Source organism: Bombina bombina, chromosome 1 (assembly GCF_027579735.1).
Source record: "Bombina bombina isolate aBomBom1 chromosome 1, aBomBom1.pri, whole genome shotgun sequence".
Taxonomy (NCBI): domain Eukaryota; kingdom Metazoa; phylum Chordata; class Amphibia; order Anura; family Bombinatoridae; genus Bombina; species Bombina bombina.
The window spans coordinates 579,198,481-579,486,838 of record NC_069499.1 but is presented as its reverse complement, the minus strand read 5'-3'; the positions used below and the strand labels follow the sequence as shown (position 1 = coordinate 579,486,838).

At 39.1% G+C, this 288,358-nt stretch overlaps 1 protein-coding gene across 3 annotated transcripts; it reads right to left on the bottom strand.

Moving 5' to 3' along the window:
* Nucleotides 1-83,167: 83,167 nt before the first annotated feature.
* On the bottom strand, nt 83,168-284,736 carry LOC128645666 (putative methyltransferase DDB_G0268948). Of its 3 annotated transcripts, none has more exons than XM_053698817.1 (8): nt 284,581-284,736; nt 196,831-196,941; nt 196,106-196,243; nt 158,983-159,143; nt 145,988-146,201; nt 123,875-123,975; nt 90,395-90,532; nt 83,168-83,451 (listed from the first exon to the last, which is right to left on the bottom strand). In XM_053698817.1, exons 3-8 carry the CDS (start codon nt 196,214-196,216, stop codon nt 83,358-83,360), a joined length of 819 nt encoding a protein of 272 aa, XP_053554792.1. In that variant the 5' UTR covers nt 196,217-196,243; nt 196,831-196,941; nt 284,581-284,736; the 3' UTR covers nt 83,168-83,357. The 3 variants fall into 3 exon arrangements, with proteins under 3 accessions (XP_053554792.1, XP_053554790.1, XP_053554793.1); XM_053698815.1 differs by having other exon boundaries at nt 284,512-284,733; XM_053698818.1 differs by lacking the exon at nt 284,581-284,736 and adding an exon at nt 276,544-276,650.
* Nucleotides 284,737-288,358: the final 3,622 nt, after the last annotated feature.

Sequence of the window (288,358 nt, the reverse complement as noted above, 5' to 3'; positions counted from 1 at the left end):
TGGTGGCACTAGTTGGCAAGTGGGACTGGCACACACGCTGGCAGGCAGGCAACTGCAATTAGATTGCACTAGCTGACTGATGTTTCACAGTCAAAAAAGTTTTTTTAAAAATATTTACACTACTGTTACAACAAATATGAGTGGTGCCACTAACTTGGCAAGTGGGCCTGGCACACACGCTGGCAGGCAGGCAACTTCAATTAGATTACAATAGCAGACTGATGTTTCACAGTCAAAAAAGTTTTTTTATTAAATATTTACACTACTGTTATAACAAATATGAGTGGTGTCACTAGTTGGCAAGTGGGCCTGGCAAACACGCTGGCAGGCAGGCAACTGCAATTAGATTGCACTAGCTGACTGATGTTTCACAGACAAAAAAGTTTTTTTTTTAATATTTACACTACTGTTACAACAAATATGAGTGGTGCCACTAACTTGGCAAGTGGGCCTGGCACATACGCTGGCAGGCAGGCAACTACAATTAGATTACACTAACTGACTGATGTTTCACAGTCAAAAAAGTTTTTATTTAAAATATTTACACTACTGTTATAACAAATATGATTGGTGGCACTTGTTGGAAAGTGGGCCTGGCACACACGCTGGCAGGCAGGCAACTGCAATTAAATAACACTAGCAGACTGATGTATTTTTTTTTTTTTTAAAAAGTTACACTAATGTTACACCAGATATGAGTGGTGGCACTGAGGATGGAAGTAGGCACAGTATATGGTGGGAGCCTGACACACAGGCTGGCACTAGTGGCAGGCTGGCCTGGCAACTAAAATTAAATAACACTAGAAGACTGATGTAAAAGTTTTTTTTAAAAAAAAGATACATTAATGTTACACCAGATAGGAGTGGTGGCACTGAGGATGGAAGTAGGCACAGTATATGCTGGGAGCCTGACACACAGGCTGGCACTAGTGGCACGCTGGCCTGGCAACTAAAATTAAATAACAATAGCAGTCTGATGTAAATGTTTTTTTTATAAAAATTTACACTAATGTTACACCAGATATAAGTGGTAAAAAACAGAGCAATTAGGCACAGTATATGCTGTGGGCCTGACACACAGGCCTGATGGAAAATGAAATTAGATTACACTAGCAAAATGATGTAAAAGTAAATTTTTTTAAATTTACACTAATGTTCCCTTAGGCCCTTACACAGGCTGGCACTAGTGGCATGCTGGCCTGGCAACTAAAATTAAATAACAATAGCAGACTGATGTAAAAGTTGTTTTTTAAAAAATTTACACTAATGTTACACCAGATATAAGTGGTGGAAAACAGAGCTATTAATCACAGTATATGCTGTGGCTGGGCCTGACATACAGGCCTGATGGAAAATTAAATTAGATTACACTAGCAAAATGATGTAAAAGTTTTTTTTTTTAAATTTACACTAACGTTACACCAGATATAAGTGGTGGAAAACAGAGGAATTAGGCACAGTATATGCTGTGGGCCTAACACACAGGCCTGATGGAAAATTAAATTAGATTACACTAGCAAAATTATGTAAAAGTTTTTTTTTTTTTAAATTTACACTAATGTTCCCTTAGGCCCTTACACAGGCTGGCACTAGTGGCACGCTGGCCTGGCAACTAAAATTAAATAACAATAGCATACTGATGTAAAAGTTTTTTTTAAAAAAATTACACTAATGTTCCCTTAGGCCCTTACACAGGCTGGCACTAGTGGCACGCTGGCCTGGCAACTAAAATTAAATAACAATAGCAGACTGATGTAAAAGTTTTTTTTTAAAAAATTACACTAATGTTCCCTTAGGCCCTTACACAGGCTGGCACTAGTGGCACGCTGGCCTGGCAACTAAAATTAAATAACAACAGCAGACTGATGTAAAAGTTTTTTTAAAAAGAATTTACACTAATGTTACACCAGATATAAGTGGTGGAAAACAGAGCTATTAATCACAGTATATGCTGTGGGCCTGACACACAGGCCTGATGGAAAATGAAATTAGATTACACTAGCAAACTGATGTAAAAGTTTTTTTTTCTTAATTTACACTAATGTTACACCAGATATCAGAGGTGGCACAGAGCAATTAATCACAGTATATGCTGTGGGCCTGACACACAGGCCTGATGGAAAATGAAATTAGATTACACTAGCAAAATTATGTAAAAGTTTTTTTTTTTAATTTACACTAATGTTAAGCAGATATCAGTGGTGGCACAGAAGAATTAATCACAGTATATCCTGTGAGCCTCACACACAGGCTGACAGGCAGGCAAATGCAAATAAAATTACAAAAAAAAACCCCCCAAAAAAACGACTGAAGTTCTAGCCCTATAAAGGGCTTTTTGGGCTGAAGTTCTAGCCCTAAAAAGGGCTTTTTGGGGTGCTGTCCTTACAGCAGAGATTAGATGAGTCCTTCAGGACTGTAGTGGACACTGAATACACTAGCCTAGCTATCTATTTCCCTATAAAATCAACAGCAGCAGCACTAAACCAACTCTCACTAAGAATGCAGGATCGTAATGAATCTAAAATGGCTGCTGCCCAGGAGCTGGGAGGGTCTGGGAGGTAGTGTTTGCTGCTGATTGGCTGAAATGTGTCTGCAGACTGTGAGATACAGGTCAAAGTTTCCTCAATGATGACGAATAGGGGCGGATCGAACATCGCATATGTTCGCCCGCCGCGGCGAACGTGAACAAGCTAAGATCGCCGGGAACTGTTCTCCGGCGAACAGTTCGCGACATCACTAGTCAGCAACTGCTTATCTGGTATTTCTTCCTGGATGTCCTCTCACCACCTAAAGATTAACATGTCCAAGACTGAGCTCCTCAAGCTCTACGCCGACCTGTGACTTCTCTATCACTGTTGACGGCATCACCATTTCCCCATCGCCCCAAGTCCGCTGCCTCGGAGTTACACTTGACTCAAATCTATCATTCACCCCCCATATCCAATCGCTGCCGCTACCATCCTGCCGCTACCATCTACGCAACATTTCCAAGATTCAACCTTTTCTGTGCGCTAACACCACAATGCAAATAATACTCTCCCTTGTTCTTTCCCGACTTGACTACTGCAATAACCTACTTACTGGCCTTCCTCTTTCCCGCCTCTCCCCTCTTCAATCCATCCTAAATGCCTCTGCCAGACTGATCCACCTTTCCCGCTGCTCTGTATCTGCTGCACCTCTCTGTGAGTCCCTTCATTGGCTCCCCATACACAGCAGAATTAAATTCAAAATTCTCACCCTTCCATACAAAGCACTCACCAACTCCGCTCCCCTCTACCTATCCTCTTTAATCAACAAGTATACTCCAGCCCGCCCACTAAGATCCAACAATGACCTGCTCCTTGCTTCTGCGACTATCACCTCCTCTCATGCTAGACTGCAGGACTTCTGTCGTGCAGCACCTACCCTCTGGAACACTCTCCCTCGTGCTGTCAGGCTTTGCCCTAATCTTTCTTCCTTTCAATGCTCTCTGAAGACTTTTCTGTTCAGAGAAGCCTACCACCCAACTCAATAATATTCCTTTTACCTAACAACATTTCCCTCCTCTAACTCTGCATTAACATCTTTCTCACTCTTGCAGTCCTCACCTCATGTTTCCCAACCTCCTACCCTTCTAGATTGTAAGTTCCCAAGGGAATAGGGCCCTCGATTCCTCCTGTATGTGTTTGTAATATCTGTCCTGTCTCTTAGTGTTAGAAGTTTTATACTATTGTTTTATTTAAATGATCTGTATCCATGGACAGCGCTGCGGAATATGATGGCACTTCATAAATAAAGTATAATAATAATAATAATAATAGCTGTGCTACTTACCTCTTCACTGCGCAAGTTTCTGATGCAGCCTGTGACGGCATCAGAACGAGGCTCCCATAGGAGCCTATGGAAGTGCACTCTCATGAGCGCAATGATTCCCAGCAATGCGAACGTGACCTTGGTGTAAACTTCTAATACCAGCGCATATTAGTCTACACCGGTATTACAAAGTGGAGCGCTTTAGCTAAAATTATATTTTGTGCTCCACTTGTAATGTGGACCTTAATTGATTAATGCTTTTGAGGATCCGACCCAGGGCAAACACTGTCAATGGAAACTTACCCAGGTGTATGAATTTGTCACTTGTTATATTTATGTTGAAGTGAGCTATAGTAATCTGCTACAGATAACATTAGAGTTTAAACTCTTGCTGTGACCCTGCAAGATATGATTGACAGATTGTGAAAAGTTCTGATGCACAGTGAATTGTTGGAATAGCTAGCATGTTTCAACATAAATTAAAACTATGCAGGGATTCTGTTTTTTTACAGAACTGAACATGAACTTTGCAGCATACTTGTAAAATAATAATGTAATTAACTATAATTATGTTGTCAGAAATTGACAAATATTTTACAAACTAACGCCTAGATTTAGAGTTTTGCGTTTGCCGACAAAACCAGCGTATAGGGCTTATAAAGTTATTTATTACGAAATGAACACGATTTAGCTACTTTTTCACAAAAGACCATGACGTCACTCACTTTACGCTCAAAACCAGTCTTGGAATTTATTTACACACACATTTTGAGCCTCCATTGACTTCTATGGGGAAGACGTGCTCGTGCACGCGACAGACAGATTTCCCTAACGCACGCAAAAAGCGTAGACAAAAAAAACTCTAAATACCAGCGCTAGAATTCGGAAAATAACTCATGCTTTTCTGCGTTAGCCCCAGCTATGACAAATAGATCAAGAAATGGCTATTTCCCTATGGTAGACTTATGGAGTTTACTTATGGGAAATTCACAACAACATTAAATTGTATGATACTTTTACATTACATCAACTACAAATCAACATCACTAATAACAAACATTTTCAACAATTACATCACATTTAAACGGACACAAAAAATATTAGAAACATTTCAGGATTCACAAACAATACACAATGGGAAACACCTCTCATTTACCTTTATTATTGCATTTCATTTATTCAACTCATATGCTTGCAGCAACAGCATATCTACATAGGCTTAACACATGATCAGTCATGGATGCACATACTTTACTTTTATCATTCACTCATACATGTGCATTCAAATGATGGGGGGAAAACACATTACATTCTCTCTAGGAATCACGAAACAGAAAATAGGGATTTTACTGTACTTGTAGCATCATGATTCGATCACAATATACCATTAGGAATTATGTAAAATAAGAACATCATTACAACAGATTACAGCTGTCACTTTATGGGAAGGAACAACAATGCGAGACCGCTTTATAGAAGTCAGCATATGTGGGACACAATCACAATATATACGTATATGTACATAACACGCATCACGCAACCACAAAGCACACATTTCTATTTTAATCAGCACACAATAACAATGTAGTCAAATACAACAACACAATGAGGATTTCAGAAATACACAGGCAGGTTAATAATATGATGACGTCATTAGAAGATTCAACCATACACATTACAGCTTTACGACTGTACCGCCCCTTTCAGAACTTTAGCACTCAATACTACCATACAACATATACGTAAACAACAGTTTGGAACATCATTATTATGCCGATTTTAAAGGGACGCGTACAATATTGACATCTCGCAAATCACTTATATATACAATACTACAGATGACAGCCGGAAGATCTTCATTATTAGTGCGATTTCAAAGGGACGCATACAATATTGTCAGCTCGCCAATCACTTATATATACAATACTACAGATGACAGACGGAAGTTCAGAATTATTATGCCGATTTTAATGGGACGCATACAATATTGTCAGTTCGCCAATCACTTATATATACAATACTACAGATGACAGCCAGAAGTTCTTCAGTATTAGTGTGATTTCAAAGGGACGCATACAATATTGTCAGCTCGCCAATCACTTATATATACAATACTACAGATGACAGACGGAAGTTCAGAATTATTATGCCGATTTTAATGGGACGCATACAATATTGTCAGCTCGCCAATCACTTATATATACAATACTACAGATGACAGCCGGAAGTTCTTCAGTATTAGTGCGATTTTAATGGGACGCGTACAATATTTACATCTCGCAAATCACTTATATATACAATACTACAGATGACAGACGGAAGTTCTTCAGTATTAGTGCGATTTTAAAGGGACGCATACAATATTGTCATCTCGCCAATCACTTATATATACAATACTACAGATGACAGCCGGAAGTTCTTCAGTATTAGTGCGATTTTAAAGGGACGCGTACAATATTTAAATATCTAAAATCACTTATATATACAATACTACAGATGGCAGATGTTACTTTATCGTTTACAAACAATATTGCAGCAACATTGATCGATCACATTCTATGCACATTATACACAACTATGCACTTTCATTCATGTTAGCCTGGACGTGTTCTTTTTACTATAAGATCACGTTTATTAAGTATTTATTACGCATATGAACAAACATTACGAAGATGCACTGTACTGTATGTGTAATATTTTACACTTTCACATTGCAATTCATTGGGGGAAAACAACATTTCAGCAAACACCTAAAAAAACCGCCCACTTTGAAAGCATTCGCGCCGCTCACATACAAACAAGTGAATACAATTAGCAATCATTACAAACTCATTACCATTGGACTAATTGCACTATAAATCCCCCAAACAACATGGCCAAAGCGTCCATGGTGATCAACATTGTATCAATTCGCTTCTGTGTTTTTGCATACCTTGTTACTCCTTGCGCTGTGTTTGCTCTGCTGTTTGGCTTTGTACTGCTAAGCTTGGCAAATATGGATGACGATGATCTGGTAGACGCTGCTGGTGCTGCTGTTGGCCAAGTAGCGGTTGATAGAATCAGACAGCCTCGGCGGCTCCGAGTGAGACAAAGGGGTCGTCTGTTTCGAGGTCCTCGTGTCTACAGGGTAAGACCCACCTTGGAAAACATGAGTGACTTTGAGGTTTATGACAAGTATCGGCTCAATCGCGAACAGCTCATTGGCCTTTACGATGTTCTTAGACCTCATCTGGAGCCACGTATAAGAATAAGTCCCCGGCATCACTAAGATGCTAAGTTGTATATACGTCCTGGCCTCCGGGAGTTTTCACTCAGGAGAGATGTACATGCATGGCCTGTCTCAAGGTACATTCTCTGGGGGGTTTGATAACTTTCTGGACGCCATGGTACGTATCAGTAAGCACTACATAGGATTCCAACAGAATGATGGTGATTGGAGGCGCCTGAAGCGGGAATTCTTTGCTATTGCTGAATTGCCCAATGTCTTGGGAGCGATTGATTGTACCCACATTGGGCTGCGTGCTCCAGCTGATGACTTGCCCTTACGAAATCGCAAACATTTTCATAGCCTCAACGTGCAGTATGTTTGTGACGCACGTATGAGGATTATGCAAGTGTGTGCGAATTTTGGGGGGGCTTGTCATGATGCCCGCATCCTCTCTCTGTCCTCCCTGTGGCGGCAGTTTGAGGAAAGACAATTTCCCCCTAGGTATCTCGTTGGTGAGTATTTGTGCACAACATGGTTAATTAGTTAGACAATTGCCACTGTACTCTTAAACTGTTAGTGTACTGTGCAGCTATCGGATGCAATTTAACCATTTATTTCTCTTTCCGCAAATGTCTAGTTTTAGTTCAAAACAGATATGTAGCATGACTTACCTTAAATGCTTAGATCGAGAATGCAATTTAACCATGTCATTGTCTATTTCAGCAAATGTCTAGTTTTAGCTCAATGCAGATATGTAGCATGTCTTAGCTTAAATGCTCAGATAGAGAATGCAATTTAACCGTCATTGTCTATTTCTGCAAATGTCTAGTTTTAGCTCAATGCAGATATGTAGCATGTCTTAAATGCTCAGATAGAGAATGCAATAAACAGGTATATACAACTGATATATATAAACTTGTTGTCTAATGTGAACTTCTTATCTATATATATAAAAACTAATAAAACATTTGTATAATTAGACAGAAATTTAATAACTTGTTAAAAGCATACATAAAATAAAAAGGGACGTCTCCCTTATAACATCGATTTCATCAGAGAAAACAATTGAATAACTGTAGTATATATTTCCGCTATTTGATAATCAGGTACCTGTTATATAGTGTAACAAATGATAATGTCCAGAAATTGGATTAAAAAAACTTAAAGATCCAAACGAGATGACCTCCCCGCTATTGTGGCGGGTGTGTGTTACCGGTCCGTTAGTGAGAGACTGGTATTTAAAAATATGTCATGTGACTTTTCCTACGTCACACTTGTGATCGTAGCTGTTTCAATATAGTTGTAATGTAACCAGTGATCCTTGATATTCTGTCAAGTGCTTATTATGTTGCAATTTTTTTAAACTTTAATCTGTATGCGTATCAGAAGGTATATTCCCCTATTCCGTGTGTAATTAGGGAGTCTTGGGGGATATTGCAACTTACGCTGGTCTCTTGGCACACCTGATTTCTCTTTTAGTGTGGTCTTTGCAGTCACATTCAGTGACTTGGATGTTAAACTTTGCAGTCACGTGCAGTGACTATAATGCAATCCTCGCAGTGTGGACTTGGCGGTCACTTGTAGTGGTAGGAATTGAACTCGTGACCTTTAGGGTAAGAGAGGGAGATCTTAACCATTAGGCTATGTGTATCTCACTTTCTGTGTTAGCTTAGTGGACTTGGCGGTCACTTGTAGTGACTGTAATGAGGTCTTTGCGGTCACGGAGGTGACTAGTGGTGGGGTCTTTGCGGTCACAAGTGGTGACTAGGAGTAGAATCTTTAGCGGACATCAGTGATGTTATACAGCAAGGTCTTTGCAGTCTATTTCTGCTAATGTCTCGTTTTAGCTAATTGCAGATATGTAGCATGTCTTAGCTTAAATGCTCAGATAGAGGGGGGGTAGTTATCATCGTGTCAACTTTCCTGCCTTCGCCGGCCCAATACGCCCGCCTAAGCTCGCCTACCTTCGCCGCCGCGGACCTGAAAAAATACGCCTAAGTTATCAAATAAAGCTGTCAAAAAGCTGCGGGGCGATGAGCAGCGGACTGTGAGAGTTATCACTCATCCGATCTCGCTGCTCTTGGGCTGTTTGACAGCTTTCTTGCTAGCCTGTCACTAAGCACTCACACTAAACTACACTGTTCTACCCCCTATACCGGCGCCCCCGGAGCCCCCCGCAACTAAATAAAGTTACTAACCCCTAAACCGCCGCTCCTAGACCCTGCATCAAGTCTTATAAATGTATTAACCCCTAAACCGCCGCTCCCGGACACCGTTGCCACCTACATTATACCTAGTATCCCCTATCCTGCCCCCCCCTATACCGTCGCCCTCTATAATAAAGTTATTAACCCCTATCCTGCTGATCCCGCACCTCACCGCAAATAAATAAATAGTTTAACCCCTAAACCGCCGCTCCCTGAACCCGCCGCAACGTACATTATACCTAGTAACCCCTATCCTGCCCCCCCTACACCGTCGCCACCTATAATAAATTTATTAACCCCTATCCTGCCCCCCCTACACCGTCGCCACCTATAATAAATTTATTAACCCCTATCCTGCCCCCCACTACACCGCCGCCACTGTAATAAATTTATTAACCCCTAAACCTAAGTCTAACACTAACCCTAACACCCCCCTAACTTAAATATTAATTAAATAAATCTAAATCATATTTCTATTATTAACTAACACCTAGATTTAGAGTTCTGCGGCCAAAGGGGTGCGTAGCTAACCCTGGCTTTTTTCTGGCCGCACCTTTTAAATAACGCTGGTATTGAGAGTTCACAGAATAGCTGCGTTAGGCTCCAAAAAAGGAGCGTAGAGCATATTTAACGCAACTTCAACTCTCGATACCAGCGGTGCTTACGGACGCGGTCAGCTTCAAAAACGTGCTCGTGCACGATTCGCCCATAGAAAACAATGGGGCTGTTTGAGCTGAAAAAAAACCTAACACCTGCAAAAAAGCCGCGTTCAGCTCCTAACGCAGCCCCATTGTTTGCTATGGGGAAACACTTCCTACGTCTGCACCTAACACCCTAACATGAACCCCGAGTCTAAACACCCCTAACCTTACACTTATTAACCCCTATTCTGCCGCCCCCGCTATCGCTGACCCCTGCATATTATTATTAACCCCTAATCTGCCACTCCGTAAACCGCCGCTACTTACATTATCCCTATGTACCCCTAATCTGCTGTCCCTAACACCGCCGACCCCTATATTATATTTATTAACCCCTAATCTGCCCCCCACAACATTGCCTCCACCTAACTACACTTATTAACCCCTAATCTGCCGAGCGGACCGCACCGCTATTATAATAAAGTTATTAACCCCTAATCCGCCTCACTAACCCTATAATAAATAGTATTATCCCCTAATCTGCCCTCCCTAACATCGCCGACACCTAACTTCAAACATTAACCCCTAATCTGCCGACAAGAACTCACCGCTATTCTAATAAATTTATTAACCCCTAAAGCTAAGTCTAACCCTAACACTAACACCCCCCTAAGTTCAATATAATTTAAATCTAACGAAATTAATTAACTCTTATTAACCCTTTAAGGACACAGCTTTCAGTTTGCTCAATTGTTTTATGACGGAAAAATTCCGTCATATGTCCTTAAGAGGTTAAATAAATTATTCCTATTTAAATCTAAATACTTACCTGTAAAATAAACCCTAATATAGCTACTACATAAATTATAATTATATATAATTATAATATATATATATATATTAACTGCTCCATCCTTTCCGACTTGTGGGAATTCGGTAACATTTCAGTCACTTTATGCTTATAACGGGGGTCTAGTAGCGTGGACACCCAGTACAGGTCGTTCTCCTTCAGCTTTTTTATACGAGGGTCCCTCAACAGGCACAACAGCATGAAAGACCCTATTTGCACAAGGTTGGATGCCGAGCTAATCATGTCCCGTTCCTCGTCCTCACTGATCTCACTGAAGGTATCTTCTTCCCCCCAGCCATGTACAACACCACGGGTACCAGATAGGTGACAACAATGAGCACCCTGGGATGCCTGTTGTGCTTGGTCTTCCTCCTCCTCCTCCTCCTCCTCAAAGCCACATTCCTCCTCTGACTCCTCTTCCTCACAATCCTCTTCCTGCGTTGCCGCAGGTCCAGCAAGTGATGCTGATAAGGCTCTTTCTGGTGGTGATGGAGACCACAACTCTTCCACTTCCTCTTCACGCTCATCTACGGTCTGATCCAGTACTCTTCGCAGGGCACGCTCCAGGAAGAAAACAAATGGTATGAAGATGTCGCTGATGGTGCCTTCGGTGCGAATGACTAGGTTTGTCACCTCCTCGAAAAGACGCATAAGCCTACAGGCATTGCGTATGAGCGTCCAGTAACGTGGCAAAAAAATCCCCAGCTCCCCAGAGCCTGTCCTAGCACCCCGGTCATACAAATACTCGTTAACAGCTTTTTCTTGTTGTAGCAGGCGGTCGAACATTAGGAGTGTTGAATTCCAACGTGTCGGGCTGTCACAAATCAAGCGCCTCACTGGCAGGTTGTTTCGCCGCTGGATATCTGACAAGTGCGCTATGGCCGTGTAGGAACGCCTGAAATGGTCACACACCTTCCTGGCCTGCTTCAGGTCATACTGTAAGCCTGGATACTTATGCACAAAGCGTTGTACAATCAAATTACACACATGTGCCATGCACGGGACACATGTTTCAACTTGCCCAATTTCAATGCCGCCACCAAATTACTTCCGTTATCAGAAACAACTTTGCCAATCTCCAGTTGGTGCGGAGTCAGCCGCTGATCCACCTGTGCATTCAGGGCGGACAGGAGTGCTGGTGCGGTGTGACTCTCAGCTTTCAGGCAAGTCAACTCCAAGACGGCGTGACACTGCCATATCCGGGATGTTGAATAGTACCTGGGGAGCTGGGGGGGTGCCGTTGATGTGGAGCAAGACGCAGCAGCAGAAGAGGACTCAGCCGAGGAAGAGGTTATGGAAGAGGATGGAGTAGGAGGAGTAGAGAAGGTAGCAGCAGGCCTGCCTGCAAGTCGTGGCGGTGTCACCAACTCCTCTGCAGAGCCACGCATTCCATGCTTGTCAGCCGTCAGCAGATTTACCCAATGCGCAGTGTAGGTGATAAACCTGCCCTGACCATGCTTTGCAGACCAGCTATCAGTGGTCAGATGGACCCTTGCCCCAACGCTGTGTGCCAGGCATGCCATTACTTCCTTTTGCACAATCGAGTACAGGTTGGGGATTGCCTTTTGTGAAAAGAAATTTCGGTCGGGTACCTTCCTCTGCGGTTTCCCAATAGCTACACATTTTTTGAATGCCTCAGACTCCACCAGCTTGTATGGTAAAAGCTGGCGGGCTAAGAGTTCAGACAAGCCAGCTGTCAGACGCCGGGCAAGGGGGTGACTTTGGGAAATTGGCTTTTTACACTCAAACATGTCCTTGACAGACACCTGACTGTGGGCAGATGAGCAGGAACTGCTCAAGGCGAGAGACGGAGTGGCAGATGGTTGAGAGAGGGCAAGGAGGAGAGAAGTGGTTGACGTGGCTGAAGATGATGGACCAGGAGGAGGATGGCGGCTTTGAGTTTGTGTGCTGCTTCTACTCATGTGTTCATCCCATCGGTGTTTGTGATGTGAGACCATGTGCCTTCGCAAAGCAGTTGTACCTAGGTGGGTGTTGGACTTCCCACGACTCAGTTTCTTTTGGCATAGGTTGCAAATGGCATTGCTGTTGTCAGAGGCAGACACACAAAAAAAATGCCAAACTGCTGAGCTCTGCGATGACTGCATTCTGGTGGTGGCAACAGCATGCGTTGATTGGCGTGCTGTCTGGCTGACCCAGGGTGCCGATGCATGCTGTCTGACTGTGCCACTAGCTCCTTGCGACGACCTCCCCCTGCTTACAACTCGTCTCCTAATCCTCCTCTCTGTCTCCCCATCTGAACTTTCCCCCTCTTCTTCTTCTCTTCTAGCGGGCACCCACGTGACATCCACGGATGCATCATCATCAACCGCTTCACTTGTATCTGACAAATCAACAAAGGAAGCAGCAGCGGGTACAACATCATCATCATCATCACACCGTACGTCCATGTCTGTAATGCTGCCTGACTGAGACATATAACTGATGTGTCAATAACTCCTCTTACAGATCAAGTGAAGGTTGTGGTGCTAGTGTTGGTGGTGGCGACAGGCGGGTGAGTGGCACTGGTCACTTGAGAGGTGCCGAAGCTAAGCTGGAGGTGGATGGTGCGTCAAGGTTAGGAGCGGAAGCTGTAGAAGATTGGGTGTCCTGTGTTCGCCATTTAACTAGGTCCTCCTCAGAACTTTTCGCGTTCATGGCACGTGGCCTCTGAACACTGTGCAAAGTTGTAGGGTCAAAGGGAATCACAGCACCACGACCACGACGGCACCTGCGGGGTGGCCTGCCTCTGCTGTCATTTTTTTTCTAATATTAAACAAGATATAAGTGGTGGCACTGGGCAAGTGGGCACAGTATACGCTGTGAGCCTGACACAAAAAAGCAGACTGATGTTTCACAATCCAAAAAGTTTATTTTTTTTAAATGTACACTTACACTACTATTAAACAAGTTATGAGTGGTGGCACTGGGCAAGTGGGCACAGTATACGCTGTGAGCCTGACACAAAAAAAGCAGACTGATGTTTCACAGTCAAAAATGTTTATTTTTTAAATATTTAAACTACTGTTACAACAAATATGAGTGGTGCCACTAACTTGGCAAGTGGACCTGGCACACACGCTGGCAGGCAGGCAAATGCAATAAGATTACAATAGCAGACTGATGTTTCACAGTACAAAATTTTTTTAATTTAAATATTTACACTACTGTTACAACAAATATGATTGGTGGCACAAGTTGGCAAGTGGGCCTGGCACACATGCTGGCAGGCAGGCAACTTCAATTAGATTACACTAGCAGACTGATGTTTCACAGTCAATTTTTTTTTTAAATATTTACACTACTGTTATAACAAATATGAGTGGTGGCACTAGTTGGCAAGTGAGCCTGGCACACACACTGGCAGGCAGGCAACTGCAATTAGATTACACTAGCTGAATGATGTTTCACAGTCAAAAAAGTTTTTTTAAAAATATTTACACTACTGTTACAACAAATATGAGTGGTGCCACTAACTTGGCAAGTGGGCCTGGCACACACGCTGGCAGGCAGGCAACTTCAATTAGATTACAATAGCAGACTGATGTTTCACAGTCAAAAAAGTTTTTTTAATAAATATTTACACTACTGTTATAACAAATATGAGTGGTGGCACTAGTCGGCAAGTGGGACTGGCACACACGCTGGCAGGCAGGCAACTGCAATTAGATTGCACTAGCTGACTGATGTTTCACAGTGAAAAATTTTTTTTTTTTAAATATTTACACTACTGTTACAACAAATATGAGTGGTGCCACTAACTTGGCAAGTGGGCCTGGCACACACGCTGGCAGGTAGGCAACTTCAATTAGATTACAATAGCAGACTAATGTTTCACAGTCAAAAAAGTTTTTTTAATAAATATTTACACTACTGTTATAACACATATGAGTGGTGGCACTAGTTGGCAAGTGGGACTGGCACACACGCTGGCAGGCAGGCCACTGCAATTAGATTGCACTAGCTGACTGATGTTTCACAGTCAAAAAAGTTTTTTTTTTAAATATTTACACTACTGTTACAACAAATATGAGTGGTGCCACTAACTTGGCAAGTGGGCCTCGCACACACGCTGGCAGGCAGGCAACTTCATTTAGACTACAATAGCAGACATGTTTCACAGTCAAAAAAGTTTTTTTTAATAAATATTTACACTACTGTTATAACAAATATGAGTGGTGCCACTAACTTGACAAGTGGGCCTGGCACACACGCTGGCAGGTAGGCAACTTCAATTAGATTACAATAGCAGACTGATGTTTCACAGTCAAAAATGTTTTTTTAATAAATATTTACACTACTGTTATAACAAATATGAGTGGTGGCACTAGTTGGCAAGTGGGACTGGCACACACGCTGGCAGGCAGGCAACTGCAATTAGATTGCACTAGCTGACTGATGTTTCACAGTCAAAAAAGTTTTTTTTTTAAATATTTACACTACTGTTACAACAAATATGAGTGGTGCCACTAACTTGGCAAGTGGGCCTGGCACACACGCTGGCAGGCAGGCAACTTTAATTAGATTACAATAGCAGACTGATGTTTCACAGTCAAAAAAGTTTGTATAATAAATATTTACACTACTGTTACAACAAATATGAGTGGTGCCACTAACTTGGCAAGTGGGCCTGGCACACACGCTGGCAGGCAGGGAACTTCAATTAGATTACAATAGCAGACTGATGTTTCACAGTCAAAAAAGTTTTTTTAATATATATTTACACTACTGTTATAACAAATATGAGTGGTGGCACTAGTTGGCAAGTGGGACTTGCACACACGCTGGCAGACAGGCAACTGCAATTAGATTGCACTAGCTGACTGATGTTTCACAGACAAAAAATTTTTTTAAAAAATATTTACACTACTGTTACAACAAATATGAGTGGTGCCACTAACTTGACAAGTGGGCCTGGCACACACGCTGGCAGGTAGGCAACTTCAATTAGATTACAATAGCAGACTGATGTTTCACAGTCAAAAAAGTTTTTTTAATAAATATTTACACTACTGTTATAACACATATGAGTGGTGGCACTAGTTGGCAAGTGGGACTGGCACACACGCTGGCAGGCAGGCCACTGCAATTAGATTGCACTAGCTGACTGATGTTTCACAGTCAAAAAAGTTTTTTTAATAAATATTTACACTACTGTTACAACAAATATGAGTGGTGCCACTAACTTGGCAAGTGGGCCTCGCACACACGCTGGCAGGCAGGCAACTTCATTTAGATTACAATAGCAGACATGTTTCACAGTCAAAAAAGTTTTTTTTAATAAATATTTACACTACTGTTATAACAAATATGAGTGGTACCACTAACTTGACAAGTGGGCCTGGCACACACGCTGGCAGGTAGGCAACTTCAATTAGATTACAATAGCAGACTGATGTTTCACAGTCAAAAAAGTTTTTTTAATAAATATTTACACTACTGTTATAACAAATATGAGTGGTGGCACTAGTTGGCAAGTGGGACTGGCACACACGCTGGCAGGCAGGCAACTGCAATTAGATTGCACTAGCTGACTGATGTTTCACAGTCAAAAAAGTTTTTTTTTTAAATATTTACACTACTGTTACAACAACTATGAGTGGTGTCACTAACTTAGCAAGTGGGCCTGGCACACACGCTGGCAGGCAGGCAACTTTAATTAGATTACAATAGCAGACTGATGTTTCACAGTCAAAAAAGTTTGTATAATAAATATTTACACTACTGTTATAACAAATATGAGTGGTGGCACTAGTTGGCAAGTGGGACTGGCACACACGCTGGCAGGCAGGCAACTGCAATTAGATTGCACTAGCTGACTGATGTTTCACAGTCAAAAAAGTTTTTTTTTAAATATTTACACTACTGTTACAACAAATATGAGTGGTGCCACTAACCTGGCAAGTGGGCCTGGCACACACGCTGGCAGGCAGGCAACTTCAATTAGATTACAATAGCAGACTGATGTTTCACAGTCAAAAAAGTTTTTTTATTAAATATTTACACTACTGTTATAACAAATATGAGTGGTGTCACTAGTTGGCAAGTGGGCCTGGCAATCACGCTGGCAGGCAGGCAACTGCAATTAGATTGCACTAGCTGACTGATGTTTCACAGACAAAAAAGTTTTTTTTTTAATATTTACACTACTGTTACAACAAATATGAGTGGTGCCACTAATTTGGCAAGTGGGCCTGGCACACACGCTGGCAGGCAGACAACCTTAATTAGATTAAACTAGCAGACTGATGTTTCACAGTCAAAAAAAATTATTTTTAAAATATTTACACTACTGTTATAACAAATATGATTGGTGGCACTAGTTGGCAAGTGGGCCTGGCACACACGCTGGCAGGCAGGCAACTGCAATTAGATTACACTAACTGACTGATGTTTCACAGTCAAAAAAGTGTTTTTTAAGTATTTAAAATACTGCTATAACAAATATGATTGGTGGCACTAGTTGGCAAGTGGGCCTGGCACACACGCTGGAAGGCAGGCAACTGCAATTCAATTGCACTAGCAGACTGATGTTTCACAGTCCAAAAAGTTTTTATTTTAAATATTTACACTACTGTTACAACAAATATGAGTGGTGCCACTAACTTGGCAAGTGGGCCTGGCACATACGCTGGCAGGCAGGCAACTACAATTAGATTACACTAACTGACTGATGTTTCACAGTCAAAAAAGTTTTTATTTAAAATATTTACACTACTGTTATAACAAATATGATTGGTGGCACTTGTTGGAAAGTGGGCCTGGCACACACGCTGGCAGGCAGGCAACTGCAATTAAATAACACTAGCAGACTGATGTATTTTTTTTTTTTTTTTAAAGTTACACTAATGTTACACCAGATATGAGTGGTGGCACTGAGGATGGAAGTAGGCACAGTATATGGTGGGAGCCTGACACACAGGCTGGCACTAGTGGCAGGCTGGCCTGGCAACTAAAATTAAATAACACTAGAAGACTGATGTAAAAGTTTTTTTTTAAAAAAAAGATACATTAATGTTACACCAGATAGGAGTGGTGGCACTGAGGATGGAAGTAGGCACAGTATATGCTGGGAGCCTGACACACAGGCTGGCACTAGTGGCACGCTGGCCTGGCAACTAAAATTAAATAACAATAGCAGTCTGATGTAAATGTTTTTTTTATAAAAATTTACACTAATGTTACACCAGATATAAGTGGTAAAAACCAGAGCAATTAGGCACAGTATATGCTGTGGGCCTGACACACAGGCCTGATGGAAAATGAAATTAGATTACACTAGCAAAATGATGTAAAAGTTAATTTTTTTTAAATTTACACTAATGTTCCCTTAGGCCCTTACACAGGCTGGCACTAGTGGCATGCTGGCCTGGCAACTAAAATTAAATAACAATAGCAGACTGATGTAAAAGTTGTTTTTTAAAAAAATTACACTAATGTTACACCAGATATAAGTGGTGGGAAACAGAGCTATTAATCACAGTATATGCTGTGGCTGGGCCTGACATACAGGCCTGATGGAAAATTAAATTAGATTACACTAGCAAAATGATGTAAAAGTTTTTTTTTTTTTTTTAAATTTACACTAACGTTACACCAGATATAAGTGGTGGAAAACAGAGCAATTAGGCACAGTATATGCTGTGGGCCTGACACACAGGCCTGATGGAAAATTAAATTAGATTACACTAGCAAAATTATGTAAAAGTTTTTTTTTTTTTAAATTTACACTAATGTTCCCTTAGGCCCTTACACAGGCTGGCACTAGTGGCACGCTGGCATGGCAACTAAAATTAAATAACAATAGCAGACTGATGTAAAAGTTTTTTTTTTTTTTTAAATTTTTTACACTAATGTTCCCTTAGGCCCTTACACAGGCTGGCACTAGTGGCACGCTGGCCTGGCAACTAAAATTAAATAACAATAGCATACTGATGTAAAAGTTTTTTAAAAAAAAATTACACTAATGTTCCCTTAGGCCCTTACACAGGCTGGCACTAGTGGCACGCTGGCCTGGCAACTAAAATTAAATAACAATAGCAGACTGATGTAAAAGTTTTTTTTAAAAAAATTACACTAATGTTCCCTTAGGCCCTTACACAGGCTGGCACTAGTGGCACGCTGGCCTGGCAACTAAAATTAAATAACAACAGCAGACTGATGTAAAAGTTTTTTTTAAAAAGAATTTACACTAATGTTACACCAGATATAAGTGGTGGAAAACAGAGCTATTAATCACAGTATATGCTGTGGGCATGACACACAGGCCTGATGGAAAATGAAATTAGATTACACTAGCAAACTGATGTAAAAGTTTTTTTTTCTTAATTTACACTAATGTTACACCAGATATCAGTGGTGGCACAGAGCAATTAATCACAGTATATGCTGTGGGCCTGACACACAGGCCTGATGGAAAATGAAATTAGATTACACTAGCAAAATTATGTAAAAGTTTTTTTTTTTAATTTACACTAATGTTAAGCAGATATCAGTGGTGGCACAGAAGAATTAATCACAGTATATCCTGTGAGCCTCACACACAGGCTGACAGGCAGGCAAATGCAAATAAAATTACAAAACCCCCCCCCAAAAAAACGACTGAAGTTCTAGCCCTAAAAAGGGCTTTTTGGGCTGAAGTTCTAGCCCTAAAAAGGGCTTTTTGGGGTGCTGTCCTTACAGCAGAGATTAGATGAGTCCTTCAGGACTGTAGTGGACACTGAATACACTAGCCTAGCTATCTATTTCCCTATAAAATCAACAGCAGCAGCACTAAACCAACTCTCACTAAGAATGCAGGATCGTAATGAATCTAAAATGGCTGCTGCCCAGGAGCTGGGAGGGTCTGGGAGGTAGTGTTTGCTGCTGATTGGCTGAAATGTGTCTGCAGACTGTGAGATACAGGGTCAAAGTTTCCTCAATGATGACGAATAGGGGCGGATCGAACATCGCATATGTTCGCCCGCCGCGGCGAACGTGAACAAGCTAAGATCGCCGGGAACTGTTCTCCGGCGAACAGTTCGCGACATCACTAGTCAGCAACTGCTTATCTGGTATTTCTTCCTGGATGTCCTCTCACCACCTAAAGATTAACATGTCCAAGACTGAGCTCCTCAAGCTCTACGCCGACCTGTGACTTCTCTATCACTGTTGACGGCATCACCATTTCCCCATCGCCCCAAGTCCGCTGCCTCGGAGTTACACTTGACTCAAATCTATCATTCACCCCCCATATCCAATCGCTTTCTACATCCTGCCGCTACCATCTACGCAACATTTCCAAGATTCAACCTTTTCTGTGCGCTAACACCACAATGCAAATAATACTCTCCCTTGTTCTTTCCCGACTTGACTACTGCAATAACCTACTTACTGGCCTTCCTCTTTCCCGCCTCTCCCCTCTTCAATCCATCCTAAATGCCTCTGCCAGACTGATCCACCTTTCCCGCTGCTCTGTATCTGCTGCACCTCTCTGTGAGTCCCTTCATTGGCTCCCCATACACAGCAGAATTAAATTCAAAATTCTCACCCTTCCATACAAAGCACTCACCAACTCCGCTCCCCTCTACCTATCCTCTTTAATCAACAAGTATACTCCAGCCCGCCCACTAAGATCCAACAATGACCTGCTCCTTGCTTCTGCGACTATCACCTCCTCTCATGCTAGACTGCAGGACTTCTGTCGTGCAGCACCTACCCTCTGGAACACTCTCCCTCGTGCTGTCAGGCTTTGCCCTAATCTTTCTTCCTTTCAATGCTCTCTGAAGACTTTTCTGTTCAGAGAAGCCTACCACCCAACTCAATAATATTCCTTTTACCTAACAACATTTCCCTCCTCTATCTCTGCATTAACATCTTTCTCACTCTTGCAGTCCTCACCTCATGTTTCCCAACCTCCTACCCTTCTAGATTGTAAGTTCCCAAGGGAATAGGGCCCTCGATTCCTCCTGTATGTGTTTGTAAATTCTGTCCTGTCTCTTAGTGTTAGAAGTTTTATACTATTGTTTTATTTAAAGATCTGTATCCATGGACAGCGCTGCGGAAAATGATGGCGCTTCATAAATAAAGTATAATAATAATAATAATAATAATAGCTGTGCTACTTACCTCTTCACTGCGCGAGGTTCTGATGCAGCCTGTGACGGCATCAGAACGAGGCTCCCATAGGAGCCTATGGAAGTGCACTCTCACGAGCGCAATGATTCCCAGCAATGCGAACGTGACCTTGGTGTAAACTTCTAATACCAGCGCATATTAGTCTACACCGGTATTACAAAGTGGAGCGCTTTAGCTAAAATTATATTTTGTGCTCCACTTGTAATGTGGACCTTAATTGATTAATGCTTTTTGAGGATCCGACCCAGGGCAAACACTGTCAATGGAAACTTACCCAGGTGTATGAATTTGTCACTTGTTATATTTATGTTGAAGTGAGCTATAGTAATCTGCTACAGATAACATTAGAGTTTAAACTCTTGCTGTGACCCTGCAAGATATGATTGACAGATTGTGAAAAGTTCTGATGCACAGTGAATTGTTGGAATAGCTAGCATGTTTCAACATAAATTAAAACTATGCAGGGATTCTGTTTTTTACAGAACTGAACATGAACTTTGCAGCATACTTGTAAAATAATAATGTAATTAACTATAATTATGTTGTCAGAAATTGACAAATATTTTACTAACTAACGCCTAGATTTAGAGTTTTGCGTTTGCCGACAAAACCAGCGTATAGGGCTTCTAACGCTGGTTTTGGCCGCCCGCTGGTATTTAGAGTTCACTTACCGACACTCAAAAATCTCCTAACGCAGAAATCTCTACCGACAGCTCAGACCCAGGAGTTAACATCTACCGACAAAATAAACATCCACGAATCACAAAACAAATATTACACAAAGTATACTTACACTCATACAAACACTACACTATATTTATTTTTCATATTTAATATTTTTTTGTCAAAATAGAAAGGATCAAAGTTGCGAGATCTCGGGTGTTAGAAAAAAAAAACAACACAAATCCATTTTGCCATTGACTTACATTGACAGACGGGAAAAGACACTCATATAGCTACATCTAAATAATAATATTATCACATACATACACTCATCGATGCATACAAAAAATATACACCACATTACATACACAAAAAAGTTATTTATTACGAAATGAACACGATTTAGCTACTTTTTCACACAAGACCATGACGTCACTCACTTTACGCTCAAAACCAGTCTTGGAATTTATTTACACACACATTTTGAGCCTCCATTGACTTCTATGGGGAAGACATGCTCGTGCACGCGACAGACAGATTTCCCTAACACACGCAAAAAGCGTAGACAAAAAAAACTCTAAATACCAGCGCTAGAATTCGGAAAATAACTCATGCTTTTCTGCGTTAGCCCCAGCTATGACAAATAGATCAAGAAATGGCTATTTCCCTATGGTAGACTTATGGAGTTTACTTATGGGAAATTCACAACAACATTAAATTGTATGATACTTTTACATTACATCAACTACAAATCAACATCACTAATAACAAACATTTTCAACAATTACATCACATTTAAACGGACACAAAAAATATTAGAAACATTTCAGGATTCACAAACAGTAGACAATGGGAAACACCTCTCAATTACCTTTATTATTGCATTTCATTTATTCAACTCATATGCTTGAAGCAACAGCATATCTACATAGGCTTAACACATGATCAGTCATGGATGCACATACTTTACTTTTATCATTCACTCATACATGTGCATTCAAATGATGGGGGGAAAACACATTACATTCTCTCTAGGAATCACGAAACAGAAAATAGGGATTTTACTGTACTTGTAGCATCATGATTCGATCACAATATACCATTAGGAATTACGTAAAATAAGAACATCATTACAACAGATTACAGCTGTCACTTTATGGGAAGGAACAACAATGCGAGACCGCTTTATAGAAGTCAGCATATGTGGGACACAATCACAATATATACGTATATGTACATAACACGCATCACGCAACCACAAAGCACACATTTCTATTTTAATCAGCACACAATAACAATGTAGTCAAATACAACAACACAATGAGGATTTCAGAAATACACAGGCAGGTTAATAATATGATGACGTCATTAGAAGATTCAACCATACACATTACAGCTTTACGACTGTACCGCCCCTTTCAGAACTTTAGCACTCAATACTACCATACAACATATACGTAAACAACAGTTTGGAACATCATTATTATGCCGATTTTAAAGGGACGCGTACAATATTGACATCTCGCAAATCACTTATATATACAATACTACAGATGACAGCCGGAAGATCTTCATTATTAGTGCGATTTCAAAGGGACGCATACAATATTGTCAGCTCGCCAATCACTTATATATACAATACTACAGATGACAGACGGAAGTTCAGAATTATTATGCCGATTTTAATGGGACGCATACAATATTGTCAGTTCGCCAATCACTTATATATACAATACTACAGATGACAGCCAGAAGTTCTTCAGTATTAGTGCGATTTCAAAGGGACGCATACAATATTGTCAGCTCGCCAATCACTTATATATACAATACTACAGATGACAGAAGGAAGTTCAGAATTATTATGCCGATTTTAATGGGACGCATACAATATTGTCAGCTCGCCAATCACTTATATATACAATACTACAGATGACAGCCGGAAGTTCTTCAGTATTAGTGCGATTTTAATGGGACGCGTACAATATTTACATCTCGCAAATCACTTATATATACAATACTACAGATGACAGACGGAAGTTCTTCAGTATTAGTGCGATTTTAAAGGGACGCATACAATATTGTCATCTCGCCAATCACTTATATATACAATACTACAGATGACAGCCGGAAGTTCTTCAGTATTAGTGCGATTTTAAAGGGACGCGTACAATATTTAAATATCTAAAAACACTTATATATACAATACTACAGATGGCAGATGTTACTTTATCGTTTACAAACAATATTGCAGCAACATTGATCGATCACATTCTATGCACATTATACACAACTATGCACTTTCATTCATGTTAGCCTGGACGTGTTCTTTTTACTATAAGATCACGTTTATTAAGTATTTATTACGCATATGAACAAACATTACGAAGATGCACTGTACTGTATGTGTAATATTTTACACTTTCACATTGCAATTCATTGGGGGAAAACAACATTTCAGCAAACACCTAAAAAGCCGCCCACTTTGAAAGCATTCGCGCCGCTCACATACAAACAAGTGAATACAATTAGCAATCATTACAAACTCATTACCATTGGACTAATTGCACTATAAATCCCCCAAACAACATGGCCAAAGCGTCCATGGTGATCAACATTGTATCATTTCGCTTCTGTGTTTTTGCATACCTTGTTACTCCTTGCGCTGTGTTTGCTCTGCTGTTTGGCTTTGTACTGCTAAGCTTGGCAAATATGGATGACGATGATCTGGTAGACGCTGCTGGTGCTGCTGTTGGCCAAGTAGCTGTTGATAGAATCAGACAGCCTCGGCGGCTCCGAGTGAGACAAAGGGGTCGTCTGTTTCGAGGTCCTCGTGTCTACAGGGTAAGACCCACCTTGGAAAACATGAGTGACTTTGAGGTTTATGACAAGTATCGGCTCAATCGCGAACAGCTCATTGGCCTTTACGATGTTCTTAGACCTCATCTGGAGCCACGTATAAGAATAAGTCCCCGGCATCACTAAGATGCTAAGTTGTCTATACGTCCTGGCCTCCGGGAGTTTTCAATCAGGAGAGATGTACATGCATGGCCTGTCTCAAGGTACATTCTCTGGGGGGTTTGATAACTTTCTGGACGCCATGGTACGTATCAGTAAGCACTACATAGGATTCCAACAGAATGATGGTGATTGGAGGCGCCTGAAGCGGGAATTCTTTGCTATTGCTGAATTGCCCAATGTCTTGGGAGCGATTGATTGTACCCACATTGGGCTGCGTGCTCCAGCTGATGACTTGCCCTTACGAAATCGCAAACATTTTCATAGCCTCAACGTGCAGTATGTTTGTGACGCACGTATGAGGATTATGCAAGTGTGTGCGAATTTTGGGGGGGCTTGTCATGATGCCCGCATCCTCTCTCTGTCCTCCCTGTGGCGGCAGTTTGAGGAAAGACAATTTCCCCCTAGGTATCTCGTTGGTGAGTATTTGTGCACAACATGGTTAATTAGTTAGACAATTGCCACTGTACTCTTAAACTGTTAGTGTACTGTGCAGCTATCGGATGCAATTTAACCATTTATTTCTCTTTCCGCAAATGTCTAGTTTTAGTTCAAAACAGATATGTAGCATGACTTACCTTAAATGCTTAGATCGAGAATGCAATTTAACCATGTCATTGTCTATTTCAGCAAATGTCTAGTTTTAGCTCAATGCAGATATGTAGCATGTCTTAGCTTAAATGCTCAGATAGAGAATGCAATTTAACCGTCATTGTCTATTTCTGCAAATGTCTAGTTTTAGCTCAATGCAGATATGTAGCATGTCTTAAATGCTCAGATAGAGAATGCAATTTAACCATTTAGTTTGTATTTTAGACAAGGTCTGGTTTATGCAAAATACGCATATGTAGCATGTCTTAGCTGAAATGTGAAGATAGCAAATGCAATTTAACCATGTCATTGTCTGTTTCCGCAAATGTCTAGTTTTAGTTCAAAACAGGTATGTAGCATGTCTTAGCTTAAATGGTTAGATCGAGAATGCAATTTAACCATGTCATTGTCTATTTCTGCAAATGTCTCGTTTTAGCTCATTGCAGATATGTAGCATGTCTTAGCTTAAATGCTCAGATAGAGGGGGGTAGTTATCATCGTGTCAACTTTCCTGCCTTCGCCGGCCCAATACGCCCGCCTAAGCTCGCCTACCTTCGCCGCCGCGGACCTGAAAAAATACGCCTAAGTTATCAAATAAAGCTGTCAAAAAGCTGCGGGGCGATGAGCAGCGGACTGTGAGAGTTATCACTCATCCGATCTCGCTGCTCTTCGGCTGTTTGACAGCTTTCTTGCTAGCCTGTCACTAAGCACTCACACTAAACTACACTGTTCTACCCCCTATACCGGCGCCCCCGGAGCCCCCCGCAACTAAATAAAGTTACTAACCCCTAAACCGCCGCTCCTAGACCCTGCATCAAGTCTTATAAATGTATTAACCCCTAAACCGCCGCTCCCGGACACCGTTGCCACCTACATTATACCTAGTATCCCCTATCCTGCCCCCCCCCTATACCGTAGCCCTCTATAATAAAGTTATTAACCCCTATCCTGCTGATCCCGCACCTCACCGCAAATAAATAAATAGTTTAACCCCTAAACCGCCGCTCCCTGAACCCGCCGCAACGTACATTATACCTAGTAACCCCTATCCTGCCCCCCCTACACCGTCGCCACCTATAATAAATTTATTAACCCCTATCCTGCCCCCCCTACACCGTCACCACCTATAATAAATTTATTAACCCCTATCCTGCCCCCCACTACACCGCCACCACTGTAATAAATTTATTAACCCCTAAACCTAAGTCTAACACTAACCCTAACACCCCCCTAACTTAAATATTAATTAAATAAATCTAAATCATATTTCTATTATTAACTAACACCTAGAGGGGTGCGTAGCTAACCCTGGCTTTTTTCTGGCCGCACCTTTTAAATAACGCTGGTATTGAGAGTTCACAGAATAGCTGCGTTAGGCTCCAAAAAAGGAGCGTAGAGCATATTTAACGCAACTTCAACTCTCGATACCAGCGGTGCTTACGGACGCGGTCAGCTTCAAAAACGTGCTCGTGCACGATTCGCCCATAGAAAACAATGGGGCTGTTTGAGCTGAAAAAAAACCTAACACCTGCAAAAAAGCCGCGTTCAGCTCCTAACGCAGCCCCATTGTTTGCTATGGGGAAACACTTCCTACGTCTGCACCTAACACCCTAACATGAACCCCGAGTCTAAACACCCCTAACCTTACACTTATTAACCCCTATTCTGCCGCCCCCGCTATCGCTGACCCCTGCATATTATTATTAACCCCTAATCTGCCACTCCGTAAACCGCCGCTACTTACATTATCCCTATGTACCCCTAATCTGCTGTCCCTAACACCGCCGACCAATATATTATATTTATTAACCCCTAATCTGCCCCCCACAACATCGCCTCCACCTAACTACACTTATTAACCCCTAATCTGCCGAGCGGACCGCACCGCTATTATAATAAAGTTATTAACCCCTAATCCGCCTCACTAACCCTATAATAAATAGTATTATCCCCTAATCTGCCCTCCCTAACATCGCCGACACCTAACTTCAAACATTAACCCCTAATCTGCCGACAAGAGCTCACCGCTATTCTAATAAATTTATTAACCCCTAAAGCTAAGTCTAACCCTAACACTAACACCCCCCTAAGTTAAATATAATTTAAATCTAACGAAATTAATTAACTCTTATTAACCCTTTAAGGACACAGCTTTCAGTTTGCTCAATTGTTTTATGACGGAAAAATTCCGTCATATGTCCTTAAGAGGTTAAATAAATTATTCCTATTTAAATCTAAATACTTACCTGTAAAATAAACCCTAATATAGCTACTACATAAATTATAATTATATATAATTATAATATATATATATATATATATATATTAACTGCTCCATCCTTTCCGACTTGCGGGAATTCGGTAACATTTCAGTCACTTTATGCTTATAACGGGGGTCTAGTAGCGTGGACACCCAGTACAGGTCGTTCTCCTTCAGCTTTTTTATACGAGGGTCCCTCAACAGGCACAACAGCATGAAAGACCCTATTTGCACAAGGTTGGATGCCGAGCTAATCATGTCCCGTTCCTCGTCCTCACTGATCTCACTGAAGGTATCTTCTTCCCCCCAGCCATGTACAACACCACGGGTACCAGATAGGTGACAACAATGAGCACCCTGGGATGCCTGTTGTGCTTGGTCTTCCTCCTCCTCCTCCTCAAAGCCACATTCCTCCTCTGACTCCTCTTCCTCACAATCCTCTTCCTGCGTTGCCGCAGGTCCAGCAAGTGATGCTGATAAGGCTCTTTCTGGTGGTGATGGAGACCACAACTCTTCCACTTCCTCTTCACGCTCATCTACGGTCTGATCCAGTACTCTTCGCAGGGCACGCTCCAGGAAGAAAACAAATGGTATGAAGATGTCGCTGATGGTGCCTTCGGTGCGACTGACTAGGTTTGTCACCTCCTCGAAAAGACGCATAAGCCTACAGGCATTGCGTATGAGCGTCCAGTAACGTGGCAAAAAAATCCCCAGCTCCCCAGAGCCTGTCCTAGCACCCCGGTCATACAAATACTTGTTAACAGCTTTTTCTTGTTGTAGCAGGCGGTCGAACATTAGGAGTGTTGAATTCCAACGTGTCGGGCTGTCACAAATCAAGCGCCTCACTGGCAGGTTGTTTCGCCGCTGGATATCTGACAAGTGCGCTATGGCCGTGTAGGAACGCCTGAAATGGTCACACACCTTCCTGGCCTGCTTCAGGGCATACTGTAAGCCTGGATACTTATGCACAAAGCGTTGTACAATCAAATTACACACATGTGCCATGCACGGCACATGTGTCAACTTGCCCAATTTCAATGCCGCCACCAAATTACTTCCGTTATCAGAAACAACTTTGCCAATCTCCAGTTGGTGCGGAGTCAGCCGCTGATCCACCTGTGCGTTCAGGGCGGACAGGAGTGCTGGTGCGGTGTGACTCTCAGCTTTCAGGCAAGTCAACTCCAAGACGGCGTGACACTGCCATATACGGGATGTTGAATAGTACCTGGGGAGCTGGGGGGGTGCCGTTGATGTGGAGCAAGACGCAGCAGCAGAAGAGGACTCAGCCGAGGAAGAGGTTATGGAAGAGGATGGAGTAGGAGGAGTAGAGAAGGTAGCAGCAGGCCTGCCTGCAAGTCGTGGCGGTGTCACCAACTCCTCTGCAGAGCCACGCATTCCATGCTTGTCAGCCGTCAGCAGATTTACCCAATGCGCAGTGTAGGTGATAAACCTGCCCTGACCATGCTTTGCAGACCAGCTATCAGTGGTCAGATGGACCCTTGCCCCAACGCTGTGTGCCAGGCATGCCATTACTTCCTTTTGCACAATCGAGTACAGGTTGGGGATTGCCTTTTGTGAAAAGAAATTTCGGTCGGGTACCTTCCTCTGCGGTTTCCCAATAGCTACACATTTTTTGAATGCCTCAGACTCCACCAGCTTGTATGGTAAAAGCTGGCGGGCTAAGAGTACAGACAAGCCAGCTGTCAGACGCCGGGCAAGGGGGTGACTTTGGGAAATTGGCTTTTTACACTCAAACATGTCCTTGACAGACACCTGACTGTGGGCAGATGAGCAGGAACTGCTCAAGGCGAGAGACGGAGTGGCAGATGGTTGAGAGAGGGCAAGGAGGAGAGCAGTGGTTGACGTGGCTGAAGATGCTGGACCAGGAGGAGGATGGCGGCTTTGAGTTTGTGTGCTGCTTCTACTCATGTGTTCATCCCATCGGTGTTTGTGATGTGAGACCATGTGCCTTCGCAAAGCAGTTGTACCTAGGTGGGTGTTGGACTTCCCACGACTCAGTTTCTTTTGGCACAGGTTGCAAATGGCATTGCTGTTGTCAGAGGCAGACACACACAAAAAATGCCACACTGCTGAGCTCTGCGATGACTGCATTCTGGTGGTGGCAACAGCATGCGTTGATTGGCGCGCTGTCTGGCTGACCCAGGGTGCCGATGCATGCTGTCTGACTGTGCCACTAGCTCCTTGCGACGACCTCCCCCTGCTTACAACTCGTCTCCTAATCCTCCTCTCTGTCTCCCCATCTGAACTTTCCCCCTCTTCTTCTTCTCTTCTAGCGGGCACCCACGTGACATCCACGGATGCATCATCATCAACCGCTTCACTTGTATCTGACAAATCAACAAAGGAAGCAGCAGCGGGTACAACATCATCATCATCATCACACCGTACGTCCATGTCTGTAATGCTGCCTGACTGAGACATATAACTGATGTGTCAATAACTCCTCTTACAGATCAAGTGAAGGTTGTGGTGCTAGTGTTGGTGGTGGCGACAGGCGGGTGAGTGGCACTGGTCACTTGAGAGGTGCCGAAGCTAAGCTGGAGGTGGATGGTGCGTCAAGGTTAGGAGCGGAAGCTGTAGAAGATTGGGTGTCCTGTGTTCGCCATTTAACTAGGTCCTCCTCAGAACTTTTCGCGTTCATGGCACGTGGCCTCTGAACACTGTGCAAAGTTGTAGGGTCAAAGGGAATCACAGCACCACGACCACGACGGCACCTGCGGGGTGGCCTGCCTCTGCTGTCATTTTTTTTCTAATATTAAACAAGATATAAGTGGTGGCACTGGGCAAGTGGGCACAGTATACGCTGTGAGCCTGACACAAAAAAGCAGACTGATGTTTCACAATCCAAAAAGTTTATTTTTTTTTAAATGTACACTTACACTACTATTAAACAAGTTATGAGTGGTGGCACTGGGCAAGTGGACACAGTAAACGCTGTGAGCCTGACACAAAAAAAGCAGACTGATGTTTCACAGTCAAAAATGTTTATTTTTTAAATATTTAAACTACTGTTACAACAAATATGAGTGGTGCCACTAACTTGGCAAGTGGGCCTGGCACACATGCTGGCAGGCAGGCAAATGCAATAAGATTACAATAGCAGACTGATGTTTCACAGTACAAAATTTTTTTAATTTAAATATTTACACTACTGTTACAACAAATATGATTGGTGGCACTAGTTGGCAAGTGGGCCTGGCACACATGCTGGCAGGCAGGCAACTTCAATTAGATTACACTAGCAGACTGATGTTTCACAGTCAATTTTTTTTTTAAAATATTTACACTACTGTTATAACAAATATGAGTGGTGGCACTAGTTGGCAAGTGAGCCTGGCACACACACTGGCAGGCAGGCAACTGCAATTAGATTACACTAGCTGAATGATGTTTCACAGTCAAAAAAGTTTTTTTTTAAATATTTACACTACTGTTACAACAAATATGAGTGGTGCCACTAACTTGGCAAGTGGGCCTGGCACACACGCTGGCAGGCAGGCAACTTCAATTAGATTACAATAGCAGACTGATGTTTCACAGTCAAAAAAGTTTTTTTAATAAATATTTACACTACTGTTATAACAAATATGAGTGGTGGCACTAGTCGGCAAGTGGTACTGGCACACACGCTGGCAGGCAGGCAACTGCAATTAGATTGCACTAGCTGACTGATGTTTCACAGTCAAAAAAGTTTTTTTTTTAAATATTTACACTACTGTTACAACAAATATGAGTGGTGCCACTAACTTGGCAAGTGGGCCTGGCACACACGCTGGCAGGCAGGGAACTTCAATTAGATTACAATAGCAGACTGATGTTTCACAGTCAAAAAAGTTTTTTTAATATATATTTACACTACTGTTATAACAAATATGAGTGGTGGCACTAGTTGGCAAGTGGGACTGGCACACACGCTGGCAGACAGGCAACTGCAATTAGATTGCACTAGCTGACTGATGTTTCACAGACAAAATTATTTTTTTTAAAATATTTACACTACTGTTACAACAAATATGAGTGGTGCCACTAACTTGACAAGTGGGCCTGGCACACACGCTGGCAGGTAGGCAACTTCAATTAGATTACAATAGCAGACTGATGTTTCACAGTCAAAAAAGTTTTTTTAATAAATATTTACACTACTGTTATAACACATATGAGTGGTGGCACTAGTTGGCAAGTGGGACTGGCACACACGCTGGCAGGCAGGCCACTGCAATTAGATTGCACTAGCTGACTGATGTTTCACAGTCAAAAAAGTTTTTTTTTTAAATATTTACACTACTGTTACAACAAATATGAGTGGTGCCACTAACTTGGCAAGTGGGCCTTGCACACACGCTGGCAGGCAGGCAACTTCATTTAGATTACAATAGCAGACATGTTTCACAGTCAAAAAAGTTTTTTTTAATAAATATTTACACTACTGTTATAACAAATATGAGTGGTGCCACTAACTTGACAAGTGGGCCTGGCACACACGCTGGCTGGTAGGCAACTTCAATTAGATTACAATAGCAGACTGATGTTTCACAGTCAAAAAAGTTTTTTTAATAAATATTTACACTACTGTTATAACAAATATGAGTGGTGGCACTAGTTGGCAAGTGGGACTGGCACACACGCTGGCAGGCAGGCAACTGCAATTAGATTGCACTAGCTGACTGATGTTTCACAGTCAAAAAAGTTTTTTTTTTAAATATTTACACTACTGTTACAACAAATATGAGTGGTGCCACTAACTTGGCAAGTGGGCCTGGCACACACGCTGGCAGGCAGGCAACTTTAATTAGATTACAATAGCAGACTGATGTTTCACAGTCAAAAAAGTTTGTATAATAAATATTTACACTACTGTTACAACAAATATGAGTGGTGCCACTAACTTGGCAAGTGGGCCTGGCACACACGCTGGCAGGCAGGGAACTTCAATTAGATTACAATAGCAGACTGATGTTTCACAGTCAAAAAAGTTTTTTTAATATATATTTACACTACTGTTATAACAAATATGAGTGGTGGCACTAGTTGGCAAGTGGGACTGGCACACACGCTGGCAGGCAGGCAACTGCAATTAGATTGCACTAGCTGACTGATGTTTCACAGACAAAAATTTTTTTTTTTAAATATTTACACTACTGTTACAACAAATATGAGTGGTGCCACTAACTTGACAAGTGGGCCTGGCACACACGCTGGCAGGTAGGCAACTTCAATTAGATTACAATAGCAGACTAATGTTTCACAGTCAAAAAAGTTTTTTTAATAAATATTTACACTACTGTTATAACACATATGAGTGGTGGCACTAGTTGGCAAGTGGGACTGGCACACACGCTGGCAGGCAGGCCACTGCAATTAGATTGCACTAGCTGACTGATGTTTCACAGTCAAAAAAGTTTTTTTTATAAATATTTACACTACTGTTACAACAAATATGAGTGGTGCCACTAACTTGGCAAGTGGGCCTCGCACACACGCTGGCAGGCAGGCAACTTCATTTAGATTACAATAGCAGACATGTTTCACAGTCAAAAAAGTTTTTTTTAATAAATATTTACACTACTGTTATAACAAATATGAGTGGTGCCACTAACTTGACAAGTGGGCCTGGCACACACGCTGGCAGGTAGGCAACTTCAATTAGATTACAATAGCAGACTGATGTTTCACAGTCAAAAAAGTTTTTTTAATAAATATTTACACTACTGTTATAACAAATATGAGTGGTGGCACTAGTTGGCAAGTGGGACTGGCACACACGCTGGCAGGCAGGCAACTGCAATTAGATTGCACTAGCTGACTGATGTTTCACAGTCCAAAAAGTTTTTTTTTTAAATATTTACACTACTGTTACAACAAATATGAGTGGTGCCACTAACTTGGCAAGTGGGCCTGGCACACATGCTGGCAGGCAGGCAACTTTAATTAGATTACAATAGCAGACTGATGTTTCACAGTCAAAAAAGTTTGTATAATAAATATTTACACTACTGTTATAACAAATATGAGTGGTGGCACTAGTTGGCAAGTGGGACTGGCACACACGCTGGCAGGCAGGCAACTGCAATTAGATTGCACTAGCTGACTGATGTTTCACAGTCAAAAAAGTTTTTTTAAAAATATTTACACTACTGTTACAACAAATATGAGTGGTGCCACTAACTTGGCAAGTGGGCCTGGCACACACGCTGGCAGGCAGGCAACTTCAATTAGATTACAATAGCAGACTGATGTTTCACAGTCAAAAAAGTTTTTTTATTAAATATTTACACTACTGTTATAACAAATATGAGTGGTGTCACTAGTTGGCAAGTGGGACTGGCACACACGCTGGCAGGCAGGCCACTGCAATTAGATTGCACTAGCTGACTGATGTTTCACAGTCAAAAAAGTTTTTTTTATAAATATTTACACTACTGTTACAACAAATATGAGTGGTGCCACTAACTTGGCAAGTGGGCCTCGCACACACGCTGGCAGGCAGGCAACTTCATTTAGATTACAATAGCAGACATGTTTCACAGTCAAAAAAGTTTTTTTTAATAAATATTTACACTACTGTTATAACAAATATGAGTGGTGCCACTAACTTGACAAGTGGGCCTGGCACACACGCTGGCAGGTAGGCAACTTCAATTAGATTACAATAGCAGACTGATGTTTCACAGTCAAAAAAGTTTTTTTTATAAATATTTACACTACTGTTACAACAAATATGAGTGGTGCCACTAACTTGGCAAGTGGGCCTCGCACACACGCTGGCAGGCAGGCAACTTCATTTAGATTACAATAGCAGACATGTTTCACAGTCAAAAAAGTTTTTTTTAATAAATATTTACACTACTGTTATAACAAATATGAGTGGTGCCACTAACTTGACAAGTGGGCCTGGCACACACGCTGGCAGGTAGGCAACTTCAATTAGATTACAATAGCAGACTGATGTTTCACAGTCAAAAAAGTTTTTTTAATAAATATTTACACTACTGTTATAACAAATATGAGTGGTGGCACTAGTTGGCAAGTGGGACTGGCACACACGCTGGCAGGCAGGCAACTGCAATTAGATTGCACTAGCTGACTGATGTTTCACAGTCCAAAAAGTTTTTTTTTTAAATATTTACACTACTGTTACAACAAATATGAGTGGTGCCACTAACTTGGCAAGTGGGCCTGGCACACACGCTGGCAGGCAGGCAACTTTAATTAGATTACAATAGCAGACTGATGTTTCACAGTCAAAAAAGTTTGTATAATAAATATTTACACTACTGTTATAACAAATATGAGTGGTGGCACTAGTTGGCAAGTGGGACTGGCACACACGCTGGCAGGCAGGCAACTGCAATTAGATTGCACTAGCTGACTGATGTTTCACAGTCAAAAAAGTTTTTTTAAAAATATTTACACTACTGTTACAACAAATATGAGTGGTGCCACTAACTTGGCAAGTGGGCCTGGCACACACGCTGGCAGGCAGGCAACTTCAATTAGATTACAATAGCAGACTGATGTTTCACAGTCAAAAAAGTTTTTTTATTAAATATTTACACTACTGTTATAACAAATATGAGTGGTGTCACTAGTTGGCAAGTGGGCCTGGCAAACACGCTGGCAGGCAGGCAACTGCAATTAGATTGCACTAGCTGACTGATGTTTCACAGACAAAAAAGTTTTTTTTTTAATATTTACACTACTGTTACAACAAATATGAGTGGTGCCACTAACTTGGCAAGTGGGCCTGGCACATACGCTGGCAGGCAGGCAACTACAATTAGATTACACTAACTGACTGATGTTTCACAGTCAAAAAAGTTTTTATTTAAAATATTTACACTACTGTTATAACAAATATGATTGGTGGCACTTGTTGGAAAGTGGGCCTGGCACACACGCTGGCAGGCAGGCAACTGCAATTAAATAACACTAGCAGACTGATGTATTTTTTTTTTTTTAAAAAGTTACACTAATGTTACACCAGATATGAGTGGTGGCACTGAGGATGGAAGTAGGCACAGTATATGGTGGGAGCCTGACACACAGGCTGGCACTAGTGGCAGGCTGGCCTGGCAACTAAAATTAAATAACACTAGAAGACTGATGTAAAAGTTTTTTTTAAAAAAAAGATACATTAATGTTACACCAGATAGGAGTGGTGGCACTGAGGATGGAAGTAGGCACAGTATATGCTGGGAGCCTGACACACAGGCTGGCACTAGTGGCACGCTGGCCTGGCAACTAAAATTAAATAACAATAGCAGTCTGATGTAAATGTTTTTTTTATAAAAATTTACACTAATGTTACACCAGATATAAGTGGTAAAAAACAGAGCAATTAGGCACAGTATATGCTGTGGGCCTGACACACAGGCCTGATGGAAAATGAAATTAGATTACACTAGCAAAATGATGTAAAAGTAAATTTTTTTAAATTTACACTAATGTTCCCTTAGGCCCTTACACAGGCTGGCACTAGTGGCATGCTGGCCTGGCAACTAAAATTAAATAACAATAGCAGACTGATGTAAAAGTTGTTTTTTAAAAAATTTACACTAATGTTACACCAGATATAAGTGGTGGAAAACAGAGCTATTAATCACAGTATATGCTGTGGCTGGGCCTGACATACAGGCCTGATGGAAAATTAAATTAGATTACACTAGCAAAATGATGTAAAAGTTTTTTTTTTTAAATTTACACTAACGTTACACCAGATATAAGTGGTGGAAAACAGAGGAATTAGGCACAGTATATGCTGTGGGCCTAACACACAGGCCTGATGGAAAATTAAATTAGATTACACTAGCAAAATTATGTAAAAGTTTTTTTTTTTTTAAATTTACACTAATGTTCCCTTAGGCCCTTACACAGGCTGGCACTAGTGGCACGCTGGCATGGCAACTAAAATTAAATAACAATAGCAGACTGATGTAAAAGTTTTTTTTTTTTTTTTTAATTTTACACTAATGTTCCCTTAGGCCCTTACACAGGCTGGCACTAGTGGCACGCTGGCCTGGCAACTAAAATTAAATAACAATAGCATACTGATGTAAAAGTTTTTTTAAAAAAAATTACACTAATGTTCCCTTAGGCCCTTACACAGGCTGGCACTAGTGGCACGCTGGCCTGGCAACTAAAATTAAATAACAATAGCAGACTGATGTAAAAGTTTTTTTTTAAAAAATTACACTAATGTTCCCTTAGGCCCTTACACAGGCTGGCACTAGTGGCACGCTGGCCTGGCAACTAAAATTAAATAACAACAGCAGACTGATGTAAAAGTTTTTTTAAAAAGAATTTACACTAATGTTACACCAGATATAAGTGGTGGAAAACAGAGCTATTAATCACAGTATATGCTGTGGGCCTGACACACAGGCCTGATGGAAAATGAAATTAGATTACACTAGCAAACTGATGTAAAAGTTTTTTTTTCTTAATTTACACTAATGTTACACCAGATATCAGAGGTGGCACAGAGCAATTAATCACAGTATATGCTGTGGGCCTGACACACAGGCCTGATGGAAAATGAAATTAGATTACACTAGCAAAATTATGTAAAAGTTTTTTTTTTTAATTTACACTAATGTTAAGCAGATATCAGTGGTGGCACAGAAGAATTAATCACAGTATATCCTGTGAGCCTCACACACAGGCTGACAGGCAGGCAAATGCAAATAAAATTACAAAAAAAACCCCCCAAAAAAACGACTGAAGTTCTAGCCCTATAAAGGGCTTTTTGGGCTGAAGTTCTAGCCCTAAAAAGGGCTTTTTGGGGTGCTGTCCTTACAGCAGAGATTAGATGAGTCCTTCAGGACTGTAGTGGACACTGAATACACTAGCCTAGCTATCTATTTCCCTATAAAATCAACAGCAGCAGCACTAAACCAACTCTCACTAAGAATGCAGGATCGTAATGAATCTAAAATGGCTGCTGCCCAGGAGCTGGGAGGGTCTGGGAGGTAGTGTTTGCTGCTGATTGGCTGAAATGTGTCTGCAGACTGTGAGATACAGGTCAAAGTTTCCTCAATGATGACGAATAGGGGCGGATCGAACATCGCATATGTTCGCCCGCCGCGGCGAACGTGAACAAGCTAAGATCGCCGGGAACTGTTCTCCGGCGAACAGTTCGCGACATCACTAGTCAGCAACTGCTTATCTGGTATTTCTTCCTGGATGTCCTCTCACCACCTAAAGATTAACATGTCCAAGACTGAGCTCCTCAAGCTCTACGCCGACCTGTGACTTCTCTATCACTGTTGACGGCATCACCATTTCCCCATCGCCCCAAGTCCGCTGCCTCGGAGTTACACTTGACTCAAATCTATCATTCACCCCCCATATCCAATCACTTTCTACATCCTGCCGCTACCATCTACGCAACATTTCCAAGATTCAACCTTTTCTGTGCGCTAACACCACAATGCAAATAATACTCTCCCTTGTTCTTTCCCGACTTGACTACTGCAATAACCTACTTACTGGCCTTCCTCTTTCCCGCCTCTCCCCTCTTCAATCCATCCTAAATGCCTCTGCCAGACTGATCCACCTTTCCCGCTGCTCTGTATCTGCTGCACCTCTCTGTGAGTCCCTTCATTGGCTCCCCATACACAGCAGAATTAAATTCAAAATTCTCACCCTTCCATACAAAGCACTCACCAACTCCGCTCCCCTCTACCTATCCTCTTTAATCAACAAGTATACTCCAGCCCGCCCACTAAGATCCAACAATGACCTGCTCCTTGCTTCTGCGACTATCACCTCCTCTCATGCTAGACTGCAGGACTTCTGTCGTGCAGCACCTACCCTCTGGAACACTCTCCCTCGTGCTGTCAGGCTTTGCCCTAATCTTTCTTCCTTTCAATGCTCTCTGAAGACTTTTCTGTTCAGAGAAGCCTACCACCCAACTCAATAATATTCCTTTTACCTAACAACATTTCCCTCCTCTAACTCTGCATTAACATCTTTCTCACTCTTACAGTCCTCACCTCATGTTTCCCAACCTCCTACCCTTCTAGATTGTAAGTTCCCAAGGGAATAGGGCCCTCGATTCCTCCTGTATGTGTTTGTAAATTCTGTCCTGTCTCTTAGTGTTAGAAGTTTTATACTATTGTTTTATTTAAAGATCTGTATCCATGGACAGCGCTGCGGAAAATGATGGCGCTTCATAAATAAAGTATAATAATAATAATAATAATAATAGCTGTGCTACTTACCTCTTCACTGCGCGAGGTTCTGATGCAGCCTGTGACGGCATCAGAACGAGGCTCCCATAGGAGCCTATGGAAGTGCACTCTCACGAGCGCAATGATTCCCAGCAATGCGAACGTGACCTTGGTGTAAACTTCTAATACCAGCGCATATTAGTCTACACCGGTATTACAAAGTGGAGCGCTTTAGCTAAAATTATATTTTGTGCTCCACTTGTAATGTGGACCTTAATTGATTAATGCTTTTTGAGGATCCGACCCAGGGCAAACACTGTCAATGGAAACTTACCCAGGTGTATGAATTTGTCACTTGTTATATTTATGTTGAAGTGAGCTATAGTAATCTGCTACAGATAACATTAGAGTTTAAACTCTTGCTGTGACCCTGCAAGATATGATTGACAGATTGTGAAAAGTTCTGATGCACAGTGAATTGTTGGAATAGCTAGCATGTTTCAACATAAATTAAAACTATGCAGGGATTCTGTTTTTTACAGAACTGAACATGAACTTTGCAGCATACTTGTAAAATAATAATGTAATTAACTATAATTATGTTGTCAGAAATTGACAAATATTTTACTAACTAACGCCTAGATTTAGAGTTTTGCGTTTGCCGACAAAACCAGCGTATAGGGCTTCTAACGCTGGTTTTGGCCGCCCGCTGGTATTTAGAGTTCACTTACCGACACTCAAAAATCTCCTAACGCAGAAATCTCTACCGACAGCTCAGACCCAGGAGTTAACATCTACCGACAAAATAAACATCCACGAATCACAAAACAAATATTACACAAAGTATACTTACACTCATACAAACACTACACTATATTTATTTTTCATATTTAATATTTTTTTGTCAAAATAGAAAGGATCAAAGTTGCGAGATCTCGGGTGTTAGAAAAAAAAAACAACACAAATCCATTTTGCCATTGACTTACATTGACAGACGGGAAAAGACACTCATATAGCTACATCTAAATAATAATATTATCACATACATACACTCATCGATGCATACAAAAAATATACACCACATTACATACACAAAAAAGTTATTTATTACGAAATGAACATGATTTAGCTACTTTTTCACACAAGACCATGACGTCACTCACTTTACGCTCAAAACCAGTCTTGGAATTTATTTACACACACATTTTGAGCCTCCATTGACTTCTATGGGGAAGACGTGCTCGTGCACGCGACAGACAGATTTCCCTAACACACGCAAAAAGCGTAGACAAAAAAAACTCTAAATACCAGCGCTAGAATTCGGAAAATAACTCATGCTTTTCTGCGTTAGCCCCAGCTATGACAAATAGATCAAGAAATGGCTATTTCCCTATGGTAGACTTATGGAGTTTACTTATGGGAAATTCACAACAACATTAAATTGTATGATACTTTTACATTACATCAACTACAAATCAACATCACTAATAACAAACATTTTCAACAATTACATCACATTTAAACGGACACAAAAAATATTAGAAACATTTCAGGATTCACAAACAGTAGACAATGGGAAACACCTCTCATTTACCTTTATTATTGCATTTCATTTATTCAACTCATATGCTTGAAGCAACAGCATATCTACATAGGCTTAACACATGATCAGTCATGGATGCACATACTTTACTTTTATCATTCACTCATGCATGTGCATTCAAATGATGGGGGGAAAACACATTACATTCTCTCTAGGAATCACGAAACAGAAAATAGGGATTTTACTGTACTTGCAGCATCATGATTCGATCACAATATACCATTAGGAATTACGTAAAATAAGAACATCATTACAACAGATTACAGCTGTCACTTTATGGGAAGGAACAACAATGCGAGACTGCTTTATAGAAGTCAGCATATGTGGGACACAATCACAATATATACGTATATGTACATAACACGCATCACGCAACCACAAAGCACACATTTCTATTTTAATCAGCACACAATAACAATGTAGTCAAATACAACAACACAATGAGGATTTCAGAAATACACAGGCAGGTTAATAATATGATGACGTCATTAGAAGATTCAACCATACACATTACAGCTTTACGACTGTACCGCCCCTTTCAGAACTTTAGCACTCAATACTACCATACAACATATACGTAAACAACAGTTTGGAACATCATTATTATGCCGATTTTAAAGGGACGCGTACAATATTGACATCTCGCAAATCACTTATATATACAATACTACAGATGACAGCCGGAAGATCTTCATTATTAGTGCGATTTCAAAGGGACGCATACAATATTGTCAGCTCGCCAATCACTTATATATACAATACTACAGATGACAGACGGAAGTTCAGAATTATTATGCCGATTTTAATGGGACGCATACAATATTGTCAGTTCGCCAATCACTTATATATACAATACTACAGATGACAGCCAGAAGTTCTTCAGTATTAGTGCGATTTCAAAGGGACGCATACAATATTGTCAGCTCGCCAATCACTTATATATACAATACTACAGATGACAGAAGGAAGTTCAGAATTATTATGCCGATTTTAATGGGACGCATACAATATTATCAGCTCGCCAATCACTTATATATACAATACTACAGATGACAGCCGGAAGTTCTTCAGTATTAGTGCGATTTTAATGGGACGCGTACAATATTGACATCTCGCCAATCACTTATATATACAATACTACAGATGACAGACGGAAGTTCAGAATTATTATGCCGATTTTAATAGGACGCATACAATATTGTCAGCTCGCCAATCACTTATATATACAATACTACAGATGACAGCCAGAAGTTCTTCAGTATTAGTGCGATTTTAATGGGACGCATACAATATTTACATCTCGCAAATCACTTATATATACAATACTACAGATGACAGACGGAAGTTCTTCAGTATTAGTGCGATTTTAAAGGGACGCATACAATATTGTCATCTCGCCAATCACTTAAATATACAATACTACAGATGACAGCCGGAAGTTCTTCAGTATTAGTGCGATTTTAAAGGGACGCGTACAATATTTAAATATCTAAAATCACTTATATATACAATACTACAGATGGCAGATGTTACTTTATCGTTTACAAACAATATTGCAGCAACATTGATCGATCACATTCTATGCACATTATACACAACTATGTACTTTCATTCATGTTAGCCTGGACGTGTTCTTTTTACTATAAGATCACGTTTATTAAGTATTTATTACGCATATGAACAAACATTACGAAGTTGCACTGTACTGTATGTGTAATATTTTACACTTTCACATTGCAATTCATTGGGGGGAAACAACATTTCAGCAAACACCTAAAAAACCGCCCACTTTGAAAGCATTCGCGCCGCTCACATACAAACAAGTGAATACAATTAGCAATCATTACAAACTCATTACCATTGGACTAATTGCACTATAAATCCCCCAAACAACATGGCCAAAGCGTCCATGGTGATCGACATTGTATCAATTCGCTTCTGTGTTTTTGCATACCTTGTTACTCCTTGCGCTGTGTTTGCTCTGCTGTTTGGCTTTGTACTGCTAAGCTTGGCAAATATGGATGACGATGATCTGGTAGACGCTGCTGGTGCTGCTGTTGGCCAAGTAGCGGTTGATAGAATCAGACAGCCTCGGCGGCTCCGAGTGAGACAAAGGGGTCGTCTGTTTCGAGGTCCTCGTGTCTACAGGGTAAGACCCACCTTGGAAAACATGAGTGACTTTGAGGTTTATGACAAGTATCGGCTCAATCGCGAACAGCTCATTGGCCTTTACGATGTTCTTAGACCTCATCTGGAGCCACGTATAAGAATAAGTCCCCGGCATCACTAAGATGCTAAGTTGTCTATACGTCCTGGCCTCCGGGAGTTTTCAATCAGGAGAGATGTACATGCATGGCCTGTCTCAAGGTACATTCTCTGGGGTGTTTGATAACTTTCTGGTACGTATCAGTAAGCACAACATAGGATTCCCACAGAATGATGGTTATTGGAGGCGCCTGAAGCGGGAATTCTTTGCTATTGCTGAATTGCCCAATGTCTTGGGAGCGATTGATTGTACCCACATTGGGCTGTGTGCTCCAGCTGATGACTTGCCCTTACGAAATCGCAAACATTTTCATAGCCTCAACGTGCAGTATGTTTGTGACGCACGTATGAGGATTATGCAAGTGTGTGCGAATTTTGGGGGGGCTTGTCATGATGCCCGCATCCTCTCTCTGTCCTCCCTGTGGCAGCAGTTTGAGGAAAGACAATTTCCCCCTGGGTATCTCGTTGGTGAGTATTTGTGCACAACATGGTTAATTAGTTAGACAATTGCCACTGTACTCTTAAACTGTTAGTGTACTGTGCAGCTATCGGATGCAATTTAACCATTTATTTCTCTTTCCGCAAATGTCTAGTTTTAGTTCAAAACAGATATGTAGCATGTCTTACCTTAAATGCTTAGATCGAGAATGCAATTTAACCATGTCATAGTCTATTTCAGCAAATGTCTAGTTTTAGCTCAATGCAGATATGTAGCATGTCTTAAATGCTCAGATAGAGAATGCAATTTAACCATTTAGTTTGTATTTTAGACAAGGTCTGGTTTATGCAAAATACGCATATGTAGCATGTCTTAGCTGAAATGTGAAGATAGCAAATGCAATTTAACCATGTCATTGTCTGTTTCCGCAAATGTCTAGTTTTAGTTCAAAACAGGTATGTAGCATGTCTTAGCTTAAATGGTTAGATCGAGAATGCAATTTAACCATGTCATTGTCTATTTCTGCAAATGTCTCGTTTTAGCTCATTGCAGATATGTAGCATGTCTTAGCTTAAATGCTCAGATAGAGGGGGGTAGTTATCATCGTGTCAACTTTCCTGCCTTCGCCGGCCCAAAACGCCCGCCTAAGCTCGCCTACCTTCGCCGCCGCGGACCTGAAAAAAATACGCCTAAGTTATCAAATAAAGCTGTCAAAAAGTCGCGGGGCGATGAGCAGCGGACTGTGAGAGTTATCACTCATCCGATCTCGCTGCTCTTCGGCTGTTTGACAGCTTTCTTGCTAGCCTGTCACTAAGCACTCACACTAAACTACACTGTTCTACCCCCTATACCGGCGCCCCCGGAGCCCCCCGCAACTAAATAAAGTTACTAACCCCTAAACCGCCGCTCCTAGACCCTGCCGCAAGTCTTATAAATGTATTAACCCCTAAACCGCCGCTCCCGGACACCGTTGCCACCTACATTATACCTAGTATCCCCTATCCTGCCCCCCCCATACCGTCGCCCTCTATAATAAAGTTATTAACCCCTATCCTGCTGATCCCGCACCTCACCGCAAATAAATAAATAGTTTAACCCCTAAACCGCCGCTCCCTGAACCCGCCGCAACGTACATTATACCTAGTAACCCCTATCCTGCCCCCCCCTACACCGTCGCCACCTATAATAAATTTATTAACCCCTATCCTGCCCCCCCTACACCATCGCCACCTATAATAAATTTATTAACCCCTATCCTGCCCCCCACTACACCGCCGCCACTGTAATAAATTTATTAACCCCTAAACCTAAGTCTAACACTAACCCTAACACCCCCCTAACTTAAATATTAATTAAATAAATCTAAATCATATTTCTATTATTAACTAACACCTAGATTTAGAGTTCTGCGGCCAAAGGGGTGCATAGCTAACGCTGGCTTTTTTCTGGCCGCACCTTTTAAATAACACTGGTATTGAGAGTTCACAGAATAGCTGCGTTAGGCTCCAAAAAAGGAGCGTAGAGCATATTTAACGCAACTTCAACTCTCGATACCAGCAGTGCTTACGGGCGTGGTCAGCTTCAAAAACGTGCTCGTGCACGATTCGCCCATAGAAAACAATGGGGCTGTTTGAGCTGAAAAAAAACCTAACACCTGCAAAAAAGCCGCGTTCAGTTCCTAACGCAGCCCCATTGTTTGCTATGGGGAAACACTTCCTACGTCTGCACCTAACACCCTAGCATGAACCCCGAGTCTAAACACCCCTAACCTTACACTTATTAACCCCTATTCTGCCGCCCCCGCCATCGCTGACCCCTGCATATTATTATTAACCCCTAATCTGCCACTCCGTAAACCGCCGCTACTTACATTATCCCTATGTACCCCTAATCTGCTGTCCCTAACACCGCCGACCCCTATATTATATTTATTAACCCCTAATCTGCCCCCCACAATGTCGCCTCCACCTAACTACATTTATTAACCCCTAATCTGCCGAGCGGACCGCACCGCTATTATAATAAAGTTATTAACCCCTAATCCGCCTCACTAACCCTATAATAAATAGTATTAACCCCTAATCTGCCCTCCCTAACATCGCCGACACCTAACTTCAAACATTAACCCCTAATCTGCCGACAAGAGCTCACCGCTATTCTAATAAATTTATTAACCCCTAAAGCTAAGTCTAACCCTAACACTAACACCCCCCTAAGTTAAATATAATTTAAATCTAACGAAATTAATTAACTCTTATTAACCCTTTAAGGACACAGCTTTCAGTTTGCTCAATTGTTTTATGACGGAAAAATTCCGTCATATGTCCTTAAGAGGTTAAATAAATTATTCCTATTTAAATCTAAATACGTACCTGTAAAATAAACCCTAATATAGCTACAACATAAATTATAATTATATTATAGCTATTTTAGGATTAATATATATTTTACAGGCAACTTTGTATTTATTTTAACCAGGTACAATAGCTATTAAATAGTTAAGAACTATTTAATAGCTAAAATAGTTAAAATAATTACAAAATTACCTGTAAAATAAATCCTAACCTAAGTTACAATTAAACCTAACACTACACTATCAATAAATTAATTAAATAAAATACCAACAATTATCTACAATTAAACCTAACACTACACTATCAATAAATTATTTAAATACAATATCTACAAATAAATACAATGAAATAAACTAACTAAAGTACAAAAAAATAAAAAAGAACTAAGTTACAAAAAATAAAAAAATATTTGCAAACATTAGAAAAATATTACAACAATTTTAAACTAATTACACCTACTCTAAGCCCCCTAATAAAATAACAAAGCCCCCCAAAATAAAAAAATGCCCTACCCTATTCTAAATTAAAAAAGTTCAAAGCTCTTTTACCTTACCAGCCCTGAACAGGGCCCTTTGCGGGGCATGCCCCAAAGAATTCAGCTCTTTTGCCTGTAAAAAAAACACATACAATACCCCCCCAACATTACAACCCACCACCCACATACCCCTAATCTAACCCAAACCCCCCTTAAATAAACCTAACACTAAGCCCCTGAAGATCTTCCTACCTTATCTTCACCATAACAGGTTCACCGATCGGTCCTCGGAAGTGTTGATCCAAGCCCAAGCGGGGGGCTGAAGAGTGACGTCCATCCTCGGGCTGAAGTCTGGATCCAAGCGGCGGCTGAGGAAATCCATCATCGGGCTGAAGTCGGAAGTCCATCATCGGGATGAAGTCTTCTATGAAGCCGCATCTTCAATCTTCTTTCTTCTGGAGCGGAGCGGAACCATCTTCTTCCAAGCTGACGCGGAACATCCTCTTCAACCGACGACTAGACGACGAATGACGGTTCCTTTAAATGACGTCATCCAAGATGGCGTCCCTCGAATTCCGATTGGCTGATAGGATTCTATCAGCCAATCGGAATTAAGGTAGGAATATTCTGATTGGCTGATGGAATCAGCCAATCAGAATCAAGTTCAATCCGATTGGCTGATCCAATCAGCCAATCAGATTGAGCTTGCATTCTATTGGCTGTTCCGATCAGCCGATAGAATGCGAGCTCAATCTGATTGGCTGATTGGATCAGCCAATTGGATTGAACTTTATTCTGATTGGCTGATTCCATCAGCCAATCAGAATATTCCTACCTTAATTCCGATTGGCTGATAGAATCCTATCAGCCAATCGGAATTCGAGGAATGCCATCTTGGATGACGTCATTTAAAGGAACCGTCATTCGTCGTCTAGTCGTCGGTTGAAGAGGATGTTCCGTGTCGGCTTGGAAGAAGATGGCTCCGCTCCGCTCCAGAAGAAAGAAGATTGAAGATGCGGCTTGATAGAAGACTTCATCCCGATGATGGACTTCCGACTTCAGCCCGATGATGGATTTCTTCAGCCGCCGCTTGGATCCAGACTTCAGCCTGAGGATGGACGTCACTCTTCAGCCCCCCGCTTGGGCTTGGATCAACACTTCCGAGGACCGATTGGTGAACCTGGTATGGTGAAGATAAGGTAGGAAGATCTTCAGGGGCTTAGTGTTAGGTTTATTTAAGGGGGGTTTGAGTTAGATTAGGGGTATGTGGGTGGTGGGTTGTAATGTTGGGGGGGTATTGTATGTGTTTTTTTTACAGGCAAAAGAGCTGAATTCTTTGGGGCATGCCCCGCAAAGGGCCCTGTTCAGGTCTGGTAAGGTAAAAGAGCTTTGAACTTTTTTAATTTAGAATAGGGTAGGGCATTTTTTTATTTTGGGGTGCTTTGTTATTTTATTAGGGGGCTTAAAGTAAGTGTAATTAGTTTAAAATTGTTGTAATATTTTTCTAATGTTTGTAAATATTTTTTTATTTTTTGTAACTTAGTTCTTTTTTATTTTTTGTACTTTAGTTAGTTTATTTCATTGTATTTATTAGTAGATATTGTATTTAAATAATTTATTGATAGTGTAGTGTTAGGTTTAATTGTAGATAATTGTTGGTATTTTATTTAATTAATTTATTGATAGTGTAGTGTTAGGTTTAATTGTAACTTAGGTTAGGATTTATTTTACAGGTAATTTTGTAATTATTTTAACTATTTTAGCTATTAAATAGTTCTTAACTATTTAATAGCTATTGTACCTGGTTAAAATAAATACAAAGTTGCCTGTAAAATAAATATTAATCCTAAAATAGCTATAATATAATTATAATTAATGTTGTAGCTATATTAGGGTTTATTTTACAGGTAAGTATTTAGCTTTAAATAGGAATAATTTATTTAATAAGAGTTAATTAATTTCGTTAGATTTAAATTATATTTAACTTAGGGGGGTGTTAGTGTTAGGGTTAGACTTAGCTTTAGGGGTTAATACATTTATTAGAATAGCGGTGAGCTCCAGTCATCAGATTAGGGGTTAATGTTTGAAGTTAGGTGTCGGCGATGTTAGGGAGGGCAGATTAGGGGTTAGTACTATTTATTATAAGGTTAGTGAGGCAGATTAGGGGTTAATAACTTTATTATAATAGCGGTGCAGTCCGCTCGCCAGATTAGGGGTTAATAAGTGTAGGCGACGTTGTGGGGGGCAGATTAGGGGTTAATAAATATAATATAGGGGTCGGCGGTGTTAGGGGCAGCAGATTAGGGGTACATAGCTATAATGTAGCTGGCGGTGGCGTGCAGACGGCATATTAGGGGTTAATAAGTGTAGGCAGGTGGAGGCGACATTTGGGGGGCAGATTAGGGGTTAATAAATATAATATAGGGGTCGGCGGTGTTAGGGGCAGCAGATTAGGGGTACATAGGGATAAAGTAGTTGGCGGCAGTGTACGAGCGGAAGATTAGGGGTTAAGAAATTTTTAGAGAGTGGCGGCGATGTGGGGGGGGCCTCGGTTTAGGGGTACATAGGTAGTTTATGGGTGTTAGTGTACTTTAGAGCACAGTAGTTAAGAGCTTTATTAACCGGCGTTAGCCCAGAAAGCTCTTAACTACTGACTTTTTTCTGCGGCTGGAGTTTTGTCGTTAGATTTCTAACGCTCACTTCAGCCACGACTCTAAATACCGGAGTTAGAAAGATTCCATTGAAAAGATAGGATACGCAATTGACGTAAGGGGATCTGCGGTATGGAAAAGTCGCGGCTGCAAAGTGAGCGTTAGACCCTTTCCTGACTGACTCCAAATACCGACGGTAGCCTAAAACCAGCGTTAGGAGCCTCTAACGCTGGTTTTGACAGCTACCGCCAAACTCTAAATCTAGGCCTAAGTTAATCCTATTTAAAACTAAATACTTACCTATAAAATAAACCCTAATATAGCTACAATATAAATAATAATTATATTGTAGCTATCTTAGGATTTATTTTTATTTTACAGGTACCTTTCAATTCATTTTAACTAGGTACAATAGCTATTAAATAGTTATTAACTATTTAATAGCTTACCTAGCTAAAATAAAGAGAAATGTACCTGTAAACTAAAAACTAACCTAAGTTACAATTACACCTAACACTACACTATAATTTAATAAATTATTCCTATTTAAAACTAAATACTTACCTGTAAAATAAACCCTAAGATAGCTACAATATAATTAATAATTACATTGTAGCTATCTTAGGATTTATATTTATTTTACAGGTAACTTTGTATTTATTTTAGCTAGTTAGAATAGTTATTAAATAGTTATTAACTATTTAATAACTACCTAGCTAAAAGAAATACAAAATTACCTGTAAAATAAATCCTAACCTAAGTTACAATTAAACCTAACACTACACTATCATTAAATAAATTAAATAAATGAACTACAAATAACTACAATTAAATACAATTACATAAACTAACTAAAGTACAAAAAATAAAAAAAGCTAAGTTACAAAAAATAAAAAAAATAAGTTACAAACATTTAAAAAAATATTACAATTTTAAGCTACTTACACCTAATCTAAGCCCCCTAATAAAATAACAAACCCCCCAAAATAAAAAAATGCCCTACCCTATTCTACATTAAAAAAGTTCAAAGCTCTTTTACCTTACCAGCCCTTAAAAGGGCCTTTTGTGGGGGCATGCCCCAAAGAATTCAGCTCTTTTGCCTGTAAAAGAAAAATACAACCCCCCCAAAATTAAAACCCACCACCCACATACCCCTAATCTAACCCAAACCCCCCTTAAAATAACCTAACACTAATCCCCTGAAGATCATCCTACCTTTAGTCGTCTTCACTCAGCCGAGCCACCGATGGAACTGAAGAGGAGACCCGGACCGGCAGAAGTGATCATCCAAGGGGCGCTGAAGAAATCTTCCATCCGATGAAGCGATCCTCCAAGCGGCGCTGAAGAAATCTTCCATCCGGGCTATGTCATCTTCCAAGAGGCGCTGAAGAAGTCTTCTATCCAGGCGAGGTCATCTTCGAAGCCGGGTCTTGAATCTTCATCCCGCCGACGCGGAATATCCTTCTTTCCCGACGGACTACCGACGAATGAAGGCTCCTTTAAGGGACGTCATCCAAGATGGCGTCCCTTCAATTCAGATTGAGCCAATCAGATTGAGCTCGCATTCTATTGGCTGATCCAGGCTTCGAAGATGACCTCGCCTGGATAGAAGACTTCTTCAGCGCCTCTTGGAAGATGACATCGCCCGGATGGAAGATTTCTTCAGCGCCGATTGGAGGATCGCTTCATCGGATGGAAGATTTCTTCAGCGCCCCTTGGATGATCACTTCTGCCGGTCCGGGTCTCCTCTTCAGTTCCATCGGTGGCTCGGCTGAGTGAAGACGACTAAAGGTAGGATGATCTTCAGGGGATTAGTGTTAGGTTATTTTAAGGGGGGTTTGGGTTAGATTAGGGGTATGTGGGTGTTGGGTTTTAATGTTGGGGGGGTTGTATTTTTCTTTTACAGGCAAAAGAGCTGAATTCTTTGGGGCATGCCCCCACAAAAGGCCCTTTTAAGGGCTGGTAAGGTAAAAGAGCTTTTTTAATGTAGAATAGGGATGGGCATTTTTTTTTATTTTGGGGGGGTTTGTTATTTTATTAGGGGGCTTAGATTAGGTGTAAGTAGCTTAAAATTGTTGTAATATTTTTTTAAATGTTTGTAACTTATTTTTTAATTTTTTATAACTTAGCTTTTTTATTTTTTGTACTTTAGTTAGTTTATGTAATTGTATTTAATTGTAGTTATTTGTAGTTAATTTATTTAATTTATTTAATGATAGTGTAGTGTTTGGTTTAATTGTAACTTAGGTTAGGATTTATTTTACAGGTAATTTTGTATTTCTTTTAGCTAGGTAGTTATTAAATAGTTAATAACTATTTAGTAACTATTCTAACTAGCTAAAATAAATACCAAGTTACCTGTAAAATAAATATAAATCCTAAGATAGCTACAATGTAATTATTAATTATATTGTAGCTATCTTAGGGTTTATCTTACAGGTAAGTATTTCGTTTTAAATAGGAATAATTTATTAAAGTGTAGTGTAGTGTTAGGTGTAATTGTAACTTAGGTTAGCTTTTAGTTTACAGGTACATTTCTCTTTATTTTAGCTAGGTAAGCTATTAAATAGTTAATAACTATTTAATAGCTATTGTACCTAGCTAAAATAAATTGAAAGGTACCTGTAAAATAAAAATAAATCCTAAGATAGCTACAATATAATTATTATTTATATTGTAGCTATATTAGAGTTTATTTTATAGGTAAGTATTTAGTTTTAAATAGGATTAACTTAGTTAATAATAGAAATATTATTTAGATGTATTTAATTAATATTTAAGTTAGGGGGGTGTTAGTGTTAGTGTTAGACTTAGGTTTAGGGGTTAATAAATTTATTACAGTGGCAGCGGTGTAGTGGGGGGCAGGATAGGGGTTAATAAATGTATTATAGGTGGCGACGGTGTAGGGGGGGCAGATTAGGGGTTAATAAATTTAATATAGGTTGCGGAAGGGTCAGGGAGCGGCGGTTTAGGGGTTAAACTATTTATTTATTTGCGGCGAGGTGCGGGATCGGTAGGATAGGGGTTAATAACTTTATTATTGGGGGCAAGATAAGGGGTTACTAGGTATCATGTAGGTGGCGGTGGGCTCCGGGAGCGGTGGTTTAGGGGTTAATATGTATAGAGTAGCTTTCGATGGGCTCCGTGAGCGGCGGTTTAGGGGTTAATACATTTATTATAGTTGCGGCGGGGTCAGGGAGTGGCGGTTTAGGGGTTAACATATTTAGTATAGCTTGCGGTGGGCTCCGGGAGCGGCGGTTTAGGGGGTAATACATTTATTTAGTTGCGGCGGTGTAGGGGGGACAGATTAGTGGTGTTTAGACTCGGGGTACATGTTAGGGTGTTAGGTGTAGACAGCTCCCATAGAAATCAATGGGATGTCTGGCAGCAGCGAACTTGTACTTTCGCTATGGTCAGACTCCCATTGATTCCTATGGGATCCGCTGCCTCCAGGGTGGCGGTTTGAAAACCAGGTACACTGGGCCGTAAAAGTGCCGAGCGTACCTGCTAGTTTTTTTATAACTAGCAAAAGTAGTCAGATTGTGCCGCACTTGTGTGCGGAACATCTGGAGTGATGTAAGAATCGATCTGTGTCGAACTGTGTCCGGCGGATCGAAGTTTACGTCACAAAATTCTACTTTTGCCGGTCTGTAGCCTTTGATAACTAAGGCGAATCAGCCTCGCCACAAATATGCTGCGGAATTCCAGCGTATTTGAGGTTGACGGCTTGATAACTACCCCCCAGAGAATGCAATTTAATCATTTAGTTTGTATTTTAGACAAGGTCTGGTTTATGCAAAATACGCATATGTAGCATGTCTTAGCTGAAATGGGAAGATAGCAAATGCAATTTAACCATGTCATTGTCTGTTTCCGCAAATGTCTAGTTTAAGTTCAAAACAGATATGTAGCATGTCTTAGCTCAAATGCTCAGATAGAGAATGCAATTTAACCATTTAGTTTGTATTTTAGACAAGGTCTGGTTTATGCAAAATACGCATATGTAGCATGTCTTAGCTGAAATGGGAAGATAGAGAATAAGATAGAACTAGATTATTATTTTTAAATTTAAACATTTGGTAGTGGATTATCGTGTACACAAATAAATTGGTTTAATATAATTACATTTTTGTGGATTAAATTAAAATTTTGCTATGTTCATAATTTAAGGGTGATTCTGGTTACATGAGCCGGCCTTGGCTCATTACGCCGTTACGTAACCCTACTGATGAGGCTCAGGAGCGCTACAATAGGGCGCACAAGAGAACTAGGGCTGTGGTCAAGAGAATGTTTGGGCTCATCAAAATGAGATTCCGGTGCCTTGACAGGTCGGGAGGAGCCCTCCAGTACAGCCCTCAGAAGGTGGCTAAGATCGTTATAGCCTGTAGCGTCCTGCATAATATTGCACAGCGGCCTGGGATGCTGCAGGCCGTCCAGGCACCCCGACGCCTCCTCCAATATGAGGAGGACGAGCCTGTTCTAGAGGGGCCATTCCGGGACGAGGGGCTCAATGTCAGAGCAGACATCATCAACCGCCACTTCAGACGGTAAATAATAGAAGTTAGATTGGAGTATTGTCAATAGATGTGAACTCTTGGGAAATGACAAGTAGAGAATTGTGCAAACATGTTAGGATTGTTCATCAAATGATATCAATTTTTTTCATTTATTAATATAGGTGATGCTCTGGTCATTGGGTCCTGTAGCGAGTCTTTGCCACCTGGTTTTTAAAGACAACATCAGCTGGTAAGTATAAATGTATGGACTGTGGCTGGCAGGAATTGTAAACAAAAATACATCATATGGCATACATTTTAAAAACTAGTATTTAGTTTACACATTACTTAAAATGTAAATACTCAGAAAGGGATCCTCTAGCATGACTATCCTCTAGCATGACTATGGTTCAAAGTGTGATTCAAAGTCACACATTAAAGGTTTGTTCTGCTCAATATGACTCATCTTCACACTTGATAGAACATAATACAAGATGCTACACATGCTTAGTAAGCTAGTGACAGAAATTATTTATGAAATGGGGGGTGGGAGAGGGGTACAGAACTGATTCACACACTTGTAGTAATATTTTTATCACACTTTTTTTGCCATTAGGAAGATGACTTCATCTAAAGACTGAAAGTGAAGAATTCGAAGACTGAAAGTGATGAATTCCCAGACTGAAAGTGAAGAATCCAAGATTGAAAGTGAAGAATACCAATGGGATCATGTCTTTCAAAGGTGCTGACCTTGAAAACCATACAAAGACATGTTCACATGGTAAGTGGCAACTATTTGATGGAATAAGGCTGTGGAGGCATCCTATTGGAGACACTTAGATTTTTTTTTTTATTTTTAGATGGTATTTCAGTCCTCTATTTTGGAAATGATGAATAAGACACCTATTGAAGATAAACTGTTTTCTAGAGAATTTACTTTCAAAGACCATGCATAATCCAGGTTGGTTTGCCCAATGCATGCTAGTTAAGAATCACAGGAAGAAGAATGTAAAATAATTTGAAAAGATACATGTCCTATATTAGAATATTTGTAGCTTACATACATTACCCCTACTTTGTTCATAATTGGATTCTTCTGTATCACAATCAGACAAAGGAATACATATTATAGTTGATATAGAGGTATTTGAATGGACATTAAATATTACATTTATGTTCAGCATACATATATGTATTTTCATTTTTTTAAATGTTGTATGCATTATTTGGTATATTTTTAAATGCTGATATTTAAATGTAATATTGATTACACAATATAATGTTATTTGAAATGATGGATAGGTATAGATTTTATGTTTGATTTTTAGAATCCAAAATATCTTGTTAAAATTTTGAACAAAGTTAGAGCATAGACACAAGATGATTTTAAATTTATTTTATTTAATGAATATTTAACGTGTGTATTAAATAACTCATTTTATTTTGCAGATTTTCATCTGTGATGAATTACACTTGTTCTATTTTTTTTTTATATAAAAAATCAAAACAAAAATGATCTTAAAAATTTCGAATAATAAAGTTTTTATTAAAGACCATCTTTTGAACAGATTATAATAAATATCCATATAATCTGTCAATAAAAATTTTTTGGACTCCCATGACTGGTCCCATGACTGGTAGTTGTCTATTTGACAAGCACATGCATAATATCAAATTAGGCATCATGTATTGTATTAATTTTTTAAAATACACTTATTCAGAGGATGTTAAAGTCAAGTAGCTTTTATCTATTAATTTTGGAGTGAAATCCATCAATGCTTTTATTATGTAATTTATAGATGTTAAAAAATTTAAATATTTTAGGATATGTAGTCAGAATTCGGCATAACTTTCTTATGTTCAATTTTAAGAAGGGAAAGTGGTTCACTTACATTAAAGTGACAGTGTGGTTGATTTTTAAATGTGTTTTATAAGATCTTGTATCTTCCTTAGGTATACAAAAACATTATTTTCATAAATCTAGCTTTAAAAATCATGAAAATGGTAAGTGAGTTAGCTTCATATTTCGCACAAGATAGTTATTGGATGCCATATTGATGGGGTTTTTTTCTGTTGTAAAGGAGTCATTTAAAGGGTCATTTAACTCTAGCTAGTTTGTAATATAATTTCACATAATGTTTTAGCTTACCTCTTGGTTAGACATCACATATCTATATGTATTTTCATTCCCCATTTAGTTTATTTCTACAATGTTAAATCAACATATTCCTAATGGTTTGGTCCTTAAAGGGACATTCCAAAAATATATTATGTATTGAATATTTAAAAATACAAAATTATTTATTAAATATGTTGAATGTACTATTTAATTACATTCAGTCTTTACATATACTTTGAAAAAGATATATCAATGCACATGTCTTAGACAATGACATAAGGCATCTATGTGCAACCAACAATCGGCATAAAAATAGCCGATGTAGAAATGTTTTTAATACAAGAATATATATACTTAAAAGCTAATGAGAGAATCAAACTAAAGATGATTTTTTCGAAAATATCTATTATTCTTCAAAATACGTCAAGAACATATAGCTTAATGTCCCTCTAAGCTGAATACGGCGAAATAGAGCCATTAGAATATATATTTCATTCACAGTGTTGAAAACAATCCAGAAGGTAATCTAAATATGGTTTATTCACATGTTATATTAAGTTTGAGAAAGGAAGGTGCATAGGTTTATGATCTTTCAAGCATTATTTGTAAATGTCTCCTTAAAGGGACATGAACTCAAAATATCCTTAAAGGGAGACTGTTGCAAAATTTTTAAGTTTAAATTCTGAAATAGCATGCAATTTTAATCAACTTTCAAATTTACTCATTATCATTTTTAATAGTTCTCTTGCTATCCTTATTTGAAAAAGAAGGCATCTAATTGTTAACCTTTTTGTTTCAGTACTCTGGACAGCACTTTTTTATTGGTGGATAAATGTATCCAACAATCAGCAAGGACAACCCAGGTTGTTCGCAAAAAATGGTCCGGAATCTAAAATTACATTCTTGCATTTCCAAAAAAGATACAAAGAGAATGAATAAAATTTGAGAATAGGATTAAATTACAAAATTCAGTAACATTTCATGCTCAATCTGAATCACAAACGAAAAATGTTGGATACAGTGTCCCTTTAAGAGATTTAAAGAGTGTCTTTTACTTCTCTTATCTCATTATCTTGATATACTTTGCTTGAAAAGCATATCGAGATAGGCTCAGTAGATGAAGATTGGTGGATGCACAAAGATGCATTATGTGATTGGCTCAACCATGTGCATTGAAATTTCTTCTGTTAAGGATATCGAAATCAAAAGATAAATTGAGTTACATTTTAAAGTCTAAACATTTTTGATCTCTACAGATCATTTGTTACAATTGTTTTGTTGTAATGTCTCTTTAAAAATAAAGACGCCATTGCACAATAACATATATGAGCAGTTCAGACAAATACAAGCTCAAGGTTTATTTACTAATAACAAACAAACGTGTAGTTTAACATTTATAAACAGATTATCCAAGTTACGGACATTATAACCAGAAATTGTGCATTCTGAAATGCTGCGTGGGAAACGTAACTTGCAACATGAGATTCGCATCTTTAAACATTCTAGTCTAATGTCACGCAATAGTACACAATCAATGTGCATAATAAATACATTTAATAGAGCAATGTCAATACTTCACAATAAGTCAAGAAATTGATTTTATGAACAATAAATACATACAATGTTAAATGTGTATTAATATAACGTCTTTGTATTAAAGAAACAGACCGATATTAAACCGAGAAATGTCTACAACATTTAATAAGGTGACAGTATTAGATTTTAATGAGAATTTAAACATTAATATTTAACGGATCACATATATTAAATATGCGTCACACATATCCGTATGACAGGCCCATGAGTTACAAATAATTCTAAATGAAAAATGAAGTAACAGCACCACCAGGAGGTATGTGTATGGAAGTTACTAAGATATGAAACATTAAGGAACGGCCAATCAGAGTTCATCACACAAACACAATTTGAGTCAGGATGGTCTCACAGACATGATAACAATATTTCAAAGTTTTATCCAATCAGATGTACAGATAACATGTCACATGGTGCATCTCATGTTTACTTCACCATATAAAAGTCCATTACACGGAGCAGAAGGAGAAACTGAACCAGGTAACTATCCAACTTCATATAATATATTAATATTTGATTAGACTTTTAAGAAATGTGTATATAGTCAGATACTAAACCTATATAGATCTCACAACATACGCTACATATGATGTTTAGATATCTGATTTTAGATTAGTCACACATGAAATAGGAATGATGTTTCTTGCGCTCTACAGAATATAATATAGAGCGAAAATGGAATTGCGCATTCCGTGAAATCACTATCATCCACCATTTCATACATTAAATATTGAATCCTAAGACAGTTAGATATATTCTTTGTTCTTGTTCAATATTAACAAATATACTATTTTCATCTCGTAATACACCCAATTGCAAATATAATTGAAGTCTTTATGAAATGATACTCATCACACTACTTTATCCAAATTTATTTCACGGATGCGTAATTCCACTTGGAATCATTGCGCAATGATCCCGATAAATAGAATTGCGCACACACGTGAACATGGGTTTGCTGGAAATGGCATAGCTTTACACATGTTGGTCAAATGTAAATGTGAATTATTATATATGTGAAGAATACAGTATTCTTATTTTCAATCTTATACATACTAAAAATATACTAGCAGAATCAAAATAAAAAATGAACTATGTCCATCAATTGATGAGAATGAAATAACACAACAAATTAATTAAAGCTACAGTCAACAACATAACAGATTGAAAATAAGAGTACAGGAGATATTTATGATGAAATTAATTGAGGAAACAATTAACTCATGGGACTCAAAAAAGATTATTAGTTTGTCAGCGATTTTGTCCAAAATTAAAGTTTGTAAACATGGCAAGATTTGTATTAATGATATCCAATCCTCATTTAATATTTTACAGATCGGGTTGTTGGTGCTGGAACCTCAAACCAGGGCTTGTCACAGTATGGTATGTCTCATTTTAATTGATATTTGTCTTAGAAACATGGACAGAACATTACATAATACATCCACATTGATCGATATTTATATGTATCCTCAAATTTGATTTTTACAATATTTAAAAATAAATTTAAAAAAAATCAAATTTTGGATTACATTGTAATACTAATCTGAAATTTGGACGATTTTAAGATATCCCATCTATTCTTGATATCTTCATTTTACTGTAAGATTCTTTGAATGTCCAATTTATATTCTTTGCCGGTGTATTGCTTGATATTATTAGGATACATTTTGACCACATTCACACAGTTTGGCATATGTTTTGAATTGTAAAATATACATTACATATTTTTAATTTATCGAGTCATTTAAGGGACATGACAACTAAATTTTACATTGAATGATTTAGACACATGATTTTCTTGTTTTGTATAAACATTTGATTAGCTAAATTGGTTCAGTCTATTGTTTTTGTTATTCGAAAAACATATCGAGTTTGTTTTAGGTTAAGCAATGCATTACTGGGATTAACCGGCTGGTTTTTTTATGCAGAAATTGGCCTATTTTCATATGTTCAAATCATGTGTTCAGATAACAGTAGTACATTGTTTCCAAAAGTATACAATTACACATTTGGAGCTTCATGTCCCTTTAAGAGAGGATAATTAAAGATTCTTGAGGATATCCTTAACTAACATATTAGATTGTAATTGCATGCTCCATCCCATTCATTACATCAACATATGGACTAGAGAATTCATTAACAGCGACATTGTCAAATCAATATATTTTCCTATTAAAGGGACACTGTGCAAAATGTATTACTGTTGTCATTCAGATAGAGCATGCAATATTAATCAAATTAAAAATTTAATACTATAATCATATTTTCTATATTCTCTTGATAAATGTATTTTAAAATCAAGAATGTAAGTTTATCTGCAGCTCCATATTTGTTGACCAACCTGGGTTGTTCTTGATGATTGGTGGATACCTTCAACAAACAATATTTATTTATTTTTAAATTGATTATCTGCCTTTAAGATTAAAATGTTGCAAAATAAATATTATAATAGGAGTCAATGTAAAATAATTTTTAACAGTTTGAACAGTGAAATCACTGATTGTAAAAAATAATGTCAGTGTCCCTTAAACAATCAATTAATTAATCCTTACATTCTTTGGATTAAACAATATTGATATATAATTCACATATTCACTGTTGGAGTTACTTTATAGATATAAGCATACTCTAACAGCACCATGATTACATATTTGGACAAATCAATTTGGTTTGGTATTGTGATCAATATGTGTTGTGTCCTAAACAAGATTACTGTACATTGCACAAATGGCTCGATGTGCCACATGTCTTTGTTTATATTTGTCAACAGCTGTTATTCCAAATGTTGTTTGTGTGTATTCTTTGAAGAACATTGATCAATGGGTATATTTAGATATGCAATAGCATCATATGAGATGAATTTGATGTCTAATATAGTCAGAAATTAAACATATGTTAAATACATCCTTTTATTCATAATCCCCTTGATTCAATCAAGCATTTTTTCTTCTAATGACTGCTCTATTCTTCACATTTTGAAGTTGATTATTCTTATAAATCGATACAGATGTGATTTAGTGATATCCAAACTGTGTTCACTAATATATATCTATATCATTCATAGAGAGAGTTGTTGTGGGGAGCCCAGAGGGATCCAGCACTGACACTGAGCTGCCTTTGCAGTCTTCTGGTAAGTCCATTGACTCATTTATATGTCATTGAAGGTGTATTGGTAATCAATATTATGAGCATGATTCTGATGAAGCATTACATTTGAATCAAACATATAATTTACTCCTCTGATTATATATCAATTTTATTTTAATATTGAAACATTAAGATCTCAAAGTTTCTTAGTCTACACCTTTGTTATTCAGAAGATGGATAGCATATGTTTGTTGATATTTTCAATTTTGACAACAATCATCAAGTGATACACACATGAGAAATCTTAAATGTTCAATGTACTCTGCTTTTATGATTTGTAAAATAATACAGACAATAAATTGAAAATCTGAATCATTGAGAATAACAAATCTAATGTCATTTGTATGCTCCATCAAAATGATGTAAATCATAACTTTGGGTGTGTATATCTTTAATGCAACATTGATGTGTGTCTTTGAGCAACAGTCAGTAACATATGTTATAATATCTGATCTTAACGTGTACACAACATAATATGTTTTACAGAGATTGATTTAACATGTGGGACGGAGGAGGAAGAGGCTCCCTTGGAGTCTGATGGTATGTGAAATATATCTAACATGTATCCAACATGTTTTTTTATTGTAAAACATTTTATTGAAGACATTCAAAGTCTACAGCTTTTGCACTTTAAAAATGAATATTCTTTTTCTTTTAGAATACACTACTGCCCTCTTTCTATATCAGGCAGCATGAACATATGCTTTGATTATTCTTTCATTTGTGTCTGATTTGTAATTCATGCCATCATGATGTCACATGCATATTCCAGGCCAAACCACAATAATAATTTTTGAATTGTACAGACAGTCATTGCTATTCATCTGAGTGACTATATGCATACCATATCCTTATGTCATCATTGTTTAGAAATTCTAGCATACTTCTAAGTATATTGAAAACATAATCAAGTTGAAATGCCTTGATTTGATTTCATGATGTATGAGATGTTAATATATTTTTATTATTTATTTCAGATGGATCCTCCACTTCTGGGCATCATTTTTCTGCCCCTGCCCAGTCCCCTGCCTTTTCCCAGGCCCCTGCCTCTTCCCAGGCCCCTGCCCAGTCCCCTGCCCCTTCCCAGGCCCCTCCACAGACCCAAGACCCTCCCGGCCCTTCACATTTTGCCTATCTTGTCCCTCCCAAAAAACGCCCCTTAGCCCCCCTTTGCTGCTATCCCCGTATTTTGGCCCGTACAGCTACCCCACCTGCCCAGCCCCCAACTCACCACTCCCCAGCTGTACGGGCTACCCCAGAGCAGCAGCCCATCCCTCCCCAACCCAATCCCATCCCTCCCCAACACAATCCCATCCCTTCCCCCTGTCTCAACCTTCATTGTCCTGGGTGTCAGATTGTCCTTCCCAGGCACAGCTGTAAGTATCATTCAAAATCAACATTATAAGATATTTAAAGGTACACTGAAGGCAAATTGTTTCTATTGTGATTCAAATAGAGCATGCAATGTTAATCAAATTTATAATTTTCTACTCTTATCAATTCTTCTTTGTTCTCTTGCTATCTTTATTTAAACAATGAAATGCATTTAATTTTTAATAAAAAAATGAAGTCTGGACATAATTTCTTTATTGTTGGATGAATTTATCCATCAATCAGCAGGGACAACCAAGGTTGATCACCAAAAATGGCCTGACATATAAACTTACATTTTTGCATTTAAAATATAGCTATAAAATTATAACATTTCAAGAATAGGAGTAAATTAAAAAGTTGATTTAAATGTCATGCTCTATCTGAATCACAAAAGAAAATATTTTGGTTCAGTGTCCCTTTAATTTGATATCACTACATATACCAATCACAACTACTTGGATCCAAAAATTTATGTAAAATTGTTCATACATTATCTCTTGTATAACCCAGTGGGAATGTAATTTCTTCTGGTTGCTATGTTTACACAGCTTGGCCTCAATGCCAAAATGTTTAAGGATAGGTGTGGATACCACAGTATAACCAAACTATTTAAATTGCCAATGTAAGTACAATGGAAATCCTTTTACAAGATTTTATACACTCAAGCTGTAAAAGTGGATCATAGAAAACCAATTGAAGGGGACAACATGTTTGAGTAAACTGTCCCTTTAATGGTTTATGTCTGTCTGAATAACATATTTAATGTGTAAATAATCAATTTCAAAAAATTAATTTAAAGAATGATTTGTCTTTCTGATGACAATGTATCTTTGCTTATTTTTTATTATGTTGTGTAATTATCATTAATATTTTATTTATTCTTTATTTTAGGCTGTGACTCAACATGGCTCACGCTAGAAGCTCTAGCTCGTGTAGAGCAGGCCGTGTTGAGCAACGCAGTTGGCCTGAGAGGGATTAACGACACCGTGCATGCCCAGCTACAGGTTCAGCATTTGACTCTACAACTTATGATGCGTTTTGAGTCAATGCTTGAATCTGTAGCTGGACAGGCACAGGACGATGAAGGGGATGCCCAATAAGTGGAGGATCTGGAGATGCTCCAAGGGCGCAGATAAGAATCTTCCGTCCACATGTTGATGTTCTGTTTTTTATTGTTACAGTTTAGAAGAAATGTTAACTGGCACTACACACATATGCTAAGTAAGGAAAAAAATCTGTAACACAGATTCCAGTGCTGTCCCTTTAAAGTGAATATTAACAAAGGAGAGACAGAAAAGACAGGGGCTTAAATAGCACTCATCCTTACTAGATAATAGTAATGGTAAATATAAAAATTATATACTTTAATATTAAAGGTTAAAATAGGGTAAAACACCCCTAATATATCCTAAACCCACTACCATAGAAAACAATTAGCAAAAAATTAAAACCAAACTAACAGTCACTTTTCTGTTTCCTGGCCGATAGCGGGAAACGTCGGCATCAGGTGGCTGAAGTGACTGTATAGTATGGAGTAAAGTAATCTTAAAACAAACGCGTTTCGGCTAATCCATAGCCTTTCTCAATGCTGTACTTTACAATGTCAAAATGTTTAAGCCGAAGCTCAAGCGTGTGTGGCCTTATATACCGGTTAGTAACTTAACGACCAGCCAATCAGGAGTGTCTAGAGGGAAACGCCTACGTATTGTCCAATCGTAGTGTGACACTAGAAACGTCTTCTGTTTTGGCTGCTATGTGTGGTTAAAGAGTATACCTTCGGTCATAACATACACGCTCATTGGGTGACTTGAAAAAGATAGCTCAGAAGCCCAATTTTATGGCAACAATATAACGATCACATTGTAACTTCTGGGTAACAGAACTTATGTACTAAAAGGAACGAACGAATTTCAATGAACCACTATTATGTAACATAGCAATATTTAGTAAATAGATTCGTTACGATCGTGTTCTGTATAATCCCCCGGTGTGATTATCTTAACAGAAAAAAGACCAATCTAAACACAGTAATCAATCAATACACACTGATAATATCCCCAGGATAATATCCCAAATCGGAATTACGTGTTTGATTCCTGAGTACTTTATATTTTTATAAGTGTGGCATATTGTGTGTGCAAATTTGAATTGGGTTTCAGGTTAGATGGTAAATATTAAGACTGTAATCGTATACATATGCAATAGTGTCAGTATACAACCTTATAACTTATTTATAATAGAATATTGATCAAAGCTAAACAATTGTTTCCTGCTTTATACAGTCATATGAAAGAATGTATGCTCACAATTCTCCTCATAACTATATAAGTAATAATGGTTCAATCATGGCAATATTAAAATTATTACATTTACCTTCAATAGACTATGTATGTATGTGGGAAAATAAGGTATATGTTTGCTATGATCATAAATTCCGTTTTTTTAAAAAGTATATATAGTGAGTTGTGACTGATATATGCATTATGTGTTGTCATTATGGGTTTTCTATCAAAAAGATACAAGCATACCCATAGTGGACTAGGTTGCCATAATTCAGAATGGGCAAATGGTTATCTTAGTGTCACCCAATTTAGATATACACCCAATAATTATTATACTCATTCATACCATTGGGTATGACGGTATTCAGATTAAAAACCCACTTGGTTTCCATCTGTAATAATTTATTCTCAGTACTTCCCCCTCTTATTCCAGGCTTGAGTCGTTCCAAGCCCCAACATCTTAAAGCATTGGTCTTCCCATTATGGGCATGTAGAAAGTGTCTTGCGACACTTGTTATTTGTTTATGTTTATCCACATCCCTCTGGGCAGTCCTTATATTACTGAGATGTTCTGTAATACGTGTTCCAGAGTATCTATGAAATCTATGAGGAGGTTTTCAGGGCCATTCCATATGAATAGAATATCATCTATATATCTGGACCAGTGGGAGACATGTTGAGTGAAGTGTTTTAGATTTTCATTAAACACTACTGTTTCTTCCCACCAGCCCAGATATATATTCGCATATGTCGGGGCACACGAAGTGCCCATGGCCGTCCCACATATCTGCAAATAGAATTTATCATCGAATACGAAAAAGTTGTGGGTTAATATAAAAACAAAACAAACAATAGTCGATAGATTTGGGAATACGTGTAAAATCAGACAACATATCAACTGCCAGAGTACTAATGTCATCTATTGTATCTCTTGTAGCTGTAATTTATTTTATGTTGGTATGACAACAAGAAGTATGGGAACACGTATTACAGAACATCTCAGTAATATAAGGACTGCCCAGAGGGATGTGGATAAACATAAACAAATAACAAGTGTCGCAAGACACTTTCTACATGCCCATAATGGGAAGACCAATGCTTTAAGATGTTGGGGCTTGGAACGACTCAAGCCTGGAATAAGAGGGGGAAGTACTGAGAATAAATTATTACAGATGGAAACCAAGTGGGTTTTTAATCTGAATACCGTCATACCCAATGGTATGAATGAGTATAATAATTATTGGGTGTATATCTAAATTGGGTGACACTAAGATAACCATTTGCCCATTCTGAATTATGGCAACCTAGTCCACTATGGGTATGCTTGTATCTTTTTGATAGAAAACCCATAATGACAACACATAATGCATATATCAGTCACAACTCACTATATATACTTTTTAAAAAAACGGAATTTATGATCATAGCAAACATATACCTTATTTTCCCACATACATACATAGTCTATTGAAGGTAAATGTAATAATTTTAATATTGCCATGATTGAACCATTATTACTTATATAGTTATGAGGAGAATTGTGAGCATACATTCTTTCATATGACTGTATAAAGCAGGAAACAATTGTTTAGCTTTGATCAATATTCTATTATAAATAAGTTATAAGGTTGTATACTGACACTATTGCATATGTATATGATTACAGTCTTAATATTTACCATCTAACCTGAAACCCAATTCAAATTTGCACACACAATATGCCACACTTATAAAAATATAAAGTACTCAGGAATCAAACACGTAATTCCGATTTGGGATATTATCCTGGGGATATTATCAGTGTGTATTGATTGATTACTGTGTTTAGATTGGTCTTTTTTCTGTTAAGATAATCACACCGGGGGATTATACAGAACACGATCGTAACGAATCTATTTACTAAATATTGCTATGTTACATAATAGTGGTTCATTGAAATTCGTTCGTTCCTTTTAGTACATAAGTTCTGTTACCCAGAAGTTACAATGTGATCGTTATATTGTTGCCATAAAATTGGGCTTCTGAGCTATCTTTTTCAAGTCACCCAATGAGCGTGTATGTTATGACCGAAGGTATACTCTTTAACCACACATAGCAGCCAAAACAGAAGACGTTTCTAGTGTCACACTACGATTGGACAATACGTAGGCGTTTCCCTCTAGACACTCCTGATTGGCTGGTCGTTAAGTTACTAACCGGTATATAAGGCCACACACGCTTGAGCTTCGGCTTAAACATTTTGACATTGTAAAGTACAGCATTGAGAAAGGCTATGGATTAGCCGAAACGCGTTTGTTTTAAGATTACTTTACTCCATACTATACAGTCACTTCAGCCACCTGATGCCGACGTTTCCCGCTATCGGCCAGGAAACAGAAAAGTGACTGTTAGTTTGGTTTTAATTTTTTGCTAATTGTTTTCTATGGTAGTGGGTTTAGGATATATTAGGGGTGTTTTACCCTATTTTAACCTTTAATATTAAAGTATATAATTTTTATATTTACCATTACTATTATCTAGTAAGGATGAGTGCTATTTAAGCCCCTGTCTTTTCTGTCTCTCCTCTGTTTTTTATTGTTGCCATTTTGCCTTTTTTATTATTGTTGTGCCTGTTGCACTCTTTTACCTTGTCAAATGGCTCCAATGGGGCTGTGCTGGCCCTTGTCCACTCTCTCCAAGGACTGTGATGCACTCTTTTACCTTGTCAAATGGCTCCAATGGGGCTGTGCTGGCCTTTGTTGGCCCTTGTCAACTCCCTCCAAGGACTGTGATGCACTCTTTTACCTTGTCAAATGGCTCCAATGGGGCTGTGCTGGCCCTTGTCCACTCTCTCCAAGGACTATGATGCACTCTTTTACCTTGTCAAATGGCTCCAATGGGGCTGTGCTGGCCCTTGTCCACTCTCTCCAAGGACTGTGATGCACTCTTTTACCTTGTCAAATGGCTCCAATGGGGCTGTGCTGGCCTTTGTTGGCCCTTGTCAACTCCCTCCAAGGACTGTGATGCACTCTTTTACCTTGTCAAATGGCTCCAATGGGGCTGTGCTGGCCCTTGTCCACTCTCTCCAAGGACTATGATGCACTCTTTTACCTTGTCAAATGGCTCAAATGGGGCTGTGCTGGCCCTTGTCCACTCTCTCCAAGGACTGTGATGCACTCTTTTACCTTGTCAAATGGCTCCAATGGGGCTGTGCTGGCCCTTGTCCACTCTCTCTAAGGACTGTGATGCACTCTTTTACCTTGTCAAATGGCTCCAATAGGGCTGTGCTGGCCCTTGTCCACTCTCTCCAAGGACTGTGATGCACTCTTTTACCTTGTCAAATGGCTCCAATGGGGCTGTGCTGGCCTTTGTTGGCCCTTGTCAACTTCCTCCAAGGACTGTGATGCACTCTTTTACCTTGTCAAATGGCTCCAATGGGGCTGTGCTGGCCTTTGTTGGCCCTTGTCAACTCCCTCCAAGGACTGTGATGCACTCTTTTACCTTGTCAAATGGCTCCAATGGGGCTGTGCTGGCCCTTGTCCACTCTCTCCAAGGACTGTGATGCACTCTTTTACCTTGTCAAATGGCTCCAATTTTCCTGATTTTTTAAAAATTATTTTGAAACGTTGTTGATGTTTTCTGACATACTAATAAAAGACATGTCATTCCACGATTCTTTCTCCTCTTTATTCATGTCATTGATTGAAATCTCTAGTTTATGTGGTTAATCCTTAAAGGGATCTTAAACAAAATAATGGTCTTTCCTGAATCATATATATAATACAATTGTAAATGACTTTAATATTTACATCTCCAATTTAATTCAATTCATTTTCTTTATATAGTTTTCATAAAGCTTTATCATTGCATGATTATGATTAGCATAGTAATTATTTGATGTATATATATAGTGAACAAGTGCCCCAGAGGCATGAAACGCGTATGATGTCACAGGAGGTGATGTTCCCCCTGTTCCAGTTTATCTATTGCTTTTACCATGTTGCTGTATGAGGATCTTGTTTTTATTTATCATTGAATAAAGACTGGCTTTTTACCTATCCCTGGTGTGCCGAGGAGTTTCCTTGTTTTTCTCTCTCTCTCTCTCTCTCTCTCTCTCTCTATATATATATATATATATATATATATATATCTTGATGTTTGTATATATATGTATATTTGTAATTTCACATCCATGTGTTCATTTGTAAACTCTGCGTGAATTGATGCACCTTTAACAAATGATCCCAGGATTGATACAATGAGATAATCTCTGTAAAGTGTTATTTTGATGGAAATAGTATTCTCTCTGTGGATCCTATTTTTTTATTTGGTATTTCATGTCCCTTTAAGTGATGCTGACCACAATTGTTAAGGAATGGATTTCCATTTCTAAAGCGTTTTGATCCTTTTTACATGAACAAGGACATATAATCTTATTAACAAATAATCGTATTGTAATGTTGACAGCACATGTATTTCAATTTCAATTCTATCTTATTGTAGTAGTGTAACCAAATCAATCACTGTGTGTAATGCGCATATTTTAGATGAGGAATATCTTTATATTAATATTTTTTCAAAATACTTTTCCTCCCATATATGGCTATAGGTAGGCTGACCATATTTCAACTTGAATAAGTGACACGTTTGATCAATACATGTGTCATTATTGTTATTCCAAAACAATCAAAACATATCTGAAAACATCAATGCCATATGTATTTCTCATGTGTATCTTTTAAATGTTAAAGATGTACACCATAGCTATAGTTAAAGGGACAGTCAAGTACAAAAAGATGATTCATGATTTAAATAGGGCATGCGAGTTTAACCAACTTCCTAATTTGCTTTTATTCACCATTTAGCTTTGTTCTCTTGTAATTCTTATTTGAAAGGTAAACAGTAGAGGTTCATATGCTAAGTTCTTCGACCTTGAAGACTGCCTCTAATGTTAAAAAAATCTTGACTACTATAAGGCATTAGTTCACATGTTTCATATAGATAACATTGAGCTCATGCACGTAAAGTGACCTAGGAGTGAGCATTGATTGGCTAAACTGCATGTCTGTCCAAATAACAGAAATAATGGGGCAGTCAGCAGAAGCTTAGATACAAGATAATAACAGAAGTAAAAAGTATATTAATATATAACTGTGTTTGTTGTTCAAAAATGAGTAATGTGTAATAAAGGGATTAGCTATATTTTCGAAAATAAAATTTCTGGGGTTGACTGTCCCTTTAACATATAATATCTAACACATCCCTATTTTACTAATGCATCTCCTAGCATTAATTTTAAGTTAAAGGGACATGAAACACAATAATCCTAAGCTTTTCATTTATTGTTACAATGTATTTCAAATTGCAATGTCGTACATAATCGTGTAACCTTCAAATATTGTTTTCATGTCTACTTAAAACATGCTGCTTGCTAAATAGTTTAGTTATAAATCCTCTGCTTATAATGAAATATCTCCTTATTTTCTATAATGTATTCTATTTCATAGATCACAGTATTTCATTATCTATCGTGACATTCCTAGATAGCAATATAGACACATACTACTTACTAAAATCTAAATACATTTCTTATTGATATGCCAAGCTATCAACTGAGTCCTTGTATTGGCTGAGGTTTTTCCTCGATCTTGGATGCGCCATTTTGCTTAAGACGTCACCTGCCAGGGTGTCCAATGATTCCTTGTATTGGCTGACGTTTTTACGTGATCAAGGATGCGCCTTTTATTGGATGGCGTATTTACATGATCAAGGATGTTCCTTTTATTGGATGGCGTATTTACGTGATCAAGGATGCGCCTTTTATTGGATGGCGTATTTACATGATCAAGGATGCATCTTTTATTGGATGGCGTATTTACGTGATCAAGGATGCGCCTTTTATTGGATGGCGTATTTACGTGATCAAGGATGAGCCTTTTATTGGATGGCGTTTTTACATGATCAAGGATGCGCCTTTTATTGGATAGCGTTTTTACGTGATCAAGGATGCTCCATGTTATTTAAGACGTCACATGCAAAGGTGTAAAAAGCGTTTGATTGTATTACGTAGTCCCGCAATATTTGATTTTGCATGTAACACACGTTTGTGAATGAGAAGACAAGTTTAAAACCATGGCGAGTATGTATTGTGTGCATCATGTAACATTGTTGACCCATAGCTGATAAAGAACACAACATTCTCTTTTGCTGGCTGTCTGGTTGAATAAACGAATCAAAGCAAAATGTTTTCATGCATAAGATATTTCGAGGCAAGTGCAAATCCCTAAATATAGTCCATCTTGTTTAATATGTTTGTCAACAATATGTTCCTTTTTATGAAAAATGACTGTGTTGTGTTTAAATATGCGCTATTGTATTAGAATCAAGTTATCAATATGCATTTATCTTTATCATATGCTAAATATATGAGATGCCGACTTTTTCTAAATGTTATTTCATTGTATATTTTATTAAAGGTTCATTATACACTCACATTAAAAACCAAATATGTTTTTTGTTTCTCTAGTTATATAGTCCATTCTTTACCAAATACATGTCTACTTTTGCTTATGTTCAAATAACATTTAAGTAATTTTCTCCTCGCCAAGCCTCAAAGTTTGATGTGAGTACCATCTCCAGCTTGCTCCTGTTTGTGTAAAGGGTCTTTTCATATGCTAATGAAGGGGTATTAGCTTGTTTTACACTTGGAATGGGGTTTACAGCTATCTTTTCAATAGAGATAACCAGATTTTCTTTGAAAGTGTTGAAAGCTTTTTCATATTGATTTTGATATCAGTATATGTTAATCTTGTGGTTTCTAGTAGTGTCTATTACATGCATTTCTGTTAAAAAGATTGTATACTGTCCCTTTAATGCAAATGATGATTGTTGTATCATGTATGAGTTCCACATTGGTTAATCTCCAAATATATTATTGTGAGCATATATTTGTTTAGTCACTCCTAAAAGGACTTTAAACCATATTCCTTGTTAAAACAAATGTCTTTCTAAAATAAATAAAACACAATAATGTCTCTTTAAGAAAATAGACTTTATTTAACACGTCAATAGAAATCTTTTTCAAATATTTCTTGTTTGAACAAGTACTAGTAGATCTACCAACAATCACCAAATATTAGTATATGTTACCATATGTAATTTTTTTAAAGGGACAGTCTAGAAAACAAATAATGATTTGCATGATTAAAAAAGCAATTTTTGAAATAAAAATGATATCAAAGGTTTCTCACCAATTAATTATTTTTCTCTGGTTATTTTTATTTGCTAGATAAACCTATGAGGTTTGTGTGCTAATTTCTTAGAGCTTGAAGAGTGCATGTAATCAGAATGCAATTTGACCACTAGAGGGCATTTTGATAGCATTTGTATCTTGAAAACCTTGAGCTCATACAGCATATTTACCCAGTATTGATCATTGATTGTCTAAAATGTTGTTATGTCAGAACAACAAATAAGTGGTCATTTTTCATAGGCATAGATACAAGGGTAAGCACATAAGTCACACGTATTTCTCCATGTTTTTGTTTCCAACTTGATAATGCATAATACAATGTTTTCTTTGTAAACAATAATGTTCTGACTGTCCCTTTAAGCTGTGTTATTGGCATTCAAACAGTAATATGCCATCATGTATAATTGTAATGGTCAGTTTGTTTGAGATTAGGGAAACAGTTTGGACATCACATCACATAAACCAATCAATAAATCAATATCATGAACAAGGATAGGTATGTGATGATGTGGTGTCCACAAACTTATAACACACACTCTGCAAACAATCTGCCTCCATGGACCCGGTCCCATAGAAGCAGATTATATACAGAGTGAGGTCCACAAGTGTATGAAAACCACATCATCACATACCTATCCATTACACATTAAATAAATATGAAATAAACATCTAAAAAAATACTTTCTTCCTATTCCTTCCCCTCTTCCCACGAGGCTGAAGCTCTGGGAGGGGCAACTGCCCCCTCTGACGAGTTCTCATCGGAGACGTTGCGGGAAGAGTGGAAGGAGGAGTACTGGGATGACCAAGGTGAGGAGATGGCCCAGGAGGAGATGGCCCAGGAGGAGATGGCCCAGGAGGAGATGGCCCAGCAGGAGATGGCCCAGCAGCAGATGGCCCAGCAGCAGATGGCCCAGCAGCAGATAGACCAGCATGCGCCTCCCGGAAGAAATTTAACATATCTTGTTGTAGCTGTAAACTCCTGTTTTGTCCTTGTTCTATTCTTGTAAGGATCTCTATGATTTGTGTTTGTCCTTCTCAAATGCCACTAAGCTCTTTGATAATACGACTTCTGCCTTGGATATTTTCCATCCGGGAGGTACGCATCTGGTCAATGTAGTCGAGTAACACCCGCACCTCAGCTATCTCCTCCTGTTGTGCACGGCGGCCTGCCCATGCACCGGGGCCTGCTGGTGCACGGCGGCCTGCTGATGCTTGAGGGGCCTCTTCCTCTGCTTCAAGGGGGGCCTCTTCCTCTGCTTCAAGGGCGGCCTCTTCCTCTGCTTCAAGGGGGCCTCTTCCTCTGCTTCAAGGGGGGCCTCTGCTCTCCGAGGTGGCGATTCATCCCCACCACTCTCATACGGGGGAAAAGGAGGAGCCTGTAGTTGCTGTGCTGCCTCCTCCCCAGACTCTGTATATTGCAAAAATAAAGAAATGTATATATTAGCATATTTCCAAATAAAGATGTAAATGATTTTGCTTACGATAGAATTACAAATGCAGCCTCATTAATCCACTTTGAAATCTAACAATCAATACGATTTCCGCATTTTCCAAACCGTGTTTGTGATATCTCTCTGGTCAATCTGAATGTTTTTGCGTTTGTTTTCAGTCTGTTTAAATGCACACCTAACCTATAGCCTAGATAGTAATGTAATCGCAAAGTAATTGTGAATGCGTTGACGTAATAATGTGTTAAACAGCATAATAGCATTAATCTTATCCTTAAATACCTTTGGATGTTAATAGATTCCTAAATGAGCTTACCATCAGATGAGAGTGGCAGGTTCCCGGTATCGATTCCTCCGATCCCGACTATGTCCACCTCGGAGATGCTGGGACGCAACATTTCCTCCCATCGGGAGTACTCAACTATCAGTGCAGGCCCGCCACCGGTTCCTGTGGCATGTTTGTATTCCCTGGTTATTTTCTTTTTAAGCTCCATCTTGCAGTCCCGGTAGCGATGTTTAATATAGTCCATATCTCTGTTTTGGCCCCCCACTGCATTAACTGCATCCCTTATCTCCCGCCAGAGATTCCTCTTGTCACTCAGGGTGGTCTTCTGAGCCTGCAGCCTCCTATACCTGCTCATATAGGCTTCTACGAGGGCCTCCTTCTCCTCCATAGTATACCTCGCCTCCCTAGTCGCCTTGGCCTTCCCCTGTGATGGTGCCCTCTGTTTCCAGGACTGTGAAGCCCTACTCTGTCCGCCACTGGGCCCAGCCACTTGTTCATCTTGAACCAAGTGGCTTGGTCCACCCACCGCTTCCACCCCCACTTCCTGCCCCCCTTCCTGTCCTGTTCCTCTCCCCCTCCCTCTCCTCCCCCCTCTACCTCTCCCCTGACTAATCTCCTGCCTGCCCTCCTCCTCCATCTCTTCCCTAAACTAAACCCCAAATAAGCAAACCAAAAGTGAGTGTGATCAAATGAAAGGGGGTCAAAATAAAGAACTAAAAAGCCCAAAAAAGTGCTGAAAGTGTGAAAGGGATATAAATAAAAGAGGGTAAGGAGTATTTAATCAACCAAAATGTATAAGAAGACTAAAAGGAGGATATGTAAACTAAATGTAACTAGGGGATGGGGATGGTATTAGAGGGGATGGGATAAGAGGAAATGGGATTACAGGGAATGGGACTACAGGGAATGGGGTATGGAGTGTAGTATGAGAGGGTATGGGGTATGGAGTGTATGTAGTGTTGTTGATAAGTGTATGTATGTATTGAATGTGTTTGCGTGTAAATGTGTTAAGTATACAGAAAAAGCACTCGCACTCTCACCCAAACCAATTGTCACTAACTCATGCTCCCACTAACTCACGCTCCCACTAACTCTAACTGACTCTCTCACACTACCACTAACTCACACTACCACTAACTCACACACAATAACACTAACTGACTCTCTCACACTACCACTAACTCACGCTACCACTAACTCACACACAATAACACTAACTTACTCTCTCACACTACCACTAACTCCCACTACCACTAACTCCCACTAACTCACTCACGATAACACTAACTGACTCTCTCACACTAACACAAACTAACTCACAATAAGGCACTAAATCTCTCTCTAATTTCCAAAAACCCACCAGCAACACAATGAAAGAAGCCATGCTTGTGTGGTGCTTATATACCCTGTGTAAATGTTTAATGATGTACCGGTTTGCGTTGTAAATTGTGTTCAGGTGTGCTTTGTTAGTAATTAGTATTGTGCAATGTGTATTAGTTGTGTGAATTTGCGCATGCTCATTTCAAGTTATTATTTGTGGAATGTGTAGAATGCGATGATGTCATAGTGCTCGTTTTCTATAACATTGTCCCATAGTATTATGTGTAAATGTTAAGTTGCGATGGTGTCGTATTAGTGAAGTGTTGTATATGTATGTTTGTCCTAATATATAGTAATATTGAATGTGAGTATTTTGCTTGTGTATGAGTGTGCATTTATTTTTCCTTTTTGTTATTTTCCGTATTTCCGCATCTTATAGTATATGCGTATTCCCTTTATTTTATAGTATATGCGTATTCCCTTTATTTTATTTTAATAATTTTCCCCCGCTTATGAACGTGTAATGCGTGTGTGCTTTGTTTAGTGATTGTTGTTCTGACATTTGCGGTGTGTTTTTGTTGTGCATTATGTGGTATACGTCATATGACCGAGCTGTGCGTATTTCTCGCGAGATCGAGAGTTAGGTGAAAAAAACGTGTTTGTTTGCTTTTCCATTGATCTCTATGGGAGACTGTCTAACGCGGGCGTGATTCCGCGTCTGAAATATACGCGTTAGGAGTATCATTAGAAGGTTGTTTATAAACTCTAAATACCAGCGTTAAAAATCTCCGTGCGTTAGAAATAAAGCACGCGTAGCTAACGCACCCCCTCTAACGCAAAACTCTAAATCTAGCCGTTATACTTTAGGTTAATAGGTTAATACCATACATTGCAATGCAATGCATCACCTTCAAATTAAACTGCATTTAAAAAATGTTAGAGTTCAGAATATCAATATAGATTATTTTTTATTACTCTGTCATTTCAATTTTATAGAAATTCAAATCAGATTACAATCAATTACAACAATCACTTCTTCCTGAAAGTTAAAGGGACAGTCAAGTCAAAATTAAACCTTCCCTATTCAGATAAGACATGCAATTTTAAACAAATTTAAAATTTGCTTTGTTCTTTGGGTATTCTTTGCTGAAAGTTAAACCTAGGTAGGCTCATATACTATTTAAGCCCTTGATTTTGACGTTTTTTTTACAGCTAGAGTGCATTACTTCCTGTCTGCCATATAGATAACATTATGCTCATGCCGGTGGAGTAACCTAGGAGTCAGCACTGATTGGCTAAAATGCAAGTCTGTCAAAAGAACTGAGATAAGGGGGCAGTATGAAGTGGCTTAGATACAAGGTAATCACGGAGGCAAAAGCATATTAATGTAACTGTGTTGGTTATGCAAAACTGGGGAATGGTTACTAAAGTAATTATCTATCTTTTAAAAAAAATAAAAATGCTGGAGTACACTGTCTCTTTAAAAAATTCTTCCATAGTGGGTAATCAATAGGTTACAGGTGGGAAATTTCAATTACTACTGCCGATAGTTAATATCAATAATACAGATGATACTAAATACCAGTGATTTAATTAAAGCATATTATCATTTGAAATTGTATTTATCATATTTAGATGTTTATACATATTCTTAAAAAATCACTTCATCAATGCCTATTAATATTGTTTTAAATATCAATGCATTTTTAGAAATAATTTAAAATGTGTTATTTTAATTTATTAGCTAACAGCTATTTTGTGTGATTGTGTGTGTGTATCTGTAGATAGCATTATGATAAACTATTATTTGCATTGGTGTTAGTGAATGGATGTTAATATATTTCTAATTATCTACAGCATACAGCATTATATGCATACCTGAGTATACAACTAAGCTATAAAACCCCAGAAACAGACAATAAATTTGTCTGGCGGTTTATTAAAGATTTAAGGATAGAAGGATAATGGCAAAACATTCCTGGCATATTTATATTTTCTCTTAAAACTTAAAACTACTAATAAATAATGAAATAATAAAGAAGATATGCCAAGAGTGTGCATATTTTGCATCCTAAAATTAATGAATAGGACGTGTTCGGCTCATAATCCTGAATGTAATTACAGTGTACACAATTAGCCCTTAAAATAATTTATAAAAGCTAAATGATACTCCCTGCCCTGGAGAAATGCCTATTTAGGAGGGGCACTTGACCCCAGAGCAGGGCTAGTAAATGAGATAGTGGAGGCTTGGTCTGTAAGGGGGGGCGGGCACATGGAGAGATTGGCATAAAGGGACAGTGAGCAGGAAGTAGGCTCATCTTCTATCCGGACCTGATGGTGAAAAGAAGCTTTGGCATTCTTTTACCTGCTTCAAGCCCAGAGAGAACGTGAGGGTACTTACCTGCTCACATGTCCGACTTTCAGGACCTGTTTACTGCCGCTGCAGCTGATGCCAGGGAGAGAGGCCCTCAGTGGCTGCTGGCACAGCTGCAGGTGGCAGGAGTCCTACCTGGAGGCGCAGTGGATCCAGAGCAGTCAGCTGGGGCGGGACCATCCCACAGGGCCAGGCCAGTGCGGCGGTCGCAGCCGTCGGAGCGCCTCAGTCCAGAGGCGGGCCCAAGAAGAGGACGTTCGTCGGCTGAAGTGGTCAGGAGAGGCAGCAGGGGACGACCGGCTGGAAGGAGGAGCGGTCCGCAGAGGAGAGGTCGTCAGGAGCAGTTGGCGCGGGAAGAAGACGGTGATCACGTGGGTATCGTGACGCACCAGGCTGGATCCAGACAGGAGGTGTTGGTGGAGGGTGTGGCAGTGGCTGTTCCAGCAGGTAAGCCGCTGAGCTGTTGAAGAGAGGGGGATCAGTATGGCGGAAGGAAGAGGCCGCCCTGGTGGAAAAACAGGGATGGGGGCCTGGGATTGCCTGGGGGGGGGTGTGTGTAAATACGGGGAATAAAAGGGGGATTATTTAAGAGCAAAAGGGGATGAAGGGTCCAGAGGGGGCGGTAGCAATAAAGGGGCCCCAGAAGAGGCCAGATGGCAGGCCCAAATGAGGCCAGATAGCAGGCCCAAATTAGGCTAGATAGCAGGCCCAAATGAGGCCAGATAGTAGGCCCAAATGAGGCCGGGCGATGGGCCCAATATGAGGCTGGTAAGGGGGTGGGAATAAATTTAAAAAAAATAAAAAAAATAAAAATAAAAATAAAATGGAAATAATATGACAATAAAGGGGCCCTATTGAGGCCACGCAGTAGGCGCAAACATGGGGTAACAAGTAGCTTTCACTGAGGTCGGAAGGGGGCGTTAGTGGGAGGGGGGGAGGGGTGAATGGGTGGCAGACGCCAATTTTGGTAAGAGGTAGTCAAGGCAGGCATTCCTTGGGGGGTGGGTCAGGCAGGTGTTCCCAGATGTAGCAGGGGGCGGTTCTAGTTAAGAGGGCTACGTGGTGTAGGGGGAGTTCCCAGACAGTTCACATGAGGTGTGGGGGAATTTTGGGGTGGGGGTGGAGCAGAAAGGCGGGTGGTCCCTAATCAAAGTAGGGGTGGTGGTGGGAGTCCAATTTATGTAGCTGGGGTCAGCATTCCAGGGGGGAAGAGGCCTTCCTGATGGGAGGGACCTTTTTAATGATGAGGGAGGGGTATGGGGGAGATGTCATGCTATAGGGCAGGGGTCAACCGAGATTGTAGGGTCCTGGGGAGCTTGGGGGGTGAGTCTTTGTTTGTTGTGAGTCATAACTGCCCTCCCTCTCTTCTGTACTGGTGCTGCTGGATTCAACACCAGAGGGATGTCACGGGAACAAGCCCAGCAGGACCCCGGAGAGAGACGGGGATTTCATTGTGATAGAGGATATCCCTAGTGATTTTGACAGCAAAGGACTTCAGGAGGCGGAGGTCCAGGAGCATGTTACAGCTGGCCAGGTGGGGGAACTTGACGCCTTGGCGCAGTTATTGAGGTCTATATCCCCTCCTAGGGGTTTCGGGGATAGGGGGAGGGGCAGGAGCAATGCCAGGGTGGTGGGGGAATGGACAGCACGAAGGACTCAGAATGATGTTTTTGATATGCCTTTACAGATGGGGAGTGAGCAGAGGCGGGAATGCTCCCCAAGCAGTCGCCGGGAGACAGGTCGGAGGCGGGGGAGGTCCCGCTCCCCAGTGAGGAACAGACTCAGCAGGGACAGGAGGATTTCCCCCACCTGGGCGTGAATTGAGCAGACAGACGGGGTAGAAGTGGTGAAAGGAGGAGAGAGCTGACACTCAGGAGGAGATCGCCAGAGAGGCGGCGAGAGGCGCCGGTGAGGGAAAGGAGAAGGTTAGGCAGGCCCAGAGCTGCAAGGGAGTCAGGAGCAGAGACAGCGCACAGGACTCCAGCAGAGGCGCAAAGAGGTAGGGGTTCACTTATTACCCAGAGTGGGCATGTGAATGAGATGCAGAATGTGTTGTTGCAAGGATTGAGGGAGTTAATTACCAGGGATGAGCAGTCCTGTGGTCAGAGGAGTCCAGCAGGAGCATGGAGAGAAGGTGCCCCAGGGGCGAGGGGGCCTGCAGTTCTTGGGGGCCTGATGGAGACCCCTGTAATGGAGGCAGCGCAGGCATCCACAGTAGTCTCAGCTGGGGATGCGGCCAGTGGGGTAGCAGGAACGTCTGTTACTACAGGGAGTTCTGGGGTGGTGACCCTCTGATGAAGCCCTGCGGAGACCGTGCCTATGCTCTATAGGCCCCTTGGGGCTGCATTTGGCGATGGAGGTTAAGGAAAAGATATGGAAGAGGGAGTTTCTAGAGTTATTTTCCCTCCTACCTATAGATTAGTTTGTTGAAGTAAAAGAAGATCCAAAAGGGGATCAGGGGAAAAAGGAGAAGGAGGATAGAAAGAAGCATTACTGGAAGATCCAGAAGACCTTTGCGAATTGGTCCAGGGCCTTCTGTATTTTGGCTACCATGATTACCCAGAAGTTCCCTGAACAGTGCTCAGCCATGATCTGTTATTTTTATGAGGTCTCTTCCGCCTACCGTACATACGGGGGGATGGCGTGATAGAGGTATGATGAGCGGTTTCGTCAGAGGATTGCGGTCCGCCCGGACATGAGGTGGGATGATAGGGACATGGGGATTTGGCTGGAGATTATGACTCCATTGCACGGGGGCCAGCCCTTTCAGGCTGGGGGTAGCGGTCACCCAGGAAGGCCAGCACTGGTGCAGCAGTGGCCTTACGAAAAGGCTTATGCTTCCAGTTTAACGACGGGCAATGTTGGTTCGGGGCATCATGCAAGTACAAGCACGAATGTTCGGGATGCGGGGGAGTGCATTCCAATGCCAAATGCCTCTGAAAAGGGAAGGCAGGAAATAGACCAGGGGAGGTGGGTATACAGGGCACGGACGCCAGTGGACATCAGAAAGATGGTCCCCTGGCTAAAACAGTATGCTGAGGTGAGGGGCAAATGGGGTGTCGCTGAGCTGCTATTAACGGGTTTTAGCTCGGGTTTCCTCATCCCCTTTCAGGACATGAAAGGGGGAGTGGTGTCGGGGAACTTAAAGTCCACCAGGGAATTCCCGGGGGTTGTCCGGGAAAAATTGGGAAAAGAGGTTTCGCTGGGACGAATGACAGGTCCCTTCTTGGAGCGTCCGTTGCCTAACTTGAGGCTGTCCCCTCTTGGGGTAGTCCCCAAGAAGGTCCCGGTTCAATTTCGCATGATTCACCGCCTGTTGTACCCGAAAGGTTTTTCGGTGAACGACGGGATTGACCCAACATTGGCGGCAGTCCAGTACGCGTCATTTGATGATGCTGTGGCATTAGTCTGGCAGGCGGGCCGGGGGGCTCTCCTGGCAAAGGTGGACATGGAAGCGGCTTTCCGTTTATTGCCGGTACACCCAACGTCAACAAACATAATTTTTCACGCCAAAAAAGTCTCGCGCCAAGAATGACGCAATAAATTATAGCATTTTGCGCTCTTGCGAGCCTAATACAGCCCGCAATTAGAAAGAGTCAATTTGAAAACCTCAGATAAGAATTTTTTTTTTTAAAGCATTTCCCAGATATGAAACTGACAGTTTGCAAAAAGGAAATATACTGATAAACCTGAATCATGGCAAATATAAGTACAAACATATATTTAGAACTTTATATATAAAGTGCCAAACCATAGCTAAGAGTGTCTTAAGTAAATGAAACATACTTACCAAAAGACACCCATCCACATATAGCAGATAGCCAAACCAGTACTGAAACGAGAATCAGTAGAGGTAATGGTATATAAGAGTATATCGTCGATCTGAAAAGGGAGGTAGGAGATGAATCTCTACGACCGATAACAGAGAACCTATGAAATAGATCCCCGTTAGGAAGACCATTGTGTTCAATAGGTGATACTCCCTTCACATCCCTCTGACATTCACTGTACTCTGAGAAGAACCGGGCTTTCAACATGCCGAGAAGCGCATATCAACGTAGAAATCTATCACAAACTTACTTCACCACCTCCATAGGAGGCAAAGTTTGTAAAAATGAATTGTGGGTGTGGTGAGGGGTGTATTTATAGGCATTTTGAGGTTTGGGAAACTTTGCCCCTCCTGGTAGGACTGTATATCCCATGCGTCACTAGCTCATGGACTCTTGCCAATTACATGAAAGAAAGGTTAATTACTGCATTTGGCCATATGGGACAAGCCCAGGTACCACATCAAGGTCCTTTCCAATAGCTGGGACCCTAAAACAGCCACCCAATGCAAGTTCTCAAATCCAAACAAACTGGGAACAAGGGAAGGGTGCACAGGCTTATGTAATCACCCTAGACAATTAAAAAACAAGGAAGAGAACTGCACTCTCATACCGGACCGGGTACACATCCAATGACCCTGTAACATGCTCATCCCTGGGTGCTCGCGGCACTCACAGGAAGCTGTGCTGTCCCCAGAGTCACAGGCAGTTAACCCCAGACAGGTCTGGGTGCAAGAACCATAGGGAAATTACAAAACAAATTAATACAACACACAGAGAAAGTCCAGCACTCACTTACAAGCTCTCAGCTAAGATTTAAAAGCAAAAATGGAAAGGTTAGTTACCACATTTGGCCAAATGGGACAAGCCCAGGTACCCCATCAAGGTCCTTTCCAATACCTGGGACCCTAAAACAGCCACACAATGCAAGCTCTCAAAGGGTTCACAGGCTTATGCAATCACCCTAGACAATTACAAAACACGGAAGAGAACTGCACTCTCATACCGGACCGGGTACACATCCTATGACCCTGTAACATGCTCAGCCTTTGTTGCTCACGGCACTCGCAGGAAACTGTGCTGTCCCCAGAGTCACAGGCAGTTAACCCCAGACAGGTCTGGGTGCAAGAACCATATATATAGCACACAGAGTAAATATTAGCGCTATAGATAAAGTAATCCCTGAAGGGATATGAGAATGTACAAGTCTCTTTAAACAGTCCTCTTGTATAGTACAAACAGTTTTTAGTTGATATGTAGAAGGAACAAATCCAGGATGTCTCGCAGCCTAATTCCCAAAGCAAAGCAAATCCCAAATGAGGGAATTCCAGCAGAATCTAAGACCAACAGAAGAGGGAAGGGAGCACAGACACAGGAATCCTGGTGCAGTATATTAAGTTTGCAAAGAACTTAAAACACTAATATAAGCCAAATGGGTACTCACTTATACCAACCTCAACACATGAGGTATGATGACAGCAGGGGGGCTTCTCACAGCCTGTCAGGTCCTCTTAGTCCAGCAGCTTTGTCTCTCTCAACAGAAGGTTAACCGTTATCGAAAATATCAGCAGATAGCTTGTTCACTCAGTTCAGTCCTTGGGCCACGCCCCCCGACTCGGATTAAGTGTTTTCCACTGTTTAACAGTGCTATTTGCATGGAGTACACACAATTTGGTGTGACAGTGCAAAAGCACACTTTTATATTTATATTTGCAAGCTGCTTGCATGCAGTTAACATTCAGTGTCACTTTTACTTTTAAAATAAAGACATATACATTTTTATTCACAAGTACTCACAAGCAGTCCAGTGTTTTAATCCTTCAGAGCTTCATGCCACTTTCACATAAGAACTGAACTGAGTGAACAAGCTAGCTGCTGATCTTTTCGATAACGGTTCACCTTCTGTTGAGAGAGACAAAGCAGCTGGACTAAGAGGACCTGACAGGCTGTGAGAAGCCCCCCTGCTGTCATCATACCTCATGTGTTGAGGTTGGTATAAGTGAGTACCCATTTGGCTTATGTTAGTGTTTTAAGTCTTTGCAAACTTAAAATACTGCACCAGGATTCCTTTGTCTGTGCACCCTTTCCTCTTCTGTTGGTCTTATATCTATCTATCTATCTATCTATCTATCTATCTATCTATATATATATATATATATATATATATATATATATATATATATATACACATACATTTAAAAATGAATAGAACATTTTCTTCTATGTGAAGAACATTGGAATTTAAAATGTTCATAATTACCTTCATGTTAGACATGTGCAGCCGCGAAAAATTCGGTTCGGTTCGATTTGGACCGATTCGAATTTCGGTTCGGATCGATTCGAATTCGGAAGAAATCGAATGAATTCGTTTCGGATTCATTTGGATTCTTTCGGATTTGTGTGAAATTCGGTTCAGTTCGGTTCGGTTTGATTCGGTTCGATTCGGTTCGAATCGATTCGGATTTTCGGAATTTCGGCACTGTTAAGTGGGATGTGCTGTGTATTACACTAGTATACTGTACAATACTAGTGTAATACATGGCCATCCGAATCCATCTGAATCCATCCGAATAAATTCGAATCGATTCAGATTTATTTGGTAGATTCGGCACTGCCGCTATTTGGAAATTCGAATCGATCCGAATTCCGAATTTGACAAAATTCGTCCGAATTTCGATTCGGACCGAACCGAATCGCACATGTCTACTTCATGGTAGCGCTGTAGGTTGAAGGCGGTATCAGGTTAGGGAGCAAGTGATAAGTGTTACTTTTGTGCTCCATTAAAGTCTAGGGGAAGAAGAAGTTAGCATGGTCACAATATCCAAAGTTTTCATGTTAGTCCGTGTCGATTATCGCTTGCAAGCAAACATTTTACTTTTAACTTGTACTCGCTCTAACCCGTGTGCATTAAAGGTTTACTTCTGGCAGTGTTTGCGCAAGAGCAAAAACGCTAAATAGATCACCGCTTGTAATCTGGCCCAAAATGTTTAATAAACTTATATTGCAAAATGCATATATGTTTCATGATTTAAAAGATAATAAAATGGGAAAATGAAGAATTTTGTTTGCCCAGTTTAAGTTCACAGGTATGGGAGTCGAAGGAGGAGAAAAAAACACCCTGTAAATTTGCTCTTTATATCCTTCCATAAGCATCCATTTGATGCCAATGAGCCACCATGTTTAAAATGATGTTTAGCACAAGTGTTCAAGTCTCTCAAGTGTTGCACCTGCTGCTTCATTATATTTGTTTCTTGTTCTGTGCACACTGAAGTGAAAAGGTGCTCATTACAGACAGAAGGAACTTGTAAATGCAACCATGCTGCAGTTATAAATGACTCAACACAACAGTTTTGCATGGCAGCGTTGTATACATTTATTGCTCTTAATTCAATAAAAAGTAATTATTGATATGCATTTGAAGAAAACAAGTTAATGAGGTTTTTTATTTGTAAATCTTAAAAATAATAATGCAAATTTTATTAATTCTCTTTAGCTCTATAGATCTGTAGGTTTTCCAATGTTTTGTTTCTAATTCTGCCTACTCAGAGGACTTGCAACCAAGGACACAGCAATGTTTCAAGTGAAGTTTCATGACAGCTTTTTCAAAATCTGCTCCCAGGATCTCCTGAAATCTGCAAGGGGTGAGAAGAATATTTTAGTGTCAAAATATATTGTTCAGAAACTGTGCAAAGTAAGGTAAGTACAATTATTTGTGGGCCTCATGCCTTGACATATAATGCTGAAGAGAAAAATGGGATATTATTTAAAAAAACAAACATATTTTATGCTTACCTGAAAATGTATTTTTATGGTTGTTAGAGTCCACAATCCATTACTCCTAGGAATTACTCTTTCCTGCCACTAGAAGGAGACAAAGATTCCCAAATCCCAAGAGCTCTATAAAAACCCTTCCACCTCACTGGTAAAATAGAAAGACATATAGCCAAGCAAAAGAGGTAGGAAAAAAATAAGAGCAAAATAGAAGCATAGAAAAAAGATGTCAACAAAAATAAACCATCACCAAAATATAAACAGGGTGGAGTCTCGTGGACTCTCACAATCATGAAAGAAATACATTTATCAGGTAAGCATAAATTATATTTTCTTTTCTACAGGTGGTGAGAGTCCAAGCTGTGGATTTCACGAGTAATGAAAAATAATGGTGGGATAAAGAGAATCAAATCCACAATCCAAAATGTTTTCTTTTTTTTATATGCACTTAAAATGACCAATAGGCAAAAAACTAAACATAAAGCTGAGACCACTACCTGAAGGATCAAAGGCTGCCTCAGAAGAAGAAAAAATATAAAAATGGTAAAATTTAGTAAAAAGTATGCACAGACGACCAAGGGGCATATTTAACAATATGCGAGCGGACATGATACGAAGTAGCGCATCATGTCCGCTGCACATCGCTGCCCATCGATAAATGTCAACAGCATATGCTGTCTGCATTTATCATTGCACCAGCAGTTCTTGTGAACTGCTGGTGCAATGCCGCCCCCTGCAGATTCATGACTAATTGACCGCTAGCAGGGGGTGTCAATCAACCAGATCGTATTCGGTCGGGTTGATTTCTGTTCACCGCCTCAGAGCAGATGGACAAGTTATGGAGCAGCGGTTATGGAGCTTGATAAATATGCCCCAAGTAGCTGTTTTGCAAATTTGGTCAAAAGAATCCTCATTCTTGAAAGCCCAAGAAGTGGCAACTGATCTGGTACAATGAGCAGTTATCCATTTAGGTTGAGGTTTTCCCACTTGCAAGAAAGCTTTATTAATTAAAAGTTTAAATCAAGAAGCCAAGAAAATGGCAGTAGCTTTCTGCCTTCTCTTACAATCTGAAAAACGAACAAACAAACTGGAAGTTTGTCTGAAATCCTTATAAGCATCAACATAATATTTAAAAGCTCTGGCAACATCCAAATTGCGAAGAAGCCTTTAGGATGAATTCTTAGGAAACAAAGAAAGAACATCAATTTCTCGACTTATAGTGTCCGTGTACACAACCTTAGGCAAAAAGCCAAACTTGGTTATTAAAACTGCCTTTTCCTGATTAGAAATGAGATAAGGAGAATCACAAGAAAGAGCAAATAATTCAGAGACTGTTCTAGCAGAAGAAATAGCCAAAATGAACAAAAGCTTCAAAGAAAAAACCTTAATATCCAGCTTATGCATAGGCTCGAAAGGAGGAGCCTGCAAAATATTCCACACCAAATTTAGATTCTAAGGTGTGGAAATTGACTTAATCACAGGCTTAATACATGCCAAAGCCTAAACAAAACCTTGAATTCCAAGAAGATTAGCCATCTTCTGAGGAAAGAAAAATGAAAGAGCAGAAATCTGCCCTTTTAAAAAACTGGCAGATAGGCACTTATCAAGACCATCCTGTAAACACTGCAGATCCATACACCAAGAAATAAAGGCCTTCCAAACCTTATGATACATCCTCCTTGCCACAGGCTTACAAGCCTGAAACAAAGTCTGAATCACAGAATCATAAAAACCTCTATGCCTAAGAACTAACTGTTAAATCTTCAAGCTATCAAGTTTTGAGACTTGTGATCCAGATGGAAAAATGGACCTTGAGACGAAAGGTCTGTCCGAAGAGGCTAAGGTGGGCAACTGGACATCTGAACCAGTTCTACAGTTGTACACTCCTGGATTATGAACAGCAGAAATTTGGCAACAATTGGCTTTTGGCTATGAGAGAATTCCAGACACTTCCCTTTTGGCTAGAGAACTGTGAGGTTCCTCCCTGATGATTGATATAAGTAATTGCTGTGACATTGTCTGAACCGAAGATGCAACTGAGGCCATCTATTAAGAGCTCTGAAAATAGCACTGAGTTCTAGAATATTTATTGGCAACTTTGCCTCCCGAGGAGCCCAACCACCCTGTACTCTCATAGACCCCCAGACAGCCCACCAACCTTGAAGATTTGCATCTGTAGAGATCATAGTCCAAGTAGAACAAGCAAAAGAAGCCCCCTGCATAATATGCTGATGATCCAGCTACCAAAACAGAGACTGAACTATTCTGTAATCTAGAAAAATCTTCTAAAACAGCTGAGTTTGATCCCTGCACCACTGATGAAGTATACAAAAGCTGAAGAGACCTCATGTGAAACTGAGCATGAGACCTAAAACCTCCATGCAAAGAGCAAATGAGGGAAAATAAATATACTTAAGGTTTTGACAAGCTGAAACCAATTTCAATCTTCTCAGATCTGTTAGAGATATTCTCATGGAAAATGAATCTATTTGTACCCCCATAAAAGAAACCTTTGTCTGATGAACCAAAAAACTCTTTGGAAAATTGATCTTCCAACCCTGCTGTTGAAGAAACAACAACAGTCTGCTGGTATGAGATTCTGCTAAATGTAAAGATGGAGCTTGAACTAATTTATCATCCAGGTAAGGAAATACAGTAATACCCTGAGTTCTGATCACCAACAGAAGGGTACCCAGAACCGTTGTGAAGATTCTCTGAACTTTAGCCAGAACAAATCGTAGAGCAACAAACTGAAAATGCCTATCCAGAAATGCAAACCTCAGAAGCAGTGTCCCTTATGAATGGGAACATTAAGATAAGCATACTTTAAAAAATCTATTGTGGACTTAAACTTACCTTGCTGAACAAAAGGCAGAATAGTCTCAATTTTGAAATTAGGAACTCTGAAAAGTTTGTTCAGAGACTTCAGATCCAAAATTGGTCTGAAAATTCCCTCCTTTTTTGGAACAATAAAGAGATTTAAGTAAAAGTCCATCTTTTGCTCCAACAATGGAACAGGAACAATTACTCCCATAGTTTGTAGATCCGAAACCGATTAAAAAAAGCTTGGTCCTTCAACGGATTCTTTGGAACATTGGACATAATAAACCTTCCTCTGGGAGGCCTTGTTCTGAAACCTATCCAATAACCCTGAGATACAAGATTTAGAACCCAAGGATCTGAAACAGACTAGAAAAAAGTTTCCTGAAAAAGGTACAGCCTGCCCCCTACTAGAACCTCTGGATTGGGGGCCATAACTTCATGCAGACTTGGAAGTAGAAGTAGATTTTTTAGATTGTTTAGGCCTGTTTCAATTTGAACTTGACTTCCAGGCATAACAAGAGGGATCTTGCTTTTGAAAGGAAGAATCAGAATTTTGCTCCCTGTTAAGACAAAAGGAACAACAATGATTAGAAGCCTTAGACTTACTCCTGGACCTCTTGTCCTGAGGAAGAATAGACCCCTTACCTCCGGTTATAGTAGAAATAATAGAATCCAAAACAGAGCTAATCAACTTCTTCCCTTGAAAAGAAAGATAAAAGTCTATATTTAAACACCATATTAGCAGACCATAATTTTAACCATAAAACTCTTCTGGAAAGAACTCCCAAAGACATACACTTGTCATTTATTTTAATAATGTAAAATACAGCATCACAAATAAAGGAGTTAGCACATTAAATAATCCCAAAAGGTTAAACAAATCACCAGCAGAACTATCAGAAAACGGCTCAGAGAGACCATTTAACCAAATGGAAGAAGCAGCAGCAACATCAGCAATGGGAATAGCTGGCCTAAATAACTAACCTGCTTGCAAAAAAGGCCCTTCTTTGAAAGGATTCTAACTTCCTAACTAAAGGGTCCTTAAAAGAAGTACTATCTTCCAGAGGAATTGTAGTACGCTTAGCCAGAGTAGAAATGGCCCCATCTACCTTAGGGACAGTCTCTCAAAGGTCAATATTTTAAGCAGGTAGGGGATACAATTTATTAAACCTTGCAGAATAATTAAAATGATTATCTGGCTTAGACCATTCCCTAGAAACTATCTCAGAGACAGCATCAGGCACAGGAAAAACCTCAGGGGTTTTAACCAAAGGCTTAAAGAGAGCATCTAAAAGATTAGAACATTTTTCCTCAGTTACCTTAGGATCTTTAACCTCTACAGTAAGTAAAATCTCCTTTAAAATAGAACAAATATTTTTAAAGGATGATTCTGGTTCATGATCAGAGGAAGACCCCTGATTATCAGAGAAAACCTCTCCTTCTGAAGACTCATCAAAAACCTTAACAGTAGCATCAACTTCAGGAGGTTTAACTATTAGAAAGCAAATTTAGAACTAACCTTTTAAGCTTACTTTAAGGTGGCATAACTGCCAACATTTCAGATTTTGGGGCCGATTTAACAAAGTGCAGCGGACATGATCCACTGTAGCGTATAATTTTTGCCGCACATCAATAAATGCTTATTATATATTAATGCTAATAATATAATGCTTATATTATTGCGCAAGCATTTCACTAGAAATGCTTGTACAATGCTGCCCCCTGTAGATTCGGGGGCCAATCGGCTGCTAGCGGTCGGTTTCAATCAACCCAATCATATCCGATAGGGCTGATTGCTATCCGCCGCCTCAGAGGTGGTGGACAAGTTAAGGAGCAGCGATCTTAAGACCGCTGCTTCTTAACTCCTGTTTCTGGCAAGCCTGAAGGCTTGCATGGATACAGGTGTATACGGCCCTATTTGGGCCTTGATAAATCGGCCCCTAAGTGCTTTACACCAGGTATGAAGTCAGTTGAACTTCCCTGTAAAGAACAAACAGAAGGAGCAATAATACCCTTAGAAGCAAGAGCAGCATTAGATTGGTCACAATGCATTAAAACATTAAAGTCATGTGTTACATAAATGTGCTGGAGGAGATACCTCAGCCTGTTTACAATAAACACACTTAACACTAGCAGGAAAGTGTTCAGAGCACAGCTTCTATGGAAGATTTGGGGACAGAATTCGAAAGCTCCATTATTGCTGCAAACTCTAAAAGTAGAGAATGCATAAAAAAGTGAATAGTTAAATCCCCACAAAAAGAGCTGTTGAGGAAAGGGAAAATGTACCCCCCACCAAAAGTAGCTCAAAACTAGGCCATGCGCACTAATGCGAAACAAAAATGTAGAAGGAGACAAATAAACTACACATCCGACAGCTGGATAATTCGCTATCAGTTAGGGAGCATGCACAAAACCCAAATGCAAATATAGAAAAAAAACACAACAAAAAAACAGTGTGCTCAAATCCGAGGGCTTACATGTGCTAACCCAACGTGTGCAGACACGAAGACCGAAATGTGGGAAAAAGTGCTCAATATGCACAAAGAACCCAACATGTGCAATCCAAAGGGCATATGTGCGCTAACCAACTCATGCAAACCTGAAAACCTGATGTGCAAATTTGAGGGCTTATATGCACTAACCTGACGCATGAAGACCTGAAGGCAAATGCATGGTAAAAACGTTAAAGCATGCCAAAACCGAAAATTAAATACAAAAATATTTAGGCTTATAAAGTGCCAATTAAATAAAAAATACTACTATATAATCCAAAAGACACTCATCTACTAGAAAAACCAGTAGAAAACCAAACCAGGGGTGAAACATAACTGCTGAGTATATGGAATAGGAGTATACTAAAGACCCAGCAGGAGGAGGCAAAGGACAGGTCCCTGCGACACCTGTGAAAGGCTTGTGACTTATTTTCTTTGAGGTGAAAAAAATGAAACATGACCCATTTTCCATATACATTCTTCTGACAAACACTTTACTCTGAGGGAAAATGAGATTCACCTCAGTCTGAGAACCCCTCTCACTGAAGAATCATGTGCACATCTTTATTCTTCACCTTCCTCCAGCGGTGGCAAAGACAAGACTAGTTTACCAGTGAGGTGGCAGGGGTTTATAGAGCTCTTGGGGTTTGGGAATCTTTGCCTCCTTCTAGTGGCAGGTTGGCAGGGAAGACTAATTCCCAGTAGTAATGGATCATGGATTCTCACCACCTGTGTGTAAGAAAAAAACTTAAATTTATCCAGAGAATTAAAAAACAAAAAACAGAAGTATTTATTTTAGAAAAAGAGTCATATTAAAATAAGAAGTTTGAGGAAGTATAAGAAGTTGTTTTAAAAGAGTTTAAATACATAGCTGGAAGAGGAGCAGAAGAGCTTAAAGGGTCACTGAACCCAATTTTTTTCTTTCATTATTCAGATAGAGCATGTCATTTTAATCAACTTTCAAATTTACTCCTATTAATTTTTCTTTGTTCTCTTGCTATCTTTATTTGAAAATCATAAATGTAAATCTTACCAGTCAGACATTTTTAGGTTCAGCACCATGGATAGTGCTTGCTTATTGGAGGCAGACATTTACCCACCAATAAGCAAGCATAACCCAGCCAGGTTCTCAACCAAAAAAGGGCCGGCTCCTATGCATCACATTCCTGCTTTTAAATAAAGATAGCAAGAGAACGAAGAAAAATCTGAATCATTAAAGAAAAAAAATAGCTTTTAGTGTCCCTTTAATGACAGAACAAATAAGTAATAGGCCCCAACACCAGAAACCTAATATTAGATGCATGGATCCTAAAGCCTTATAAAAATCCCAGTTTAACAAAGACAGATTAGAAACGCCCTGATCTACACACTCACAGCCAACCCCTATTAAAATACTGCTTCATATCTCATGACTTAGCCACCCAGTGCTCCATCCCAGATAGTCTCCAGGAAATCTCAGGAGGCTTGTTTTTACAGGGTTGTTCTATACCTCTTTTCGTTCCTTATATGGAATTCTTTGGCTCCACATGGATCTTGATCAGCATAAATATGGGACATGTAAAGTGATCTGAAGAAACCCATAAGATCTTGCAGAGTTATTGGAACAGTTTGTGGTATATTGGTGGTCCTGAATATAAATAAAGGCATAAAGAGAAAATAATATTCACTAAACTTAGTTACATAGTAGACAGTAATCTCGGAAGACATGATATTATTCTTTATTACTACTATTAGAACCTACAGAATGGACAACTGAAGTTTTATAAAGGAACTTTGACCCAATAAGGGCCAGATTACGAGTGGAGCACAAAAGTTTACGCGCAAGCGATATCGGGTTTATTGAAAGTAAACGCGATCGCTTGAGCACAATTGCTATTTACGCTAGAATGATTACTGCAATTTCAGAGCTCTGGTTAACTTTCTCAAAACATGAAAATTGCACAAAACACAAAAAAAATACATTGCAAAGTATAGTCACACCCATAATAACATAATTTAATAAAAATGTATATTGCACACAAAAGTTATAAGGGCTCAAAGATATGAGATCTCAGGTGTTCGAAAAAAAGTCAGTCATGGGGCTTTAACATTGAGATATATAGATATACATCTCTAAAGATGGATATGTATGTATTTATATATATCTATATATGTACATATACAGTTGTATTTACAGTGGATATAAAAAGTCTACACACCCCTGTTAAAATGTCAGGTTTCTGTGATGTAAAAAAATGAGACAAAGATAAATCATTTCAGAACTTTTTCCACCTTTATTGTGACATATAAACTGTACAACTCAATTGAAAAACAAACTGAAATCTTTTAGGTAAAGGGAAATAAAAATAAAAAAATAAAATAATATGGTTGCATAAGTGTGAACACTCTTTTATAACTGGGGATGTAGCTGTGTTCAGAATTAAGCAATCACATTCAAAATCATGTTAAATAGGAGTCAGTACACACCTGTCATCATTTAAAGTGTATCTGATTAACCCCAAATAAAGTTCAGCTGTTCTAGTATGTCTTTCCTGACATTTTGTTAGTCGCATCCTACAGCAAAAGCCATGGTCCGCAGAGAGTTTCTAAAGCATCAGAGGGATCTTATTGTTAAAAGGTATCAGTCAGGAGAAGGGTACAAAAGAATTTCCAAGGCATTAGATATACCATGGAACACAGTGAAGACAGTCATCATCAAGTGAAGAAAATATGGTGCAACAGTGACATTACCAAGAACTGGATGTCCCTCCAAAATTGATGAAAAGACGAGAAGAAAACTGGTCTGGGAGGCTGCCAAGAGGCCTACAGCAACATTAAAGGAGCTGCAGGAATATCTGGCAAGTACTGGCTGTGTGGTACATGTGACAACAATAGCCCATATTCTTCATGTCTCTGGGCTATGGGGTAGAGTGACAAGACGAAAGCCTTTTCTTACAAAAAAAACATCCAAGCCCAGCTAAATTTTGCAAAAACACATCTGAAGTTTCCCAGAAGCATGTTGGAAAAGGTGTTCTGGTTGATGAAACCAAAGTTGAACTTTTTGGCCATAATTCCAAAAGATATGTTTGGCGCAAAAACAACACTGCATATCACCAAAAGAACACCATACCCACAGTGAATCATGGTGGTGTCAGCATCATGCTTTGGGGCTGTTTTTCTTCAGCAGGAACAAGGGCCTTAGTCAAGGTAGAGGGAATAATGAACAGTCCCAAATACCAGACAATATTGGCACAAAACCTTCAGGCTTCTGCTAGAAAGCTGAACATGAAGAGGAACTTCATCTTTCAGCATGACAATAACCCAAAGCATACATCCAAATCAACAAAGGAATGGCTTCACCAGAAGAAGATTAAAGATTTGGGATGGCCCAGCCAGAGCCCAGACCTGAATCCAATTCAAAATCTGTGGGGTGATCTGAAGAGTGCTCTGCACAGGAGATGCCCTCGCATTCTGACAGATTTAGAGTGTTTTTGCAAAGAAGAGTGGGCAAATCTTGTCAAGTCAAGATGTGCCATGCTGAAAAACTCATAACCAAAAAGACTGAGTGCTGTAATAAAATCAAAAGGTGCTTCAATAAAGTATTAGTTTAAGGGTGTTCACACTTATGCAACCATATTATTTTATTTTTTTATTTTTATTTCCCTTTACCTAAAATATTTCAGTTTGTTTTTCAATTGAGTTGTGTAGTTTATAGGTCACATTAAAGGTGGAAAAAGTTCTGAAATGATTTCTCTTTGTCTCATTTTTTTACATCACAGAAACCTGACATTTTAACAGGGGTGTGTAGACTTTTTATATCCACTGTATGTATTTATATTTGTATATATGTATTTACAGGCCTATATACACATATATGCATATGTACACACACACACACTGTATACATGTGTACACACACACTGTATACATATGTACACACACACACACAATCTGCAGGGGGCGGTATTGCACAAGCAGTTCTGGTGAACTGCTTGTGCAATGATAAATGCAGACAGCATATTCCCCCAAGTGTTTCTCACAGTAGGGACTGGTGCAATTTAATAGTAACGGAGGGTGAATAAACATAAAGGGCCAGATTATGAGTGTAGTGGTAGTTTGCGCTCACTTTAGAGTGTTAAAAAGGAAATGTATTCTTACCTGATAAATTTGTTTCTTTTACGATAAGATGAGTCCACGGATTTCATCCTTACTTGTGGGATATCGCCTCCTGGTCAGCAGGAGGAGGCAAAGAGCACCACAGCAGAGTTGTATATATAGCTCCTCCCTTCCCTCCCACTCCAGTCAAAAACAGCCTCAGACGAGGCAAAAGTATTGAATTTGGAAAATTTGGAAAAAGTGTGAAGAGACGACCAAGTTGCAGCTTTGCAAATCTGTTCAACAAGAAGCATCATTTTTGAATACCCATGAGGAAGTCACAGCCCTAGTGGAATGAGCCGTAATTCGTTCAGGAGGCTGCTGTCCAGCAGTCTCATATGCAAAACGGATGATACTCTACAGCCAAAAGGAAAGAGAGGTAGCTGTAGCTTTCTGACCCCTACGTTTTCCTTAAAAAACGCACCTAAATCAAGGTATCTATGACCGAATCAGAAAATCCTCGCTTAGATAAAACTAAGGGTTCAATCTCCAAGCAGTTAGCTGCAGAGAAACTTCATTTTACCTCTTCCTATCACTAACACAGGCAAAGAGAATGACTGGAGTGGGAGGGAAGGGAGGAGCTATATATACAGCTTTGCTGTGGTGCTCTTTGCCTCCTCCTGCTGACCAGGAGATGATATCCCACAAGTAAGGATGAAATCCATGGACTCATCGTATCTTGTAAAAGAAACTGCTAGTAGTAATTTTTACGTTTGGAGATTCGCACTCGTATTTCAAGTTGAAAGTTAAAAGTTTGCAATCTAGCGTTTGCAAAGATGTGGTAACAAATAAACTTTGAGAAGTTGCAAACGCAAAATAACATTCCCACATAAACTTCAATTGAGCTGAAAAAATTGGGGAAAAAATAACACTCACAAGTCGTACAAACACGATTGTGGTTATTTAAAACCATAACATAAGAAGATAATATTGCATATATCAATGCAATGTTCTGCACATAGCAAAACATATTGAATTTATTCTTAAAGAGATATTTAAATGTATATCTGATGGATTTTTGCACAAATATATATTTAAACCTATATACACACATATATATATATATGTACATGATTATATATAAGTTTAGATATATACAGTAAAACACTTTATTAAATATGAATATTGCATAAATATGATTTTTCATATTTTCATCTACTTGACTGCAAAGGACTCCAATGCACTATATATGTCAGAGCAGAGGTTGAAATAGCACCTAACTGAATGCAGTTATATATTTCTTTACTATGTGGAATTTCCTGGCTGCTGCTGTTAAGTTGTTCTCACTTTCCTCTAGGTGAGAGGGGTATGAAATTTCTTGAAAGACATGGTTTTTACAGCGCTTCCAGACATGATTTCCTCATGTACATGCAAATGAAACAAAAATGAATGTGTCCCATGAGATATAGCGATGTGTAATAACCATAAAAAGCAATATTATCCGCTCACCTGGGAATACCACAGGGATAGGTGGTAATAAATCCGTTCTAGTTTTCTTGTTCCTGTTCCAGAAATTGTATTGTCTTAAGGCACAAGTAGCTCTTGATCCCAGAGTTATTTTACTTGGTTTGAAATCCACTAAATGATGGAATGTAGAACACCCCACAAGTACAACTCTGTATTAGTTGAACAGAGAGTGATATGTGGGGAAGTGTTTGGCAATAATCTAGAGCTGACTGCTAGCAATAACCTAGATTACGAGTTTTGCACTAAACAGGGTGCGAAACTAACGGCAAAAAAGCTGCATCATTTCACTCTCCATAGTGCTGCCATTACGAGTTATTGAAAAGCCTCCTTGTGTGTGCGATATGGTGGCGTTAAGCTCCATACCACAAAAAATCCAAGGGCTGATTTGATGTGTTTGTGCACGCTTATCCCATAGACATCAATGGGGAGAGAGTGTTAGAAAAAAACCTAACACCTGAAGTGTGGAATGAAAAATCTCCGTAACACAGCCCCATTGATGTCTATGGGGAAAAAAAGTTACGTTTAAACCTAACACCCTTACATAAACCCCAAGCCTAAACACCCCTAATCTGCCCCCCGACATCGCCAACACTAATAGGCCACTAGATCAGGATCCTATGGTGTTATTTACCAATAAACTAAATTCCATCATTCAATTTGGGTTTGAAGAAGGTATTCTCTCTTTGAAAGAAAAACAATATTTAACACCAAAAAATCCTAACATTCCGGGCAGGCCTATTATAGCTAGTATGAATAGTATTACTGACCATCTATCAGCCTACAAAGACTACTTTTTGCAGAAATATGTTAGGCAACTCCCTTCATATATTAGGGACACTACTGACTTACTTCAGAAACTTTCAAATAGAAAAAGAGGAGACCAATATCTATAGATGACATCTGATGACAACGCATTATATTCGAACATATCACATGAAATAGGTGTATATTATGTATCAGATTATCTAAATTAGGATATTTATATGCTCAAAATACAGAAAGAATTTCTACTTTAGTTAATTGACTTCATACTTAAACACAATTATTTAACATATTTAGACAACTATTATCTCCAGACTAAAGGTAATGCCATGGGGACCAGGTTCACCCCCAGCTTTGCCAATTTGGTCATGTGGTGCTTTGAGGACATTTATGTCTATTGCCAGAGCTGGAGGCAGAACCTGGTCTTCTATGGCAGATATATAGACGACCTGATCATCATATGGAATGGGTCTACTGATTCAGCTAGAGGCTTTGCTCTTAAACTTAATGACAACTCCTTTGGTTTTACTTTCACTTATAAAATACATCCGGAAGAAATTGACTACCTAGATACAGCCCTCACATGGGATGTTAATAATTTGGTTCAATCTAAAACCTTTTTTAAATTAGTTGTTAGCAATAATTGTTTAGATTATCTGAGCAACCACCTAGGCAGCTGGAAAAGGAACAAACCCTACACCCAGTTCAGGCGTATTAAGCACAACTGAACTTTATTAGAAACATATGATGAACAGTCACTCACCCTGAAAAACAGATTCACTGAAAAAGGCTATCCTCTGGCACTTATAGAAGAAGGGTACCTGAGAGCTAGACAATTAGAGAGAGAGAGATGATTCTCAATTCTCCACCAAAAAATAGGTTGAATAATAAGTGCAACAAGAGGAAGACTACCTCATTTATTACCAACTAGTACTAAAGCCCGTGTACACTGGCCATTTTTTGCAGTACAGCAGTCCCACCCCTTGCTCTCTCCCCCCTCTCTTTTGCTCTCTCTTCCCCCCTCTATTTTGCTTTCTCTCCCCCCTCTCTTTTGCTTTCTCTCCCCCCTCTCCTTTGGCTTTCTCTCCCCCCTCTCCTTTGGCTTTCTCTCCTCCCTCTCCTTTGGCTCTCCCCCCCCCCCCTTTTGCTCTCTCCCCCTCTTTGCTCTCTCCCCGCCCCCCCTTTGGCTCTCTCCCCCCCCTTTGGCTCTCTCCCCCCTCTTTGGCCCTTCTCCCCCCCCTCTCCTGCTCCCTCTCTGGCTCTGTCTTAATTGAAAGCCTTTGCCTCTCTGGCCACGCCCCCATCGCGGCACCCCTCCCGGCCATGCCCCATCGCGGCGACACCCGTCCGGCCACGCCCCTCGCCGCTCCCGGCCACGTCCCTTACGACGCCCGGCCACGCACCCATCGCAACGCTCCCGTCGGCCATGCTCCCTGACACTCCGCTTCAGCCTTGCTCTGTGCTGAGTGCTGAGTGTCAGGATCCAAACGGCCAGGTATGTTTGTCACGTGCAGTCTCTACTGCGCATGACTGCATCTGACAAACATACTTGGCCATTTATTATATAGGATTATAATTCCAATTATAAAGCCATAAGGAACATACTCAACAAGTACTGGTATCTTCTTAAAAAAGACCATATCCTTAAAGAAATATTAGAGGACCAATCTAACATAACATACAGGAGAGCCCCCACTATTAAGCAAAAAATAGCCCACAGTAAAATCATAATGTCTAAAAGAACTCCTAAGATAGGAATACCTACTAATAATAGCTTTCAACACAAAGGTTCTTTTAGATGTAAAATAAAAGATGTAATATGTGTAAATATATTACACATTGGACCACCAGCGTCACTTTTACTACTTCAGGATATACTTATGAACTAAAAGAGAGACTGTACTGTAGCTCCAAGTATGTAATTATTTCACCTGTGTATGTGGGGCTCAATATTTAGGTAGGACAATTAGGAAAATAAGAAGTAGATGGGGTGAACACTTTAGGAATGTTGATAAGGGCAGCCTCAAACATAGTGTATCTAGACACCATGTCCAGTGTCATTCTGGTTTTAACTGTCAGTTTCGGATTACCCCTCTGGAAAGGATTCCTTACAAACTGGGTACCAATAGGTTCAAAAGCCTATGCCAGAGTGAAATCTACTGGATCTATAAATTTGATACCCTCTTTCCAGCAGGGCTAAATGAAAACATAGATATGGCTGCATTTTAAACATCTGTATATTATATGTACTTTACAACTCAATGTACACCTTGCTTTGTGTTTATAATTTCACCATCATCTTTACATGCAATACCGGTTAGTATGGGGTACCATCATACCAGTAGAGATGGTTTACAGTTGTCCCTTAATATTGAGAGGGTTGGCATCATTATTTCCATTATGCGTGTTATATCCTCCCCATGTTAGGGAAGGGAAATAGCGTATATCTATATGTAGGAGTCATACATCTATTCAAATTTAATAGTATTAATAATAATTTTAGTATAGGGACCTATTGATGAATATAGTTACTTATTATTTATCAATACCACTTAATGGAATCCATATACTATTACTCATTATTTAAATATAGGACAAATAATATTCACATTTATTTCACTAGTCCCCTTTACACTTTATTTATATATACTTAAATACCCATATAAGGGATACACCACACCCCTAGACTATAGAGCATTTTTTATTAAGTTTACATTATTATTATTATTATAGTTTGTGTATATATATCATATACACAAACTAAAGATATCCCTATTGTCACAAGGGATAATACAGATCCAAATGCATAGTCTTTATATATAACTATGAGAATATATCAAATCAATTCCCCACTTTTATTATATATACGGTAAGTACAGTTATACCATTCTGTTTTTTCCCATACACAAAAAGTATATACTTATTCCCTTTATTAATATTTTATAGCATTCAGATTAGGGCATATACACTAAATTAATATCATTTTTTAGGAGTAAGACATATAATCAGATATATTTTCTTTCCCCTCAGAATGAGTAATGTATAGATAGACCACTAGTATATCACTTCTGTTATTGTTTATAGAATAAGTTATATAGTTAGATTCAATATAATATAGATAGGTCACTGGTATAAATCGTTTATTATTTTTAAGCACTTTATAATTGATACATGGATTGTTAATTTCTAGCATATTATAATTCCCTTATCACATCAATGTATTATTTTTATTTCACAACATCACATAAGGTACATCTACCCCCCCCCCCCCAAACAAGTAGTTACCTATACTTAACGTTTCATAAAATAAACATAGGCTCTATCCAGAAGGGGCGGTTATGACTAACGTCACATGGTCAAACAGTGACGAATCAAGTCCCAATAGGTTAGACGTCAGGCTAAACGTCAGTTCTAGAGTGACGTATACAGAAATGTTCCCCGACCCTAACTAGATGCTCCCCATAGTAGATATATGGGAAACGCCATAAGAAGATCAAGGTATTTGACACAATTGTTTCCACACAACATCTAGTATGAAACAAATATCAACACATGTATTAATGAAAACAACGTCAATTTGAGCTTGTTTTTTAAAAAATATTCTTCCTACACCCTAATCCGATTCAATAATGGATAGATCAATAAATACAATGGGCAGTAAATTTTACTGACATGGATATTAGAAATAACTTTAATAAAGCAGCAAGTAAAATTGGTGGATATGGATACTTGGTTCTAATAATCCCCATTAGTAATTTATAGACAGCACCTTACTACTATAAATGTTACACACACATATGTGAGTGATTGTACTACAGGAGTTTTTAGAAACAATTTGGGAATCATTTGGGTTATAATAGAGACTATATGTCGTAATAGAATATATGGTCTTGATATGATATCCACAACAAGGTACTATAAAGTTGTTCTTTGATATGTATAAGTATTGTTAATGATTAGTTTTTTAATTAAATGATGTCAGATATTTTTAGATAAACTGTCCACACTCCTAGCATTAGTAATTGAATTAATTATGCACACATACACCTGAGAGGTGTGTCAGCTAATAGAGGATAGGGATAGGTTACTTGATGTATTTAAGGCAGAACTCTCATTTTGTGAACAGAAGCCTGATGAAACAGACAGCAGTCTGAGAAACGCGTTGCTATCTGTGTTTTTTAATTATCAGTGTCATTTGGTTGACATCTGTGTTTTCTATATACCATTAAATTGTGGAATTTTAACCTTTTCTGAGAGTCTGAGCTTATTTGATCCATTGAGGACACCAGAGAGACCGGTATACACGCTGTGCCAGTGAGCTGGAAAACTGCTAGTTCCCAGTCTGCTTGACTTAGCACAATTGGGTGCTGCTCCACTTGTGAGTATCTTTTTGGCATTCACATTATCCATTTGTACCAACTATATCCCACTAGGAGGTGCCTTTGTTTTGTGATTCCTTTTCGCAGTGAAATATTGTATCCAGACCATATGCCTGGCAAAGTGCTGACTCCACATTGGGTGTGACCAACAGATCATACATCATCTGTAGTGATGTCACGAACCTAAAATTTTGCGTTCACGAACGGTGAATGCGAACTTCCACAACTGTTCGCGAACGGGTGAACCGCCATAGACTTCAATAGGCAGGCGAATTTTAAAACCCACAGGGACTCTTTCTGGCCACAATAATGATGGAAAAGTTGTTTCAAGGGTACTAACACCTGGACTGTGGCATGCCGGAGGGGGATCCATGGCAAAACTCCCATGGAAAATTACATAGTTGATGCAGAGTCTGGTTTTAATCCATAAAGGGCATAAATCACCTAACATTCCTAAATTGTTTGTAATAACGTGCTTTAAAACATCAGGTATGATGGTGTATCGATCAGGTAGTGTAAGGGTTATGCCCGCTTCACAGTGACAGACCAAACTCCCCGTTTAACGGGACAGTCTACACCAGAATTTTTATTGTTTTAAAAGATAGATAATCCCTTTATTACCCATTTCCCAGTTTTGCATAACTAACACATTTATAATAATATACTTTTAACCTCTGTGATTATCTTGTATCTAAGCCTCTGCAAACTGCCCCTTTTTTCAGTCCTTTTGACAGACTTGCAGTCTAGCCAATCAGTGCCTGCTCCCAGATAACTTCTCGTGCATGAGCACAGTGTTATCTATATGAAATACGTGAACTAACACCCTCTAGTGGTGAAAAACTGTTAAAATGCAATCTGAAAGAGGTGGGCTTCAAGGTCTAAGAAATTAGCATATGAACCTCCTAGGTTAAGCTTTCAACTAAGAATACCAAGAGAACAAAGCAAAATTGGTGATAAAAGTAAAGTGGAAAATTGTTTAAAATGACATGCTCTATCTGAATCATGAAAGTTTATTTTGGCCTAGACTGTCCCTTTAACGCACCGCAAACAACCGCAAATTTGCACAACCGCAAACTCCCCATTTGCACAAGGTTGGATACCAAGCTAGCCATGTCCCATTCCTTGTCCTAACTGATGTAATTGAAGGTCTCTTCCTCCACCCAGCCACGTACAACACCAAGGGTCCCCGAAAGGTGACAACAAGCCCCCTGGGATGCCTGCTGTGTTTGGTCTTCCACCTCCTCAAAGCCACCTTCCTCCTCTGACTCCTCTTCTTCAGACTCCTCTCTCTGCATTGCCTCTCTCTGCATTATTATAAGGTGTGTAAGTAGTACTATTCCTATAAGTTTAATCCCTGTTACGTCCCCTATCAGGGGACGTGTATATGGCATCGATTTTAGGAACCGGGAGATGGAAAAAGATGCTTGGTCGGTCCTCCTACTTCAAATTTGGGTCACTGCGCGTGCAATCTAATGTGCCACCAGATAAGAGTGGTGTGTTAAGTATAACTATTCTTATCAGTTTAATCCCCGTTACGTCCCCTATAAGGGGACGTGTATATGGCTTCGATTTTAGGAACCGGGAGATGGAAAAAGATGCTTGGTCGGTCCTCCTACTTCAAATTTGGGACACTGCGCGTGCAATCTAATGTGCCACCAGATAGGAGTGGTGTGTTAAGTAGTACTATTCCTATCAGTTTAATCCCTGTTATGTGCCTTTTTTTTGGTTTGGTTTTTAAAGCCACCGTGCAGCACCAGAGGCCAGAAAAATTAGGCATGTACACATGCCTGAAAAATTAGGTATTGTTGCAGCCAGAAAAATTGATGTTTGTTTCCCAGGCAGAAAGTGCCCTAAAACATTGCGGCTTGAACCCTAGTTGGTGGCGGATAAGTCACGCAAGTCATCCGGCAGAGATAAAATACAGCAGCGTGTGGACCATTTTTAGCCCAAGGCAGCTCATCTCATCAGGCCTTTTTTAGTCAAATGTATCGCCCACTGTCAGTCCCTATGGGATCCATCCCTCATTCATCTTAATATAGGTGAGGTAATCTAGACTTTTTTGACCTAGGCGACTTCTCTTCTCAGTGACAATACCTCCTGCTGCACTGAAGGTCCTTTCTGACAGGACACTTGAAGCGGGGCAGGCCAGAAGTTCTATTGCAAATTGGGATAGCTCAGGCCACAGGTCAAGCCTGCACACCCAGTAGTCAAGGGGTTCATCACTCCTCAGAGTGTCGATATTTGCAGTTAAGGCGAGGTAGTCTGCTACCTGTCAGTCGAGTCGTTCTCTGAGGGTGGACCCCGAAGGGCTGTGGCGATTAGTAGGACTTAACCTCTTAAGGACATATGACGGAATTTTTCCGTCATAAAACAATTGAGCAAACTGAAAGCTGTGTCCTTAAAGGGTCAAAAAGCTCTGCATGTCCTCCATCAACAACACGTCTGTACAGCGTCCTGTCCTTGCCGGCGTGGTCATGGGAGGAGGAGGATTACTTTCACCTCTTCCCCTGTTAAATTCCCGTTGTGCTGTGACATCACCCTTATACGCTGTGTAAAGCATACTTTTTAATTAATTTTGGAACTGCTGCACCCTTTCCGACTTGCGGTAATTCTGTAACATTTCAGGCACTTTATGCTTATACCGGGGGTCTAGTAGCGTGGACACCCAGTACAGGTCATTCTCCTTCAGCCTTTTTATACGAGGGTCCCTCACCAGGCACGACAGCATGAAAGACCCCATTTGCACAAGGTTGGATGCCGAGCTACTCAAGTCCCTTTCCTCATCCTCAGTGATCTCACTGAAGGTATGTTCTTCCCCCCAGCCACGTACAACACCACGGGTACCAGATAGGTGACAACGAGCACCCTGGGATGCCTGTTGTGGTTGGTCTTCCTCCTCCTCCTCAAAGCCACATTCCTCCTCTGACTCCTCTTCCTCACAATCCTCTTCCAGCGTTGCCGCAGGTCTAGCAAGCAATGCTGATAAGGCTGTTTCTGGTGGTGATGGTGACCACAACTCTTCCTCTTCCTCTTCACGCTCATCTATGGCCTGATCCAGCACTCTTCGCAGGGCACGCTCCAGGAAGAAAACAAATGGTATGATGTCGCTGATGGTGCCTTCGGTGCGACTGACTAGGTTTGTCACCTCCTCAAAAGGACGCATGAGCCTACAGGTATTGCGCATTGCGCATGAGCGTCCAGTAACATGGTAAAATAATTCCCAGCTCCGCAGAGGCTGTCCTAGCACCCCGGTCATACAAATAGTCATTAACGGCTTTTTCTTGTTGGATCAGGCGGTCGAACATTAGGAGTGTTGAATTCCAACGTGTCGGGCTGTCGCAAATCAAGCGCCTCACTGGCATGTTGTTTCGCTGCTGGATATCTGAAAAGTGCGCCATGGCCGTGTAGGAATGCATGAAATGGCCACACACCTTCCTGGCCTGCTTCAGGACGTCCTGTAAGCCTGGGTACAACGCGTTGTACGATCAGATTACACACATGTGCCATGCACGACATATCCCTGTTATCTACATCCTCTGTCAATAATGGTTGCGCATCACTATCACTCATTTCTTCCAACTGATGTGTAAATAACTCCTTTGGCAGATCAAGTGAAGCGGCTGTGGTGCTAGTGTTGCTGGTGGTGGCAGGCGGGCGAGTGGTAACTTAAGAGGTGCCTGAAGCTAAGCTGGAGGAGGATGGTGCGTCAAGGTTCCGAGCGGAAGCTGTAGAAGATTGGGTGTCCTGTGTTAGCCAGTCAACTATGTCCTCAGAACTGTTCGAGTTCAGGGTACGTGGCCTCTGAACACTGGGCATTATTCTAGGGCCAAAGGGAATCACAGCACCACAACCTCGACGGCCCCTGCGGGGTGGCCTGCCTCTGCCTGTCATTTTTTTTTTCGATTAGTGGTACTATGCGTGCAAGCTACTGTGACAACAGATATGAGTGGCACTGTGCACTGGCAGAAGTTGGCAGAGTAGACGCTGTAGGCCTGACACACATGCTTGCAGACAACTAACTGCTATTCAATCTATTACAGTCAAAATTGTATTTTTTTTTTTAAATGTACACTACTGTTACACCAGATATGAGGTGCACTGGTGTGACACTGTGCCCTAGCAGGCCCTGAAACGCACACACGTGAAGGAAACTGACTGCTATTATTTCACAGTCAAAAAAGTGTTGTTTTTTTTAAATGTACACTACTGTTACACCAGATATGAGTTGCACTGGGGTGACACTGTGCCCTGGCAGGCACTGAAACGCACACGTGTGAAGGAAACTGACTGCTATTATTTCACAGTCAAAAAAGTGTTGTTTTTTTAAATGTACACTACTGTTACACCAGATATGAGTTGCACTGGGGTGACACTGTGCCCTGGCAGGCAGGCACTGAAACGCACACGTGTGAAGGAAACTGACTGCTATTATTTAACAGTCAAAAAAGTGTTGTTTTTTTTAAATCTACACTACTGTTACACCACATATGAGTTGCACTGGGGTGACACTGTGCCCTGGCAGGCAGGCAGTTAAACGCACACGTGTGAAGGAAACTGACTGCTATTATTTAACACAGTCAAAAAAGTGTTGTTTTTTTTTAAATCTACACTACTGTTACACCACATATGAGTTGCACTGGGGTGACACTGTGCCCTGGCAGGCAGGCACTGAAACGCACACGTGTGAAGGAAACTGACTGCTATTATTTAACACAGTCAAAAAAGTGCACTGGGCAAGTGGGCACAGTATATGCTGTGAGCCTGACACACACCCTGGCAGGCTGGCAACTGCAATTAGATTACACAGGGAAAAAAAAAGCAGATGTTCTAGCCCTAAAAAGGGCTTTTTGGGGTGCTGTCCTTACAGCAGAGATCAGATGAGTCCGTCAGGACTGTAGTGGACACTGAATACACTAGCCTAGCTATAGATTTCCCTATTCAATCAGCAGCAGCTACACTGTCCCTCCTCTCACTAACAATGCAGCTTCCGAATGAATCTAAAATGGATGCTGTCCAGGAGGTAGGAGGGTCTGGGAGGGAGGGTCTGCTGCTGATTGGCTGGAATGTGCCTGCTGACTGTGAGGTACAGGGTCAAAGTATTACTCAATGATGACGAATAGGGGGCGGATCGAACTTCGCATATGTTCGCCCGCCGCGGCGAACGTAAACATGCTATGTTCGCCGGGAACTATTCGCCGGCGAACTATTCGCTACATCACTAAACATCTGAATAATACAGGAGGAATATCAACATCTAAAGGACATTTGCACCTTTGCATCTACTTAAGAACTGACTCCTGGAACATATAAGAGTCAATAAGAGCAATTGCATATATTTTATTACTTTTACTTTTGCATATCTTTTATGTATATGTTTTACTACATTTAATATTAGTATACTACCATAATTGTTATTTAGTCTTTGGTGTGTATATGTTTATATATATCTATCATTATACTCATTTGAGTTAATAGGTCACATCATAAATTTTCTTATCTGTATTTGCACCCCATAGAGCTGCCACTTAGTTTGTGTACCAGGGTATCAATATGCTTATTTATTTGTTATATACTATATATTTTATTTTGACAGATTTATTTAATTGACTGTCCATATCTATATTTGGTGAACCCATTTAATTAAGGTTAAAATGTGGTGCATCACTATTCACAGGGAGCTTAATTTTTAAGCACATTTGATCCAAGGACCGCCTTCCATTATTGACTGACCCATAACGTATGACTTTCTTATACTATCTACATTATAACAAATTACCTATTAGGAGAAATAACACTCTACTATATAGAATTGAGAGATCCTGTAATATGCGCACATACTGACATTTTAATGTGGTAATTTGTATGGTTCATGACACTCTAATTCTATTGGCTAGCAGTGCTGAGCCCCTACGTCCACTGACAATCATGTACTAATTGATGTTGTTTAATATTAATACATTTCGTCTGACTTCTAACCAATAACTGGTTATTGGTATGACATATACTGGAGGCTTTATCTATTTCTATATGATTATTCTCCCTGTAAAATATAATTTGTATGCTGTTACAAAGAAGTTAGCTATATTATGATCCGGTTTATTTCACCTGCTGTCTGTGTCATATCATAATATTTATATTTGTCATATTTATCTGATATTTTTAAACATTGTATCATGTTAGATATTGGCTGCAATATATCCTGATAAGTTTAAAGGTATGTTGTATACATAGTGTTATATAAAGATACTGCTATAAAGGGACCGTCTACACCAGAATTTTTATTGTTTTAAAAGATAGATAATCCCTTTATTGCCCATTCCCCAGTTTATCATAACTAACACAGTTATATTAATATACTTTTAACCTCTGTGATTATCTTGTATCTAATCCTTTGCAAACTGCCCCTTTATTTCAGTTCTTTTGACAGACTTGCAGTTTAGCCAATCAGTGCCTGCTCCCAGATAACTTCACGTGCATGAGCACAGTGTTATCTATATGAAATACATGAATTAACACCCTCTAGTGGTGAAAAACTGTTAAAATGCATTCTGAAAAGAGGTGGCCTTCAAGGTCTAAGAAATTAGCATATGAACCTCCTAGGTTAAGCTTTCAACTAAGAATACTAAGAGAACAAAGCAAAATTGGTGATAAAAGTAAATTGGAAAATTGTATAAAATTACATGCTCTATCTGAATCATGAAAGTTTATTTTGGCCTAGACTGTCCCTTTAAGATACACAGTGTGATTTTAAACTAGGTTATTTTTTCTGTTGGTTGCTAAGGGGACACATTTTGGCACCTTTTTCACTTGTGGGAGGGGTTTATGGTTTAAATACACTTATTGTACTGTTGTTCAGGTTGATCTGAGGAAGGGGGAGATTATCCTCGAAATGACACCAGAATAAAGGAATATGGAAGTTTGTCTGAAACATAGCCATTGCGGTCTGTATACTCTGTATTCTCTCTCTCTCTGTATTCTCTCTCTCTCTCTCTCTCTCTCTCTCTCTCTCTGTATTCTCTCTCTCTCTGTATTCTCTCTCTCTCTCTCTCTGTACTCTCTCTCTCTCTCTCTGTGTTCTCTCTCTCAACAACTCAAAAGCTTGTTCTATGGCAAGTCACCAACTAGGAGTAGCCTCTTTTAGCCCAGTTTTGCTTTTCACAAAGGAAAACTTTCCTGAATCATATCAGTCTTCACCCTGTACTATATTGAAAACACATTTGATGTTTTACGTTGTGATTTTAATGTATTTTTGAATATATGCACTCATTTCAAATCTGAAGACTGCAACACACTCCAAAACAGGGGCAATTTAGGACTAATAGAGATGTGACAAGTTGAAATAAGAAGGTGATGTGAAACAGGTGAGGCAATCATATAATCATAGTATATAAGGAGCATCCAAAAAAGGCCTAGTCCTTTAAGAGCAAAGATGAGTTGAGGCTCGCCAATCTGTCAACTGATGCTTCAGCAAATAATCCAAAACTTTGAGAACAACATTCCCAGAGACAAATCGGTAGGATTTTGGCCATATCACCTTCTACGGGGCATAATATATTTAAAAGATTCAAGGAATCCAGTCAAATCTCGGTATGTAAAGGGCAAGGCGGAAAACCACTTTTGAATGTGCGTGATCTCAGATACCTTGGACATCACTGTCTCAAAAACCGTCATGCGTCTGTAATGGATATCCTGACATGGGCTTTGGAATATTTTGGTAAACCTTTGTCAGTCAACACCATTCACCGGTGCATCCACAGATGCAAGTTAAGGATTTTCAATGCAAAGCAGAAGTCATATATCAACACTGTCCATAAGCGCCGTCGACTTCTCTGGATTCAGTCTCATCTGAGATGGACAGTAGCACAGTGGAATCGTGTTTTGTACTCAGACGAGTTAACATTTCAAACAGTTTTTGGAAAAAACAGCCGTCGTGTTCTCTGGGCCAAAGAGTAAAAGATCATCCAAGTGGTTATCAGCGTCAGGTCCAAAACCAGCATCTGTCATGGTATGGGGGTGTGACAGTGCCCATGGTATGGGTAACATCTGTGAGGGCACTACTAATGCTGCCATCCAGATGTTTTCTTTTTCAGGGACATCCCTGCATTTTCCAGCAGGACAACACCAAACCACATTCTGCCATTACAAACACATGGTTGTGTAAGCAGAGAGTGCAGGTGCTAGCATTGCCTGTCTGCAGTCCTGACCTGTCTTCAATTGAGAATGTGTGGTGCATTATGAAGTGCAAAATAAAGCAATGAAGGCCCCATACAGTTGTGCATCTGAAGACATGCATAATGGAAGAATGGGGGAAATTTCCGCTTCCTAAACTTAACCAACTGGTGTTTTCAGTGCCCAATCACTTAATAAGTGTTATTAAAAGAAAAGTTGATGTTACACAGTGGTAAACAGTCTACAGTCCCAAGTTTATTTGGAGTGTGTTGCTGTTATCAGATTTTAAATGAGTGAATATTTTTAAAAATACATTAAATTCATAAAGTAAAACATCAATAATGTGTTAATAATCGCCTAGATTTGGAGTTTTGTCGGTAAAGACCTGCGGTGCCAACGAACCTTTTTTTTCCAGCGCACCCTTAAGACAATGCTGGTATTACGAGTTGTCTGAGGGACTGCGTTAGCCTCAGAAAAGTGAGCGTTGAACCAAATTTAGCTCAACTTAAACCCTCAATACCAGCGTTGCTTACGGTAGCGGTAAGCTGGAAAAATGTGCTCATGCACGATTTCCCAATAGGAAACAATGGGGCTGAGCTGGCTGAAAAAAAAACACCTGCAAAAAAGCAGCGTTCAGCTCCTAACACAGCCCCATTGTTTCCTATGGGGAAACACTTTCTAAGTCTACACCTAACACCCTAACATGAACCCCGAGCCTAAACACACCTAACCTTACACTTATTAACCCCTAATCTGCCACCCCCGCTATCGCTGGCACCTACATTATATTATTAACACCTAATCTGCCACACCAGACACCGCCACAACCTACATTATAGCTATGAACCCCTAATCTGCTGTCCCTAACATCGCCGACACCTATATTATATTTATTAACCCCTAATCTGCCCCCCCCCCCAACGTTGCCACCACCTACCTACACTTATTAACCCCTAATCTGCCGACCGGACATCGCCGCCACTATAATAAATGTATTAACCCCTAAACCGCCGCACTCCTGCCTTGCAAACACTATAATAAATTGTATTAACCCCTAATCTGCCCTCCCTAACATCGCCGCCACCTACCTACAATTATTAACCCCTAATCTCCCGACCCCAACGTCGCTGCTACTATAATAAAGTTATTAACCCCTAAACCTAAGTCTAACCCTAACCCTAAAACCCCCTCTAAGTTAAATATAATTTAAATAAAACAAACTAAAATTACTATCATTAAATAAATTAATCCTATTTCAAACTAAATACTTACCTATAAAATAAACCCTAATATAGCTACAATATAACTATTAGTTACATTGTAGCTATTTTAGGATTTATATTTATTTTACAGGCAACTTTGTATTTATTTTAACTAGGTACAATAGCTATTAAATAGTTAATAACTATTTAATAGTTACCTAGTTAAAATAATTACAAAATTACCTGTAAAATAAATCCTAACCTAAGTTACAAATACACCTAACACTACACTATCAATAAATTAATTAAATAAATTACCTACCATTATCTAAACTCAAATACAATTCAATAAACTAAACTATAATACAAAAAAACACTAAATTACAAAAAATAAAAAAATATTACAAGAATTTTAATCTAATTACACCTAATCTAAGCCCCCTAATTAAATAAAAAAGCCCCCCAAAATAATAAAATTCCCTACCCTAAACAAAATTACAAATGAATCAGCTCTTTTACCAGCCCTTAAAAGGGCTTTTTGCGGGGCATTGCCCCAAAGTAATCAGCTCTTTTACCTGTAAAAAAAAATACAATCCCCCCAACATTACAACCCACCCCCACACACTCCTACTCTAAACCCACCCGATCCCCCCTTAAAAAAACCTAACACTGCCCCCCTGAAGATCACCCTACCTTGAGCCGTCTTCAGCCAGCCGGCCACTGATGGGCCAGAAGTGGACATCCTGAGCGGCAGAAGTCTTCATCCGATCGGGGCAGAAGAGGTCCTCCAAGTGGCAGATGTCTTCATCCAAGCGGCATCTTCTATCTTCAATCAACCGGAGCGGAGCCATCTTGAATCCAGCCTATGCGGAGACATCCTCTTCTTCCGATGTCCTAAGTCCGAATGAAGGTTCCTTTAAATGACGTCATCCAAGATGGCATCCCTCGAATTCCGATTGGCTGATAGGATTCTATCAGCCAATCGGAATTAAGGTAGGAAAAATCCGATTGGTTGTTTTAATCAGCCAATCGGATTGAAGTTCAATCCAATTGGCTGATTGGATGAGCCAATAGAATGCGAGAGACGCCATCTTGGATGACGTAATTTAAAGGAACCTTCATTCGGGCTTAGGACATCGGAAGAAGAGGATGGCTACGCATCGGCTGGATTCAAGATGGCTCCGCTCCGGTTGATTGAAGATAAAAGATGCCGCTTGAATGGCCTCTTCTGCCCCGATCGAATGAAGACTTCTGCCACTCCAGATGTCCACTTCTGGCCCATCGGTGGCCGGCTGGCTGAAGACGTCTCAAGGTAGGGTGATCTTCAGGGGGTAGTGTTAGGTTTTTTAAGGGGGGATTGGGTGGGTTTAGAGTAGGGGTGTGTGGGTGGTGGGTTGTAATGTTGGGGGGGATTGTATTTTTTTTTACAGGTAAAAGAGCTGATTACTTTGGGGCAATGCCCCGCAAAAAGCCCTTTTAAGGGCTGGTAAAAGAGCTGATTACTTTGTAATTTAGTTTAGGGTAGGGAATTTTATTATTTTGGGGGGCTTTTTTTATTTTATTAGAGGCTTAGATTAGGTGTAATTAGATTAAAATTCTTGTAATATTTTTTTATTTTTTGTAATTTAGTGTTTGTTTTTTTGTATTATAGTTCAGTTTATTGAATTGTATTTGAGTTTAGATCATTGTAGGTAATTTATTTAATTCATTTATTTATAGTGTAGTGTTAGGTGTATTTGTAACTTAGGTTAGGATTTATTTTACAGGTATTTTTGTAATTATTTTAACTAGGTAGCTATTAAATAGTTATTAACTATTTAATAGCTATTGTACCTAGTTAAAATAAATACAAAGTTGCCTGTAAAATAAATATAAATCCTAAAATAGCTACAATGTAACTATTAGTTATATTGTAGCTATATTAGGGTTTATTTTATAGGTAAGTATTTAGTTTGAATTAGGATTAATTTATTTAATGATAGTAATTTTAGTTCGTTTTATTTAAATTATATTTAAGTTAGGGGGGGTGTTAGGGTTAGGGTTAGGTTTAGGGGTCAATAACTTTATTATAGTAGCGGCTACGTTGGGGGCGGCAGATTAGGGGTTAATAATTGTAGGTAGGTGGCGGCGATGTTAGGGAGGGCAGATTAGGGGTTATTAAAATTTATTATAGTGTTTGTGAGGCGGGAGTGCGGCGGTTTAGGGGTTAATACATTTATTATAGTGGCGGCGACGTCCGGTCGGCAGATTAGGGGTTAATAAGTGTAAGTAGGTGGCGGCAATGTTGGGGCGCAGATTAGGGGTTAATAAATATAATGTAGGTGTCTGCGATGTTAGGGACAGCAGATTAGGGGTTCATAGCTATAATGTAGGTGGAGGCAATGTCCGGTCGGCAGATTAGGGGTTAAATCATTTTTAATATAGTGTTTGCGATGTGGGGGGGCCTCGGTTTAGGGGTTCATAGGTAGTTTATGGGTGTTAGTGTACTTTATAGCACTGTAGTTAAGAGTTTTATGTTCCGGCGTTAACCCATAAAACTCTTAACTACTGACTTTTTTTTTGCGGTTGGAGTCTTGGCGGTAGAGGCTGTACCGCTCACGTCTTCCAAGACTTGTAATACCGGCGTTAGGCAAATCTCATAGAAAAGATAGGATACGCAATTGACGTAAGGGGATTTGCGGTAGCCTCGAGTCGCGGAAAAAAAGTGAGCGGTAGACCCTTTCCTGCCTGACTAGCAGAACTCCAAATCTAGACAAATGTGTTTTCATTATAGTACATGGTAAATTGAATTTTTAAATGAATCTTTTTGTTTGTTTTTTTTTGCATTTTCCATACTTTCCCAAATTTTTCGGAATAGGGGTTGTATATATATATATATAATGTGTGTACATATGTATTTATAGACATATATACACCTATAGACACATAAATACGTATGTGCACACATATATATATATATATATATATATATATATATATATATATATATATATATATATATATATATTGCATTGGAGCCCTTTGCAGTAAGGTAGATGTAAACATTTCAAATCATAAATATGCAATATCTATATTTTCTTGTCGGGTTTGCACATATTAGAATATGTGATCGAGTTAGTGCAAATGAGAATATGCAATGGTGTTTGCGCAAGAGTGAGGTGTGACTTCTATGTGGGAACAGGTGAAAAAGCACGCAATATTCTAACTTCAGATTTTTGTGCTCGCCGGGTTACTGCTAGAGAGTTTACTTTCAACTCATAGGGGCATATTTATCAAGCTCTGTATAGAGATTGATGCCCCATGTTTCCGGAAACAGAAGTTATGAAGCAGCGGTCTAAAGACCGCTGCTCCATATCCTGTCCACCTGCTCTGTGGGGGTGGACAGAAATCAATCCGATCGAATACGATCAGGTTGATTGACACCCCCTGCTAGCGGCCGTTTGGCTGCGAATCTGCAGGGGCGGTATTGCACCAGCAGTTCACAAGAACTGCTGGTGCAAGGATAAATGCCAATAGCGTATGCTGTCTGCATTTATCGATGTGCAGCGGACATGATCCGCTATATCGGATCATGTCCGCTCCCACCATCATAAATAGACCCCAATATACGAGTGCAACCCGACGAGAGAAAAAATCTTAATTCTAGCACAATTAACGCTCAAGTGGTAGCGTTAATTAACGCTCCTCTTGTAATCTGGCCCTGTTTTGAATCGTACAAGCCACTGCTAACTCTTTGAGAGGGTGTGGGCTTCATTGGATATTCCTGTGGAAGGTGGTAACTAGTCTGTCCACATGTACATCTGAAGAATTCTCCCAGGAATCTCCTTAGGACCATAACCTTTCCACTGAATTAGATATTGTAGACGGCTCTTTTGAACTCTAGAATCAAACATTTTTTCTATCTTGTATTGTTCTGTGTCATTGTTGAGAATGGTGGTTTGTTTATAAGGTTTTAAGAGTGAAATATGGAAGGTAGGATGTATGTTGTATCTGTGAGGTATGTCCAGTTTGACTGTATTAGTAGTAATCATAGCTATAACAAAAAATGGACCTATGTATAGGCTACTTATTTTTTTCTACCGGCTTGCATTTTTCAGGTGTTTAGTTGATAACCATGCTTTGTCTAAAACTTTGTATTCCGGGGGTTTCTCATACATTTGGTCATAATAGTATTTTTTGTGTTTCCTGTGCATGTTTTAAGTTAGATTTTGTTTGAATTCATCTTGAATTCTGTTTAAGTAGTCTGTGAGGGCTGGTTTGTTAGACAGAGGGGAGAAGTCAGGGAACATAGTGGAATGGTATCCATATTTAGAATAGAATGGGGATTGTTTAGTGGAGGAGTTGATGGAGTTATTATAATTGAATTCTGCAAGAGTACCAGTCATTGGAGATGGGAACAGTAACATTTGAGGTACTGTTCTAACCACTGGTTAACCCACTCCACTTGACCATTAGCTTGAGGGGGTAAGTGGTTTTAAGACTTCTTTTTATCATTCATTTCCTGCAAAGCTAGTTGGTATGTGAACTGTGATCCTCTGTTGGATGTTATGTTAGAAGGTAATCCATGAAGATTTACAGTAGAAGATATGAAGATTAGTGCAGTTTTATGGGCAGTAGGAAGAGTAGTCAAAGGAATAAAATGTGCCATCTTGGTGAACTGGTTGACTGTAACAAGTATTGTGGTATGATTCTCATAAATAGGTAGGCTGACTATGATATCGAGAGATTGATTCACAAGTTCTATCTGGCATTGGTAATGGTTGTAGTAAACATGCTGTTTTTTTCCTTGAAAGTTTTGAGTGGGCACAAGTGTCACATGTGGAGACATAATCATATACTAATTGAGAGAGAGAAGGTCACCAATATTTTCATGGGGCTAGTTCAGCAGTTTTAGTTACTCCCAAATGTCCAGCTAGGGGAACATCATGGAATTACTTGAGAGCTTCTGTGTGAAGAGAGGGAGGTACATAAATTAAATCATCTCTTTAGTAAAGACCTTGGTTATCATGTTTAAGGAGATGATATGGTTTGGTTTGGTCTATTTCTGACTCCTTTCTAATAGCTGAGGATGGGTCTGTAATTAATTATATTATCTTGTGGGGAGGAATAATTGGTGTAGTAGAGGTGGAGGAGTGATATAAAGCCTTTTGACCTCATGTGTTCCCTGTGAGTATTTTCCATTGAGTGCTCTATTTGGGCATTACATATTGCACTATTGTGGATATCCTTTTTCAGAAATTTGAAGAGAAAAAGTGTAAGGGAAAGTGCATAAAGAACCCTCTGAAGACCTGCATCCCTCATCATACAAGCATTCTTTTTCAACAATTCTGGGAGAAACTAAAGGAGGCAGTGGTTTTCTTGCAAAAGGGAGCATTCATATATATTATTATTTATATGTAAATCTATTTTGTGTACCCTATTGCTTTGTGTTTTCTTGAGATTGGTTGGAATAGGCCATTTGGTTATGGCTGTGATTTTAGACTGGTCCATTTGGATTCCTTCAGGTGATAAGAAATATGTATTCAACACTTCCACCATTCTGTTCCTTGGATATTTTATAAGTAGTCGGTGGGTACAAAGTCTACAGAGTACCCAAAAAAACATGTTTTCTATGTTCAGTAATATTTGGTGAATATATTAAGATGAGCTTGACAAAGGGGCAGGTGCCCTGAAACATGTTCACCTAATAAAGGTCTGTTCACTTTCCACCCTTGAGAGTGCAGCTTTTCTTTGACATATTAAGATGTTGTCTAGACAGATCACATTACAAGTATTCAATAAATCTCGGAAAATTTTGTTGGTAAAAAATGTAAATGTGGCGGGTGCATTGCACAACCCGAATGGCATAATCAGATAATGTGTCAGAATGCTGTCTTCCATGCACCCTCCTCATGGATACGGATTAAATTATACTCCCCTTTATATCGAGTTTGCATCTTTCAGCCTTTCAATTAGTTCAGGAATGAGAGGGAAAGGGTACCTATTCTTCACTGTACATTTATTCAATTTGTGGTAATCTATGATAGGCTTTGGTCTTTGTTTCTAACAACAACAAAAAATCTGAATCCAGCTGGGGATGTGGAGGGTCTGATGAACCATTTTCTCACATTTTCTTGTAGGTATTTTTTAAATGGTTGAGCTCAGGTTTGGATATGGGGTAGATATGGCCATAGAGTTTGGATACTCCAGGAAGGAGATCTATGGGGCAATCGTATGGTCTATGAGGTGGTAAATTCTCAGTTTCAATCTTGTAAAAAAATTCAGGGAAATCCTGATAGGCTTTTGGAATGGAGACTTTAATTTAGAAGAGTATTGGATGAGGATAGCAGGTTTTTAGGCATTATGTGGAGTTTAACTCCACAGTAATAGGATTCCAACTTATGGAAGGTTGTTGTAACCAGAGCCAGGGAATGCCAAGGATTATAGGGTAAAGTGGAGATGAAATGACATTGAAAGAAGCGAATACAGTATGCCGTACAAGGGTGCTGATTTGTAAGGGCATTGTGTGATATGTGATTAGCCCATCAGATAAAGGGTTCCCATCAATGACCTGGACAGAGACAGGAGTTTGTTTTTGTATGCATAGTATTTTATTGATATTTACTTTAGAAGAATCAACAAACAACCTAGAGTCCCCTGATTCCACAATCGCATCAGCGTGTAATCTTCTTTAGTCGCACTGTAATAAGGGAATAATACAGTAAGGTGATGGTTTTGAAGTGGCTATGATTATTTTTCTGCAGAGCATGACTTAAGTTTCTCTTAAGGTTAGGACATGTTGCCAGGTAATGCTCCTTGGCGGCGTAGTATAGACATAAATTGAGACTCTTTTGTCTGTTCTTCTCATCACTGGAAAGCAGCCCTTTTACCATGCCAATCTCCATTGGCTCACTTTTAGTTGGTGACTTGGCGTGTAGATGCAGATTGGACAATGTGTTTCAACACAACAGAACAGAAATATAAAAGTAGCAAATTACTATTCACAAACAGATAGCATCCAAAAGTGCTAATAAGGCAGACTGGAACCTCACAGTTGTCCAGCTAACTGTATACAGGCAGAACAGCTTGAGAGGTAGTATCCAAAATATGGCCACCAATATGTTCCTATATAGAAAAAAGAACCAACATGGCCCAGCACAGTTTAACTCAAGTGTGTGCAATTTGATAAATCATACTTGCATCCTCCAATGCACCTCAAGGTGCAATCCAAACAGGCTGGAGCTTCTCAGCCGCCCAGCTGACTGATCTCAAGTGGCATGCAGGTTACACTCCAATCCACAGGTGGTATAAAAACAAAGTCCAAAAAGCAGCAAGTGTATTTAAAATAAAACCAATCTGTAATAAATACACTTGCTATTAAAATCCAAATTAATCCTAAATGGAACCGATTTCTCAAGCTGATATTGTTCCACTCAGTGTCATGTGTCTAACATTTAAATTCCAGTATGTAGTCCTGCACAGGTCTCCTACCCTGTTTTAGGGAATGTATGGTGGCTTCATCAGTAATCTGAATTTAGTATAGGATCATCTTTTTCGAGGAAAACGTTGGCCCAAGCACTGGTTCACCTCTTAAATAGGACATGGCTGTACACACTTTATTGCAATCAGAGGTGAAGGTCATTGGTTTTATGGCAAAGAACATAAAACAAGCATTCTTAAAGTCAGGGTATAGTGAGCAATCTCCATTGAATCTGTCTGGTGGACTAACAGTAGGTTCTGAGTTATCGTTAAGAGGGTTTTATTAAAGTAATTTTAATGAAACCTCTGAATTGTTCATTCTCAGTTTGGAGTCCCTAGGTAATAAAGTTCACTCGTTGTGACAAGGTTAATAAATGTTGAGCTGTCTTTGCTGGGTTCATAATGTGGCTTAATTAATCTGTAATGACTCAGAATTCCATTTAGTAACAGCAAGAGTTCAATTAGATGTGAGTATATTTGAGAACCAAAACTGCAGAGGTTAGAAGGTAGATGTGATAATTCTGTGCAGGATATGTACTGGAGTGCACAATGTCCCCTTTAGATATGTAGCTCAGTTGTATTGAAGAGTGTTATATCCCGTTAATTAAGTAGAGCACTTATGCTGGAGTGTACAATGTTCCTTTAATTAGGTAACAAGATACAGATAGTGTACACATGTCCCTTTAATTAGGATATACAGCTATGCTGGAATGTACCAAGTCCCTTTATTTAGTATATTTAGCAATGCTGGTATGTACAATGTTCCTTTAAATAGGCAGCACAGTTGTAAAGAATGAACAATGCTCCTTTAATTGAATAGTTCTGTTGCAGGAAGTGTACAATGTCCCTTAATTAGGATATGCAGCTATGCTGGTATAAACAATGTTCCTTTAATTACGCAGCATGGTTGCAGAGATTTTCACTTATACTGATGAGTTCACTCACCACTTAGATGTGGATCACCCCAAGAAACTGAGTAGATGGTTGAGAGAGCAGATGACACCCTACAAGATTAGATGCTAGGATTACCAGGTACTGCAGTTCCTGCTGGTTTAATTCCTTTCTGGGAGCAAGTATGGGAGATGCAGCTGCAGTCAGATTGCTGTGTGAGCTGCAGTTTGGTGATTGAAAGATTGCATTGTCTTTTGTGATTGGTTAACTAGATGTGTCCCGCTAGCTGTCAGAAGTGCAAAGCTGTCCCTTCAGCAAAGGATATTAAGAATGAAGCATATGTGATAAAAGTAAATTTGAAAGTTGTTTAAAATTGTATGACCTATTCGAATCATGAGTTACATTTTTGAGGTTTCCTCTCCCTTTAAGAATTATATAGAATGACAAAATTAAAGATAATAAAAACTGATAACAGCTTCAGATAAAGAAAAATGGCAAGAATCTGCATTGTAGCTATAAATGAATTTTTAAGTTAAAAACGAAAATTTCAAACAAATTACACTTGAAACTAATGCAACCATGAACGTAAATGAACTAAAAATTTTTTTTAAATTTAACAAAAAGAAAATTTCACACAAAATTAAAATGTTTCCTGTGTACATCTCTATACAGCTGTGTAATTGTGAATGTACGAATTCTGATTATGCTTTTACAGTTTCTTTGTATATTTATGTGTATCTTTTACAAATTACATTGCACTGTAGAGAAGAGATGCACTTATCCAACCTTGAATGTCACTTCTGACCAGTTTCTTTATCTTTGTGCATGATGAGATTATGCTGCTGGGAGCCTGTAACTCCCTGGACATAAAGGACTGGAGTGGTCTGACAGAAGTGCTGCCTCTTGTCAAATACTGCCTTGTTCTACTGGACACAATTGGTCCCATGGTTGATCTAGCCCTGCCTGTTCAGGACAGGGAAATCCCCTGTCCCTCCCATTTTCTGAAGCTGTATTTTATTTTACAATGGAGTAAATACAAAGTTCAAAGTAAGTCGTAAAAGATACACATAAATATACAAAGTGTGATCTTAATTTTTTAATGTAACAGACATTTTCAGAATTTGTAAAATTACTGCTAGATCTAAACCTAAATGTATTAAAATATAAAATAGAAAGTGCAAAGTTTAAATGTAAAAATAGCGAAAGGACTTAATCGGAAGTGTAAAGTAATATAAAATGCAATGCACAAAGTAAGTAAGTAACAAAACTCTCATATTATGCAGTGCTATAATGCACTGAGCTGTTTCTCCCTCAGATACAGGCCCAAATATTTAAAACATAGACAGACTGGCGAGAAACTGCCTGCTTACGTTCGGCAGGCTCACAGTTAGTCGATCTGTCAATATATTGTAAAAAAGTTTGCTAAACCTCGCTGTGCCGACAAGTGGCGATGTGTCTTCCATTGGAGATAATAGGGATTGCGGCTTCAGCAAAAGTCAGCTGACATCGCCACTTGTCTGCGATACCAGCATAGGGGGGGGGGTCATTATTTGGAGTGTTCTTACTAAAACAAAAAGAGGTTTCTGTGTAGGAACACTTCAAATCATGCCTGTGTAATCTTACTGTTACTGTTAATTTTTTGGTATTTTTTGTTGGAAAGCATACATAGGTAGACTTAGAATCATGCCTGTGTAATCTTACTGTTACTGTTAATTTTTTGGTATTTTTTGTTGGAAAGCATACATAGGTAGACTTAGAAGCTGAGAGCTAGTTGCACATATATGCCTCTTGTAATTGGATAACTGATGTGTTTCGCTAGCTCTTAGTAGTGTATTGCCGCTCATTCAGTAAATGATACCAAGAGAATGAAGCAAAATTGATAACAGAAGTAAATAAGAAAGTTTTTCAAAATGTATTTTCTGTTTTAAAAAAAAAATGTAAAGTTGCGGTTACTGACTTTTATTATATATATATATATATATATATATATATATATATATTTTTATATATATATATATATATATATATATATATATATATATATATATATATACTGTATATATATATAATGAAAAAAAGAAAAAATAGAAAAAAGAACATGCAAAAACAACTATTTAAAATAAATAATAAAAAAAGCATGTAAATAAAACATTGTATATAATGTGCCTCTAAACTATTAACCCCTTACGTGCCCTCACTTCAGTACAACCTAACCCCACTACATTATTAACTGCTAATCAGTTATATCCCATCACAAAATACCTTTTAACCCTCTAAACACCACAACCCCAAACGCAAACTACCCTTACACTACTTAACCCCCAAGACCCCTAACCTAACACCCACTAAGTTACAAAAATAAAAAAACATTACCAATTTTTTTTTTAAAAAAACCCCACTAACAGTAAAAGCCCTATCCCAAAACTGAAGAAACCTCCCTAAATAAACCTTATACTTAAACTGACACCTACTCTAAAAATTGCCCTGAAATGGGCATTTGTTGGGCAGTGCCTTAGTTGAAGTAATCACAGCTCTTTTGCCTAAAAAAAACTATACTAACACCAAAGTAGCCCCCATCCCCCAAAAAACACTCTAAACCTTGCCCTGAGAAGGGCATTAATGATTTAGCTTTTTTGTACAGTAAAAAAAATCCTATCCCCAAAAAATCCTTAGTTAAATAAGGCATCAGTGGTTAAGTTATTTTTGCACAGTAAAAAACAAAAAACCTATCATAAAATAATCCTAAATAAAAAAAATCCCTTTCGCTAAACACCAAAAAGTCTGGGCAGCTCTGGAGACGCTACTCTTCTGTCTTCTCCTCTGGAGCTTTCTTCCTTAAAGGGACACTGAACCCACATTTTTTTATTTTGTGATTCAGATAGAGCATGCAATTTTAAGCAACTTACTAATTTACTCCTATTATCAAACTTTCTTCATTCTCTTGGTATCTTTATCTGAAATGCAAGAATGAAAGTTTAGATGCCGGCCCATTTTTGGTAAACAAACTGGGTTGTTCTTACCGATTGGTGGATAAATTCACCCACCAATAAACAAGTGCTTTCCATGGTTCTGAATTAATAAAATAGCTTAGATGCCTTCTTTTTCAAATAAAGAAAGCAAGAGAATGAAGAAAAATTGATAATAGGAGTAAATTAGAAAGTTGCTAAAAATTGCATGCTCTATCTGAATCATGAAAGAAAAAATTTGGGTTCAGTGTCCCTTTAATCCAATGTGTCTACTTCCATCTTCCACCTGATCTATCTTCTTTTCTTCCACTCTGTGTCATCTTCATGCTGTCACCTCAGTACACTGAAGATTAAGGGGTCAATTTATCAAGCTCCGTATGGAGGTTGATGCCCCGTGTTTCCGGCAAGTCTTCAGGCTCACCGGAAACAGAAGTCTAAAGACTAAACAGAAGTCTAAAGACCGTTGCTCCATAACCTGTCTGCCCGCTCTGAGTTGGCGGACAAAAATCAACCCAAATGAATACGATCGGGTTGATTGACACCCCCATGCTAGTGGCCAGTTGGCCGCAAAACTGCAGGGGGCGGCATTGCACCAGCAGTTCACAAGAACTGCTGGTGCAATGATAAATGCCTACAGCGTATGCTGTCGGTATTTATCGATGTGCAGCGAACATGATCTGCTATATCGGATCGTGTCCACTAGCACCATAGTAAATAGTCTTATATGTGAGGCTCCCGTTGCATTTCTATTGGCTCGTTGTCAAATTCAAATCAAATATACCAATAGAATGAAAGATTTTTGGATGGAAGGGGACACCCACAGAAGAGCGCTACCATGGAAGAAGACAGAAGAAGAGTGCCATTTTTTTTTGGGGGGGGGGGCGGGTAGTTTAGGGTATGCAAAAAAGCTTAATCATTGATGTTGTTCTTTTAGTTTATGATTTTTTAAGGATAGTTTGTTTTTGTTTTTACTGTGCAAAACTGCTAAATCCCTTTTCAGGGCATTTTTTTACTTTTTTTATAAGATAGGGATTTTAGATTTTGAATTTTTTAGATTAGGAATTTTTAAGGATAATTTTTTTATTTTTTGAGTTCAAATAGAGCTGTGATTACTCCAGGGCACTGCCCTACAAATGCCCCTCTTAGAGTAGTTTTTTTTATATACATAAGCTTTTTTTGTCAAGGTTACATTTGGTTTTAGTATAGGAAATTTTGCATGCAAAAGAGCAGATTACTTTAACTAGGACACTTAGGTTTAGTGTTAGTATATATATATTTTTTAATGGTGGGCTTTTTTTTAAAGGTGACTTTAGTTGTACGATAGGCTTACTTTTTGTTTTTTTATTTTGTGTAATTTAGGGGTCTTATGTTTGGGGTCTTGGGGGGTTAGCTGTTAGGGGGTTAAGTAGTATAGGGGTGGTTTGCCTTGGGGTATTGGAGGTTAGGGGTTAAGTAGTTTAGAGGTAGTTTGTGGTGGGGTATTGTCGTTTACAGGGTTAAGTAGTGTAGCGCTATTTTGTGGTGGGGTATTGGCAGTTAGGGGGTTAAGTAGTGTAGGGATAGTTTGCAGTAGGGTATTGGTAGTTAGGGGGTTAAACGGACATGAAACCCAATTATTTTATTTTGTGATTCAGATAAAGCATACAATTTTAAGTAACTTTGCAATTTATTTTTATTATCTAATTTCTTTTGATCTCTTTGTATACTTTATTGAAAAGCATACCTAGGTAGGCTTACAAACTGCTGATTGGTAGCTGCACATTTATGCCTCTTGTCATTGGCTTTCAGCTAGCTCCCAGTAGTGCATTGCTTCCACTTCAACAATAGATACCAAGATAACAAAACACATTAGATAATAGAAGTAAATTGGAAAGTTTTTAAAAACTACCCATTGAGATGTAAAGTAAATGGCCTATCAGCGATGCTGTTTTTAATAAGTACTGTCAACCCTTTGGAATATTTTGCCGGCTTTCTCGACATGGCGATCCCTTTTGAATATCTCACTGCTTTGTGGAACTTTCGATCATCGGGCCACAGAAATTAGAGATCTCGCCATGGAGGAGAGTTCTGCCCTTTTTCTTTGAGCATTCAGTGAGTTCAGCCACTGTGAATCCTGCACTACAATTTCTCTCCAAGCAGGAGAATCTTTGTTCATCAGGCCCTTAGGGCCAGATATTCAAAACTTTGCCGGCATGGAGAGAAATCCCATAAAAGTGTTGGGATTTTTGTACACTTCGTATTGTAATGTAGGAGTCTCTGCTTCACATAAAGAGCACTAAATAGCAACATGAACATTTGTCAAACTAAAATTTGTGTTTCTACCTTTTTGTTGAGGGCCTGCCGTACTGACGAGACTTCTTAGAATATCTTGACTTAACAATGAGGTTTTGAATATCAGGCCCTTAGAGAGAACAATTGAGAACTAGCAACTTATTACTTATTTCTATGGCCCATATTTATCAAGCTCCGTACGGAGATTGAAGGGCCGTGTTTCTGGCGAGTCTTCAGACTCGCCAGAAACACAAGTTATGAAGCAGCGGTCACAAAGACCGCTGCTCCATAACCTGTCCGCCTGCTCTGAGAAGGCGCACAGGCATCGCCGGAAATCAACCCGATCGAGTACGATCGGGTTGATTGACACCCCCCTGCTGGAGGCCCATGGGCTGTGAGTCTGCAGGGGGCGGCGTTGCACCAGCAGCTCTTGTGAGCTGCTGGCGCAATGCTGAATACGGCGAGCATATTGCTCGCCGTATTCAGCGAGGTCTGGCGGACCTGATCCGCACTGTCGGATCAGGTCTGCCAGACCTTGATAAATAGAGGCCTATATGTTTATATGATGTGCTGCAAAAGAATACTTTTCCCTCTCCTATGATTAACTGCATTTTTGCAAATGGGGTAAATGATGACTTTTACTCACACAGCATCCATAATAATTCTTAATGCCTGTTAGACTAATAAAAAATATTGAGAATTAAAACATAAAGACAAAAAGAATAAAACAATAAGAAGAGCATGCAATTCCTCTTAGCCTTCTGTCGACATCACACTAGATCAGAACCCTGGCTCCTCAGCCACATCATTCTCTCCACCACATTCTCTAATACGATTTCAGATATGACCTATGACCCTCAGTCCTTTTGTTTACAAGTTACTCCTGGCTCAACAGCCCCTCAGTGATTCACATACTCATTTCAGAGTTTAGATCAGACTCCAGGGTCCTTCAGCCCCAGTGAGTAACATACAAACTGCCCCTATATCCCCTATGTCAGCCAGATGAAAACATCAGATCTGTCCCCTGACAGACCCTAGCCATGCAGTCCATCAACAACATACCAACATCATACTGGACCCTTCAACTGTACCTGTAACACTATATTATGGTATGAGAGTTTTAACTCTAAGGTTTTTAACAAAAGTATCAAAATTGGCTAAAATTAACACTGAGCCCCAGAAAAGGCTAGTGACTTAATTATTGCAAACCAATACGTGATCATCAATGGAGGTTGTTACAAAACATATGAAGCAGACATAATGTTCTTACCATGTTTTATCGCTTAATGGCAGAGCCTTGAATATCTCTTGGAAGTCATCAAGCACATGTTCCATGGATTTATCAGCATATTTGAAACAAGCATTCCAGACCTGCAAAATGAACATGGAATGGCAATATAACTGAAAGAAATGGCACACTAAAGAAATAATATAAAAACATTGATTTAAATAGCTGAAGAGAAACAGAAAGCCTGTATATCATGCCCACATATTCATATTTAGGGCCATATTACGAGTGGAGCAAAATGTAGCGATTTTGCTCATGTGCTAACTGCACTAGAAGTAAACTTTGCACGCACCAGGTTTCGCACATATTACAAGTTGAAAGTAAAAAGTTATCGCTTGCACGCTAACCCAATGTACGACAAAAGCTGAAGTTAGAAGATTGTGCGCAATAACTTATTACCCCATAGAAGTCAATGGGGTAAAAAGTAACACCCCCCTCGTGCACTAACCTAAATGCATATTCTCAAGTGCGCTAACCCGACATAAAAATATGAATATTTCACATTCAAATGTGCTGCACATAGAAGAATATGTTCTATTTATTCATAAATACATATTTCTACATATTTCTGATGTTTTTTTTTTGGTACAGTATATATCTATAACTAAGGGGTCGAATTATCAAGGCCGATTGGCCCCTGATCCCCCTGTTTCCACGCGAGCCTTCAGGCTCACCGAAAACAGCAGTTATGAAGCAGCGGTAAGACCGCTGCTCCTTAACTGGTCCGCCGCCTCTGAGCGGACAGCAATCAACCCGATCCTATACGACCAGGTTGATTGACACCCCTTGCTAGCGGCCGCAAATCTGCAGGCGGCGGCTTTGCACAAGCAGCTCACTAGAACTGCTTGTGCAATGCTAAATGCTGATGGTGTATGCTGTCGGCATTCAGCGATGTCTGGCAGACATGATACTCTATCGTATCATGTCCGCCAGACAATAATAAATTGGCCCCTATATATCTATATGATTCTAAATAGGAATAGATATATACAGATATACATCAATATACAGAATATCTATTTCAAAATACATAGAACATATTCTGTTATATATATATAACAAAAGAAGTAAAAGAAGCGCAAATTTTTAGACTTGTATAGGAGTTCTTTAGTTGATTAGCGCTTATATATTATTTTGTGTTTATATATATATATATATATATATATATATATATATATATATATATATATATACTGTATATATATATCAGCCAACAACCAAAAAAGAAAGAAGGCGAGTCGGGGCCACAGGTTAAGAGTCTAAAACTTAACATTTATTGCCAAACAAAAATGGTAATGTAAAATGACACTACAGCATAAAAAACAAAAAAGATCTAAGACCACTGCTGTCTTAGCTCTTTTTTGTTTTTTATGCTGTAGTGTCATTTTACAGAGGTCTGCTGGTGGTTTGCGGGGAGCTCCAATAACGGCTGCTGTGTTCAGAGCAGAGTAGAGCCCATTGGTCACGCCTGGCTGTGACAAAGAAATGGAGGGAGGAGTTTCACGCATGGAGGACAGACCACAATATCGACAGCATACGCTCTCGGCATTTATCATTGAACCAGCAGTTCTTGTTAACTGCTGGTGCAATATCTCCCCCTGCAGATTCACGGCCAATTGGCCGCTAGCAGGGGGTGTCAATCAACCCGATCATATTCGATCAGGTTGATTTATGGCTATGTCTGTCCGCCGCCTCAGAGCACGCGGACAGATTATGAAGCAGTGGTCTTTAGACCGCTCCGGCAAGCCTGAAGGCTCGCCAGAAACACAGGCCTCAAGCTCCATACGGAGCTTGATAATTATGCCCCTTAATTTCAACTTGTAATAAGAGCGCAATTTAACTTGTTTGCAAACTAATGTGAAAACCGGATATAGCTCACACACAAACAGTATTGCTCCACTCTTAATCTGGCCCTTAATGTGCTGGCCTAAAGTAACATGTTTAATTCAGCATTGTAATAAAACTTTGCAACATAAACTCATTATTTTGCTTGCTTTTTTAAAAAAATACATGCATTGTGACATGAAGTCTTATATCAGAGGGAAATGTGTTAGATGTTATGACTGAGATACAGTTGTGTCAGTCATAAGCCTTAGAGAACACTGGCAACAAGCTAGTGAGGTGCAACTTACTGTACCTACTCATATGATTGCCTGAGGAGAAAATGCAAACCCCAATATGAGACAATATGTGTCCATCCCTTGAGAGGTTGAGGAATCTATCTGCCCCCCCCCCCCCCCGATAATGATTTTCATTTTTGTCTGTTTTTTGGGTGACTAAATTCAATCCAATTCTTTTACAGATCATTGGCCCCATGCTTGCACTGCCTAAGATGGGCCTATCTACTAGAAGCAGACTTCTGCAGCTAAGGTGAGCATGGTAGACGAAGATGCTGACAGGTTAGTATCATGCACCTTCATAGCCCACAGGCTCTTAGTATAAACATGTACACTTGATTCACATAGCCTGGGGGCATTGTTACATGAACCAGATAACACTACATACTGTTTTAGGCACTTTTACTACATTTACAGTAAAATTGAGGAAATGTCCCTTTTCATTTAACTGTGCAGGCGTTAGGACATACCCAAGCTCTGGTCATTCTCAGGCTCTCAGATGAGCTCGGGAGCTCATTTTCAGAAGTTTCTGAACTTCCTTTTGTGCAGACCTCAGTGCTCTGTCTCTCCTTTCCCTAACAGACAGTGGCCGTCATTGGTGACATACTGCAGTTTTTCCTCAAGCACCCTTAATAACAAGAGCTTTTTTTAAAATTATATTTATTTATTCCTTTATTGACTCAAACTATCATTCTTTAGATGTTAAAGTACAATATTTTGTCTCTTAAAGAGACAGTATTCATTTTTCTGATTCTCTCACAAGGACTTCAGTCTTACATTGTGCCATTTGTTTGTTCCTCTAAAGATGTTAACCCTTCCTGCGCCCGTGCTATTTAATTTTAGATAATCACCTGTCCTATTCTAAATCATTATGGTACAAACTGGTGCATGATAATAATGCTGATCCCTTAGAAGGGTGATCTACTGACAATGTATTCCCTTCTCATTTGTGTTTGCTATATAAGGAAGTGTTGGTGTCTCCCCTTGCTCAGCATTGCAACCTATGTGCTATGCATGTACCCAGCATGGTCATCCCCTGGACAGTTCTATGGACCTGCCTCCTAACTTAAAACACTACATTCACTCTGCAGTTTCCCAACTGATGGCTTTCATGCTTCACCAGCTAAATGCAAAGGGCAGAAGAGAACCCTTTGCAGGACCTGGGCTCATCTGGGACATCCCTAAAAAGTGACCCGTCTAGGTACCCTGTACCATCCAGGAGTTCAGTTGAATTAGAATCCTCCTCCTCAGTTAAGGATAATTGTTCAGAAACCCAGGATCCCCCCTTTTGGCAAAGTAGCAGAATATGTGCCCTTTAATACCCTTTAATATCAAATTGGAGCAGATACACACTATATTGTTGGAATTTTTACAATCTTTAAAAAAAAAAGAATGGTAATCTATAAGACAGCTTCAAAGGTGCCATCTACCTTACCGGAGATATGGGAGACTATTCCAAACATGGACTGTGCTATTTTTACCATTAGGCATACTAACTTTCCTTCAGAGCACAGTACTTCTTTAAAGGATCCAATGTTTTGGTCAACTGTCAGTGTAGCCAGTGTATCTGGTGTGACAATATATCTGACTTTATTTACCAAGAAGTTTAATTTGAGGAAGTTCAGGATTACTTAATGTTGGTCAAGACTGTGAGCAGCAAAGAGTGCTGCTATGACCATTCTGGATAGAAGAGCCTTATGATTTAAATCATGGTCTGCTGATATAGTATCTAAAAGCAGATTTCATTTTGGACTGGACATTGCTACAGTCACTGGAGGTAAAGGAACTTTTCTGCTGCAAGACAAAAAGATAAGGGCAAGGTAAAGTCAGCTAGAAAACTTCACTCCTTTCGTCATTCCAAGACACAAAGATCCTCCTCTTCAGTATCTCAGATATCAAACACCTACAAGTCCATGTGGAAGCCTGGTTCCTCTTGGTCCAAACAGATTTAAAAGCCTGCCAATTTCTCTAAATCGGCATGGAGGTGTAGCCTCCAACCCAGACTCAGTTCTGGTGGGAGGCAGACTGAACCTTTTTCAGGACAGGAGGCTTGGGAAAATCCGTTCAAGGTCTTTGGGTACTGAACATATTTTTTCAGATGGCTCAGGAACATATAAATGCAGTTCTCAAGTTCCTTTGTTCCCATGGTTGGAAAATTAACCTCCCAAAAAGCTCTCTACCACAACAAACCAGAGTTGTATGTCTGGACTCCATCTTAGACTCTGTAACAATGAGACTCTCATAAATTGCAGTGCTACAATGCATGAAAGTAATTGGTCTCATGGTAGCAGCTTCAGGTGCAGTACCATTTGTGGTGGTGGTTGTGGAAAATTAGGGGTTAATAGGTTAAGGTTTTTTTGCAGTGAAAGGAATACTGAACCCAAAAAAATATTTTGTGATTCAGATAGAGCATGCAATTTTAAGCAACTTTCTAATTAACTCCTATTATCATTTTTTCTTTGTTCTATTGCTATCTTTATTTGAAAAAGAAAGCATCTAAGCTAAGGAGCCAGACATTTTTTGGTTTAGGGCACTGGACAGCACTTGTTTATTGGTGGGTGAATTTATCCACCAATCAGCAATAACAACCCAGGTTGTTCACCAAAAATGGGCCGGTATCTAAACCTACATTCTTGTTTTTCAAATAAAGATACCAAGAGAATGAAGAAAATTTGATAATAGGAGTAAATTAGAAAGTTGTTTAAAATTGTATCTGAAATACAAAAGAAAAAAGTTAGGTTCAGTGTCCCTTGAAGGTTGTGGTGGTTTAGGGGTTAATAGTGTATGGGGTTAATAGTAATGGGGTTATAGCAGTTTAGGGGTTAATAGTGTAGCGAGGCTAGGTTGCACTGGGAGTGATGTTGTGTAAAAGGGTTAATAGCTTAGAGGCATATCATATGTATATACAATGTTTTATGTATATGCATTTTCTTGTATAATGTATATTACTTTAAGTGTTGTAGTGATTTTAAACAGTTGGTTTTTCTTTGGGAGGGGGGATTTGCGTGATCTTTTCCCTCCAAAACAATAATATTTATTTTTCATTACATAAATATCTTATAAAAATCAGTAGCTGCAACCTTAAATGTTTACATAACTGCATTTGTTTAACTTTGCAATGTTAAACATAATGCAGTTATGTAAAACTATATAGTTACCGCTACTGTCTTTAGAACATATTTATATAACTAAAAATAAATATTATTGTTTTTAAAAAATAGCACACAAAAAACCCCAGCTGTTTGAAATCACTATAATACTTAAAAATACATAGCATTGCATTGCACAATAGGATACATATAAATGATACATTGTATGTACATGTATTGACTTAGCTCCAATAGTTTTAATAGGAAGCTTTTTATTTGTCTTTTTTTAGTAAGGCAGATCGCATACATGACTTAGATGTAGGCGTTCGGTGGGAGTTAGCTGAGCATTCCATGGGAGTAACCTGCATTTTACTTGGAAAACATCGCCAGTAGTGCAATATATTCCAAGTGCTGCCCTGTAGGTTAGGTACATATTTTCAGCCATATTTGTCTGTCTAAATTTTCAGTGTTGAGACTTTCCAGTGTGAGGCATGTAGACCGATCAGCCAATCAGATTGAGCTCGCATTCTATTGGCTGATCGGAACAGCCAATAGAATGCAAGCTCAATCTGATTGGCTGATTGAATCAGCCAATCGGATTGAACTTGATTCTGATTGGCTGATTCCATCAGCCAATCAGAATATTCCTACCTTATTTCCGATTGGCTGATAGAATCCTATCAGCCAATCGGAATTCGAGGGACGCCATCTTGGATGACGTCATTTAAAGGAACCGTCATTCGGCTAGTAGGCGTCGGGAGAAGAGGATGTTCCGCGTCGGATGGAAGATGATGGCTCCCGAAGAAAGAAGATTGAAGATGCCGTTGATAGAAGACTTCATCCGGATCATGGACCTCTTCAGCTCCCGCTTGGATGAAGACTTCAGCCGGATCATGGACCTCTTCAGCTCCCGCTTGGATGATGACTTCAGCCGGACAATGGACCTCTTCAGCCCCCCGCTTGGGCTTGGATCAGGACATCGGAGGAGCTCTTCTGGATCGATCAGTGAACCTGGTATGGTGAAGATAAGGTAGGAAGATCTTCAGGGGCTTAGTGTTAGGTTTATTTAAGGGGGGTTTGGGTTAGATTAGGGGTATGTGGGTGGTGGGTTGTAATGTTGGGGGGGTATTGTATGTTTTTTTTTACAGGCAAAAGAGCTGAACTTCTTGGGGCATGCCCCGCAAAGGGCCCTGTTCAGGGCTGGTAAGGTAAAAGAGCTTTGAACTTTAGTAATTTAGAATAGGGTAGGGCATTTTTTTATTTTGGGGGGCTTTGTTATTTTATTAGGGGGCTTAGAGTAGGTGTAATTAGTTTAAAATTGTTGTAATATTTTTCTAATGTTTGTAAATATTTTTTTATTTTTTTGTAACAGTTCTTTTTTATTTTTTGTACTTTAGTTAGTTTATTTCATTGTATTTATTTGTAGGAATTGTATTTACTTTATTTATTGATAGTGTAGTGTTAGGTTTAATTGTAGATAATTATAGGTATTTTATTTAATTTATTTATTGATAGTGTAGTGTTAGGTTTAATTGTAACTTAGGTTAGGATTTATTTTACAGGTAAATTTGTAATTATTTTAACTATTTTAGCTATTAAATAGTTCTTAACTATTTAATAGCTATTGTACCTGGTTAAAATAAATACAAAGTTACCTGTAAAATAAATATTAATCCTAAAATAGCTATAATATAATTATAATTTATATTGTAGCTATATTAGGATTTATTTTACAGGTAAGTATTTAGCTTTAAATAGGAATAATTTATTTAAGAAGAGTTAATTAATTTTGTTAGATTTAAATTATATTTAAGTTAGGGGGGTGTTAGTGTTAGGTTTAGACTTAGCTTTAGGGGTTAATACATTTATTAGAATAGCGGCGAGATTAGGTCGGCAGATTAGGGGTTAATAATTGAAGTTAGGTGTCGGCGATGTTAGGGAGGGCAGATTAGGGGTTAATACTATTTATTATAGGGTTAGTGAGGCGGATTAGGGGTTAATAACTTTATAATAATAGCGGTGCGGTCCGCTCGGCAGATTAGGGGTTAATAAGTGTAGGCAGGTGGAGGCGACGTTGTGGGGGGCAGATTAGGGGTTAATAAATATAATATAGGGGTCAGCGGTGTTAGGGGCAGCAGATTAGGGGTACATAGGGATAATAAGTAGCGACGGTTTACGGAGCGGCAGATTAGGGGTTAATAATAATATGCAGGGGTCAGCGATAGCGGGGGCCGCAGATTAGGGGTTAATAAGTGTAAGGTTAGGGGTGTTTAGACTCGGGGTACATGTTAGGGTGTTAGGTGCAGACGTAGGAAGTGTTTCCCCATACCAAACAATGGGGCTGCGTTAGGAGCTGAACGCGGCTTTTTTGCAGGTGTTAGGTTTTTTTTCAGCTCAAACAGCCCAATTGTTTCCTATGGGGGAATCGTGCACGATCACGTTTTTGAGGCTGGCCGCGTCCATAAGCAACTCTGGTATCGAGAGTTGCAGTGGCGTTAAATATGCTCTACGCTCCTTTTTTGTAGCCTAACACAGCCATTCTGTGGACTCTCAATACCAGAGTTATTTTAAAGGTGCGGCCAGAAAAAAGCCAGCGTTAGATACGCGGGTCGTTACCGACAAAACTCTAAATCTAGCCGTCCGTTAATACATATTTTAATACATTTAGATTTAGTTACACAGAAACAGTCAAAGCATCGGAATTTGTAAAGTTGCAATCCTAAATACACTATTGTATATAGAATCTATATGCATTAAAATAAAAAAATACAAAGTGCAAAGTCTAATCTTATAAAACTTAATCTGATGGCTAAAGTAATGTAAAATACAAAGCACAAAGTGTAAATGCAGCATAACTCTCATGTCATGCAGTGCTATATTGCACTGGGCTTGTCTCTCCTTCACATACAGAAATACAAGGACTGCACCTTGGAGAAGTATAGCAACATCTGTCTGTTTAGAATTTCAATAGGGATATAGATGCTGTCTAGATAATGTCAGTTTAACATGGTTTTCTGCCTTGTCTGGTATTTGCACTCTTTAATTGCTTTTTATTACCTTGCTACCCGGAAGTTACCCTGGCCTTGCTCCTAAAAGGTCATCCCAGACCTGCCCTGCTCGCATGAACCAGACCCTGACAAGTTTTTGGACTATGCTACCTTTCTGGCCTTTTTACTAAGATCTGCTTTCTGAGAAGAACTAATTTATTGGAACTGTGCCCTGGCTTTGGACTGCTCTTCTGACTTTGACCCCTGGCTTGTTCATAGAATACTCTGCAGTTTCCCATTCTATAGCTGCTGCTCATTCTTTACATTGTTGGCTACTGAAAACAAACCAGGTAAGTTTTATATTACTATTATAGTATTTGACCAGATTGTGAATCGTTGGGGAAGGTCAGACAGAGACCCTCATGGCCTCTTAGTTGAATTACAAGGTTCCACAATACTGGGCTAGATTACAAGTGAAGCGCTAATTTATTGTTTGCCTGCAAACTGGCAAATTTGCCTGTTTGTGGGTGTGCAATAATTAACCAGCCATTACAAGTGGCTGGTTATTGCTACTGTGAGCTCACATTAGCAATTAGCGCTCAGAAAATTAACCAGAGATCAAATCTCTAATTGATTTTCAAAAAATGCCCCAATCGCCCCCAAAATAAAGTATAGTAATCTTTATTTAAAAGAGGCGTTAGAAAAAAAAACGTAACTAAAAAATGACTTTAAATAGCGGTCTATGGGAACTGTGTTTTCATTGTAAATATATATGTATATGAATATATACATATATATTTATGTGTTTAATATGTGTATATACACATAAATATATATGTATATATTCATATACATATATATTTATATTTGCTACCCATTGCTGCGCGACTTATCCCCTTCGTTGCGCTAGTTCTCATGTCATGTCTGACGGCATGAGAACGAGGCTCCCATAGAACCTATGGAAGCGTGCTCTTGTGAGCGCAATGCTTCCATGCAATGTGAACGCAAGGTCACGTTTGCATTGCACCTCACTTGTAATACCAGTGCACATTCCTTTTTTTTAATTAAAGATTGGACTTTTAACAAAAACTACTTATGCTTACGTTGCAACACTCATAGGGAGACGTGCCTTGAATGCAAAGTCTGCAAACTTGGTAGAATACCTGCATTTTATTACGGAGCTTTTTATAAAAAAAATATTTTTGATATTTGCACATAGTGCTTATATATGTTGGTTATATAAGATTTTTGTTCTCCATGCTTAGAAAAAGTATTTTTAGAATTTGAGTTTTAATGTGTGTTAGCTGTTTTTAAGCACCCTCTTGCCTATTGTTTTTTCATATTCCATATTTAAGTAGACTAGTGGGGAGTTTGCTTTGAAGAGTGGCTACACACCCCTAGTGCAGTCCCTTTTCTTTTTGCTAAACGTGCGCTGGTATTACTCAGTTGAGCGCAATTATCACTATTGTGTAAGCGATATTTTGAACTCAACTTGTAATCCTTTTGTGTTAGATCTCGAGATCCAAAAGTGACTAATAGATGCACTAGTGATTCCCTGGTCATTCAGTCTAATTTACATCTTTCCTCCTTTTATTTTATTATCCAGGATAATAGCTAGGAAAAAACAGGAAAGGCCTCAGTGATTATAATAGCTTCAGCATGGCCTTGCAGTTCTGGTACAAATGTCCTCCATCCAGCTTTGGAATCTTCCCTTCATGAAGGATCGTCTCTATCAAGGTCCCTTCTTCCATAAAGAGCTCAAATTGATAATTGTCTCGGTATGGTGATTAAATGCCTGATTTTGTCTCAGAGAGGTTTTTCAGATTAAATGATAGACACTTTGATTCAGTCCAGAAAGCCTGTTACAAGACGCATTTATTACAAAGTATGGGAAATTTTTTGAGACTTCCTGACATTCAAGCCTTTGTTAAAGCTTTAGTTAGGAGAAGACCAGGTATAAGGCCTGCTTCCCCTCCATGGAACCTTAACTTGGCTTTGATGGTTCTTCAGTCCCAGTGGTTTGAACCTATACGTCTGGACATTCAACTGTAACCTTGGAAGGTTCTCTTTCTCGTGGCCATTAGAACAAACTAATCTTTTCTTCACAATAAAGATTAAATGGAACCTCCAGTAGGAACGGTTAATAACTTTTCTTTATTAGAATCCGTAAAATCACATATCATAGCAGGTTATGTGTAGGCTGTGGCTGTGAGATCCTCTGACACGCTTCAGCTGTTAAGCTGCAGTCATAGCTAATTATCTCACTGTCACTTCCTAGCTAAGTAGTCACACAAGTGCTACTATTGGTTAAAAGAAACTAAAACCAAAAAGCCACGCATACAGTCAGTTTCATGATAAATATATACAATCAAGGACTTACCCTATTTAATTATTTACTCTATTTCATAATTATTCCTAGAAACCTATTCTACCAAAGTGTCCATAACCCCCCAAAAAATGACAGGGAGATTTGAGGTAGATAATGGATGGATTAAAAATGTTAAGTGTTACTCCCGTAGGAGCATGCATTATATTGTTGCAAACATGCCAACAAGTCTGAAGTGAGAACCTCACATATGTATATACACTGCTCAAAAAAATAAAGGGAACACTAAAATAACACATCCTAGATCTGAATGAATAAAATATTCTAATTAAATACTTTGTTCTTTACATAGTTGAATGTGCTGACAACAAAATCACACAAAAATTAAAAAATGGAAATCAAAATTTTCAACCCATGGAGGTCTGGATTTGGAGTCACACTCAAAATTAAAGTGGAAAAACACACTACAGGCAGATCCAACTTTGATGTAATGTCCTTAAAACAAGTCAAAATGAGGCTCAGTAGTGTGTGTGGCCTCCACGTGCCTGTATGACCTCCCTACAACGCCTGTGCATGCTCCTGATGAGGTGGCGGATGGTCTCCTGAGGGATCTCCTCCCAGACCTGGACTAAAGCATCCACCAACTCCTGGACAGTCTGTGGTGCAAAGTGAAGTTGGTGGATGGAGCGAGACATGATCTCCCAGATGTGCTCAATTGGATTCAGGTCTGGGGAACGGGAGGGCCAGTCCATAGCATCAATGCCTTCGTCTTGCAGGAACTGCTGACACACTCCAGCCACATGAGGTCTAGCATTGTCTTGCATTAGGAGGAACCCAGGGCCAACCGCACCAGCATATGGTCTCACAAGGGGTCTGAGGATCTCATCTTGATACCTAATGGCAGTCAGGCTACCTCTGGCGAGCACATGGAGGGCTGTTCGGCCCCTCAAAGAAATGCCACCCCACACCATTACTGACCCACTGCCAAACTGGCCATGCTGGAGGATGTTGCAGGCAGCAGAACGTTCTCCACTGCGTCTCCAGACTGTCACGTCTGTCAAATGTGCTCAGTGTGCCCCTGCTTTCATCTGTGAAGAGCACAGGGCAGCAGTGGCGAATTTGCCAATCTTGGTGTTCTCTGGCAAATGTCAAACGTCCTGCATGGTGTTGGACTGTAAGCACAACCCCCACCTGTTGACGTTGGGTCCTCATACCACCCTCATTGAGTCTGTTTCTGACCGTTTGAGCAGACACATGCACATTTGTGGCCTGCTGGAGGTCATTTTGCAGGGCTCTGGCAGTGCTCCTCCTGTTCCTCCTTGCACAAAGGTGGAGGTAGCGGTCCTGCTGCTGGGTTGTTGCCCTCCTACGGCCTCCTCCACGTCTCCTGATGTACTGGCCTGTCTCCTGGTAGCGCCTCCATGCTCTGTACACTACGCTGACAGACACAGCAATCCTTCTTGCCACAGCTCGCACTGATGTGCCATCCTGGATGAGCTGCACTACCTGAGCCACTTGTGTGGGTTGTAGACTCCGTCTCATGCTACCACTAGAGTGCAAGCACCACCAGCATTCAAAAGTGACCATAACATCAGCCAGAAAGCATAGGAACTGAGAAGTGGTCTGTGGTCACCACCTGCAGAACCACTCCTTTATTGGGGGTGTCTTGCTAATTGCCTATAATTTCCACCTGTTGTCTATCCCATTTGCACAACAGCATGTGAAATTGATTGTCATTCAGTGTTGCTTCCTAAGTGGACAGTTTGATTTCACAGAAGTGTGATTGACTTGGAGATACATTGTGTTGTTTAAGTGTTCCCTTTATTTTTTTGAGCAGTGTATATATATATATATATATATATATATATATATATATATATATATATGTTTAATAAACACAAGTGGTGCACACATGAACAGAGCTAGCCCACCCATATAATATATATATATATATATATATATATATATATATATATATATATTAGTTGAAAAAATAAGAAAAGAGAGAGAAACAAATAAATATTTTGTTTCCAAAAAGACAGGGAATACATCACTCTTTTTGTCACAAGGAATAATAGCTAGTAATTAAGTAAATATATTACAATTTATTGATACAGCAAATCCTTTCAGGAAGCACACTGCATCTTTGCTCAAAGTGGTCATGAATTAAATACAATAAGTATTTGATTCATGACCACTTTGAGCAAAGATGCAGTGTGCTTGCTTAAAGGATTTGCTGTATCAATAAATTGTAATATATTTACTTAATTACTAGCTGTGTTATTCCTTGTGACAAAGAGTGCTGTAACCGTGTCTTTTTGTAAACAAAATATTTATTTGTTTCTCTCTCTATTCAACTTCATGATCACCAAGGGTCTGCACCAATAGCCCCCTAAGGGCAATATATATATATATATATATATATATATATATATATATATATATATATATATATATATATATAAAATGTTCACAATAGAGCGCACTCCTACCTAAGAAACAGCTACCAGGGTGCAGGCAAGCACAAGTTATAATATTGAATAGGCATGCACTCACTGGATTTGTGCAAATGTAGTGCTTTATTGGCACATCAAAAACAAAATAGTATGTTTCGGGGATCAATCACCCCTTTATCAGATTAAGTCCACTTGGTCTGATGAAGGGGTGATTGATCCCCAAAATGTTACTATTTTGTTATTGATGTGCCAATAAAGAACTGTTGGCTAGATTATGAGTTTTTCGTTTTGAGCTGTGCAGTGCTAAAGAGCAGTTTTGTCTCACCGCTCACTTACCTACAGCGCTGGTATTACAGGTTTTTACAAACCCATCATTAAAAGGCAAGAAGTGAGCGTTGAGCAAAATTTTGCTAATTACCACACTCCAATACCAGCGCTGCTTAAGTCAGTAAGTGCTCGTGTACGATTTCCCCATGGGAATCAATGGGGAGAACCGGCTGAGAAAAAGTCTAACACCTGCAAAAAAGCATCGTAAAACTCAGTAACGCAGACCCATTGATTCCTATGGGGAAATAAAATTTATGTCTACACTTAACACCCTAACATGAACCCCGAGACTAAACACCCCTAATCTTACACTTATTAACCCCTAATCTTCCGCCCCCGACACCTACATTATTCTTATTAACCCGTAATCTGCCGCTCCGGACACTGCCGCCACCTACATTATACTTATGAACCCCTAATCTGCCACCCCCAATGTCACCGCCACCTACCTACACTTATTAACCCCTAATCTGCCGTTCCCCAACGTCGCCGCCACTATACTAAATGTATTAACCCCTAAAACTAAGTCTAACCCTAAACCTAACACCCCCTAACTTAAATATAATTTAAAAAAGTCTAAATAAAATTCCTATCATTAACTACATTATTCCTATTTTACCTATAAAATAAACCCTAATCTAGCTACAATATAACTAATAGTTACATTGTATCTAGCTTAGGGTTAATTTTAATTTACAGGCAAGTTTGTATTTATTTTAACTAGGTAGAATAGTTACTAAATAGTTATTAACTGTTTAATAACTACCTAGCTAAAATAAAGACAAAAGTACCTGTAAAATAAAACCTAACCTAAGTTACAATAACACCTACACTAAATTATAATTAAATACATTTACTAAATTAAATACAATTACCTAAATTAAATTAAATTAGCTAAAGTACAAAAAACCCCCACTAAATTACAGAAAATAATAAACAAAATACAAGATTTAAACTAATTACACCTAATCTAATAGCCCTATCAAAATAAAAAGCCCCCCAAAATAAAAAAAAACCCTAGCCTAAACTAATCTACCAATAGCCCTTAAAAGGGCCTTTTGCGGGGAATTGCCCCAAAGTAATCAGCACTTTTTCCTGTAAAAAAAATTACAAACAACCCACCCAACAGTAAAACCCACCACCCACACAATCAACCCCACAAATAAAAGCTAAAAAAACCTAAGCTCCCCGTTGCCCTGAAAAGGGCATTTGGATGGGCATTTAGCTCTTTTGTGGCCCAAAGTCCCTAACCTAAAAATAAAACCCACCCAATACACCCTTAAAAAAACCTAACACTAACCCCCTGAAGATCGACTTACTGTTCTGAAGATCCGACATCCATCCTCAAGGAAGCGGCAGAAGCCTTCATCCAACCGGGTCGAAGTCTTCAATGAAGCCGGAAGAAGTCTTCATCCAAGCCGGGCGAAGTGATCCTCCAGATGGGCAGAAGTCTTCCTCCAGATGGCATCTTCTCTCTTCATCCATCCAACGCAGAGTGGGTCCATCTTCAAGACATCCGACGCGGAGCATTAAGTGACATCATCCAAGATGGCATCCCTTAGATTCCGATTGACTGATAGAATTCTATCAGCCAATCGGAATTAAGGTAGAAAAAATCATATTGGCTGATTCAATCAGCCAATTGGATTGAAGTTCAATTGGCTGTTCCAATCATCAGCATCAGCCAATAGAATTCTATCAGCCAATCGGAATCTAAGAGACGCCATTTAAACTAGTAACCCCTAAACCTAACGCCCCCTTAGCTTTATATTAAAATAAAAATTTCCCTATCTTAAATTAAAATAAAACTTACCTGTCAAATTAAAAAAACTAAGTTTAAACTAAAAATTAAACTAATATTACCATTTATCTAAAATTAAACTAACTACCAATTAAAGAAAACTAAAATACACATTAAAAAAATCCTAACACTACTATAAAAATTACAAACTATCTAAATACAACAAATACTAAATTACAAAAAATAACAAACACTAAGTTACAAAAATAACAAACGAAATTATCAAAAATAAAAAAGAATTACACCTAATCTAATAGCCCTATAAAAATAAAAAAGCCCACCCAAAATAAAAAAAACCTAGCCTACAATAAACTACCAATAGCCCTTAAAAGGGCCTTTTGTAGGGCATTGCCCTAAGTTAAACAGCTCTCAGTAGCTTTCATCCTATTGGCTGATTTTAATTTCAAAATCAAATCAGCCAATAGGAATGCAAGGAACGCCATTTTGAAAAGACTTCCTTGCATTGAAGATACAGTATACAGCAGCGACCGTATGAAGAGGATGCTCCGCGCCGCTGGGATGAATATAGAAGATGTCGCCTGGATGAAGATGGAGCCACCGGGATGAAGATCCTTCAAGTGGGACTTCAGCAACTGTGAGTACCTAAAGAGGGGTTAGTGTAGGGTTAGGGATTAATCACTTTATTTAGTGCCGGCAATGTCGGGGAGCAGCGGAATAGGGGTTAATAGATTTATTATAGTGTGGGTGATGTTGGGGTACAGGGGAATATGGGTTAATAACTTTAGTATAGTGGCAGTGATATTGGGAGCAGCAGATTATGGGTTAATAGATTTATTTCGGTGGCTGCGATATCTGGAGCGGTGGATTAGGGGTTAATAACATTATGTAGGTGGCGGCGATGTCGGGGTGACAGATTAGGGGTGTTTAGACGTGGGGTTTATGTTAAGGTGTTAGGTTTAAATGTAACTTTTTTTTCCCCGATAAACATCAATGTGTCAGGGTGCCAGGAATCAGACTAAAACAAGAAGTGCAAAAATAATCACACCTTTATTAATAACAAAAATAATAAAAAGTCCATAAGTCAAATAACAAGCCAGGAGTCAAAACCAGAGCTGGAAGTCAGATGAGCAAAGTCAGGAGCCAAAGCGAGTAGTCAGATGAGATGGAATCAGAAACAAGGAGAACAGCAAAGTCAGGAACAATCCAGGGATCAGGAACTACAAGAGACGTCAGACTAGCCAGGTAATACACAGGAACTCACAAACAGGTCTGAGACAACGCAAGGGCAAAGCATACTGAACAGAGGACCTTTAAATAATAAGTGATGACATCACAATTCTAAGACTGCAACCTGTCTCACACGGATGATGCACAACAGTCTGACCATAAGAGGGTGTCCAGGAAATGAGCAGCATCACACACTCTGAACCAGATTCAGCAAGGTGAGTAAAATGGCTGCCAGCAGCACATGGCAAACAAAGCAGGGAAAAAACCCTGACAGTACCCTCCTTCTCAACGACCCCTCCCCCACAGGAGGACAAAAGGCTTATTGGGGAAACGGGCATGGAAGGCACGGAGGTGGGTGGGAGCATGAACATCAGAGGAGGGAACCCATGAACGCTCCTCCAGACCGTAACCCCTCCAGTGAACAAAATACCATACACGACCCCTGGACATACGAGAGTCAATAATGCTGCTGACCTCATATTATTCATGGTTGTCAACAAAGATAGGACGGGGACGAGGCAACACAGTGGTAAACCAATTACAAACCAATGGTTTCAAGAGGGAGACATGAAAAACATTGGAGATGCGCATTGCAGGAGGAAGGTCAAAAGCATAGGCCACAGGATTGACCCGTCGGAGAATCCGAAAAGGACCAACATAACGGAGAGCCAGTTTATTGGAAGGTACACGAAGGTTCAAGTTGCGGAAGGACAGCCAAACTCTCTCACCAACCTGGTAGGAAGGCGCAGGCAGATGCCTACGATCAGCCTGGAACTTTTGGCACTGCATAGAATGATGAAGGCAATCCTGAATCTGCACCCACATGGAACGGAGTTGCTGTAGATGCTCCTATAAAGCCGTAATTCCCTGAGACATGAATGAATCATGCAACAAGGATGGTTGAAACCCATAATTCGCCATGAACGGGGATAACTGGGAGGAATCATTAATAGCACTATTACGAGCAAACTCTGCCCAAGGTAACAGTTCAGACCAATTATTGTGGTGATCTGAGACATAGCAACGGAGGAACTATTCCAGAGCCGTTCCGCAGCGCCATTGGATTGAGGGTGATATGCAGAGGAGAAGGAAAGCTGGACTAAAAAAAAGTTTTAGACTTTAGGAAGGCTGATTTTTCATACATGGGAGAATACTTGCACAACTATTTTAAAGAGTAAACTCTTAATACTGGGACTCAAGAACAGTGGGACTTTTTGAAAGGTGACATTTTAGATGCAATCCACACACTTATGTCTAAAAGTAAAAGAAAGAGTAAAACAATATGGTTTTCCATAGAAGTCGCACATGCTGTAAAGACCAAAAAATAGCTTATAAAAATTAGACACACCCAGTCAGATGATGGTGTGCAAATATGGAGACTCCGACAAAAAAAAAGTCTAAGCAATAGAAGATAGGATGGTCTTAAAACATGGGAACAAACCCTTCTTTAGATATGTCAGCGAAAAGAGAAAAACTAAGGTTGGAATAGTAAACCTGAAAATAACTGATGGTAGAATAGTAGAAGGAGATAAGCAAATTGCAAACTGTCTCAATGTTTACTTCTGTTCTGTCTTCACAAAAGATTGTGAAGATACAATGTCTACATTAAAGGGGCATTATACACCAAAATTATTATAAGCTATTTAAATAAAGCATTAGGTGTAGATAAAATTTGCAATTGACATGCATTACCTTAATCTCCTAAAAATGGGATAAACCATGCAGGGTATTTCACTGAATATGTATACCTACATACTATACTCTAATCACCGAGCTATTGTTTTCTTCTCACTCCCTAACTGCCTACAGCCAAGAAGTAGAACTCCCTAACTGCCTACAACCCTGTGTGTGGAAGCTAATTTACCTAAAATCAGACAACTATGGCTTCTCTGCTGCACCAGTGGTTACAAACAGGTAGCTAAAGTTCACACACACTTCTCACTAAAATATGATCCTTTACAAATAAAACAACAGTTTCTCAGCAGACCTCATATAACTTATTGCAGCTTTAGTGAGCCAGACATGTCAGTTAGTGACTTCCTGCTGTAGGCAGTTAGGGAATGAAGAGAAAACAATAGCTCAGTCAGTGATTAGAGTATAGTACTTAGGTATATATATTCAGTGAAACACCATGAATTGTTTATCTAATTTTTAGGAGAGTTAGCTGCAAAATAGGTAATGCATGTCAATTGTAAATTGTATCTACACATACTGCTTTATTTAAATAGCCTATAATAATTTTGGTTTATAATGCCCCTTGAAGGAATGCTACAAAAAAAATGGAAATGGGCGTACCACTAATCTTTTTACTGAGGATGATGTTTTATTGGCATTATCAATAATAAATGTAAAAACATCAGTGGGCCCTGATAATATTTACAGGGAGTGCAGAATTATTAGGCAAATGAGTATTTTGACCACATCATCCTCTTTATGCATGTTGTCTTACTCCAAGCTGTATAGGCTCGAAAGCCTACTACCAATTAAGCATATTAGGTGATGTGCATCTCTGTAATGAGAAGGGGTGTGGTCTAATGACATCAACACCCTATATCAGGTGTGCATAATTATTAGGCAACTTCCTTTCCTTTGGCAAAATGGGTCAAAAGAAGGACTTGACAGGCTCAGAAAAGTCAAAAATAGTGAGATATCTTGCAGAGGGATGCAGCACTCTTAAAATTGCAAAGCTTCTGAAGCGTGATCATCGAACAATCAAGCGTTTCATTCAAAATAGTCAACAGGGTCGCAAGAAGCATGTGGAAAAACCAAGGCGCAAAATAACTGCCCATGAACTGAGAAAAGTCAAGCGTGCAGCTGCCAAGATGCCACTTGCCACCAGTTTGGCCATATTTCAGAGCTGCAACATCACTGGAGTGCCCAAAAGCACAAGGTGTGCAATACTCAGAGACATGGCCAAGGTAAGAAAGGCTGAAAGACGACCACCACTGAACAAGACACACAAGCTGAAAACTGAACAAGACACACAAGCTGAAACGTCAAGACTGGGCCAAGAAATATCTCAAGACTGATTTTTCTAAGTTTTTATGGACTGATGAAATGAGAGTGAGTCTTGATGGGCCAGATGGATGGGCCCGTGGCTGGATTGGTAAAGGGCAGAGAGCTCCAGTCCGACTCAGACGCCAGCAAGGTGGAGGTGGAGTACTGGTTTGGGCTGGTATCATCAAAGATGAGCTTGTGGGGCCTTTTCGGGTTGAGGATGGAGTCAAGCTCAAATCCCAGTCCTACTGCCAGTTTCTGGAAGACACCTTCTTCAAGCAGTGGTACAGGAAGAAGTCTGCATCCTTCAAGAAAAACATGATTTTCATGCAGGACAATGCTCCATCACACGCGTCCAAGTACTCCACAGCATGGCTGGCAAGAAAGGGTATAAAAGAAGAAAATCTAATGACATGGCCTCCTTGTTCACCTGATCTGAACCCCATTGAGAACCTGAGGTCCATCATCAAATGTGAGATTTACAAGGAGGGAAAACAGTACACCTCTCTGAACAGTGTCTGGGAGGCTGTGGTTGCTGCTGCACGCAATGTTGATGGTGAATAGATCAAAACACTGACAGAATCCATGGATGGCAGGCTTTTGAGTGTCCTTGCAAAGAAAGGTGGCTATATTGGTCACTGATTTGTTTTTGTTTTGTTTTTGAATGTCAGAAATGTATATTTGTGAATGTTGAGATGTTATATTGGTTTCACTGGTAAAAATAAATAATTGAAATGGGTATATATTTGTTTTTTGTTAAGTTGCCTAATAATTATGCACAGTAATAGTCACCTGCACACACAGATATCCCCCTAAAATAGCTATAACTAAAAACAAACTAAAAACTACTTCCAAAACTATTCAGCTTTGATATTAATGAGTTTTTTGGGTTCATTGAGAACATGGTTGTTGTTCAATAATAAAATTAATCCTCAAAAATACAACTTGCCTAATAATTCTGCACTCCCTGTATACAAGGGTTTTAAAGGAACTTTGATCTGTGCTGGCTGCCCCATTGACTGATCTGTTTAATCAGTCACTATTGATAGGAGTTGTTTCAGATGACTGAAGAATAGCAAATGTAGTACCTCTCCATAAAAAGGACAGTAGAGAAGAATCTGATAACTACAGGCCAGTCAGTTTAACTTCAGTAGTAGGGACATTAAATGAAACTCTCTTAAAAGAAAGAATTATGACTTACATAAAGAGAAACAATTCAGAGGACCAAAATCAGCATGGTTTTACTTCAGGGAGACCAAGTCAGACTAATCTAATTGACTTTGATTATGTAACAAAAGTATTAGACCAGGGTGGACCCTTGACAAAGCATATCTAGGTTTTAGCAAAGCATTTTACACCATCCCAAACAACAATCTAATTTACAAACTGTATCTCCTTGGTCTAGAATCAAAAATTGTTAACTTGGTAGAATGCTGACTTAAGGATAGGAAAAAAGAGTGTCTTCCTAAATGGAGTACATTCAGCAGAGAAGGCAGTTACTAGTGGTGTTAATCAGGAGTCAGTTCTGGTGCCTGTTTTGATTAACATATTTATCAGTGATATCAGAAAAGGGCTAAAGGGGTAATAATGTCTGTTTGCAGATTATACAAAAAATTGTAATAGATTAGATTTTCCAGCGGTGGTGGACTTAATGAAAATTGATTTAGAAAATGGAGGATTGGAGAAATGACTGGGATCTTAAGTTTAACACCGCAAAGTGCAAAATTATTAATTTAGGAAACAAAAAAACAAACGTTAATTTCAAACTCAATGACACTTTCTTGACTGTTAAATGAGGAACTCTTGAGAATTTCAGATGATTTAGAAAACAATGTAGCATTGCAACGAGTAAGGCCATGTAGAATGCTTGGTTGCATTGGTAGAGGTATTTGCACCAGAAATAGTAAGGTTCTTATGTCACTTTACAGATCACTAGTTAGGCCTTATCTTGAGTATTGTGTATAGTTTATATTCTTAGGAAATATTGGGTAGACGTGTTGGGCCTATGGTTCTTATGTGACGTCAAAAGCTATGTTTCTATGTTTCTAATAGTCCTATAGTCCTAGATTAATAAGAAATTACAGTGGATAAGTAAGAAATTAGGTGTTTCCTATATTTAAATGGAAAGTAAAGTCAAACTTCAATGGATTTGGATGCAACATAACATTTTAAAAAACTTTCCATTTTACCTCTATTATAATTGTTGCTTATTTATTTTGGCATCCTTAAAGAATAATCCTAGATGAGCTCAGGAGCATGCACATATCTGAAACCATTGTTTGCAACAATGTTAATAGCAATCTTATGCATTGGTGCAAATACTGCTGCAAAAGACTGCACGCAATGTGCACGCTCCTGAAGTCTTATCAGCCTACTCTTCAACAAAACAAAGCAAATTTGATAATAGAAGTAAATTAGAATGTTGTTTAAAATTGCACATTCTGTCTGAATCATGTTTAATTTTTTATCTTACTGTGCCATATGTGCCTTTAATGTGATAATACACTCTTAAAGCTCCATTTATCAAGCTGCAGATGCAGCTGTGGAGCTCATGCTGAAAAGGCTCATGTAAGTCTGAAAACTGAGCGTTAAGAAGCAGGAGTAATAAGACCACTTATTTCTAACCTCTCTTCGACCTCTGAAGTGACTGAGTTAAATCATCCAAACATCTTTGTCTGGGGTGATTGACATGCTCTGCTCTTATGCGATTGCATTGAATGAACTCCTTGTATCATCATATTAAACTATAAACTATAACAGATCTATATACAGGTAAAGCCAAAGTCAGTTATTAAATTCACCCTTACCTGATTAAAAAAGTCTGTCAGAGTCTCTGAGCAATTTCCATATTCAAGCTTGAAGTCAGCTTTAATGGTATAAAAAGCAACGCAACCATTGGGCTTCAGAATCCGAATAGCTTCTTGGAAAAATGTATCTAAATCAAAATAGTTTACTGAAAGAGCTCCATTTATCAGATCAACTGATTCATCTTCCACAGGTAAGTTCTCACATGCAGAAACTCTACAAAACAAAAGTAAAAAATAGATAATTAACACAGAGATATATTTAAAGATTATACATATAGCTTATAATGACAAATGTCCCTATGTATTACATGCCTGAAAATATTTCTCTCTCTCTCTCTCCAGATATATAGATAGATAGATAGATTACATAGTAAGAGAGAGATGTCATTATTTTCATGAATACACGCACACACCTAACCTTCTGCCCAAATCTTTTGACCTCACAATACAATTCGATTTGCCATGTATCATGCACTTAAGGACAAACAGATCAACTATCTCCTAACAATTTCACAGGCTGCTGAATGTCAATGAAGGAAATCACTCAACAATGCTAAATATGAATCATTACCAATTCATTCTGTTCCCGTAAACTCTGTACATAACTTTACTAATCAAATCTATTTCTCATCCCTTATATCAATGTTGTCATTTTCTCCACATTACTATTCTCAGTCATTCTCCATTCACATGTACCTCTACCCACTACTCCTACTTCTTTTAAAGGCATAGCTTCTGATCCTTTGCTTTTTCTGTAATATTCTTGGTCTCTTGTTTTCTCAATCTATATATCCACCATTGGAAAACATATATTTTGCATGGGTTCCAGTACCACATCTTTGCTGATACCAACCAGAACTTTCTCTTTTCCTGATATCCCTCTGTCTTTACTCAACCATGTCACTACTTGTCTCTCTGCAGTTGTTTCTTCTGAATGTCTTCAAACTACCTAAACCTTAATCTTTAAAATCCTGAATGTCTCCTTATTCCCTCCTATCATGGACACACTGCACTAGATATCTCTCTTGTGAAAAACTCTATGTTCAATATTTCAACCCAAGTCTTAGCATTACTTTGGGCTCTAAATTTATCTTCATGCCACATATAAAAGCACTTATCAATTATTTTGTGTTTATCTATGCAATATCTCTAGAATTTGCCCTTTTCTAACCCAAGACACCACCAAAATATTAATTAACTAACTCATATAATATATGATTAATGCTTCAGTCAGATTACCTAAGTCACTGGTCCACATCAGCTACCCACTCTTTTAGTCCCAACAATGGCTCCCCATAAGCGTTCAAATCCAATTCATTATATTGAACCTAAGCTATGAAACGCGACTTATTCACTCGCATCAACACTTTTCTCTCTTGTCTCCAACACTTTTCCTTGACTGCTCCTATTCACTAGAACTCTAGACCCTATTTCTCACTTCAAACAATTTTTAAATCTATCTATTTAGCACTGCTCTCTACCCTAACCAAAAAAATAAATCCCATACTGTCAAGCAACTACATTCCACGTTAAAAGTTACTCTACAATTTGGTCTCATCTCCTTTCAACTTGTAGATATTACATGTTCTTCAGAGAAGGACTATTTTCCTCCTCTATTTATTTTGTGTTGTCTGTTTTTTGTATCTTTATTTTTACCATGTATTAGTGTTGTGTACCAATTTTTTGTACCAAGCAATTTGGAGAACTTTTACAAATAACAAACACCTAGATTACAAGTTTTGCACTATTTCACCCTAAATAGCGCTGCCATTACAAATTTTTGAAAAGCCGGCTTGTGCGTGCGATATGGTTGCGTTGAGCTCCATAACGCACAAAATACAAGCGCTGCTTTGACGTGCTTGTGCACTCTTTCCCCATAGACATCAATAGGGAGAAAGTGTTCGAAAAAAAACTGAAAACACCTGAAGCGCAGAATGAAAAGCTCTGTAATACAGCCCCATTGATGTCTAGGAGTAAAAAAAGTTATGTTTAAACCTAACACGCTAACATAAACCTCACATCTAAACACCCCCTAATCTGCTGCCCCCGACATATACATATTGTTAATAACCCCTAATCTGCCGCTCCCGATATCGCCGCCACCAAAATAAATCTATTAACCCCTAAACTGTCGCTCACGATATCGCTGCCACTATACATACTAAAGTTATTAACCCCTACTTCCTCGCACCCCAACATTGCCCACACTATAATAAAAATATGAATCCCTTTTCCACCGCTCCCCAACATAGCTAAATAAAGTTATTAACCTCTAAACCTCTGGCCTCCTACATCACTACCACTAAATAAACCTATTAACCCCTAAGCCGCCAGTCCCCCATATTGCAACAACGTAAATTAAACTATATTAACCCCTAAACCTAACTGTAACCCTAAACCTAACCCTTACCGTAACCCTAACCCTAACCCCCCCATAACTTTAACATAATTAAAACAGAGCTAAATTAAAGTTACAATTATTAACTTAATAATAACTATTTAAAACTAAATACATACTTACCTGTGAAATAAAACCTAAGCTAGCTACAATATAACTAAAACACCCCAAAAAACCTTTAAAAACCTAATACTAACCCCTCTTTAGGTACTCAAAGTTGCTGAAGTCCTGCTTGAACGATCTTCATCCCGGCGGCTCCATCTTCATCCAGGCGGCTCCATCTTCATCCATCGCGGGACCGGCATCTTCTTCCCCCCTGCGGAGGCAGAGCAGTCGATGTTGTGGAGACGGAAGTCCAGGCGAAGGTCCAAGGCGGTGGTCTAGGCGGAGGTCCAAGGCGGAGATCCAAGGTGGAGACCCAGACGGAGGTTCATCGATCCAACATGGATGTCCTCTTCATGCAATCGTCTGCTGCACACTGAGGATTGAAATGCAATGCACCCCTTTTATACTGGGGGTACCATTGCATTCCTATTGGCTGAAAAATGTGTATCAGTCAATAGGAATTAGGGCTGCTAAAATCCTATTGGCTGTTCAAATCAACCAATATGATTTAAGCAGCTCTCATTTCTATTGGCTGTTTGAATCAGCCAGTATAAAAGGGGTACATTGCATTTTAATCCTCAGTGTGCGGCGGACGATCGCATGAAGAGGACCTCCACGTCGGATCGATGGACCTCTGCTTGGACCTTCGCCTGGACCTACGCCTCCACGCATCAACCGCTCTTCCTCCGCAGGGATGAAGAAGATGCCAGTCCCATGATGGATGAAGATGGAGCTGCCTAGATAAAGATGGAGCCTCCGGGATGGAGATCGTTCAAACGGGATTTCAGCAACTGTGAGTACCTAAAGAGGGGTTAGTGTTAGATTTTTTAAGTTTCTTTTGGGTGGGATTTTTTTTTTAGATTAGGGTTTGGGCATTTCTTAAGAGCTGAATGACCTTTTAAGGGCAATGCCCAAACAAATGTCCTTTTCAGGGCAATGGGTAGATTAGTTTTTTTTAGATAGTTTGTTTTTATTTTGTGCGTTGGGGGGGGTTGTAATGTTAGTGGGTCTTTGTATTTTTGTTTAGAAAAAAAGCCGATTTCTTTAGGGCAATGCCCTACAAAAGGCCCTTTTAAGGGCTATTGGTAGTTTATTATAGATTAGGTTTCTTTTATTTTGGAGTGTTTTTTTTTTAAAATGGATATTAGAATAGGAATAATTGTTATTTTTTTGTAAAATGTGTTTGTTATTTTGTGTAATTTTTTTTTTTTTCGTTTTTGGGGTGTTTTGTTTTTTTGTTAGAATAGCCATTTTTGCCCATACAAATGTCCTTTTCAGGGCAATGGGTAGAATAGATTTTACTTTATTTTTATTTTGTGGGTTTGGGGGGAGGGGGTTTGTATACTATTAGGGGGGGTTTGTTTTTCTTTTGAAGAAAAATAGCTGATTTCTTTAGGGCAATGCCCTACAAAAGGCCCTTTTAAGGGCCTACAAAAAGCCCTTTTAAGGGCCCTTGGTAGTTTATTATCGATTAGGGTTTTTTTGGGGGGGTGTTTTTTTTTTAAACAGGGTATTAAAATAGGAATATATTTTATTGTTTTGGATAATTTCGTTTGTTATTTTTTGTAATGGTAGATTTTTTTTTATTTTTGTAATGGTAGGTTTCAGTGTACGCCAGCTTAGGTTTTATTTCACAGGTAAATTTGTATTTATTTTAACTAGGTAGTTAGTAAATAGTTAACTATTTACTAACTAGTCTACCTAGTTAAAATAAATAAAAAAAATAAAACCTAACGGCTAGATTATGAGTTTTTGTCGGTAAGACTTGCGTTGCTAACAAGCCTTTTTTTCCCACCGCTCCCTTAAGACAACGTTGGTATTACAGGTTTTTTTTAACCTGGCGTTAGCCGCAAAAAGGTGAGCGTAGAGCAAAATTTAGCTCCACATCTCACCTCAATACCAGCGTTGCTTAAGTCAGCGGTGAGCTGGCTAAACGTGCTCATGCACGATTTCCCCAAAGGAAACTATGGGGCTGAGCTGGCTGAAAAAAAACTAACACCTGCAAAAAAGCAGCGTTCAGCTCCTAACGCAGCCCCATTGTTTCCTATGGGGAAATAAAAGTTATGTCTGCACCTAACACCCTAACATGAACCCCGAGTGTAAACACCCCTAATATTACACCTATTAACCCCTAATCTGCCGCCCCCGCTATCGTAGACACATACATTATATTATTAACCCCTAATCTGCCGCTCCGGACACCGCCGCCACCTACATTATCTCTATAAATCCCCCCAAATCTGCTGCCCCCAACATCGCCGACACCTACATTATATTTATTAACCCCTAATCTGCCCCCCCAACGTCGCCGCAACTATATTAAATTTATTAACCCCTAATCTGCCGCAGCCAACGTCACCGCCACTATTATAAATTTATTAACCCCTAAACCTAAGTCTAACCCTAACCCTAACACCCCTCTAACTTAAATATAATTTAAATTAAACAAAATAAATTTACCATCATTAAATAAATCAATCCTATTTAAAACTAAATACTTACCGATAAAATAAACCCTAAGACAGCTACAATATAACTAATAGTTACATTGTAGCTCGCTTAGGAGTTATATTTATTTTACAGGTAACTTTGTATTTATTTTAACTAGGTAGAATAGTTATTAAATAGTTATTAACTATTTAATAACTTCCTAGTTAAAATAAAGACAAATATACCTGTAAAATAAATCTTAACCTAAGTTACAATTACACCTAACACTACACTATAATTAAACTAATTACCTAAACTACCTACAATTAATTACAATTAAATTAAATAAACTAAATTACGGAAAAAAACACACTAAATTACGGAGAAATTTTTTTTACAAGAATTTTAAACTAATTACACCTAATCTAATCCCACTAATAAAATAAAAAAGCCCCCCAAAATAATAAAATTCCCTACCCTACACTAAATTACAAATAGCCATTAAAAGGGCCTTTTGCGGGGGATTGCCCCAAAGTAATCAGCTCTTTCACCTGTAAAAAAAAAAATACAATACTCCCCAGCATTAAAACCCACCACCCACACACCCAACCCTACTCTAAAACCCACCCAATCCCCCCTTAATAAAACCTAACACTACCCCCCTGAAGATCTCCCTACCTTGAGCCGTCTTCACCCAGCTGGGCACAAGTGGACCTCCAGAGGAGCAGAAGTCTTCATCCGATCCGGGCATCTCGGATCTAGACGGCATCTTCTATCTTCATCCATCCGAAGCGGAGCGGATGAAGTTCAATCCTATTGGCTGATTGGATTAGCCAATAGGATTGAGCTTGCATTCTTTTGGTTGTTCCAATCAGCCTATAGAATGCGAGCTCAATCCTATTGGCTGATTGGATCAGCCAATAGGATTTTTCCTACCTTAATTCCGATTGGCTGATGGATCCGCTCCGGATGGATGAAGATAGAAGATGCTGCCTTGATGAAGACTTCTGCCGCTTGGAGGACCTCTTCTGCCCGGATCGGATGAAGACTTCTGCCCATCTGGAGGTCCACTTGTGCCCGGCTGGGTGAAGACGGCTCAAGGTAGGGAGATCTTCAGGGGGGTAGTGTTAGGTTTTATTAAGGGGGGATTGGGCGGGTTTTAGAGTAGGGTTGGGTGTGTGGGTGGTGGATTTTAATGTTGGGGGGGTGTATTGTATTTTGTTTTACAGGTGAAAGAGCTGATTACTTTGGGGCAATGCCCCGCAAAAGGCCCTTTTAAGGGCTATTTGTAATTTAGTGTAGGGTAGATAAATTTATTATTTTGGGGAGCTTTTTTATTTTATTAGGGGGATTAGAGTAGGTGTAATTAGTTTAAAATTCTTGTAATTCTTTTTTTTCTGTAATTTAGTGTTTTTTTTCTCGTAATTTAGTTTATTTAATGTAATTGTAATTAACTGTAGGTAGTTTAGGATATTAGTTTAATGATAGTGTAGTGTTAAGTGTAATTGTAACTTAGGTTAGGATTTATTTTACAGGTATATTTGTCTTTATTTTAACTAGGTAGTTATTAAATAGTTAATAACTATTTAATAACTATTGTACCTATTTAAAATAAATACAAAGTTGCCTGTAAAATAAATATAAACCCTAAGCTAGATACAATGTAACTATTAGTTTAGGGGTTAATAGGTAGTTTATGGGTGTTAGTGTACTTTGTAACACTTTAGTTATGAGTTTTATGTAACAGTTTTGTTTGCGTAAAACTCATAACTACTACTCTCAGATGGTGGTACAGATTGTGTCGGTATAGGCTGGAACGCAAGTTTTTTAGCCTCACCACAAAATTTGTAATGGCAGCGCTATGGGAATTCCATGAAAAAAAGTCATTTTTTTCAATTGCGGGACTGACGTTGCGTTACAGGCTAAAAGGCTTGTGGTACAGCTATACCGACAAGACCGACTATACCGGCTGCGTTGCTGTTTTAACGCTGAAATTACAATTTTTTTAGCGTTAAAACATGAACACAAAACTTGTAATCTACCTGAAAGTAATTGAATATTAATATTTGAAGAAAATCTATATTTAAAAAGCTAGTCACCCTTTTCTACAGTGAAATAAACCACAATAAATAGAACCCAATTTCAGCTAAAGAGTTTAATCATATATTATATGTGCCAATGAACATGAGTAAAAACAATGCCATTCGTGGTTGGTGTGGTATTTAGACCAGAAGGCACAATAGTAGTAAATCTGTAGATCAATTTTAACTCTAGATGCAGAAGGCTCTTTTCTCTGTCACCAACCCTAAGTAGAGAGGTAAATTGTTAAAAGAGTGGCCCTTAATGTCCAGTTCGGGCAAAAAACTCCTGGTTTTAAGGGCAATATAAATTAAACAGCTGCGGTCCACCCTTCTGTGGTTCTAGTAAATAATCCTCCTTTTTCCCCACATAAAAGTGTCCATTTGAGCAATTCAATAAATACACTACATATTTTGTGTTACAAATAAAAAAGAATGAAATGTATACTAAAATGTACATATTTTTTATTTGGGATGCTAAATGTTTTGTCATGGCACAAGTCCATTAGAAATAGTACAACCTACACAATGGAACAGAATGAAGCAAAATGTCAAGCCAAAAGGTTTGCATTTGAATAATAATAGTGTTGCTCCTGTGGTTGAAGCAAAGAACACCTATTGGTTATTCTACAGTTCTATATTCCCATCTGCTAGGTTAGTACCAACAGATAAACTGTTGTATCAAAAGATTTGTCATGGTTACCTGATTTTAAGATCAGCTGTATTTTTGGTACTATGATACTGATTCCCACAATGTCTTTTTGCTTCTTTTTACATACATATTTTCCCTTGAACACAATATTATTCTACATAAATCCCCAGTGTCTAAATTTGGTATCCTAAATTGTAATACCATTAACTACCTATAAGTGATGGTAAAGTTTCCAATTCATATAATCAGATTCAAAATGGAAACAATATTTTAGATGCATTTTAATTAATCTATTCTAATGAAGATATGCTGTAACTTTGTAATATAGCAATGAAACTCTAATACCCTCTGCTCAGCCCACCCACGTGAGCTCTCTAGCCATATAGCATTAAATATTTTTTTTTGTTGGTGGCTACAGTGCCGATTGGAAAACAGTCAAAAGCTCATAAGGAAAGAAAACATAAAAAACGTTTGAAGCGGGCACACGGAGCACGGAGTATTAGAATTTATTTGCAACATTAAAAAGTAAGTTATTGTGCATCTTCATTAGAATGGATGAATTAAAGTCCATGTTAAATATGGTTTACATTCCGGTTACTGATTATACGAATTGGAAACTTTACTATCACTTTAAGTTAAGCTATCAATGGAACTGAACTACAGTACTGACTCTGCATGATTCAAATATTGACAAGTATAGTCCTTCATCCAGATAAGTCTGTGTTGCATGAGATCTGTATTTGTGTGTGATTGAATAGATAGATTGATGGATCTATTATTGTGTAACAGTTTCTTTCCTCAGACTGTTCTGTTGTTCCCCGAAACATATAAAAGACACTGCTAGTTTTTTTGTTTGTTTTTTTCAACTTAAAAGTTAAATAATAATAATACAAATTATTATTAACAAATAGAGCTAATTATTTTAGGTTGTTAATTTAGTCCTATATTTGTTGTACTGTTATCCAATATATTACTTCTAATGTTTTGTTAATTGCCATGTGATGTTCAATCCTTATCAATACTTGCTATTATTCTAAAATTTATAGCTGTCTTATGCCATATTTTTAACCTCCTCCAAATGTTTTTGTCTGTTTACTTAACATTTCACCCTGACCAGACCAGAATCTAACTTTCAAATTGGCCCTTCGTTTGTCTCTGATTTATCAATCAAGTAATTTAATGGACACAGCTGACTTCCCTGCCTATATAATTTAACATCAGCTTTGGCTGTGCATTGCTACAACAACATATGTACACATTTTTGAAGTGAACATTTTATAAGTTAGGCATTAACAATAGAATTATACAAGAATTGAACAAGGATGGGGCAAGACACAAAGCAAGTACTTTTGTAATATTATGTTCTATGTACCTCATTGTTTCCTTATGCAATTGCTACCGTAATACTGTGTCTTTTGTGTTTAATTGGTCCACACTTTAGTAAAAATGCTCAATATGTTCATATTCCTTTTTGCTGCCTCTTGTCTCTATAACCAACTACATTATTCAATTACTCCTTCTCGCTCTCCACCTGCACTGTTCATTAGCCCATCTCTCTTAAACTCACCTTACTTTTGTACTCATGAACTTTACCTTTCCCTAAACACTCTCTCTCCCCCCCTGCACCTCGTCTCAAAAGCAGTCTCATTACTGCAAATCTGTATCTCATGTCACTCTCCCTCTTGCTTTTACTAACTGCTGGTGACATCTCCCATAATCCTGGTCTCCAACAACTGCCTAGCTGTGCACATCCATGTGTACCGTCCCATAGACTCAGAAAACAACTCTGCCAACCTTACTTACATTCCTCTTGCATCAAAAGCCACTACCCCTCTCTGTAACTCTTGCTCTGTTTGCAACAAGCTCACTTCTATACATGACTTCTTTATCTCTCGCTCCCTTAAAGGGATATTCCAGCCAAAATTGGAAACCACATGGGTGCATTTTGTTATTGAACAGAAGCAATTTTGTAATATACATGCATTAGCAAAAATGCTTCTAATGAAAGCTATAGCTGTTTCGAAAGTGTATTTTAGTATGCACCGTGCACCAGCATTTTAAACACAGCACTTGCTCAGAGAGCCTAAGGTGCTTATATCATCTGGTAATGACTCAATTAGTTAATTTCTGACATGATACAAGCCACAGTGATGATCTGAGCAGCTGCAATATTTAAAATGTGGGGGCAGTGACAATATCTAGCTATGCTTCACATGCAGAGAAAAATGTTAACACTAAAACAGTGCTAACTTTTACTAGAAGCATTTTTGTTAATACATGTATATTGCAAATATGTTTCCATTCAAAGATGTAATTAATCTATGTGCATTTAAATTTTGACTGGAATGTCCCTTTAACCTTCTGGCCCTAACAGAAACCTGGCTCTCTCCCTTAGACACAGCATCCACTGCTGCTCTGTCACATGGGGGTCTCCACTTCAGCCACACTCCTAGGTCTGGTAATAGACAAGGAGGTGGTGTAGGTATTTTACTTTCCTCTCGTGCACCTTTCAATAAATACAACCCATCTCTTCCCTCACATTTTCCTCATTCAAAACCCACATGATCTGCTTATTCTCTCTTTTCTATATATGTGTTGCAGTCAAATACTGACCCCCTGACTCCTCAACTCAATTTCTAGATCACTTTGCTGCCTGGCTACCTTATTTCCTTTCCTCAGACACCCCTGCCCTCATTCTTGCAGACTTCAACATCCCTCTTGACACTCTCACTGCCTCATCTGCAAAACAACTTCTGCAACTCACTTCCTTTTTCGGTTTGTCACAATGGACTTATTCTCCCACAGATGGTCACTCCCTTGACCTGATCTTTAGCTATCGATTAACTCTCTCAAGATTCACAAACTCCCCCTCTTTCCTCTTTCTGACAACCATCGCCTTACTTGCAACATATCATCCCTCCCTACAACTCTCCCTCCTTCTACTCCTCACACCAAATTTCACAGAAGCATTATGTCATTAGATCAGCAACAGCTTGCTAATTCCTTCAAACCTCTCCTCTCATCCTTCTCCTCCTTTTCCTGCCCTGACCAATCTATTTGCCACTATAATTCTACCCTTACATACATCCTTGACCATAGCTCAGAAATCACACACTCATCCTCAGCCCTGGCATACTCCTCTGACACGGTACCTATGCAGATGTTCCCATACTACTGAGCGGCACTTGAGAAAATCTCGGAGTTCAGCTGATTTTCTTCATTACAAATTCACCTTGAACTCCTACTATTCTGCCCTTAATCACCATAAGCAACACTACTTCTTCTACTCTTATCTCTAATCTTTCTTCAAACCCAAAACGTCTGTTCTCCACTTTCAATACTATTTTCCGCCCTCCCCTTCCTCCTAATACAACTTCTCTGTCAGCTCAAGACTTTGCCAGCCACTTCATTAACAAAATTGACTCCATCAGAAACAAAATCAGCTCTCAACATAATTCCATTCTCTCACCCCCTCAAATGCTCTCAATCAACCACAACCCACATAATCTTAAACTTAGCTCATTCTCCCCTGTTACTGAGGAAGAAGTTTCTGCACTTATACTGCGCTCTCACCTCACTACCTGTCCTCTTGACCCTATCCTCTCACAGCTACTCCCCTCCCTCTCTGCTACCCTTACCCCTATACTCACACACATTTTCAACCTCTCCCTCAGCACCGGTATAGTTCCCTCATCTCTGAAACATGCACTGGTCACACCTATCCTCAAAAATCCTTTCCTTGATCCTACCTCCCCATCCAACTACTGCACTATTTTCCTCCTCCCTCTTGCCTCAAAGTTTCTCGAAAAACCAGTATATGCATGCCTATTCCATTTCCTTACATTAAACTCCCTCCGTGACCCACTGTAATCTGGATTTCGTCCCCATCACTCCACAGAGACAGCAATTTTTAAGGTTACCAACGACCTACTTACAGCAAAATCAAAAGGCCTCTTCTCTCTTCTTATCCTCCTTGATCTGTCTGAAGCCTTTGACACTGTTGACCACCCTCTTTTGCTCCAAACCCTCCAATCCTTCGGCATCTGTGACACAGCCCTCTAGTGGCTCTCTTCCTACCTGTCAAACCGTATCTTTAGTCTAGCCTTCTCTGGGGCCTCCTCTGCCCCGTCACCACTTTCTGTCTGAGTACCGCAAGGCTCTGTCCTCGGTCCCCTTCTCTTCTCAATCTACATGTCATCACTAGGTTCCCTAATAAAGTCTCATGGTTTCCAGCATCATTTGTATGCCGACGACACCCAAATCTACTTCTCTGCACCAGACCTATCTCCTTCCTTGCTAACCCATGTCACTAACTGTCTTTCTCACATCTCTTCCTGGATGTCCTTTCACTACCTCAAGCTAAATCTCTCCAAAACTGAGCTCCTTATTTCCCCCCTTCTTCCAAAATCTCCACCCCCAATCTCTCTATAACTGTCGACAACTCCATCATTACCCCTACCCCGCATGCTGGATGTCACATTTGACTCAGATCTTTATTTCACTCCTCACATTCAGTCCTTGGCTAAAGCCTGCCACTTCCACATCTCTAAAATTAGACACTTCCTTACACAAGACACAGCTAAGATTTTAATCCACTCTCTAATTCTTTCCCGCCTCAATTACTACAACTCTGTCTTCTCTTGTCTCACCACCTGCTGCCTAGCTCCTTTACAATAATAAATGAATGCCTCTGCCACGCTCATCTTCCTTACACGTCTCTCTTCATCTGCTGCACCTCTCTGCTAATCCCTTCTCTGGCTTCCTCTAGGATCAAACACAAAATTCTCACTCTGACATACAAAGCCCTCAACTACACTGCTCCCCCCCTATATCTCAGACCTTGTCTCCAGATACTCTCCCTCCCGTCCACTTCACTCTGCTCATGACCTCCTACTCTCCTCCTCTCTTGTTACCTCATCACACTCCCATTTACAGGACTTTTCCAGACTGGCTCCCATCTTTTGGAACTCTCTGCCTTGCTCCACAAGACTCTCCCCAAGATTTTAAAGCTTCAAGCACTCCCTAAAGACTCTACTGTTCAGGGATGCATACAACCTACGCTAACCTTTCTTTATACCAGTTCCGCTCCTGCATTGCTATCCCCTGAGCCCCCTTAGCATGTAAGCCTTAGAGTCCAGCTGTTTGTAGATCCCCTTCTTAAGAGCTGACTACAACAGTGCAACGCTTGGCAGGGCCCTCTACCCATTTGATCCATATAATTGTTTTGTTGTACATCGCATTTGTTTATAGCGCTGCAGAATCTGTTGTCGCTCTTCAAATAATAATAATAATAAATAATAATAATAATACAATAAAACATTGTGAAACTTACTGATATTGGACATTCTTGGATGAGCCAGCTCTCTTGGCCTCATTTATCTGAGATTCACTGCTGTCAAAAGCAAGAACCTTCTGGAAATGAGAAGCAAGTAGCTCAGTGTATCTTCCAGTTCCACAGCCAACATCCACTGCCACTTCATAGGGTTTTGCTTTCTGTAGAGAATACAAAACAGAAAATGCATGATGCAAAAAGTAATGCTTTTTATTGTTATTTTTGAAAGTGAAAAACCTTACCTTATAATAATCATAGAAACATAGAATTTGACTGTAGATAAGAACCAAAAAGGCACATCAAGTCTACCCATATTACATGTTACTTTTTTCTTAGGATAGTCTTATGCATGTCACAGGTATTTTTGAATTCCTTTACAGTCTTTGGCTCCGAATTATCAAGTTCCGAATGGAACTTGATGCCCCTGTTTCTGTGCAAGCCTTCAGGCTTGCCGGAAACAGTAGTTATGAAGCAGCGGTCAAAAGACCGCTGCTCCATAACTTCTCCGCTGATTGATGATCAGGCTGATTGACACCCCCTGCTAGCGGCTGATTGGTCGCGAATCTGCAGGGGACAGCATTGCACAAGCCATTCTCTTGAATGGCTTGTGCAATGATAAATGCCAACAGCTGCATCATATCATGTCCGTCCGCACTTTAATAAATTGGCCCCATTGGGGCATATGTATCAAGGTCTGGCAGACCTGATCCAACACAGCGGATCAGGTCTGCCAGACCTCGCTGAATACTGCGAGCAATACGATCGCCGTATTCAGCATTGCACCAGCAGCTCACAAGAGCTGCTGGTGCAACGCCGCCCCCTGCAAACTTGTGGCCTATAGGCCGCCAGCAGGGGGTGTCAATCAACCCGATTGTACTCGATCGGGTTGTATTGTGGTGATGTCTGTCCGCCTGCTCAGAGCAGGCGGACAGGTTATGGAGCAGCGGTCTTTGTGACCGTTGCTTCATAACTGCTGTTTCTGGCGAGCCATTTCAGAAGAAATGTCTAACTATTCAAGCATTGAAGATGATACTGATTCTGCCACTGAAGGGACGGTGCTTCAAACTGCTGTTAGGTCAAAAGGTCCTTTACCTTCTGTTCCTCAGACCCACCTCTTCAGAACCTACAAGCATAGAACTGCACGGAAACCAAAGATTGGTCATGTTGGGGGCCTCTATACTAATTCCAGTCCGCAGAATCCTCTTCTGGAGAACCCTTCAAAAAAGATAATACCCCCTGATTGTACTTATGCCTCTGATGGCACACTAGTACGCATTTAAGATCTGGAGCTATATGAGAATGCTAAGTATGCCCAGATGTTGTCCTTGAGGAGGGGGTACTGTCATGATCCAGCCTAGAATTGAACCTGGGACCTGTTTCTATTTCTGCTGCTGTTCTTTCCCAGCCTGTTGTCTTACCTCTTTGCCACCAGATGGCTTGATCACAGGCTAAGAATATTGTGTTTTTCTGTTTGCTGCAACTTTGGCTTTCTGGCTCCACCTGCTTACCAGCTGAAACAAATCATATAATCAGCAGTCTGCTATATTTGGGAGGTTTGCTTGCAGTTCTGGGCCTTGACATTGAGTGTTATACTCTGACAGACCCTCTGGTCCTATTTCCTGAGTGAAATACAGATTTGTTGGATATATTGGTGCCTGATTTCTGCTTATTTTTGTGACTACTCTTCTGGATAGTCCCTTGGCACTGTGTTTCGTTTTTGGACTGATTTCCTGGCAATTGATCTTGGCTAATTCTCTTTTTCCTAAGGACTGACTTGTTCCAGTCTACAGCATATGCAAGTATCCTGCCTGTTATTACAAAGACCTGCATTCCTGCCTGTTACTACAGAGTTCCAGTCTACAGCATGTTCAAGTATCCTGCCTGTTATTACAGAGCTCCAGACTACAGCATATGCAAGTATCCTGCCTGTTATTACAAAGATCTGCATTCCTTCCTGTTATTACAGAACTTCTAGTCTACAGCATATGCAAGTATTCTGCCTGTTATTACAAAGATCTATTCCTGCCTGATACTGCAGCCTATAGACTTTGCCTTATCTTGTTTGCATATCTCTGCATTGCTAATTATCCTATCAATAAAACCATCACCTTTATTTCCTAAAACCTTGTACCTGTTTAATCATGCCAAAAAGGAAAGACTCATGCAGACAAAACACAACTTTAACCCCAGATCCTGACACCTCTGCACAACAGCTCCTAACTCATGAACCTGCTCCCCTGCAGAGTATGACACCGCCTCATCAGAGCAGGCAGACAGGGTTATGGAGCAGCAGTCTTTAGACCGCTGCCTTATAACTGCTGTTTCTGGCGAGTCTGAAGACTCGCCAGAAACACAGGCCCTCAAGCTCCGTTTGGAGCTTTATAAATGGGCCTCATAGTGTGGAATCAAAATAAAAGAAATGTAAAAATGTGTTTTTCACAAGTATATTCTGCATCTACACCCCTGCAGTGGTCTCAATTAAAAAAAAATTGGGTGATTCAGCCGAAGAACGTTTGTACTTTTGTTAAATGAAGATTAATTTTGCATGTAAACCCAGATTTTCTTACTTTATATATATCTCTGTGTTAAAACAACCACTAAATGTAATTGTCAACAGTCCCGAATCTCCCAGATCAATAACAGGATTTTGCTGTTTGTCCCTATACTTTATAGTCCTGGTAATTTTCCCGGAGACTCGGGCTATGTGGACTCTCTCTGCTGTCTAACCTCTTAGTAGTCCTGCGCGTGATGGTGGAGAAAAAGCACTGCAGAATTTGACTAACTGAGAGTTTCGTTTTTTTCCCAACCTCACCCCCACCAAACTTTATTTTATTTTTACTTTTTACCAACAGTGCTGTGTCTGGTGGAGGAGGTTTAGAGAAGGATGGGATGGACTAGCAGCTGAGCTCTGCAAAGTATCATATAGCAAGCTTGAGTACTACCCCTGCCCCCCCCCCCCCCCCCAGGTGAATCTCTGCAGACCCACTGCAAGTTATATTGAAGCCAGTCCTGTGAGGCACAATGGAGAAGGTAGGGATGGCGGGCCCTCCAGAAACTACATTTGTACTCTCTTCCTACTTTAAAATATGTGATTTCCCCGCTTCTCACTTCTACCATAATTGGTATGAGTCACACTTGCCATAGCTACTGAGATGGGTAACATCTTGAATGTATAAACAGAGTGCTATGTGAGCTAAAGGGATAGGAAAGTCAAAATTAAACTTGCGTGATTCAGATAGAGCATATACTTTTAAGACACTTTTAAATTCACTTCTATTTTAAAATGTACTTTGTTCTTTTGGTATCCTTTGTTGAAAAATAATATGAACATATTATACACTAGTGAGAACTAACTGCTGATTGGTGCCTGCACACATTTGTCTCTTGTGATTGGCTAACTAGATTTGTTCATCTAGCTGCCAGTAGTGTAATGCTGTTCCTTCAGGGAAGGATAACAAGATAATGAAGCAAATTTGATAAAATAAGTAAATTGGAAAGTTGATTAAAATTGTATTTTCTATCTAAATCATGAAAAAAAATATTAGGGTTTCCTGTCCCTTTAGCTATGTAAACTAATTCTAAATTCTACTACTGGGAAAGGATCACAATTATTATATTAAAGACAACCGGTGCTTGCATAAAAAAGTACACTATGTTTTAAATATATTTCAAAACTTCAGAAGATGTGATTTTAAAAAAAATTATTGCTTTTATTTCTGCTTCAGATTGGAACAAATAGTTGTAATGCTGAGTAAAAAAATAACAAATATAGCCCAATTAAAAGCATAGAACCCCATTTATCAAGTTGCAAAAGCAGCTTCAGGGCCCCAGCTTTTCAGGCTTCCTGAAACAATAATTAAGTACCACATTGAAATAATCCCGATCTGATCAGGATGATTGGCAGCCCCTGCTAGCCGTTGATTCGCCACAAGCGAGCAGGTGGCAGCAGTGCAACAAAGTCCGGCAGACATGATTCGCGGTAGTAAATCATGTCCGCTCGACCTACGATAAATGGAGCCCATAGGATTTTTAAACCTGTTTAATCTTTTATATTTTGTACAGTGGTATACAGAGAGGTTTCATCATTTAAACTCTAAATTCCAAATAGTTGTATTAAGCAAGGAGTAGTAAAAAGGAAGAAATGATTTAGTAGTAAAGAGAGCTCACATGTGTTAGGGACAGGGGAGCTGGGGAATGTACAGAACATAGCTGCAGACAGGCAGAAACAAGCAAGCAGAATAAACCGCCCATTGGCTTCAGCTGGGGGTGAAGGAGAGTAGGTGTCTGTCAGCAAATTCATGCAAGGACAGTGCAGACACTAACGGCTAGATTTATAGTTGGGCGGTAGCCGTCAAAACCAGCGTAAGAGGCTCCTAACGCTGGTTTTTACCGCCCTCTGGTATTTGGAGTCAGTCATTAAAGGGTCTAACGCTCACTTTGCAGCCGCAACTTTTCCATACCGCAGATCCCCCTACGCCATTCGCGTATCCTATCTTTTCAATGGGATCTTTCTAACGCCGGTATTTAGAGTCTTGGCTGAAGTGATCGTTAGAAATCTAACGACAAAACTCGAGCCGCAGAAAAAAGTCAGTAGTTTAGAGCTTTTTGGGCTAACGCCGGTTTATAAAGCTCTTAACTACTGTGCTCTAAAGTACACTAACACCCATAAACTACCTATGTACCCCTAAACTGAGGTCCCCCCACATCGCCGCCACTCTATTAAAAAAATTTAACCCCTAATCTGCCGACCGCACACCGCTGCCACCTACGTTATCCCTATGAACCCCTAATCTGCTGCCCCTAACACCGCCGACCCCTATATTATATTTATTAACCCCTAATCTGCCGCCCCCAACGTCGCCTCCACCTACCTACAATTATTAACCCCTAATCTGCCGACCGGATCTCACCGCTACTATAATAAATGTATTAACCCCTAAAGCTAAGTCTAACCCTCACCCTAACACCCCCCTAAATTAAATATAATTTAAATCTAACAAAATAAATTAACTCTTATTAAATAAATTATTCCTATTTAAAGCTAAATACTTACCTGTAAAATACACCCTAATATAGCTACAATATAAATAATAATTATATTGTAGCTATTTTAGGATTAATATTTATTTTACAGGTAACTTTGTAATTATTTTAACCGGGTACAATAGCTATTAAATAGTTAAGAACTATTAAATAGTTACCTAGTTAAAATAATTACAAAATTACCTGTAAAATAAATCCTAACCTAAGTTACAATTAAACCTAACACTACACTATCAATAAATTAATTAAATACAATACCTACAATTATCTACAATTAAACCTAACACTACACTATCATTAAATAAATTAAATAAACTACCTACAATTATCTACAATTAAACCTAACACTACACTATCAATAAATAAATAAAATAAAATACCTACAAATAAATGCAATGAAATAAACTAACTAAAGTACAAAAAATAAAAAAAGCTAAATTACAAAAAATAAAAAAATATTTACAAACATTAGAAAAATATTGCAACAATTTTAAACTAATTACACCTACTCTAAGCCCCCTAATAAAATAACAAAGCCCCCCAAAATAAAAAAAATGCCCTACCCTATTCTAAATTAAAAAAGTTCAAAGCTCTTTTACCTTACAAGCCCTGAAAAGGGCCATTTGCGGGGCATGCCCCAAAGAATTCAGCTCTTTTGCCTGTAAAAAAAAAACATACAATACCCCCCCAACATTACAACCCACCACCCACATACCCTAATCTAACCCAAACCCCCCTTAAATAAACCTAACACTAAGCCCTTGAAGATCTCCCTACCTTGTCTTCACCACACTGGGTCCCGATCTGTCCAGAAGAGCCTCCGAAATCTTCATCCAAGCCCAAGCAGGGGCTGAAGAGTGACGTTCATCCTCCGGCTGAAGTCTGGATCCAAGCGGTAAATGAAGAAGTCCATCTTCGGGAACAAATCTTCATCCTATCCGGGCAGAAGAGGACATCCGGACCGGCAAACATCTTCATCCAAGCCGCATCTTCTATGTTGTTCCATCAGATGACGAGCGGCTGATCTTGAAGACCTCCGGCGCGGATCCATCCTCTTCGTTCGACGTCCAACTGAAGAATGAAGGTTCCTTTAAGGGACGTCATCCAAGATGGCGTCCCTCGAATTCCGTTTGGCTGATTCTATCAGCCAATCGGAATTAAGGTAGGAAAATTCTGATTGGCTGATTGAATCAGCCAATCAGATTCAAGTTCAATCTGATTGGCTGATCCAATCAGCCAATCAGATTGAGCTCGCATTCTATTGGCTGTTCCGATCAGCCAATAGAATGCAAGCTCAATCTGCTTGGCTGATTCCATCAGCCAATCAGAATTTTCCTACCTTAATTCCGATTGGCTGATAGAATCCTATCAGCCAATAGGAATTCGAGGGACGCCATCTTGGATGACGTCCCTTAAAGGAACCTTCATTCTTCAGTTGGATGTCAAACGAAGAGGATGGATCCGCGCCGGAGGTCTTCAAGATCAGCCGCTCGTCATCTGATGGAACAACATAGAAGATGCGGCTTGGATGAAGATATTTGCCGGTCCGGATGTCCTCTTCTGCCCGCTTGGATCAAGACTTCAGCCGGAGGATGGACGTCACTCTTCAGCCCCCACTTGGGCTAGGATCAAGATTTCGGAGGCTTGGATCAAGACTTCGGTGGACGGAACGGTGAACCTGGCATGGTGAAGAGAAGGTAGGAAGATCTTCAGGGGCTTAGTGTTAGGTTTATTTAAGGGGGGTTTGGGTTAGATTAGGGGTATGTGGGTGGTGGGTTGTAATGTTGGGGGGGTATTGTATGTTTTTCTTTCTCCAGGCAAAAGAGCTGAATTATTTGGGGCATGCCCCGCAAAAGGCCCTTTTCAGGGCTGGTAAGGTAAAAGAGCTTTGAACTTTTTAAATTTAGAATAGGGTAGGGCATTTTTTTATTTTGGGGGTCTTTGTTATTTTATTAGGGGGCTTAGAGTAGGTGTAATTAGTTTAAAATTGTTGTAATATTTTTCTAATGTTTGTAAATATTTTTTTTATTTTTTGTAACTTAGTTCTTTTTTATTTTTTGTACTTTAGTTAGTTTATTTCATTGTATTTATTTGTAGATATTGTATTTAATTAATTTATTGATAGTGTAGTGTTAGGTTTAATTGTAGGTATTTTATTTAATTTATTTATTGATAGTGTAGTGTTAGGTTTAATTGTAACTTAGGTTAGGATTTATTTTACAGGTAATTTTGCAATTATTTTAACTAGGTAACTATTAAATAGTTATTAACTATTAAATAGCTATTGTACCTGGTTAAAATAAATACAAAGTTGCCTGTAAAATAAATATTAATCCTAAAATAGCTACAATATAATTATAATTTATATTGTAGCTATATTAGGGTTTATTTTACAGGTAAGTATTTAGCTTTAAATAGGACTAATTTATATAAAAAGAGTTAATTTATTTCGTTAGAATAACATATTTAATTTAGGGGGGGTGTTAGGGTTAGGGTTAGACTTAGCTTTAGGGGTTAAAAAATTTATTAGAATAGCGGTGAGCTCCGGTCGGCAGATTAGGGGTTAATGTTTGAAGTTAGGTGTCGGCGATGTTAGGGAGGGCAGATTAGGGGTTAATACTATTTATTATAGGGTTATTGAGGCGGGAGTGAGGCGGATTATGGGTTAATACATTTATTATAGTAGCGGGGCGGTTCAGTCGGCAGATTAGGGGTTAATTATTGTAAGTAGGTGGAGACATTGTGGGGGGCAGATTAGGGGTTAATAAATATAATATAGGGGTCGGCGGTGTTAGGGTCAGCAGATTAGGGGTACATAGGTATAATGTAGGTAGCGGCGGTGTACGGAGCGGCAGATTAGGGGTTAAAAAAATATGCAGGTGTCAGCGATAGCGGGGGCAGCAGATTAGGGGTTAATAAGTGTAAGGTTAGGGGTGTTTAGACTCGGGGTACATGTTAGGGTGTTAGGTGCAGACGTAGGAAGTGTTTCCCCATAGAAAACAATGGGGCTGCGTTAGGAGCTGAACGCTGTTTTTTTGCAGGTGTTAGTTTTTTTTTCAGCTCAAATGGCCCCATTGTTTTCTATGGGGGAATCGTGCACGAGCATGTTTTTGAAGCTGGCCGCGTCCGTAAGCACCGCTGGTATCGAGAGTTGCAGTGACGGTAAATATGCTCTACGCTCCCTTTTTTGGAGCCTAACGCAGCCATTCTGTGAACTCTAAATACAAACGGTATTTAAAAGGTGCGGGGGAAAAGAAGCACGCTTAGCTAACGCACCCCTTTGGCCGCAGAACTCTGAATCTAGCCGTGTGTTTCTTGGTCTCTGATTGGCTAGTATAGTTGTCACTCTTTTTTCTCTGCCCTGGAGTGGCTTAATGCTGTTTTATGCTCCAATTGGCCTGTACATATTGCTGTCCTTTTTTGTATGTAACTTATTAAGCAACTGTAATAACTCATTCATCATGCTTATTTTATTTAAATAAACATGCTCACAGAGTAAACTATAGGTTACACAGTGGCAAAAATGGTACATGATTTTTGTACAGACTGTCTCTACAGCCTGATTTTTAACTTCAGCACTGTACAATTTCCCACATTATATCTTGCTAGTATGTTTGTTCAGCTAGAGTTTCCTGTTCTGCATCTGTTCTTGATATATATCTGTTTAACAGTCGGTGAGGGCTGTAATCAGTTACAGAGTTTAAATAAATGCTTTAACATTAGATTGTTTTAGTTTTCTCCTTTAACAATAGTTAATGCATAAAAATACATTTATGGGGGGTGGAGCTAGACGTCAAAGAGGAAAGACGCTTTCCTAAAGAGTTCCGGTAATAGAGAACAATAAACTTATTAAAACAAGCTAAAATCTACATTTTCACAAGAATAGAATACACTCCCAACTTGTTAGAAAGGGAGCCACTCCAAAGATCAACTTGTGACTAAATAAAGTGTTGTGGCAAGAGTGAATGTAACCTGCGGATAAAGGCGATCCACATGGCTGACTTCCTTCATGCCCATCTCAAACACTCCTGGTGGACTACCGCGGCTATAAACAGACAAGTCCCAAATACACTCCGGAGGGTTGGGGATCCACTTCTGAGCCAGATAAGGCTACAGATTGAACAAGGACAAGCCGTGAGTAGCCGGTGTAGCCCGGGAAGCTTAGGCCCACTTACCCACAACAAATCAGACAGACATCTCCAACAGTGGGATTCATGCACCTACAATCCACAGCGGATTAGCCTTCGGAGGGTCGGGGCTCTGCTCCGGAGGAATTGCTAAAGGAGATTGGAGTACTTTAACCAATAAGCCTACAAATAAAAGATGCAACTCGGTGCGGAAAAGGCCTACAGAACAGTGGCCTAAAAAAGTACGCCACACTCACAGCATTATTATCACTGCGTGGAACACAATACTACAGTATTAACTGAGAGACCCTTCAGACAATCACTTAGATCTCGATGTAGCCTGAAAACCACCATGCTTCAATTAGCTTTAATCAGTGCCTTATCTACAGAGCAACACCTACTAGCACAAATCACAGCTCCCTATCTTGGAGCAGGATAATATAAGGACATAACCTGAGGAACCGTTAATTTCTTATATTAACATCCACATAAGATTTCCTCCGACAACACTTCTTCTCTCTCATTTCCCCCCTGTCATATGCAGGTGAGTGATATCCCCAGATCCTTTTCCCCACATCGTCAAGAGAAGACAATCTTCCCTGGAGAGAAGTGCTCCAATTCTACTACCTAAACATTACCACTCTAGACAGCCAATTTGAACCAGATATTGGGCCTAACTGCTCCACATCTGAAATCCAGGAGAAAAATACAGAGGAAGACTGTAGAGATACCTTAGTCACCTAAAACCAACATATACAGAAAAGATGAGATTCATAATATCTATCTGAAGCATACACACACATAGCTGGACACCAAAGTCTCTCTGAACAGAATAATCCCTAGAGGGACTTGATTCCGTTACCTGAACAATTCAGAACATACAAAAAGCTATATGGAATCGATGAGATTAATTGGATAAAACTCACTAGAAGCTACTGAGTGATCTTCTCTGCAAGCAAGATCAATGTATATTTCCTTCCTTACTTGCGCTTGGCTTATAACCTCGTAGCATTTCAGAAACCAAAGTGTAAGATTCTCTGAGAAGAAAATTGGTTTAACCACACTCTCTAGCTCCACACCTTACTCAGTTACCCAGTCTCATATGAATATGACATCATAGAACATACAGAAGTATGTAACCCTTGATACTTTTCATATGCTAATACATAATATATCTATGGAGTGCACTAGATCAACACCAATTATCCATTCAATATTACAATTCTAGTAACTCTTCCTTTTATCTACTATGTAAAGCAGAACACAAACCATGAAAGACTGCCTAACCAAATCACAACTTAAAAAACAAACTCTGTCTGTTACAAGTGAAGACTCACAAGAATCCCCTACAGACATGTCTACTTCTGATTTGTGTTCTAATCCTAACCAGGAATTACTAACCCAAAACAAATCTCTTTTTCAAGAGTAATTATGATCTGCAATGCAAGAGCTTAAGCAAGACATACAAGATACTGGAGGTAGCACTTCTGAACTTGAAGAAAAAGTAGACAACATAGTAGAAGCAATATCTACCATACAGTCCACCATAGAAGAACAACAAACATAAATCTTCAGACTGGAGTCCCAATTAGAGGATCTAGAAAATAGATCTCGCAGATCCAACCTATGAATAAGAAACCTTCCGGAGTCATACAAAGATCTACAAACAACAGTCACTGAATTATTTCAAATGATCGTGCCCGCACTTGACCCTCAAATAGTATTATATGACAGAATCCACAGAGCACTATCTAAACCACTCCCAGGATCATCTGCAAGAGATGTAATACTGAAATGACATTATCGTCACATTAAAGAGTGAATTCTACAAAAAGCATGAAAATTACCAAAAATCAAATTTAGGGGAACGGTGCTCCAGATCTTTGCAGATATCTCAACAATCACACTGAAAATAAAGAGACTTGAAACCTGTTCTTAGCTCTCTCAAAGAAGCTAAAATTCGTTATCAATGGGCATTCCCATTTAAACTTATATTCCAATTTAATGATAACACATATTCATGCACATCTCTACAAGAGGGACTTACTTTACTAACCAAATTGGAAATTCCTATTCAGAATACTGAGACTCAACTCCCACAACAAAGTCCCAAAAAGGCATTAAACACAACCTGGTCTACAGTACAGAAAGCTGGACAACCCAAAAAAGCCAAACAAAATCTATCAACCAATGGGAATCAAAATGCCCACCAGCCTGCAGTTACCTGACACCTTAAGTAAAGAATACTTGACTTCGACTTCTCAATTCATACTATTTGAGCGATTAACTAATTAACGTTTTAAATGTTCATTTTATTTAGTTGGTGTTTTATTTGAACTTTAACTTCACCTAGTGTATGATCACATTCATTTCTTCCCCATCAGCTCCCTTACTATCCTTTTCCCTTTCCTCCCTACCATCCCCCACCTCTATGCCACCCTTCTCCCATATCTCTACCTCCTCCACCCCCATCACTTTCGAGAGGAGGCATTGGGGGGTAGTTATCAAGCCGTCTACTTTTCTGGCTTCGCCGGCCCAATACGCCCGCCTAAGCTCGCCTACCTTCGCCGCCGCGGACCTGAAAAAATACGCCTAAGTTATCAAATAAAGCTGTCAAAAAGCCGCGGGGCGATGAGCAGCGGACTGTGACAGTTATCACTCATCCGATCTCGCTGCCCTTCGGCTTTTTCCCAGCTTTATTGCTAGCCTGTCACTAAGCACTCACACTAAACTGCACTGTTCTACCCCCTATACCGGCGCCCCCGGAGCCCCCCGCAACTAAATAAAGTTACTAACCCCTAAACCGCCGCTCCTAGACCCCGCCGCAACTCTTATAAATGTATTAACCCCTAAACCGCCGCTCCTAGACCCTGCCGCAACTCTTATAAATGTATTAACCCCTAAACCGCCGCTCCCGGACACCGCTGCCACCTACAGTATACCTAGTAACCCCTATCCTGCCCCCCCTACACCGTCGCCCTCTATTATAAAATTATTAACCCCTATCCTGCTGATCCCGCACCTCTCCGCAACTAAATAAATAGTTTAACCCCTAAACCGCCGCTCCATGAACCCGCCGCAACCTATATTAAACCTATTAACCCCTATCCTGCCCCCCCCTACACCGTCGCCACCTATAATAAATTTATTAACCCCTAATCTGCCCCCCCTACACCGTCGCCACCTATAATAAATTTATTAACCCCTATCCTGCCCCCCCTACACCGTCGCCACCTATAATAAATTTATTAACCCCTAATCTGCCCCCCTACACTGTCGCCACCTATAATAAATTTATTAACCCCTATCCTGCCCCCCACTACGCCGCCGCCACTGTAATAAAATTATTAACCCCTAAACCTAAGTCTAACCCTAACGCCCCCCTAACTTAAATATTAATTAAATAAATCTAAATAAATTAACTCTTATTAACTAAATGAATCCTATTTAAAACTAAATACTTACCTTTAAAATAAACCCTAATATAGCTACAATATAAATAATAATTATATTCTAGCTATCTTAGGATTTATATTTATTTTACAGGTAACTTTCAATTTATTTTAACCATGTACAATAACTATTAAATAGTTATTAACTATTTAATAGCTTACCTAGCTAAAATAAAGAGAAATGTACCTGTGAAATAAATCCTAACCTAAGTTACAATTACACCTAACACTACACTATACTTTAATAAATTATTCCTATTTAAAAATAAATACTTACCTGTAAAATAAACCCTAAGATAGCTACAATATAATTAATAATTATATTATAGCTATCTTAGGATTTATATTTATTTTACAGGTAACTTTGTATTTATTTTAGCTAGTTAGAATAATTATTAAATAGTTATTAACTATTTAATAACTACCTAGCTAAAAGAAATACAAAATTACCTGTAAAATAAATCCTAACTTAAGTTACAATTAAACCTAATACTACACTATCATTAAATTAATTAAATAAACTACCTACAAATAACTACAATTAAATACAATTACATAAACTAACTAAAGTACCAAAAATAAAAAAGCTAAGTTACAAAAAATAAAAAAATAAGTTACAAACATGTTAAAAATATTACAACAATTTTAAGCTACTTACACCTAATCTAAGCCCCCTAATAAAATAACAAACCCCCCCAAAATAAAAAAATGCCCTACCCTATTCTAAATTAAATAAATTTCAAAGCTCTTTTACCTTACCAGCCCTTAAAAGGGCCATTTGTGGGGGCATGCCCCAAAGAAAACAGCTCTTTTGCCTGTAAAAGAAAAATACAACCCCCCACCAACATTAAAACCCACCACCCACATACCCCTAATCTAACCCAAACCCCCCTTACAAAAACCTAACACTAATCCCCTGAAGATCATCCTACCTTGAGTCGTCTTCACTCAGCCGAGCAGCGATAGAACTGAAGAGGACATCCGGAGCGGAAGAAGTTAATCCTCCAAGCGGCGCTGAAGAAATCTTCCATCCGATGAAGTCATCATCCAGGCGGCGCTGAAGAAAAGTCTTCGATCCGGCCGATGTCATCTTCAAAGAGGCGCTGAAGAGGTCTTCTATCCGGGCGAAGTCATCTTCCAAGCTGGGTCTTGAATCTTCCTTCCGCCGACGCGGAACCACCTTCTTCACCGACGGACTACGACGAATGATGGCTCCTTTAAGGGACGTCATCCAAGATGGCGTCCCCTCAATTCCGATTGGCTGATAGGATTCTATCAGCCAATCGGAATTAAGGTAGGAAAATCTGATTGGCTGATGGAATCAGCCAATCAGATTCAAGTTCAATCCGATTGGCTGATCCAATCAGCCAATCAGATTGAGCTCGCATTCTATTGGCTGATCGGAACAGCCAATAGAATGCGAGCTCAATCTGATTGGCTGATTCCATCAGCCAATCAGATTTTTCCTACCTTAGAAGACCTCTTCAGCGCCTCTTTGAAGATGACATCGGCCGGATCGAAGACTTCTTCAGCGCCGCCTGGATGATGACTTCATCGGATGGAAGATTTCTTCAGTGCCGCTTGGAGGATTAACTTCTTCCGCTCCGGATGTCCTCTTCAGTTCCATCGGTGGCTCGGCTGAGTGAAGACGACTCAAGGTAGGATGATCTTCAGGGGATTAGTGTTAGGTTTTTGTAAGGGGGGTTTGGATTAGATTAGGGGTATGTGGGTGGTGGGTTTTAATGTTGGGGGGGGTTGCATGCCCCCACAAATGGCCCTTTTAAGGGCTGGTAAGGTAAAAGAGCTTTGAAATTTATTTAATTTAGAATAGGGTAGGGATTTTTTTTATTTTGGGGGGGTTTGTTATTTTATTAGGGGGCTTAGATTAGGTGTAAGTAGCTTAAAATTGTTGTAATATTTTTAACATGTTTGTAACTTATTTTTTTATTTTTTGTAACTTAGCTTTTTTTATTTTTTGTACTTTAGTTAGTTTATGTAATTGTATTTAATTGTAGTTATTTGTAGGTAGTTTATTTAGTTAATTTAATGATAGTGTAGTATTAGGTTTAATTGTAACTTAGGTTAGGATTTATTTTACAGGTAATTTTGTATTTCTTTTAGCTAGGTAGTTATTAAATAGTTAATAACTATTTAATAACTATTCTAACTAGCTAAAATAAATACAAAGTTACCTGTAAAATAAATATAAATCCTAAGATAGCTATAATATAATTATTAATTATATTGTAGCTATCTTAGGGTTTATTTTACAGGTAAGTATTTATTTTTAAATAGGAATAATTTATTAAAGTATAGTGTAGTGTTAGGTGTAATTGTAACTTAGGTTAGGATTTATTTCACAGGTACATTTCTCTTTATTTTAGCTAGGTAAGCTATTAAATAGTTAATAACTATTTAATAGTTATTGTACATGGTTAAAATAAATTGAAAGTTACCTGTAAAATAAATATAAATCCTAAGATAGCTAGAATATAATTATTATTTATATTGTAGCTATATTAGGGTTTATTTTAAAGGTAAGTATTTAGTTTTAAATAGTATTCATTTAGTTAATAAGAGTTAATTTATTTAGATTTATTTAATTAATATTTAAGTTAGGGGGGGCGTTAGGGTTAGACTTAGGTTTAGGGGTTAATAATTTTATTACAGTGGCGGCGGCGTAGTTGGGGGCAGGATAGGGGTTAATAAATTTATTATAGGTGGCGACGGTGTAGGGGGGGCAGATTAGGGGTTAATACATTTATTATAGGTGGCGATGGTGTAGGGGGGGCAGGATAGGGGTTAATACATTTAATATAGGTTGCGGCGGGTTCAGGGAGCAGCGGTTTAGGGGTTAATACATTTATTATAGTTGCGGTGGGCTCCGGGAGCGGCGGTTTAGGGGTTAATATGTATAGAGTAGCTTGCGGTGGGCTCCGGGAGCGGCGGTTTAGGGGGTAATAACTTTATTTAGTTGCGGCGGTGTAGGAGGGGTCAGATTAGCGGTGTTTAGACTCGGGGTACATGTTAGGGTGTTAGGTGTAGACAGCTCCCATAGAAATCAATGGGATGTCTGTCAACAGCGAACTTGTACTTTCGCTATGGTCAGACTCCCATTGATTCCTATGGGATCCGCCGCCTCCAGGGGTGGCGGATTGAAAACCAGGTACGCTGGGCCGTAAAAGTGCCGAGCGTACCTGCTAGTTTTTTGATAACTAGCAAAAGTAGTGAGAATGTGCCGGAACATCTGGAGTGACGTAAGAATCGATCTGTGTCGGACGGAGTCCGGCGGATCGATGCTTACGTCACAAAATTCTACTTTTGCCGGTCTCGAGCCTTTGAAAACTAATGCGTATCAGCCTCGCCACAAATACGCTGCAGAATTCCAGCGTATTTGAGGTTGACGGCTTGATAACTAGGCCCCATTATATTGTGATAGACTTTGTAACTCAATGAAAAGTTGCTGACCTGTGTTTTCGTTCATTCTAGTACAGTTAACTATGTTATATTTTATGTTTTTCACCTACTTACAAGTTATATTTTATGTTTTTCACCTACTTACAAGTTACTTTGTTAAAAGTTCTTATCTTTTTTGTTCAAGATTACATTAAATTGATTGCACAGATTTCAAAAACAGAGATTTATACAGTATTGCTGCGCATACGGGTCTTTCCTTATATGCAACAAAATTCTCCAAATTATAGAGGGAGTCCGGTCTACAAAACAATGGTAAGCTGCCTTATTTTACTTGTTACATAACAAACGTAAAAAAAGTCCTTGTAAAATACAAGCGACTTGGTGCCAACTTAATTATGTTTCAGGAAACGCACTTCACAAAAACAACAAATACAAAGTAATTGGACCGTGCCTACTCAACACAATATCATGTAACTAGCACTAAAAAACATTGTGGGGTTTCCATCCTTCTACATTCCTCTCTAAATTTTCAAGAGGACACAACTGCCATGGACCCTAAAGGTAGATATATTATCTTACAATGTAAAATGCAGGGAACACCAGTGAATATAGGGAATATTTATGCACCCGACGATTCCCAAAGGCCCTTCCTAACAAAAATGCTAATACACTGGAAAAACTTTAGAATCCTTCTGGGAGGAGATTTAAATCTGGTTGTAGACCAAAACTGGGATAGAACTGAGAAAAAAGGGAAGACTAGAGAGCAACCAACACAACAAATCTTATTAGATTTCATGTTAGATCACAATCTGATTGATAGCTGGAGGACACTACACAAGGGTGAGAGGGACATCACATTCCATTCATCTGCACATGGCACCTCTTCATGCCTCGACCATTTCTTTCTCAGCCAAATTATGAAACCATTATTATCCAGATCCAAAAAATTAGATACAACTCGGTCTGATCATGTGATTGTTTTGTCAAATCTCACAGGAATTCTTAATCCTAACCATATTAAATCTTGGACATTAAATCCCTTGCTAATGCGTGATCCAGTTCTACAAGCACTTAAAAATAAATGAATGGAATTTCTCAAATGATAATCATAATACCTCATTAAAGGGCCACTAAACCCAAACGTTTTCTTTCATGATTCAGATATAGAATACAATTTTAAACGACATTCCAATTCACTTCTATTATCCAATTTGCTTCATTCTTTAGATATCCTTTCTTGAAGAAATAGCAATGCATATGGGTGAGCCAATCACACAAGGCATCTATGTGCAGCCACCAAATCAGCAGCTAGTGAGAATATCTAGATATGCTTTTCAGCAAAGGATATCAAGCGAATTAAGCAAATTAGATAATAGAAGTAAATTAGAAAGTTGTTCAAAATTGCATGTTCTTTCTAAATCATGAAAGAAAAAAATTGTGTTTCATGTCCCTTTAAGTCCACTCTTTGAGTGGGGGGCACTTAAAGCATTCACAAGGGGAATAATTATGGGGGAGGCAAACAAACAAAAGAACATTCACCACAGCAAACATGAACAATTGAGGTCCGAACTCTCACAAATATCTAAACTACACAAAATGAAACCATCTACCTCCTTAAATGAAAAATTAAGAGAACAAAAACAGAACTAGATAATCTCCTAAATTAAGAAGTGTTAAAGTCAATAAAAAATATAAGATGCTCACTACTTTATATATGCAAACTAGTATGACAAGATGTTAGTTAACAAACTCAAAAACATCACTAGAACCACATCAATACCCCAGATAAAGATGGCACGATAACAAATAACCCGCAAGACATTGGCAACTCATTTGCTGAATTTTGGTTTCAAATATTTTTATTCAAGTAATTAGCAAAACAAATACAGAATCTTTTTATGAATACTTCCCGGCATGAGAAGATGCATAAAGCAAAACTCCAAAAGAATAGAATACATCTTGATGATCACCAATTTTAACATTTATTTAAGATGATATAAAAGGTGTTTTAATAAACAAAAGATTTGAAAATGATCATTATGTCTAGATGCTTTCTTAGACAGCTGATACCTTAATTTTCAGAGGGGGGAAATGTTTTTTTTGCAACTCCCTGAAAGATTGTAATGCCTAGTAGGGTGATAATAAATAATGCACAACACAAGTTCGTTATCTCTAACACTATATGTAGGGAACGCAAATGACATTCACATAAATTATGAGTTTTGAGCTAAACAGAGTGTGAAACAAATGCAACAAAAGATGCGTTATTTCACTCCCCATAGTGCTGCCATTACAAATTACTGAAAAGCCTCCTTGTGCGTGCAATATGGTGACGATAAGCTCCGTACCGCACAAAATCCAAGGGCTGATTTAACGTGCTCGTTCACGCTTCCCCCATAGACATCAATAGGGATAGAGTGTTAGAAAAAAACTAACACCTGCGGTGTGGAATGGCGATCGCCATAAGGCAACCCTATTGACGTCTATAGGGAAAAAAAAGTTATGTTTAAACCTAACACCCTATCATAAACCCCAAGTCAAAACACCCCTAATCCGGCGCCCCGACATCGCTGACACTAATAAAAGTTATTAACACCTATTCCGCTGCTCCTGACTTCACCGACACTATAATAAAGTTATTAACCACTATTCCACCGCTCCCCGACATCGCCGCCACTATAATAAAGTAAATGACCCCTAATCTGCCGCCCCCGACATCGCTGCCACTAATAAAAGCTATTAACCCCTTTTCCGGCTGCTCTCCAACATCGCCTCCACTAAATAAGGTTATGAACCCCTAAACCTCAGGCTTCCCACATCTCTGCCACTAAATAAACCTATTAACCCCTAAACCGCCGTCCCCCACATTGCAAAACACTAAACTAAACTATTAACCACTAAACCTAACACCCCCCTAACTTTAAATTAAAATTACAATGTAACTATAAATTAAACTAACCTTACTATTCTAATAAAATAAAAAAACTACCAAAATATCTAAATTACAAATTTAAAAAAATCTAACACTAACTTTAAAAATCTAAATTACAACTAAAAAAAAAAACATATCCTACGAAAAATTTAAAAAATCTAATTTTACCAAAAATAAACACTAAAATCACGAAAAATAAAAAACACTGACGGCTAGATTTAGAGTTTGGCGTTAGCCGTCAAAAACCAGCGTTAGAGGCTCCTAACGCTGTTTTTGTTCTACCGCTGGTATTTAGAGTAAGTCAGGAAAGGGTCTAACGCTCACTTTCCAGCCGCGACTTTTCCATACCGCAGATCCCCTACGCCATTTGCATATTCTATCTTTTTAATGGGATCTTTCTAACGCCGGAATTTAGAGTCTTGGCTGAAGTGAGCATTAGAAATCTAACGACAAAACTCCAGCCGCAGAAAAAAGTCAGGAGTTAAGAGCTTTATGGGCTAACGCCGGTTTATAAAGCTCTTAACTACTGTGTTCTAAAGTACACTAACACCCATAAACTACCTATGTACCCCTAAACCGAGGCCCCCCCACATCGCCGCCACTCTATTAAAATTTTTAACCCCTAATCTGCCCCTCCGTACACCGCCGCAACCTACGTTATCCCTATGAACCTCTAATCTGCTGCCCCTAACACCGCCGACCCCTATATTATATTTATTAACCCCTAATCTGCCGCCCCCCAACATCACCTCCACCTACCTACAATTATTAAACCATAATCTGCCGACCGGACCTCACCGCTACTATAATAAATGTATTAACCCCTAATCCGCCTCACTCCCGCCTCAATAACCCTATAATAAATATTATTAACCCCTAATCTGCCCTCCCTAACATCGCCGACACCTAACTTCAAGTATTAACCCCTAATCTGCCGACCGGACCTCACTGCTACTATAATAAATGTATTAACCCCTAAAGCTAAGTCTAACCCTAACACCCCCCTAAGTTAAATATAATTTAAATCTAACTAAATAAATTAACTCTTATTAAATAAATGATTCCTATTTAAAGCTAAATACTTACCTGTAAAATAAACCCTAATATAGCTACAATATAAATAATAATTATATTGTAGCTATTTTTGGATTAATATTTATTTTACTGACAGGTAACCAGGTACAATAGCTATTTTAACCAGGTACAATAGCTATTAAAAAGTTAATAACTATTTAATATCTACCTAGTTAAAATAATTACAAAATTACCTGTAAAATAAATCCTAACCTAAGTTACAATTAAACCTAACACTACACTATCAATAATTGAATTAAATAAAATACCTACAATTATCTACAATTAAACCTAACACTACACTATCAATAAATTAAATAAATACAATACCTACAAATAAATACAATTAAATAAACTAACTAAAGTACAAAAAATAAAAAGAACTAAGTTACAAAAAATAAAAAAATATTTACACACATTAGAAAAATATTATAACAATTTTAAGCTAATTACACCTACTCTAAGCCCCCTAATAAAATAACAAAGCCCCCCAAAATAAAAAAAATGCCCTACCCTATTCTAAAATAAAAATAGAAAAGCTCTTTTACCTTACCAGCCCTTAAAATTGCCTTTTGCGGGTCATGCCCCAAAGAATTCAGCTCTTTTGCCTGTAAAATAAAACATACAATACCCCCCCCCACATTACAACCCACCACCCACATACCCCTAATCTAACCCAAACCCCCCTTAAATAAACCTAACACTACCCCCCTGAAGATCATCCTACCTTGAGTTGTCTTCACCAGCCAACCCACCAATGGAACCGAAGAGGAGATCCGGAGCGGCAGAAGTGATCCTCCAAGGGGCGCTGAAGAAGTCTTCCATCCGATGAAGTGATCCTCCAAGTGGCGCTGAAGAAGTCTTCCATCCGGGCGATGTCATCTTCCAAGCGGGGTCTTCAATCTTCTTTTTCAGGATCCATCTTCATTCCGCTGACGCGGAACAACCTTCTTCCCCGACGGACTACCAACGAATGAAGGCTCCTTTAAGGGACGTCATCCAAGATGGCGTCCCTCGAATTCCGATTGGCTGATAGGATTCTATCAGCCAATCGGAATTAAGGTAGGAAAAATCTGATTGGCTGATTGAATCAGCCAATCAGATTCAAGTTCAATCCGATTGGCTGATCCAATCAGATTGAGCTCGCATTCTATTGGCTGTTCCGATCAGCCAATAGAATGCAAGCTCAATCCGATTGGCTGATTGGATTAGCCAATCAGATTGAACTTGAATCTGAATGGCTGATTCCATCAGCCAATCAGATTTTTCCTACCTTAATTCTGATTGGCTGATAGGATTCTATCAGCCAATCGGAATTCGAGGGATGCCATCTTGGATGACGTCCCTTAAAGGAGCCTTCATTCGTCGGTAGTCCATCGGGGAAGAAGGATGTTCCGTGTTGGCGGAATGAAGATGGATCCTGAAGAAGAAGATTGAAGACCCCGCTTGGAAGATGACATTGCCCGGTTGGAAGACTTCTTCAGCGCCGCTTGGAAGATGACATTGCCTGGATGGAAGACTTCTTCAGCGTCGCCTGGAGGATCACTTCATCGGATGGAAGACTTCTTCAGCGCCCCTTGGAGGATCACTTCTGCCGCTCCGGATCTCCTCTTCGGTTCCATCGGTGGGTCAGCTGGCTGAAGACAACTCAAGGTAGGATGATCTTCAGGGGGGTAGTGTTAGGTTTATTTAAGGGGGGTTTGGGTTAGATTAGGGGTATGTGGGTGGTGGGTTTTAATGTTGGGGGTTGTATTTTTCTTTTACAGGCAAAAGAGCAGTTTTCTTTGGGGCATGACCCGCAAAAGGCCCTTTTAAGGGTTGGTAAGGTAAAAGAGCTTTGAACTTTTTAAATTTAGAATAGGGTAGGGCATTTTTTTATTTTGGGAGCTTTGTTATTTTATTAGGGGGCTTAGATTAGGTGTAATTAGTTTAAAATTGTTGTAATATTTTTTAAATGTTTGTAACTTATTTTTTTTATTTTTTGTAACTTAGCTTTTTTTATTTTTTGTACTTTAGTTAGTTTATGTAATTGTATTTAATTGTAGTTATTTGTAGTTAATTTATTTAATTAATTTAATGATAGTGTAGTGTTAGGTTTAATTGTAGCTTAGGTTAGGATTTATTTTACAGGTAATTTTGTATTTCTTTTAGCTAGGTAGTTATTAAATAGTTAATAACTATTTAATAACTATTCTAACTAGCTAAAATAAATACAAAGTTACCTGTAAAATAAATATAAATCCTAAAATAGCTACAATGTAATTATTAATTACATTGTAGCTATCTTAGGGTTTATTTTACAGGTAAGTATTTAGTTTTAAATAGGAATAATTTATTAAAGTATAGTGTAGTGTTAGGTGTAATTGTAACTTAGGTTAGTTTTTATTTTACAGGTTAATTTCTCTTTATTTTAGCTAGGTAGCTATTAAATAGTTAATAACTATTTAAAAGCTATTGTACCTAGTTAAAATAAATTGAAATTTGCCTGTAAAATAAAAATAAATCCTAAAATAGCTACAATATAATAATTTATATTGTAGCTATATTAGGGTTTATTTTACAGGTAAGTATTCAGCTTTAAATAGGAATAATTTATTTAATAAGAGTTAATTTATTTCGTTAGATTTAAATTATATTTAATTTAGGGGGTGTTAGTGTTAAGGTTAGACTTAGCTTTAGGGGTTAATACATTTATTAAAGTAGCGGTGAGGTCCGGTCGGCAGATTAGGGGTTAATACTTGAAGTTAGTTGTCGGCAATGTTAGGGAGGGCAGATTAGGGGTTAATAATATTTATTATAGGGTTATTGAGGCGGGAGTGAGGCGAATTATGGGTTAATACATTTATTATAGTAGCGGTGAGGTCCGGTCGGCAGATTAGGGGTTAGTAATTGTAGGTAGGTAGAGGCGATGTTGGGGGCGGCAGATTAGGGGTTAATAAATATAATACAGGGGTTCGGCGGTGTTAGGGACAGCAGATTAGGGGTACATAGGGATAACGTAGGTTGCGACGGTGTACGAAGCGGCAGATTAGGGGTTAAAAAAAATATGCAGGGGTCAGCGATAGCGGGGGCGGCAGATTAGGGGTTAATAAGTGTAAGGTTAGGGGTGTTTAGACTCGGGGTACCTGTTAGAGTGTTAGGTGCAGACTTAGGAAGTATTTCCCCATAGGAAACAATGGGGCTGCGTTAGGAGCTGAACGCTGCTTCTTTGCAGGTGTTAGGTTTTTTTTCAGCTTAAACAGCCCCATTGTTTCCTATGGGGGAATCGTGCACGAGCACATTTTTGAAGCTGTCCGCATCCGTAAGCACCACTGGTATTGAGAGTTGAAGTGGCGGTAAATATGCTCTACATGGAGCCTAACACAGCACTTCTGTGAACTCTAAATACCAGCGGTATTTAAAAGTTGCGGGGGAAAAAAAGCCAGCTTTAGCTACGCGGGTCGTTACCGACAAAACTCTAAATCTAGCCGTAAGATTACAAAAAATAAACAAAATAATCAAAAATAAAATTAATTACACCTAATCTAATAGCCCTATAAAAATAAAAAGCCCCCCAAAATAAAAACACCCCCCTAGCCTACAATAAACTACCAACAATAAACTACTTAAAAGGACCTTTTGTAGGGCATTGCCCTAAAGAAATCAGCTCTTTTACCTGTAAAAAAATACAAAGTCCCCCAACAGTAAAACCCACCACCCAACCAACCCCCCAAAATAAAAAAACCTAACTCTAAAAAAAAACTAAGCTACCATTGCCCCTAAAGGGGCATTTGTATGGGCATTGCCCTTAAAAGGGCATTCAGCTCTTTTGCCTTGCCCTTAAAAGGACATGCAGATCTTTTTAAAAACCCAAACCTTAATCTTAAAAAGGAAATTTATGCTTACCTGATAAATTGATTTCTTCTACGATACAACAAGTCCTCGGATTTCATCCTTACTTGTAGGATTTTATCCTCCTGCTAACAGGAAGTGGCAAAGAGCACCACAGCAGAGCTGTATATATAGCTCGTGCCTTCCCCTCCACCTCCAGTCATTTGACCAAAGGTTATAGGAAGAGAAAGGAAAAGCTTAAAGGTGCAGAGGTGACTGAAGTTGTAAATAATAAAAACTATAATCTGTTTTAAATTGTCAGGGATGGCCGTGGTCTCGTCGTATCGTAGAAGAAATCAATTTATCAAGTAAGCATAAATTTACTTTTCTTCTACAAGATACGACGAGTCCACGGATTTCATCCTTACTTGTGGGATACAATACCAAAGCTACAGGACACGGATGAAAGGGAGGGACAAGACAGAGACCTAAACGGAAAGCCCCACTGCTTGAAGAACTTTTCTCCCAAAAACAGCCTCAGAAGAAGCAAAAGTATCAAATTTTGAAAATTTGGAAAAAGTATGAAGGGACGACCAAGTCGCAGCCTTACAAATCTGTTCAACATATGCATCGTTTTTAAAGGCCCATGTGGAAGTCACAGCCCTAGTAGAATGAGCCGTAATTCTTTCAGGAGGCTGCTTTCCAGCAGTCTCATATGCCAGGCGGATGACACTTCTCAGCCAAAAAGAAAGAGAGGTAGTCGTAGCTTTCTGACCCCTACGCTTTCCAGAATAAACAATGAATAATGAAGATGATTGACGGAAATCCTTAGTTGCCTGTAAATAGAACGTTAAGGCACGGACCACGTCCAGGTTATGTAACAGACGCTCCTTCTTAGAAGAAGGATTAGGACACAATGAAGGAACAACAATTTCCTGATTAATATTCTTATTGGAAACAACCTTAGGAAGAAACCCAGGTTTGGTACGTAAAACTACCTTATCAGAATGAAATATGAGATAAGGCGAATCACACTAACGCTGAAAGCTCAGAAACTCTTCGAGCAGAAGAAATAGCAACCAAAAACAGAACTTTCCAAGATAACAATTTAATATCTATGGCATGCATAGGTTCAAACGGAACCCCTTGAAGAACTCGAAGAACTAAATTTAAACTCCAGGGAGGAGTAATTGGTCTAAATACAGGCTTAATTCTAGATAGAGCCTGACAAAAAGACTGAACATCTGGCACATCTGCCAAATGCTTGTGAAACAAAATTGACAAAGCCGAAATTTGTCCCTTTAAAGAACTTGCTGATAACCCTTTCTCCAATTCTTCTTGGAGAAAAGACAGAATCTTGGGAATCATAACTTTACTCCACGAGTAACCCTTGGATTCACACCAATAAAGATATCTATGCCATATCTTATGATAGATCTTTCTAGTGACAGGCTTTCTAGCCTGTATCAAAGTATTGTTGACCAAATCAGAGAATTCTCGCTTAGATAAAATCAAGCATTCAATCTCCACGCAGTCAGCTGCAGAGAAAATAGATTTGGATGTTGGAAAAGACCTTGAATGAGAAGGTCCTGTCTCAAAGGAAGTTTCAATGGTGGCAGAAAGGACATGTCCACTAAATCCACATACCAAGTCCTGCGTGGCCATGCAGGCGCTATCAGGATTACTGAAGCTCTCTCCTTTTTGATTTGAGCAATCACGCGTGGAAGGAGAGGAGAGGGTGGAAACACATAAGCTAGGCTGAACTGCCAAGGCACCTATCAGTTCGGCCTGAGGATCCCTCGACCTGGATCCGTATCTTGGAAGCTTGGCATTCTGTCGAGATGCCATCAGACCCAATTCTGGTCTGCCCCATCGGAGAATCAGTGAGGCAAACACCTCTGGGTGACGTTCCCACTCCCCCGGATGAAAGGTCTGTTGACTTAGAAATCTGCTTCCCAGTTCTCTACTCCTGGGATGTAAATTGCCGACAGATAACAATAGTGGGCCTCCGCCCATCGGATTATCTTGGATACTTCTATCATCGCTAAGGAACTCCTTGATCCCCCTTGATGATTGATATATGCCACAGTCATGATGTTGTCCGACTGGAATCTGATGAATTTGTTCAAAGCCAACTGAGGCCACGCCTGAAGTGCATTGAATATTGCTCTCAGTTCCAGAATATTGATTGGAAGTAGAGACTCCACCTGAGTCCAAACACACTGAGCCTTCAGGGAATTCCAGACTGCACCCCAGCCCAGAAGGCTGGCGTCCATTGTCACTATCACTCATGAAGGTCTGCGGAAACAAGTCCCCTGGGACAGATGATCCGGCGACAACCACCAAAGTAGAGAGTCTCTGGTCTCTTGATCTAGATTTATCTGAGGAGATAAACCCGCATAATCCCCATTCCACTGACCGAGCATGCACAGCTGCAGTGGTCTGAGATGAAAGTGAGCAAATGGAATGATGTCCATTGCCGCTACCATTAATCCAATTACCTCCATACACTGAGCCACTGATGGCCAAGGAATGGACTGAAGTGCTCGGCAAGTATTTAGAATCTATGATTTTCTGACCTCCGTCAGAAATATTTTCATGTCTACCGAGTCTATCAGAGTTCCCAAGAAGGGGACCCTTGTCTGTGGAACTAGTGAACTCTTCTCTATGTTCACCTTCCAACCGTGAGTTCTCAGGAAAGACAACACTGTGTCCATGTGAGATTTTGTCAGTTGATAAGTTGATGCCTGGATCAGAATATCGTCCAGATAAGGCGCCACTGCTATGCCTCACGGTCTGAGAACCGCCAGAAGAGACCCTAGAACCTTTGTGAAGATTCTGGGTGCTGTGGCCAACCCGAAGGGAAGAGCCACAAACTGATAATGTTTGTCAAGGAAGGCAAACCTTTAGAAACTGATGATGATCCTTGTGGATAGGAATATGAAGGTAAGCATCCTTCAAGTCCACGGTAGTCATATATTGACCCTCCTTGATCATTGGTAAGATTGTTCGTATAGGCTCCATCTTGAACGATGGGACTCTGAGAAACTTGTTTAGACACTTGAGATCTAAAATTGCGTTACGGATCTTGTCGTTTTAGGGTGTAACGCACACTTTTTAGCCTCACTGCAAAACTCGTAATGGCAGCGCTATGGAAGTCCCATGAAAAAACATAATTTTTACAAGTGCGGGACTGACGTTGCATTACAGGCTAAAAGGCTGTACAGCTATACAGACAAAACTTTTAATTGTTGCGGTGTTGCTTTAATGCTGAAATTGCCATTTTTTCAGCGTTAAAACATGAACGCACAACTTGTCTAGGTGAGTGATTGTTAAAACACTGTCCAAACTAATTTACAGCTTTTCATAATTGGCCACAATCAAGAGAAATATATTGTTTTAACAGTTCAAAATGAATCTTTACCTCATAAAATGCCTGCGTATATAAAGCATAGAAAAAACAAATCCTCATCATATCTTCATATATTGTTCTCCATTCCAGAAGCCTTAATACAGCCGTTAGCAGGTTTTTAATACTGAGATAATATCTCTAATTTCAGACTGTGTAACATCTATATAAACTAGGGTGTGGTGTCTTGCTATACAGATGATTAATAATTTAACCCTTGCTTGCTTATTTTGGTACTTCTTGTAAAGGTTTTCTTCCTAGGCCAATTATGTGCTTGAGAGTAAGAGAAGTAATAAGGGGTGTAATGTTTTATGGAAATGAAATACAAGAAAAGAGGCGCCGTATGTGTGAATCTGTAAAACCCAGCATCAAAGATAGAGCAAGTGCAGGGTACTCACAATGTGGAAAGGCACCCAAATGTGCCTATAGACGCGGGCTGATATTTTCAGCACACCAGCTAGCTGTATAAGGCACCCCAGGATATCCTCCGCTGGAAATCTGTGTGTCTTGGCTGACTGTGAGTAATAGGTCCAGCAGTATAAGGATCAGGAGCTAGGTGCAAACAAAAGCACACAACTGTGTGAATCTGTAAGGATTCAATAATTAGTTTGCAACCTGTGTAGGGTACTCACATTCTAAAGCGGCACTCAAATGTACCAATAGAGGCAGGCTGGTTTTCACAGCAAACCAGCTGGCTGTATAGGATATGATTCAGGATACTCCACAGCAGACAGGATCACAAGGTAGCTCAGAATATATATATATATATATATATATATATATATATATATATAAAAACAGCAGCAATGAGGATATATGATTTAAAAAAAGGATTTAATAATGATAAAATAAAATACATATATCACTCATGCATTATGAGTAAAAAACATGCAACGCGTTTCTCGGTATACACCGTTTCATCAGGCATCTGGACTTTCCATCATCTGAGTCCGTTTTCCGTTCTTGATTTGGGACTTTGGTATATAGAAGTACATTTATATTGTAATGTTGTAATACCCTGTATTTGGTGATTTATTCAGGGGTCTGTGGATTTTCATACATGGTTGCGTGTATATATCTATATAGTTATATGCTTACCTAATACTATTACAGCTATACTATATTATATTACACTGTGAAATATACAGGTGGCCCTCGGTTTACAACGGTTCAATTTAAGCCGTTTCAGAATAACAACCTTTTTTTCAGTCATGTGACTGCTATTGAAAAGCATTGAGAAGCAGTGCATTGATTAAAATAGCCAGTAGGTGGAGCTGTCCGCTTGTGTTGCAGCAAAGATATGCAAGCCAAGCAAGCTGAAATTAATTTGTGTAACTAGACCTGAGCTATCGAGCAGTTTTCAAAGGAACAAGATCTTCCTGTCTATAAATCAGTCCAGATTGAAATGCATAGAAAGAACTGTTTGCAGAAAAATACAAGTAAAGTCTGTGTTGTGTGATTATTATATTAGGTTTATAATGTTGTTTAGCAAATGTTTTTGTTCATTTAACTTAATTTAATTATATATTTTGTGTTGTGTGATTATTTTATTAGGTTATAATGCTGTTTAGCATTTAAAGTCTTTATTTCAAAGCTCTAAAAATAATGTTTTGGTGTTACTCATGACAATTTTGAGAGGGGCCTGGAACCTAACTCCCTCACTTCCCATTGACTTACATTATAAACTGGGTTTCAATTTACAACGGTTTCGATTTACAACCATTCCTTCTGGAACCTAACCCCGGCGTAAACTGAGGGCTACCTGTACACACACACACATATATATATATATATATATATATATATATATTATAGTACATATTATATCTTATAGCGCCCCCTATTGGGTGTATTACCCTAGTTATTAGTGTAATGTTTTATACTGCACTAAAGCGCTATAACAGTGCAAAAAGAAAATGCTCTTATGTGTTCGAGCATTTTATTATTGCACTATTGCTGAGATATTACCATGTGTTTAGAGACAGTCAAGTCAAAATTAAACTTTCATGTTTCAGATAGAGCAGCAATTTTAAACAACTTTCCAATTTACTTCCATTAACAAACAGCAAGATTACAAGTGTTACAGTACAGCTATACCGCTGAAAATTGGCCACTGCGCACAGCATATGCAGGTCTCCCATATTACAGCTATACCGCTAGCATTTTAGCCTTATGCAATTCTCCATTCCGCAATGACTTGAGTGTGGAATTTTCATTGCGTTACAGTTTATACCGCCATGATCCATTCCGTAATCAGAGACTAGTATTTTCACAAAATTCATAACAAAAATGTTACAAAGTACAATAACAACCATAAACTACACTATTAACCCCTAAACCGCCATCCCCCAGCATTGCAAATACTATAATAAACCTATTAACCCCTTCTTCAAGGCGGCATCATCTTTAATCTTGTTCCCAGAGGTTCAGAGCGGTCTTCGTGATGCGTGGATTCGGAGCGCTTGTCCTCACCAGCCAATATTGATTTGAACAGCCAATAGGATGTAAGCAGCTCTCATCCTATTGGCTGATTTGAATATTATAAACATAGGAATGCAATGGTACCCCAATATAAAAGGCGTACCTTGCAAGTGTGTGCGGCAGACGATTGCATGAAGAGGATCCATGTCCCTGAAGACCACCGCCACTAAAGAGGACCAGCACTCCAGATGAGGACCAGCTCTCCGGATCCAAGCATAGCTGAAGACTGCTCCGCACCTCCGGGAAGAAGATATTGGATGGTGCCGCCCTGGAAGAAGATCTTCGCTGCCTGGATGAAAACTTTGCTCTGTCTGGACTTCTGGACTTCAGGAACGGTGAGTACATTTTCTGGGGTTATTGTTAGGTTTTTTTAAAAAAAACATTTTTAATTACATTTTGTTTTTTTATGGGCACAAAAGAGCTGATTGCCCTTTTAAGGGCAATTCCAATACAAATGCTCCTTTAAGGGCAATGGTAGCTTAGGTTTTTTAGACTTAGGTTTTTTATTTTGGGGGTTGGTTGGCAGGGAGTTAGGGGGGACTTTTTAGGTAAAAGTGCTGACTGCTTCAGGGCAATGCCCTACAAAAGGCCCTTTTAAGAGCTATTGGTAGTTTATTGTTAGCTTAGGGGTGTTTTTACTTTGGGGTGTTTTTTTTGTTTTTATAGGGGTATTAGATTAGGTTTAATTTTTATTATTTAGGATAATTTAGTTTATTATTTTTTGTAATCTTAGTGTTTTTATTTTTCCTAATTTTAGTGTTTTTTTGTAATGTTAGTTTTTTTTTATCTTTTCATAGTGTTAGGATTTTTTAATATTGTAATTTAGTTTTTTTATGTTTAGTTAATTTTATTTCTTTTTTTAAATAGTAATGTTAGGTTAATTTATAGTTTAGTCTTAGTTTTTTTTTATTTCACAGGTAAGTTTTTATTTATTTTAATGTAGTTACATTGTAAGTTTAATTTAAAGTTAGCAGGTGTTAGGTTTAGGGGTTAATAGTTTAATTTAGTGTGGGTCGGTGGTTTAGGATTTAATAGGCTTAAAGTAGTTGCGATGTGGGGGCCGATGGTTTAGGGGTTAATAGGTTTATTTAGGTTTATTTAGTTGTCAGTGATACAGGGGCGGTGGTTAATAGTTTTATTTAGTGTCAGTGATGTCAATGTTAGGTTTTCACATAACTTTCTTTTCCCCATAGACATCAATGGGGATTGCGTTATAGCGATCGCCATTCCACGATCACAGGTGTTAGTTTTTTTCTAACACTTTCTCTCCATTGTTGTCTATGGGGGAAAATGTGCACAAGCACGTCAATTCATGCCTTGGCTTTTGTGCGGTATGGGGCTTAACGCACATATCGCATAACAAAAGAAGGTTTTTGTGAAACTTGTAATGGCAGCGCTGTGGAGAGTGCGATACTGCTAATTTATTTGCTTTATTTACGCACCGGGTTTAGCGTACAACTTGTAATCTTGGTGAAAATGTGCACAGTATTTTTATATTTATACAGTTTATATTTATACTTTTTGAGTCACCAGCTTCTTCTGAGTATGTGCAACAATTCACAGAATATACATATATGCATTTGTGATTGGCTGATGGAAATAGACATAACTGAAACTTGTCAGAAATTGTTTTTACTACTCAGACTACTTCAGACTAAGTGCAATTGGATTGTCTTGTTATCAAGCTATTGTTGATTATGCAAATCTAGTGTATTTAATAGTCCTTTAATACCATTTATTTAAACTCCTTCAAGCATTTGGCTTAAAGGGACAGTCTACACAAGAATTTATATTGTTTAAAAAGAAAGATAATCCCTATATTACTCATTCCCCAGTTTTGCATAACCAGCACGGTTATATTAATATACCTTTTTACCTGTGTGATTACCTTGTACCTAAGCCTCTGCAGACTGCCTCAGTTCTTTTGACAGACTTGCATTTTAACCAATCAGTGCTCACTCCTAGGTAAGTCCACGTGCATGAGCACAATGTTCTATATATGGCACACTTGAACTAATGCCCTCTAGTTGCGATTTAAAAAAAATGCATTCAGATAAGAGGCGGCCTTCAAGGGCTAAGAAATTAGCATATGAGCCTACTGTACCTAGATTTAGCTTTCAACTAAGAATTCCAAGAGAACAAAGCAAAACTGATGATAAAAGTAAATTGGAAAGTTGCTTAAAATGGCATGCCCTATCTGAATCATGAAATTTTTTTTTTACTAGACTGTCCTTTTAACACTTGAGCAATAGCCTCAGGTCACCCCTATTATGTGAGGGATTTAGCGAATTAGTGCTGACATACAGATGTTAGCACGTCCTAGGAAATTACTTTGAACTTGTAATAGGAGCAGAAAAATTAAAGCACTATGGATTTAAAGTGATGGTTAACTTTCCCCTATAAAAGCAAATCCAGAATGTTCGTTTTATTTTAGGTGGAGTTTAATCCATAAGTTATAATGAAGATACTCTATAACTTACTTTTTAATTTATAATTTAAAATACCCTAGACTCCAGACACCCACTTCAGAAGTATTTTTTTTTCTGTGAGCTAATTGTTTGAACTTCTCTCCAATCCATGCTCTCACCTTAAGGCATTTTGTTGTAGCTAAAGTGATAATTGGACAACAATTCAAACCTTTAGTTCACAGAAAAAAAAATACTTTTGAAGTGGGCAGTGGAGTCCAGGGTAAGTGCAGGCTATTTACATTTCATATCTACTGTATATTAAAAAGTAAGTTATAGAGCAACTTCATTACAACTGATTAATTAAACTTCATCTAACATATCACTAACATTCCGGATCTGTTTTTATAAAGGAGAGAGAGTTTACCATTACTTTAACTCTGTTTGTGCACAATAATGTGCTGTGTTTGTGCACAATATTGTTAATATTTTTGTGATCTAGGCCTAATTGAATGTTAGATAAAAATATATAAAGCAAAAATTAACCTCAAAATAATATTTAGATGCATTTTAAAATGTTATATTAGTTGTTAAAATATTGAAAAATAAGTGTAAAGTTTTAGTGTTCATAAAGCTATAGGCACTGCCATGACGTAAACTGGGTTTCCATTTCTGTTGAGGCCAAATCAGAGGCAGTCACTAGACAATGACTGTGGAGAAAATGCAGCACAAACAAATGATATATATTTTTTTAAATTTAATAACATGGGTTGCAAAGTGGGTGGGGTTTCAGCAAATATCAGCACAAACGCAGCACAAGCAAATGGTATACAATATTTGTTTTTAAAATTTAATACCATGGGGTGCAAAATGGGCATATTTTCAGCAAATATAATGCACAATATCTCCGAAACCAAACAAAAAACAAACATGGGGTGCAAAGTGGGTGGGGTTTCATAAAAAAATAATGCGCAATGTCTCTGAAATCAAACCGGCACAAACTATTGGCTAGATTTAGAGTTTTGTCGGTAAGGACCCGCGTATCTAACGCTGGCTTTTTTCTGGCCGCACCTTTAAAATAACTCTGGTATTGAGAGTCCACAGAATGGCTGCGTTAGGCTCCAAAAAAGGAGCGTAGAGCAAATTTAACGCAACTTCAACTCTCGATACCAGAGTTGCTTACGGACGCGGCCAGCCTCAAAAACGTGCTCGTGCACGATTCCCCCATAGGAAACAATGGGGCTGTTTGAGCTGAAAAAAAACCTAACACCTGCAAAAAAGCTGCGTTCAGCTCCTAACGCAGCCCCATTGCTTGCTATGGGGAAACACTTCCTACGTCTGCACCTAACACCTTAACATGTACCCCGAGTCTAAACACCCCTAAACTTACACTTATTAACCCCTATTACACTTATTAACCCCTACACTTATTAACCCCCAAGTTCAATCCGATTGGCTGATCCAATCAGCCAATCAGATTGAGCTCGCATTCTATTGGCTGATCGGAACAGCCAATAGAATGCAAGCTCAATCTGATTGGCTGATTGAATCAGCCAATCGGATTGAACTTGATTCTGATTGGCTGATTCCATCCATGGAAGATGATGGCTCCCGAAGAAAGAAGATAGAAGATGCCGTTGATAGAAGACTTCATCCGGATCATGGACCTCTTCAGCTCCCGCTTGGATGATGACTTCAGCCGGATCATGGACCTCTTCAGCCCCCCCCCCCTTGGGCTTGGATCAGGACATCGGAGGAGCTCTTCTTGATCGATCGGTGAACCTGGTATGGTGAAGATAAGGTAGGAAGATCTTCAGGGGCTTAGTGTTAGGTTTATTTAAGGTTTTTTTTTTTGTTAGATTAGGGGTATGTGGGTGGTGGGTTGTAATGTTGGAGGGGGGGTGTTGTATGTTTTTTTTACAGGCAAAAGAGCTGAACTTCTTGGGGCATGCCCCGCAAAGGGCCCTGTTCAGGGCTGGTAAGGTAAAAGAGCTTTGAACTTTAGTAATTTAGAATAGGGTAGGGCATTTTTTTATTTTGGGGGGCTTTGTTATTTTATTAGGGGGCTTAGAGTAGGTGTGATTAGTTTAAAATTGTTGTAATATTTTTCTTATGTTTGTAAATATTTTTTTATTTTTTGTAACTTAGTTCTTTTTTATTTTTTGTACTTTAGTTAGTTTATTTCATTGTAGTTATTTGTAGGAATTGTATTTAATTTATTTATTTATAGTGTAGTGTTAGGTTTAATTGTAACTTAGGTTAGGATTTATTTTACAGGTAATTTTGTAATTATTTTAACTATTTTAGCTCTTAAATAGTTCTTAACTATTTAATAGCTATTGTACCTGGTTAAAATAAATACAAAGTTACCTGTAAAATAAATATTAATCCTAAAATAGCTATAATATAATAATAATTTATATTGTAGCTATATTAGGATTTATTTTACAGGTAAGTATTTAGCTTTAAATAGGAATAATTTATTTAAGAAGAGTTAATTAATTTCGTTAGATTTAAATTATATTTAACTTAGGGGGGTGTTAGTGTTAGGGTTAGACTTAGCTTTAGGGGTTAATACATTTATTAGAATAGCGGTGAGCTCCGGTCGGCAGATTAGGGGTTAATAATGGAAGTTAGGTGTCGGCGATGTTAGGGAGGGCAGATTAGGGGTTAATACTATTTATTATAGGGTTAGTGAGGCGGATTAGGGGTTAATAACTTTATAATAATAGCGATGCGGTCCGCTCGGCAGATTAGGGGTTAATAAGTGTAGGCAGGTGGAGGCGACGTTGAGGCCGGCAGATTAGGGGTTAATAAATATAATATAGGGGTCGGCGGTGTTAGGGGCAGCAGATTAGGGGTACATAGCTATAATGTAGGTGGCGGCGCTTTGCGGTCGGCAGATTAGGGGTTAATTATTGTAGGTAGCTGGCGGCGACGTTGTGGGGGGCAGGTTAGGGGTTAATAAATATAATACAGGGGTCGGCGGTGTTAGGGGCAGCAGATTAGGGGTACATAAGTATAACGTAGGTGGCGGTCGGCAGATTAGGGGTTAAAAAAAATTAATCGAGTGGCGGCGATGAGGGGGGACCTCGGTTTAGGGGTACATAGGTAGTTTATGGGTGTTAGATTTCTAACGCTCACTTCAGCCACAACTCTAAATACCGGAGTTAGAAAGATCCCATTGAAAAGATAGGATACGCAAATGACGTAAGGGGATCTGCGGTATGGAAAATTCGCGGCTGAAAAGTGAGCGTTAGACCCTTTTTTTGAGTGAGTCCAAATACCGGCGGTAGCCTAAAACCAGCGTTAGGAGCCTCTAACGCTGGTTTTCACGGCTACCGCCAAACTCCAAATCTAGGCCTATAGTTTTTGCAGCACAAATCAGCATAAACGCAGCACAAACAAATAGTATATTTCTTTTTAACTTTCCAGTGAAAACTGAATGTCCTGCTACCCTATTATTTGTTTCGTATTTAAATAGTTTAACGGAAGAATACAAAAAAGTAATTAAACATAATTACTGCTTTTTTTTTGCATGTGTTCAAATGTCTAAATCTAAATGCACATATCTAATGAATATCTATTTAAATTATAACTAGTGCTACAAGTGTGAAGCAATTAAATACACTGCAGCAGGTGCTTGATAAAGCCCTCTCAGGGTGAAACGCGTAGAATTTACTCCAGAAAGCTTGTTTTTATTTGGAACCCATCAAAGATTGAAATACACGCAAAAGCTGCGATCCAGCCCCTCCTGTGGACTCTCTAATTTTTTGATTTAGGAGATAAAGCCGCTGCAAGGACCAGGGATCTGATCAGCAAATAGCGAGTATTCACGTTTACCACTACAACCATCTCTAAACACGGCTACAGCAGGCACAAATTGTCTGACTTAAGTTCAACAAGCATCATTGCAGTAAAAGGAAGAATTCATCAATTAATATATTGGCCGATATATTTTTACGGAACGCCAGACATTCAACCTATCAGAAAAGGGGTGTGTGACCCAAACCACCAATCACCACATCAGCGAGCTGTTTTGTCTTTAAGCCGCGAAATACACCACCATACTGGGACCCGGTGCAAGGGCAGAATCAACACACGCCCGGTCTGTCAGCCTCCAAAACATCTCCAACTGTAAGGTACCTTACGATTTGCACAATTGTGACTTTCACGTATGCAGTAACACTGTAGTATATACCACCAAATATGCCCAGTTAACTGCTGCTGAGCAAACTTCTTGTCGACAGATACCACTGATTGCAAGGGAGACGTCCCTAATGTTTTAATTATATCGATTGTTGTTTTATTGATTTTTTTTTAAGGATTAAATATTTTATGCAGTAACTGTCACAGAGATTTATTTTTGCTACACATTCTGTCATTTATTATCTATACATATAGACCTTAATTGTCCACCACATCTAACGTATACACGTCACTATTTTAATATTTTTTGTATTAAACTCACATTAGTATTGACGATGTCAAATAGGTAAAAACCTCTATCACATTTTCTGTTTACTAAAATACGCTGTCACTATATCCAATTAAGAATTGAGACACAAAATATTTTCTCTTTCAGGTAACAGAAGGATAATATTAAGATATCCATATCACATGTTCATTTTTCCACATTTCTATTTTTTTACTCTAACGGATAGCCGTCTATTGATATAATAGTCACAATTTTGGTAGTGTTATCCTAGCTAATTTAACCATTAACGCCAGTTACCCCCTTTTTTAATTATAGCACCTACACTTTTTTAAACTACTGAGGAGGAGTAGTTTATCTTTTAACCAGGCATTTAGGATAACAGTTAGCGCCAACGCTCAATTCTATACACTTGATCACTTCTATGCCTTAATACGCCCCTGTGTTGATTACATATAAGTTGAATAGTAACCAAGCAACAGCTAGATGTATATAGACCTTCTAATCTCATACCCACCTCTCCCACAGTCCCACATACCTTTTTTTCCATATACGATAATATCAGATCTATGATATCTTGTGAGGGTGGGGGCATGTATCTATGATACATTGATGAGAATTCATTTTGTTTGAATATACGATTAGACATTTAAATGTTTTAGAAGGAAGTCGCTCACTGGAAACACAGAGAAAAAAGGAAAAGATTAATGCAATGATGGTAAAATGAAAGAAAAAAACAAACAATTACACTTAACTACATTCTATAATAAATGAAAACAATGGTGAAGACACTTTTTGCCAGTTGCACTCTCTTGCAAAAGGTTGTCAAATACAATATTATAAATATTCTATTATGTGAAATTTTAAAGAAATAGTCTAGTCAAAATTTAACTTTCAATCAGCAAGCGCTACCCTGGTGCTGAACCAAAAATGGTCCGGCTCCTAAGCTTACATTCTTGCTTTTTCAAATAAAGATACCAAGAGAACAAAAAAAATTATAATAGGAGTAAATTAGAAAATTGCATGCTCTATCTGAATCACGAAAGTTTAATTTTGACTAAACGCTTTAAGCCTAATAATAAATAGTTGAAACATATAAAAGCAACTTTGGAATATATTAAAGTAATAAAATGGTTGTTTCATTTTCCTTTTGCAATTATAACAATCCTACTAAATGTATTCAGCCTTCACAGGACTGATATAAACAGTGATAAAATGTGTACACAAACACATACTGCATCAATAAAGTTAATCGATACTTACACTTCTAAATCCCTGAAGACGTCTCAAAATCCTGAAAGGTGATTCTAGCTCTTGGGACTCTGTGATTATTATTATATAGGATGTTGCGAGCTGTGACTTGCAGATGGCAATCTGCCAAAATAAATAAAAAAAATATATATCATCTTTAGTGCAAAAAGTATATAGAGGATTCCAATTATAAAATTAGTATAGAGTGCATTATTTTGAAGTTGTTATCTGAGAAACCCAATTAAGGACACATTTGAACCAGAGTTAGCCTTGAGAAGTCAGCAGGGTGCATTTCTGGTTCTGAGACAGCAGAAATATGAAGGAATGTTTAGTTGCTGTAAAATACAGTACTGTTTATGTTTCAGAGCAAGAAGAGAGGTAGAAAAACACAACTATCTGGTTTCAATAGTCTAGAATATTTGCCCGTTACAGTGAGTATTGAAAAAAGGATCACCACCCCTTGAAAATAGTCATATTTTATTGCTTTGCAGCCTGAAATAAAGACAGACACTGATTTTGTTTATCCAGTTGTAATTACTCAATGCAACTTATAACATCCAAGTTAAAGATATAAAACCAACATGTCAGGCAAAAATAAACACAATTCAATAACAGAATCACTGAGTTGGAAAAAGGATCACCCCCTCCTAAAATTACTTGTAAACTCAATCAGGTGTATCTAATCACCTTCGCAACGGCAAGAACAAAGCCATTTGACCTTCAACTGTGATCAGCTGTGGGCATATTAATTAGTTCAGCATGAAAAGAGCTTTCCTGGAGCATCTCAGTCACTGGTAGTGCAACTGAAGCAAACAATCAACTATGGATGGCAATGCACTGTCAAAAGATCTCTGGGATAAAGTTGTCGACACAAGTCAGGAGATGGATACAAGAAAATATCAAAGGCTTTATCAATGTCAGGTATTGGGATATTCCTTTAAGACCTGATCCTCTGTTCCCTATATAAAGCTCCTCCTATTCCTGCTCACTGCTAAGTATTTTGCTTTTATAGGTTACTCTACCTCCCAAGGACCAACACCTCTTAGCCTGTTCTCAAGAAATTATTCTCTAGAACCTTTTCACACAAGTCTGGAAGACTACTTCATATTCAAGGATCCAACTCTTCTCTACAGTGGTTTGTGTCCACAACCTTTACCTCATAACCTTTGTTCTGCTCGTTCTCTTTCCTTTCTAAGCTCAGATTCATGTGGAGCAACAAGCCGCATCTGATGATGTCACACAGCACACGCTGCTCTCACAGAACTCAGCGTGAGACTCCGTTTTCACTGAATTCAGCACACGCTGCTTCGCCTCTGAAACACGATAAAACTGTGACGGTATCACCCGCTCAGTAATTTTATTACAAAGACTTGCATACACTGTATACTATCAAAGGGTCTTCTTCCATGTTACTGATACATATACCCTAATTAACTCAGCAATTATTACACCGCAACTATACTTGTTTATATGAACTGCCTTGGGTCTGATATTCATATGCTCTGTTTACCTGCATAGAACCTCTGAAAGACATCTCTTGCTTGTTTTAATATCGCATAACAAAGTATCATTATACAGATAGGCCTAGATTTGGAGTTTTGTCGGTAAAGACCCGCGTAGCTAAGCCCGGCTTTTTTCTGGCCGCACCATAAAAATAACTCTGGTATTGAGAGTCCACATAAAGGCTGCGTTAGGCTCCAAAAAAGGAGCGTAGAGCATATTTAACACAGCTTCAACTTTCGATACCAGAGTTGCTTACGCAAGCGGCCAGCCTCAAAAACGTGCTCGTGCACGATTCTCCCATAGAAAACAATGGGGCTGTTTGAGCTGAAAAAAAACCTAACACCTGCAAAAAAGCTGCGTTCAGCTCCTAACGCAGCCCCATTGTTTCCTATGGGGAAACACTTCCTACGTCTGCACCTAACACTCTAACATGTACCCCGAGTCTAAACACCCTAACCTTACACTTATTAACCCCTATTCTGCCGCCCCCGCTATCGCTGACCCCTGCATATTATTATTAACCCCAAATCTGCCGCTCCGTAAACCGCAGCTACTTACATTATCCCTATGTACCCCTAATCTGCTGCCCTAACATCGCCGTCCCCTATATTATATTTATTAACCCCTAATCTGCCCCCCACAACGTCGCCTCCACCTGCCTACACTTATTAACCCCTAATCTGCCGACCGGACCGCACCGCTATTATTATAAAGTTATTAACCCCTAATCCGCCTCACTAACCCTATAATAAATAGTATTAACCCCTAATCTGCCCTCCCTAACATCGCCGACACCTAACTTCAAACATTAACCCCTAATCTGCCGACTGGAGCTCACCGCTATTCTAATAAATGTATTAACCCCTAAAGCTAAGTCTAACCCTAACACTAACACCCCCCTAAGTTAAATATAATTTAAATCTAACGAAATTAATTAACTCTTATTAAATAAATTATTCCTATTTAAAGCTAAATACTTACCTGTAAAATAAATCCTAATATAGCTACAATATAAATTATAATTATATTATAGCTATTTTAGGATTTATATTTATTTTACAGGTAACTTTGTATTTATTTTAACCAGGTACAATAGCTATTAAATAGTTAAGAACTATTTAAGAGCTAAAATAGTTAAAATAATTACAAAATTACCTGTAAAATAAATCCTAACCTAAGTTACAATTAAACCTAATACTACACTATCAATAAATTAATTAAATAAACTACCTACAATTACCTACAATTAACCTAACACTACACTATCAATAAATTAATTAAATATAATTCCTACAAATAAATACAATTAAATAAACTAGCTAAAGTACAAAAAATAAAAAAGAACTAAGTTACAAAAAATAAAAAAATATTTACAAACATAAGAAAAATATTACAACAATTTTAAACTAATTACACCTACTCTAAGCCCCCTAATAAAATAACAAAGCCCCCCAAAATAAAAAAATGCCCTACCCTATTCTAAATTACTAAAGTTCAAAGCTCTTTTACCTTACCAGCCCTGAACAGGGCCCTTTGCGGGGCATGCCCCAAGAAGTTCAGCTCTTTTGCCTGTAAAAAAAAACATACAATACCCAAGCCCCCCAACATTACAACCCACCACCCACATACCCCTAATCTAACCCAAACCCCCCTTAAATAAACCTAACACTAAGCCCCTGAAGATCTTCCTACCTTGTCTTCACCTCACCGGGTTCACCGATCTGTCCAGAAGAGCTCCTCCGATGTCCTGATCCAAGCCCAAGCGGGGGGCTGAAGAGGTCCATGATCCGGCTGAAGTCTTCATCCAAGCGGGGCAGAAGAGGTCTTCCATCCGATTGAAGTCTTCATCCAAGCGGCATCCATCCGGAGCGAAGCGGCAGCATCCTGAAGACCTCCGACGCGGAACATCCATCCTGGCCGACGGCTGAACGACGAATGACGGTTCCTTTAAATGACGTCATCCAAGATGGCGTCCCTCGAATTCCGATTGGCTGATAGGATTCTATCAGCCAATCGGAATTAAGGTAGGAATATTCTGATTGGCTGATGGAATCAGCCAATCAGAATCAAGTTCAATCCGATTGGCTGATCCAATCAGCCAATCAGATTGAGCTCGCATTCTATTGGCTGTTCCGATCAGCCAATAGAATGCGAGCTCAATCTGATTGGCTGATTCAATCAGCCAATCAGATTTTTCCTACCTTAATTCCGATTGGCTGATAGAAGCCTATCAGCCAATCGGAATTTGAGGGACGCCATCTTGGATGACGTCATTTAAAGGAACCGTCATTCGTCGTTCAGTCGTCGGCCAGGATGGATGTTCCGTGTCGGAGGTCTTCAGGATGCTGCCGCTCCGCTCCGGATGGATGCCGCTTGGATGAAGACTTCAATCGGATGGAAGACCTCTTCTGCCCCGCTTGGATGAAGACTTCAGCCGGATCATGGACCTCTTCAGCCCCCCGCTTGGGCTTGGATCAGGACATCGGAGGAGCTCTTCTGGACAGATCGGTGAACCCGGTGAGGTGAAGACAAGGTAGGAAGATCTTCAGGGGCTTAGTGTTAGGTTTATTTAAGGGGGGTTTGGGTTAGATTAGGGGTATGTGGGTGGTGGGTTGTAATGTTGGGGGGCTTGGGTATTGTATGTTTTTTTTTACAGGAAAAAGAGCTGAACTTCTTGGGGCATGCCCCGCAAAGGGCCCTGTTCAGGGCTGGTAAGGTAAAAGAGCTTTGAACTTTAGTAATTTAGAATAGGGTAGGGCATTTTTTATTTTGGGGGGCTTTGTTATTTTATTAGGGGGCTTAGGGTAGGTGTAATTAGTTTAAAATTGTTGTAATATTTTTATTATGTTTGTAAATATTTTTTTAGTTTTTGTAACTTAGTTCTTTTTTATTTTTTGTACTTTAGCTAGTTTATTTAATTGTATTTATTTGTAGGAATTATATTTAATTAATTTATTGATAGTATAGTGTTAGGTTAATTGTAGGTAATTGTAGGTAGTTTATTTAATTAATTTATTGATAGTGTAGTGTTAGGTTTAATTGTAACTTAGGTTAGGATTTATTTTACAGGTAATTTTGTAATTATTTTAACTATTTTAGCTATTAAATAGTTCTTAACTATTTAATAGCTATCGTACCTGGTTAAAATAAATACAAAGTTACCTGTAAAATAAATATAAATCCTAAAATAGCTATAATATAATTATAATTTATATTGTAGCTATATTAGGTTTTATTTTACAGGTAAGTATTTAGCTTTAAATAGGAATAATTTATTTAATAAGAGTTAATTTATTTCGTTGGATTTAAATTATATTTAATTTAGGGGGGTGTTAGTGTTAGGGTTAGACTTAGCTTTAGGGGTTAATACATTTATTAGAATAGCGGTGAGCTCCAGTCGGCAGATTAGGGGTTAATGTTTGAAGTTAGGTGTCGGCGATGTTAGGGAGGGCAGATTAGGGGTTAATACTATTTATTATAGGGTTAGTGAGGCGGATTAGGGGTTAATAACTTTATAATAATAGCGGTATTATAGGGGTAAATAGGTGTAGGTAGCTGGCGGCGACGTTGTGGGGGGCAGGTTAGGGGTTAATAAATATAATACAGGGGTCGGCGGTGTTAGGGGCAGCAGATTAGGGGTACATAAGTATAACGTAAGTGGCGGCGCTTTGCGGTCGGCAGATTAGGGGTTAATAGGTGTAGGTAGCTGGCGGCGACATTGTGGGGGGCAGGTTAGGGGTTATTAAATATAATACAGGGGTCGGCGGTGTTAGGGGCAGCAGATTAGGGGTACATAAGTATAACGTAGGTGGCGGCGCTTTGCGGTCGGCAGATTAGGGGTTAATAGGTGTAGGTAGCTGGCGGCGACGTTGTGGGGGGCAGGTTAGGGGTTAATAAATATAATACAGGGGTCGGCGGTGTTAGGGGCAGCAGATTAGGGGTACATAAGGATAACGTAGGTGGCGGTCGGCAGATTAGGGGTTAAAAAAATTTAATCGAGTGGCGGCGATGTTGGGGGACCTCGGTTTAGGGGTACATAGGTAGTTTATGGGTGTTAGTGTACTTTAGAGTACAGTAGTTAAGATCTTTATGAACCGGCGTTAGCCCAGAAAGCTCTTAACTACTGACTTTTTTCCTGCGGCTGGAGTTTTGTCGTTAGATGTCTAACGCTCACTTCAGACACGACTCTAAATACCGGAGTTAGAAAGATCCCATTGAAAAGATAGGATACGCAATTGACGTAAGGGGATCTGCGGTATGGAAAAGTCGCGGCTGAAAAGTGAGCGTTAGACCCTTTTTTGAGTGACTCCAAATACCGGAGGTAGCCTAAAACCAGCGTTAGGAGCCTCTAACGCTGGTTTTCACGGCTAACGCCAAACTCCAAATCTAGGCCATAGATTCTTAAGTCAAAACTCAACGCTGTAATCATCTCTTGTATAAAGTTAATTGCTGTTGCAAAACTTGCCAAATTCACAAGTCAGGAATAACAGGTGCATTAGCTATTCTATTCTCTAACTTTTAACTCTATTTAAAGAGACACTTATTCCAATTTACTCTGGTTGTTTCTGTTAGCATTAACCAATTGACTGCCTCAGTCACCCTCAGATCTATGAGCAAAAACTTGGTTCTAACTACATCTATAGAGCCACAGGTTTGGTGTGAGGCTGAGTAGTACATAAATAGGTTACTTGTTTATTACCTTTCCCAAGTCTAACCTTACAACCAATGCCTAGAAGCACAGTGAAGTCTATTATTAAGAAGTGGAAGGTATTTGGTACAACACAGACACTCTCTGGATCAGGACGTTGCTTCAAACTGGGTGAAAGAGCCAGGAGGAAACTGGTCAGAGAGGCTACCAAGAGGCCCACAGCAACTCTGAAGCAGTTGCTGGAATTTTCTGACAAAGAGAGGTCATTGTGTGCATGTGACAACAATATCACAAATTCTCTACAAATGTGGCTTGTAGGGTAGGGTTGCAAGAAAAACGCCACTCCTCAAGACAGGCCACATGCAGTCACGACTGAGTTTTGCCATAACACACCTAGGAGATTCTGAGGCCACATGGAAAAAGGCGTAATTGTCAGATGAGTCTAAAATTTAATTATTTGGCCTCAACACCAAACAATATGTCTGGAGGAAATATCATACAGCTCACCATCCAAATAACACCATACCTACAGTAAAGCATGGAGGTGGTAATATCCTGTTGTGGGGGTGTTTCTCTGCAGCAGGCACTGGAGAACTTGTCAGGGTAGAAGGAATAATGGATGGGGCAAAATAGCATTACATTCTTGAGGAAAATCTGCTGCCCTCTGCCAGGAAGTGGTCAATGGGAAGAAGGTTTTCCTTCCAGCATGTCAATGACCCAAAGCACACAGCAAAAATGACCACACAGTGGTTGAAGGAGAAAAAGGTGATTGTCCATGCATGGCCTAGTCAGAGCCCAGATTTAAACCCCATTGAATATCTGTGGCATGACCTGAAGACTGCAGTCCACAAACGGTCACCATCAAATGTAACGAAACTGGAGTAGTTCTGCAAAAGAAGAGTGGGCAAATATTGCACAGTCTAGGGGGCCCATTTATCAAAGGGCTTGCGGACCTGATCCGACACTGCGGATCAGGTCCGCAAGACCTCGCTAAATGCGGAGAGCAATACGCTCTCCGCATTTAACATTGCACCAGCAGCTCACAAGAGCTGCTGGTGCAACGCCGCCCCCTGCTGACTCGCGGCCAATCGGCCACCAGCAGGGAGGTGTCAATCAACCCGATCGTATTCGATCGGGTTGATTTCCGGCGATTTCTGTCCGCCTGCTCAGAGCAGGCGGACAGGGTTATGGAGCAGCGGTCTTTAGACCGATGCTTCATAACTTGTGTTTCTGGCGAGTCTGAAGACTCGCCAGAAACACGGCCCTTCAAGCTCCATACGGAGCTTGATAAATGGGCCTGTAGATGTGCAAAGTTAGTAGAGACATATCCCAACAGACTAAAGGCTGTAATTAAAGCAAAAGGTGGTTCAAATAAATACTGACACAAGGGGGTGATCCTTTTTGCAACTCAGTGATTCTGTTTTTGAATTGTCTTTATTTTTGCCTGACATGTTGGTGTTATATCTTTCACTTGGGTGTTATAAGTTGCACTGAGTAATTACAACTGGATAAACAAAAACTGTGTCCGTCTTATTGCAGGCTGCAAAGCAACAAAATGTGATTATTTTCAAGGGGGGTGATTATTTGCAATACCCACTGTGCATCTAGTAAATAATACCTAGGTAGCATTATCATATTGTCTAAAAGTTCTTTCAAATAAAGGTTATATAATTAGACCCTTCACCTCCATGACTCTCAGAAAATAACTTGCCCAAAGTACTGGAGAATGTTTAGCATTTGTGCAGTGGTGACTCTAGGAACAATATATAGGGGGGGGGGCACATAAGATACCACAGTCAAAACTGGGGGGGCACTAATAATTTTCACGACTAACAATTATTGTATATACATGCGCACACACATTATATATATATATATATATATATATATATACTGTATATATATATACACACACATACATACGTTATATATATATATATATACACACACACAAATATACAAACACACAGACACATAGACACATACTACACACTCACTCATATTTACACACTCTTATAAACACACATACCCAATCAAGCATTACATACATACAAACACTACACACTCACACTCTCTAACGCACACAGATACTCACAGACCCGCAACGACACTGACAAACACACACACACATACTCACAAACAGACAGAGATACAATCAAAAGTGAAGAGTGCAGAAGAAAACAAAGTGTGTTTTTTTGTTTGTTTTTAGTTACACCGTACTCACACATCTTGCAAAAGGATTTTTGTACAAAAGCCCTGTACGTAGAAACTTTAGGACAAATACTATGAGAATTTAAGGATATCATAAGAACAAATCTTACAAATAGGTAAAAAAGCCATTAACATGATTAAACACATAGGTAAAATTCTGAACATAGTGCTGCAAGTAATTGCTTTTCTGATTGGCTCAAAAGTGGCAATATATAAACCTCTTTCATTGGATTAAACACAATATCTACCTAGGTCAGTACTGCAAACATTAGATTATTTAACTGAATTGAGCATACCATTTTTGCAGCAGGTTATCTGTAAAGTCTGTGGAACTTTACTAACAGACTATAGTATATCACCCCCCTGAGTTTCTGTACATTAAGTACTGTGACTTGTCTAATTCCGATTATCCTAGCTTTGTGAAGGAATAATCTAGATTTTATTAAAGAGACAGAGGCGAGTATTTTGCTATATATCTTTTCACTTTACTGCAGACAGCATTTTAACAGACATTAAATTTAAACAAACAATAAAGACAAGAATGAATAAAACATATAAACCAATGAAAACAAGGCTTGAAATATAATGGACAAAAATGACCAATGAGAAGAGTCCAGCAATTCATAAAATGACCAGAAACTGTCAAATCTTCCTCTTTGATCTTTGAAGGAAAACCATTAAGAATATTGTCAGAAAAGTAACACAAAATTCCCAGAAACATCAGGATGGAGAAAAACAGGAAAACAGAAGAAAAACAATCTTGATTGAAGAACTTTCTAAAGCTTGGTATAGAAGAAAACTTGCTTGGAGTCAAGTCAAATCTTGGAGATGTTGATTGGAGTATTAGTCTAGTAGACTCAGAAGGTTCCCGGAAAACCTGAAGAGGAATTTTGCACTAAAACAAAAACATGAGAAAATAATCAGCTAGATTTAGAGTTCTGCGGCCAAAGGGGTGCGTTAGCTACGCGTGTATTTTTTCCCCCGCACCTTTTAAATACCGCTGGTATTTAGAGTTTTCTGAAGGGCTGCGTTAGGCTCCAAAAAGGGAGCGTAGAGCATAATTTACCGCCACTTCAACTCCAAATACCAGCGGTGCTTACGGACGCGGCCAGCTTCAAAAACGTGCTCGTGCACGATTCCCCCATAGGAAACAATGGGGCAGTTTGAGCTGAAAAAAAACTTAACACCTGCAAAAAAACAGCGTTCAGCTCCTAACGCAGCCCCATTGTTTCCTATGGGAAACACTTCCTAAGTCTGCACCTAACACCCTAACATGAACTACGAGTCTAAACAGCCCTAACCTTACACTTATTAACCCCTAATCTGCCGCCCCCACTATTGCTGACCCCTGCATATTATTTTTAACCCCTAATCTGCCGCTACGTACACCGCCGCAACCTACGTTATCCCTATGTACCCCTAATCTGCTGCCCCTAACACCGCCGACCCCTACATAATATTTATTAACCCCTAATCTGCCGCCCCCAACGTCGCCGCCACCTACCTACAATTATTAACCCCTAATCTGCTGACCGGACCTCACCGCTACTATAATAAAGTTATTAACCCCAATGCACCTCACTCCCACCTCAAAAACCCTATAATAAATATTATTAACCCCTAATCTGCCCTCCCTAACATCGCTGACACCTAACTTCAAGTATTAACCCCTAATCTGCCGACCGGACCTCGCCGCTACTCTAATAAATGTATTAACCCCTAAAGCTAAGTCTAACCCTAACCCTAACACCCCCCTAAATTAAATATAATTTAAATCTAACAAAATAAAATAAATCTTATTAACTAAATTATTCCTATTTAAAAATAAATACTTACCTGTAAAATAAACCCTAATATAGCTACAATATAAATAATAATTATATTGTAGCTATTTTAGGATTAATATTTATTTTACAGGCAACTTTGTATTTATTTTAACCAGGTACAATAGCTATTAAATAGTTAATAACTATTTAATAGCTACCTCGTTAAAATAATTACAAAATTACCTGTAAAATAAATCCTAACCTAAGTTACAATTAAACCTAACACTACACTATCAATAAATACATTAAATAAACTACCTACAATTATCTACAATTAAATAAACTAAAATAAAAAAAGAATACAAGAATTTTAAACTAATTACACCTACTCTAAGCCCCTTAAAAAAATAACAAAGCCCCCCAAAATAAAAAAATGCCCTACCCTATTCTAAAATAAAAATTGTAAAGCTCTTTTACCTTACCAGCCCTTAAAAGGGCCTTTTGCAGGGCATGCCCCAAAGAATTCTGCTCTTTTGCCTGTAAAAAAAAACATACAATCCCCCCCCCCAACATTACAACCCACCACCCACATACCCCTAATCTAACCCAAACCCCCCTTAAATAAACCTAACACTAAGCCCCTGAAGATCTCCCTACCTTGTCTTCACCACGCCGGGTATCACCGATCCGTCCAGAAGAGGGTCCGAAGTCTTCATCCTATCTGGCAAGAAGAGCTCCTCCAGAGGGTCCAAAGTCTTCATCCCATCTGGGCAGAAGAGGACATCCAGACCGGCAGACATCTTCATCCAGACGGCATCTTCTATCTTCTTCCATCCGGCGTGGAGCGGGACCATCTACAAGCAGCCGTCGCGGAGCCATCCTTCTTGACCGACGGACTAATAACGAATGAAGGTTCCTTTAAGGGGCGTCATCCAAAATGGCGTCCCTCGAATTCTGATTGGCTGATAGGATTAGCCAATCGGAATTAAGGTAGGAAAAATCTGATTGGCTGATTGAATCAGCCAATCAGATTAAAGTTCAATCCGATTGGCTGATCCAATCAGCCAATCAGATTGAGCTTGCATTCTATTGGTTGTTCCGATCAGCCAATAGAATGCGAGCTCAATCTGATTGGCTGATTGGATCAGCCAATCGGATTGAATTTTAATCTGATTAGCTGATTCAATCAGCCAATCAGATTTTTCCTACCTTAATTCCGATTGGCTGATAGAATCCTATCAGCCAATCGGAATTTGAGGGACGCCATCTTGGATGATGTCCCTTAAAGGAACCTTCATTCGTCGTTAGTCCGTCGGTGAAGAAGGATGGCTCCGCGTCGGCTGCTGGAAGATGGTCCCGCTCCGCGCCGGATGGAAGAAGATAGAAGATGCCGCCTGGATGAAGATGTCTGCCGGTCCAGATGTCCTCTTCTGCCCGGATAGGATAAAGACTTTGGACCCTCTGGAGGAGCTCTTCTTGCCAGATAGGATGAAGACTTCGGACCCTCTTCTGGACGGATCGGTGATACCCGGCGTGGTGAAGACAAGGTAGGGAGATCTTCAGGGGCTTAGTGTTAGGTTTATTTAAGGGGGGTTTGGGTTAGATTAGGGGTATGTGGGTGGTGGGTTGTAATGTTGGGGGGGTATTGTATGTTTTTTTTTACAGGCAAAAGAGCAGAATTCTTTGGGGCATGCGCTGCCAAAGGCCCTTTTAAGGGCTGGTAAGGTAAAAGAGCTTTACAATTTTTATTTTAGAATAGCGTAGGGCATTTTTTTATTTTGGGGGGCTTTGTTATTTTTTTAGGGGGCTTAGAGTAGGTGTAATTAGTTTAAAATTCTTGTAATCTTTTTTTATTTTTTGTAACTTAGTTTAGTTTATTTAATTGTAGATAATTGTAGGTAGTTTATTTAATTTATTTATTGATAGTGTAGTGTTAGGTTTAATTGTAACTTAGGTTAGGATTTATTTTACAGGTAATTTTGTAATTATTTTAACTAGGTAGCTATTAAATAGTTATTAACTATTTAATAGCTATTGTACCTGGTTAAAATAAATACAAAGTTGCCTGTAAAATAAATATTAATCCTAAAATAGCTACAATATAATTATTATTTATATTGTAGCTATATTAGGGTTTATTTTACAGGTAAGTATTTATTTTTAAATAGGAATAATTTATTTAATAAGATTTATTTTATTTTGTTAGATTTAAATTATATTTAATTTAGGGGGTGTTAGGGTTAGGGTTAGACCTAGCTTTAGGGGTTAATACATTTATTAGAGTAGCGGCGAGGTCCGGTCGGCAGATTAGGGGTTAATACTTGAAGTTAGGTGTCGGCGATGTTAGGGAGGGCAGATTAGGGGTTAATAATATTTATTATAGGGTTTTTGAGGCGGGAGTGAGGCGGATTAGAGGTTAATAACTTTATTATAGTAGCGGTGAGGTCCGGTCGGCAGATTAGGGGTTAATAATTGTAGGTAGGTGGCGGCGACGTTGGGGGGGGGCAGATTAGGGGTTAATAAATATTATGTAGGGGTCGGCGGTGTTAGGGGCAGCAGATTAGGGGTACATAGGGATAATGTAGGTGGCGGCGGTGTGCGGTCGGCAGATTAGGGGGTACAAATTTTTAATAGAGTGGCGGCTATGTGGGGGGACCTCGGTTTAGGGGTACATAGGTAGTTTATGGGTGTTAGTGTACTTTAGAGCACAGTAGTTAAGAGCTTTATGAACCGGCGTTAGCCCAGAAAGCTCTTAACTCCTGGCTTTTCTCTGCGACTGAAGTTTTGTCGTTAGAGTTCTAACGCTCACTTCAGCCAAGACTCTAAATACCAGCGTTAGGAAGATCCCATTGAAAAGATAGGATACGCAATTGGCGTAGGGGGATCTGCGGTATGGAAAAGTCGCGGCTGGAAAGTGAGCGTTAGACCCTTTCATGACTGACTCTAAATACCAGCAGGCGGTAAAAACCAGCATTAGGACCCCCTAACGCTGGTTTGGACGGCTAACGCAGAACTCTAAATCTAGGCGAATGTTAATAATTATACTAAAAACCTTTAATATAGGGAGGGTAAAATCATAATACAAACATAAAGATAATAAAATGTGGAGGGAAAATACTTGTCTCTGTCTCTTTAATAAAATCTAGATTATTCCTTCACAAAGCTAGGATAATCGGAATTTTATTACAAGGTCAGAGACTCCTATTTTGCTAGTTTAAAGCAAAGAACTTATGAAACTAAATTAAAAGGAATAGAATGAATAGGTTTAAAATAAAATTGCCTAAAAACTGAATCTGATGACCAATCGGCAGCATTAAGAATTTCTTGAAGGGAAGCAGATTTTGAAAATGCTTTAGAAGCAGACGCTCCTCTAATAGAATGAGAAGAAAAATTATTGTCAACACCAGCTTGAGTCATAACCCATTTCACCCATCTACTAATAGTAGGGGAAGAAATGGGAAAATGAGGAGGAGCATACAAAATAAGAAGTTGATTATGAGAAGACGATCTAAGAAGAGACGTTCTTTGTTCATATTCTTTGAGACAAAGAACTACACAATGTTTAGGATGTCCATAAAAATAAGGATAAAAAATAGATGAAGATAAAGTCTTAGTTCTACGAGAGATAGAAAAAATTATACCTTGTGGTGAAAAAGATTTGGAATTGAAATCAATAGCCTTAACATCAGACACTCTTTTACAAGATAAAAGACATAGCAGAGTAGTCAATTTTACTGTTAGTTGTTTGAGAGTTAAACTGTCATTATTAGGCCAAGAATTAAAAAGAGAAATAACTCAATCTACATCCCAAAAGAAAGAATACTTAGAAGAAGGAGGACGTTTAAGACGGATGGATTTTAAAAGTCTACAAATAGTAGGATGTTGACCTATAGGGATATAATTAAGTAATTCATGACCAGCAGAAATAGCTGATCTAGCTACATTAATGGATCTATAATCTAAACCTGACTGAAAAAGGGAAGATAAAAAGTTAATAACTTGATTTAAAGGAGCTGAAATGGGATCCAGGTGTCTAAAATTGCACCAGCTAGACCATTTAAGCCAGGAGGATAAATAACATTTTTTGATTCCAGGGGCCCAGGAATCTTGAAGGAGGAGTCTAGCTTCTTCCGATAATCCATCGCCAGACCAGGATTCTCTGAAATCATCCAGGCGATTAAATGAAGTTTGTCTTGAAGGACCAGTGGATGGAATTGGTCTGAAGGATCTGTTAGGAGGTCTGACTTGGATGGTAGTAGAATTGGATGAAGAAATGATAATTCTAGAAGAAGAGGATACCAAACTTCAGTCTGCCAAAATGGGGTTATTATTAGAAGAGAAATCTGTTGACGTTTGACAAATAGTAGCGTCCTGAGAATCATCGAAAATGGGGGAAAGGCATATGCTCCTGAAATCTGCCATTGTTGTAGAAAGGCATCTATTGCTAGAGCCTGAGGATCTGGTCTCCAACTGAAATAAGGAAATATCTGATGATTCAGGCGAGAAGCAAAGAGATCTATTGAAAAGGGACCCCTGAGAGATTGAATTCTTTGAAAAATTAAAGAATTCAATTTACAATCGCTGAAGTCTGTAAGGTATCTCGATCCCCAATCTGCCATCTGGTTGTTTAGACCCGGAATATATTCTGCTTGAATAGATATATTCTGAGATAAACAATCGTGAATAAAATATTTTGTTAAATCTGATAAACTTTTTGAGGCAGTACCTCCTAAACGATTGATATAATGAACTGCAGAGATATTGTCCATGCGAAGAAGAATTGTTATAGGGTTTTTGTGTTTGACAAAACTCTGAACTGCAGAAGCACCTGCTAGAAGTTCCAAACAATTGATGTGAAGATGTTGCTCTGAAGGAGACCATTTTCCTCCTGTAATAATAGAACCACATCTTGCACCCCAACCTGAGGCCCGATCCGATATAAATCGTCGCCCGCAAAAGCCGGCAACGCCAAATTCTGTGCGGGTTTGGTATCCTATATACGGCGTAACTTAGAAGTTACGCGTGTATATTTCTGCCTTCGCCCTTCGTTTTTTGGTCCATAGACTGACATACAAAACACGCGCAGTTTGGTATCCAATATACGGCGTAAGGACTTACGCTAGCAGATTTCAGAAAATCTACTCCATTCTCATCTCGCCACAAATTGAAGGCGCAGCAACCCTTGCACTGACTTAGAAACCAACGTAACAACATACATATCAGCAGCTTGATCACAAATAGTTAAACTCTTCAAAGCATTTATTATTCAAACCAATCACAAAGGGGTGCATCATGTCGGCACAAGGGGTCATCATGGGGCACGAGGGGTGCATCATGGGGCACAAAGGGTGCATCATGGGGAACAAAGGGTGCATCATGGGGCACAAGGGGTCATCATGGGGCACAAGGGGTCATCATGGGGCACAAAGGGGTGCATCATGGGGAACAAAGGGGTGCATCATGGGGAACAAAGGGTGCATCATGGGGCACAAGGGGTCATCATGAGGCACAAGGGGTGCATCATGGGGCACAAGGGGTCATCATGGGGCACAAGGGGTGCATCATGGGGCACAAGGGGTCATCATGGGACACAAAGGGTGCATCATGGGGCACAAGGGGTGCATCATGGGGCCCAAGGGGTCATCATGGGGCACAAGGGGTCATCATGGGGCACAAGGGGTGCATCATGGGGCACAAAAGGTGCATCATGGGGCACAAGGGGTCATCATGGGGCACAAGGGGTGCATCATGGGGCACTAAGGGTGCATTATGGGGCACAAGGGGTGCATCATGTGGCACAAGGGGTGCTGGAAGCCCTAAAATCCCCTGTTGTTCCGTCTACACATGCTTATTCTATAGTTGCTGCTGAGGTTCATGGTCATGGTGCTGCCCCTGCTGCAGCTGGTCATCGAATTACATACTGCGGATTTCCACTGCATGTAAGTGAAACTACTACATCCCACCCCCATTCCCTTAACCACCCTAATTACTGAAAATATATCATTAGTTTAATTCATGTTTTGGTCACTATGATTTATTGACTATCATTTCGAGGAATGAAAATGGATGTTTATACCTTATGTTCACACCTTCTGTAAATACATTATTATTTAGATATATATACCCATGTGCAGGGATAGGCAAGGTGTCCTTCATTAAAAGTCTTTACCTTAGAAAATGTCCGCCACAGCCTTGGCTCGTGCCTATCCCTGCACATGGGTCAATTTCTATTGGATGTGAGAAACCTTGATTCACATCTTAAAAGTGAATATCACTATATGTACCCTTCATACACAACTATGTGATGTGGTTTAGAAAACATGAATATGTCATAAACATGATGATATTACCTTTTTTGGGCCATTTCCACACAGGCCTTATTATATTTTTCAAAAATATTAGTGTACTAAAACACCCCTCACATGGATGTGGATGACAATTATATGGTAAATAACAGAGGACAAGATTTAGGCTGAAATATAACAATATTTTTTTTTTTTAGGCTTCTTAGATGAGGGGGCTGAGGTGATTGGAGTGGGTCCCCTGCCTCTCCTGGGTTGTGTGGATTCTGAGGATTCTGCAGGAGTGCTGGCTTCAGATGAGAGGCTGGAGGCAGTGTCCTGCTGGTGTGTGAAATGCTCCACCAACACACCCAACAGTTGGTTTTGTTCCCGCCATCTGTTGTCAGTCTGCATCTGCATGTCCGAAATAACTCTCATCATCTAAGATTGGTTCTGGACTATACCACTTAAAGATGCTGCCATGTCCCGTTGCAGCTCAATGGAATGCTGGAGTAAAGTCTGTTGGCTCCTGTAAAACCTGCGTTGGTCTCTCTGCATTCTCTCACAGGTTGATGTGAGCCTCCTCTGGAGGGCAATGTATTTGTCGCCCAGGGCAGAAGTCAGAGGATCTAAAGGCTGTTCACCAGCAGGGATTATAGGCGCAGGTTCACCTCTAGCTGCTGTTGCATCTGGAACTATGATAGCTGTTGCTTCAGGATGAACAACCACAGCTGGTGCCTCAGGATGAACAATGACAGCTGCTGCCTCAGGATGAACAACGACAGCTGGTGCCTCAGGATGAACAACCACAGCTGGTGCCTCAGGGTGAACAATGACAGCTGGTGCCTCAGGGTGAACAATGACAGCTGGTGCCTCAGGGTGAACAACGACAGCTGGTGCCTCAGGGTGAACAACGACAGCTGGTGCCTCAGGGTGAACAACGACAGCTGGTGCCTCTGGGTGAACAACGACAGCTGGTGCCTCAGGGTGAACAATGACAGCTGGTGCCTCAGAAGGAACTACAAAAGCTGGTGCCTCAGGAGGAACTACCACAGCTATATGCTCCTCTTCATATGCTGGAGCTCTTCCAAGGGAAGTGGATGGTGGAGCTCTCCAGGTGGACTGGTAGTCCCATTGATGACTGGTGTGCGACCACTCAGCCTGACCAGTTTGTATGTCCTGGTGGTAAAAGTCCTGACTGGCCTGATATTGGGAGGGGGGGGGGTAAAGACATCTACCCTTTGGGGATGCCTTGGCTGCCCCTTATAACCAAAAGAATAGTTCTCCGGCCAGGGCTCCTGCCAGGGCTCCTCTTCAAAACTTGGTGGCATGACGTATGGGTCCTCAACAGAGGCAATCCAACCCACCTCATGCTTGGGAGCACACTGTTGAGGGATTCTCTGGCCTGGTGGTTGTGGTGGAGGCATTCTCTGGCCTGGTGGTTGTGGTGGAGGCATTCTCTGGCCTGGTGGTTGTGCTGGAGCCATTCTCTGGCCTGGTGGTTGTGCTGGAGCCATTCTCTGGCCTGGTGGTTGCGGTGGATGCATGCCCGTTTGCACCCTGGTGACAGGAGGTTCTGTGGAGGAGTCAAATGATGAGAGGTATTAGTACAATCATATATATATCCATGTGGGCATACAATGTACATTGATACATGCTAGGGCCTATACTCATTCTCATGTCAAACTCTATAACATGCATGTGCACATTGTGATTTGTGATATGAGGGATTTTAATATGCAAAGTATACATGTATGTGTTTCATACAACAGTTCTGTGTACATGTCAGTGATGGAGAAAATGTGTTCTTTAAGTGACACTATGGTCACACAATTTCCTTTAGCCTGATGTAGGCACATAACGTGCTTTCTTGAGCTAAAAGTATTGTGATGGCTATAGTGTCCATTTACTGAAAACTGTACATGTGGCTTGTGGCCTGTGTTACTCCAAGACATGTTAGTATTTAACTATTCCACCTCATATCAGGAATTTAAATGTGTTAAGTAGCATTAAATGGACATTGAACCCATTTTTATTCTTTCATGATTCAGCTAGAGTATGCAATTTTAAACAACTTTGTAATTTACTTCCATTACCTAATTTGCTTCATTCTCTTGATATTCTTAGTTGAAAAGCATATCTAGATAGGCTCAGAGGCTGCTGATTGGTGGCTGCACATCAATGCCTCATGTGATTGGCTCACCAATGTGCATTGATATTTAATAAACAAAGAATAACAAAATAATGAAGCAAATTAGATAATAGAAGTAAATTGGGATGTTTTTTAAAACTGTATTATCTATCTGAATAATGACATAAAAAGCTTTGGTTTAATGTCCCTTTAATGTGAAATCTAATTGTAGATGTTTTTGTTAGTAGGCCAAATACCATGCTCCGCATTGTGTACATGAATGTGTGACATTAAAGGATGTTATATCTCAAATACATATAATACTGGTGTGTGGGATGTTACTCACCAGCATGCTGTGCTGATGTTGAACTCCCTGAGTCATGAGCACCTGGAAGTTCACGGACTGCTGTGATGCTCAGGGACCTGCGAATGATCCCCTGCCACTCATTATATTCCGCCTCCTGGGGAGGACCACCGCCTGTTCCCCTCTGGTGCATGGCTTCTTGGCCCATTTTCTCCTTGACCCGCCTCTTGCAGTCATTCCACCTTTTCTTGAGCCCATCCACATTCCTCCTCTGCTGGGCCACACTGTTGACTGCCTCCTCGACCCTCAGCCATGCATCTTTACGCCTTCAGGCAACTCCTTTGCCCTTCTCTTGGCCAAAGAGGACAGTGTGGTTCTCCATGATGGCCTGGACTAAGGCGAGGTTTACGGCAAAAGAGAAGTTGGGGCACTTCATGCGCTCATCGTCCTGGGCCACCTGGCTCCCTCCCTGGGATGTCCCTGGTGTGGGTTCCTCCCTATCCTCTCCCTCCTCCCCCCTTCTATCCCCATGTGAACCCTCTGTCCCTCTTCTGAGTGTGCCTGGCCTTGGGGCAACCCCACTCCCATCCTCCCTTCTAAGTCTCCCTCTCCCCACTCCACTCACTCCCTGACGGGGACCCTGCTGCTCCTCCTGTCCATAATCCTCTCCCTGCAACTCCCCTTCCCTCCTCCCCCCCGCCCTATCTCTCCCTGTCATCCTCAAACTACACACACTCACACACTCACACTCACTCCCAGTTCAATCACACACAATCACAACCAAACACTCAGCCTATCACACTATAAAAGATAAATAAAATGTGTGAGGTATTAGAAAAAAAAAATGTTGTGTATTTTGTATATGTGTGTATGCAAAATGTGTGCAATATGTTAAAAAAAGTGTAAGTAAATGTACAGGCTTAACAATCCAACAATCCGACCTAACTAACTTAATGAAATGCTCCTCTCTCACTACTCTTACCACTAATCTCTACTCACTGTAGTGTGCTGTAGCTCCAAGAACCAACCAAACACACTAAAGAAAATGGCCGCGGCAAATGGGTTTATGTATGAATTTTGAATGGCGTAATTACGTGTCGCATCTTTTAGAACTGGCCGTTGTATTTTACAATTGGTAGCCTAATTTGCATAAAACTACACTTTATTGAGACTTTACGTGAATAAAATACTGGCGTAAGTACTTGTGACGACTAAAATGTTTATTTGCGCACATTTTAGTTGATCGCCGGTTTTTCCTACTTACGCCAGTTTAGCATCTGACGGCGCAGTATATTGGATAAGTCGAGTTGCGCGTGTTCTCTCGCTTGCGCCGAAAACTACGACCTATATCGGATCGCGCCCCTGATTTGCTCGCATCTGACTCTATTATTAAATCTGGAGACTTCACGAAAATTGCTTTCCCGTTCCATGCTTCTATATTTTATTTTTTTTTAAATAATTTTTATTGAATGACATAACATAAATACATGTGTAACAAAACAGTAATTGCTTTACAGAGAATGCAATACAAACATATAGGACCCTTTCACTCATATGGGCCCGCTATGTCGTACATAACATCTTTTAATATTAATATCAAAGTGTCCGTCATGGCTGGGGAGAATCCCCATAAGATATTATTCGAAGAAAAAGAATATGTAATAATTTCCTATAATTTTATTCTTTTTTAGGTATAGTAGTAAAAGAAAAGGGAAAGAAAAAGGAGAGGGAAAAAAGAGGCAAAGAAAAGGAAAGAAAGGAAGAAGGTAAATCTCCGGTTTAATATAAAGTAAGAGCAAAAGAAGGTCAAGGACATGTGTCACTCGTGGTTAGCAGCGTCCCGCTCCGCGCTCCCCATATGCGTGACCTCATCTAACCTAATACTGCGTCTATTATCCATCCGTTGTTTATCTATCCAAACTATCCAGTCCTCCCAGGTCTGGAGGAACTCTATTCTAGTGTTGAGTAGGGTAGAGGAAATATCTGCCATCTGATAATAATATTTGATTTTGTTGAGTATTAAGTTATAGCTAGGTACTGAAGATTTCCAGAATCTTGCAATTGTAGTCTTGACAGCTGTGCAGACTATTCCTACCCATTTTAGTTTAGTTTTGGTAAGGCCCTCCATGCTTCTATATTTAAAAGCCACCAATTCAATTCTTCCAAAGCTTCCTTTGATAAGGATATTTTGTGTTTATATGAGAAACCCTGTTGAAGGTAATACATTTTTAATCTTTGGAGAGCTCTGTAATGAAGGGGAGCTGGGAAAATTGCTTGGATAGAAGAGGATAGAAGTCCTATAATTCTGGCTAGAAGACGGATAGAGAAAAAGTCTTTCTTCAGAAGATAACAAATTTTTTTCTTGATTCTTTTGATCTTTTCCATAGGAAGGCTGAGAGAAGCTGAAACAGTGTCCATGTTGAAACCAAGAAAAATCAGATTCTGGGAAGGAACCAAAACTGATTTCTTGAAATTTATAATGAAACCCAAGTTTTGGAGGAAATTTATTGTAAGAGATAACTGATCCTTCAAAACGAGGGGGGATTGATGAATAAGAAGGATATCGTCCAAGTATATTATTAGACAAATTCCCCTTTTTCTCAACAAGGCTGTAACTGGTTTTAGGATCTTTGTAAAAGCCCAAGGTGCAGAAGAAAGGCCAAAAGGCAGACAAGAAAACTGCCATAATTTGTGGAAGGCCGGATACAGCTTGAATAACCCATGGGTCTGATGTAATTTTTTGCCATTCTTTTATAAAATACATGTCTGCCACCTATTTTTTTATAAGAAAAAATTGTGGAAATAAAGATGGGAGAACTTACCTTGGAATGGTCTCCTAGTATTCCTGAAGTTCCTGGAACCTCTGTTGAAGAATGTTCTGTTTCTTGATGGAAAGAAACTTGCGTATGAGGAAGTGGAAGGGACAAAATTTTGGAAGTGGGACCTGGATATATTTGAGTAAAGGCTGGAAAAGCGGTCCCTGCCTTTTCCAGCCCTGGGGAAAACCTTAGAAGGTTGAGATTGATAAAATATCTTTTTAGTATTGGTCTTGATTTTATTGAGACTGTTAAAAGTATTTACGTATGAACTAAGCTGTTGTAAACCAGCATCTCAAAATAAGAGGCCATCAGCCTTAGGACCCATTTCAGTGGGGGCGAGATCTGAAATTTTTGGGTCAAGACATCTTAAAAGATGTCTCCTCCTTTGAGTGGATAGGGAAGTATTGGCATCCCCAAGAAGGTAAACTAATCTTTGAATCCATTCCCTAGAGACGTATGGATCCAACATAGAATCAGAGGAAATTGCTTCTTCGGACAATTCAAAAAGCTTAGTGACAGGACCTAAAGTATCTAATAGTTTATCCTGACATGATTTTAAGAATCTGTCAGGACCTCTCCTTAAATTTGTATTTTTATTACCCAGGAATTTGAGCAGATTTTCATCAATATTAGGTGTTATATGGGTGTTGTGAGGGAGCTCTGGTCGAGGGCATTCAGCTTTTAAAATATTTTTTGCCTTTGAGGAAAGAGATCTGCGAATATAGTAATCTAAAAATTTTGAAACTCTTTTAGAAGGCTTCTAATCAGAAGATCTAGGATGTTCCAGATCATTAGGGTCAGTGTAGGGATCTCCAAAATTATCTATAAGTTTTACTTTTTTAGACTTACACATGAGTTTAGATTTCTTTGATTTAGGAAAATCTTCTTCAAAAGAAGTAATATCATTAAAATTATCTAGAGAATCATTAGAAAGATCCTCATATTCAGGGTAATATTTTTTTAATTTGCATACCTGAGACATCAAAATTATCAGATGAATCAGAAGAAATTAAAAAATTTCTTTTCCTATTCAATCTCTTTTTTTTTTAATATTAGAGTCACTTTCTGAGTCTGATGACACATATTTGCGCTGCAAGGCAGGCTGGGAAATGTCAGAGCTAAGCTGACGTGAATTAACTCTTTTATAAGGAACATGAGATTTATCATGAGATTTTGATTTATTATTTTTTAATAAATGCTTCTTTTTAGCTGAAGCTTTTCTAGGAATATAATCATTAATCTTGTTCACAGAGTTAATTGCAGACTGAAATTGAATCATCTGCTGTTTGAAAGGCTCCAGGGAGCTATTAATTAATTATCTAACTGATTTCTCAGAGAACTGAGACTTATTATCATCAGACATAATTAAAATTAAATAAAGCAATTATTTGCAAAGACCCTAACAGAAAAAAAGGGCTTAATACATTTTTTATAGTTAAACTTTTATGTTTGAATTCTGCCTGCTGAATTAGCTAAAGTTTTTAAAAAATATGCAATAAACTTATACAATTATATGGAAAGAAAGAAAAACAAATATAACAAGCTTCAGATAAATACAAATGTTGCCAACTGAATGAATGCAACTGTTCCGGTTAAATTCTGAGGTGGAATGAGGGAGGCAAAGAAAAAACCTGTGATTGATAGGTAAAAAGGCTGGGAAAACACGTCACCTAAAATGGAGGTGTGACAGAGGAAGAGAGAAGGGAAACAAAATGGAAGCCGCAACCAAAGATCGTTGTGCAAAGAGAAGGACACAGAAAACGGATCACAAGGAAACACAAGAGAGGGAAATAGTGTAGTAAGAAAACGGAGAAGGTAAACAAGTGGAATATGGAAAACCGGAATATGTAACGAAATGAAATTAATATTTACAAATATATTAAAAACAATATAATGTGAGTAAAAGAAGGAAATAGATATGGTTAATTAATTAAAGGGATATACAGGGTAAAAGAAAAATACCAAAAGAAAAAACGAAAAACAACAGAAATAAATATAACAAAAATAATTAAAATAATAAGATAATAAATCGAAATATATATATATTAAATTCAAAAAACAAATAAAGAGGGATAAGAAAAAACATTAAAGAATGTCATTTTTTTATTTATGATAATAAAGCACACTTATCTCTTATCTCTTGAGCAGCAAAGAGAAAAGAGGAAGATTTTACAGTTACTGGTCATTTTATGAATTGCTGGACTCTTCTCATTGGTCATTTTTGTTCATTATATTTCAAACCTTGTTTTCATTGGTTTATATGTTTTATTCATTCTTGTCATTTGTTTGTTTAAATTTAATGTCCGTTAAAATGCTGTCTGCAGTAAAGTGAAAAGATATATAGCAAAATAGGAGTCTCTGTCCTTGTAATAAAATCTGTATATCCTCCATTTTAGTTTTTATTTGCTCTTTGGGGATCCTGGGTGTTTTCCCACAGAAGCAGAGTTTTTTTTTTTTGTGGCTTTTGAAATATGAGACATTTCCAATTAGTTAAAACCCCTAGTTATCACATTGTCATTTCTCATTTTATCCTAAAATTCATAATCACTTAGTATTGTACAGTTTCCCACTAAACATAGTCACAATTTAAATAGCATTAATAGTTGTGACATTAAATAATCCCCTTATGATATAGCATTATTTATGGCAAATATATTTTTGCAGCTATATGATGAGGAACATTAGCTCAGCCTCTCTAGGAAGACCTCAGGCACCTTCAGCTAGAACTCACTGTTTATGATGCACAATTGCACATGGCCATGCTGCCTCTCAGTAATACACACACGTCACACTGCTCTTTCCTCTCCCTGTGCAGGATCCGGCCTTCAGAGCCCGGTGGGCGGTAGCTCCGGCCGTTGCTATGACAACATATTGCTGCTAGATGGGTCTGTTAGGGGGAAGGCTATTGATGTTACACAGATCCTGGCTGTCAGTGTATAATAGAGGATTCCTGCATTAGTTTGGAGGATCACTCGGCCGGGAGAAGTGTAAAATGCCAGTTTATTCTATGTAGGCAGCAGGTTCCAGAACAGCAGCTGTGCACAATAAAAAAGCAACAACTGTGTGCAGCTGTTTAAACTGATCTGGTTCTGGTCATGGCTATCATCTCTGCTGGGGGGCACATGATAGGGCAAAGACTGATCTAGGGGGGCACTTGCCCCCCCTAGCCCCCTCCTAGTGATGCCTATACATTTGTGCCATCACTCCATTTAAAAAGAAATAGAGCCTTTTTATATTTTAATTTTATTTTTTATTTACCTGTTCAAACTATATATATTTTTTTAAGTAGACAACCCAAGGTATTAATCAAGGCCTATTTTGGTATATTTTATACCATCATTTCACTGCCAAATGAGATCATCTAAAAAAAAAAGTTAACTTTTTAACAAACTTTCACCTAGATTTAGAGTTTTGCGGCCAAAGGGGTGCGTTAGCTACGCGTGTTTTTTTTTCCCCGCACCTTTTAAATAACGCTGGTATTTAGAGTTCTCTGAAGGGCTGCGTTAGGCTCCAAAAAGGGAGCGTAGAGCATAATTTACCGCCACTTCAACTCTCAATACCAGTGTTGTTTACGGTAGTGGCCAGCTTGAAAAATGTGCTCGTGCACGATTCCCCCATAGGAAACAATGGGGCAGTTTGAGCTGAAAAAAACTAACACCTGCAAAAAAGCAGCGTTCAGCTCCTAACGCAGCCCCATTGTTTCCTATGGGGAAACAGTTTCTAAGTCTGCACCTAACACCCTAACATGTACCCAGAGTCTAAACACCCCTAACCTTACACTTATTAACCCCTAATCTGCTGTCCCCGCTATCGCTGACCCCTGCATTTTATTATTAACCCCTAATCTGCCGCTCCGTACACCGCCGCAACCTATATTATCCCTATGAACCCCTAATCTGCTGCCCCCAATGTCGCCAACACCTACATTATATTTATTAACCCCTAATCTGCCCCCTTCAATGTCGCTGCTACCTTACCTACACTTATTAACCCCTAATATTCCGACCAGACCTCGCCACCACTATAATAAATGTATTAACCCCTAAAGCTAAGTCTATCCCTAACACCCCCCTAAGTTAAATATAATTTTAATCTAACGAAATAAATTATTTCTTATTAAATAAATTAATCCTATGTAAAGCTAAACACTTACCTGTAAAATAAACCCTAATATAGCTACAATACAACAAATAATTATATTGTAGCTATTTTAGGATTTATATTTATTTTACAGGCAACTTTGTATTTATTTTAACTAGGTACAATAGCTATTAAATAGTTATTAACTATTTAATAGCTACCTAGTTAAAATAATTACAAAATTACCTGTAAAATAAATCCTAACCTAAGTTACAATTAAACCTAACACTAAACTATCAATAAATTAATTAAATTAACTACCTACAATTACCTACAATTAAATCAACTAAACTAGATTACAAAAAACAAACAAACACTAAATTACAAAAAAAACAACACTAAATTACAAAAAATAAAAAAAAGATTACAAGAGTTTTAAACTAATTACACCTACTCTAAGCCCCCTAAAAAAATAACAAAGCCCCCCAAAATAAAAAAATGCCCTACCCTATTCTAAAATAAAAAGTTAACAGCTCTATTACCTTACCAGCCCTTAAAAGGGCCTTTTGCGGGGCATGCCCCAAAGAAATCAGCTCTTTTGCCTGAAAAAAAAACATACAATACCCCCCAAACATTACAACCCACCACCCACATACCCCTAATCTAACCCACCCAAACCCCCCTTAAAAAAACCTAACACTAAGTCCCTGAAGATCTCCCTACCTTGTATTCACCCAGCCGGGTATCACCGATCCGTCCAGAAGAGGGTCCGAAGTCTTCATCCTATCCGGCAAGAAGAGGTCCTCCAGAGGGTCCAAAGTCTTCATCCAGGCGGCATCTTCTATCTTCTTCCATCCGGAGCGGAGCGGGTCCATCTTGAAGCAGCCGACGTGGAGCCATCCTTCCTCACCGACGGACTAACGACGAATGAAGGTTCCTTTAAATGACGTCATCCAAGATTGGCGTCCCTCGAATTCCGATTGGCTGATAGGATTCTATCAGCCAATCGGAATTAACGTAGGAAAAATCTGATTGGCTGATTGAATCAGCCAATCAGATTGAAGTTCAATCCGATTGGCTGATTGGATCAGCCAATCAGATTGAGCTTGCATTCTATTGGCTGTTCCGATCAGCCAATAGAATGCGAGCTCAATCTGATTGGCTGATCCAATCAGCCAATCGGATTGAACTTCAATCTGATTGGCTGATTCAATCAGCCAATCAGATTTTTCCTACCTTAATTCCGATTGGCTGATAGAATCCTATCAGCCAATCAGAATTTGAGGGACGCCATCTTGGATGACGTCATTTAAAGGAATCTTCATTCGTTGTTAGTCCGTCGGTGAGGAAGGATGGCTCCGCATCGGCTGCTTCAAGATGGACCCGCTCCGCTCCAGATGGAAGAAGATAGAAGATGCCGCCTGGATGAAGACTTTGGACCCTCTGGAGGACCTCTTCTTGCCGGATAGGATGAAGACTTCGGGCCCTCTTCTTGACGGATCGGTGATACCCGGCTGGGTGAATACAAAGTAGGGAGATCTTCAGGAGCTTAGTGTTAGATTTTTTAAGGGGGGTTTGGGTGGGTTAGATTAGGGGTATGTGGGTGGTGGGTTGTAATGTTGGGGGGGTATTGTATGGTTTTTTTTCAGGCAAAAGAGCTGATTTCTTTGGGGCATGCCCCGCAAAAGGCCCTTTTAAGGGCTGGTAAGGTAATAGAGCTGTTAACTTTTTATTTTAGAATAGGGTAGGGCATTTTTTTATTTTGGGGGGCTTTGTTATTTTTTTAGGGGGCTTAGAGTAGGTGTAATTAGTTTAAAACTCTTGTAATCTTTTTAAATTTTTTGTAATTTAGTCTTTGTTTTTGTAATTTAGTGTTGTTGTTTTTTTTTGTAATTTAGTTTAGTTGATTTAATTGTAGGTAATTGTAAGTAGTTTATTTAATTATGTTTGTTACACCACACGAACAAAGGCACCACACGGGCTATTTCCCTGTTTATTATATGTTATTCCAAACTGAGTGTTTGTAGTTTTATATAGCTTCTATTATATAGGGAATGGTGCTAGATGCATAAACAATAATATTTCAAAAAACTAAGGAGATTCTCACAAGAATGAGAAGATCCCCTGTAAGTATGCACTTGTAAGCACTCTGAGCCTAGACTGTGAAGCGGTTATTCCAGACCGGGTTCAAATAAAATATAACTTTTATTGTAAATTGCTCTTAAAATAAGGGTAACACACAAATTAAAAACGACACTAGCACTGTCATGTGATCTGACAATTCACTGTATGGAGGACTAAAATATATTAGTGGCCTATAGTGAATAAATTTGTGCCTCCTGTCTGATATTATATATTCTTGGCTATACTTAGATTGTTGGGTCCCAAATACTGTGTGTGAGTTTTACTCTTTATGTCACACACAATTTGTAAGTGTATTTGGATACTCCAATGATTCTCTTGTATATAGTGTAAGCCAGAGATATTCCACTCTGTTACTATTCGCTCTGGACAGTCGGTACCAATGGCTCAGTCTAGGTATTCCAGTGTCACTATTGTGTGATTATGTACTGTCACAGTTTTTTATGTGGTTAAACGTTGTAAAAGAATGAAGTGAGTTTCACACGTGACTCCTGTATAGTATATTTACTTAGACTTAAGTTTATTCGATTAGTATCGTGTATTCTCTGCTTGTTTGTGAGTATTGGACCAATTGGAATTGTTAATAGAACCTTTCGTGTATTGTTATTTTACTGATACATGAAATTTTGGGCATTAATAGTTTATTTTGAAAGCAGCACTTTCTCTGTGTTTCTACTTTGTGTCTCAATTGAACTGATACATAATGTACATTCCTCACATGCAGCCTAAATGCCTGTATGTTAATTTTGAGACAGTAATGTTTCTATATTATCAGTATCCTAGTGCATTATTATGGGCTGTGTTGCAGACTTATACTCTTTGATCAGACATTATGTCCATTTGGGAGAAAACACTGTCTCTATTATGTTGCTATATACCACATTTGTGCTTGTATCAGTTTCTGCTACAGAGAGAACCTGTTTCTAATATGCATCTCAATAAAGCTGGTATTTTATGTACGGTACAACTATATAGCCTGAATGCCTATGTTTTTATTCTTACAACAGTATTATCTCTGTATTATCGTTGTCTTGGTGCACAATGCAGGTACTACAAAGATTAGAAAATCTAACCCTAAATGACTCTACTTGGTTGGTGACTACGGATGTAGAATCCCTCTATACTTCGATTGACCATCAACAAGGTATCAAAGCCACAAGATACTTCCTAGAAAAATACTCAGAAGAAAATAGGGAACATGACAACTTTATTCTAAAATTGTTAGATTTCGTACTGACCTACAATTTCTTTACATTCGATGGTCAATTTTACCTGCAGACCAGAGGCACAGCCATGGGCACCACCTGTGCCCCCACCTATGCCAATCTGTTTTTAGGCTGGTGGGAGAAAGAATACGTATTCACAGATAATAACCAAAGGTACACTGATTGTATCCCTATGTGGATACGTTTCATAGATGACATCCTCTTTATCTGGGAGGGCACACACAGTGATTTACTAAACTTCCTGAAACATCTAAATCAGAATGACCTGAACATCAAGCTAACACATGAAGAAAGTCTTACCAAAATAAACTTTTTGGACATAACTATTAACAAAAACAGTGATGGCAATGTGACCACCGACCTGTACAGGAAACCTACAGCCGCAAACAGCTTGTTACACAGCACAAGTGCACATGCTCCAAGCACAATGAAAAGTCTACCTACAGGAGAGTTCTTAAGGCTACGCAGAAACTGCTCAGATGAGCAGGTATTTAACAACAGAGCTAAAGAATTGGAGGAGAGGCTATGGAGAAGAGGATACAGCAAAAGAAGTACTAAAAGAGCCAAATATAGAGCTTTACACACTCCAAGACATGACCTCCTTTTCAAAAAACATAAAAAGAGCTCTAATACACCAAGGCTAATTATGACATACAATAGCCAAACACCACAAATCCTGAATATTGTACAAAAACATTGGAACATCTTAATGATGGATCCGACATTAAAGACCATCCTAGGAGACAGACCTTCAGTTGGCTATAGAAGAACAAAAAATGTAAAAGATCTGGTAACAAGTAGCCATTTCCAGAAAAAGAAAACCATCTCGGCATTCAAACCAGGAGCAAGGAAATGTGGCAACTGCAGCACATGTAAATACATGCGCAGTACAGACACTATCACAGACAGGTTCGGCAAAAAACATAACATCAAAAGATACATAAGTTGCAATACAGAGAGTGTAATCTATGTACTACTCTGTACTTGCAATTTATATTATGTGGGAATGACTTCAAGGAAACTACACCTGAGATTAATGGAGCATTTAAGAAACATTAAAAATGCAGCAAAAGATAAGGAGGAAATGAAAAACATTACTAGTGTAGCTGCACATTTCTTAAAATTCCATAACTCGAATCAAAATGACTTACAATGCTGGGGTATAGAAAAAGTGAGCTTAGGAATGAGAGGAGGAAATTTAGAAACAGCTTTACTAAAAGCAGAAAGCCGGTGGATCTATTTATTGAACACAGTTCAACCACACGGGCTAAATGAACAGAATAACTATTATATCTTCCTGTAAACAGTATATGTACAATAACATAGAGAGATACTGAAATTCGTGTACAATAGGTGTAAAATACACCTGATTGAAGAACATGTACAAATATACTATAACTGATTACCTTGATACAAAATATACTAAAAATAAAAAATAATATACAAATAATAAAACAATAAAAAACAATAAACACATACAAATAAATCTTTTTTTGAAAGACAGTAACTAGAAAACTTAGAACACATTATTCCATAGAAATACTATAATTTCCTTTAACAAACCCAAACCCCCCACCCCCCCATTTTCCCTCCCCCCCTCCTACCCCATTAGATCTTCCCCCACTCTCACAACACTTTCACTAAGACTATAGTAGAACCAAAGTTACATTAAGTCACAAGGTCACCTAACAGAATTTTTGCACACCTATTTTGACTAAGAAATTACTTGCAAACACAAATGCTCAATAATTATATAAATTAAATAGATTTGTTATATGAACAAATTAGATAAAGAATTGTAACACCATCACCACCCACACTCATCACAATTGTGTAGAATCACACAAAGCTTTGTTAGTCACACCAATCAGTAATCAATATTCATATTTTTCACTAAAACACACTGACATAAACCTAAGACGTTCCATTTCCAACTAACACATCACAACCCAAATTCACACCTAATCTCCCCCAGCACTTATCACTCACACTAATACCAATGTTTCATCACACAGTATCTAATAAATACTACCATATATACGAATAACTAAATAAGAGTAATAATTCATAGTCACAAGCATAAATACCCTTTTGAGGTAATTTATAAGTAATACAAAAGTGTTCTTTTAATATTTCTTTATTGATCAAACAATATCTTATAACAAATACTGTTCAAGTACATCAAGAAATAAGTTTCAGTTAAATCTACGATCACAAAAACAATATACCTATTCAAGGTACAAGATCAATATTTACACGAAGCCATATTACAACTTGATAATTATCAGTATAACAGCTCACAAAACCCTAGCTCTGTATAGACACCTCCGAAATTAACAACAGATAGGAACTCCTAGCTGTCAATCAATTGGCCTCGGCAAATAGGGATATGAATACAAAATAGAGGAAGGCGGGACTTCTGGTTTAGCGGGTATATACCCCCAATCAAACGGCGGCTCGCCGCCTTTGACAAAGCCCGGAAGGGCGAAACTAGTTAGGAGTGTACGAGAGCGTTTGGGCGCTCTATATTTTTTAAAAAGCCTAGCACTCAATGTAATCTAGAAAAACTACTATAGCTATACTTAGTTAATTTGTTGAATAGTCTGGGTTGTGCCAGACTTAGCCAGAATTAACATTACATCAATATAGATATTTATAGATTATATCCACTCTCCGGTCGCGCTTAAAACCGAAGTTCACACACTATACTGAGTATTTGCGAAAATACAATTGGAAATGAGAATATATTACTAGCGATAGTAGTAACATAAACAGATTGAACCTTAGGTCTTCTCTATAACAGAGATAGACAAGCGTGATTGTAATTTACAGTGGCTGAACCGAGATTGAGGCTGCTCTCAAATTAAGATACTGCCCGATTGAGGGACTAAAATCAGCAACACAGCCTAATATAATGCACCAAGACAACGATAATACAGAGATAATACTGTTGTAAGAATAAAAACATAGGCATTCAGGCTATATAGTTGTACCGTACATAAAATACCAGCTTTATTGAGATGCATATTAGAAACAGGTTCTCTCTGTAGCAGAAACTGATACAAGCACAAATGTGGTATATAGCAACATAATAGAGACAGTGTTTTCTCCCAAATGGACATAATGTCTGATCAAAGAGTATAAGTCTGCAACACAGCCCATAATAATGCACTAGGATACTGATAATATAGAAACATTACTGTCTCAAAATTAACATACAGGCATTTAGGCTGCATGTGAGGAATGTACATTATGTATCAGTTCAATTGAGACACAAAGTAGAAACACAGAGAAAGTGCTGCTTTCAAAATAAACTATTAATGCCCAAAATTTCATGTATCAGTAAAATAACAATACACGAAAGGTTCTATTAACAATTCCAATTGGTCCAATACTCACAAACAAGCAGAGAATACACGATACTAATCGAATAAACAACGTTTAACCACATAAAAAACTGTGACAGTACATAATCACACAATAGTGACACTGGAATACCTAGACTGAGCCATTGGTACCGACTGTCCAGAGCGAATAGTAATGGAGTGGAATATCTCTGGCTTACACTATATACAAGAGAATCATTGGAGTATCCAAATACACTTACAAATTGTGTGTGACATAAAGAGTAAAACTCACACACAGTATTTGGGACCCAACAATCTAAGTATAGCCAAGAATATATAATATCAGACAGGAGGCACAAATTTATTCACTATAGGCCACTAATATATTTTAGTCCTCCATACAGTGAATTGTCAGATCACATGACAGTGCTAGTGTCGTTTTTAATTTGTGTGTTACCCTTATTTTAAGAGCAATTTACAATAAAAGTTATATTTTATTTGAACCCGGTCTGGAATAACCGCTTCACAGTCTAGGCTCAGAGTGCTTACAAGTGCATACTTACAGGGGATCTTCTCATTCTTGTGAGAATCTCCTTAGTTTTTTGAAAAAAAAAAAAAAAAAAAAAAGTTTATTTAATTAATTTATTGATAGTGTAGTGTTAGGTTTAATTGTAACTTAGGTTAGGATTTATTTTACAGGTAATTTTGTAATTATTTTAACTAGGTAGCTATTAAATAGTTAATAACTATTTAATAGCTATTGTACCTAGTTAAAATAAATACAAAGTTGCCTGTAAAATAAATATAAATCCTAAAATAGCTAAAATATAATTATTCGTTATATTGTAGCTATATTACGGTTTATTTTACAGGTAAGTATTTAGCTTTAAATAGGATTAATTTATTTAATAAGAAATAATTTATTTTGTTAGATTTAAATTATATTTAACTTAGGGGGGTGTTAGGGTTAGGGTTAGACTTAGCTTTCGGGGTTAATACATTTATTATAGTAGCGGTGAGGTCCGGTTGGCAGATTAGGGGTTAATACTTGAAGTTAGGTGTCAGCGATGTTAGTGAGGGCAGATTAGGGGTTAATAAAATTTATTATAGGGTTTGCGAGGCAGGTGTGAGGCGGTTTAGGGGTTATTACATTTATTATAGTGGCGGTGAGGTCCGGTCGGCAGATTAGGGGTTAATAACTGTAGGTAAGGTTGGGGGGCAGATTAGGGGTTAATAAATATTATGTAGGTGTCGGCGGTGTTAGGGGCAGCAGATTAGGGGTACATAGGGATAATGTAGGTGGCGGCGGTGTCCGGTCGGCAGATTAGGGGTTAAAACATTTTATTAGAGTGGCGGCGATGTGGGGGGGCCTCGGTTTAGGGGTACATAGGTAGTTTATGGGTGTTAGTGTACTTTAGAGCACAGTAATTAAGAGCTTTATAAACCGGCGTTAGCCCATAAAGCTCTTAACTCCTGACTTTTTTCTGCGGCTGGAGTTTTGTCGTTAGAGCTCTAATGCTCACTTCAGCCAAGACTCTAAATACCAGCGTTAGGAAGATCCCATTGAAAAGATAGGATACGCAATTGGCGTAAGGGGATCTGCGGTATGGAAAAGTCGCGGCTGGAAAGTGAGCGTTAGACCCTTTCCTGACTGACTCTAAATATCAGCGGGTGGTAAAAAGCAGCGTTAGGAGCCCTTAACGCTGGTTTTGACGGCTACCGCAGAACTCTAAATCTAGGCGTGTGGGTTTCTCACTGAAATTATTTACATACCGCTTGTGCTATCATGACACAAATATTTGTAAAAGCTTTTCTTGGATCCTCTTTATTAAGAAATAGCAGACAGGCTTTTGGTAATTAGAAGGCTGCTAATTGCACCACATGTCTGAAAATCCTAGCGGTGAAGGGGTTAATCATGTAGCTCAAAAGGTTTTTTTTAGCTTTTGTGCAGAGCTCCCCCCCACCTGACACTTTGCACCCCCTGATCCCTACATGATCCCTCCCAAACGACTCTCTTCCCTTCCTTACAACCCAAAGCCATATGATTGGTTGTATATGTGCATATTAAAGGGATACTAAACCCCTTTTTTTTCTTTCAAGATTCAGATAGAGCATGTAATTTTAAGCAGCTTTCTAATTTACTCCTACTATCATATTTTCTTCGTTCTCTTGATATCTTTATTTGAAAAAGCAGGAATGTAAGCTTAAGAGCTGGCCCATTTTTATTTCAGCACCCTGGGTAGTGCTTCCTGATTAGTGGTTAAATGTAGCAAACCAATCAGCAAGCTCTACCCATGGGCTGAACCAAAACTGGGCTTACCTTACCTTTTTCATTTTCAAATAAAGATACCAAGAGAACAAAGAAAAATTGAAAAAAAACTTGGGTTTAGTATCTCTTTAAGTAGCAAGTTTGATTTGTTGTAATACCAGCCTGATGAAACAGTTTGGAGACTGAGAAACGCGTTGCTGTACATTGTTTGTGTTTAATAAACACTTGTTTTTAAGCAACTTGCTACTTTTCTACCACTTCTTTTGGCAACTTATTCCTACAACCTGTTGGTTTGGAGCTAAGAGGTGGAACCTAAAGGTAATTTACACACCTTTCTACTGCAAGGGAAGAGAGACCATAAAGACCTGTGTTTCCTGAGAGGAGGGTTTTACTGGACAACTTTGAGGATCCAGTCTGCTCAGCTTGCACTACGTATTAGTGCTTCACCAAATGTAAGTATATTATATCCAGCATACCATATAAAATATAATCCACAGAATTACGCTATGCGGCGCCTTCTCTACTCTTTTCTAGAATTACTCAGAAGTGCCTACCAGTGTGACATACATATAAATTTGATTGGACTATCTATATTTGGTGCAGTTCATATGTATTTTAGCATACATTTTGCATTACTATCTTCTATATAAACTGTTTTGGTTGATTTAGGTGTCCCATTTGATATAGACACCATTCTTCCACTCAGTTTATTTGCTTATATTTTGTGTGATACCACCCCTATCTACACCTTAGGGTGTTTATATAGAAATAAAATTAAATATGAAAAACATTAAACGAGTTTGGCGTTAGAGGCTGTGCGGTGCTAATGAGCAGTTTATGCTCACCGCTCACTTACAGACAGCACTGGTATTACGGGTTTTTACAACCCAGACAAGAAGTGAGCATTGAGCAAAATTTTGCTCCTTACCACACTCCAATACCAGCACTGCTTACGTTAGCGGTGAGCTGGTGTAACGTGCTTGTGCACGATTTCCCCATAGGAATCAACGGGGAGAGCCAGCTGAAAAAAAGTCTAACACCTGCCAAAAAGCAGTGTAAAGCTCCTTAACGCAGCCCCATTGATTCCTATGGGGAAATACATTTTATGTCTACACCTAACACCCTAACATGAACCCCGAGTCTAAACACCCCTAATACTTATTAACCCCTAATCTGCCGCCCCCGACATCGCCAACACCTACATTATATTATTAACCCCTAATCTGCCGCTCTGGACACCGCCTCCACCTACATTATACTTATGAACCCCTAATCTGATGCCCCCAACATCGCCAACACCTACATTATATTTATTAACCCCTAATCTGCCTTCCCCAATGTCGCCGCAACCTACCTACACTTCTTAACCTCTAATCTGTCGCCCCCAACGTCACTGACACTATAATAACCATATTAACCCCTAAACCGCCGCACTCCCGCATCGCAAACATTAGTTAAAGATTATTAACCCCTAATCTGCCATCCCTAACATCATCGCCACCTACCTACATGTATTAACCCCTAATCTGCCGCCCCCAACGTCGCCGCCACTATTCTAAATTTATTAACCCCTAAACCTAAATCTAACCCTAACAACCCCTAACTTAAATATAATTTAAATAAATATAAATAAAATTACTATAATTAATTATTCCTATTTAAAACTAAATACTTACCTATAAAATAAACCCTAAGATAGCTACAATATAATTAATAATTACATTGTATCTAGTTTAGGGTTTATTTTTATTTTACAGGCAAGTTTGTATTTATTTTAACTAGGTAGAATAGTTACTAAATAGTTATTAAATATTTAATAAACGACCTAGTTAAAATAAATACAAAAGTACCTGTAAAATAAAACCTAACCTAAGTTACAATTACACCTAACACTACACGATAATTAAATGAATTCCCTTAAACTAAATACAATTAAATACAAAACCCCCCACTAAATTAAAGAAAATAATAAACAAATGACAAGATTTTTAAACTAATTACACTTAATCTAATCCCCCTAACAAAATAAAAAAGTCCCTCCAAAATAAAAAAAGTCCTACCCTACACTAAATTACAAATAGCCCTTAAAAGGGCCTTTTGCGGGGCATTGCCACAAAGTAATCAGCTCTTTTACCTGTAAAAAAAATTACAAATCCCCCCCAACATTAAAACCCACCACCCACACAACCAACCCTACTTTAAAACCCACCCAATACCCACTTAAAAAAAACTAACACTAACCCCTTGAAGATCACCTTACCGGGAGAAGTCCTCAATGAATCTGGCAGAAGTGATCCTCCAGACGGGCAGAAGTGGTCCTCCAGATGGGCAGAAGTCTTCATCCAGATGGCATTTTCTATCTTCATTCATCTGGCGTGGAGCGGGTCCATCTTCAAAACATCCGAATCGGAGCATCCTCTTCTTTCCACGGCGACTGAAGAATGAAGGTACCTTTAAGTGACGTCATCCAAGATGGCGTCCCTTCAATTCCGATTGGCTGATAGAATTCTATCAGCCAATCAGAATTAAGGTAGAAAAAATCCTATTGGCTGATGCAATCAGCCAATAGGATTGAGCTGGCATTCTAATGGCTGATTGAAACAGCCAATAGAATGCCAGCTCAATCCTATAGGCTGATTGGATCAGCCAATAGGATTTTTTCTACCTTAATTCCGATTGGCTGATAGAATTCTATCAGCCAATCGGAATTGAAGGGATGCCATCTTGGATGACGTCACTTAAAGGTACCTTCATTCTGTGTTAGCCATCGATTGAAGAGGATGCTCCGCGTCGGATGTCTTGAAGATGGACCTGCTCCCATCCGGGATGGATGAAGATAGAAGATGCCGTCTGGATGAAGACTTCTGCCCGTCTGGAGGACCACTTCGCCCTGCTTCGTTGAGGACTTCGGCCCGGTTGGGTGAAGACTTCTCCCGGTAAAGTGATCTTCAAGGGGTTAGTGTTAGCTTTTTTTAAGGGGGTATTGGGTGGGTTTTAGAGTAGGGTTGGTTGTGTGGGTGGTGGGTTTTAATGTTGGGGGGTGATTTGTAATTTTTTTACAGGTAAAAGAGATGATTACTTTGGGGCAATGCCCCGCAAAAGGCCCTTTTAAGGGCTATTTGTAATCTAGTGTAGGTTAGGGCTTTTTTTTATTTGGGGGGGGCTTTTTTATTTTGTTAGGGGGATTTAACTGTATTTAATTTAGGGAATTAATTTAATTATAGTGTAGTGTTAGGTGTAATTGTAACTTAGGTTAGGTTTTATTTTACAGGTAACTTTGTATTTATTTTAGCTAGGTAGTTATTAAATAGTTAAAGGATTACTTTCTGTTATAATTTTTAAGCTAAACAACTAACATATTAAAGTTAATAAACATTAATTAAAACCTACTGACCTATATTTTCTCCAAAACGAAGTTTCATAACGTTCTAAAAGTTATATCTTTTATTCGCCGATGATGTCACGTTATCCTGCCCACTATTTTCAGCACTGCATGTTCAAAATACTTAAACCAATAACTTTGTGTTTAAAGCGCCATTTTGAAACCTAGGTATTGTAAACGGATTGGTACAGAGCAAAGGATACCCACGGAGTGGGTTTGGAAAACAATTAAATTTGCAGACAAGATTTCTGATATACGGTAGAGATATGTTAATGAAATGTTATTGATAAAAAGTGTATTTGGGGTAGTTAGTTAGTAACATGCATAGGAAATATTTACTTACAGTGGCCCTTTAATAACTATTTAATAACTATTGTACCTAGTTAAAATTAATACAAACTTGCCTGTAAAATAAAAATAAACCCTAAGATAGCTACAAAGTAACTATTAGTTATATTGTAGCTAGCTTAGGGTTTATTTTCCAGGTAAGTATTTAGTTTTAAATAGGAATAATTTAGTTAATTCTAGTTATTTTATTTCGATTTCTTTTAATTATATTTAAGTTAGGGGGTGTTAGGTTCAGGGGTTAATAACTTTAATATAGTGGCGGCGACATTGGGGGGCGGCAGATTAGGGGTTAATAAATGTAGGTAGGTGGCGTCGATGTTAGGGCCGGCAGATTAGGGGTTAATAATATTTAACTGTTTGCAAGGCGGAAGTGCGGCGGTTTAGGGGTTAATATATTTATTATAGTGGCGGCGATGTCCGGTTTGGCAGATTAGGGGTTCAAAATTTTATTTTAATGTTTGCGATGTGGGGGGGCCTCGGTTTAGAGGTTAATAGGTAGTTTATTGGTGTTAGTGTACTTTTTAACACTTTAGTTAAGAGTTTTATGCTACGACGTTGTAGTGTAAAACTCTTAACCACTGACTTTAAAATGCGGTACCAGTCTTGACAGGAGAGGGTGTACCGCTTACTTTTTGGCAGACTAGTAATACCAGCGCTATGCAAGTCCCATTGAAAATATAGGATACGCAATTGACGTAAGTCTGGTCAAAAAAGTGAGCGGTACACCTGTACCTTCAAGACTCGTAATACCAGCGGGCGTTAAAAAGCAGCGTTGGGACCAGCCAACGCTGCTTTTTAAGCCTAATGCACAACTCGTAATCTAGCCGTTTATTAATCTAAATTTTCTTTCCTCCCTTTTTTTCCCCCAAATCCCTCCACTCCCTATCACTCACAATTCTCAAACTATTAATCATTTAAATATGGGACTTCCAAAATTGGATACATACATAATATAACTAACTATTAAAAACTCATGACTCATGACCTTATATAAAAACATGAGGTTTTATCTCAAATCCTAAGGAACACCTATTTTAATGATCTACTCTGATCTTCTGAATATATTTTTTGCTTCAGTCCAATATTAATCATTGTTCTTTTATAACTGCTCTATGGTTTATATATTCCTAAGTGATCAGATATCCTATGCTTATAGGTTTCTCTATTGTTAAGTATATGGCATAATGTTTGTAAATTTCTCAATTGTTATGTTTTCAAATACCTCAATAAAAACCTTTTAAATAAAATAATCTTACATGACATTTAACCCCTTAGTGACCTGACAATTTTTCAATTTTCTTACCGTTATGGACCAGGGCTGTTTTTACATTTCTGCTGTGTTTGTGTTTAGCTGTAATTTTCCTCTTACTCATTTACTGTACCCACACATATTATATACAGTTTTCTCTCCATTAAATGGACTTTTTAACAATACCATTATTTTCATGCTATCATATAATTTACTATAAAAAATATATATATATATGATGAAAACATTTAAAAAACACACTTTTTATAACTAGCATTGCTTTTTGGTTATTAGAAGGCCGCTAAATGCTGCTGCACACAACACTTGTTTTATGCCCAGCAGTGAAGGGGTTAATTAGGTTGTAGGGTTAATTTTAGCTTTAATGTAGAGATCAGCCTCCCACCTCACACATCCCACCCCCTTATCCCTTCCTGATCCCTCTCAAACAGCTCTCTTCCCTCCCCCACCCCCCAAAGGTCACCCCCATCTTAAGTACTGGCAGAAAGTCTGCCAGTATGAAAATATATATATTTTTTTAAATATTGTTTTAAATATATTTTCTGCAGGCTAATATCCCCCCTTACCTCCCAATCTCCCTGACTCCCCACAAACAGCTCTCTAACCCTTTCCCCTCTACCTATTAGCCTTTATGTTAGGTACTGGCAGCTGCCTGCCAGTACCCAGTTTCCTATATTTTTTATATATTATATAAATAAACTTTTTCCATAGTGTAGCTGCTCCCCCTCATTTCCCTACCACCCTGCCCCCTCCTACATCATTTTAGTAACTAATATCCCCCCTCTGAGGAAGCATAATTTAAAATGCGACCGCATCAGGGGTCTTGTATGTGTGTGTGTGTGTTTTAATGAGCTCTCTGCTCGGTGTGTGTCCAGCCTTAAATTATATGTTTGTTCCTCCAAAAATGGGTTATGGGATTTAAGATATCTGTCTAAGGGGCAACTTGATAGTGATTTATCATCGCTCAGCAATGATATTAATATAAGACGATAGTCTAAACTTATTATTTTTACTCAATCATTGAAAACTGAGCCTGCAGTGACTTTCACATACATCATCGCCCCACCCGCTTACTATTTAAATCTATACCTAGTTATAACCTTTATTCAGTAGTAAAACAAGCATCTTAGTAAATAATTCTTGGCTACCTCGCAGAGAAGTGTTTTTAATTATCTTATGGCAGCATTTTTCTGAGTATAATAAAGCTGTCTTTTACTTTATAACTGAATAAAAGTTACATTTTAATGTACACTGTATGTTCCCTGTGCTTACTGCATTTTCTTGGTGCACCTATCTATAAATAGGTTATTTGTGTATAACTAACATCCCCTCGTTATTTGTGTATAACTAACATCCCCCTCTCCCTCCTTCCCACTTACTATATTTTTCCGTAGTGTAAGCGGTCCCACCCACTCCCGCCCCTCTCATGTCCCCCTTCTGCCCCTCTCACACCCCCTCCCACCCTCCTCTCATCTCTTTTTAGAGATGGGCCGTCCACCCACCTCCCTCCTTTCCCTCCCACCTCACCAACGATCAGCACCATCGCTGGCCGATGTAGAGAGGGCCACAGAGTGGCACAATATTTCGTGATGTGGGGGTGTTGCGGTTTAGGGGTTAATAGAGTAGAGGGGGCTTTGTGGTGGGTGAGGTGGCATTATAGGGGTTGATAGAATAGTGGGGTAGTTAGTGATGTGGGGGGTGGCAGTTTAGGGGTTAATAGAGTAGTTTAGTGCAACCGTTTTCTCCAGCCAAACTCTTTAGTTTGAGCTTTAAATGTAATTGCGTTCAAAGGGAATACTCTCCTCAGCCATACTGGAATAAGCAAACAGATTCTGCTTATCAAAATAAATTCCTTCTCCTTTCAAATAAATTAATTCAGCTAACTTACTGGAGAGCAATTAAAGCAGAAACAAATCCAAGAAAGAAAAGCTTTTAATAAGAAAACATAGAATTACATAATAATTAGTCAATTTAATGTGAGTTAAATACAATTTACATAATTTATTTTATATCTTTATATTGCATATGCATATTACTAAATACCAATAAAGTGTGCTATGATAACACTAAGAGCAATTGCATTCGCACCACTGAAATCCAAACATACTGCAATACATAAAGATACTTTTATTCATGCTTCAGTAACCTTACAGCATAGTCTTCTGGAATGTTTTAATACACACAACAGAATTCTTACTACACTTGATAATTTGCTCCCATAAACCCTCAAACTGAAATGCCTAGGCATGTTCAGATGACCACTGCACTATGTTATACTGATAACTCTGCAGTCACTTCTAATACTGTACTTGTTTGCTTGTGTATGTAATGCATCCCTGTAATGTTTTATTATTACTTGTATAATGCTGCGTGATCTGCTGGCGCTTTATAAATACCTGATAATAATAAGAAGAAACATTTAATAAAACTGCATGTGCAGAAATTACTAAATCCCACCATAAGTTTATAACTAATCATATTGGGAGATCATTCAAAATAGGGCTAGATTACAAGTGGAGTGCTAAATTATTATGCTCCCTCAAATGGGCAAATTTGTCTGTTTGCAGGAGCGCAATAATTATCGAGCCATAACAAGTGGCTAGCTATTGCTACCGCAAGCTCGCTCTGGTTAATTTTCTAAAAGTGCCCCAAATGCCCTCAAAATACAGAGCATTATAGTTTTCTATTTTAAAAAAATCTATCAAAAAGAGGGCTACTAGGGGGGCGGAGCCGGAGGCGGTTAAGATGGCCGCGTAATACTGGAGCTCCGTAATACCAGGACCTACAATCTGCCACTATATCCATCTACAGTACGAAAGGTACCCGACCCTACAAGCATGGCACAAACTAAAGTGCCCTGATCAAGTAGATGCCTGCAAATTTCGGCTAACATACCCAGATCTTCTAAACTGAGATCCTATCTCCAGAGTCGTCAGGCTTACAAGCTACCATCTTGAAAGGCCTGAGCACTACCACGCTGCAAAGCTGCAAGACCAGCGATCATAGTAATTGCACCCTGCTTAGAAAGGAACGTCCGTAAGCTGCAAAACTAAAAGCGGATCAAGAAACTGCAGGTAACTAGACTAATACAACGGTCAGCTCCAAATAAGCACCTTAGAAAAAAGAGTCACCATATATTATACGCAACCAGGGTCTTGCAGCTGCTGAAAAGCGCACCCCAAAGATAGCAAAACTTCAAATCTGCGAAAGGCTTAATGCTTAACACACAAAACATACCACACCATAAACCCCAGTTAAATCATAGCAGCAAAGGAAGGCTCAGAGAAACCCTATGTTTTACTATCCTTGTACTGTCTGGACTTGCATTGCTGGAGATAGATGTATATTACCTTATCATGGTGAGAGGCTGAAAAGGAACATAGCTCGTTGTGTACCCAGTGCTATACAGCAATAGGAGTTTTGTACATAAGCATCACCTCAGTGCAGAAACTGAGAATATAATATCCCTTTTTGTATATAAATTCCTAAAGGCTAATAAACGCCATTGCCAATTGGGACACCCTCTCCTGGGGGGTAAATTCATCAAACATGGCTAATAAAAAATGTATAAAACCTGCAAAACTCACTAAAACCACTTTTGTAAAGGAACCCTCTGTGAGCACCTTTTTTGCAACGAATACGCACAGATCCCCTAACTCAGAACCAGAGCTCCCTGATTCTCCAAAAAGTGGCACATCTAATACACATAATGGGTTACCTCTAGAGGATCTGCCCATGTATCTTCCAGCACTCTTTCAACATCTGAAAGACACCTCCACATCAGAGGATATTCAATGGGACAGAGCGCATAGAGCGCTGAGGCCTAAACCGCCTGACATGGCACCTCCAAGGGACCTCAATATTAAATTCCGAGTATTCAGAGAAAAAGAGGAACTGTTAAACCTTTCCAGGAAAAATCAGCCTGCACGCTTTCGGGGTAATGTACTCCAATTTTTCACAGATCTTTTTCCAGTACCCTGCAGAGACGCAGAGAACTGAATCCCCTAACCACATTGTTAAGGAACAAAAATATATTATACAGATGGGGAATTCTCTTTTAGCTATATGTACTGCATGGTAACAGAAAACTAACATGTACAAAACCAACAGAAGTGGCAGCCTTCTGCAGCGCCCTGGATGTTGACCCTTCAGATTGCTTCTCCCACACAGAAGCCGCACAACTTCTCGAACAGAAGAACCAAAGACCCAAGCCAGGAGCCTGGCAGAAGATACAAGCATCTACAAGGACATCTTGAAAAAAGTGCGGACTACCTCACTTACAGAGATTGCACAGAGGACATCAACTGGATGCACCATCCTGAGTTACAATCTAGTAATTCTACACAACTCATCTAAAAATCAACACATTAAAACCTCGAGAGAATACCACAGACCTTTTGCTGCAACGATGGGATCAAGCACAAAGTTGTACAGTATCTAATCCACTTTAGGACCAGAAGGTTTGACCCGTTCTACTGATACCCTTAGAGGATTATTGCTGGACATCAAGGGACGGTAAACATTTTGTTTTAACTATGGCAGATAATGTTTAGATTTAACATATAAATGTTTGAGGAACTGGTTACTACCTCCAATATCCTAAAAGTTTAGGACTATAAGGATTTATAATTTTTTATTGTGTGCTTTTTTGAAGCGCATATTGGAAAATTTTATTTTATCTTCTGTTAACTGTTACTGTTACTACATCATTTTAAACTCCACAAGGTACAAGACACAAAACACGAGGTACATAAAAAGGTTGACACTAACTCCAACGTACAAGCACCTACATTTAAATGCCTAATGATGGTAAACAAATAAACTTAATAACACAGAATGTGAAAGGCTTCAATTCCCAATAAAAACGGTCGATAGAAATATTAGACCTACATAGGAAGAAAGGAGACATTTTATTTCTGCAGGAAACCCATTTCCAAAGATCAAATGAACCAAGATACCTAGGCACCACATATACACAACATTATCATAGCTCATCTGAACAGAAAAGAAATGGTGCGAGCATTTTAATCCATAAAAACCTCCCATTTACTCATATACAGACTCACACTGACACGGAAGGCAGATTTTTGTGTATTCAGATTACTATATAGAGCACTGGTGTCACTGTTTAACCTACAGTATCTCACAAAAGTGAGTATACCCCTCACATTTTTGTAAATATTTTATTATATATTTCATGTGACAACACTGAGGAAATTACACTTTGCTACAATGTAAAGTAGTGAGTGTACAGCCTGTTAACAGTGTAAATTTGCTGTCCCCTCAAAATAACTCAACACACAGCCATTAATGTCTAAATCATTGGCAACAAAAGTGAGTACACCCCTAAGTGGAAATGTCCCAATTGGGCCCAATTAGACATTTTCCCTCCCCGGTGTCATGTGACTCTTTAGTGTTACAAGGTCTGAGGTGTGAATGGGGAGCGGGTGTGTTACATTTTGTGTTATCTCTCTCACACTCTCTCATACTGGTCACTGGAAGTTCAACAGGGCACCTCATGGCAAAGAACTCTCTGAGGATCTGAAAAAAGAATTCTGAGGGTAAATTGATGGACTGGCCAAGCATGTTTTCAGACCTAAACCCTATTGAGCATCTGTGGGGCATCCTCAAATGGAAGGTGAGGGAGCGCAAGGTCTCTAACATCCACCAGCTCCGTGAAGTTGTCATGGAGGAGTGGAAGAGAACTCCAGTGGCAACCTGTGAAGCTCTGGTGAACTCCATGCCCAAGAGGGTTAAGGCAGTCCTGGAAAATAATCGTGGCCACACAAAATATTGACACTTTGGGCCCAATTTGGACATTTCCACTTAGGGGTGTACTCACTTTTGTTGCCAACTGTTTAGACATTAATGGCTGTATGTTGAGTTATTTTAAGGGGACAGCAAATTTACACTGTTATACTGGCTGTACACTCACTACTTTACATTGTAGCAAAGTGTCATTTCTTCAGTGTTGTCACATGAAAAGATATAATAAAATATTTACAAAAATGTGAGGGGTGTACTCACTTTTGTGAGATACTGTATATGCCCCTAACACGAAACAACTGCCCTTTTTTAAAAAGCACTTTAATTATATACTGGACCTTTCCAAAGGAACATTATTCATCTGAGGAGATTTTAATCTACCTTTTCAACCAAAATTACACTAACCCAAATCCTACCACCTCTAAATGTACAATCAAGCAACTTTGGAAAATATTAAAAGATCATAATTTATATGATTCCTGGAGATTTAAACACCCTAATACAATGGATTACACTTTCTTCTCTTCACCACATCTATCCTATAGCAGGATAGATTATATATTACCGAATCAAAGTGGACTAGCACACATCATTCACTCAAAAATATCACACAGAGCATGGTCTGACCACTCAGCTGTCATTTTACAATTCTGTTGGCCTGACGCACCTTCACACCCATGGAAACTAGATGGTATCAACTCCTGAAACAATCACTCAAACTGAAAAATCTCTTAATGAATATTTTACACTAAACACAATCTCTGAAAGTGACCCTTATATTGTATGGGAAGCACATAAATGCTTCATAAGGGGAGAATTCATTGAGCGTAAATCTAGAATAAAAAAACAAGCTAGAAAGCAGTTTCTAGAACTCACAACTGCTCTCTCCAAGATAGAATATGACCACAAGAGAAACCCACTAGACCAAACACTCTCTGAAAAACTGGAGGAGGCACGCAAAGCGGTGCAAGACCTATTAATTCATGACACTAATAAAATGGCCCTAAAAACCAAGCAGAGATTCCATTTTGAAAGTAACAGGGCATGGAAACTACTGTCTAGATCCCTCAAGTTGAAGAAACTTAAAACCTTTGTGCACAAATTAAAAACATCCTCAGGCAAAGAAGTATACACAACTCCAGACATACTAGCACAATTTGAAACACACTACTCTAATCTTTATAACATCGATCACACCAAACAGGTAACAAACACAAATATAGACATTTCTACATATTTAGAAGATATTCCTCTACAACAAATGTCACAAGTACAAGCAAAAGAATTAGAAGCCCCATTTACCCCGCTGAAGTTGCTACAGCTATTAAAAACTTGCCATCTGGCAAGATCCCAGGCCAAGATGGCTTTTCCGTACAATATTATAAAAAAATTGCACATATTCTAATACCACACTTGCTCATTCTCTTCAATAAAATAGTCAACCAACAATTATTCCCACCTTCAATGCTCGAAGCTCACATTTCGGTTATTCCCAAACCAGGTAAAACCCCAGATACCCTCTAATTTCCGCCCCATTTCACTTCTGAATGTGAATATTATAATGTATGCCAAACTCATAGCGACAAGACTCAACAGAATACTCTCCCAATTGATTCATTTTAATCAAGCAGGGTTTATCCCGCAGAGAGAAGCACGAGACAATACCCTCAAAGTCCTCAATTTATTGGAATATGCCCAAACCCATAAAATGCCTTCACTGTTTCTGGCCATCGATGCCAAAAAGACATTCAACAGGCTAGATTGGAGATTTCTACGCCACACCCTACTGAGGATTGGATTTGGCAACACCATAATTGAAAAGATATTTGTGCTATATAACATACCTACTGCGAGAATTAGGCTAAATGATTCCCTTTAGGATTCTTAATGGTACAAGGCAAGGGTGCCCTTTGTCCCCACTGCTGTTTGTACTAGCCATGGAAGTCTTGGCTGCCCAAATTAGACGAACCAACGAAATCCAAGGGATAACTATAGATCAAACACAATACAAATATTCCTTCAATACTATAAGAAAAAGAGAGAATAGGATCTGTAACTGTTAAATAGTTCTATAAAAAGACAGGGAATGCATCACTCTTTTAAATGTCAATAAACACTTTTTTAATTTTTGTTAATACAGTTCTATACTCCTGAACTGTGACAAAGTAAGCATAAACAGGTGTAATGAAATGATAGAGGCATTACATCAGGAAGAGGAGGAGACAATGATAAATGTCTTCTACAAAAAGAGACTAAATGGATGTATATGCTAAAAACATTGTCCCCCAAGGTATTAAATGAGAAACTAGAATTTGTGAGTTTTCTCTAGGAGAACAACATATTGTGAGTCTTCTATAAATTAGAAATCCTCATACTCTGCATTGTATCAGTGTATTTCCCTAAACATGTCTATGCTTTAAGAAATATCTGGTTACTCTAAAATAAAAACTCTATTGGTATAGATAGAGATTAATAGTAGAGCATCAGATTAGATGCTGTGCTTGACACATTGTTTGAATATAGTGGGTAATAAAAGGTAACCTTTAATAAATAAAGATTAAAAAAAAATATATTTTTGTGTGGTTTCCCTTTAAGAATTAAGACTATATAAGGGTAAGAGGCTTACTTTGAAAGCATATATGTATATTTATGAGCATGTATACATGTGTGTATCTATATATATATATATATATATATATATATATATATATATATATATATATATATATATATATATATATAAAGCATAATCATTAAGTATTCATTTTGGTGAAAAGGGTGATACATCCCTATCAACTAATAGATAGCCTAACTCTAGTATGAAAGGCTGTTGATGATTAAATGTTAAGTATAATGAAAATCTTTTTCTGTAAATATATTAACGTTTTTAGTGAGTAAGTATTGGAGACGGTATCTGTCCACCTTAAGAAGCTATGATGTTACAAAAAGAGGTGGAGTTTACCTGTTAAAAGATTGACTCACACTGTGATTGACAGCCCCGATGAAGCCCTTGTCGCAAAGGATCATGGGTGAAACGCACATTGGCTGGTTTGTTTGAAAGCAACTCACCTGGATGCGATCTTTCGAAAGAACCAATTTACAAGATTCCCAGATTGGAAGGAACACGCTGAGTGTCATGGGAAAAGAAAGCAAGTGGTGCTACTAAGCACAGCGATTTTGCCTTGTGAGCATCTTCTGAACAAGTATACATGACGATACACAAGTACCAAGGTCTGGTCTAAAGATACTTGCAGTGGATCAAGCTCTGTCAATGGAGGGAATAAAGGCTTCAGGTAGGATGTATCAGTCCCGTTTTTATTAAAGCGGTGCAACATATGAAGCCGAGTTGCAGAAGGTAACGTTCCCTACATATTATACCAGCACTGCTTGAAGAACTCTGATAATCACACAGCTTACTATTTTTGGACTGGCTTGCTGTAAACTTTATTTGTCTGCCTACTTGCCTAACTGACAACTTCTGACACAGTGTGTTATTAATCTGGAGGATATTGGACAGAATGCTGCACATAATTATTGAACTGGCTCCTATTTAATGTTCCTGAACTTATTAATATTTTTATAAACAGCATGCGTTTTTCTGTTTTAGTATCAGCGCTTGTCACTATAAGTCTCCAATACGATCCACTATATGGCCATTTAATATGCTCTTTGGTAGTTGTTAACTTAGGTTTGTGATTTCAAATGTTTGATTGCATATATGAGGTCTGTGCTTGCATTTTGAATGACTGCTTTAGGTGGTTTTTTTGTATATAATATGATGATTCTTTTCATTACACCTGTTTATGCTTACTTTGTCACAGTTCAGGAGTATAGAACTGTATTAACAAAACGTAAAAAAAAAGTGTTTATTGACATTTAAAAGAGTGCTGTATTCCCTGTCTTTTTATAGGACTATCTAATAGTTACAGATCCTATTCTCTCTTTTTCTTATAGAATTGAAGGAATATTTTTTATAAGGGTTTGCACTATATAAGGTTATTAGACCTATAATTTGAAAAACACTTTCCATGAAGAATATGTATATTTTTATGAAACACAATACAAAGTAACACTCTATGCTGATGACCTTCTGTTCACACTGACTAACCCGCAGGCTTCTTTATCAGCGTTAATGCCAATATTAAATACATACAGCACACTTTTCAACTTCAAAATTAATTAATCCAAATCAGAGATTATGGGGCCTATTTATCAAGCTGTCAACCGCAAATACGCTGGAATTCTGCAGCGTAATTCTGGAGAGCTTGATTCGCCTTATTTATCAAAGGCTACAGACCGGCAAAAGTAGAATTTTGTGACGTAACGTACGATCCGCCGGTCTCAGTCCGACACAGATCAATTCTTATGTCACTACAGATGTTCCGAATGCAAATTCGGCACTATCTGACTACTTTTGCTAGTTATCAAATAACTACCAGGTACGCTTGCCACTATTCCGGCCCAGCGCACCTGGTTTTCAATCCGCCGCCCTGGAGGCGGCGGATGCCATAGGAATCAATGGGAGTCTGAAAGCAGCGAAAGCTTATGTTCGCTGCTGCCCGATATCTCATTGATTCCTAATGTATAATAAAAGTAACGTTTACACCTAACACCCTAACATATACCCTGAGTCTAATCCCCCCTAATCTGCCGCACCTGACACTGCCGACACCTACATTATACTTATTAACCCCTAATCTGCCGCCCGATACCGCTGCCACGTAAATAAAAGTTATTAACCCCTATCCCGCTGCTCCCGGAGCCCACCGCAACTAAATAAAGTTATTAACCCCTAAACCCCCAGCCCCTCACATTGCCATAAACTAAATTAAAATATTAACCCCTAAACCTAACAACCTGCTAACCTTAAATTAAATATTAACTCATCCCTATCTTATAATAAATTTAAACTTAACTTTAGATTTAAATTAAACTATATTAAACTACTAATTAACCTTCCCTATTATACTAAAATTATATTAAACTATATTAAACTAATTAATTTAATCTACCCTAAGTATTATAATAAAATTACATTAAACTATATTAAACTAATTAATATAATCTACCCTAACTGTTATACTAAAATTACATTAAACTACAAATTAAATTAACTATATTATATATTAAAACACCTAACCCTACTCAAATAATTTAAATCTACACAAAAAAATTACAAAGTTACAAAAAACTAAGTTACAAAAAATAACAAACACTAAGTTACAAAAAATAAACACTAAGTTACAAAAAATAAAAAAGAAATTATCAAAGCTTTAAACTAACAACACCTAATCTAAGGGCCCTATGAAAATTAAAAAGCTTTTATATATATGATTATATACATATATGTTTATGTGTTAATATGTGTATTTACACATATTAACACATAAATATATATGTATATAATCATAAACATAAATATTTAAAAATGCTGCCCATCGCTGCGCTACTTACCTCCTTCTCGTGAGTGCAATACTTCCTATCAATCGCCTAGATTACAAGTTTTGCGCTAAACAGGGTGCGAAAATAACGCCAAAAAAGTTGTGTTATTATACTCTCCATAGCGCTGCCATTACAAGTTACTGAAAAGCCTCCTTGTGCTCTGCGTTATGGTGCGATAAGCTCCATACTGCACAAAAGCCGAGGGCACGCTTTCCCCCATAAACATCAATGGGGAGAGAGTGTTAGAAAAAAACTAACACCAATAGAATTTCAGTAGCTCTCATCCTATTGACTGTTTAGAACAGCCAATAGGATTTCAGAAGCTCTCATCCTATTGGCTGATTTGAATTGGAAGAATCAGATCAGCCAATAGGAATGCAAGGTACGCCATTTTGAAACGGATACCTTGCATTGAAGCTGCAGTGTATGGCGGTGACCTATGAAGAGGATGCTACGCACAGAATGGCATTGGATTTCCGGATAGCTCCGCTCCTTGCCGCCGGGGTGAAGATAGAAGACATCCCCGAGATGGATGAAGGTGTCGCCGCCTGGATGATGATGGATGTCTAGACTTCAGGAACCCTTGAGTAGATTTTATGGGTTAGTGTTAGGTTTTTTGCTTTTTTTTGGTGTTTTTTTTTTAGATTAGGACTAAGGGCAGTAAAAGAGCTGAATGCCCTTTTAAGGGCAACGCCCATACAAATGCCCCTTTGGGGCAATGGATAGCTTAGGTTTTTTTTAGAGTTAGGTTTTTTATTTTGGAGGGTTGGTTGGGTGGTGGGTTTTACAGTTGGGGTGGACTTTGTTTAACTTAGGGCAATGCCCTACAAAATGCCCTTTTAAAGGCTATTGGTAGTTTATTGTAGGCTGGGGGGGATTTTGGGGGGATTTTTTTATTTTTTTAGTGCTATTAGATTAGGTGTATTTTTTTTTATTTTTGATAATTTCGTTTATTATTTGTTGTAATCTTAGTGTTTTTTATTTTTCTTAATTTTAGTGTTTATTTTTTTGTAATGTTTTTTTTGTAGGATTAGTTTTTTTTTAATTTGTAATTTAGTAGGTTTATTTTTATTTTACAGGTAAGTTTTTATTCATTTAAATATAGTTATATCGTAATTTTAATTTTAAATTAGGGGAGTGTTTAGGGGTTAATAGTTTATTTTAGTGTTTTGCGATGGGGAGGCCGGTGGTTTAGGGGTTAATAGGATTATTTATTGGTGGTAATTTTTGGGAGAGAGGCGGTTTGGGGTAAATAACTTTATTATAGTGGTGGCGATGTCGGGGAGCGGCAGTTTAGGGGTTAATATATTTAAATAGTGTTGGTGATGTGGGTGGATGGCAGATTAGGGGTTAAAAAATGTATTTATAGTCACAATGTGGGTGGGCGGCAGATTAGGGGTTAATAAGTTTTAAATAGTGTTTGTGATGCGGGAGGGTGACGGTTGAGGGGTTAATAGGTAGTTTATGGGTGTTGGTGTACTTTGTAACATTTTGGTTCTGAGTTTTGTGAAACATTTTTGTTTTGCAAAATCTATTACTACTGCTCTCAGATGGTGGTATGGATTGATTGTGTCAGTATAGATTTTAGCCTGACCACACAACTTGTAATACCGGCGCTATGAAAATCCCACCCTCAAACGTAATTATTTTGAGTGTGGAATGGACGTTACAGGCTAAAATGCTTGCGGTATAGCTATACCGACACGACTCGTAATATTCATTCCTGGCGATTCCAGCATAATGGCCAATTTTTCAGCGTTAAAAGCCGTAACACAAAACTTGTAATCTAGGTGATTGCAAACATCATTAACTTGTAATACCAGCGCACATCATTTCATGCAAGCTATATTTAGCGCTATACTTGTAATCTGGCCCTTAGTCTGCAGACATTTTTGCTTTACAATATTACACTGATGCACAAAAGTCTAATATTAATGGTACCTAATCCTGCATATCTATATATATTTGTTTTGTCAATTCCGATTTTCTACTTGGGATTCCAATGGCTTTCTCAGAGCAAAGAAAAAAATGGTTACTAAAATTAAAACCAAGACATAAAGAAAACCAGCGAGCCTCCAGGCAAAAGGTATAAATCCTTTATTGGTCTTCCATCAGGAATAACAGCAAATTAAAAACTGCATGACAAGCAGTAAGCTGTCAGCCTCTCACCTGACGCGTTTCGGCTGAAGTACCTTAATCGTAGATGCCTACACAGTGTCTCATGATGACTTAAATAGCACTGTGATTAGGCTAATAATGAGGGGCTGCAGTCAATCAATCAATATATTAAACAATACATAAACATGACATCTGTGCATCAATTGGTAGAATTTGTAAAGCCTAAACAGAGAAACACTAAATTTGAGTCATTATTAGGATTAAGCATTGCCTTTATGAATACTCTACACTTTTAAAAAAAATATATATATACAAAGAGACTTCTCATGAATAGATCCCAAAGTACCTTCCCCCCTCCCCCAAAAATTGGGACTAATGTGGAGTAATAAACAATATTAAGCAATAAACTTGACTCAGTTAGTGTAAACCCCGGGGATTAAACCCGTTTCCAGAAGTTAATAATATCCCCACTAATGTTAAATCCTAGTGCTCTTCTGGTTCTAAAAAGAAGAAATATCCGGAAGGCCTCCCGGTAATACAGTTTGGCTATTTTGTCACCACCCCTAGGACCTCTATGTACACGTACTATAACACACCACTTGAATGTTTTGACATTTTTGTTATGTGAATGAATAAAATGACGTACAAGGTCTGAACAATCTAATCCTTGCTCAATATTGTTAAGGTGCTCCCTTATACGTGAGCGTGCCTCTCTTGAGGTACACCCTACGTATTGCAATTTACACTGGGAGCACTCCACTAGGTAGATCACAAACTTTGTACAGCAGTTAGTACATTCACTCATATTGAAAACCTTTTGTGTTACATATGATTGAAAGTGTTTGGTGGGTCTCATGTGGCTGCAGGCTATACATTGTAAGAAGTGACACTTGTAATGTCCTTTGGAAGTGAGCCAACTACTTATTCTAGTTACCTTATTTTTAATCATGGAGGGTGCAAGAATGTTGCCCAATGTAGTTCCTCTTTTAGAAACAAAATTACAACCCCTTGATCCATAGTTCTTAAGACTATCCTCCCCCGTTATAATGGGTAAGTGCTTGGTTATAATACCACAAATTTCCTCAAACTGGGGACTAAAGGAGGTAATTAAAATGGGTTTATCTTCTTGGAACTTGAGATTTCCATGGGTACTTTTCCCTTGTAGAAGAGTACTCCTGTCTAGTCTGCTTACTTCAAGGTATGCCCTATTTATAGTCTTTCCTGAATAACCACATTCTAGCAATTGGGTTTTTAGATGGTTTCCCTCCCTTTGAAAGTCCAACTCATCAGTACAATTTCTCTTAAGCCTGATGAACTGGCCCTTTGCAACTTCAAAGCCCGTATTCCTTGGATGAGAGGACTTGGCATGAAGTATTGTATTTGAAGTAATGGGCTTCCTATATAGACTAGTGACTACTCTACCCATGGATACAATCCCTCTCAGAGTGACATCCAAATAAGGAATCTATTCAGACTCTGATGTGGCAGTAAATTGGAGATTAATCTGATTGTCATTGAGTTAGCTGATAAAATATGCCAATCTATTATCCCCTCCAGTCCACACAAACAGGAGATCATCTATATACCTCTTGTAAGACTTAATACAAGTCCTAAAAGGGTTATTTTCCCCAAAGACGTGGGACCGCTCCCACCAACCCATAAAAAGGTTGGCATAGGTGGGGGCAAATTTGGCCCCCATAGCGGTCCCACGTCTCTGGAGCAAAAAATCTTCTCCAATTGTGGACTAGAAGGAATTCAATAACCCTGATTATATATTTCTTTAAATTTTCATCATGGCTGCTATACATTTCTAGAGAGAACTTAATAGCCTCCAAGCCATATTTATGTGGGATAGTGGAGTAGAGGCTAACCACATCGACTGTAAGCCATACACAGTCTCTGTCCCAAACAATTTTGTAAAGGCTACATAGAAGATGAGTCGTGTCTTTGAGGTAAGATGGTAGTTGGTAAACCATGGGCTGGAGTAGGGACTCAACCCAGTCTGAGAGTTTCTCAAAAAGAGAACCGATTCCAGAAACAATTTGTCTTCCTCTCACCTCCTCCAGGGATTTATGAACCTTGGGGAGGTGATGGAAGATAGGAATCACTGGAGACTGAACATTAAGAAAATCAAAAGTTTCCTGATCAAGAATTCCTAAGTCCAGCGCCATCGTCCAACAAATCAACAAGTTTCAATCAACACTCTGATGTAGGATCCTTATGGAGTCTAAGATAGATTTCAGGGTCATTAATCTGCCTTTCTGCTTCTAAGATGTATGCCTCTTTATCCAGGACTACTATGCTCCCGCCCTTGTCAGCCTGCCGGATGACAATTTCATCTCTTTCCTTCAGGCTGTCAATGGCTTGCATCTGTTCCATGGACAAATTGTTTGGTGCTCTTTTATGAAATCTGGTTAAATTAATCAGGTCTTCTTCCACCCTATGGTGAAAGGCCTCCCAAAATGGGCCTCTCTCCTTAATAGGGTAGAAGATAGATCTTGGTTTAAAACCTGTGTGTGCAAATTTGGCAGAAGGGAGAGAGGGATTGACAGATTCAACTGATAAGCCCTGCAAGGTGAAATAATCACATCCTTCATTGAAATCCATGATATCATAGATTTTAGGTAAACCTTGTTCAGGCGTACGGTAAGACTGTTATCACTGCAAAATAATTTTCTGCATTAACTGCTTCCCAGTGCTGTGGGCACACATTATAATACTGAGTAATGTGCTAATATTTCCAAACTCTAGTTCAACACCTTGCACTGAGAGGGTTTTTTCGTATGGCAATATACTAAAATTAAAGCCAAAAAGGTACATGTGCCAGCTATTAGAAAGCTTAGTACCACATTACATATTGCTAAAAATAGTGTAAAGTACAAATATGCAGTTATAAGTTTAAAGGGATAGGAAAGTCAAAATTGAACATTTTAAAGGACCAGTAAATACAGTAGATTTTCATAATAAATAAATACATGATAAAAAAAAAAAAAACATTGCAATAGCACTAAGGGGTAGATTAAAAAAGAATATGTGCATATCCCACATTAGTGGGAGCTAGCTGCTGATTGGTGCCTGCACACATTTGTCTCTTATGATTGGCTAACTAGATGTGTTAATATAGCTGCCAGTAGTGCAAGGCTGTTCCTTCAGCAAAGGATAGCAGGATAAAGAAGTACATTTGATAATAGAAGTAAATTGAAACTTTGTTTAAATTTGTATTTTCTATCCAAATCATGAACAAAATGTTGGGGTTTCCTGTCTCTTTAAACTCATTCAGCTATTGCTGTAATAAGCCAGCAGTCTTGATGAAGAGTTGAATGCTTGCTTGGATAAATCCAGACCTTATCCACCTAGACATCCAATTACATTAGAGAACTCCCCCCCCCACACACTATGGGCTGAATTACGAGTGGAGAGCAAATGTTTGTGCACAAGCAATATCAGGTTTTAACGTTAGTTTGTGAACAAGTTAAATGGCACTCATATAACAAGTTAAAATTAAATGTGATCGCTTGAGTGCAATTGAAGTTAGGGTTAGAACGTACTCAGAGCTGTGTTTCACAACAAAAAAGTGTCACAAAACACATAAAAAATACATTACACAATTCAGTTACCCTAGCTAATAAAAATTATTTAATAAAATTTTGCACAAAAAAGTTATAAGGGCTCAAAAATATCCGGGGCGCGATCCGATATACGGCGTAGTTTTCGGTGCAAGCGAGGGAACCCGCGCTGGCCGTAATTTCACCTCGCACATCGGGCTATCCAATATACAGCGCCGTCAGATGCTAAAGTAGCATAAGTAGGACAAACTGGCGTTGTTCAGAAAAGTGCACAAATACCCATTTTAGTTGTCGCAAGTACTTACGCCAGCCTTTTGTTCACGTAAAGTCTCAATAAAGTGTAGTTTTATGCAAATTTGGCTAAGACTCATAAAAATTACCCGATACTCCATCTAAAACTGCGCAACGTAATTACGCTATTCAAAAGTCAGATATAAACCCATGCGCAGCCACCATTTTCTTTAGTGTGTTTGGATGGTTCGTTGAGCTACAGCACACTACAGTGAGTTGAGGATTAGTAAGAGTAGTGAGAGAGGTGCAGCATAATAGTTAGTTAAGTCGGATTGTTGTTTGGATAAGCTTGTACATTTACTTACATTTATTTTCACATATTGCACACATATTGCATACATACATATACAAAATACACAACACTTTTTTTTTTTCTAACACCTCACACATTTTATTTCAATTTTACAGTGTGATAGGCTGAGTGTTTGGTTGTGATTGTGTGTGATTGAACTGGGAGTGAGTGTGAGTGTGTGAGTGTGTGCAGTTTGAGGATGACAGGGAGAGATAGGGCGGGGGGAGGAGGGAAGGGGAGTTGCAGGGAGAGGATTATGGACAGGAGGAGCAGCAGGGTCCCCGTCAGGGAGTGAGTGGAGTGGGGAGAGGGAGACTTAGAAGGGAGGATGGGAGTGGGGTTGCCCCAAGGCCAGGCACACTCAGAAGAGGGACAGAGGGTGCACATGGGGATAGAAGGGGGGAGGAGGGAGAGGATAGGGAGGAACCCACACTTGATAGGGAGCCAGGCGGCCCAGGACGAGGAGCGCATGAAGTGCCCCAACTTCTCTTTTGACGAAAACCTTGCGCTAGTCCAGGCCGTCATGGAGAACCACACTGCCCTCTTTGGCCAAGAGAAGGGCAAAAGAGTTGCCCGAAGGTGTAAAGATGCATGGCTGAGGGTCGAGGAGGCAGTCAACAGCGTGGTGCAAATACACTTATTTTCACATATTGCACACATATTGCATACATACATATACAAAATACACAACACTTTTTTTTCTAACACCTCACACATTTTATTTCAATTTTACAGTGTGATAGGCTGAGTGTTTGGTTGTGATTGTGTGTGATTGAACTGGGAGTGAGTGTGAGTGTGTGAGTGTGTGCAGTTTGAGGATGGCAGGGAGAGGTAGGGTGGAGGGGAGCAGAGTTGCAGGTAGAGGAGTATTCTAGCGGACAGGAGGAGCAGCGGGGTCCCCGTCAGGGAGTTAGTGGAGTGGGGAGAGGGAGAGTTAGAAGGGATGATGGGAGGGGAGATGCCCAGAGACCAGGCTCACTTAGAAGAGGAAGTAGTTTTCCAGCCTCCAGTCAAATTTAAAAGACCTTTATTAATTTCTTACATGGTCCATCATATCAACCAACTCCATCTAAAACTGCGCAACGTAATTACGCTATTCAAAAGTCAGATATAAACCCATGCGCAGCCACCATTTTCTTTAGTGTGTTTGGATGGTTCGTTGAGCTACAGCACACTACAGTGAGTTGAGGATTAGTAAGAGTAGTGAGAGAGGTGCAGCATAATAGTTAGTTAAGTCGGATTGTTGTTTGGATAAGCTTGTACATTTACTTACATTTATTTTCACATATTGCACACATATTGCATACATACATATACAAAATACACAACACTTTTTTTTTTTCTAACACCTCACACATTTTATTTCAATTTTACAGTGTGATAGGCTGAGTGTTTGGTTGTGATTGTGTGTGATTGAACTGGGAGTGAGTGTGAGTGTGTAAGTGTGTGCAGTTTGAGGATGACAGGGAGAGATAGGGCGGGGGGAGGAGGGAAGGGGAGTTGCAGGGAGAGGATTATGGACAGGAGGAGCAGCAGGGTCCCCGTCAGGGAGTGAGTGGAGTGGGGAGAGGGAGACTTAGAAGGGAGGATGGGAGTGGGGTTGCCCCAAGGCCAGGCACACTCAGAAGAGGGACAGAGGGTGCACATGGGGATAGAAGGGGGGAGGAGGGAGAGGATAGGGAGGAACCCACACTTGATAGGGAGCCAGGCGGCCCAGGACGAGGAGCGCATGAAGTGCCCCAACTTCTCTTTTGACGAAAACCTTGCGCTAGTCCAGGCCGTCATGGAGAACCACACTGCCCTCTTTGGCCAAGAGAAGGGCAAAAGAGTTGCCCGAAGGTGTAAAGATGCATGTCTGAGGGTCGAGGAGGCAGTCAACAGCGTGGTGCAAATACACTTATTTTCACATATTGCACACATATTGCATACATACATATACAAAATACACAACACTTTTTTTTCTAACACCTCACACATTTTATTTCAATTTTACAGTGTGATAGGCTGAGTGTTTGGTTGTGATTGTGTGTGATTGAACTGGGAGTGAGTGTGAGTGTGTGAGTGTGTGCAGTTTGAGGATGGCAGGGAGAGGTAGGGCGGAGGGGAGCAGAGTTGCAGGTAGAGGAGTATTCTAGCGGACAGGAGGAGCAGCGGGGTCCCCGTCAGGGAGTTAGTGGAGTGGGGAGAGGGAGAGTTAGAAGGGATGATGGGAGGGGAGATGCCCAGAGACCAGGCTCACTTAGAAGAGGAAGTAGTTTTCCAGCCTCCAGTCAAATTTAAAAGACCTTTATTAATTTCTTACATGGTCCATCATATCAACCAACAACGTTTCAAACCTATTCCAGGTTCTTAATCATGATTAAGAACCTGGAATAGGTTTGAAACGTTGTTGGTTGATATGATGGACCCTGTAAGAAATTAATAAAGGTCTTTTAAATTTGACTGGAGGCTGGAAAACTACTTCTTTTGAATACATATTGGGGTTTGGCTAACCCTTTCCTGTGCCCCAGAAAGGAAAAGAGAGGTGCTGTCTTTCACTATTTGCATATAATCACTTAGAAGAGGGTCAGAGGGTGCACATGGGGACAGAAAGGGGGGGAGGGAGAGGATAGGGAGGAACCCACACCAGGGACATCTCAGGGAGGAAGCCAGGTGGCCACAGAGGAGGAGCGCATGAGATGCCCAAATTTCTCATTTGATGAGAATGTTGCGCTAGTCCAGGCCATCATGGACAACCACACTGCCCTCTTTGGCCAGGAGAAGGGCAGAGGTGTTGCCCAAAGGCGTAAGGAAGCATGGTCAGTGGTAGAGGAGGCTGTAAACAGTGTGGCCCCGCAGAGGAGGACTGTCGAGGGACTGAAAAAAAGATGGAATGATTGCAAGAGGCGGGTGAAGGAGAAGATCGTCCAGGAAGCCATGCACCAGAGGGGAACAGGCGGTGGTCCACCCTTGGAAGCAGAATACAATGTATGGCAGGAGATGATATGTAACTCTCTGAATATCACAGCAGTCCGTGGACTTCCAGGGGCTCGTGACTCAGGGGTTTGCAACCACAGCACCTCATGCTGATGAGTAACATCCCACACACCAGTATGATATGTATTTGAGATATAACATCCTTTAATGTCACACATTCATGTACACAATGAGGAGCATGGTATTTGGCCTACTAACTAATGCCTAGATTTAGAGTTTTGTCGGTAAAGACCCGCGTAGCTAACGCTGCTTTTTTTCCCAGCGCACCCTTTAAACAACGCTGGTATTGAGAGTTGTCTGAGTGGCTGCGTTAGGCTCAGAAAAAGGAACATTGAGCATAATTTAGCTCCACTTCAACCCTCAATACCAGCGTTGCTTACGGTAGCGGTAAGCTGGCAAAACGTGCTCGTGCACGATATCCCCATAGGAAACAATGGGGCAGTTTGGTCTGAAAAAAAAACTAACACCTGCAAAAAAGCAGTGTTCAGCTCCTAACGCAGCCCCATTGTTTCCTATGGGGAAACACTTTCTAAGTCTGCACCTAACACCCTAATATGAACCCCGAGTCTAAACACCCCTAATCTTACACTTATTAACCACTAATCTTCCGCCCCCGCTATCGCTGACACCTGCATTTTATTATTAACCCCTAATCTGCCGACCGGACACCGCCGCCACATACATTATCAATATGAACCCCTAATCTGCTGTCCCTAACATCGCCGAACACTACATTATATTTATTAACCCCTAATCTGCCCCCCCCAACGATGCCGCAACCTAACTACAAGTATTAACCCCTAATCTGCCGACCGGACCTCGTCGCCATTATAATAAATGTATTAACCCCTAAACCGCAACACTCCCGCCTCGCAAACACTATAATAAATTTTATTAACCCCTAATCTGCCCTCCCTAACATCGCCGCCACCTACCTACAATTATTAACCCCTAATCTCCCGCCCGCAACGTCGCTGCTACTATAATAAATGTATTAACCCCTAAACCTAAGTCTAACACTAACCCTAACACCCCCTAACATAAATATAATTTAAATTAAACTAAATAATATTCCTATAATTAAATAAATTATTCCTATTTAAAACTAAATACTTACCTATAAAATAAACCCTAATATAGCTACAATATAACTAATTATTACATTGTATCTATTTTAGGATTTATATTTATTTTACAGGCAACTTTGTATTTATTTTAACTAGGTACAATAGCTATTAAATAGTTATTAACTATTTAATAGCTACCTAGTTAAAATAATTACAAAATTACATGTAAAATAAATCTGAACCTAAGTTACAAATACACCTAACACTACACTATCAATAAATTAATTAAATAAATTACCTACAATTAGCTAAACTAAAATACAATTAAATAAACTAATCTATAATACAAAACCCCCAACTAAATTAGAAAAAAAAGAAATATAACAATCTAATTACACCTAATCTAAGCCCCCTAATAAAATAAAAAAGCCCCCCAAAATAAAAAAAATCCCTACCCTATTCTAAATTACAAAAGTAATCAGCTATATTACCAGCCCTTTCACTAGCCCCCTGAAGATCTCCCTACCTTGAGTTGTCTTCACTCAGCCAAGCCAAAGTCTTCATCCAATCCGGGCGATGTGGTCCTCCATCCGGGAGAAGTCTTGATCCAAGCGGCAAAGAAGAGGTCCTCCATCCGGGCGAAGTCTTGATCCAAGCGGCAAAGAAGAGGTCTTCCGTCCGGGTGATGTCTTCTTCCAATCGGTATCTTCTATCTTCTGTCTTCCGGATCCATCTTCATCCCACCGACACGGAACAACCTCCTTCCCTGACGGACTGAAGGTTCCTTTAACGACGAATGAAGGTTCCTTTAAGGGACGTCATCCAAGATGGCGTCCCTCGAATTCCAATTGGCTGATAGGATTCTATCAGCCAATCGGAATTAAGGTAGGAAAAATCTGATTGGCTGATTCAATCAGATTTATTTAATTAATTTAATGATAGTATAGTGTTAGGTTTAATTGTAACTTAGGTTAGGATTTATTTTACAGGTAATTTTGTAATTATTTTAACTAGGTAGCTATTAAATAGTTAATAACTATTTAATAGCTATTGTACCTAGTTAAAATAAATACAAAGTTGCCTGTAAAATAAATATAAAATAGATACAATGTAATTATTATTTATATTGTAGCTATTTAAGGGTTTTTTTTTTAGTTTTAAATATGATTAATTTATTTAATTACAGTAGGAATATTATTTTGTTTAATTTAAATTATATTTATGTTAGGGGGGATTTAGGGTTAGGGTTAGACTTAGGTTTAGGGGTTAATAAATTTATTATAGTAGTGGCGATGTTGCGGGCCGGAGATTAGGGGTTAATAATTGTAGGTAGGTGGCCGCGATGTTAGGGAGGGCAGATTAGGGGTTAATACAATTTATTATAGTGTTTGCAAGGCGGGAGTGCGGTGGTTTAGGGGTTAATACATTTATTATAGTGGCGGCGAGGTCCGGTTGGCAGATTAGGGGTTAATAAGTGTAGTTAGGTAGCGGCGACGTTGGGGGGGGGGGGCAGATTAGGGGTTAATAAATATAATATAGGTGTCGGCGGTGTTAGGGGCAGCAGATTAGGGGTTCATAGGTATAATGTAGGTGGCGGCGGTGTCCGGTCGGCAGATTAGGGGTTAAAAAAATTTATTATAGTGGCGGCGATGTGAGGGGGGCCTCGGTTTATGGGTACATAGGTAGTTAATGTGTGTTAGTGTATTTTGTAGCGCAGTAGTTAAGAGCTTTATATTCCCGCGTTAGCACATAAAGCTCTTAACTACTGACTTTTTTTTGTCGGTAGGAGTCTTGTCGGTAGAGGGTCTACGCTCACTTCTTCCAAGACTCCAAATTCCAGCGTTAGGCAGATCCCATAGAAAAGATAGGATACGCAATCGGCGTAAGGGGATCTGCGGTAGCCTGGAGTCGCGGTAAGGAAGTGAGCGTTAGACCCTTTCCTGGCTGACTCTAAATACCAGCGGGAGGTAAAAGCAGCATTAGGACCCCTTAACGCTGCTTTTGATGGCTAACGCCAAACTCTAAATCTAGCCGAAAAACATCTACATTTAGAATTGACATTAATGCTACTTAACACAATGCAATTCATGATATGAGGTGGAATAGTGCAATACTAACATGTCTCAGAGTAACACAGGCCACAAGCCACATGTAGAGTTTTCAGTAAATGGACACTATAGCCATCACAACACTTTTAGCTCAGAAAGCAGGTTCTGTGGCTACATCAATCTAAAGTAAATTGTGTGTCCATATTGTCACTTAAATAACACATTTTCTCCATCACTGAGATCACTGACATGTACACATAACTCTTGTATGAAACACATACCTGTATACTGTGCAGATTAAAATCCCTCATAGAGAGTTTGACATGAGAATGAGTATTGTCCCTAGCATGTATCAGTGTATATAATATGCCCACATGGACATATATATGACTGTACTAATCCCTATCATCATTTGACTCCTCCTCAGAACCTCCTGTCACCAGGCTGCAAACTGGCATGCCGCCACCTCCACCACCACCACCAGTCACAGCCTTGCAGTCACGTCCACCACCAGTCACAGGCATGCAGCCACCTCCACCACCGGTCTTCATGCAGCAACATGGGTTGGATTGCCTCCGTTGAGGACCCAGAAGTGATGCCACCACCATTGGCATACGAGCCATGGCAAGATACCTGGCCTGAGGAACATCCTTTTGGCTTTGAGGGGGAGCCAAGTCAGCCACAAAGGGTTGATGTCTTTACCCCCCCCCCCCCAACACAATATCAGGCCAGTCATGGCTTTTCCACACAGGGGATGTCGCAAGGTATGCAAAGTGGACTGTCTGAGTGGTCACACACTAGTGGACAATGGGACTACCAATCCAGCATGAGAGCTCCACCATCTGCTCCCTTTGGGAGAGCTCCACCATCTGCTTCCCTTGGGAGAGCTCCACCATCCGCTTCCCTTGGGAGAGCTCCACCATCCTCAGATGAGCATATAGCTGAGGTTGTCCCTGAAGCACCAGCAGCTGAGGTTGTCCCTGAAGCACCAGCAGCTGAGGTTGTCCCTGAAGCACCTGCAGCTGAGGTTGTCCCTGAAGCACCTGCAGCTGAGGTTGTCCCTGAAGCACCTGCAGCTGAAGTTATCCATGAAGCAGATGCAGTTGAAGTTGTCCATGATGCACCAGCAGATAGAGCAGGACCTGCACCTAGAATCACTGCTGCTCAAGATCCTGGAGATCCACTGTATTCTCCCCTGTGAGAGGAATACATTTCACTACAGAGGAGGCTGATAACAAGCTGCAAAAGCATTCAAAGAGGCCAACAGAGGTTTCATAGGAGCCAAGAGAGGCTACTTAAGCATAGCATCGAGCTGCAGAGGGACATTGCAGCCTCATTAAATGGGATTGTCCAAAATCAGTCTCAAATGATGAGAATCCAGTCTGATATGCAGATACAGATGGACAACAGATGGCGAGAACAAAACCAACTCTTGGGTGTGTTGGTTGAGCACTTCACACACCAGCAGGACACTGCCTCCAGTCTTTCATCTGTGGCCAGCACTCCAGCAGAATCATCTGAAGCTTCCCAAACCAGGAGAACCAGGAAATCCACTCCAGTCACCTCTGCCCCCTCATCCAAGAAGCCGAAGAAAAAAAAATATTCTTATAGTTCACCATAAATCTTGTCCTCTGTTTTTTACCATATAATTGTCATCCACATCCATGTGAGTTGTGTTTTAGTACACTAATATTGTTATAGCATATAATAAGGCCTGTGTGGAAATGGCCCAAAAAAGGTAATATTATCCTATTTCTAACATATTCTTGTACTATAACTTCCATCCACAATAGTTGTTTCTGAAGGGTACATATAGTAATATTCACTTGTAAGATGTAAATCAATGTATCTCACATCCAATATAAATTGACCCATTGGTATATATAGTAGTGATGTTACTGATAGGGTGGGCATTATTAAGTGTTTTAAGTCTGCAGATGAGAGGTTGTGGTGTGTGTGATTGGTTTAACACAATTGCAAAGAGGCAGCCTTCAAGAAGGTGTTAGAAATGATCATATGAGCCATCCTAGGTTTTGCTTTCAACTAAGAATACCAAGAGAACAAAGCAAGTGTTCAAATTAAATCTGAAAGTAGTTAGAAATAACATGCCCTATTTAATAGAAGAAGGTTTTCTTTGGAGTTGACTGTCCCTTTATATATTTTGGCATCAGTGCCAAGCTGTGTTAGCATTAGAATAAATTACACTCCAGTGGGTTCTAAAGAGATGAAGGTAATCCAATTTACAGTAAATAAGCAAGTATATGTCCCCAATGTGATAAAGTACCTACAAGCTCAATCCATTTGACTATTTCAAATACATAAATAAACCTTAAAAAATAAATATCATAGTATACTGTCCCTTTAACCTTAAGATGCTGCTTAAATGTATGTGTTTGTTAAGGCTTCCAGGGAGTTACGTTGTTTTTTTAGTCAGTGCAAGGGCTCCTGCGCCTGCAATTTGTGGCGAGATGAGAATGGAGTAGATTTTCTGAAATCTGTGCGCGTAAGTCCTTACGCTGTATATTGGATACCAAACTGCACGTGTTTTGTATGTCAGTCTATGGGTAAAAATAATACGGGCGAATGCAGAAATATACGTGCGTAACTTCTAGGTTACGCCGTATATAGGATACCAAACCCGCGCAAAAATTGGCGTCGCCGGCTTTTGCGGGCGACGCTGCATATCGGATCGGGCCCCAGGTGTTAGAAAAAAAAAAAAAAGCAGGCAAAGGGATCTAACATAGACATAAATACATATACAGTACATGTCTAAAGATGTATATGCATGTGTGCGTGTATATATTTATATTATATAAATATATATACATGTTTATATTTGTGTACATATGTATTTATGTATTTATGTGTGTATATATGTATTTACAGACATATATACATGCATAAACACATAAATTCATATGTAAACATATATAAACATATAAATATATATATATATATATATATATATATATATATATATATAAAAGTCAAATAGGAAATAAATAATGAAACAAACCCCCAGCACACAATAACAAAGCTCTCTGTTAATATATAGAGTATAGTCAGTAGTCTATATTGTTGAAGCAGAGTATAGATACTCTCTTGGTTTGTAGGTCCAAAATAAGCTGATGTATATAGATGAATAGATATCTGCTTATCAGACTGAACCTCGAACCTATGAGGTAAGTTTTCAGCTCTTGTGAGTATTCCCTGGGAGTTTTTTCACCACTTTGCACCCGTTTCCTTGATCTTGTTTCCGTGTATACCACAATGATGCTTAAGGTTTGCTCTTTATTCAGCTCTGCCCCTGAGTAGGTATAACTTTCAAATCTGGAAGAACCTGGATCTTGGTGTCCTCAGGAGTATGGATACGGGAGCGTTATCCCAGTAGTAAAAACATAGGGAAAGAAAGAAATCACATAGCGTAATTCTGTGGTGCATCAAAATGTATTACTAAAGAACAGATAAAAAACACACTTACAGTGTTCAACCTCAATCCGTAATGAGGTAAGATTAAGGGCAATGAATAGAAATCCCTAAGTATGTCTTTGGATGCCTGAGTGGGCTTACAGGAACAATTTGTTCTACCGGCAGCCAGTTTTATTGACAAACTTGATTTTCATAACACAAAGTCCATTTCTAAACTTGGCACACACTTCAATCCAAACAGCCACCAGGGTGCATTTCAAATATACTAATATTTGACACAAAATAGAGAGCACTCTCCGGTCAATGAATAATCCACCTTTACTATAGTGTGTTTCTGCACCAGGGAGATAAAAGTAACAGTCTATTCCAAAAATCTTATTGTTTAAAATATCGATAATCCCTTTATTACCCATTCCCCAGTTTTGCACAGTCAACATGATTATATTAATATAATCTTTACCTCTGTAATTACCTTGTATCTAAGCCTCTTCTGACGTGGCTAACTATTATGTATTGACTTGCATTTTAGCCAATTAGTGCTGTGTCCTGCACAATTCCAGCAGTGAGCACAATGTTATCTATATAACTCACATGAATTAGCAGTCTTTTGTTGTGAAAAGCTAATAAAAAAGCAAGAGGCTGTCTGTAGTGGCTTAAAAACAGGCAGAAATTGAGAGGTTTGAATGTTATAAATTATTTTAATATAACAATGTTCATTGTATAAAGCTGGGGAATGGGTAGTAAAGGTGTTATCTATCTTTTTAAACAATAATAATTTTGGTGTAATTGTCTGTTTAAAGCAATTCTCTTTTTGCAAGAAATACTTGAATGTTTTGCATGTCCTGCTCATGCTTCTAAGCTTTTGTCATACACCTTAACCTTATTAAGCTTGGACACCAGAGGTCAGCCAGTTTGTCCAAGAGAGGTACCTTCTACTTAACCATTTTCACCAAAGGTAATATTAACATTTATTGTAGGGGACAAACAAGGCATATGCTATGCTGTCAGTATTAATAGTTTAAAACCTGCTCCCTGTTTTTTTTTGCCTAAAGATGAAGGCTCGTTTGACCTATTCCCAATAGGTGACTCTGAATTGAACTAATCAAATAAACAGATAATTACAGTTAATACCATTCACCTGAAACAAAGAAATAATGACTCCCCTATAGCATAGTTTTAAAGATGAAGAATAGGGGATTGCTTCTCTAAAAACACTAATTTACAAATGATATCCTGTTTAACCTATATTGACTATTTTTCTTGCACAAAGGTTGGACTGATGGGTTTGCAACCAAGATGAAGAATCTAATGTTCTGATTAAGATTTAAACTACCCACATTGGGCCAGATTACGATTGGCGCACTAACAGTTGAGCTGAACGATATCGAGTTTATCACAGCTGTTTTTCGCACATTGGTTGTAGCGCTTGTATTACAAGTTGAAAATAAACGCGATTGCTTGATCCCAATAGAAGTTAACACGTGTTGGGATAGAATGTGCTCTGAGCTCTGGTTAACTGTTTTGCAAAACAAAAAAGTGTCACAAAACACATACATTTAAAAGTACAGTTACACTCATAATAACACTATCTAATAAAAATGATTTGCACAAAAAAGTTATAAGGTCTCAGGTGTTAAAAAAAAGCAGGCAAAGGGCTTTAACATAGAGATAAACACTAAGGGGCCCATTTATCAAGCTCTGGATGGAGCTTGAGGGCTGTGTTTCTGAGGAGGCGGACAAACATTTCCGCAATTCAACCTGATCGAATTGATCGCTGGTGTAATGCTGAATATCGAGAGCGTATTGCTCTCCGCATTCAGCGAGGTCTGTCGGACCTGATCTGCACTGTCGGATCAGGTCAGACAGACCTTTGTTAAATAGGCCCCATAGACATGTCTAAAGATGTATATGTGTGTGTATATATATATATATATATATATATATATATATATATATATATATATATATATATCTAAATGAGTATGTGTGTGTGTATACATATGTATTTATGTGTATATATGTGTTTACATACACATATAAACTCATAAATACATATGTATACCTATATAGACATAGAGCCCTTTGCAGTTAAAGGGATACTGAACACAATTTTTTTTCATGATTCAGACAGAGCATGCAATTTTCAGCAACTTTTCAATTTACTCCTATTACCAATTTTTCTTCATTCTCTTGGTACCTTTATTTGAAAAAGCAGGAATGTAAGCTTACAAGCTGTCCCATTTTTGGTTCAACACCTGGGTAGAGCTTGCTGACTAGTGGGTAAATGTAGCCACCAATCAGCAAGCGCTACCCAGGTGCTGAACCAAAGATGGGCCGGCTTGTAAGCTTACATTCCTGCTTTTTCAAATAAAGATAATTAAAGAACAAAGGAAAATTGATAATAGGAATAAATTAGAAAGTTGCTTAAACTTGCATGCTCTATTTGAATCATGAAATAAATAAATTGTGTTCAGTATCCCTTTAAGTAGATAAAAACATAAAAACATATTTATGCACTATTCATAGTTAATAAAGTGTTATACTGTGTATTTACTGTAAATATTTCACAATCCTATGTTCTGCACATAGCAGAAAATATTCTATTTATTTGTAAATAGATATTTCTATATACTGTATATCTGTATATATATATATATATATATATATATATATATATATATATATATACTGTACCTATATATAACCTATATAACCCTCTATATATTCATATATAGATATATATTGTACCAAAACACCATCAGATATATATATATATATATATGTATTTATGAATAAATAGAACATATTCTGCTATGTGAAAACATTGGAATGTGAAATATTCATTTTTTTATGTTGTGTTAACACACTTGAGAATATGCAATCTGGTTTCCGTGAGGTATTTTTTCCTACTCTTTTTGCTCCATTGACTTCTATGGGGTGATGCGTTAACACGTTCAACATATTCTAACTTTGCCTTTTTGCGTGCATCAGAATTTACTTTCAACTTGTAATACGAGCGCTACCTGACACGCACAAAAACCTAACTTCTAGCCAGGGCCGTCTTTAACGCGGGGCAAAAGGGCCAGCTGCCTCGGGCCCAGTCTTTGTTGTGGGGCCCAAATCAGCTGCCCCTTGAGCCCGCTGACTGATATTTATTTATTATTTATTTATAAACTATTGATCCCTGGACCGGTTTGCTGACCCAGGGGCCGGGTGGCAGGAACAATGGCCTCATGTGACCTGAGTGACACTTAATCTACTCTGCAAGGGAACTCCCTCTTGGCTGCCGCTCCCCGCCCTGACACTCTTCACTTCCGTCTTCTTCCCACCACTCCAAGCATCCTATCATTGCACGCAGCCGCAGGTGAGTGAGTTGAGAGGGACTTAGGAGGCCGGAGGCTGAGGGCGGCAAGTGAAGCAGTGAAGTAGTAGTTAGGCTGCTAGCACTCACTGATCTGCATTCTGCAGGCAGCATTGAGGGTAGTGGGACAAGCTAGCCTGGCCAGAGACGAGTGATCACTTCATGGACGGTCCCACAGAGGTGTAATCTGGTCATTCTGGTGAGCAAAAACGTCACCAGTTATGTACTCAGAGATCATGTAATTTAGATTTTAATGGCATTGGCATACAGCCCATTTAGGATTGTTGTGTGTACACTGTATATAAATATGTATAATTTACTGTATATATTATATATTATGACTGAGCTCCTTATTTTCCCCCTTACTCAAAACTCTCCACCCCCAATCTCTCTATAACTATCGACAACTCCATCATTACCCCTACCCCGCACGCCCGATGTCTCGGGGTCACATTTGACTCAGATCTTTCTTTCACTCCTCACATTCAGTCCTTGGCTAAAGCCTGCTGCTTCAACCTTAAAAACATCTCTAAAATTAGACACTTCTTTACACAAGACACAACTAAGATTTTAATCCACTCTCTCATTCTTTACCGCCTTGATTACTGCAACTCTGTCCTCTCTGGTCTCCCCACCTGCCGCCTAGCTCCTTTCCAATCCATAATGAATGCCTCTGCCAGACCCATCTTCCTTATACGTCGCTCTTCATCTGCTGCACCTCTCTGCCAATCCCTTCACTGGCTTCCTCTTGCCTCTAGGATCAAACACAAAATTCTCATTCTGACATACAAAGCCCTCAACTGCACTGCTCCCCCCTACATCTCAGACCTTGTCTCCAGATACTCTCCCTCCCGTCCCCTTCGCTCTGCTCATGACCTCCTACTCTCCTCCTCTCTTGTCACCTCATCACGCTCCCATTTACAGGACTTCTCCAGACTGGCTCCCATCTTGTGGAACTCTCTGCCTCACTCCACAAGACTCTCTTCTAGTTTTTAAAGCTTCAAGTGCTCCCTAAAGACTCTACTGTTCAGGGATGCTTACAACCTACACTAACCTTTCCTAATACCAGTTCCTCTCCTCCATTGCTATCCCCTGAACCCCCTTAGCATGTAAGCCTATGAGTCCAGCTGTTTGTAGACCACCTTCTTAAGAGCTGACTACAACAGTGCAACTCTTGGCAGGGCCCTCTACCCATTTGATCCCTATAATTGTTTTGTTGTACTCCCCCTTTGTTTATAGCGCTGCGGAATCTGTTGGCACTCTACAAATAACCAATAATAATAATATATATATATATATATATATATATATATATATATATATAGTATAGCTATATCTATATATATATATACATATATATAGTATATCTATATATATCTATATATATATATATATATATATATTGTATGTATATATATATATATAGAGAGAGATATAGCTATATATATATATATATATATATATATATTTTGAAGTGATTAGAAGAGGGAAAAGGGCGCACAGAGAAGCCAGATCTGGGTGTAGTATGTTATGGTAACAAAAAGTGGCGTATATACATGTGCAAAATACACTCACTTGGTATAACCTCAATCAGTATGAGGTATGGTACTGGCGTGGAGGCCCATTCTCCTTATTTCCTGTTTTAACAGGGGGCCATAGGAAACGGAAACAGGCCAAACAGATGAAAAGGACTTTCGTGGAGGAAGTACACCATAACACTGGAAACAATCCTAAGCAGTGAAGAACAACACTGGATGGGACATCAGGTTTTATATAGCCTCCACACCAGTACCTTACGTCATACTGATTGAGGTTATACCAAGTGGGTGTATTTTGCATATTTATGTAAGCCACTTTTTTGTTACCATAACATACTACACCCAGATCTGGCTTCTCTGTGCGCCCTTTTTCCTCTTCTAATCACTTCAGATTCTACTGAGATCTCCCTGGGGACACCTCGGCAACATATTGGAACAAGGCTGCAAGAGACTGGACTTTTAACTCACACCTATATAAGAAGTGACTTTCTATTTTTCATTCAATAATATTTATTGTATAAACATATAAAGGAGGACAGTGTTAAACCCATCTATACATATAAGATATAAGACAAATATATCCTTCTTCTTTTTATAGATGTACATAGATACATAATATCTTTAGATATAGATTTATGTAACCGTTAACACTGATACATTTGTGTAGTTGTTCTATTTAATCTGTTAAGCGCTGATACTGGTTGTGTGTTATATGTACATATATTATATATATATATATATATATATATATATATATATATATATATATAGATATAGATATATATATAATATATAGATATATATAATATATATATATATACAGTATAGATAGATAGATAAATATAATAGATAGATAGATAGATAGATAGATAAATATAATAGATAGATAGATAGATAGATAGATAGATAGATAGATAGATAGATAGATAGATAGATAGATAGATAAATGCACCTACATAACCTTTGCAGTGTGTATCAGAGCTAAACATTTTTGGGCAACAAAATATTTAAAAGAATATTTTAATGGAATCCAATTAAAGACCAATCAAACTGTGTATTTATCAAGTCTATGTACATAGATACATAATATCTCTAGATATAGATTTATGTAACCGTTAACACTGATACATTTGTGTAGTTGTTCTACCTAACCTGTTAAGCGCTGATACTTGTTGTGTGTTATATGTATGTATGTATATATATATATATATATATATATATATATATATATATATATATATATACATATACATGAATTGGGAAAGTAAGAAATCCTGGAAAATAGACCAAGATAAAAGACAGGGAATTCAGCACTCTTTTTTAAAGAAATTTATTAGCTCATAAAAATAATTAAATAAATGGTGTATCCAAAAAGAGCTTGGGTTGCTGGGAGAGGAGGCGATCTTCAACACCCTTAATACTAATTCTCCCTATTTCTATCGCAACAAATTAACAATACAGATGATACAATTATGTGTATATATTATCAGCAACATGATGTACATACGTTAAGATAAATATAAGTGGACAACAGCAACAAGGCTACTATACCCTGCTGCGTACGACACCTTAATGTATAAGGCTTAATGCCGGGCAGGTATTAAGTAATGGGATCTAAGTAGTTACTGAGAGCATGTCCCCAGAATATGTACATATATATGGTCAAGTAGCGAAAGTGCAAATGGCAAGATTCAAGATGGATATACTCAGCAAGATTAGTAGGCTTGTGATCATATATAATGCTGAAGGTCGTTAGTTTTGCATTAAAGTCCTTAAATCAATCATGCAAACAGGCGGTATGTTAGCCACAAAGCAGGAAAGCAAGATGTAAGGGAATGCAGGATAGCAAGTCAGTAAATGTATGATTTATGTGCATCGAACATTCTGATATTTGCAGTTTCCTTATGGATTCAAGGACTAATGATGAGCCCCCACGACAGGGTAGCTAAGTAAAGCACGTAGTAGTGCTTGCCTATCAATCAGGCAAAAGTCATAGAAGCATACGACCTTAATCCAGTTTTGATCTCCAAAGTGGTATTTTGCATTAGAGCCTTCTTGACCTCCCGAAGATTCTTTTGGTTTGAGTCCAGTCAAACTCCAACACTTGCAGAGTGTTTGTTCTCCGGCATAAACACAGTCCACATGTTCCGGTTCGGCTTGTCCAATGCCGACGCGCGTTTCACCCGCTAGGTATGTCGGGCTTCGTCAGGGCGTGATGATGTAGGGAGTTGTGCATCTCCCTTTTAAACTCGCCAGACTATGCGCCCCTACTGGTGATGTTGTTTTGCGACAGAAATAGGGAGAATTAGTATTAAGGGTGTTGAAGATCGCCTCCTCTCCCAGCAACCCAAGCTCTTTTTGGATACACCATTTATTTAATTATTTTTATGAGCTAATAAATTTCTTTAAAAAAGAGTGCTGAATTCCCTGTCTTTTATCTTGGTCTATTTTCCAGGATTTCTTTCTTTCCCAATTCATGCATGATATTTAAGGGTCTGCACCAAACATATTGATACATTCCCGCTTCAACCAGTATTTAATATAGAACTGGTTGGTTGTTTATATTTAGCTCAATGCAGCTGCGTCCCCTCTGTATAATTCTTGAATATTTTAATTTCAATACCTATTTTACCCGGCCCTAGGGCCATACTATAGGTCTCCTGAGAGGTTGATCCCCTTTTGCTAATACTGTTTTTTCAAGAATTTACAATTCTTGGGTGTATCCTTTGTTGGGCGGCTGTAAGAGGTAGACGAATCTCTGACACCTGTGCCCTACACCTTAGCATACATAATTTAAACTATGGCATTTACATTGTCTGACGAGAATTGGGAAGCTGAATTAACAGCGTCCCTGTCTATGTCAAGTTTGGAGGAGAGTCAGATTGAGAATAGTGCACCAATTAATATATATATGGTGCTTTCAAGAATTATAAAAAAACTGTTGGTCAAACAAGTAAAGCTCAGGGCTGAGACATCGAGCCTAGAGAATTACATAAAGAATAATATTATACCAAGGGGGCTACGCTTGAAACTAGACCCAGGGACGAATTTAAGGGAAGATGAAGGAGGTGATGCATTCATGGAGGACTGGAATTCCAGCCTAACTGACTGCTCCATCATCGTGATGGGAAAAATGGTTAAGCGAAATAAAGAGAGACTGGATAAGACTATCACACAGGCAGAGGAGTGCCTTAAAGTGGTTAACACCTTTTCTAGTAACTCTAACTTCGCAAAACTTAATGAGGAAATCAAAGAACAAATTGCACGATTACAAAATGACATCAAACTCAGAAAAGGTAGAAAATTTTCTAGGGATAATGATGATTATAAAAACAATAAAGTATATAACTACCTGTCAGTGAGAGGCACGTATGACTCTGGCACTGATGTTTCAGATGTAAAATCTGAACATTACAGACTAACTACTGAAAAATCACATACTTTTTTAGGGGAATTTGGAGAGGAGGTAGGAAGAGAAGGCGGAGGAGGGAAAAAATCAGACTCACAAGAGAGAAGATATCCCTCCAGACAACGAAGACAAGAACAAAACCAGGGGAATTTTTCTAGGGGCAGACCTCGGCGATTCCGGGGACGCAGGGGATACTAAAGACAGCTGAAGAAGGCTTTCAAATAATTAATCTATCTTCTTTCAAGCTGAATCTTGCACACATAGAGGTGCTTAAGAAAGGTCTTTCCTTCTGTCCCACGAATACCCTTGACAAATTTAACTTCATCAAAGATCTTCACTTGTTTGCCCGACGAGTTGTACTCTCACAGATAATGAAGGGCAAAAGCAAACACTTAGTGGATGATGTCGCACACTTAGTGGATGATGTCGCCATTACTATGGAAGACAAGTTCACAATAGACAACTTACAAAGCCTTCTAGAAGAGAATGAGGGGAGTCAGTATGACCCTACACAAATAAGGGATATTCCCTGTCCCGACAAAACTACTTGCAAATTTAAAGCTAAGTCAAAATACATGCCACAGCTTTTGATGGTGCCAGCAGTTAATATATTTGTAAGACAGGTTGAGAGAGAGGTTAATCAGTTATCTTTTACAGGAATAGTAGATGACAATCTATCTAAACCTGAACGAAAAGCACTCAATGATCTAATGAATGCAAAAGGCTTCCTAATTAAGCAGGCGGACAAGGGTGGCAACCTTGTCCTCTGGGATGAGAACCTGTATGTCCTCGAAGTAAAACATCAGCTTTTAAATAAAAAGCACTATAAATCATTGACGTATAACCCGACATCTTCCCTACAGTACACGTTATTCAATATCTTGAAAAAGGCAAAAAGCAATGGCCTTATTACAGCCTCAGAGCAGAAATATCTTTACCCTGAGTACCCAATTATGCCTGTCTTCTATTGTATCCCTAAGATACACAAGAATGCAAACCATCCGCCAGGCCGCCCTATAATTGCAGGAATTGGCAGTTTAACTCAAAATTTAGGCAATTATGTGGATCATTTCCTTAGACCTTTTCTAAGTACGTTGCCATAATATATCTTGGACACGGAGGACTTCTTAAGAAAAATTGACAGTCTATCAGTCGCTCCAGGAGCCATATTGGCCTGTCTGGATGTGGAGGGATTGTATTCATCAATCCCACACAAGGTTGGCATGCAAGCATGTAAACATTTCTTAATGATGAGAGGAATACAAGTACAGGAACACACTGACTTTGTAATGGAACTGTTGGAGTTCATACTGACTAATAATGTATTCCTTTTTGATAACAAGGTATATGTACAGCAACAAGGGACGGCAATGGGGGCAACATGTGCCCCCACCTATGCGTGTCTACACTTGGGAGCATGGGAGATGGAGGATGTGTATCAGAGCCCTCTCTTTGAGGAGAACATCCACATATGGCTCAGATATGTGGATGACATTTTCCTCATATGGGAGGGCTCTGAACAAGGTCTTTATGACTTTGTAGAAATTCTGAATCAAAATGAAAGAAATATTTTTCTCACTCTGCAGTGCAGTAGGGAGGAAATATCCTTTTTGGATATAAAAATTAACCTTAACCAGGGTTCCTTAGAAACTGAGAATTTTCGCAAGACTACGGCAACAAATAGTTTGCTATTAGCATCTAGCCACCATCCAGAGCATCTCAAAAAGGGCATACCTAAAGGACAGTTTTTTAGACTACGTCGAAACTGTTCAACAAAAGCAAAATATTATAAACATGCCACAGAAATGGAAAAACGATTTGTTGATAGAGGGTACTCAAAGAAAGTTGTTAAAGGGGCCCTAAATGAAGCGGCCCACTTGAATCGTGAGCAACTTCTTGTGCCCAAGGCAAAAACCACACAAGGCCTAATTAGACTGATTGCAGACTACAATTGCCATTGGACTGCCTTGAGACGGATACTTGAGAAACACTGGCATGTTTTAATCAGTGATGAAGGAGTATCTAGGGAGGTAGGTAACCAACCTAACATCACTGCCAGAAGGGCACCGAATTTAAAAGATAAATTTGTGAGAAGCCAATATGTGTCACCCCAAAAACAAACTGACTGGCTTACCAAACACAGATCCACTGGAAATCATCCATGTGGAAAATGTGTGGTGTGCAAATACATGGTGAAAACTAAGATATTTTCTACCCACACAGGGAAGACATATAAATTAAAGCATCATGTAACGTGTAGCACTGAAGGTGTCATCTATCTTCTCTCCTGTAGCTGCCCACATTTTTACGTGGGCAAAACCAGGAGAGCCATAAAAGACCAGATAGCAGAGCATCGGGATGATATCAAGAACAAAAATCCCAAAAGCAATGTTGCAAAGAATTTTGAGAATGCCCATGCATGCAATTCTGACTCACTCTCCTTCATTGGCATTGACAGGGGTATCACAAACAATAGGGGGGTGACAACGACAAAGCCCTCCTCCGAAAAGAATGCCGGTGGATTTCGATCTTAAAAACCCAGATACCTCAAGGGCTAAATGACAGAATAGATATGGCTTGCTTTTTGTAGATGCAGATGTTAATACTAGAAGCGACCTATATTCACTTTCCTAATTGCAGACAGGTATTCAATGAAACCAATAATAGGTAGAATGTCACAACCCAAAATGTAATAAGTGTAGGTAACTTGGGCCATATAGTTTAATTAGCAAACTTATTCTCCATATTAAAACAATTACCATATGTATATATATCAGCGATATGAATCTTGTTAAACTTTATATTACTTTGTCTATGTATATTAGCTGAACTACAATTTCTATAATGAGAGCTTGCTTGAGCTCAAGGTACATTACAGGTAGTATGTGCCTTTTTAAATTCTATCTCACAGAGGTATCACAAAACATCTCTCACCCAGTAGGGGCGCATAGTGTGGCGAGTTTAAAAGGGAGACGTACAACTTCCTACATCATCACGCCCTGACGAAGCCCGACATACCTAGAGGGTGAAACGCGCGTCGGCATTGGACAAGCCGAACCGGAACATGTGGACTGTGTTTATGCCGGAGAACAAACACTCTGCAAGTGTTGGAGTTTGACTGGACTCAAACCAAAAGAATCTTTGGGAGGTCAAGAAGGCTCTAATGCAAAATACCACTTTGGAGATCAAAACTGGATTAAGGTCGTATGCTTCTAGGACTTTTGCCTGATTGATAGGCAAGCACTACTACATGCTTTACTTAGCTACCCTGTCGTGGGGGCTCATCATTAGTCCTTGAATCCATAAGGAAACTGCAAATATCAGAATGTTCGATGCACATAAATCATACATTTACTGACTTGCTATCCTGCATTCCCTTACATCTTGCTTTCCTGCTTTGTGGCTAACATACCGCCTGTTTGCATGATTGATTTAAGGACTTTAATGCAAAACTAACGACCTTCAGCATTATATATGATCACAAGCCTACTAATCTTGCTGGGTATATCCATCTTGAATCTTGCCATTTGCACTTTCGCTACTTGACCATATATATGTACATATTCTGGGGACATGCTCTCAGTAACTACTTAGATCCCATTACTTAATACCTGCCCGGCATTAAGCCTTATAAATTAAGGTGTCGTACGCAGCAGGGTGTAGTAGCCTGGTTGCTGTTCCCCACTTATATTTACCTTAACGTATGTACATCATGATGCCTAAACTTGCTGTATATTGATGTAAGAGGTTTAAACTATAACCGATAATATTTGCATGCATTTTCTTGAACAGGTACCTACATAGTCCCCTGACCGGTCAGGTTTGAATGTTAATTTAATTTTTTTCATATAAAATATTTTTTGTTGCTGATAATATATACACATAATTGTATCATCTGTATTGTTAATTTATTGCGACAGAAATAGGGAGAATTAGTATTAAGGGTGTTGAAGATCCCCTCCTCTCCCAGCAACCCAAGCTCTTTTTGGATACACCATTTATTTAATTATTTTTTATGAGCTAATAAATTTCTTTAAAAAAGAGTGCTGAATTTCCTGTCTTTTATCTTGGTCTATTTTCCAGGATTTCTTTCTTTCCCAATTCATGCATGATATTTAAGGGTCTGCACCAAACATATTGATACATTCCCGCTTCAACCAGTATTTAACAAAGAACTGGTTGGTTGTTTATATTTAGCTCAAAGCAGCTGCGTCCCCTCTGTATAATTCTTGAATATATATATATATACAGTATAGATAGATAGATATAATATATATATAGATAGATAGATAGATAGATAGATAGATAGATAAATGCACCTACATAACCTTTGCAATGTGTATCAGAGCTAAACATTTTTGGGCAACAAAATATTTAAAAGAATATTTATTTATTTTTAAATATTTTTATTTCTGTTTGTCACCACAAGAGTTACATGAAGTCAGATAAAAATTAAAACAAAGAAATCTTAGTCATTGATATGGGTTCATGTCATTTACAATAATGGAGAAACTGTAAAGTTTACAAGAGGATTTTAAATCATGGCACCTTGCATGTTCACAGGTTTGACCTCTGTCTTGATACATTCAGATCTAATCTCATGGTAGACAAATTTTTTAACATTTAACAAACAAATTAGTTAAACAGTAAAATAAATAATAAAGTGAACTAAAATGGAAAGCAAAAAATAGAACTCACAGTACGCTGCTCTCAGTCCGGCGCCCCTCCTTTTATCTCTCTCTCCCCGCAAGCTACTTGTATAGTTTTTCACCTCTCAGCTTTGCGTTCAAGACATAATCTGTGTTCTTAAAGGGAGAAATTACAATGTCTCGTGTCTCTCTAGGTAGGCAATAAAGGAACGGCTCCCACTTAGTTAGAAAGGGTTTAACTCTCTTTAGTACATCTCCCATCCCATCAAATTGTTCAGTAATTAATTGCTTAAGTAAAGCATTTTTTAGCAGAGTTACAGTAGGTGGGTTTCGCTTCAACCAGTTCTGGAATATCAGGTTTCTAGCAACTAAGATTATATTATTCGTACAGGCTCTCTGGGGACTCACAATATTAAAGAGGTTGAGTAAGACCACACCCTGGAGAGTTAATGTGAGGTTGGGAAGAGACATTGTAGTACGCAACCAGTACTTTCCAGAATTTCAAAAATATGGGGGCATCTCCACATCATGTGAACTATGTCTGCTTCCAATGACCTACACTTGGGACACTCCTCTCCCCTTCTCTCTCCCTCTTCCAGTATTGATATTTGGCTGGGGTTACATAGATATTGTGTAAGAGCTTAAGGTGCGATTCCCTCAGAGCAGACGATAAGGTGGCCTTGCGTACCCTGTCTATACTTTCAGTGTATGCTTCTTTTGACACATGATCTCCTAGTATCGACGACCATATGTCAAGGATTTTGTCTAGACATTTTGTGTTTATCGGTTGCAATAGTGTTCTATAAATTGGTGATATAGAGGAGATGCCTTTTGCTGCGAGATCTATGGTCTGTGTGATCAGTGTCTGGGCTGGTAAAGTCGTCACGTCCTCAACAGAGTGTAGGTAATGTCTAGCTTGTAGGTATGCGTAATAATGTGTTTTTGGGAGTTGGAATTTGGCCTGTAGTGCATCAAAAGTCATCATAGTTTTGTTGTCTTCTTGTAGAGTTTTACCAATAGTATGTAGTCCCCTTGCCTTCCAGAGTTTGAATGCTTTAGTAGTGATTCCATCTGGAAACTCAGGGTTTCCCTGCCATGGGAGGAGCTGCTTAATTCTATGGTTTATGCCTAACCATTTGCATATGAGCCTCCAGGCTCTGGCTAGAATATTTCTAAACCCCCCACCCATTTGTTTGCCTGTGCCTGTGTCATATGTGGTAACATTTGTAGCGACCAAGGGTAAATAAGGCCACTTTCTAGCTGTAAGTCAGTGAATTTCTCTAAACCAGTAAACCAGTCCAAGACAAACTTTCCCTGTGCCGCCCAGTTATATAGTTCGAAATTTGGTAGTGCCAGTCCACCTTTTTCTCTAGAAGCCGTAAGTTTTAGATAGCTAATTCTGTGTTTCTTGTTGTTCCAGACAAACTCCAGAACCATCTGTGTTATTGCCTTTAGGTCTGCCTTCCTAAGTAGTGCCGGGACTATCTGGAAAAAATACAGGAGCTTGGGAAAGTAAATCATCTTTACAAAGCCCTATTCTGCCTGACAGAGAAATCGGTAATTGCTTCCATGTTTTTAACATGCTTTTGAGCTTTGTCAGTAAAGGTGTGTAATTAATGGAATACCACTTACGTGGGTCCGTGTTAAGAGTGATGCCTAGATATTTAAAGTTATCTTTGACCACTTTAAAGTCAAAGCCCTGGATGGAGTTTTCTCCTTTGTTGAGTAACCAGATTAGCTCTGTTTTGTCTGTGTTAATTGCATAGCCAGATATTAGACTGAACTCTTTTATTAAATCCATTACTATAGGAATATTTTTCCGGGGTTCTTGAATAAATAGAATCATGTCATCTGCAAAAAGATTTAGTTGGAGATGGAATTCTCCTATTTTAAGGCCTTCCAGCTGTTGCCTAATCTTCCACGCCAGGGGCTCTATCGCTATATCAAATAAAAGTGGGGAAAGCGGGCATCCCTGGTGCGTGCCCCTAAAAAGGCGGAAAGGTGGTGTTAGCCTGTCATTGACAATTAAGGATGCTTGTGGTATTTTGTATAGATTATGGATTGCTGCAATGAAAGCTCCCTGTATCCCTACTTTCTCTAGGGTTGTAAAAATGTAGTCCCAAAGTACCTTGTCAAAGGCCTTTTCTGCGTCTATCATCAGCAGTGCGGCCTCTTTGTGCTCTCTCTTGTTGGAGTCTTTATGTGTGAGTGTCCAGTAGTGTTGGATCACTGCCTGTACCTTTCTAATGTTGAGGACCGATGACCTCCCTTTGACAAAGCCCGTCTGGTCTTTGTGTATTATGCTAGGTAAGATTGCTGCCAGTCTATTAGCTAAGATTTTTGTGAGTATTTTGTAGTCCTGGTTTAGTAATGAGATAGGATGATAGGAGTGTGCCAGCAAAGGATCCCTACCTTCCTTATGAATAATACTTATATTTGCTTCCGCAAGTCTCGTGGACGGGTCTACTGTGTTATCTAGGATACCGTTATAGAGTTGTGCTAGAGTTGGGCATAATTCTGAGCCTAAAATTTTGTAGAACTCAGCTGGGAGTCCATCAGGACCGGGGGTTTTATCTAGAGCTAGCGAGTGGAAAGTGTCCAGGATTTTAAAAGAATATTTTAATGGAATCCAAATAAGGCCAATCAAACTGTGTATTTATCAAGTCTATGTGTGTGTTTTTGTTTTTTTGGGATGTTGGGGTGGAGAGCAAAACTGCATGGGGGGGCCCAAGAAAATGTTTGCCCAATCAATATTAAAGATGACCCTGCTTCTAGCAGAGTTAGCATCTGCTTCTAGCAGAGTTAGCATGCAAGCAGGAGCTATAAGTAACGCTCTGCTTATAATCTGGCCCATTATTGGTAAATAGACTTTTGATGTTTGCAATAGGTTTTATCATTTATTTATGTAACTTGTATGGTGGTCTTTTGCCTACAAGGGAATCATCTGGCAATGAGACCAGGAGCTGTCATTGGATGGAACTAGACTAAAGCTAGTAAAGATGTTATTTCTATGATATTAAGAATAAAAGACCTGTACATTATAATCTGTAATGTGTAGTAATAAAGAACAATGGACTGCCACAAGGGATGTACTGGAAACATTATCTTATAATACAAACACAGGAAGTTTACAGAACTTCACAAGTGGTACTTCTAGATTCAACTGTTCTATAAATAAAAACGCCAAAATCATTACCCTTATAGGAAGAAAACTAGCAGAAGATCACATTAATGGACAATTAGAAATGATACAAGCTAATACTTTGGAATGCCTTGCCTTTACACAATATTAGAAGCAAATGCCATATAACATAGAAATGTGCTATTCTGCATTTGTACCTTGCTACTACTTAGAAAGTAACCTGCTAAAAAATAAAGCAGATACTTAACCATATGCTGGGATTACAATAGATAAGGTTAGATATAAAGAATACCCTATCTTTTACCTAAACACAAGACCACTAAAACAAAATGGCTTATTCCCAATTAAAAACGAATGACTCTTGTATAAACTTTTGGAAGAGGAAGAATACAGAATACCTTACAGAGCTGATCTAGACTACATAACAGAACTGTGTTTTGCACTAATACTCCTTATTCAGAACGGTGGATGCTGAATTCACATACAGATGATGGATTTCAACAACTTATGGAAATTGAAGTAGAAGATTTACATACAGGATGCCTGACTAACAAAGCTATATCTACAATATGGAACAACAAAAGAGTGATATAAATTAATGGGATACACGCACAAAGCCCAGATATCATGCTTTTCTTTATTCAACACTAGGCGATACGCCTGGCCAGAGGGCAGCCTATGTTTAAAAAAACAAACCTCCAAGCTTAAGTTAAAAAAAAATAAAAAAGTAAAATTACAGAAAAAAATAAACAAAGCTATCCAAAATAAAAATTTAAACCTAAACTAATACCCCTATGAAATTAAAAAATCCCCCCCAAAATAAAAACACCCCCTAATCTAATACTAAAATACCAATAGTCCTTAAAAGGGCTTTTTGTAGGGCATTGCCCTAAGTTAAACTGCTCTTTTACCTCTAAAAAATACTAAGTTTCCCTTTACAGTAAAAAACCCCCACCCACCAAACCCCCCAAAATAAAAAAAACTAACACTAAAAAAACTAAACTACCCATTGCCCCTAAATGGGCATTTGTATGGCCATTGTCCTTAAAAGGGCATTCAGCTCTTTTACTGCCCTTAGCCCTCTCCGGTCCTTTAAATGTTTAAATTGTGCAGCCAGCAGGTCTTATTTAATTTTTTGAATTACACAGCTAAATAACAAGTCACCGCTAGATGTCGCTATTTAGCTGTGAAATTCAAAAGCGGCAAAGTTGGAATCTATCCAACATTTGAGCGCATGCACTAAAACCATTTGTTGGATATATTCCGACAAAGGACCGCAAATGGTTAAAAGGGCAATCAGCTCTTTTTCAAGCCCAAAAAAACCCTAATCTAAAAAAAACCCTGTAATTTAAGAAAATATCCTGATAATTATAGATATTATGGGGCATATCCCCCGTGTTTCTGGCGAGTCATGAGACTCGCCAGAAACAGCAGTTATGAAGCAGCGGTCACAAAGACCGCTGCTCCATAACCTGTCCGCCTGCTCTGAGCAGGCAGACAGACATCGCCGGAAATCAACCAGATCGAGTACGATCGGGTTGATTGACACCCCCTGCTGGCGGGCGATTGGCCGCGAGTCTGCAGGGGGCGGCGTTGCACCAGCAGCTCTTGTAAGCTGCTGGTGCAATGCTGAATACGGCGAACGTATTGCTCGCCGTATTCAGCGAGGTCTGTCGGACCTGATCCGCAGTGTCGGATCAGGTCCGCCAGACCTTGATAACTATGGGCCATTGTCTACTCACATATTTCTAATCTAATGGTGAATCATTTTTTATTATACTGGACTGCTTGCTTTCTGGTGTGTGACAAAACAACATATTTTTAAAGCTAAATAAAAGTTTACTCCCTGTTTCAGAATGTCTCAGTAACAGTTTAAAATCATCATGCAGGTGTAGTTATCAGATGCATATGCTCACAAATAGAAGTAAAGCTAGCATGTGATATGTACCAGCTAAATATGCTTCTTGTACATTATTATTAATATGCCTAATAATGCAGCTATATGGGTTATTGATATTACATTCAATAATAATAATAATAATTTATTTATATTGAAAATAAAAACAAACATTTCCCAAGGAGAGGGTAAACATGAAAGTTATATAAATAAATAATGTCTATCATTACAGAACACCTGTACAAAGCAGCACATCTAATATGTAACATATCAGGTACAAATAATAAAAAGAGGTGTAATATTTTTAAAGTTATATAATCATTTTTATGACAGAAATCATGTCAGATTTGGTATTTCTAAATAATGAACTGCAACCTGTGCCCTTATCTAATTACTTTTCTGCTACAAGGAACACTTTGTAAATAGTGCAGATTAACGCTACTTTTAAAAGATTACAGAAATTTCGGAATCATTGAGTGTACCAAATAATATGACATTTCCCAACAGATTCTGCAGCGCTAAAAACATGGGTCTAATAAGCAAGGTCACAATTGTGGGAGATAAAGGGATATAGGACCATGCCAAGAGTTTCACTGTTGCAAAGCAGCTCTCATGAAGGCGATCTACAAATCAGCTAGGCTTGTAGGCTTACATGCTAAGGGGGTTCAAATGTATAACTAAAGGAGGAGAGGAACTAAGATAAGAAAATATTAGTGTATATTATATGAATCCATGAACAGTAGAGTCTTTAAATAGTGCTTTAAAGTTTAAAAACTAGGGGAGAGTCTTGTGGAGCGAAGCAGAGAGTTCCACAAAATAGGGACCAATCTGGAGAAGTCTTGTGGACGGGAATGTGAGGAGGTAACAAGAGAAGAGTAGAGAAGAGCAAAGGGAACAGGAGGGAGAGTATCTGGAGACATGGCCAGACATATAGTTGGAGCAGTGTTATTGAGAGCTTTAAAAGTTAAAGTTAGGAGTTTGTGTTTTATTCTAGAGGTTAGAGGAAGCCAGTAAAGGGACTGGCAGAGAGGTGCAGCAGATGAGGAGCAACGTGTAAGGAAGATTAGCCTAGCAGAGGCATTTATTATGGATTGTAAAGGAAATAGACAGCAGCTAGGAAGGACGGAAAGGATGGAGTTGCAATAGTCAAGGCAAGAAATGATGAGAGAAAGGATTAAAATCTTAGTTGTGTCTTGTGTGAGGAAATGGCAAATTTTGGAGATGTTTTTAAGGTGGAGGTGGCCAGAATTGGCTTAATATTGGATGTAGGGAGTGAAAGAGAGATCTGAGTCAAGTGTGACCACAAGACATTGGCATGCGGGGTTGGGGTAATGATGTTATTAAACAGAGAAAGTTGGGGGTAGGAATTTTGGAAGAAGGGTGGAAAATAAGGAGATCAGTTTTGGAGAGATTTAGCTTAAGGTAGTGAGAGGACATCCAGGATGAAATATTAGAAAGACAGTGACAAGAGTAAGTAATGAAGGGGATAGGTCTGGTGCATTTACATTTATACATTTTTTAAGAATCAGAGTAATTCTTATGTATTTTCATGCCATATGAGTTTTCATAAACCCTACTATTGCTATTAGTAAGTATAATATGCTACCTTATATCTTCTAGAGTTTATCTGTTATACAACTGACACAGCTTAGAGCACTGAGGTAGTTACCACACAGGTATCATACATCCTTATTTTTGATAATGTACATTTTGGGGGTTATCTGCATATGATTAATGGTTAATACAATCATTTCAAATGGGCAGATACAATTTCAGAGAACAAATACATAAAAAAGGATACTGGTGAAACCAAGATATCAATAAACATTTAAATTTATAAATTTTAATTCACAGATATTTAAAAAAAATTATTTGACTTTTCTTGACCTGAAGAAATTAGCAAAGAAATGTCTGGACACTAAAGAGTGACAGAGCCACACACATAGAGGACATGGATTATCAGAAAGTTCTGTATGGGAATAGCAGCCTGTTTGAAGCTGATATATGCTAACACTCAAGTGCAGTGCAAAGTGCAGTCCTACACTAGGTGTAACTGAAGCAAGGAAGAGGGATTTGGTTCAAGAAAGGTTGTTTTTATCGTATAACTATTAGCAGCTGCCACAAGTGTGAATTACAGTTGCTACATTTCCAGGTATGAATTGGGTTCTGTGCACTCTGTATTCAGTGTTCAACATACAGCATATAACTAACTCCTCTAGAAAGGCAAACATAAGCACTTCCCTCAAATGTAATAAAACATTGCATTGATATGTGCTATGTAGGGACAAAAAAAATAAAAACATAATTTTCCAGTGTAATGTGACAATGGGGCTAATTTTCTTAAACCACTATTTCCAGTACTATTTTTAATAATACAATGTTATAATCATGATTATATTTTTGATAATAATTAAATAACACATATATATATATATATATATATATATATATATATATAGAGAGAGAGAGAGAGAGAGAGAGAGAGAGAGAGAGAGAGAGAGAGAGTTACATTATCAGAATGATATAGAAGTTCCATAATATTTATTGTGTCTTAACACATAAAACACTTTGTGGGTACACTACTGAAATAATATTAATAAGAAGAAGAGTATTCACACTATGTATTGGGTAGATACAATTTCAGAGAACAAATACATAAACAAAGGATACTGGTAAAACCAAGATATCAATAAACATTTAAATTTATAAATTTTAATTCACAGATATTTAAAAAAAAAAAAATTGTCTGACTTTTCCTGACCTGAAGAAATTAGCAAAGATTTGTCTTACTGCTGGACACTAAAGAGTGACAGAGACACACACAGAGGGCATGGATTATCAGAAAGTACTGTATGGGAATAGCAGCCTGTTTGAAGCTGCTAAATGCTGACACTCAAGTGCAGTGCAAAGTGCAGCCCTACCTAAGTATAACTAGCCCTACATCTGACCTCCTGAGAAAGTCAATAGAAGGTACTTACTTGCAAGGAGAAACCAATGATGTAATGTGACAGGGCTGCATGTGAAATACACAGAGGTAATTCACTCACCTTCTCTCCAATTTAACAGGCAGCACAGCTAAATGTTACATGACCACACTAGGTGTAACTGTAGCAAGGAGGAGGGATTTGGTTCAAGAAAATATTTTTGTTTTTGTATAACTAAGTAGCAGCTTCCACAAGTGTGAATTGCGGTTGCTACATTTCCATGTATGACTTGGGTTCTGTGCACTCTGTATTCAGTGCTCTCAACATACAGCATACAACTAACTCCTCTAGAAAAGCACTTCCCTCAAATGTAATAAATCATTGCATTGATATGTGCTATGTAGGGACAAAAAAAATAACATCATTTTCCAATGTAACGTGCCAATGGGGCTAATTTGCTGGAAGTGTATATGAAATGTATGAACATAAAAACACTATAAAGTTTATTTACTATTTGAAAGTTTCTTCACTATTTCCAGTACTAGTTTTAATAATACAATGTTATAATCATGATTATTTATTTGATAATAATGAAATAATAATAAAAAAATATTTCAGTTCATAAAAAAAACTTTTGTGTAAAGAAAACCATAATAAAGAGTTGTTTGTTAATGTAACAGGTTCTACAGTGCATAAACAGTTCAAACTCTTATTTGTTGCTGTACAAAATAAGCAATTGATCTGTGCAAGAGACTATGGGGTCAATTTATGAAATGCCTGGCGGTCATAATTCGCTACAACTGTCGGCATTTAACATTGCACAAGCATTTCTTGTGAAATACTTGTGCAATGCTGCCCCCTGGACATTCACGGCCTATTGGCCGCTAGCAGGGGGTGTCAATCATCCCGATTGTATCGGATCGGGATGATTGCAGTCTGCCACCTAAAAGGTGGCGCACAAGTTAAGGAGCTTAACTTAAGTTTCAGGCGAACCTGAAACTTCGGAGGTAGAAAGCAGCATCCACTGCTTGATAAATCTACCGCCATGTTAGATGTATGTTATTCTTTGTATAATATGTGTCTGCATTTGTATATTGTAGACTGACTATATTACAAGTGGAACGCTAAATTATTGCACGCCCGCAAGCAGTCAAATTTGCCCGTGTGGGTGAGCACGATAATAAACCAGCCATTACAAGTGGCTGGTTTTTGCTACCATGAGTTTGCGGTAGCAATTAGTGCTCCAAAAATTAACTAGAGATCCGATCTCTGGTTAATTTTCTAAAAGTACCTCAAATGCCCTCAAAATAGAGGGCATTGTAGTTTTTTAATAAAAAAATATTGCATTGTTTTTAGAATGAAAAACAACTGCACTAGGCAGTTTTTAGGGTCTAAAGTTGGTGGGAGTGGAGTGTTAGAAAAAAAAAAAACAGCACTGAAATGTGCCTTTACATTGCAGTCTATATACACATATTAAAACATAAATATATATTAAAATCAGCATATACATATATATTTATGAATAAAAGTAGACAGCTCCAACAAATATAGGTTAAAATAATATATATTTATTTTAAAACAATTCAATGTAGCATAGTATCATATATCATAAAGCATATGCATATACAGAAGAAATAATAAAAGCAGAGTCCCCACACTAAGCTTTAAACAATAAATAAAAAAGTGGTTTAAAAAGCATTTAAGTGGAGAGACAAAAAACGACTTGCCTGGCCAGGTCTGTAATCCTCACTACATGTCTCAGATCTCCTCAGGTGAAACTGGATTGCAGCTGTCTATTTTTATACATTAAGGCTCTAAGGCTTTTTTTGGTTATTAAGACAGCAGCATAATTTTTTATACTTAGCCAATACCCTTTAGGACAGGTGGGGATGGAAACAGAAGGAGGAGGGGGAAGAGGAAGAGGCGTAGGAAGAGCCCAAAAAGGCAGGAGAGGAAGGGGCCGGTACAACAAGTACAAAATATAAAAATTGTGAATTTGTCTGACACCGTACTTAGTGAGGATGAAATTTCCCTCTTAGGTATGGGGTTAGGATTTGTCCCCAGTGTTCCCTTTGATTTGTTTGAGACGATAACGGATGTTAATCGTCTGGTGAGAGATCTCACACTAAAGAAGTTTTTCTCCAACAGGGGGAACACTGGGGAAAATCAGGTCCCTTCTCTAGCCACACTAGAGACATACACAGACATACCTCCCATAATAGATACAATTGATTTTATGGAAGCATGTGATTTCCAGCTTCTGCAAGATCTTTTCTTTGAGTCGGGTGACTATAATTCTTTTGCAAAAACTGAACATATTGGTTATAAACCACGTTCAGTTTTTTATCCTACCAAAGAAAGAGGTCCCTTCCTAGAGTCCTTCCACAAGTTGGTAGAGGATGATTTAATACTATTGTCAAGGTACCACAAGGCTGCCCCCCCAAATCTGAACCATCAACAGAAACAAGCATTGGATTCTCTTAAAGAGAAAGATGGAATAGTTATTAGACAGGCGGATAAGGGGGGCAGCATTGTGGTGCTTGACAGAGTGAAATATATACAGGAAGCGGAGCGCCAAATTCTAGATACAACGGTATACCAAACACTCTCTAGAGACCCTACTCCAACCTTTAAATTACAATTACTAGATCTTTTAGATGATGGTTTGAAGGAGGGCCTCATTGACCAGGACACCTACGAATATCTAAACATTAAGACACCATCTATTCCTATTTTTCATCACCTCCCCAAGGTGCACAAAACCTTGGAGGAGGTGAGAGGGAGGCCTATTGTTTCAGGCATTGGGTCTTTATTCGAAAGGATTTCTTCCTGGGTTGAGTCCCTCCTGCAACCTCTGGTGATGCAGTTGCCCTCCTACCTGAGAGATACCACCCATCTGTTGAACAGTCTTGATCAAGTCAATTGGGACACAAACTGTTCATGGATTACGGTGGATGTGGTGGGCCTCTATTCGTGTATACCTCACAAATTTGGTCTAGAATCTATTAGGTTTTCACTAGACAGGTACAGTAATTATGATGAGAACTTGAAGGCTTACATACTGAGAGTACTTCAATTTCTCATGAGTCATAATTATTTCAAATTCGAAGATCATTTCTTTCTCCAGAGGCGTGGGACCGCGATGGGTGCTAAATTTGCCCCAGCCTATGCAAACCTATTTATGGGCTGGTGGGAGAGGTCCCACGTCTTTGGAGAATTGAACACGCAGAGAAGCAAGATTAAGTCTTACAAGCGGTATATAGACGACTTGCTTTTCGTGTGGACAGGGTCTAAGGAAGAAGCAGTGCAATTTCACGAGTATTTAAATACGAATACAGTGAACCTGCAATTTACATTTACTTGGGAGAAATTGTCGGTTCCTTATTTGGACGTTATTCTTACTGGTGATATCATCAACCAGAAGATAATAACAACTTTATATAGGAAGCCCATTACATCGAATACCATTTTACACGCCAAATCTAGTCATCCGAGACATACTGGGTTTGGAGTGGCAAAAGGGCAAATGATTAGATTAAAGAGGAATTGCTCCCTTGACTCTGACTTCCAAAAAGAAGCTATTACCCTTAAGGCACAACTGTTGGAAAGAGGCTATCACCCTAAAACTGTAAAGAGGGCATAAGTAGAGGTTAATAGAATGGAGCGATCCAGCATGCTCCTAAAGAAGGGTATAAGTCAGAATGAGTCTTTTAATTTAAATAGACCCACTTTCACTACTACCTTCAGCCCACAATTCAGTGAAATTTGTGGTATTATAGAGAAACACTTTGCAGTGCTTACGGGTGATCAGAGTCTCAAGAACATTGTGGAGGAGGGTTGCAATTTTGTCCCTAAAAGAGGTTGAACCATAGGTAATATCTTAGACCCCAGCGTGCTTAAG

Coding starts and splice junctions, on each gene's coding strand:
- LOC128645666 (XM_053698817.1), bottom strand. CDS start 196,216: ATGTCTAATCGTATATTCAAACAAAATGAATTCTCATCAATGTATCAT. Junction 146,202..158,982: donor TCCAAGAATGTCCAATATCA/GTAAGTTTCACA, acceptor TTTGTTTTGTAG/AGTTTCTGCATGTGAGAACT. Junction 123,976..145,987: donor TGACAGACTTTTTTAATCAG/GTAAGGGTGAAT, acceptor TTCATTTTGCAG/GTCTGGAATGCTTGTTTCAA.